The 272,766-nt window shown below is 55.6% G+C and overlaps 15 protein-coding genes across 37 annotated transcripts in view; 8 read left to right on the forward strand and 7 right to left on the reverse strand.

The window, feature by feature from the left end:
• The first annotated feature begins 25,211 nt into the window (after window positions 1-25,211).
• Window positions 25,212-33,693, forward strand: LOC120383465 (mucin-2-like). The gene is made up of 4 exons (XM_039501624.1): window positions 25,212-25,251; window positions 26,981-27,277; window positions 28,907-29,095; window positions 33,368-33,693. Exons 1-4 carry the CDS (start codon window positions 25,212-25,214, stop codon window positions 33,691-33,693), a joined length of 852 nt encoding a protein of 283 aa, XP_039357558.1.
• Window positions 33,694-73,761: 40,068 nt separating this feature from the next.
• Window positions 73,762-78,558, reverse strand: LOC120383718 (spidroin-2-like). 3 transcript variants are annotated; one of them, XM_039501919.1, is made up of 3 exons: window positions 78,431-78,558; window positions 74,902-75,453; window positions 73,762-73,823 (listed from the first exon to the last, which is right to left on the reverse strand). In XM_039501919.1, exons 1-3 carry the CDS (start codon window positions 78,504-78,506, stop codon window positions 73,819-73,821), a joined length of 633 nt encoding a protein of 210 aa, XP_039357853.1. In that variant the 5' UTR covers window positions 78,507-78,558; the 3' UTR covers window positions 73,762-73,818. The 3 variants fall into 3 exon arrangements, with proteins under 3 accessions (XP_039357853.1, XP_039357851.1, XP_039357852.1); XM_039501917.1 differs by lacking the exon at window positions 73,762-73,823 and having other exon boundaries at window positions 73,908-75,453; XM_039501918.1 differs by lacking the exons at window positions 73,762-73,823; window positions 78,431-78,558 and adding an exon at window positions 76,934-77,154 and having other exon boundaries at window positions 73,908-75,453.
• A 9,198-nt stretch (window positions 78,559-87,756) lies between these two features.
• On the forward strand, window positions 87,757-91,162 carry NRM (nurim). The gene is made up of 4 exons (XM_039500389.1): window positions 87,757-87,930; window positions 88,557-88,759; window positions 89,031-89,207; window positions 89,460-91,162. Exons 1-4 carry the CDS (start codon window positions 87,807-87,809, stop codon window positions 89,778-89,780), a joined length of 825 nt encoding a protein of 274 aa, XP_039356323.1. The 5' UTR covers window positions 87,757-87,806; the 3' UTR covers window positions 89,781-91,162.
• A 3,632-nt stretch (window positions 91,163-94,794) lies between these two features.
• PPP1R18 (protein phosphatase 1 regulatory subunit 18) lies at window positions 94,795-116,152 on the forward strand. The gene is made up of 4 exons (XM_039501578.1): window positions 94,795-95,454; window positions 96,085-99,102; window positions 113,595-113,802; window positions 115,284-116,152. Exons 2-4 carry the CDS (start codon window positions 97,048-97,050, stop codon window positions 115,301-115,303), a joined length of 2,283 nt encoding a protein of 760 aa, XP_039357512.1. The 5' UTR covers window positions 94,795-95,454; window positions 96,085-97,047; the 3' UTR covers window positions 115,304-116,152.
• Window positions 116,153-119,450: 3,298 nt separating this feature from the next.
• Window positions 119,451-132,125, forward strand: DHX16 (DEAH-box helicase 16). Its single transcript, XM_039502169.1, has 20 exons — window positions 119,451-119,744; window positions 120,384-120,625; window positions 120,745-120,901; window positions 121,503-121,559; window positions 121,857-122,111; window positions 122,960-123,184; window positions 123,790-123,978; window positions 124,406-124,516; window positions 124,909-125,024; window positions 125,263-125,473; window positions 126,043-126,141; window positions 126,231-126,383; window positions 127,107-127,247; window positions 127,843-128,005; window positions 129,567-129,685; window positions 130,047-130,114; window positions 130,329-130,491; window positions 130,942-131,103; window positions 131,185-131,358; window positions 131,869-132,125. The coding sequence occupies exons 1-20, from the start codon at window positions 119,544-119,546 to the stop codon at window positions 131,995-131,997; spliced, it is 3,135 nt and encodes a 1,044-aa protein (XP_039358103.1). The 5' UTR covers window positions 119,451-119,543; the 3' UTR covers window positions 131,998-132,125.
• An 820-nt stretch (window positions 132,126-132,945) lies between these two features.
• Window positions 132,946-137,985, reverse strand: C15H6orf136 (chromosome 15 C6orf136 homolog). Of its 2 annotated transcripts, none has more exons than XM_039502175.1 (6): window positions 137,722-137,985; window positions 136,213-136,704; window positions 135,054-135,142; window positions 134,424-134,624; window positions 133,390-133,459; window positions 132,946-133,271 (listed from the first exon to the last, which is right to left on the reverse strand). In XM_039502175.1, exons 1-6 carry the CDS (start codon window positions 137,968-137,970, stop codon window positions 133,113-133,115), a joined length of 1,260 nt encoding a protein of 419 aa, XP_039358109.1. In that variant the 5' UTR covers window positions 137,971-137,985; the 3' UTR covers window positions 132,946-133,112. The 2 variants fall into 2 exon arrangements, with proteins under 2 accessions (XP_039358109.1, XP_039358110.1); XM_039502176.1 differs by lacking the exon at window positions 137,722-137,985 and adding an exon at window positions 137,502-137,535.
• A 718-nt stretch (window positions 137,986-138,703) lies between these two features.
• Window positions 138,704-165,576, reverse strand: ATAT1 (alpha tubulin acetyltransferase 1). 5 transcript variants are annotated; one of them, XM_039502171.1, is made up of 13 exons: window positions 163,955-164,066; window positions 162,664-162,724; window positions 162,184-162,275; window positions 161,259-161,319; window positions 160,597-160,710; window positions 158,615-158,716; window positions 158,074-158,119; window positions 153,570-153,641; window positions 151,957-152,176; window positions 144,808-144,920; window positions 143,873-143,918; window positions 143,133-143,465; window positions 138,705-139,192 (listed from the first exon to the last, which is right to left on the reverse strand). In XM_039502171.1, the coding sequence occupies exons 2-13, from the start codon at window positions 162,700-162,702 to the stop codon at window positions 139,075-139,077; spliced, it is 1,356 nt and encodes a 451-aa protein (XP_039358105.1). In that variant the 5' UTR covers window positions 162,703-162,724; window positions 163,955-164,066; the 3' UTR covers window positions 138,705-139,074. The 5 variants fall into 5 exon arrangements, with proteins under 5 accessions (XP_039358106.1, XP_039358105.1, XP_039358104.1 ...); XM_039502170.1 differs by lacking the exon at window positions 163,955-164,066 and adding an exon at window positions 165,431-165,576 and having other exon boundaries at window positions 138,706-139,192; window positions 162,664-162,729; XM_039502172.1 differs by lacking the exon at window positions 163,955-164,066 and having other exon boundaries at window positions 138,704-139,192; window positions 162,184-162,334; window positions 162,664-162,711.
• Window positions 165,577-167,947: 2,371 nt separating this feature from the next.
• MRPS18B (mitochondrial ribosomal protein S18B) lies at window positions 167,948-173,281 on the reverse strand. 2 transcript variants are annotated; one of them, XM_039500806.1, is made up of 7 exons: window positions 173,012-173,281; window positions 171,453-171,603; window positions 170,931-171,028; window positions 169,536-169,604; window positions 169,096-169,162; window positions 168,516-168,575; window positions 167,948-168,353 (listed from the first exon to the last, which is right to left on the reverse strand). In XM_039500806.1, the coding sequence occupies exons 1-7, from the start codon at window positions 173,099-173,101 to the stop codon at window positions 168,139-168,141; spliced, it is 750 nt and encodes a 249-aa protein (XP_039356740.1). In that variant the 5' UTR covers window positions 173,102-173,281; the 3' UTR covers window positions 167,948-168,138. The 2 variants fall into 2 exon arrangements, with proteins under 2 accessions (XP_039356740.1, XP_039356739.1); XM_039500805.1 differs by lacking the exon at window positions 173,012-173,281 and adding an exon at window positions 172,517-172,775.
• On the forward strand, window positions 172,972-198,426 carry PPP1R10 (protein phosphatase 1 regulatory subunit 10). Of its 4 annotated transcripts, none has more exons than XM_039500802.1 (20): window positions 172,972-173,107; window positions 174,315-174,719; window positions 187,741-187,858; window positions 189,010-189,096; window positions 189,447-189,582; window positions 189,741-189,792; window positions 189,898-189,975; window positions 190,278-190,448; window positions 190,748-190,853; window positions 191,321-191,430; window positions 191,683-191,783; window positions 192,033-192,180; window positions 192,534-192,689; window positions 192,960-193,206; window positions 193,728-193,803; window positions 194,150-194,347; window positions 194,833-194,944; window positions 195,832-195,933; window positions 196,264-196,773; window positions 197,250-198,426. In XM_039500802.1, the coding sequence occupies exons 3-20, from the start codon at window positions 187,752-187,754 to the stop codon at window positions 197,357-197,359; spliced, it is 2,607 nt and encodes an 868-aa protein (XP_039356736.1). In that variant the 5' UTR covers window positions 172,972-173,107; window positions 174,315-174,719; window positions 187,741-187,751; the 3' UTR covers window positions 197,360-198,426. The 4 variants fall into 4 exon arrangements, with proteins under 4 accessions (XP_039356736.1, XP_039356735.1, XP_039356738.1 ...); XM_039500801.1 differs by lacking the exon at window positions 172,972-173,107 and adding an exon at window positions 173,471-173,866; XM_039500804.1 differs by lacking the exon at window positions 172,972-173,107 and adding an exon at window positions 173,471-173,866 and having other exon boundaries at window positions 196,264-196,356.
• A 3,889-nt stretch (window positions 198,427-202,315) lies between these two features.
• ABCF1 (ATP binding cassette subfamily F member 1) lies at window positions 202,316-218,870 on the reverse strand. 4 transcript variants are annotated; one of them, XM_039501647.1, is made up of 28 exons: window positions 218,281-218,870; window positions 217,088-217,134; window positions 216,412-216,495; window positions 215,846-215,981; window positions 215,174-215,211; window positions 214,731-214,841; window positions 214,173-214,247; window positions 213,511-213,573; window positions 213,152-213,241; window positions 212,418-212,489; window positions 212,041-212,139; window positions 211,530-211,625; window positions 211,021-211,143; window positions 210,197-210,297; window positions 209,965-210,050; window positions 209,616-209,755; window positions 209,127-209,275; window positions 208,750-208,833; window positions 208,028-208,152; window positions 207,166-207,278; window positions 206,452-206,623; window positions 205,876-205,950; window positions 205,163-205,233; window positions 204,802-204,834; window positions 204,101-204,269; window positions 203,732-203,796; window positions 203,426-203,498; window positions 202,316-202,875 (listed from the first exon to the last, which is right to left on the reverse strand). In XM_039501647.1, exons 1-28 carry the CDS (start codon window positions 218,357-218,359, stop codon window positions 202,709-202,711), a joined length of 2,736 nt encoding a protein of 911 aa, XP_039357581.1. In that variant the 5' UTR covers window positions 218,360-218,870; the 3' UTR covers window positions 202,316-202,708. The 4 variants fall into 4 exon arrangements, with proteins under 4 accessions (XP_039357581.1, XP_039357580.1, XP_039357578.1 ...); XM_039501646.1 differs by having other exon boundaries at window positions 213,511-213,576; window positions 214,731-214,843; window positions 215,179-215,211; window positions 218,281-218,869; XM_039501644.1 differs by having other exon boundaries at window positions 213,511-213,576; window positions 218,281-218,868.
• A 686-nt stretch (window positions 218,871-219,556) lies between these two features.
• Window positions 219,557-230,080, forward strand: GNL1 (G protein nucleolar 1 (putative)). Its single transcript, XM_039501649.1, has 12 exons — window positions 219,557-219,772; window positions 222,013-222,181; window positions 223,265-223,401; window positions 223,756-223,907; window positions 224,097-224,168; window positions 225,045-225,243; window positions 225,798-225,893; window positions 226,536-226,733; window positions 227,193-227,371; window positions 227,691-227,853; window positions 228,274-228,414; window positions 229,614-230,080. Exons 1-12 carry the CDS (start codon window positions 219,700-219,702, stop codon window positions 229,916-229,918), a joined length of 1,884 nt encoding a protein of 627 aa, XP_039357583.1. The 5' UTR covers window positions 219,557-219,699; the 3' UTR covers window positions 229,919-230,080.
• A 1,762-nt stretch (window positions 230,081-231,842) lies between these two features.
• Window positions 231,843-235,194, forward strand: RPP21 (ribonuclease P/MRP subunit p21). 5 transcript variants are annotated; one of them, XM_039500426.1, is made up of 6 exons: window positions 231,843-231,974; window positions 232,522-232,595; window positions 233,267-233,427; window positions 233,578-233,660; window positions 233,894-234,025; window positions 234,727-235,194. In XM_039500426.1, exons 2-6 carry the CDS (start codon window positions 232,539-232,541, stop codon window positions 234,882-234,884), a joined length of 591 nt encoding a protein of 196 aa, XP_039356360.1. In that variant the 5' UTR covers window positions 231,843-231,974; window positions 232,522-232,538; the 3' UTR covers window positions 234,885-235,194. The 5 variants fall into 5 exon arrangements, with proteins under 5 accessions (XP_039356360.1, XP_039356362.1, XP_039356364.1 ...); XM_039500428.1 differs by having other exon boundaries at window positions 233,327-233,427; window positions 234,727-235,193; XM_039500430.1 differs by lacking the exon at window positions 231,843-231,974 and adding an exon at window positions 231,994-232,015 and having other exon boundaries at window positions 233,327-233,427; window positions 234,727-235,193.
• Window positions 235,195-238,801: 3,607 nt separating this feature from the next.
• LOC120382950 (acetylcholinesterase-like) lies at window positions 238,802-241,744 on the forward strand. Of its 2 annotated transcripts, XM_039500425.1 has the most exons (3): window positions 238,802-240,291; window positions 241,114-241,280; window positions 241,604-241,744. In XM_039500425.1, exons 1-3 carry the CDS (start codon window positions 238,802-238,804, stop codon window positions 241,657-241,659), a joined length of 1,713 nt encoding a protein of 570 aa, XP_039356359.1. In that variant the 3' UTR covers window positions 241,660-241,744. The 2 variants fall into 2 exon arrangements, 1 of the variants encoding a protein (XP_039356359.1); XR_005588290.1 differs by lacking the exon at window positions 241,604-241,744 and having other exon boundaries at window positions 238,802-240,371; window positions 241,114-241,183.
• A 2,131-nt stretch (window positions 241,745-243,875) lies between these two features.
• Window positions 243,876-246,021, reverse strand: LOC120382977 (lymphocyte antigen 6 complex locus protein G5b-like). The gene is made up of 3 exons (XM_039500492.1): window positions 245,822-246,021; window positions 244,649-244,768; window positions 243,876-244,152 (listed from the first exon to the last, which is right to left on the reverse strand). The coding sequence occupies exons 1-3, from the start codon at window positions 245,874-245,876 to the stop codon at window positions 243,986-243,988; spliced, it is 342 nt and encodes a 113-aa protein (XP_039356426.1). The 5' UTR covers window positions 245,877-246,021; the 3' UTR covers window positions 243,876-243,985.
• A 2,205-nt stretch (window positions 246,022-248,226) lies between these two features.
• The window catches only part of LOC120383456 (E3 ubiquitin-protein ligase TRIM39-like), a 25,095-nt gene continuing 555 nt past the window's right edge, over window positions 248,227-272,766 (reverse strand). Inside the window, exons 1-9 of one of the 4 annotated variants that reach the window (XM_039501610.1) lie at window positions 264,288-264,295; window positions 259,649-259,724; window positions 259,217-259,352; window positions 258,621-259,039; window positions 257,927-258,022; window positions 256,837-257,067; window positions 255,480-255,502; window positions 254,751-254,866; window positions 248,227-253,040 (exon numbers count right to left, since the gene is read on the reverse strand). In XM_039501610.1, coding sequence (XP_039357544.1) covers window positions 252,493-253,040; window positions 254,751-254,866; window positions 255,480-255,502; window positions 256,837-257,067; window positions 257,927-258,022; window positions 258,621-259,039; window positions 259,217-259,352; window positions 259,649-259,724; window positions 264,288-264,295 — 1,653 coding nt within the window. In that variant the 3' untranslated portion in view covers window positions 248,227-252,492. Of the gene's footprint in view, window positions 253,041-254,750; window positions 254,867-255,479; window positions 255,503-256,836; window positions 257,068-257,926; window positions 258,023-258,620; window positions 259,040-259,216; window positions 259,353-259,648; window positions 259,725-264,287; window positions 264,296-265,581; window positions 265,601-272,766 lie in introns of those variants that run through there. The other 3 variants (XM_039501612.1, XM_039501613.1, XM_039501611.1) reach the window with 3 other exon arrangements.

Below are 272,766 nucleotides of genomic sequence, written 5' to 3' on the forward strand. Positions count from 1 at the left end.
ACGTCAACGGAATCAGGGCTGGATTCCCCAATGACCCCTGTGTAAATCCAGAGTGACTCCCCTCCCACCCATTTATACTGGAGTGGAGTTTGGGGCACGTTGCCAGATTTCCCTCCTCTGAAGGGAAAGAACTCAATGAGATGAAAAGAGGAGAATCCTGTTAGAGACAGAGGAGGAGCAGAGGGGTGCTGATGCCTCATTAGACAGAAGGAACTGGAAGGGTTTGGTTAGGATTAGGGATTTTTTCGCTGGGTTTTGGTTTCTATCCCCTCCGTTTATTACTCTCCTGCACAGATTAGAACCTGCTGTCTTCACAGCTCTTTCATATCACACGCACGCACACACCCCTATACTCCCCTCCCCCTGCACAACTGCCCTCCCCCTTTACCTGGCTCCCAACTGTCCTGCTCTCTGTACCTCAAAGAGCAAAGTCTCTGAAATCCACGCACATGCAGGCCCCTCCCGTGCCCAAAATAGCCCCAGGCCAGCGGGTTGAGTGAGTGTGGGTGGGGCCCAGGCATCCCATTGCAGAACGGAGCAGCACCCACTTTGCTGTCTCCTGGCCACGTGCCATGGCAGGGCAAAAGCCAGCTGCCTTCACGATTCATTCAGAAATATTAGTCACGGGCTGCACCACTTGCAGGGCCTCTATAGTCTCTCTCTTCCCTGCTCTGGCTCTGGCTCTGGCTCAGCCCCTCTTTGTTTACCCCATTGCCATGCCAATAAAATATTTGGATCTGAATTGGTCTGAGTCACACGCGCACACACGCATTTATCCGCCGCTATAACCCTATAACTTGACCCCGTGTTCCTACCTCCCTGCCCGTGGGTTTAACAGCTGAGCCTTTCACATCTAAAATGAGGAGCCGTGAAAATCAATACGTTTAATTCCTTTTGGAGCCTTTAAAATCGCCCAGGTGTACAGGTACCCTGACACATAATTGTCCTGTAATCAAACACAAAGGAAAAGGCAGAGCGTGATGCAAAAAGGAAGGGAGAATTAAACTGACCAAGAAAGAAAGAATTGATCTGATGAAAAACAAGATACCGCTGACAGTAACCTAATCCCTCAGTAACTTGATTCACCTTGGTTTTAAACCATATTTTTATTTATAGTAACTAAACAGAGACTGTTCATTTCAAGTCATCTATTCACACACACACCCCTATTTCCTGATCTAAGTCACTTAAAGGATTAAAACTGAGAACAATTAAAAATCGAATTGATTCTTTCTTCTATCCCCTGGCGGGTTTTCATTTTTCTTTGTTTCATTCAGACTGGACACTGAAAACAGACTAGCCAGTCAGATCCAGCTCTTCAGTGGGTGGAAATCGACGTCGGTTTGCTCATTCACACTGGCTGAGGATCTGGCCCAAAGAGTCAAATTCACGGTCATGTGCCTCTGTTTTGATTGCAGGCCACTGAGATGAACGGAGTGATGCGGCACAAATATGGAGCAATGCGCTGATCGACAAACCCCTGAACTTCTAGTCAGTTTCATTTTAACCCTCGGTCAATTTCAGTTTTAACCCCTTTGTCAATAAGAGATTTGAGGCCAAATTTTCCAAGGCATTTTGATCCCTAAAGATGCAGATGGATGCCTAGTAAGGCAGGTGCCTAAATACCCCTTGAAAATCTGGCCCTTTGATTTCCGGCTGGTGGCTAGCAGGGCTGGGCTAGTCACGGGGACACTAGACCTAGATTTTTGACAATGCTCGGTCCAGTTTTCTCTTTGATCCACATTGCATTCCTGAAAGACAAGATTTGCTTATGCAAAACTTTTGCAGAAGAAAAATATGTTTGGGCCCGTGGGCAGCGTGTGAACTGCTGGCTGGGGGAGGCTAGCCCCCGCCCCACCCCTTTCATCTGAGGTCCCGCTCCCCCCCCCCCCCCGCTGGAGCCCAAAGTTCCCCCCACACCACAACTATCTACCCCAAGCCCTGCTTCAGACTAGCCCCACCAGCCCCAAAGAAGCACCAGGAGGGTGGGCAGCACATGGCCACAATCTCCCCAGCCCCAGAGCACCGGGAAGGCGGGTAGCACAGGGCCCCAGCTCCCCCCGCCCCCCAGCCCCAGAGCACCGGGAAGGCGGGTAGCACAGGGCCCCAGCTCCCCCCGCCCCCCCGCCCCACAGCACCGGGAAGGCGGGGAGCACAGGGCCCCAGCTCCCCCCCGCCCCCCAGCCCCAGAGCACTGGGAAGGCGGGTAGCACAGGGCCCCAGCTCCCCCTGCCCCCCAGCCCCAGAGCACTGGGAAGGCGGGTAGCACAGGGCCCCAGCTCCCCCCGCCCCCCAGCCCCAGAGCACTGGGAAGGCGGGTAGCACAGGGCCCCAGCTCCCCCCTCCCCAGCCCCAGAGCACCGGGAAGGCGGGTAGCACAGGGCCCCAGCTCCCCCCGCCCCCCAGCCCCAGAGCACCGGGAAGGTGGGTAGCACAGGACCCCAGCTCCCCCCGCCCCCCAGCCCCAGAGCACTGGGAAGGCGGGTAGCACAGGGCCCCAGCTCCCCCAGTCCTGGAGCGCCGGCCCTGGCCAGAGCACAGGGGAACTGGAGGAGCCGCATGCAGGCAGAGCGATGGTGGCAAGAGGGGGGGGGGGGGCTGGGCACGGCAGAGCATGGGCAGGACCACACCTGGCTGTTTGGGGGAGGCCTATGGGACCCACCGCACCTGTTTGGGCCCACGACTGAAGTCCGTACAGCACCAAAACACTACACATATCTGGTAACTAATCACGTATCTGGTGACTAATTGTTTCGGAAGGAAGCAGTTTATAAAGGTCAGATCATTCAAATCAGGGGCCAGAAATAGCCGCAGGTGACGTAAAAATACACGCCTAGCTGTTATCCTAGCTCTGCATACCTTCACTTTTCTATTTATCCATCCATCCATCATCTCGCTGTTTGTAGTATCTAGCTATCCAAGCACATGTGGCCTGCGTATCTAACTAAAACACTTAGTCAAACACCGCTCATTCTTTCCACCGGCCTTTTTGTATGCCAGCACACTCCACCTGATCTCTACCAAACCAGCGGGGCATAAAAAATATAAATCATTCTGCTTCTCTTCAGTGTTATCATAATCACTTCCACTCCCTTCCCCTGATAAGGATTTTTGTATGCTTTCATCGCTGAGTGCCGGACCAAGCCGCTCAGGGATGTTAATAACGTAAGTTACTGTTTCTAGCCCTGCCCCTTAGGTACACTCTGCGGTATTGGGGGAAAGATCATCATGACACCGAGGTGAAGGAATACCAAAAAGGTGTGTTCTGATTGCATGCCGTTAGAAAGCGTCATCTTCAGAATGACGTCTGCAGGGACTTAATGAGACATCAGAAAGCCTTTAAAAAGCAGAGCTTTCCCCCAAATGCCAACAATCTCGCTTTCGACTGCACCACGATGGGTCGTGCACGGACGGCTCCCGGCGTTCCATTGTGGATTTTCTTGGGGCTCATGGTTTTTTCTCTCCCCGTGACAGGTAAGGGCTTACGGCATTCCCTAATAGTAAGAATGAGCCAGATCCTCAGCTGAAGTCGATTTATGCCTGCTGGGGACCAGGCCTGATTGACTCCAATGGAGCTATGGCCAATTCACACCAGATGGGGGTCTGGGCCCCATTGACTCCGGTTGAGGTATGTCCGATTCACACCCGCTGGGGAATCTAGTCCAGTAAGGAGACTTTAGGCTATATAGGGTCTTTGATCTTTGCTTCACAAAATGGGTCATTATTATTATCCATACTGTATAGAATGGGGAAACTGAGGCACAGAGAGGACACATGACCAGGCCAGTGGCAGAGGTAGGAGTAGAACCCACCAGGAGTCCTGGCTCCCTAATTCCTTTTGGATCCTTTAAAAATGCCCAGGGGATGCTATAATACCCATGCTAACCACAGACTTTCTTTCACAGGTTAACTTGCCCTGGAGTTGACAATAGCCCCCACCACTCCCAGTCCTGCTTCCTAGGTTTATTGAGGCGAGAGAGAAGGCCCAGGTGCTCACATCAGTGCTTGAGTTAGATCTAGATCCAAATTTTGGAACCCATTAAGGTTCTGGGGTTGTTTGGATCTGGGGTTTTACTAATGTGGCCCATTAAATCTCAGGGGAGTTAAGTTGAACGAGATTTATGAAAAGATCCACATTTCCCAATGAGTGGCCACAATGGACATGGTTAGTTTTACAATGATGTTCTTGTGGGTAACGTACAGGAGTGGGAGTCACGACTCCTGGCTTCCGTTCCCAGCTCCAGGAGGAGAATAGGATCTAGTGGTTAGAGCAGGGGGGGCTTTGGTTCTAGTCTCAGATTCAAGGCTGAAAGTCATCAATTCCTGCCTGTGCTGCTTTTCTGTATGAACTTGGCCAATGTAATTCTCCCTGTTTTTTTCCCCCCTATGGAATATGGGGCTAATTATACTTTCTCGCCTCACCAGTGGCTTGTGCAGAGGAATTCATTTGTAAAAAACGTTGATAACTTTGGATGGGTGTGGGTGGGGAAATAGACACCACAAAGGATTATTTAATCCACTGGGTTTGAAACTGAATGAATTTCTATAATCCGATGAATAGTTCCTCCGTCACGCACAGCTTAAACTGCTTATATATTTTTGTCAGAATTTCACCCACGACTGGTCAGTAAATAAAGGCTCTGTTTCTAATCCCTTGGTTTACTGCCAGTTCTTGTATTGCCACAGCATCTGCCAATCCCAGCTGAGATCAGGGCCCCGCTGTGCCGGGCGCTGCACAGACAAGGAACAAAGAGATTGTCTCTGCCCCAAGATAAGACCAGTGACAAATTCCCATAGATTTTCATGGATTTTTCTGGGTCTCACTGCATTTTAAGCTAAACTTACAATTGAGAAATGGGCGAATAAAAGCCAGAAGAGGGTGGCCTGAGAGTTCTGAAACAGGGCATCAGCGGCGGAACAGGTTCCTTTGGCAGATGGTTTATGGAAAGTGAAATAATGTCTGTTGTGACGAATAAAAGGGCGAGCAGCAGCCAAGAAATATCCTTTTGATGGCGCTGTCAGCAATAGGGAGGTGGCAAGCAACGAAGGAGCTTGTCCAGCATGGGTGGTGGGCTGCGTGTCCTGAACGGTCACTGCGCATGGTCTTTGGATGTGTTCTGGGTGGAGACGTCTCCTTGTGACTGGAAATACCTCCCAGCCCCATCAGCAGGGCAGGGACAGGGAGGAACCAGGAGGATGCTGATGTACGGAGGCAGCTGGCTGGGTCCTCTGCAAGGACTGGACTTGTGACTGTGCAATGTAAGCTGCACAGAGTCCAGGCAGAGGCCTTAGCTCAGGAGCAGAGCCATCAATAGTGAGCTCCACTGCAGCCACTAGTGTGACACCAAGCACGGCAGGAAGAGCGACTGGTGTTACTCGGCTGCTTTATAAACTGCTGCTGTTCTTCCTTTCCCCAGGGGCAGCTTCCACCACGACAAGTACAAGTCAGAGCCAAAGCACATCCAGCAACACCGCTGCCGAGGCCACCATCACCTCCAACTCTGCTGCCACCGTGAGCCCCAGCTCTGCTCCCACTGAGACCCCCAACACCAGTGGCACCGCAAACCCCAGCTCTGTGGCCACCACGGCCTCCAGCTCTGCTGCCACCATGAGCCGCACCTCCACTCCCACTGAGACCCCCAGCTCCTCTCCCAGTGCAACCCCCAGCTCCGCTGCCGCCTCAACCACCAGCTCCAATGACTCCTCAACCTCCAACTCTGCTCCCACCGTGAGAACAAGCCCCACTCCCACTGAGATCCCAAGCTCCTCTCCCAGTGAAACCCCCAGCCCCACTCCCACTGAGACCCCCAGCTCCTCTCCCAGTGCAACCCCCAGCTCCGCTGCCACCTCGAACCCCACCTCCCCTGCCGCCTCAACCACCAGCTCCAATGACTCCTCAACCTCCAACTCTGCTCCCACCGTGAGAACAAGCCCCACTCCCACTGAGACCCCCAGCTCCTCTCCCAGTGCAACCCCCAACTCTGCTGCCACTGAGATCCCAAGCTCCTCTCCCAGTGAAACCCCCAGCTCCGCTGCCGCCTCAACCACCAGCTCCAATGACTCCTCAACCTCCAACTCTGCTCCCACCGTGAGTACAAGCCCCACTCCCACTGAGACCCCCAGCTCCTCTCCCAGTGCAACCCCCAGCTCTGCTGCCACTGAGACCCCCAGCTCCTCTCCCAGTGCAACCCCCAGCTCCACTTCCACTGAGACCCCCAGCTCCTCTCCCAGTGCAACCCCCAGCTCCACTTCCACTGAGACCCCCAGCTCCTCTCCCAGTGCAACCCCCAGCTCCACTTCCACTGAGACCTCCAGCCCCTCTCCCAGTGCAACCCCCAGCTCCACTCCCACTGAGACTCCCAGCTCCTCTCCCAGTGCAAACCCCAGCTCTGCTGCCACTGAGATCCCAAGCTCCTCTCCCAGTGCAACCCCCAGCTCCACTTCCACTGAGATCCCAAGCTCCTCTCCCAGTTCAACCCCCAGCTCCACTTCCACTGAGAACCCCAGCTCCTCTCCCAGTGCAAGCCCCAGCTCCACTTCCACTGAGACCTCCAGCTCCTCTCCCAGTGCAACCCCCAGCTCCACTTCCACTGAGACCCCCAGCCCCTCTCCCAGTGCAACCCCCAGCTCCACTTCCACTGAGACCCCCAGCTCCTCTCCCAGTGCAATGCCCAGCTCCGCTGCCACCTCAACCACCAGTTTCTCTCTCACCGAGAACTCCAGCTCCCCTGCTGCCTTGACCCCCAGCTCTGATACCACCACGACTGACAACTCCACTCCCACCTCCACACCCAGCTCCACTTCCACCACGACCAACAACTCCACTCCCACCTCAACCCCCACCTCCAGAATCGACAACTCCACTCCCACTTCAACCCCCAGATCCACTCCCACCACAACCCCAAGCTCCACTCCCACCACGACCGACAACTCCACTCCCACCTCCACACCCATATCCACACTGACCACGACCAACAACTCCACTCCCACCTCAACCCCCAGCTCCACCCCAGCCATGATCGACAACTCCACCCCAACCTCAACCCCCAGATCCACTCCCACCACGACCGACAACTCCACTCCCACCTCCACCCCCACCACGACCGACAACTCCACTCCCACCTCAACACCCAGATCCACTCCCACCACAACCGACAATCACACTCCCACCTCCAACCCCAGCTCCACTCCCACCTCAACTCCAAGCACCACCTCCACCACCACAGACAACTCCACTCCCACCTCAACCCACAACACCAGCCCCATCATGACCAACAACTCCACTCCCACCTCAACTGTCACCTCCGACCTGATAATTACCACTCCCATCTCAAACACCAGCTCCACTCCCACCACGACCGACAACTCCACTCCCACCTCAACCCCCACCTCCAGTCCGACCATGACCGACAACTCCACTCCCAACACAACCCCCAGCTCCACTCCCACAACAACCGACAACTCCACTCCCACCTCAACCCCCAGCTCCAGTCCCATCACAACCGACAACTCCACACCCACCTCAAACCCCAGCTCCACTCCCATCACGACCGACAACTCCACACCCACCTCAACCCCCAATTCCACTCCCACCACGATCGACAATTCCACTCCCACCTCAAACCCCAGCTCCACTCCCACCATGACCAACAACTCCACTCCCACCTCAACCCCCCGTTCCACTCCCACCATGACCGACAATTCCACTCCCACATCAACTCCCATCATGACCGACAAATCCACACCCACCTCAACCCCCAGCTCCACTCCCATCACGACTGACAATTCCACTCCCACCTCAACCCCCAGCTCGGCCCCAAGCAGAACGAACAACTCCACCCCAATGGGTGCCACAACCCCCAGCTCCACTCCCACCTCAACACCCAGTTCCACTCCCACCACGACCGAAAACTCCACTTCCACCTCAACCTCCACCTCCAGGATCGACAACTCCACTCCCACCTCAACCCCCAGATCCACTCCCACCACGACCGACAACTCCACTCCCACCTCAACCCCCAACTCCACCCCCACCATGACCGACAACTCCACTCCCACCTCAACCCCCAGCCCCACTCCCATCACGACCGACAACTCCACACCCACCTCAACCCCCAGCTCCACTCCCATCACGACTCACAACTTCACACCCACCTCATCCCCCAGTTCCACCCCCACCACGACCGACAACTCCACTCCCACCTCAACCCCCAGCTCCACTCCCATCACGACCGACATCTCCACTCCCACCTTAACCCCCAGATACACTCCCACCACAACCGACAATCACACTCCCATGTCCAACCTCAGCTCCACTCCAACCTCAACCCCAAGCACCACCGCCACCATCACAGACCACTCCACTCCCACCTCAACCCCCAACAGCACCCCCATCATGACCGACAATTCCACTCCCATCTCAAACCCCAGCTCCACCCCCACCATGACCGACAAATCCACACCCACCTCAACCCCCAGCTCCACTCCCATCACGACTGACAATTCCACTCCCACCTCAACCCCCAGCTCCGCCCCAAGCACAACCAACAACTCCACCCCAATGGGTGCCACAACCCCCAGCTCTACTCCCACCTCAACCCCCAGTTCCACCCCCACCATGACCAACAAATCCACTTCCACCTCAACCTCCACCTCCAGGATCGACAACTCCACTCCCACCTCAACCCCCAGCTCCACCCCCACCATGACCGACAACTCCACTCCCACCTCAACCCCCAGCCCCACTCCCATCACGACTGACAACTCCACACCCACCTCAACCCCCAGCTCCACTCCCATCACCACTGACAACTTCACACCCACCTCATCCCCCAGTTCCACCCCCACCACGACCGACAACTCCACTTCCACCTCAACCCCCAGCTCCACTCCCATCACGACCGACATCTCCACTCCCACCTCAACCCCCAGTTCCACTCCCATCACGACCGACAAATCCACTCCCACCTTAACCCCCAGATCCACTCCCACCACAACCGACAATCACACTCCCATGTCCAACCTCAGCTCCACTCCAACCTCAACCCCAAGCACCACCGCCACCATCACAGACCACTCCACTCCCACCTCAACCCCCAACAGCACCCCCATCATGACCGACAATTCCACTCCCATCTCAAAGCCCAGCTCCACCCCTAGTACGAGCGAAAACTACACTCCCACCACGACTGACAACTCCACTCCCACCTCAACCCCCACCTCTACCCCAACCATGAATGACAACTCCACTCCCAACACAACACCCAGCTCCACTCCCACCACAACCGACAATTCCATTCCCACCTCAACCCCCACCTCCACCCCGACCATGACCAACAACTCCACTCCCACCTCAACCGCCACCTCCGACCCGATAATGACTGACAACTCCACTCCCACCTCAACCCCCAACTCCACCCCCACCACGACCAACAACTCCACTCCCACCTCAAACCCCAGCTCTACCCTCACTATGACTGACAATTCGATTCCCACCTCAACCCCCAAATCCACTCCCACCATAACCGAAAACTCCACTCCCACCTCAATCCCCAGCTCGACTCCCACCACCACAGACAACTCCATCCCAACCTCAATCGCCAGCTCCACCCCCACCATGTCCGACAATTCCACTCCCACCTTAAACACCAGCTCCACTCTCACAACTCCCAGCTCCACTCCCACCATGACTGACAACTCCACTCCTACCTCCACCCCCACCACGACCGACAACTCCACTCCCACCTCTACCCCCAGCTCCGCCCCGAGCACAACCAACAACTCCACCCCAATGGGTGCCACAACCCCCAGCTCTACTCCCACCTCAACCCCCAGTTCCACCCCCACCATGACCGACAATTCCACTCCCACATCAACGCCCAGCTCCACCCCAACCACAACCAACAACTCCACCCCAACTGGTGGCACAACCACTAGCTCCACACCCACCACAACCCCCAACTCCTCTGCAATCATGAATCCCAGCTCCACTCCCACCATGACTGACAACTCCACTCCTACCTCCACCCCCACCACGACCGACAACTCCACTCCCACCTCAACCCCCAGCTCCACCCCCACCATGAGCAACAATTCTACTCTCACCTCAACACCCACCTCTACCCCAACCATGAATGACAACTCCACTCCCAACACAACACCCAGCTCCACTCCCACCACAACCGACAATTCCATTCCCACCTCAACCCCCACCTCCACCCCGACCATGACCAACAACTCCACTCCCACCTCAACCGCCACCTCCGACCCGATAATGACTGACAACTCCACTCCCACCTCAACCCCCAACTCCACCCCCACCACGACCAACAACTCCACTCCCACCTCAAACCCCAGCTCTACCCTCACTATGACTGACAATTCGATTCCCACCTCAACCCCCAAATCCACTCCCACCATTACCGAAAACTCCACTCCCACCTCAATCCCCAGCTCGACTCCCACCACCACAGACAACTCCATCCCAACCTCAATCGCCAGCTCCACCCCCACCATGTCCGACAATTCCACTCCCACCTTAAACACCAGCTCCACTCTCACAACTCCCAGCTCCACTCCCACCATGACTGACAACTCCACTCCTACCTCCACCCCACCACGACCAACAACTCCACTCCCACCTCTACCCCCCGCTCCGCCCCGAGCACAACCAACAACTCCACCCCAATGGGTGCCACCACCCCCAGCTCTACTCCCACCTCAACCCCAGTTCCACCCCACCATGACCACTCCCACATCAACGCCCAGCTCCACCCCAACCACACCCAACAACTCCCCCCCAACTGGTGGCACAACCACTAGCTCCACACCCACCACAACCCCCAACTCCTCTGCAATCATGAATCCCAGCTCCACTCCCACCATGACTGACAACTCCACTCCTACCTCCACCCCCACCACGACCGACAACTCCACTCCCACCTCAACCCCCAGCTCCACCCCCACCATGAGCAACAATTCTACTCTCACCTCAACACCCACCTCTACCCCAACCACTACTGACAACTCCACTCCCAACTCAACCCCCAGTTCCACTCCCACCACGACCGACAACTCCACTCCCACCTCAACCCCCAGCTCCGCCCCGATCACAGCCAACAACTCCACACCCACCTCAACCCCCAGCTCCGCCCCGAGCACAACCAACAACTCCACCCCAATGGGTGCCACAACCCCCAGCTCTACTCCCACCTCAACCCCCAGTTCCACCCCCACCACAACCGACAATTCCATTCCCACCTCAACCCCCACCTCCACCCCGACCATGACCAACAACTCCACTCCCAACACAACCCCCAGCTCAACTCCCACAACAACCTACAACTCCACTCCCACCTCAACCCCCAGCTCCACCCCCACCATGACCGACAACTCCACTCCCACCTCAACCGCCACCTCCGACCCGATAATGACTGACAACTCCACTCCCACCTCAACCCCCAACTCCACCCCCACCACGACCAACAACTCCACTCCCACCTCAAACCCCAGCTCTACCCTCACTATGACCGACAATTCGATTCCCACCTCAACCCCCAAATCCACTCCCACCATAACCGGAAACTCCACGCCCACCTCAATCCCCAGCTCGACCCCCACCACCACCAACAACTCCACCCCAACCTCCACCCCCACCTCCACCCCCACCCCCTCCCACACGTCCACTCCCACCTTAAACACCAGCACCACTCGCACAACCCCCAGCTCCCCTCCCACTATGACTGACAACTCCACTCCTACCTCCACCCCCACGACGACCGACAACTCCACTCCCACCTCTACCCCCAGCTCCGCCCCGAGCACAACCAACAACTCCACCCCAATGGGTGCCACAACCCCCAGCTCTACTCCCACCTCAACCCCCAGTTCCACCCCCACCATGACCGACAATTCCATTCCCACATCAACGCCCAGCTCCACACCAACCACAACCAACAACTCCACCCCAACTGGTGGCACAACCACTAGCTCCACACCCACCACAACCCCCAACTCCTCTGCAATCATGAATCCCAGCTCCACTCCCACCATGACTGACAACTCCACTCCTACCTCCACCCCCACCACGACCGACAACTCCACTCCCACCTCAACCCCCAGCTCCACCCCCACCATGAGCAACAATTCTACTCTCACCTCAACACCCACCTCTACCCCAACCACTACTGACAACTCCACTCCCAACTCAACCCCCAGTTCCACTCCCACCACGACTGACAATTCCACTCCCACCTCAAACCCCAGCTCCACTCCCACCATGGCTGACAACTCCACTCCCACCTCCACCCCCAGTTCCACTCCCACCACGACCGACAACTCCACTCCCACCTCAACCCCCAGCTCCGCCCCGAGCACAGCCAACAACTCCACACCCACCTCAACCCCCAGGTCCACTCCCATCACGACCAACAACTCCACTCCCACCTCAACCCCCAGCTCCGCCCCGAGCACAACCAACAACTCCACCCCAATGGGTGCCACAACCCCCAGCTCTACTCCCACCTCAACCCCCAGTTCCACCCCCACCATGACCGACAATTCCACTCCCACATCAACGCCCAGCTCCACCCCAACCACAACCAACAACTCCACCCCAACTGGTGCCACAACCACTAGCTCCACACCCACCATGACCCCCAACTCCTCTGCAATCATGAATCCCAGCTCCACCCCCACCACAACCGACAACTCCACTCCCACCTCAACCCCCAGCTCCACTCCCATCACGACCGACAACTCCACACCCACCTCAACCCCCAGCTCCACTCCCATCACGACCGACAACTCCACACCCACCTCAACCCCCAGTTCCACTCCCACCACGACCAACAATTCCACTCCCACCTCAAACCCCAGCTCCATTCCCACCATGACCAACAACTCCACTCCCACCTCAACCCCCACCTCCACTCCCATCACGACCAACAACTCCACTCCCACCTCAACCCCCAGCTCCGCCCCGAGCACAACCAACAACTCCACCCCAATGGGTGCCACAACCCCCAGCTCTACTCCCACCTCAACCCCCAGTTCCACCCCCACCATGACCGACAATTCCACTCCCACCTCAACCCCCAACTCCACCCCAACCACAACCAACAACTCCACCCCAACTGGTGCCACAACCACTAGCTCCACACCCACCACGACCCCCAACTCTGCTGCAGTCATGAATCCCAGCTCCACCCCCACCACAACCGACAACTCCACTCCCACCTCAACCCCCAGCTCCACTCCCATCACGACCGACAACTCCACCCCCACCTCAAATCCCAGCTCCACTCCCATCACGACCGACAACTCCACTCCCACCTCAACCCCCAGCTCCACCCCGAGCACAACCAACAAATCCACCCCAATGGGTGCCACAACCCCCAGCTCCACTCCCACCTCAACCCCCAGCTCCACCCCAACCACAACCAACAACTCCACCCCAACTGGTGCCACAACCACTAACTCCACACCCACCACGACCCCCAACTCCGCTGCAGTCATGAATCCCAGCTCCACTCCCATCACAACCAACAACTCCACCCTAACTGGTGCCACAACCACTAGCTCCACACCCACCACGACCCCCAACTCCGCTGCAGTCATGAATCCCAGCTCCACCCCCACCACAACCGACAACTCCACTCCCACCTCAACCCTCAGCTCCACTCCCAGCATGACCGACAACTTCACCCCCACCTCAACCCCGAGCTCCACCCTCACTACGACTGACAACTCCATTCCCACATCAACCCCCACCCTGAGCACAACCGACAACTCCACCCCAGTGCGTGCCACAACCCCTATCTCCACTCCCACCACAACCGACAACTCCACTCCCACCTCAACCCTCAGCTCCACTCCCAGCATGACCGACAACTCCACACCCACCTCAACCCCCAGTTCCTCTCCCACCACGACCGACAATTCCACACCCACCTCAACCCCCAGTTCCACTCCCACCACGACCAACAATTCCACTCCCACCTCAAACCCCAGCTCCACTCCCACCATGGCCAACAACTCCACTCCCACCTCAACCCCCAGCTCCGCCCCGAGCACAACCAACAACTCCACCCCAATGGGTGCCACAACCCCCAGCTCTACTCCCACCTCAACCCCCAGTTCCACCCCCACCATGACCGACAATTCCACTCCCACCTCAACCCCCAACTCCACCCCAACCACAACCAACAACTCCACCCCAACTGGTGCCACAACCACTAGCTCCACACCCACCACGACCCCCAACTCCGCTGCAGTCATGAATCCCAGCTCCACCCCCACCACAACCGACAACTCCACTCCCACCTCAACCCCCAGCTCCACTCCCATCACGACCGACAACTCCACACCCACCTCAACCCCCAGCTCCACTCCCATCACGACCGACAACTCCACTCCCACCTCAACCCCCAGCTCCACCCCGAGCACAACCAACAAATCCACCCCAATGGGTGCCACAACCCCCAGCTCCACTCCCACCTCAACCCCCAGCTCCACCCCCACCACAACCCACAACTCCACCCCCACGGGTGCCCCCACCACGAGCGCCCCACCCACCACGACCCCAACTCCGCTGCAGTCATGAATCCCAGCTCCACTCCCATCACAACCAACAACTCCACCTAACTGGTGCCACAACCACTAGCTCCACACCCACCACGACCCCCAACTCCGCTGCAGTCATGAATCCCAGCTCCACCCCCACCACAACCGACAACTCCACTCCCACCTCAACCCTCAGCTCCACTCCCAGCATGACCGACAACTTCACTCCCACCTCAACCCCGAGCTCCACCCTCACTACGACTGACAACTCCATTCCCACATCAACCCCCACCCTGAGCACAACCGACAACTCCACCCCAGTGCGTGCCACAACCCCTATCTCCACTCCCACCACAACCGACAACTCCACTCCCACCTCAACCCTCAGCTCCACTCCCAGCATGACCGACAACTCCACACCCACCTCAACCCCCAGTTCCTCTCCCACCACGACCGACAATTCCACTCCCACCTCAAACCCCAGCTCCACTCCTACCATGACCAACAACTCCACTCCCACCTCAACCCACAACCAACAACTCCACCAATGGGTGCCACAACCCCCAGCTCTACTCCCACCTCAACCCCAGTTCCACCCCCCAACTGGTGCCACAACCACTAGCTCCACACCCACCACGACCCCCAACTCCGCTGCAGTCATGAATCCCAGCTCCACGCCCAGCACAACCCCCAACTCCACTCCCACCTCAACCCCCAGCTCCACTCCCATCACGACCGCCAACTCCACACCCACCTCAACCCCCAGCTCCACTCCCATCACGACCGACAACTCCACTCCCACCTCAACCCCCAGCTCCACCCCGAGCACAACCAACAAATCCACCCCAATGGGTGCCACAACCCCCAGCTCCACTCCCACCTCAACCCCCAGCTCCACCCCAACCACAACCAACAACTCCACCCCAACTGGTGCCACAACCACTAGCTCCACACCCACCACGACCCCCAACTCCGCTGCAGTCATGAATCCCAGCTCCACTCCCATCACAACCAACAACTCCACCCTAACTGGTGCCACAACCACTAGCTCCACACCCACCACGACCCCCAACTCCGCTGCAGTCATGAATCCCAGCTCCACCCCCACCACAACCGACAACTCCACTCCCACCTCAACCCTCAGCTCCACTCCCAGCATGACCGACAACTTCACTCCCACCTCAACCCCGAGCTCCACCCTCACTACGACTGACAACTCCATTCCCACATCAACCCCCACCCTGAGCACAACCGACAACTCCACCCCAGTGCGTGCCACAACCCCTATCTCCACTCCCACCACAACCGACAACTCCACTCCCACCTCAACCCTCAGCTCCACTCCCAGCATGACCGACAACTCCACACCCACCTCAACCCCCAGTTCCTCTCCCACCACGACCGACAATTCCACTCCCACCTCAAACCCCAGCTCCACTCCCACCATGACCAACAACTCCACTCCCACCTCCACCCCCACCGTGACCCCCAGCTCCGTTCCTACTTCTACCCCCAGTTCCACCCCCACCACAATCTTCAACTCCACCCCTACCACAACCGGCAACTCCACTCCCACCTCAACCACCAGCTCCAAGACCCCCAACTCCACTGCAGTCATGAACCCCAGCTCACCTGAGACTTCCACCCTCAGCTCCGCTTCCACCTCGACCCCCAGCTCCTCTGACACCTTGACCCCGAGCTCCCCTGACACCTTGACCTACAGCTCCACTGCCACTGGGATCCCCAGCTCCACAGGCACCTCAAGCCCCAGTTCTGCTGCCACCTCAATCCCCAGCTCCACAGGCACCTCAACCTCTGATTCTGCTGCCACCTCGACCCCCAGCTCTGCTGCCACCTCAGCCCCCAGCTCCACAGGCACCTCAACCCCCAATTCTGCTGCTACCTCAACCCCCAGCTCCACAGGCACCTCAACTTCTGATTCTGCTGCCACCTCGACCCCTAGCTCCACAGGCACCTTGCCTCCCAATTCTGCTGCCACCTTGACCCTCAATTCTGCTGCCACCTTGACCCCGAGCTCTGCTGCCACCTCGACCCCCAGCTCCACAGGCCCCTCGCCTCCCAATTCTGCTGCCACTTCGACCCTCAATTCTGCTGCCACCTCGACCCCCAGCTCCACAGGCAGCTTGACCCCAAATTCTGCTGCCACCTCGACCCCCAGCTCTGCTGCCACCTCGACCCCCAGCTCCACAGGCACCTCGACCCCTAGCTCTGCTGCCACCTCAACCCCCAGCTCCACAGGCAGCTCGACCCCGAATTCTGCTGCCACCTCGAACCCCAGCTCCATAGGCACCTCGACCCTGAATTCTGCTGCCACCTCGACCCCCAGCTCCGTTTCCAGAGCTACCAGCTCTGCTACAATCTCTCCACAATCTACAGTCACTACATCCAAGAATACTGGGCATCCTACTTCTTCTGGGTCTCCTGCAGTCACGCCCACCCCCTCTGTCGTCAGCTCTGCAAGTTCACCTAGCTCCAGCACTTCTGGCGTCCCAGCCTCATCTGCTCCCACCCTGGGTATGTTTACTTCACATTCGATGTGTTCAGGTAGCCCCGAAGGGCTCCCAGCTGAGCTCAGGGCCCCCATGTACCAGGTGCTGTACATCCAACCCAGCAATACCAACCCTGAAACCACCTACCAAAGTAGCACATAGATCTGCATGCCTGGGCTTCCCCAAGTAGAACACGTCAGGTTGAACGTTCATGGGTCTGGGAGGGAGGGGGTTGGATGCGCCAACGAGGTCATTGATGGAGGGGCATAGAAGGTGCGTGGTGCACTCTCTTCCTATGAGATGGCCCTACTTTGACAAAACTTGGTGAGTTTCTTACTCAGGGAAACTTCCCAAGGGCTGTGCCTAGATAGGGGCTGAGCAGCCGTCCTACATGGTTCACCTCCATGATCAAGCCTTGTCAGGAATGGGCGACAGGGGATGGATCACTTGAGGATTACATGTTCTGTTCATTCCCTCTGGGGCACCTGGCATTGGCCACTGTCGGAAGACAAGACACTGGGCAGGATGGACCTTTGGTCTGACCCAGTCTGGCCGCTCTTATCTTCTTATAACTTGTGGCCATTTTTATCCACCAGGTTCCATCCCAACTAGCGGAGATACGACTTCTTCTGGCCCACCGGGTACTGGACCAGCCACCTCTCCCAGTCTACCTGAATCCACACCACCTTCAGGGTCTGGCGCTACCACCTCATCTCTTGGGCCCGTTTCTGTCACCTCACAGACCACAGGTGAGATGATTTGCTTGTTAAATAACAGGACTGGTCAAAGGAATTCAGTTGAGTCATTTTGGCTGATGGGCGACAGGGGCTTTGACCCAATGAACGTTTTCACGGAAAAAGGCCACTTGCTGCGAAAATTGTTTATATTTCATCAGCAAATTGCAAATCAAAGCTTTTCAGCTGAAAAACAAAAAGGTCCCAGGGTTTGTCTTACAGTTTGGGTGGCACTTGCACACATGTTTTTTATCTGCAGGCGGTTTAGAGCTGAAATATTTCGCTTTTTTTCCTTCCAGTTTTGGACCGATTTTTGCTTTCTTTCGTTGTCAGTTTAAAAATTAGTAGTTATTAGCCAACCTTTTTGTGGGGTTGGCTTAACATTTGAGGGGGTTTGGTCAAACAATTCCCCCTGTTTAATTTTTCAGTTAATGCAATATTTTCAGTGGAAAGTTTTGATGATAATGATTTGGGGGGGCTGTTTCTTTTCATTGAAATGCTCCACGGAAAAAGAAACCCCTTTTCTGCCCCCCTGTATTAAAGAGGGAAGGGGTTTGTGCCAGTGGATCAGGACTGGGGTTCAGGTGCCCTGGGCTCCAGTCCTGGCTCTGCTACTGGCCTGTTGGGCAAGTCACAGCGCCGCACTCTGCCTCAGTTTCCCCCTGTACAATAGGGATATGACACTGACCTCCTTTGTGGAGCTCTTTGAGATCTACCGATCTCAAAAAGCTATCTAAATTAGATTCCTACTGTTATTATTTCTTTGTATTACAGTAGAATCTAGAGGCTTTTTTTTATTAAAGAAACTCCCATTTGTTGCACTAAATAAACAAAAATAATATTAAAAATATAAAACAGACAATTTTATCATACACATTTCTGATGTGGAAAAAAAGCCCCCAGCCATTTCCCCACCCAAATAAAAATGTCAAGCTGCTCTATTAGCCCCATTTCGCAGATGGGAAAACTGAGGCCTAGAAAGACCAGAAAGGCCTGTGAGATCATGGATAACACAAGCCTTCTGCAGCAAACCCCAAACTTCTGTGGGAGCTGGAGTGCATTTTGCAGGCGGCACTAGTGTCTCAAAGCGCTCTAAAATCCACCTGCCTGCTCAGCCGGTCTTGAAATTTGCTGGGCCTCATCAAGGCACCGGGTAGGACGCCTGGTTCAAATTTGCACAAGGGGTCCCAGTGCCTTGGGTTGTCTTGAAAGTTGCTGTGGCTTATCCAGGCGTGATCCTGTCGCTGAAGCACGAGGCTCTAATGCTTGGATAAGAGACGGCTGCCCAGGTGACAGAACAGGCTCAGGGGGTTGGGTGGGCCTGTACACAGGTGGCTAACCCAACCCACCATGGCCACACTGGTTTTAACATGCCAGCTCCCCTTTACCTGACCACCAGGGGGAGCTGTGCTCCCTCAACTCGCCCTGACTGTGAAGATGGCCCATTATGCTTTCACCCTGGCCTGACCGTCCGTCCCCTCCCTCATCTCGTCCCCTGCAGCCTCTCCGGAGAGCAGCGCCTTCCCCTACTGGGCCATCATCCTCATCTGCCTGGCCGCGCTGAGCCTGCTGACCTTCTGCTCTCTGGTAAGGATCCCGGCGAGAGGGTGCCGGTCTGCGGGGCAGGGCTTAGATGGGTGGCGGGCCATAGCGTGGCAGCCCAGGCCTCTCCACCTTGAGCTAAAAGGCATGTGGGTGTGGTAGTAGGTTGTTATCCTCTATGCTGGGCAGATGCTAGAGGCAGGGGCAGCTCCAGGCACCAGCACGCCAAGCGCATGCCTAGGGCGGCAAGCCGCGGGGGGCGCTCTGCCGGTCGCCGCAAGGGCGGCAGGCAGGTTGCCTTTGGCAGCATGCCTGCAGTGGGTTCACTGGTTCCGTGGCTTCAGCAGACCTCCCGCAGGCTGCCGCCGAATCCGTGGGACCAGGGACCTCCCGCAGGCAAGCCACCAAAGGCAGCCTGCCTGCTGTGCTTGGGGCGGCAAAATACTTAGAGCCGCCCCTGGCTAGAGGGCAATACGGCAACCACTTTGGGGGTGCATGGCAGAAGGTGGTGTAAGAAATACCACCCTGTGGGGGGGGACGGACAGCCACCCACCTGCATACACTACAGGACTCCTGGGTTCTAGTCCCAACTCTGGGGGAGGCATGGGATCGGGGGGACAGGGGGAGTCAGGACTCCTAGGTTCTATCCCCAGTGCTGGGAGGGCTGTACTGTTTAGAGCACAGGGGTTGGGGGTCAGGACTCCTTGGTTCTCTCCCCAGCTCTGGGAGGAAAGTGGTGTCTAGTGGTTAAAGCAGGGAGGGGCTGGGAGTCATGATTCCTGGGGTCTCACCCCAGCTTTGGGAGGGAAGTGGGGTTTAGTGGTTAGAACACACATCCACAAACACATATTCTCTGTGTCTCTTTCCCCTGCCATTCACCCTCTGTCTCTGTCTCCTGCAGCTGGCGTTTTTCCTAAAGTCGAGGCTGGCTGGTGTCGCCTCCTACTCCGTTCAGAAGGCTCATCAGTTTCTCCAGAACCAGAGCTGACGCGATCACAGCTGAGGGAAGAACGGGCCATCCAGACCCCCTGACTACAGCCACCCATAAGGGGGCTGCGCTGATCCGGCACGCCTGGGCTAACCCGGAGCCACTATAGTCAGTATTGAGCCGAGAAAGGCAGTATTAATCCTTAGCTGCCAGATGAACATACGCTGCCCTCTGGGGGGCAGAGTGGGATGGCGCTTCGGTCCCCTTCTGGGAGCAGGGAACACAGATCGGTGGAATCTGCACCGAGAAACACAAGCATCCTATGTTCTGTTACACCCATTAGGTGGCACCAAGAAGAAAGGAACAAATCAAAAGGAGATGGATGGCTATCGAATGGGCTGGATAGTGGTGGGGTTGTCCAGTGGTTAGCACATAGGACTCCTGGCTTCTATCCCCAGTTGTTGGAGTGAAGTGGGGTCTAGCAGGTTAAGCAAGGGGAGCTGGGAGCCAGGACAACTGGGTTTTATTCCTCTGACTGCACAGCATCCATTGAACAAATATTTTCTTTGCTGGTCTGCACTGCTATATTTCTGTGACCTCTTCATAGCAGGGCCTGTCTCTCTCTGTGTGTGTCTGGGCAGCGCCCGGCACAACGGGGCCCTGATCTCAGCTGGGGCAGGGTCTATCTCTCACTGTGTGTCTGGGCAGTGCCTGGCACATTGGAGCCCTGATCTCAGCTGGGGCAGGGATTGTCTCTCACTGTGTGTCTGGGCAGCGCCCGACACAACAGGGCCGTGATCTCAGCTGGGGCAGGGACTGTCTCTCCCTGTGTGTCTGGGCAGCGCCCGGCACAACGGGGCCCTGATCTCTGCAATTCCCTCCCTATCAGAATCACTGAGGCTTGAATCAATATACTGGAAGTTTTGTCCTTGGTGAAAATATGTGCATTGGCCAGGGGCAACAGTTGTAAATTTTGTATCAAAGATTTTATTGTAAAATTGTGTATTTTACTCTTGTTTCAAGTTTGCACATTTGCACCACGTTGGGTTATTTAACGCTGCCTTTGTCTATACCTCATGTATTTATCTGTGGATTGTTATTCTATATATATATATATATTATATGTAATAAATATTAAATATTTCACCCGTGCCATTCCATTAAATTATATTATCTCTTCCCAGTACGTCACATTATTACTGGCTCATACCAAGGGACACCTTCTAGGCTGGTATCTCCACCCCAACTCCAAGCCCACCCTGGGTCAGACCAATGGACCCCCACCTAGACTGGTCTCCCCACCCTGACTCTATTTTCACCATGGTTCAGACCAACGGGCCCATCTAACCCGGCATCCCCATCCCCACACCCAACCCATGCTACCCAATGGAAATAATCGTTAACATGGGCTCCATGTGCTGCAATGCCACAGGTGGCCACTACGTCTCAGCCCCCGTGCACACAGCCTGGCTCTTGTGCTAACCAGGGCAATCAGACACTAGGGTAGCAGGGCCTGTATCTCTGGGGAAAGCTAAAGCTGCCCTGACGGCCTGTCCCTGGGGCCCAGGCTTTGCTGGGGGGCAGCAGAAAGAGGGCTACAGGGATCCCCACTTTTATCACGCTTGAGTCAGGTTCCAAAAAAAAAAAAATCACAATTTTTTAATGTTAAGGCTAATATACATGTGTAGCAAGGCGGTGCGGTCCCCCGCCACCCCGGAGAGGGACGAGCCCTTCCTGACACCAGAGACGGTGGAGCCAGCGAGTCCCGCCCCTGCCCCCCAGAGGTCAAGGCGCAGGACAGGGAGGAATAAAAGCCCGACCCCAGAGCTCACTTGAGGAGCGGCCACCAGAGAGGCCAGACGCCTCCGGCCTTGCTCCCGGTTGGGAGACTCCGGCGACCTGCGGCGGACCCGAGGACTGGTCTGACCTGCCGACACTGACCAGAGTCCAGAGGAGCTGCCCAGCACGCCTCTCACCAGTTACCTTGAGGAGCCCATGGTGCTGGACCCCTGGAGGACACCATCCAGACCCAGGGACCTCTAGAGGGGGAGTTTGGAAGTAGCCCAGGGGCAGCTAGGGTGACCAGACAGCAAGTGTGAAAAATCGGGACGGGGGTGGGGGGCAATAGGAGCCTATATAAGAAAAAGACCCACAAATTGGGACTGTCCCTATAAAATCGGGACATCTGGTCACCCTAGGGGCAGCCGACCCTAGTCTGGCTGCAGCACTGCCAGAGCCTATGTCAGTGTGTTGCGGTCAGGATCCCCATTGACACAGCAGCGGGTCTGCTGCTGCCGCCAGGGCCCCGGGCTGGGACGCAGTGGAGTGGATGGGCCTGCGTCCCCCCTGCCACCCAACACGTGCGTGGCATCTCCCCCTCTCCCAGGCCCCTCTGAGCCCAGGTCCTGGGCTTGCTGTTTACCTGCCTTTGCTCAGCCCCTGTCTGAGGGCCTGAGCCGTTGACTCCTTGCTGCCCCGCCTTCACTCAGGGCCTGCTAATTATAACTGTTTACTCAGCCCCTGCCTGAGGGCCTGAACCCGTGACCACGGGCCAGGTGCAAATAGCTCTGTGTTTGCCTCTACTGCTGCCGTAGCGAGAAACTCCCATGGCCAGGCGAATTCCCCGTCAACAACTGGAAGGAAGTAGCGAGGCGCTGTGGTTCCCCGCCACCCCGGAGAGGGACGAGCCCCAGTCAAACCCCTCTAAAACGTGGGAGGGTTTTTTTTCTGTGACTGCTGGGCTGTGAGTCCTGAGGGGTCGTGTTTGCCACCTTTACTCCACGGTCGAGGCTAGAGGTTTACGTTGTTTCCAAAAAAATGAGAGCTGAGTGCCTCATCCACTCCCATGACTCCAGGAGCAGGGGCTTCAGGATGGGGGGAAGCCATGCACAAATCACAAGTGTTTTCAATGCTGGGGCCCAGGTCACCTGCTCTCTCTGGCAGTGTGGAGCCCGGGCAATGGAGGGCGAAGAAAGAAATGGATGGGCCTATTTGATCTGATCGAGGGCAGCAGGGACCAGGCAGGATACCGGGCTAGATGGGCCCGTGGGTCTGACGCAAGTGTAGAAGCTGACACATCTGGGCTCAGCCCACTGCAGGGAGCACCCGCGCTGGGTGGGACTGGCTGATAATCCCAGGGAAAATATGCAACCCGGCCGAGTCATGCAAGGGCTCCTCAAGGACCAGATCATCCAGTGCGTATAGTTCGGGGGACCCGGCCCTTCCCCAGTGCTCCTGCAGGGCCCCTCCGGTGCACCCCTTAAGCCAGCCCATCTGGAAAGACAGGACAGTAGCCCTGAGTCACTTCCCCAGCCTGTCCTGCTCACCGATTGATTCTTCCTGCTGGCTCTGAGCCAGCCTGGCTCCTTATACACCAAACCTGTGCATGGGAACAGGCCTCCCAATGATCCTGCTGCCGGTGTCCCTTAATCCCACCTCCCAGCCCCCCTGCTATTTCAGTTCCCTCCCCCATCTCTGCTGTTGCCCCTCTACCCCAACTATACATACAACATGATGGGGGCTAATTTAGCTACAACGAGTCAGGAAAAAGATCTTGGAGTTATCGTGGATAGTTCTCTGAAGATGTCCACGCAGTGTGCAGAGGCGGTCAAAAAAGCAAACAGGATGTTAGGAATCATTAAAAAGGGGATAGAGAATAAGACTGAGAATATATTATTGCCCTTATATAAATCCATGGTACGCCCATATCTCGAATACTGTGTACAGATGTGGTCTCCTCACCTCAAAAAAGATATTCTAGCACTAGAAAAGGTTCAGAAAAGAGCAACTAAAATGATTAGGGGTTTAGAGAGGGTCCCATACGAGGAAAGATTGAAGAGGCTAGGACTCTTCAGCTTGGAAAAGAGAAGACTAAGGGGGGACATGATAGAGGTATATAAAATCATGAGTGATGTTGAGAAAGTGGATAAGGAAAAGTTATTTACTTATTCCCATAATACAAGAACTAGGGTCACCAAATTAAATTAATAGGCAGCAGGTTTAAAACAAATAAAAGGAAGTTCTTCTTCACAGCGCACAGTCAACTTGTGGAACTCCTTACCTGAGGAGGTTGTGAAGGCTAGGACTATAACAATGTTTAAAAGGGGACTGGATAAATTCATGGTGGCTAAGTCCATAAATGGCTATTAGCCAGGATGGGTAAGAATGGTGTCCCTAGCCTCTGTTCGTCAGAGGATGGAGATGGATGGCAGAAGAGAGATCACTTGATCATTGCCTGTTAGGTTCGCTCCCTCTGGGGCACCTGGCATTGGCCACTGTCGGTAGACAGATACTGGGCTAGATGGACCTTTGGTCTGACCCGGTACGGCCTTTCTTATGTTCTTATGTTCTTACCCTGACTCCCAGTCCCCCCTGCTATCCCAACACAGAGCACTCCCCTCCCTCACAGCTCTGTCAATGCCCCTCACACCCCACCTGCAGCCCCCCTGCCATTCCAGTCCCGTGTTACCATATCGCCCCGTAGTGGCTGCACAGAAGAGGGGATAAAAGACACTCTCTAGCAGTGTCAGTCGGTAGCTGCATTTCAGCGCTGGGTGAAGCTGCGCGGCTGTTCCCCAGCTGCCCCACCCCAGAGGCGGCCGCATTTCAGCCCCGGCTGAAGCAATCACTGTATATACCGGTGTTGGGATCCCCGCCAGCATCTGTCACCGGTGTTAATCCAGCTGGAAATGGAGATGACACATTCCGATACCATATTCTTTTGGCCGTTTCCTCCTCTTTCAGGTGTTTGCGGGGAATCGGGAAAGACACACCTTAGAGAAGACACATGTGGGGGGAATGTAGGCAGGGCTATCTCAGGAACACACCGCATCAGTCCAGAGCCCTTACAAATACAGCGGGGCTGCCAGCCGGCCGGGACAGAACCCAGGGGCACAGAGCATCCCGAGGGAAGCCGATCTCTGCCCCCCCGGAACAATGCTTCTGCGCTTCTTTGTTTTCTGGCTGCGCTTAGCAGGTAGGTCGCTCAGGTGCCAGGCTGGGGTGGGCGAGCCGGGGCCAGCAGGGGGGATAATTAATTGCATCCTGCTGTCAGGAGTGTTCTGAAGGTGGGGACCGTAAGGCACAGATCAGGGTGGGATTAGGTCGCAGAGAGAGAGAGCACAGAAGAGAACCCAGGCATCCTGACTGCCAGGATCACACCCCTCCTCTAGCAACTGGATCCAGTAGTCCTGACTCCCAGCCCACCTTCTCTAACCCACTAGACCCCACTCGCCTCCCAGAGCCAGGGAAAGAACCCACGAGTCCTGACACCCAGCCCTTCCCCTCCCCCACCCGGCTCTAACCCACTCCCCTCCCAGAGTTAGGAACAGAGTCCAGGAGTCCTGGACTTCAAGCCCCATCCTCTCCTATATCCACTGCCCCACCTGCCTGCCCCCAGAGAATTGAACCCAGGAGTCCTGGCTGGAATCTAAACACTCCCGAAGCAATGGGATGAGATTGGATACATTTCCCGGCTGGATCAGACATTTCCCAAGGGGGTGGGAGGTCTGTTAGCATGTGGAGTTTTCTCCCCAAGGGAAACTTCGAACAGTAGGAACCCTGGAGAACAGACTGCAGGGGATGGTGATGTATTGGACAGGGGCTGCGTGAAGTGGTGACATATCCAGTCACTCCTTTCTAGGTGTCACTCCAGGGTGGGAAGGGAGGGAGGGGCAGGAATTTCTGACCTTCCCCTGCACCAGGAACCTCACCTTGCTAAGGCTGATTCTAGAAGCCTCTTGCATCTGGGTGAAGGCTCAAGGTACGACCCAGAAGAGAGCGGCAAGTTGTGGTATTGATCTAAGCAACATTCAGTGAATTCTTGCTACTCCCTTATCACGAGCCTAGAGAGACTCGTGGAAATAAGTGACAGGAAACCACCCAGTGACCTGCCCAGTGAATTGAGACGATCGGAATTATTATGATCCAAGAGTTTCTCCCATCAAAGAGGGATTTGGTCAAACGGAATTTGATGGGGAAAGTGTCATCTGAGAGTCTTTTCCCTCCAATGCTTTGATGGGAAAATTCAAAGTGAAAGGAAAGAGGAAATGGTTTGGTGTCTGTTCCAACTGAATTTTTAGTTTTGTTCTCATTTTTTTAAAAATAAAACACCAAATATTTTTTTCATGGGCAGGAGGTAAAAAAAATTAAAAAAAAGAGAGAGGAATCACCTCACCAATTCCAAAAGTGAAAGTCAAAAACCAAAACCAAAGTGATCAGTTGCACTATGAAAGGGAATAATTTATTTTACTGTGATGAAAAACATTTGGGTTTGATTTTTCATTGAAAAAACACAATGCTGAAAAAGACAATTAAAAATATTTCAATTCTGAATTGCTGTTGCAGTGTCTCGTGGAAGTTGAAGTTTGGCCCCCTGAAGGCCTCATTCTCCTCTATGGACTGAGCTCCCCATACGGACTTCATCTCCCATGATGCACTGCAGCCAGGATGGGCAAGCTTGGGAGCTCATGGGAGTTGTAGGTCCCCCAAGGAGCCCAGCCTATAGAGGAAAATAGGGGCATGAAGCACCTGAACTACGACCCACATGAGGCATTCCGGCGCCATTTCAGAATCAAAATATTTCAGGTTTTTTGGGCAAAAAAGTTGAAATCACCCTCCAAAAAGCTCCCATTTTCCCAACCAGCTTGAGTCTCCCCAACCCTGCTCAGTAACACCTTCCCAACGAGATGTCCCTGTCTTTTTAGCCACCAGCACCACTGCACCAGCCAACCTCAACACAGCACCGCTGACAGTTACTGATGGCCCCATGGCAACCGTACAAGTCACCAACAGCACCATGGCACCGAATGAGGCCACCTTCATCACCCAGACGCCTCCAGCCATCACCAACACCACTGCACCGGAAACGTCTAACGTGACCCTGTCGCCACCAGCAGTCACCAGCAACGCTGCCACATCCGCCCCGACCAACACCAACCCCTCCTGGGCACGAGACACTGCCACCACCATATCGGCAGCGGGAACGGGCTCCACTGCACCAGGTACTGAGAAGAAACCCCTCTCCTTTGTCCCCAGGGCTGGATGCAATCGGAGACACTAAGGTTCCCCCGACAGATCATTCTGTGGGTCACCCATGGGTCCCTCCCCCAGCTCTAGGTCCCATCCTCAGAGGCTGTAAAGCTGTTACAGCCCCAGCTAGGAAAATTCTTAGACCAAAAACCTCATAAGTGGCATTCATTGGCGTACTAACGAGGTGCTAGTCTCCCTATTTTACAGATGGGGAAACTGAGCCACAGACTCAGTGACTTGCTCAAGGTCACGGAGGAAGGCTGTGGCGGAGCAGGGAATGGCACAGGGGTACGGCAGAGCAGGATCTCTCAGCTACCTCAAATAGATTTTGCAATCTTGCAAAACAGCTGCCCAGCATCTCTAGAGAACAAAGAACTTTCTATTCCCATCAGTTCCTGAATAGGGGGAAAGAACAGCCACAAAGCTACCTCAGCTACTCATGTAAAACTCCCGAGGGAGGAGTTCTCTGCCTTTAGGTATTATCCGAGGATATAACAAGTTATGGTGGCTCCCAGACTGTGCCTGCAAGAACTCTGGGTAGAATGCTTATGCAAATAAAGCGGCACCATGGCTGTTCTTCCCCCTGTTCACCAACAGATGGCAGCAGAGAGCTGCTTAACCTACAGAGCTACAGGCCGCAGATTATTGGTTATTATTATAATAACCATTATTTGATTATTATAATATTTATTTTATATATAATAAAATATTAATTATTAATGTGTTAATTGTTATTAATAATTATTGGTCCACCGATCTTTCAGTCTGTTTTGTAGACTCGTCAAGCCCAACCCTTCCAAAGAATTTAAAAGCAAAGATGTCGGGTTCTTTTTAGGCTACATCTACACAACAAGCTAGGGATGTGATTCCCCTGTTTGTGTAAGGCCAAACGTCTCCCATAATCACTCCAGGAGCTGGGCTTTTAAGAACAATAGCAAATATCATGAGACTTGTAAATAAAATCATGAGAGGTGGAGAGAGCACATTGTTGAAACGTCAGTGGAAATTACCCCTTCAGAATTTACCCCTCAGAATTACCTCCGGTTGGAAAGTTTTCCACGGTAATTCATTTTTGAAAGAAAATTATGTTTTCAACCGAAAGATTTTTCTTTTTTGTGAAAAGCATCTGTGTGGAAAATTGATGGGTTTTTTTATCAAAAAACCAAGCTGAAAACAAAGTTTTTCATGTTGAGGCAAAAATCTGAAATATTTTGTTTCTAAAATGTCATGGTGGTGTCTCCTAGATTTGCAGTTTGGGTGCCTCATGGTTCCATTCTCCTCTATGGACAGGCTTTCACGTATGACTACATCTGCCATGATGCACTGTGGTCATGACAGGACACCACGGTGCCACATGGGAGTTGTAGTCCAACCAGGGAGCGCAGCATATTGAGGAGAATAGGGGACATGAAGCACTTGAACTACAATTCCCATAACCATCCCAGCATCATTTCAGGATCTAAGAATTTTATTTTTTTCCCCCAAAATACCTGAAGTTTCCATGCAAAAATCCTCCCATTTTCCCAGCCAGCTCTAGTCTCCACAGCCCGGGGTCTCTGGCTCAGTAACATCTTCCCAATGGGATGTCCTTCTCTCTTCAGCCTCTGGTACCGCTGCATCAACCAACCACACCATGGCAACCGATGGCCCCACGGCAACCATACAAGTCACCACCAGCACCACGATACGGGATGAGGTCACAAACAGCAGCAAAATGCCTCCAGCCATCACCACCAACACCACCGTGCCAGAAGTGTCCAACAGCACCACGGCACCACCAACAGCCACTGGTAATGCCATCACGCCCATATTGACCAGCACAAACCCTTGCAAGGTAGAAATCAATGCTACCACTATGCCCACAGCAGAAACAGACACCACTGTGCCACGTACAGAGAACCACCTGCCTCCTTTGTCTCCAAAGCGGGAGGCAATCTCTGTCTGTAAGGTTTTCCCAACACATCATTTTGTAGGTTCCATATGTAACCCAGAGTTGAGCGGCTGCTAGGGTTCTCCCCACTCTGTGTCGGATCTTCAGCAGATACAGGACTCTTAAAGCCACCTGTCCAGAGCATTGTCCCTTTAGCTCAAGCTATAGCAGCACATGCTTTGGAGATCCCCAGTTCAAGCCCCAGTGTGTCAGCCGAGATGGCGAGCGTCACTCCACAACTCAATCTTCTCAGTCTACATTTCCCAAGTGATTTTCAGGGGAACAGGCAACAGGGGATGGATCACTTGCTAATTACCTCTTCTGTTCATTCCCTCTGGGGCACCTGGCACTGGCCAATGTCGTAAGACAGGACACTGGGCTAGATGGACCATTGGTCTGACCCCATATGGCCGTTCTTATGACTTTAGCCTGATTTCTCAGCAAAATCACTTCCTGAATCTGACCAACTCATTGGACCCCCAAGGCCATCACCATCACTTCCATACTTGGTCATTCTCACAAATTTAGGCCGTCACCCCACCAGACAGTGGACTGACCATCCAGCATCATGAAACACATCTTCATTCATGAAAATTTAGGCCGTTCTTCCACCAGACACACACATGCATTGTTGCTTAACACACCATTTTTAAAATACCAATTCACACTGAGGATTTAAAGGGATGTCATTTGAAAAAATCTAAGAAAATTATAATTTAAATGATAAGGATAAATAAAAGAGTGTTAAAAAAATAAATTCCATAATAAAAAAAAATTGCAAGAAAAAGAAAAAATTAAAAAAAAAAAAAATAAAAATGACAAAAATACCAAGGGACAGTAATTTAGGTTGACAAAAATTATTTAACCAAGAACAGATCCCAAGACTCCTGATTCTCAGCAGACTTCCAATTCTCAGAAGACTGAATTCAACTCCCCAAGACCTTCTCCCCCCCCCCCCATGAGAAGCCCCCAGCCCATCTGTCTGGCCCTAATCCCCCTGCCTGGCTGGCCCCAGAACACTCCTGGATCTCTGAGGGTGAGGATCAGACATTTCCCTCTCCACAGGGAGGATTCCCAGGGGTGGGTTGGGGACGTTTCAACACTTCCCAAAGGGTGGGAGGTCTGTTAACATGTGGGTTGCTGATGACAGGGGATCTCCAGTGGTGAAGGAGAGGACAGGACCAGTCTGGTGGTTCTACTGTGGTGGAGGGTGGAGTATGTGTCAGAGAACACCTTCAGGGATGAGGGCAGGAATTTCAGACCAGGGCTGGAGGAGAGAAGGGATTTCTAACTCCGTGATCTTAGAAGCACCTTGCTAAGGCTGATTCTAGAAGCCTCTTGCATCCTGGAAGGCTGCAAGTGGCAGGTCCAGATCTCAGCGGTTCAGTGAATTCCTGCTACTCCCCTTATCACGAGCCTAGAAACTCGTGGTAATAGAAGCCAGGGAAACCACCCAGTGCCCTGCCAGTGAACTGATGAGTTGACCAGTATTATGAGATGAGTTTCTCCCATCAAAGGGATTTGGTCAAAAGATGAGAGATGGAGAAAGTGTCATCTGAGAATCTGAAAATTCATGCTTTGATGGGAAAATTCAAAGTGAGTGGAAAGAAAGAAGTGTTGGTTTTGGTGTCTGTTCAGTTTTTTTTTTTAGTTTTGTCATTTTTTTAAAAATAAAACAATTTAAAGTTCTTGGAAAGGAGGTAAAAAAAAAAAAAAAAAAAGAGGAAATCACAAAACCAAAACCAAAAAAAAAAAAAAAAAAAAACAAAAGTGATCAGAAAGCATAAAGAAGAAACCAAAAAATTTTTTTTGAATGAAAAGAAAAACAATTTTTTTTCCCAAAACAGAATTGAAAAAAAAATTTCAAATTAAGAATTAAAAATGTTTCAATTCTGTTGAACTTTCTTTGTGGTCAAGAAGGTTTGGTCCTCCCTCAAGTCCTCATTCTCCTCCTCTGGTCCTCTTCCCCCATTCACTGCCAGTCTGGCATGAGTAGCTGGACTTCATCTGGGCAAGCTCAGCCCCATAGGATTTGGGAGCCCCAAGGAGCCCAGCCATAGAGAAAATAGAGGCATGAAGCACCTGAACTATGACTCACATGAGGCATTGGAGCCATTCCAGAATCAAAATATTTCAGGTTTTTTGGCAAATGAAAAAGCTCAGCGCCCTCCCTCCATTTTTGCAGCCGGAGTCTCTCCCCAGCTGCTCCCCAACTTAGGAACCCAGATGTCCCTCCTGTTTTTGTCCCTACCAGCAGCAGCACCCAACAGTAACCTTCCAGCTGACTGCAACCAGTATGGGCCCCCACTGGCACCCGTAGCTTAGCCATGGCGCACACCGGGCACGATGACCACCAGACCCAGGGGCCATCACCCATCACACTGCACGAGCATCACTGAACACTCTTGCGCCACCACCACCACCACCTGTTGCCTGCCACCCCACCAGCCACAACCATCCCCCCACCCGCACCTGCCACCTGGGCACACCACCACCGAGACACTGCCACCACGGGCTCCACTGCCTGAGTACTGACTCCCCCCTCTCCCCTGCCCCAGCACCCCCCTCGAAAGGATCTGGAGGGGAACATCTTGTCGGTCCCACGGGGACCATCCCCACTGTCTAGGTCCTCCCCTCCTCCCAGTCCTAGGTCCAGCTAGCCCCAGAGGATGTAAAATGTATACTAAAATTCTAACCCCAAAAAAATTAGAAAAAGCATTCATTGGCGGCATTCATTGGTGCTAGTCTCTAACGGTAGGAAGCAGGCCACACAGGCTCAGGAAAAACAAGGTCAAGGCAAGAAGTGGATCAAAAGGATCAGGGGATGGGCTCAGGGGGAACAGAAATGAGGCAGTGCTCAGGAGGCTCAATCCTCTTTTGCAATTTGCAAACCAAGCAATCCAGAGACCAGCTGAGCCAAACTAAGAACAAACTTTTTTCCATCAGTTCCTGAATAGAGGAAAGAAAAGGAACAGAACACCCAACATGCAAATGCAAAAAGCCTGAAAGAGGAGTTCTGGTATTATCTGAGTTTATAACAATTATAAAGTTATGGGGTGGACTGTGCCTGCCAGACTGTGCCTGCAAGAACTCTGGGTAAAATGTGACAACTGCTGGTTCTTCCCCTGCTGTTCTTCCCCAGCAGGCAAGAGCTGCTTAACCTAGCTTAACCTATAGAGCTACTACAGGCCTATTATTATAATAACCATTATTTGATATTATATAATATTTATTATATATATTTAAAATATAATATTAAAATATTTTTAATTATTATTATGTTTTATTATGTTGGTTTCAGTCTTCAGTGTAGATGTTTCATTATGCACCCAAGACTCAAAAACAAAAAAGCAAAGAAAATTTTTCTTTTTTTTTTCTTACATCTACACAACAAGCTAGGGGATGTGATTCCCCTGTTTGTGTAAGGCCCATAATCACCATAGGAGCTCCAGGAGCTGGGCTTTTAAGAAAAAAAGAAAAATCATGAGATAAATAAAATAAATCAAAATGGAAGAGAGAGAATTGGAGAGAAACAAACATCCATTATACCCCTTCATTTACCCCTCAGAATTACCTACCTTTGTTGGAAGTTTTCCATGGTAATTCATTTTTGAAAAAAAAATTGTGTTTCAACTGAAAGATTTTTTTTTTGTGAAAAAAGCATCTGTGTGGAAAAATTGGTTTTTTTTTAAAAAAACTAAGCTGAAAAAAAGTTTTTTCATGTTGAAAAAAAATCTGAAATATTTTGTTTCTAAAATGTCATGATGGTGCCTCCTGGATTTGCAGTTTGGGTGCCTTTTGGTTCCATTCTCCTCTATGGACCGGCCTTCATGTATGACTACATCTGCCATGATGCACTGCGGTCATGACAGGACACCACGGTGCCACATGGGAGTTGTAGTCCAACCAGGGAGTGCAGCATATTGAGGAGAATAGGGGACATGAAGCACTTGAACTACAATTCCCATAACCATCCCAGCATCATTTCAGAATCTAAGAATTTTTTTTTCCCAAAAAATACCTGAAGTTTCCATGCAAAAATCCTCCCATTTTCCCAGCCAGCTCTAGTCTCCACAGGCCGGGGTCTCTGGCTCAGTAACATCTTCCCAATGGGATGTCCTTCTCTCTTCAGCCTCTGGTACCGCTGCATCAGCCAACCACACCATGGCAACCAATGGCCCCACGGCAACCATACAAGTCACCACCAGCACCACGATACGGGATGAGGTCACCAACAGCAGCAAAATGCCTCCAGCCATCACCACCAATATCACCGTGCCAGGAGTGTCCAATGGCACCACAACACCACCAACAGCCACTGGTAATGCCATCACGCCCATATTGACCAGCACAAACCCTTGCAAGGTAGAAATCAATGCTACCACCATGCCCACAGCAGAAACAGACACCACTGTGCCACATACGGAGAACCACCCGCCTCCTTTGTCTCCAAAGTGAGAGGTGATCGGTGTCTGTAAGATTTTCCCAATACATCATGTTGTAGGTCACACATGTAACATACAGGTGAGCTGTTGCTAGGGGTCTCCCTGCTCTGTGTCGGATCCTCAGGAGATACGGGACTCTTAAAGTCACCTCTCTGGAGCATTGTCTCTTTAGTTCAAGCTATAGCAGCGCATGCTTTGGAGATCCCCGGTTCAATCCTCGGTGTGTCAGCCAAGATGGCGAGCGTCACTCCACAACTCAATCTTCTCAGTCTACATTTCCCAAGTGATTTTCAGGGGAATGGGCACCAGGGGATGGATCACTTGATGATCACCTGTTCTGTTCATTCCCTCTGGGGCACCTGGCATTGGCTCTGTCGGAAGACAGGATACGAGGCTAGTTACGTCCCCTCCGTGCCTCAGTTTCTCCATCTATAAAATGATACAGCCCTCCCTTGCAAAGTACTTTGAAATCTACTGATTAAAGCACGATAACAGAGCTAGATTTTATTATTATAAAAGCACTGGTGCTGCTATTATTTTTAAGGTTTATAATTTAAAACAAACTAAGGAAATTCTGAAACCAAAAACTTCATTAAAATAACAGTTAAGGGTTATAGATATTGCTTGACTTAATTTGACCATTGAGGATATTAAACATTTTTGAGAGCCTACTTAAGGTTAAAAAACCCAAATATGTTAAATTAATCATATTTCAAATGCACCATTAACTGTGTCCCGCCCCCGACATCACCATTCCCTCCTCCCTGTGTTAGCAGGTCCCTCTGTGGGGACCAGGTATATGTGGCATCTCTCTAATTGTCTTTCCCCCTGTAGGTACAGCCTCCACCACGCAAGATCCAGGAAAGAAACCGCTGGAATCCTGGGGCATTATCCTGATCTCGCTCGCGGTGGCTGCTGTCACTATTATGGGCTGCACAGGATGTTTCTTCTTTTTCAGGGTAAAGCTTTAGGGGAAGGGGAGGGGGCATAGGCTGAGTTTGGGGCACCCCTCGTGGCAGTGAGGATTCCTGGGGCCTGAGGGCTTCCCGGCTGCAGGGGCGGCTCTAGCCATTTCGCCGCCCCAAGCACGGTGGCACGCCGCAGGGAGCGCTCTGCCGGTCTGCTGGTCTCCCGGCGACCGGCAGAGCGCCCCCCGCGGCTTGCATCCCCAAGCACGTGCTTGGCGTGCTGGGGCCTGGAGCCGCTCCTGCCCAGCTGCCCCAGGGAGTTCAGCAGATGAGCACTGGCTCTCCAGCTAAACCCCAAGTGTCACTAAGCCATCATCTGGTGGACTAGGATGACCTGACCCCCACAGAAAGAGGGGAAGAGGAAAGGACACCAGGGAGAAAGGAGGGTCACTTATGAAAGGGGGGTAGCACCCTTCAGCTCACCCTCCTCTGCACCCAAAGTCTCTTGCCCCATAATTAGGGCCCTACCAAATTCACTGTCCATTCTGGTCAATTTCATGGCCACAGGATTTGAACATTAGTCAGTTTCATGTTTTGAGATGTTTGTGTCTGAAGTATCATGGTGTTGTAACTGTGGGGGCAGGCAGGGGGGCACCGGATTGCCACCCTCATTGCTGTGCTGCTGCCTTCCGAGCTGAGCTTAGAAGGCAGCACCCCTGGAGCGTCCTGGAGCCGCAGGAGGTTCCCGGAGGTGGAGGTGGGTCTGAATGAGTTAGGTCTGGTTTATATAGACCCCCTCCCAGCAGCCTTTGAGAGGATTGGCTAATTGGAGTCAGCTGCTTGGGTCTGGAGTTTTTTTCGCCCTCCCCCATGTAAGCTCCTGTTGTCTCCTCCCCACCATCCGATTGCTCAGTAGCCCTGAGACGAGGGCTGCAGGCGGGAGCTCTGGTGGCCGATTGTCCTGGAGCCTATTAAAGATGCAGCTGTAATTAAGGATTAGGTCCTGTGATGAAACCTCCAGGAATAGGTCCCACCAAAACTGGCGCCCCCTAGTGGGAGCCGGTAGAGCAGGCAGTTGAGGACCCAGGGCTAGATCCCCCTTAGTGATGGTAGCACTAGACGGGGGACATTGATCTGAACTGGCCTCAGAAGGGAGTGGGGAGATACCACGATACATAGGCCCATGGGTCGGCTCGGGTGCAGTGGCGGGAGATACCAAGCTCTTCTGGGGAAGTCCCTGACCTCTTCCTAGGCTAATAATGACAATTCCTCCTCCCCATTCCAGAGCCGTCTCCTCTAAGCCCAGCTGTCCGCAGTCCGTCTGCCCCATTCCGACCTCCATCCAGCGTCTCCCCCCACCTCCATTTGAGACAGCCTCGAAGGAAGGGACGCCATGAAGTAACAGCCTTCCCCAGGGAGAGCTCCCTACATGGGGAAAGGACATCTCCTAAGGGGCTCGTCCCCCAGCTGCCTCCTGGGCCGACCAGATGTGGCCTCCGGGGCGCAGACCTGTGATCTTTATTTTAAGCCAAAGGAAATCCGTAACCACAGGCACAAATCCAGAACATCCCAGAGCTGGGGATGGAACCCAGGAGTCTTGACTTCCAGCCCCCTCCCCCTCTTGCTCTAACCCCTAAGGCTCCACTCCCCTCCCACAGACAGGGATAGAACCCAGGAGTCCTGACTTCCAGCCCCTGCCTCCTGCTCTAACCCTTAGACCCCACTCCCCTCCCATAGACCGGGATAGAACCCAGGTGTCCTGACTCCCAGCCCCACCCCCTCTAACCATTAGATCCCACTCTCCTCCCAGAGCCAGGGGGAGAACCCAGGGTCCCAATAAGAATGAGAGCCAGACTATGTGGGCACCCAGCTCCCCCCAGGATCCCCTCTGGGCCCCACCTCATGGAGAATCTCCCTCAGCTAGCGCCTTCTGCAGCGGGGCTGGGGTCCCGCAGGACACGCTCCCCTGCAGCGGGACACGGTCCCGAGGTTTTACTTGATAGCAGTTGCAAGTAAAACCTCGGCCAGACTGCAGTAATTTGCGGGGAAACACTCGATCTCTCGTCAGTTTACCAAGAGGAGCTAAGGCCTATCCGGCTGTTCCAGCAGAGCAGTAAAAGTGGCCTAAAATGAATAGATACCAACAATTATTTAATTAATATAGGCCAGCAATGGTCTGAATTCTGTGTGTATATAGACATATAGAGAGAGATATAATATATTAACCAACCTTGTTTGCTTGTTTTGGATCTGTCTCTCTCCTGCAGGATTTGCAGGATCTAAGGTATTTGCGGCCAGGAACGGGATACAAACACAAGAAACGGTGTGGGAGCGGGTGGGAGTGGCTCCTGCGGGGCGGGACGGGAGTGGGTAGTCCCACACAGGGCTCTACCCGCAGCCACCGCAGTCTGTGGCAGTTCCAGTGGTGTCCAGCAGGGCAGGTACATGATGCAGGGTCTCTCTCAGCCCTGGCCTCGCCTAAGGAGCCCTGAATATGGTGTGGAAGTGTTTTCTCCCCAGCCCACACGCTGCAGGTGGCCATTTTTGCTGCATTCAGCTGTTTGCACCCCTGGATTTACGCTGCCATGTTACGAGGCCAAGAAACTCATATTTGTCGGGATTAGCCCGGCTATTGCACAGGGCTGCGTACATCTCTGGCACATTGCAGATAATGAACGGCTGGGGCTGATATCATGCCAGCATCTAGATCTCTCACATGGGCAGAAGGTGAATGACCCCCGGAAACTGAATTATATAAGCTTTGTCCTGAAGCGCAGCCACCTCTGGGGTGGAACACAGTGGCAGTATAACACTTTAACTGGGATCATTCAGCTAGTGCTGAAATGCAGCTGCCTCTGGGATGGAACACGGTAGCAGTATAACAGACACACAGCAACACACTGCAGGGAGCATTCAGCCAGTTCTGAAATGCAGCTGCCTCTGGGGTGGAACACAGTAGCAGTATAACAGACACACAGCAACACACTGCAGGGAGCATTCAGCCAGTTCTGAAATGCAGCTGCCTCTGGGATCATTCACCTATCACTAACATGCAGCTGCCTCTGGGATAGAACACAGTAGCAGTATAACAGACACACAGCAACACACTGCAGGGAGCATTCAGCCAGTTCTGAAATGCAGCTGCCTCTGGGGTGGAACATGGTAGTAGTATAACAGACACACCACAATGTGGTACAGGGATCATTCACCTATCACTAACATGCAGCTGACTCTGGGATGGAACACAGTAACAGTATAACAGACACACCACAATGTGCTACAGGGAGCATTCAGCCAGTGCTGAAATGCAGCTGCCTCTGGGGTGGAACATGGTGGCAGTATAATCGACAAACAGCAATGTGCTACAGGGATCATTCCCCTACCACTAACATACAGCTGCCTCTGGGATGGAACACAGTAGCAGTATAACAGCTGCAAAGCTGTGTTGCACAGGCGTCACTTACCCAGCACTGGAACGCAGCCAGCTCTGGGGTGGAGCCCAGCAGCAATTTAACAGTGCATAGGAACGCTACTTACGAGGTAATGAGCTAATAAGATGTTTAATAGCTCAAACAATTGTGTTTAATAAGCTATGACCCAGATAAAGAACAAATTAAAATTCCAGAGAGGAAATGTGGACCAACGCCTCACCCTACTTGGGATTTAGCCAGGACAGTGGAGTTCACGCCCTGACTTTAATGAAAAGTGCCAGGGGATGTTTAATACTCAGAATTGATCAGAAACTCAGCTTCACAGCACAACTAAAAGGCAAATACATGAGCAGTGACTATGAAGGATGAGTGCCCACCCCCAGCCCCGCAGACCCCGGCTGCTCCCTGCAGAGCCGTGGGGTCAGCACGGACTGCAAGGGGAGAGCACCCCCTATCGAGCACTGCTCCAGTCTCTGTCTCTGGCACTAATCCAGCTCCGTGACCTCTGACCTCCACGCAGCATAAGCTGGCTTCTGTCCCTGGCTGGGCCAGGGCTATTGGAACTGCTCCGGCAGAGGGTTATGTAAAAGCCCCAGGCTGTCTCCTTTAACTCCACAGAGGGGAAAACATTTGATTATATTAAATTTCCCTTTGGGTGCCGATTCACCCCCGGAAGTCAGAGTGTTTTAATACATTCATCAGCGCCACACCCCACCGGCATACGGAAAAATCATTACCCTAATTTCACAAAGGGGAAACTAGTGCACAGACCTCACCCTGACCAAGTTCAGACGCGGAGTGAATGGTGGGATTAGAACCCCGGAGACCTGACTCCCAGCCCCCACCCTGCTCTAACCACTAAACCCCACTCCCCTTCCAGAGCTGCAGATAGAACTCAGGCATCCTGACTCCCAGCCCCCACCTTGCTCTAACCACTAGACCCCACTCCCCTCCTAGAGCTGCAGATAGAACCCAGGAGTCCTGGCTCCCAGAACCCCCTGCTCCAACCACTAGACCCCTATCCCTCCCAGACAGCACACTGACCCCTCCAAGCTCCTCTCCCCAGCACCGGATTAACATCAGCCCAGGCGTCACAATTCTCATGCAAACACTTTAATGAGGGCTTATTTCAAACAACACAAGAGAAAACCAGACCCTGCCCCCCAGTAACATGGCAGCCCTGCTGCTGGGCGATGGGTAGGTTGCTACGGTGGGCACATCAATGACGCCGCAGATGACGCAAGGTAACATGGGCACCGCTTCTGCGGGGCTGCAGATGGGAGTAAAGCAAGGGGCAGGAAAGATATGGGGGAGAGATGGGAACAAACATGAGTCCCTGTGAGATGGGGGCAGATGCAGTCATGGGGGAGAAGGGAGGATAGATAGATAGATAGATAGATAGATAGATAGATAGATAGGCAGGTGTCTATGGAGGCAGAGGGACAGACAGACAATTCTATTGGTGCCTAGGGAGACAGACAGATGGACAAGTACTTCACCAGTGCATTGGAGGACACCCCAGTCCAGTGCTTCCGCCGGTGGACACTGATCCTCTGGTCCGTTGCCTCCAAAGCTCGGTCCTGACCCAAGTCCCACCCTGGGGCACCCAACCCCTTCAGAGCCCCCTGGGGGCAGAGTACTGGGTGCAAGGAGAAGGGGCTGCTGGGTGGGGCCAGGTCTGGCATGAGAGGCGCGGGTGGGTCTGGGAATGCGGCAGGCCCTTGGAAGGGCTAGAAGGGTCAGGGCAGAGGAGGAAGCTAGTCAGCCTCCGGGGGGTGCTCGGGGGGCTTCCCCGCATCGTCCCACTCAGGCAGCGGTGGCCAGGGGGCGACTGGCATGCCAGGCCCAGGCGGGTAGGGGTCGTCGGGCAGCGGCGGCTTGGGCGGCCTGGGCAGGGGCCAAGGATCCTCAGGCCTCGTAGGCTTCGGTGGCTGCGACGGACCGGCCGGAGATCCAGGGTGGCCGGGCTCAGGTGGCACCGCAGGCCCCGCCGGCCAGGGCTTCCCCGGCACGAGCGGCCCACGCGGCAGAGGATGGGGAGGCTTGGGAGGTCCAACGGGCCAAGGCTGGGGCGGCACCGGGGTCAGCGGATCGTCGGGCTTCGGCACTGGAGGGACACCAGGCGCAGGCTCCTTGGGAGGGTCCGGGCCCCGGCGGGGGTGGGACATGCTGAGGTCTCACAACGGGGGCGGTGCCTGGAGAAGTCGGAAGGGGAGAATGTTACCCAGGTGAAGCTCAAATCAGCTGGGACCTTCCTCCTGCCTGGAGACATCACCACGGCCAGGAGACCCCTAACAGCTGTCACCAACCGACACTGACGGCTTATCCACCACCCCTAACTCCAGCTATCCATCGTCCCTACGTCCATCTACCCACCCACCCTCCCCTAGCTCCAGCTGTCCATCTACACTGGTCTGCATCAACCTATCTACCCTCCCTCCCCTAGCTCCATCTATCTACCTACCCTGCCCTACGTCCATCTACCCACACACCCTCCCCTAGCTCCAGCTATCCATCGTCCCTACGTCCATCTACCCACCCACCCTCCCCTAGCTCCAGCTATCCATCCTCCATCTATCCATCCACACTGGCCTGCATCAACCTATCCACTCTCCCTCCCATAGATCCATCCATCTACCCACACTACCCTGCATCCATGTAGCCACCCTCCCTTTCCTAGATCCATCTAGCTAGCTAACCACCCATCCCTAGATCCCTCTATCCATCATCAGTCTATCCACTCACCCGCCCCTAGATCCATCTGTCCTTCCATCCAGCCACATCTAGATCTATCTAGTTTATCTGTCTATCCTCCATTCTCTCTCTCTGTCCCCAGACAGCATGATGGCAGCATGGACAGACAGATCTATGCTCCACCAGCTGTCCATGCATCAGTCTGTGCTCCGCATTGTCCTCTCTGCCCAGATCTATATGTCCATCGATATCTGTTCACCTTTTTGGGCCGTCTACGCTCCACTGAATCTGTGCCCAGCTCTGTTTATCTCGTCTCCTCTCTATCCATCCGTTCAGCCGTCCGGCTTCAGTTCTAGCCAGCCATCCAGCCACGTGTGCTGTCTACAGCTCTCACTAACACCCTCTGTCTCTATTCCTGATCCCTTCTCTCTGTCTCTCCACAGCCAGCTCTGTCTGTGTGTCTCCGGTCCACACTCCCCACCCGCCTCGTCATCTGTCCCAGAATGTGCTCCGCAGGCCAGGGCCGATAAAGCGTCCAGGTGCTCAGGATTCGGGTAAGATGATTTCCCCAAATGACACTGCAAAGGGAGGTGTGAGGGCAGCTCGGGGGCGCCATCCCCAGGCGAGCTTTGATCTAGCTGGCACAGCTAAAAGGAGCCCTGGCTGGACAAGCCCTCTCAGGTCCTATTTGGGTCGCTGAAGCCCACACTGCCATGTCTGCACTGGTAGTTTTAGCCATGCTGCTAGATCAAAGCCAGCATGGGTATGCCTTCGTCCGCTACAGTCATGCTGCCTGACATGTAGACATGCATTGGAAATAGAACCCAGGAGTCCTGACTCCCGCTCTCCCTAACCCCCACTCCCTGACCAGAGCTAGGGATAGAACCCAGAAGTCCTGACTCCCAGCCTGCCCTGCTCTAACCATTAGACCCCACTCCCTGCCAAGAGCTGGGGACAGAACCCAGGAGTCCTGGCTCCCAGCCCCTGCCACTCTAGACCCTGCTCCCCTCCCAGATGACCACCTCCCCATACCACCCCCTTCCTAGCTCGGTGCCTGGCCAATGGGGCAGCACTGTACCTGGCAGAAGGGAGAACAACGGGGCAGGTGCTGCCCTGTCTCTGAGGCACGCAGGGGCCTGGCAGGCAGTGGAAGCCGTCAGGGAGCCGCCAGCTTTTATACCAGCCCAAGGAGCAGAGGAACCGGACAGGCTGGTGTTCCCCAGGCAGGCCCCGTCCCGGGGCTGCCCCGGCACAACGGCCCAGCACCGAGCTCCGTCACCCCACCCCTTACAACATCTCAGGACGGAGCACCAAGGGCTGAGTCACCTAAATGGGCCCAGGACAGGCGGGGGGAGAAGCCAAACCCTCCACATGCAGCTGGGAGGAGGAGAAAGTCAGCAGCCCCAAGGGGAGGGGAGTGGGGTCTAGTGGTTAGCGCAGGGGCTGGGAGGCAGGACTCCTGGGCTCTATCCCTGGCTCTGGGAGGGGAGTGGTGTCTAGTGGTTAGAGCAGGCAGGGGCGCTAGGACTCCTGGCTCCTATTCTTAGCTCAGGGAGAGGAATGGTGTCTAGTGGGTTACACCCGGGCATAGTGTCAGGACGCCTGGGTTTTAGTCAGGCATTGCACAGCACGTCAGCTGGTTGCAACAGCCAGGATGACTTCAGCAGGACAGAAGCCAGGAGTTTCGTCTCCCCTGGCTCAGCACTCAGCGAGGAACCGCGAGTGTGCAAATTGTACCAAAGTATCTGACCGCTCCCAGAGGGCACTTGGTGCTTCGGGACACCCGGGGCGCGCCGGTACCGCTCTGAAGCCAGGAAACCTGGCTACCAGCTTCCCCCACCCCCGCTCTAACCAACAGACCCCACTGCCTTCCCAGAGCTGGGGATAGAACCCAGGAGTCCTGGTGCCCCGTCACTCTAACCACTAGACCCCGCTCCCCTTCCAGAACCATTCCTTGAACCTTCCCTTTTCGTGATGGAGGAGCGTTTGTTCTGTCACCTAACGTCCCTTTGGGCTCCATTGGGTGGAGCAAGGGGAAAAGTCCAGGAACAAAGGAAGGGGGAACAGATACCGGTGGAGGGGGGATGGGAATTCCTGGGTGTATTCCCAGCTCTGGGAGGGATGTGGGGGTGTAGTGGATAGAACAGGCAGTGGCTGGGAACCAGGATTCCTGGGTTCTCTTCCTGACGCGTCAGGGTTGGGGTCCAGGGCTTAGAGCCAAGGATTCCCAGTTCCACCAGTGCATTCTGGGTCTGGCGCTAACAGCAGGCTCTTTTGTGGGATTTCTGATCTCCGGGTGCCTCATTTCTTTGCGGAGTGAAGGCAGAGCCATCCCAAACTCCAGCCTTCTCAACCCAGGAAACCCGCAGCCGGTAAAGCCAATACTTGCGAAACCCCTGCTTGCAAACTGACTTACAGTGCTGGAGACATAATCCCGGAGCGGCCACAGGGCTCCTCCACCCGCAATGGGTTTAACCACAACCTCCCCCAGTCTGGGAATGATCAATGCAAAAGTTTCCGTTGCAATGCCTCCTCCTGCGGCCAGGGGGCAGCACAGCTCGCCCCCTCCCCACCACCTCTCAGCAGCACAGGGGCATGGAAGGGGCTGGGGCTGGAAACTGCAGCTCCCCCCGGCCCTGAGGAATTAAGAGAGGGAGAACATGCCACTCGGGATCCCCCGCTCCCTTTGGGACAGACCATTCTGCCTTCTGACTGCCTTATCTCTGTACGGAGCCCAATAACCTGGGTCTCAGATCTGTTCATTTCTACCCACCCAGCAGCCCTCTGGCACCTCGTACCTGTACGATTTTTAGTGTGGTTCTTAAAGCGCCAGCTCCTGGAATCAGGGTAAAAAACCTGAGACACTCAGCAGTTATTTTTAAAAGACGTAAGTCGCCAGCCCTCGTGGTTCCAGGGAAAAGCCTGCGAATGGGAGGAAAGTGCAGCCTGTCGACAAAGCAAAAGAGCACAACTTTTATCATTATTATTTTTAACCTCACGATTTTTTTCAGCCCAGCTCATGATTTTTGGAAGGGGTCTGGCTCATGATTTTTGAACGCTTGAATTTGGCAACACTGCCTGTGGGCCCTGCACCCTAACCCAGGCCAGCCAAATTTGCTAATTAGGGGGTCTCCGTCCAGCTGGAATGGAACTGCCATCCCACTTCTGAAACCAGTGTAATTATTATAGCTGCTCAGGGCCATGGAACACCAGAGCTCTAAGGCAGTGGTTCTCAACCAGGACTACACGTACCCCTGGGAGTACGCAGAGGCCTTCCAAGGGGTGCATCAACTCATCTAGATATTTGCCTACTTTTATAACAAGCTCCATAACTAGCGAAGTCAGTACAAACTAAAATTTCGCACAGACAATGACTTGCTTATACTGCTCTATAGACTGTACACTGAAACGCAGGTACAATATTTCTATTCCAATTGATTTATTTGATAATTATATGGTCAAAATGAGAAAGGCAGCCACTGCTCAGTAATAGTAGCTGTGACACTTTTGTCTTTTCATGCCTGATTTTGTGAGCAAGTCGTTTTGAAGTGAGGTAAAACTTGGGGGCGGGGGGTACTCAAGACAAATCAGGCTCCTGAAAGGGGGACAGTCATCTGGAAAAGTTGAGAGCCACTGATCTAAGGCAGAAGTAGCAGGTGGACTATGTGAAAGTAGAATGAATGAGATTGTAAAAGTAAAAGGGATTAAAGAAATATTGTATGTTCCTTTAAGCAGAAATGAGGAATGTTGCGATAAAGTTGTCAGGAAGAGAAACATTAAGGTATGGAACAACGGGTCCACTTAAGCTAATGGTGGGACATTAGCAGGAGATCGGAAAAAAGTTAATAAGGAAATAAGATGTGTGTGTCTAGCCCCAGGTAACCTTATCAGTTCTGTTCCCTTTGTTATCTTGTTACATTCACACCCTTTTATCTGTATAAATAAAGTAGCTTAAGCCTTGCATGGCACTCAACACACTATCTGGGTGTATTGGCAGAGCGCTGTGCTAATAAAACAGAGCGGTCGGACAAATTGTGAGTCCAGAGTCTGACTTTGACAACTATAACTTGGCAGCAAGCTCTGTTGGCGCTTCTGCTGCCAGGCCCTCTAGGTTCGAGTCCCCGGGGGCCCCAAGAACCACATGTCCAGAGAAAAGGGGCGTGGCTGGGGGAAAGCTGCCAACCCAAGTTCTTGGGGTGAGTGGGTGGAATTCTCTGCTCTGTGCTATAGAGGAGGTCAGAGAACATGATCTAACAGCCCCTGCTGGTCTTGAACCCTACGAATCTATGACACACCCGAGGGACAATAGTAGTTCCTATTTGGGGCCTTCTGCAGGGGCCGGTCCAAAGGAGGGTTTGTGCCCAGTGCTAGGGGTTCCCTGTCTCTCTGTCCAGGCCAATAGCAGCCTGCACGGTTCCAGGCCTGGATCAGTGCATGGTGCATGTCCTCCTGCTTCCCCACCAGCCCCGCTACCCTGCAGACCTGGTCCCGGTGACGATGTCCTCTGACCACAGTCTTCTGCTGCTTTCAGCTTCCTAGCTGCTCCTGCTTTGCCGTGTGCCTGCGCCGGAGCGGGGCAGTGACTTCCTGGGGCCAGCAGGGGGCAGCACACTCTCAGCTTCCCCCTTCGCTCTGGTTTCTCTGTGCATCGCTCGTCATGCAGTGCGTTCCAGCTAGGGTGACCAGACAGCAAGTGTGAAAAATTGGGACATCGGGTAGGGCATAATAGGCGCCCAAAATAGGGACATCTGGTCACCCTAGTTCCAGCCCAGACTAGGGAAACGCCAAAATGGCTCATCTGTCTCCATTATAGATTCACCCCCACTCTGTGGGGCGGAGTCTGGGGGTAGGGTGACACCCAGTGGATCCGTCCCTTTGCCCAAGCGGAGTTCTCTCCACCATCACTCCGGTCCATGTTGGTCACATCTCCAGCTGAGTCAGGATCTGGGCAGGAGGGGCAGGGGGCTAGCCTTCCCGAATGGGTGATTCACATGCCGCCCATGAAAATTAGCAATCAACATCACCCAAACGAGCCACCAGGCGTGTAAGAGCTGCAGGAGACAGATGAAAGAGCCATAAGCCTCGGTCTATCACGGCTCTAGACTGATCCTTGATGCACACCTACCCTCACTGCGAATGGCTCCCAATAGCTAAGGCTGCTTCTCATGACGGTCGTGCTTTCCAGCCGCTTCATTGCGTGACTCCTTAACGTGATGGGTCGGTAATTACCACCTTCTTGCACATCCCCTCTACTCTCGAAGATGGAGACCCGTGTTCCCTTCTTCTAGTCGTCGGGTGTTTTTCCAGTTTAGAGGATTAAGTTAAAGACGGTTTCATCATCACCACCACTCCCTAGTGTCCTCATGCTTGAAATGTCTCAACTGGGACTCTGTCCAGTCCTACTGCGTCCTCGCATCTCAGCATCTTTAGTTCTGTCTGAGTCTCCACCAGCTTCTGCGTGCTTCCCTCAATGGATTCCTCCAACCAGACCTGCCGTGGGCAGAAGCTGCAGCTTAGACTGGGCCTGCGGTGGGCAGCATGGGCAGAGGTGCCTCGCCCTCCAAGCCCATCGGGTTCAGGAGTAATGCAGGCACGTGGGGATAATGCCATCACTTAGGCAGGCAATTAAGAGATAATGGGGCTGGCCAAACCCTGCCTGCACCGCAGGGTTATTTGGCTAATCTCGGATTATTATGCAAGTAGCTGTTTGTCTGGTTTTCCCAAGTAAGTGGATTTGCGTGTTTCACCTTCCCACGGACTCCTGAGTGCTTTGCAGTCATCTCACCATGAGCTGTATGAGAGCTGAGAATTGTTATGTGGCAAGCTGCATGGCGTCGGTGTCACACTGCCCCCTGCTGGGTGGAGTCTGATTTGCTGCACGTGTATTGTAAGGAAAAGTTTCCCTGCTCCATGGACTGGGACCTGGTAACTCCCAGCTCCAATCCACCATTCCCCACGCCCCTCCCCGTGGTGGGCATCCATCCCAGGGCACAGGCTATGTTGCAAGCAGGAACAGAGAGTCTATTTTATGAATTTGCTGAGGTGCCAGCTCGATTTTAAAGCTGCGCTCTAACAAACTAGATTTGCCACTTTGTTACGTGTTATGGCCAATATTGGAATGGAATCTAATTGTGACTGAGTGCAGGGAGCATTAGCTTATTATTAGCTTGGGGGAAGGGGTAGCTCAGTGGTTTGAGCATTGGCCTGCTAAACCCAGGGTTGTGAGTTCAATCCTTGAGGAGGCCACTTAGGGATCTGGGGCAAAAATTGGTCCTGCTAGTGAAGGCAGCAGGCTGGACTCAATGACCTTTCAAGGTCCCTTCCAGTTCTAGGAGAGTGGTATATCTCCGATTATTACCTTTAATACAAGGCTAGGTTCTTTTCAGGTTCCATTTTACTTTGGACAGTATCAAATCAGGACAGCTGGTGCTCTGACCCAAACAGTTTGATTCACCCAGAGCTACATCAGTGTACAGTCAACAACTCATCAATCAAGTGTATACATACCCAATGATCTAGGCATATGTGCTGACTGCAAAAATACAGTCTTGCAAGAAATGGCCATAGACTACTGTTGAGACTCAGCAGTGTAAATCACCGAGATTTCTTATTCCGTTTACGTATCATCGGTCTGTTAGTAAAGTAGAACCTCAGAGGTACGGACACCTCGGGAACAGAGGTTGTTCGTCACTCTGAAAGGTTCGTAACTCTGAACAAAACGGTACGGCTGGTCTTTCAAAAGCTTACAACTGAACATTGACTTAACACAGTTTTGAACCTTTACTGGGTAGAAGAAAAATGCTGCTTTCCCTTAGTTTTTTTAGTAGTTTACATCGAACACAGCACTGTCCTGTATTCGCTTATGTATTTATTTTTTTTGTCTCTCTGCTGCTGCCTGATTGCATACTTCTGGTTCCAAATGAGGTGTGTGGTTGACCGGCCAGTTCATAACTCTGGTGTGGTAACTCTGAGGTTCTCCTGTACCTCTGACATATTTATCACACTTCTGGGATTACTCCAAGGAGTAAGGATAGAGGCACCTCTCAGAGTGTGGGTTCTGATATTTGAACAGTTTGGTAAGGAAGGGAGAAATTTAAAATATCAAAAGCAAATGATTCACGTTATTATTTTAAATCTCTCTTGAGCCAGCCTGTGCATGTATTTATCATCAGTTACTTAAAATCCAAGGTGTCGTTACTTGAGATCTTGCTAAAAAGTATAGACTCAACAAGATTACTTATACAGGAACTGAGAGAATACGGTCTCTGAAATGAAATCTTGCCACTTCTTCTTAATCCCGTAACCCTGGAGGAGGGACCAGTTCACCAAACTGGTTTGATCCATTAGCACATCTGGATTCTGCAGTTTCTTCATTAATTCCATCAGCTCTTCCCAGTCCTGTAACCCTGGAGGTGTGGAGAGGCTGGGTCATAGGGGTTCAGCAAACCTGAGGTCCCCTACGTTTAAATGCCGTTTCAGGTCCCTTGGCGAGGCAGTCATCTTTTACTGGCCAGCCAGTGCTCAGAGTGTCCAGCAGGGGGAGCTCTTCCACAGCTTGCATCTGAGTGGCGGTACACCCGGTGCTCCGCTGAGCACCATAGAAATCTGGTGTACCCCGGCACTGAGCAGCTGTAATAATTACTCTGGTGTGAGCGGTGGGATGTGTCGCATTCTAGCTGGGACGCGACCCTCCGCTGTGGAATTTGTCCAGCTGAGGTTATGGTATAGGTGCCAACCTCAAGCATTCAAAAATCATGAACCAGGCCCCAAAAAATGAGATTGGCTTTAAAAAAACACACGATTTTTTTTAATTGGGCTCTTTTCCATTGCTTTCTGGTTTGTGAGCCGTTAGCATGCACTGGCCTCACATTTCAAAGCTGTTCTTGAAGCTGACTTCTTGCAAGGCAGCAGAGAGCTCTTTATTCCAGGATCTGGGGAGCTAAGAAATACGCTAAAAATCACACGGATACGAGGCGCCAGAGGGCTGCTCGGTGGGTAGAAATGCACAAAACAAACATCAAACCCAAATTATTGGGCTCCATTCAGATAACTAGGTGGAATTCTCCAGCCTGGGATATAGAGGAGGTCAAACTAAGTTAGTTAAAAGTCACTCTGGCCTTAAAAATGATGACCTCCAGCTACAAGCATTAAATACAGGGGCAGGGAGTCAGAAGGTAGAATGATCCAAAGGGAGCGGGGGATCTGGAGTGGTACGTCCCTCTCTCTTAAATCCTCAGAGCTGGGATGGGAGCTGTGCTTTGCAAACACAGTTCTGTCCACGCCAAGGTGCCCCTGACAGGTGAAAGGGATGGCGAGGGATCTGCTGCCCCCTAGTGGCAGGAGGAGGCATTGCAAGTGAGTTCCTTCCCAGGTTAGGAGTTGTGCCCATGAAATGGATTCCAGTGCAAAGAGCCCCGCTGACGGTCCATCTCCTGGAAGGGCCCGACTCAGCTCACGTCAGTGGCATCGTAAGTCTGTTTGCACACGAGGATTTCACTAGCATCAGCACCAGCTGGGATGAGGTCAGCACTGGCTGAACTAACAAGTGTTTCTTGGTATGAAACACCCGGAGTTCTGGCTGATTTTACCTTGACTCAGCAAAGAAATGAGGAGCTAGGACGTTCCACAAAAGACCCTGCTCTCCATGCCAGGGCTCTAGACTGGGGATGCTGGCAAACCAGGTGCCAGCTCTTGCCACAGCTGAGCCCTGACAAATTCATTGCTGGAAACCAGCCTGCTTCACCTGCGTGTTAGTCCGTCTGCGATGGGCATTGAACTTATAACAATGGGTTTAGTGTTTAGAGGTTATGAAATGCTTGCAAGTTGCTGCCTGCACTAATCTCACTTGTAACAGCTTCATCACATGCTATGAGGTAATATTTAAGGTTTTGCTTTATATAGGTTAAAAAAATGCCCTGAAACTGTCAGTCTTCCAGAAGGGATCGGCTGCTGCTCATTAAGAAGGCTGTCAAAGCTAAAATGGGCTATTGTGGGACATCACAGTACAAAGACGTCATTAATTGTGCCTTTGCACCCATGCAGAGGCCTTGTGCAAAAGGGCTCATCCCATCAGCTTGAGTTCTGGAAGGAGGAAATAAAACTAGTGAACAAGAGAAATTTGCATCTCTTTTGCTTTCCGGACTCTCAGAAGGTCGGAGCTTCGAAACAGAAGCAGAGATCCCCAAGGTCAACATGGGTCAGTCCTAAAAGACATTCAGAGCTTGGTTTTGGTTTTGTAGCCATTGATGGACCTGTCCTCCATGAATTCATCTAGTTCTTTTTTGAACCCTGTTATGGTCTTGGCCTTCACAACATCCTCTGGCAAGGAGTTCCACAGGTTGACTGGGCGTTGTGTGAAGAAATACTGCCTTTTGTTTGTTTTAAACCTGCTGCCTATTCATTTCATTTGGTGACCCCTAGTTCTTGTGTTATGAGAAGGAGGAAATAACACTTCCTTATTTACTTTCATGATTTTATAGACCTCTGGCTTGTCTCCCCTTAGTTGTCTCTTTTCCAAGTTGAAAAGTCCCAGTCTTATTAATCTCTCCTCACATGGAAGCTGTTCCATGCTCCTAATCGTTTTTGTTACCCCTTCTCTGTACCTTTTCCAATTCCAGTATATCTTCTTGGATATGGGACAACCAGATCTGCACGCAGTATTCAAGATGTGGGTGTACCATGCATTTATATAGAGGAAACATAATATTTTCTATCTTGTTCTCCATCCCTTTCCTAATGATTCCCAACATTCTGTTTGCTTTTTTGACTGTCGCAGCACATTGAGTGGATGTTTCCAGAGAACGATCCACAATGACTCCAAGAGCTAACAGATTACTACAACTCTCTCAACTTTTAGTACCACGCATAGACTGTATCTCAGTGGTGTATAGATGTTTGCTTTGCTTTCACCTTGTAGTAACTTGCTCATTTTGTTTCTTAGTTAATAAATCTTTAGTTCATTTTCTATCGGACTGGCTACAAGTGTTGTCTCTGGCGTGAGATCTGAGGTACAGATTGACCTGGGGTAAGTGACTGGTCTCTTGGGACCGGGAGCAACCTGAATTTTTTGTGATCTTTGGAGTACAGCAACCAACCAGCACTCAGTCCTGGGTGGCAAGAGAGCCCAAGGGGACTGTCTGGGACTCCACGGTAAGACTGTTATAGTGCTTCATGTGTTACTGGGTTGGTGAAGTCTAATCTTGGACTGTACCACCAGTTTGGGGTGTCTGCCCTGCTACTGGACAATCTGCCCTGAGGTCGGCATTCATTGGTCGCAGACCACTCCAGACAGGGCTCCTAACTCCCGCAGGGTTCAGTGGAAGTTCGGAGCCTCAATACCTCTGGAGCTAGACCTAGGGACATCAGGAGACCCAGAAAGCACTGGTGGAACTGTGAACCCAGGAGTCCTGACTCCCAGCCCCCTCCCTGCTCTAACTACTAGACCCCATTTCCCTCCTAGAGCGGGGACTAGACCCAGGAGCCCTGACACCCAGCCCCCTCTGCTCTAACCACCACACACTACTCCCCTCTCACCAGGGCTGCTGATTCTCTTCTCCTCCCAGATGCACATGAATCTTTCCCCTTGCCTCCCACTCAGACTTTGGTACTCTGTCCTGACATGAGGGAAGGGGGTGGCTCTCCCTTCTGGCTGTGCTGGCCACTGCCCCTGGGCCTCGGCTCAGGACCGTGGCATCTGGCCAATCCTTGTGCAGCAGGTGGGGACAGGCACTAGACCAGGAAGCACCTGCCTCTCCAGTTCCACCACGTCCCAGCCAGGTATGAAAGCCGATGGTTCCCGGAGTGGTTTGGCAGCCTGCCAGGGTCCCTGTGTCAGAGAGGGGGCTGCCCCCGCCCCACTGGAGTGGGTCCCATTGACTCTTGTTTGCCAGGTACATCGATGGCACCCAGCTAGGAAGAAGTGGTCTGGGAGCGTAGCAGGGTCTGGTAGTTAGAGCAATGCAGGCTAGGAACCAGGACTCCTGGGGCCTCTGGGAGAGGAGCAAGTGCTAGTAGTGAGAGCACTGGGCCCTAGGAATCCTGGATTCTAGTCCCAGCTGTGGCAGGGGAGTGGGGTCTAATGGTTAGAGCAGGACTGGGGCTGAGGACTCTTGGGCTCTATTCCCACTGACGCTGTTTCACCTGGGCGAAATGGCCTAAGCCGAGTCTCCCCTTACAAAAGGCCTGAGCTTGCTGAGTTCCCTCGTCCTGGGGTTCGGGAACGTCCGCGAATTAATATGGGTACTGAGCCCTTTGGTGCTTTATCGGCCCCGCCCTGAACACAGGCGGAGCAGAGAGAGCGTAGGTGGCTGGACAGAGCTGGGTGGATGGATTGACAGAGCTGTAGACAGATGGATGTGCAGCGATAGATGGAGCTGGGCGTAGATACAGCAGAGCATAGACAGATCAATAAATATATAAAGGTGAGCACAGATGGACAGCGATAGATCTGGGCATAGATCGAGTGGAGCACAGGCAGATGAATGGACAACTGCTGGAGCATTGATCTATCTATTCTCCCATGTGTCCATCTATGCTCTAATATATCTATCCCTGGTCCCCTTTTGGCCATGGCAATTAGTCAAAGTCTGGGGGGCCTCCGAATGTTCCAGCTGGGAGGGGAAATTGGTGTAGCCGGCATTTCTTTGATGCCGGTTTGTTCTGTACAAAGTCCCGTGTCTCTGAACACAGTGGCAATCCCGTAGCAGGCAACAGCTTCTTTAGCTCACAGCTCTCTTTTCTGCCTGCACCTCTGACCCACAGACCTCGCCGTAGGTTTCTTCCAGGGTCAGACACCACGCTTCCGGCGGCTCCTTCAGGGTGGCAGCTCGCTCTCCGGAGTGCTGCATTCTGCCTTCCCATACACACATCTACCCAAAGCAATACTCAGCCAAAACTCCTGGGCAGGTTTCCCCACTCCTTTTGTCCTAGGCTTTTGAGTTATGTTAATCGAAGGGCGCATTGCACACCCGTCAATCTCAATGAGGTTTTAACTCAGCCCATCCCCAGATTTCACCCTCCAACTCATCCCAAGGAGGGCTAAAGCAGGGATGCCCAGTAACCCACCCCAAACAGAAAGACGAGAAATAATTGAACAATTTACAAACGATACACAGTAAACTAGAAGAGCAGACGTAGAGAGACAAGGTGGGTGAGGTAACATCTTTTAATGGACCAACCTTTGTTGGTATTACAGCAAAATGATAACTTCAATTTTCTGTTTAAAGCTTGGCTGTTCTACGTGCTCTGAAATCCATAAAGTTCATTGGAGTGTCTTAAAATGTGGTTTGCCTCTTGGGGACACAGAGTTCCCAAATCTGGGGGTTTGACCACAGGGTTCCCGAGATACAGCCCCGGGGTCGGGGTGGGGGACAGCTTTTCTTATGCACACATTCTGGAAAAATGTTTTTTTCTGCACACAAGATAGAGATCAAACCAAGCCTGAGATAATCGCACCAGGGTCTCCAATGGCCAAACCCACCAGCTGGCTCAATTCCACATCCAGGTGGCCCCCTTCCACTGTGAGCTGCGATCTTTTGATTTCCTTCCGGGGCTGAATTTTGAGCTCCTTAAGTCTCTGTCCCAGTTCATCGCTGTGTGCTTGGTCTCCACTATATTTCATGGAAAAGCTTCAGGGGTACGGCAGGCCATTTTTCATTTCTGGAAGCACCTTCTTTTTTGGTTCTACAGGAATACCAGCTCACTCCTTGGTAACTGAATCTCACCGCTGACACCAATATTACTTCCTTTTCAGCCAGAGTTCAGAACCCTGGGGAAGTTCCAGCTGGCAGGAAAAATGAGTGAGGCAATCTTGTTTATTTACAAGGAATGTACAACTTTCTGTGGCTCTGGTCACAGAAGGAATCAAAGAGCAGGAAACAACTTCTTTTGCTTTCAGCCTGCACTTCTTGCCCCAAAAAAAATCTCTCCCCACTTTTCGTCCAGGATCAGACTCCATGCCTTCAGGCTGCCTTTCTCTCTGGTCCTCTGTGTGCTACCTTCCTTCTCTCACACACACTCTCTCTTCCTTCTTTTTACAGTTATGTTAATTGAAGGGTGCATTCACACCCATCAATTTCAGTGAGGTTTTCACTCAACCTGTAACCCAGCTCATAACATTCCCATCTTGTATAGATAGATAGATCTGGGCAAAAGTGGGTGGCTCTAAGGGAGGGTGACTGGCTATGCAGATAAACCCTGGAGGAATTGTCAGCTTCCTGGCCACAGTGGTGTCCCTAACAAGGAGTGGGTGGGTGATGTCTCAGCTGTTCTCCCCTTTTGGCTTCTCCAGGAACCCTCCCTGCAAAAGGAAGCTTCAGCATATACAACCCTTGTCAGGCAGGGCTAATACAACCCATTAGGTGACCTAGGCAGTCGCCTAGAGCACTAATATTTTGGGGGCAGAAACCACAGCAAACAGATTTTCAGCTGCCCTGGTCATTGACAGTATTTCAGGGGTAGGACCTTCTACCCCTTAGGGCACTAAAAAAGATAGCAGCACTCCTGCTGTCAGGTCTCTGACACTCAAGGAGAGCCCACACCCAACACCCCTCCAGTGCTTAAGTCTGACAACCTGTTGATATCAGTAATACTAGATGCTATCTTCTATTGACCAAATATTTTATTTTTGTAGTGCAGGGGGTGGGGATCACTACCCAATGCAGGCCTATCATTAACAGCTAAGGGTGACCCTCTGTCTGAAGGGTATTTCTTTCCTAACCCATTTCCCCTTTGAAAAATACAGTTATGTGAACCATTTAACATTGCTCCAGAACGCAGAGCACATACAAACCCCAACCACACAGATTAAATGGCTGTGCAGAAATGCACCGGGGCAAAATTATAATTTATGCAAATCAATCCCAGCACACCTAGCTGTTCCCCCTCTCACCTGCAGGGGGCAGAAAGAGTTTCTTTCTCCTGCTGAAGGGCACAGTCCTGTTTGTGTGTATTACAGTAGCACCTAGAGGCCTTGAATCTGTGTGTGTGTGTGTGTGTGTGTGTGTGTGTGTGTGTGTGTGTGTGTGTGTGTGTGTGTGTGTGTGTGTGTGTGTACAGAGTTTCACTCTGAAATAACTGCACATTTCAAGGCCATCCCTTCCCCAAATGGCAGTTTGCAGATCCCAGGCCTGGTGGGGCTCTAACACTCTCACTGTTGGTGTCAAATATGCACACCCTGGCCAAGCCTGTGTGGTCATCTCTTTGTCAGGGGCTGCTTAAGTACAGAACAGCTGCAACATGATTCTGTCCTAGCAGAATCACTCCGGTAGCTCCAGCAACAGATGCTGGTCACAGGTCAATACCCAACAGCTCTCTTAAACGGTGGGAGGGTCGTGGTAGTATCCTCAGGTCTGTTTCAAACCTATCCTCTTGGCCTGCCAATGAGGGGTGGGGGATACAGGGTTTGATGGATGGAGCTAAGCAGGGAGTCAGCTGGGGTCAATACATTTGATGGGGGAACGGTGGCCCCTGTGGGCTGCTATCTCACCCTGGCTCAAAATGCATAGGCGAGGGCTAGGCAGTACAAATATAAGAGCGGCCATGTTGGGTCAGACCAATGGTCAATCTAGCCCAGTGTCCTGTCTTTCAACAGTGGCCAATGCCAGGTGCTCCAGGGGATACGAACAGAACAGGCATTCGTGGAGTGATCTGTCCTGTCATCCATTCCCAGGTTCTGGCAAACAGAGACTAGGGATACCCAGGTCATGGGGTTGCACACTGACCATCTTTGCTAATAGCCATTGAAGTTCTTGTCCTCCAGGAACTTATATTACTCATTTTTGAACCCTGTTATAATCTTGGCCTTCACAACATCCCCTGGCAAGGAGTTCCACAGGTTAACTGTGCATCATGTGAAGAAATACTTCCTTTTGTTTCTTTTAAACCTGCTGCCTGTTCATTTTAGCCCTGCAAGCTATTAAATAGTGACACTTGCCAGGCTGGGTGGCAGAAAGGGGACACCCATCTCTAGGGGACACCGGCCCTGATCCAGACCCAGGTTGGAGGGACTGGCTGGCTCAAGGGGTTGCGTAATAGGATATGGGGCACTTCACATCTTTAGGGGATGGCAGGTCTAATCTGGCAATGGGGCAGGGGGGGCTGGCAGGTGTAGGGGGCTGGGGAACAGAATAGAGGCCCTTGCCCCTCTAGGGGGCGCTAGCTCCAGTGTGGGCCAACTGGCATGGGGCAGAGCTCCCAGGGACAGGTGCTCCCCACACCCAGAGGACATTGTGTTCCAGGGGAGGCTGGTCTGGCCCCAGATTCACCCATAGAAACAACAGGAGCCGTGTCTATGGTTCAGGTCTTTTATTGAGAGCACATTTCATGAGCCGTTACCCAGGAAACCCTCAGGCACCTGCACCAGAGCTACAGCAGCCTCACGGCATGCCGCTCTTCTGCACCAAATCCTGGCTGGGCGCTCAGAGGCACCGGGGAGTCACTGAAGGGGGAAACTGAGGCACAGAGCTAGGGCTGGGGGGGAGGGAGTGGCAAAGCTAGGGATGGAACCCAGAAGTCTTGGCTCTAGCAGATTCTGCAGGACAGGGAGCCAGGACCGTGTGGCTTTTGGGGAGGGCAGTGTAGGAGCTATTCCTTGTAAGACCTGGACCAGGGGCTAATAACTAACCCTCAATCCCCTATCAGAGGTAGGGAAAGAACCCAGGCATCCTGATTCCCGCCCTTGCCCCCACTCTAATCCACTAGACCCACCCACAGTCCTCTCCCAGAGAGCTGGGGATAGGACTCAGGAGTCCTGGCTCCCAGCTTCCACCACTATAACCTACGAGACCCTATTTGCCTCCCAAAGCTGGGGATAGAACCCAGGAGTCCTGCTCCCTGCCCCATTAGCAGATCTCTTCATCGGGAGAGGAAACCAGCTCATCTGGGGCTGGCTGGACAGAGCTATCCAGCTCTGATGCCCGGGGCTGGATGGAGACGGGAAGCTCCGGACGAGGCGGCTCAGCAGTGAAGGGGATTTTCGGTACCATGGGCTGGATAGAGACAGGCAGCTCCAGTGCTGCTGCCCGGGGAGAAGCGGATGTCTTAGGCACTGATGCTGAGCCAGCCCTGGGCTTCTCCGGCTGCTCTGTTGGCCCAGGAGTGGACGTCTCATTTTTGGGGCCTAGCAGATTCCTCAGGGCAGGGATCCAGGACCATATGCCATCCAGGGAGGGCAGCGTAGGAGTTGGGATTCCTTGTAGGACCCGGACCACGGGCTCAAAGAATTCCATCACCTCCTCCTCCGAGGAATTAGGCTCCGGATCGTCGGCCTGTCGCCGGGACCGACCCAGGGTTTCCCCTTCGGGAAGCTGAAAGCTCCTGGGCGTCACACCTAGAGAGACCACAAGGGGGAGACAAGGTTGTACAATAAGGTTGGACGGCCCGACTCTTCAAAGATATTTAGATTATTAACGTCATGTTTGGGGCAGGGTCTATCTATGATTCTGTGTTTGTACAGCTCCCGGCACGATGGGCCCAGCTCTCAGTGTGACATTGTGGCCCAAAGAGCTAACGCAACCCTAGGATGCATAAACAGGGGAATCTCGAGTAGGAGCCGAGAGGTTATTTTACCTCTGGATTTGACACTGGGGCGACCGTTGCTGGAATCCTGTGCCCAGTTCTCGTGCCCACAATCCAAGAAGGAGGTTGGTCAATTGTGGTGGGGTCAGAGAAAAGCCACGAGAATGATTAAAGGTTTAGGAAACCTGCCTCGCAGCGATAGACTCAGAGAGCTCCATCTGCTTAGCTTAACAAAGAGACGGCGAAGGGGTGAATTAATCGCAGCCTGTGGGGAACAAATCTTTAATTCGTGGGCTCTTCAGCCTAGCAGAGAAAGATCTAACGCGATCCGACAGCTGGACGTTGAAGGTAGACAAATCAGACGGGGAATACGGCGTACGTTTTTAACAGTGCGAGTAATTAACCGTGAGAACCATGTCCCAAGGGGCGTGGTGGATTCTCCATCCCTGACAATTTGTATCTCAAGAGGCATAGCCTATAGGTGCAGGTATTTGCTAGGTAAGACATGGGGGTGCGTTCCCTGCTCTGGAGAGTTACCGATGGGATTTTTTTTTCTAACAGATCCACTGTGGGCAGTTCTCTGGCCTGAGATATCCAGTCGGTCAGATGAGATCAGGGCTGCCCGGGGGGAGGGAGGGAAGTGGGGCAATTTGCCCCAGGCACCAGGCCCCACAGGGGCCGGCCCGAGAATATAGTATTCTATAGTATTGCAACTTTTTTTTATGGAAGCGACCCCCAAAATTGCTTTGCCCCAGGCCCCCTGAATCCTCTGGGTGGCCCTGGATGAGATGATTACAATGGTCCCTTCTGACCTGGGAATCTACGAATCTACAAACCTTGGCTGGGCCGTAGGCTCTACCCTAATAAATGTGTGTTAATAATAACATTCCAGACCAGCCAAGGCTTAATTTCCTTGCCACGCTTGTTCTCTCCCGGCCACTCCTGCTTTCCAAGGTTTCTCCCGCCAATGGAATTATTTCCCTAGCTGTATTAGCTGCCTCAAATCCCCCTCAGTGATTCCCGCCCTGCTGAATTCCTTCGGATTATCTTCCCTTGCTGGTATTAGCGTCTCTTCCCAGTCCTGTCACATTGGCATGGCTATCTGCCTTCCTTCCTGCATCCGGATCGGGGCAGGAGATATCAAACTGGGCCCCGCCTGCCGCCACCCCTGAGAGGTACTTTGCTACGCAACATCTTCTGTTGGAGACATTCCCTCCAGCCACATGGTGCTGTCTCTGCCAATGGGAACGAGCCCTGATAAATGCTTTCCCTGAATCCTGCTCCTGAGACACCCCAAGATTATCTCACCTCCTCCCCCCCACAACCCACTCCCCAGAGTCCGTGCCCTTTACCTAATGTTTGTACCCCACTGACATCCCAGATGTCCTGGCTGGCTAGGTACCTCCCAGCACACGAACCTACCTCCCAAAACGTCCCTCCCTGTGGTGCATCACCCCAAAATACACCCCACCCAGTTGCTCAACTAGTATTTGTCTCCTAGATGCCCCACAATATTTCTCCCCGGTCAGCCCCTCCCACTCCCAGCTCCCTTGCTAGTAACTGAACCCAGGTATGCCCCCCATCTATGATTCACTCTAGCTATTTATCCAGTGCCAACAGGCCAGTGACATCCCCAAAATATCCCAAGCTCCTCACCCCCCCACACACAGAGCCACTGACCCAGTTTTTCCACCCTGCTAGCAATGCAAAACATCATTCGGTGCCAACCAGGGGCGGCTCTAGGCACCAGCGGGCCAAGCGCCCGCTTGGGGCGGCATCCTGGGGAGGGCGGCATTTGGCCCCGGTGGAGCTCCCGCCGGCATGCCTGCGGCAGGTCCACCGAGCCCGGACGAGCGGACCTGCACCTGCCGCAGGCATGCCGGCGGGAGCTCCACCGGAGCCAAATGCCGCCCTCCCCAGGATGCCGGAGCCGCGGGAAGAGGGGACCCGCCGCGGGACTGGGGAAGGGCGGCGCAGCGCTCCGCGCTGCTTGGGGCAGCCTACTTTGTAGAGCCGCCCCTGGTGCCAACTCTCTCCCTGATCAGTGTCTGGCACGCCAGAATATCCCGACTTGTTAGAATAGAGGACTCCTGATTTGCAGTTCCTCTGGCTCTAACCACTAGACCCCACTCCCCACCCAGAGCAGGGGATAGAACCAGGGAGTCCTAGCTCCCAGCCTCCCCTGCTGTAACCACTAGACCCCACCCAGAGGAGGGGATAGAACCCAGGAGTCCTGGCTCCAGCCTCCCCTGTTCTAACCACTAGACACCACTCCTCACCCAAAGCTGGGGATAGAACCCAGGCATCCTCACAGCTAGCCTCCAACCCCCCACTCTTACCACTAGACCCCACTCCCCACCCAGAGCAGGGGATAGAACCCAGGAGTCCTGACTCCCAGCTCCCCCCTCTCCCGCTCTAATCAATCGCCTCCCAATGACACCCCAAAATATCCCTTTCTGTTCAGCCACCTGCCAAATCAGCAGTGCCCCCCCAAATAACTGTGCCCAGGGACCCCCCCAAATCTGCCCTTCCCTCGGGCAGGTACCTACCTGGCAGGTGCAGGCACAGTACAAGTAGGATGGTTAATTTCAGCCCGAGTGGGACCCATCCCTGCTGGAGATTCATCTCGCCAGGCTGGGTGGGAGCAAGGTAGCTGTCGCTATCCCAGGGATGCTGTGCAGCGTGGCCACAGGTGGCTGCAGCCTTGCTCAAGGGAGTGGCTTTTATCCCCAGCTGCACGGGGCAGGGCCACGGGTTCCCAGGCTGGGGCGTGTAGGGAGCTGATGCTGGGAGAGTCGCTCCCTGTTTCAACAGAGGTGGACAGGATGTTCGGGGAGCTGCCTCCTACAGGCAGGCAATGTGTCAAGAGGGGATAGGGGTGATGAAATTGCCGCAGAAAACAGGGCCCCCGCATTCTAACCACTACACCCTGCTTCCCTCCCAGAGCTGGGGATGGAACCCTGGAGTCCTGGCTCCCAGCTCCCCCGCTCTAACCACTACACATCACTCCCCTCCCAGAGCTGGGGGTGGAACCCAGCCCTCCCCCGCTCTAACCACTATACCTCACTCCCCTCCCAGAGTTGGGGACGGAGACAGGACTCCCCTGCTCTAACTACTAGACCCCATTCCCCTCCCAGAGCTGCGGATGGAACCCAGGAGTCCTGGCTCCCAACCCCCCGCCCCCCGCTCTAACCACTACACCCCACTCTCCTTTCAGAGCAGGGCTAGAACCCAGCACTTTTGTCTGCCAACGTCCACCCATCTACTGTAAGCACTGAAAAAAACTCAGGGGCAAGGGGTCATGACTGACTGTAAATGGGGGCCCTGTGTGGGGAGGGGTGGACAGGAATTGGGAGTGGGGTCTAGTGGTTACAGTGAAGGGCTGGGTGTCAGGACTCCTGGGTTCAGTTCGCAGCTCTGGGAGGGGAGTGGGGTCTAGTGGTTAGAGCAGGGAGGGGCTGGGAGTCAGGACTGCTGGGTTCCGGCTGGGGGAGAGGAGGGGAGATCAGTTGTCCCAGGGGGGCAGGGGATCAAAACTCTGTTCCTAGCCCAGGGGGAGTGAGAGGCAGGACGCCTGGGTTCTCTTTCTGACACGGGGAAGAGACAAGGCAATCGGGACACAGGGAAAGAATTGGGCTAAAGGACTCTGAGTGCCTCCATCTCTGTCTCTACAGGGCAGGGTCTGTTTACAACGTGTTACACGTGAGAGTTATTATTGTTAATACTAATTAATAATAACTGTAACTATGGGCGTTGACTAGGCATCTTCAGCCTTACGTAACACGGATAGGGAAAGGAAGTCCATCAAGGGAAGCGCCTGGCCCACTGTCATCCAGTGAGCCCAGGAAGAGAACCCAGGCGTCCGGCCTCTCAGCCCCCACCGCGCTAACCCACTAGACCCCGCTCCCCTCCCAGACTCATCAATAGAAGCCAGGAGTCCTGGCTCCTAGTCATGAGCCAATAGCCCTGTGGCATCTCCCGCAGTTCACCCGGGTGTTGCCCCGTGAGCTGCTCCCGCGGCTTTCTGCATCTGCAGCAGAAGACAGGAGTGAGGTGAGAGGGCCTCAGGCAACCGCCCACGTTCCCATCCCTGCTGTCCCATGCGAGCTTCTTAATAAGGCTCAGGTGAGCATGGATTGGGATGAGCTCCGGCATGTCTACAGGCTTGGGCAGCTCGGCAAGGCGGTTACAGCCAAGGACAGACAAGAGCTCCACTTGGCCAAGGAGCGGCCTCTCCCCCAGGTGCTCTCCAGAGTCCAGCTGCTCCTCTCCATTCCCACCAGCTAAGACCCCTTGTGGAAGGTCTTCCACCTCTCAGCTACTTCGCCATCCTCCCATTCACTCTCCCTAGCTCTCAGCCCACCTGCTGGTCCATATACCCAGCTGGATCCACCCTCGTCGCATCCCATAAAGGTGCCAGCCCTGGGCTTCCCCACTTCCCTGGTGGGAGAATTGTAGCTACCCCCCATCCATGGACTCTGTGTTCCACTTTCATTCATTCACACTATGGACATATCTTGGGTCAGCTCCGGCTGGCCTCTGCTAACCCATATTCTTGGCCCATTCTCACCATCCAAGCTGCATCTGCTGCTGGCATCACTCCAGATTATCCACACTGGGGTCACTAAGATCAGAATCGAATTCCGTTGGTGTGAATGGGGTCACTCTGGATTTACACCATAATCACTAAGATCAGAATCAAATTCCATTGGTGTGAATGGGGTCACTCCAGATTTACACCATGATCACTAAGATCAGAATCGAATTCCATTGGTGTCAATGGGGTCACTCTGGATTTACACTATGATCACTAAGATCGGAATCTAATTCCATTGGGAATCATTAGGAAAGGGATAGATAATAGGACAGAAAATAGCATGTTGCCTCTATATAAACCCATGGTACCCCCACATCTTGAATATTGCATACAGATGTGGTCGCCTCATCTCCAAAAAGATATATTGGTGCTGGAAAAGGTCAGGAAAAGGGCAACAAAAATGATCAGGGGTATGGAACGGCTTCCGTATGAGGCGAGATTAATAAAGCGGGGACTTTTTAGCTTGGAAAAGCAATGACTAAGGGGAGATATGACAGAGGTCTATAAAATCATGATAGGCATGGAGGAAGTAAATAAAAAGTGTTATTTACTCTTTCTCCTAACACAAGAACTAGGGATCACCAAATGACATTAATAGGCAGCAGGTTTAAAACAAACAAAAGCAAGTATTTCTTCACACAAGGCGCAGTCAACCTATGGAACTCCTTGCCAGAGGATGTTGCGAAGGCCAAGACTATAACAGGATTCAAAAGAGAACTAGATAAATTCATGGAGGGTAGGTCCATCAATGGCTATTAGCCAGGATGGGCAGGGATGGTGTCCCTAGCCTCTGTTTGCCTGAAGCTGGGAATGGGCGACAGGGGATCCATCACTTGATGATTCCCTGTTCTGTTCATTCCCCCTGGGGCACCTGGCACTGGCCACTGTTAGAAGACAGGACACTGGGCTAGATGGACCTTTGGTCTGACCCAGTATGGCCGTTTTTATGTTGGTGTCAATGGGGTCACTCCAGATTCACACCAGGGCCACTGAGATCAGAATCTCACCCTAGTGTTGTACCTACACAGAGTCACTGCTACAAGGGGATTGACTAGATAACAGGACTAAAGCCTATTTCCTAACAGGTCTTGGCATCTGGAGCATGTCGGTTCCTACCAACACACACAATTGGTGGCGTTGTTTGAGTGAGGGAAATTACAGCCATGGATCCAGGTCCTTAGTTCCTATAAGTTGTACAGCTCCATTGAAGCTGGGGATAGGGATTCATTGACCCTTATGGAGCTGTGGCCAATTCACACTAGCTGGGAATCTGGATTCATTGACTCTCAATGGAGCTAAGCCCCATTCACACCAGCTGGGGCTATGGCCTCATCGACTCCAGGCTGCTAGCAACATTGGTTGTGGAGGCGAGTCCTGCAGAGGAGGGCTCTGTTTATTTTTTCTTCAGAGGAAAAGATGGTTTAATGGTTATAGATACTTGTGCCCAGGTACTGCCGACTCGCAGATGACACAGAGGGCGCATAGCGTTCTACAGGGACTCCCTGCATCAAATATAGGCATAACACTTCAGCGACAGATGGCACGTGAGGTCTGCCCGAGAGCCAGAAGCCCCCTGGTTATCCTAATCCTTGCGAGATATCCGTACGGACCATATTAACGGAGTTATATATCAAGACTGAAAATTATGTTCTTACAGTCGCGGGGTTCAAAAAGGTCACCAGAAAGTGATGTTCTTTGGAAGTGTTCCTTCCAGGCAGGAAATTACAGACACCTTGTTCCCTGGCTGGTCACATGTGTATCCTGATTCTATAATGTATGACTGGTTGCATACTGATGTAGGGGTAGAATGAAAGCTTGTGAAATCTACAAGAGAGGAAACTTACAGGCTGAAGCAAACAGCAGAGCAGTATCCTGTTTGTGAAGACAGACAAAGGGTCGATCTGGTGTATCTTGGGGCGCAAGGATACCCCCAGGGTCCTTCAGCGAGGAGGCAAGCTCAGAGCATGCTTATCTCATGAAGGGGCGGTCGCAGCCAGCTGCAGGGATTTGGGGTCAGCTTTACTCTACCAGACAGGAGAGAATCTAATTCATTCTGCCTAGGCTGTCGAACGCACGTTTTGATTTTATTTTCTATGGAACCATTTGTTCCCACGACTTCTACTTGCTACTGCTTGAATCTCTGGGTTATACTTCTACTAGATTCCACTATCAACACTGGGAAAGGTTCGGTCATAGAGACCCCCTTGGGACTATCACCTGATGTGCTGAAATTACCTCTGAGTCCATCTTCCCTGACAGCTTGGGACTCCAGAACCCTGCCTTGTTGAGCCAGACACGCTAGCCTGCTGCAACACAGACTCAGAGTCTGAACCACACCCCCAAAGCTGCAGGCTTTAACCAAAAACTGCTCAGCAGGTCACCTATCTCCAGCACCCAGAGACCCAGCTTCCATTGGGATCCAAACCCCAAATAAATCTGTTTTACTCTGTATAAAGCTTATACAGGGTAAACTCATAAATTGTCCACCCTCTATAGCACTGATAGAGAGATATGCACAGCTATTTGCTCCCCCTGATATTAATCACTTAGTCTGGGTTTATCAATTAAAAAAAGTGATTTTATTAAGTATAAAAAGTAGGATTTAAGTGGTTCCAAGTAATAACAGATAGAACAAAGTAATTTACCAAGCAAAATAAAACAAAACACGCAAGTCTAAGCCTAATACGTTAAGAAACTGATTACAGGTAAAGCTCATCCTCAGAGAGGTTCCAATAAGCTTCTTTCACAGACTAGACTCCACCCTAGTCTGGGCCCAATCCTTTCCCCTGGTACAGTCCTTGTTAGTTCCAGCAGGCATCTTAGGTGGTAAGCAGGGGTTTTCTCGTGACTGGGACTCCCTTTGTCCTGCTCCACCCCCTTTTATAGCTTTGGCACAAGGCAGGAATCTTTTGTCTCTCTGGGTCCCCACCCCTCCTTCTAAATGGAAAAGTACCAGATTTAAGACGGATTCCAGCATCATGTGACCCGGTCACATGTCCTGTGAGACCTCATTCCTCATTACCCCTAGGCTGGCACACATGGGCTGGCACACACATACACAGGAAGGTTTGCAAGTAAACAGAGCCATTTACAACCAATTGTCCTAGTCAATGGGAGCCATCAAGATTCTAAACCACCATTAATGGCCCACACTTTGCATAATTACAAATGATTCATGCATACAAATAGGAGGAATATATTCAGTAGGTTATAACCTTTGTTATGATACCTTACAAGAGAGCTTTTGCATAAAGCATATTCCAGTTACATCATATTAACACTCATAAGCATATTTCTATAAAACATTATGGAGTGCAATGTCACAAACACGTCTCAGTGCTGGGCGTGAAGCGCAGGGCCGGCTCCAGACCCCAGCGCGCCAAGCGCGCGCTTGGGGTGGCATCCCGCGGGAGGGCGGCAGGCGGCTCCGGTGGACCTCCCACAGACGTGCCTGTGGAGGGGCCGCTGGTCCCGCGGCTTCGGTGGAGCATCCGCAGGCATGCCTGCGGGAGGTCCACCGGAGCCGCGGGACCAGCAGACCCTCTGCAGGCACGTCTGCAGGAGGTCCACCGGAGCCGCGGGACCGGCGACCGCCAGAGCGCCCCCCGCAGCGTGCCGCCCTGCTTGGGGCGGCGCAAATCCTAGAGCCGCCCTGGTGAAGCGGCACGGTGAGTGGAGGTGCAACGGGTCAGCTGGGATGCACGCGCCGCTTCTTTGGAAGCGGCGAATCTGTGAATACCATGTGTGCCCAGCGGCCAGATGCTCCCAGAGGACACTAACCTGCAGTGCCAGTCACACTTGCAGAGTGATGGCAAGGCCTGGAAGGAAGTTCTTGTGTCGCTCGTCGCGGGTGGAGCTGGGGAGTTGACCTCTGGCAAGGCACAGAGAAGATTTCCTCACACTCAGATAGCAAAGTGCCTCACAGCCTTGGGAGGGGAACAGGTGCCACAGATCCAGCAAGGTATCCCCTGCCAGCCGCCCACCAGACTGCTGTGAAAGGACCCAGCCACTGGGGCCCCAGGTATTTGAAGAGTCCAGCCACTGTCCCAGTCTTGGCATAGACCCTTAGTCAAGTTCTCCCTCCTGAGATCTGGAACCTGCTATCCAGCTGCCTAGCCCCTGGGCTGAGCGCTGGCCCATCAGACTCCCCCCACCCCACCATCGCTGAAACAAACCTTCTCCTGGGACTCTATCCCTGGGCATTCTGGGTCACCCTTTAGTGCTCTTTGGTGGCACGTGGCACCTGTGAGGCAGACAACGCACATGGGGGCATGTTGCACAGAGTCTAACATCGTTGTTCTTTTACACTCTAGTCACACAAAGCACAAGCAAGGACAGATCACACAGAACACAACCACCGTCCTGACCCCAGAGCCCTCACTAGCTCCCCCATCCCTTGGGAGCCCCTGGGGACCAGATGGGCTCAGGAAGGGTCTCCTGGCTCATCTGGGCTTCTCCATCCTGGAGTCTCCTTCCCTGGATTGGCTTCTTTCCTGTCCAGTGCTTCCCGGCCATGTGTGTTTCCTGATTCAAACCCCTCGCTGACCTTTGTCCTGTGTTTCATACTATAGGCGTCGATTTTGGGTGCCCCATAGGCGTCAACTTGGGTGCTCTGGGTGCTCCATAGGCGCTGACTCTGCAGCACCCACGGAAGCCAAGCTCCCCCCACCCCTCCAGCGCCTCCACCCACCATGGATCAGCTCTTCCATGGTGTGCAGGCAGCTCTGGGAGGAGCGGGGATGTGGCACGCTCAGAGGGTGGGGGGAACTGGAGAAAGACTGACTCACAGGCCGGGAGGACGCGGTGGATATGTCGTGCCCCAAGGGGGATCCATGCAACAGCATTTTTCATAGTAACACTGCACAGCAGCTTCATCATTGCAACCAGAAGTCATACGTTCTACTGCCGGAGCCCTGGAATCGTCCCAGTGGGACCTAATTAGCAGAGCGTGTGTGGTGGGCATAAGGACTCCGGGGTTCATGCTGGACTCTGCCACTGACTAGGGGTGTGATTTGGGCGCCCGGCTTAGCCCTGGACGACAGTGCAACGCTACATTTGTCGGGGCTGTGAAACAAACACACCCCTGGCTGACGTAGGTATGCCAACGCGACCCCAGTGCAGATGCAGCTATGACAGCAGAGGAGGGCTTCCGTCCACAGATAACTTCGTTAGGGGAGCTGGGCTCCTACACCAGCAGAAAAACCGCTTCTGTAGGCGTAGGCTGCGTCTGCCCCCATGGGGCTGTGCTGGCACAGCTGTGATATGGGTGTGTACCCTTAATCTCTTTGTGCCTAAATTCCCCATGTGTAAAAACAAGATATTACCTCTCTCTTTTGTCTATTTTGGCTGTGAGCTCTTTGGAGCAGGGACTGTCTCTCGCTGTGTGTGTGCAGCACCCGGCACAACGGGGCCCTGATCTCAGCCGGGACAGGGACTGTCTCTTGCTGTGTGTCTGTGCAGCGCCCGGCACAACGGGGCCCTGATCTCAGCTGGGACAGGGACTGTTTCTCACTGTGTGTCTGTGCAGCGCCTGGCACGATGGGGCCCTCATCTCAGTAAGGCTCCTAATAAAGAATCATAGAAATACAGGGCTGGAAGGCATCGCAAGAGGTCCCCTCATCCTGCCCCTGCACTGAGGCAGGACCAAGTAAACCTAGACCATCCCTGACAGGTGTTTGTCCAACCTGCTTGAAAAAACCTCAATGACGGGGCTTCCACAACCTCCCTTGGTAACTTGTTCCAGTGCTTAACTCCTCTGAGAGTTAGAGAGTTTTTCCTAGTATCAAGCCTAAATCTCCCTTACTGCAGATTAGGCCTGTTGCGTGTTGTCCTGCCCTCAGTGGACATGGAGAACAATTGATCACCGTCCACTTTATAACAATCTTTCACATATTCCCTCGGTCTCCTTTTCTCACACCCAGTTTTTTTCACTTTTCTTCACAGAGCTGGTTTTCTAAACCTTTTGTCTTTTTGTTGCTCTCCTCTGAACTCTCTCCAGCTTGTCCACACCTTTCTTGAAGTGTGGTGCCCAAAACTGGACCCAGTACTCCTGCTGGGGCCTCTCCCCGTACCAAGCGGAAGGGGACAGTATCCTCCCGGGTCTCACATACAACATTTCTGTTCCTACACCCCAGAAAGATCTTAGCCTTTTCCACAGCGACATCACAAAGACTCATGTTCAGTTTGTGATCCACCCTCTAACCCCCCAAATTCTTTATGCCCCGTTTTGCTCTCGAGCCTTTGATTTTTCCCTTTGCCCTCGTCTTTACTGAATTTCATCTCGTTGATTTCAGAGCAATTCTCCAATTGATCACAGTCATCTTCAGTTCTAATCCTGGTCGCCAAAGGGGTTGCCACCCCTCCCAGCTTGGCGAATTTTATACGCATACACTCCACTCCGTTATCCAAGTCATTAATGAAAATATTGACTAGTACCAGACCCCGGGCTGACCCCTGTAAGACCCCACTAGGCAGCTGATAAATAAATAACGCATAATAAGGAAGGAGGGAATACAGAGGAGGGAATACAGAGCTTGCCTAAAAAAATCTCCAACAACCTCCTCTACTCTCGTGTTCCTATGTAGCACCGGTTATTTTCTATAATCAAAGACCTGGGTTCTAATCCCCTTCTCCCGGATATGGCACTTCCTCAGTCTGTGACTCAGTTTCTCCATTCCAGAGGTGGGTTAATGATTACGCTAAAGCCCTCTGCATCTTTCCTGCGGAATGAAAGTCACACAGCCAAAGGAGATGACGCAATTCCCAGGGGCAGGTTCACCAAAAGCAGTGAGCGCCCACGCTGGAATGTAGCTCTTCTAGTTCGTGCCCTGGGCTGGGACTGAGGAGATCCAGGGGCAGTTTCCAGCTCTGTTTCTGACTCGCTGTGTGACCCTGGGCAAGTCACTGTGTCGCTCGCCCCGTGCCTCGGTTTCCCCAGCTGTGCAAAGGCAATTTTAACCTTCGTTTGTGATGACAGCCAGCTCTCGAAGAGCGCGGGCACTCCCGGTATTTTACAAAGGGTGGTAAATAGCCTCCCTCTCTTGTCAAAGATGGGCAAGTTGAGGCACAGAGAGGAGAAGTGACTTGGCGAAGGTCCTCAAGCAGGCCCAGGGCCAGGCCAGCAATAGAATGCGGTGGCCTGAGTCACCACCCAGTGCCCTGGGCCCTGGGCTGCACTGCTTAGACCAGGAGCTTTTCTGGACTGGGACCAGGGCCGTCCTTAGGATTTATGGGGCCCTACGCAGTGTTATGACACCGGGGCCCCTATGCCGGCGCATTCAGCTCTGTGAATACGGCCCCTGCCTTCTGCCTAGTAAGGAGACTGCAGCACGCTGGGGGTGTGGGAGCTGACCTGCTCTCACCTGCTGTCACCTGGAGCACCCACGGGGAAAATGTAGTGGGTGTGGAGCACCCACTGGCACCAAACTCCCTCCTTCATCCCCCACACCGCTCGCTCGTGTGCTTACCAACTCCTCCCACTCCCTCCTGGTGCTTCTGGATGCCACAAACAGCTGATTCACAGCGTTCAAGCTCCAGAAGGGACGGGGAGGAGCGGGAACAGGGTGTGCTCCGGGGGGGGGGGCACGGGGAAGAGGTGGGGTGGGGGTGGAGCAGGAGCGGGAAGAGGCGGGGCAAGGGCTTAGGGGAAGGGGTGGAGTGGGGGCGAAGCCTAGAGCAGAGGGGGAGGCCGAGCACCCCCTGGCAAGATAAGCCGGCGCCTATGGTCTGAGAGGTGCCCCAGATTTTCAGGTGCCCAATGCAGCTACGTATGCTTAAGGGTGTGACCGTGACTGGGAGTGTCTCTCACCGTGTGTCTGTGACGGGGCCCTGATCTCAGCTGGGGCAGGGACTGTCTCTCGCTTTGTGTCTGTGCAGCGCCTGGCACAACAGGGCCCTGATCTCAGCTGGGGCAGGTACTGTCTCTCGCTGTGTGTCTGTGCAGCACCCGGCACAACAGGGCCTGATCTCAGCTGGGGCAGGGACTGTCTCTCCCTGTGTGTCTGTGCAGCACCCAGCACATTCCTCCCCTTCCCCGCTCCCTCCCAGCGCTTGCTGTGCAAAACAGCTCCGGAGCACCCACGGAGCCTGCGCCTATGTCTGCAAACATGTACTGTCACGGGCTCCAGCAGGGGAACGCCCCAAACCCTGTGTCATTAGCACAATTGCAGCCCCCAGCGCGAAGCCTCGCGATCCATCCAGAAAGCAGCTGGGCCAGGTGGTTCTGCCCGGGTCACCGGTCGGCAACCGCATGGCCCCAGCCAATCCAGGTTTGTAACCCGCCAGGAGACAGCGATTCAGGACTGTGCAGGCAGAAGGAGCAGAGGGACTGGTCGCTCAGGCTCAGAGCAAGGCGGATATTTTATTGTGAATTGGGGCCGGGGACGAGACAAATAGCTTTGTGCAGAGACGGGCCAGCCAGTGGTGTGTGTGTCTGACCCCTGCTTGGGGGAATCAGACCTGCTCTGTGCACGTGACAGACTGAATTCATGAATCCCCGCGTTAGGGTCACGGATCAGCCACACCGGTGTCATTGCTCCTTTTCCTCGCATGCATCTTTTCTGTGTGGAGCACGCCCAGGCACTCACATCTCTTGTGAGGCAGCACAATCTAGTGGTAGCAGATGGGAGAGTCAGGACTCCTGGGTTCTCTCCCCAGCTCTGGGAGGGGAGCAGGGTCTAGTGGTTAGAGCGGGGGAGCTGGGAGTCAGGACTCCTGGGTTCTCTCCCCAGCTCTGGGAGGGGAGCAGGGTCTAGTGGTTAGAGCAGGGGGAGCTGGGAGTCAGGACTCCTGGGTTCTCGCCCCAGTTCTGGGAGGGGAGTGGGGTCTAGTGGTTACAGCCAGGGGGCTGGGAGTCACCTCCATTGACCCTTGCCAGCTGAACATCTCTCTCCCCTGAGTCTGCTCACCTCCCCACAAACCCACCCCACTGCTCTGAAATCCCATTGCCCCATTCTCGCTTCCCCGGGCGATGGATCTGCAAAATGAGTGGCTACATCTCCCATCAGCCCCTCCCTACTGCACGCCCCCCTTCTCTTGCCCAGGTAAGAGGAAAGGTCCTGAGCCAGGGGGTGGCTGGGCTCTATTGGGGGGCGGGAGCCCCAGGAAGTGTGGGCAGAGCTGCACGTGGAACAGGCTCCCCTACCCCCAGCAATCACAGCTGGTGCCGATCTGCGTAGGGTTTGTAGGGGAGCTGCAGTGGCTGGGCAGGGAGCCAGTATGGGGCGGGGGGGGGGGGGTCCAAGGCGAGCCACTAACGAAACCTGGCTGGGAAACCCGCAAGTGCTTATTTGCAGGAATAGAGACTTGACTGGGCACCACAGGCCTGAGGCCTTGTGGCCACCTGGTGCAGGGCAGCCTCCAACCCTAACAAGCGCCCCCCGGGGGCAGTGCAGTGCATTGCAGCCTGCAACCCGAACAGAAGCGTGGATGGGTCGGAGGATGATCAGCATCAGAGCATTGGTGTCCCACGTGCATTCTCTGCGGCGCTCTAAGCGTCTTCCTCGTCCCCCTGCTGGAGTCACTGGGGGCCTGCGGAGCGGAAATCCCCAGCCACATCTTGGCAAGATGACGTGCCCCACTGATGTCTCTGGGGCAGGGCCGGCCTCGGGGGCGGGCGATGGCTGAGGGTGCCATGGTCAAGAGACAAGGAGCAGGACAGAGCTGGGGTGTAAGGCCACGGAAGAGAGCTCAGGGCATTGGGGGGGGGGATGGCAGCAGGGGCTGGGGGGATGGGAGGTGGGGCAGAGAAGGCAGTGGGGGCCAGGGCAATGGGGGGATGGGTGGGGAGCGTGGGGAGACAGCAGGAGTTATGGGGTGGGTGGGGAGCCCATGGCAGGGGCACCGGTAAAGGGGGAGCCAGGGGGCCATGGCCAGTCCACTTTTTGCCATGGGCCCCACCCCTGCATCTCCTCTCCCCCCCCCCCCCGAGGCCCTGCCCCCAGCTGTGGGGAGCCGCGGACCCTCCACCTGCCCTGGGTGCTGGACCTGGGGGGTGGGGACATGGGCTGGGGCTACTCCCAGGCTCCCCCCCAGCCTGGGCAGGAGGAGAGGCCCAGGCTCCACCGTCCAGGCCCACAGAGGCAGCGGGAGGCAGGGGTGTTAAAATACAACACCCATAGGGAAAAATTGGTGGGTGCTCTGCACCCACCGGCAGCTCTCCACCCTGCCCCGCCCCTCCACCCCAGCTCCCCTCCGCTCCCCTCCGCCTCCTCCCCTGTGCGCACCCTGTGCCTGCTTTTTCCTCCTAGCTCCCAGTGCTTGCGCCATGAAACAGCCGTTTCACGTGGCTGGGAGGGAGAGGGAATGCGCTCGGGGAAGAGGTGGGGCTGGGATTTGGGAAAGGGGTCCAATGGGGGCAGGGAGAGGGCAGAGTTGGAGCAGGGACTTTGGGGAAGGGGTTGGAATGGGGGCGGGGCAGGGGCGGGGAAAGGGTGGAGTCGGGGGGGGCGCGAGCACCCACCGGCGACAGCAGGGAAAGTTGGCACCTCTGCACCCCAGCCCAGTGTTCCCAAACTACCGATTGCCTGTTCCAAACTGCAGCCATCCCCCCTCCCCCCTCCCACTCCCCTTCCAAATCAAGCCCCCGCGACACAGGCAGCCCTCAGACAACTCGCGTCCTCTTTTGCTTGGGGTGAGCTCAGCCCCAGTTAGACATTGGAGACTCAGATGTTTCTGTCTCCCACAAGAGACATGGGGCCTGGGGGGGTGGGGAGGTGAGCCGGAAGGAATCTCTGGGGGGACACCCTGGTTTATCTGACACTGGAGTATCAGATGAGGAGATTGTTCCACCCGCCGGCCCAGCCCGTCTTAGAATTATAGAATCATAGAACTGGAAGGGACCTTGAGAGGTCATCTAGTCCGGTCCCCGGAGCTCATGGCAGGACTACGTATTATCTAGACCAACCTTGACAGGGGTTCGTCCAACCTGCTCTTAAAAAGCTCCAGTAGTGGAGATTCCACCACCTCCCCGGGCAATTTATTCCAGTGCTTAACCACCCTGGCAGTTAGGAAGTTTTTCCTGATGTCCAACCTAAACCTCCCTTGCTGCAAATTAAGCCCATTGCTTCTTGTCCTGTCCTCAGAGGTGAAGGAGAACAATTTACCTCTCTCCTCCTTGTAACAACCTTTTATGCACTTGAAAACTGTGATCGTGTCCCCTCTCAGTCTTCCTTTCTCCAGACTAAACAAACCCACTCCTTTCAATCTTCCCTCACAGGTCATGTTTTCTAGACCTTTCATCATTTTTGTTGCTCTTCTCCGGATTTTCTCCAGTTTGGCCACATTTTTCCGGAAATGTGGCGCCCAGAATTGGACACAATACTCCAGCTGAGGTCTAATTTGCGTGGCGTAGAGCAGCATTACGTCTCGTGTCTGGCTTGCAACACGCCTGTTACTACATCCCAGAATGATGTTCGCTTTTTTTTTGCAACCGTGTTACATCTTGGTGCCAACGCTGCCCATAGTCTCACCTGGAGAGGAGAAGGGGCAGCGACTCCAGTCCAGCCCCAGGGTGGAGGGAGCGGTGCTCATGAAACCGGGACGGGGGGCTTTTCCCCTCTAGGGGGCGCTGGCTCCAATCTGGCCCCAGGGTGGGGGACTGGATGGCTCAGGGAGGGGGGAATGGGGCACAGGACTTTCCCCTCTAGGGGGCGCTGGCTCCCATCTGGCCCCAGGGTGGGGGACTGGATGGCTGCGGGGGGTGAGGAATTGGAACACGGAGCCTTTCCCCTCTAGGGGGCGCCAGTTCCAATCTGGTTTTCACCCCCGTAGGTGAAACAAGTGAGTGGGTTCTCAGCGCTGTTTCTTGCAGATGCTCACATCAGAAGGGACCTGCTGGCAGCATCCGTCAAGCGTCGTGGCTGGGCCCCGGCGACCAGGCACCCCTCTGCCCCAGCAGGCAATGCCTGGAAGCGAGGGCGGGGGGAGCGTGCACCGCTGCTGGCCATCCCATCCTTGCTCTGAGCTCCCAGCGCTGCCTGGCTCCTGCCCCGAACTCACTCTGAAGGGAGGAATTAAGTGAAATGACCTTACAGAGCAAGGATTTTTATTGGCAGCATTTACAGCACCAGAAGTGAGGAGCAGAGAGAGACACAGCCATCCTCCCCACCCCCATCCAGGCATCCCAGCAATACAGAGGCCTTGAGATCACAGACCATATGGGAAGGAGACGTAGTTGTGGGGAGGGGTGAAGTGATCCAGGCTGGGTGGGGGGAGATATGGGGGTGGGGAATTTACACAGGGAGGGCTATAAGCACTTACCCCCATCCACAGCTAAGCGCTGAGCAAAAGGTTTTGGAACACAACAGGGAAACTGAGGCACAAAGCGATGGAGTGGCCCAGTCAGGGGCATGTGGTAAGATGACAGGAGAGTGGGGGATAGAACCCATGAGTACAGACTCCCATCCCCCACCCCCATGCTGCTCTAACCACTAGACCCCACTCCCCTCACAGAGCTGGGATTGAACCCAGCAGTCCTGGCCCCTATTCCTCCTCCCCCTCTAACTACTCGACCCTACTCATAGAACCAGGACAGAACCCAGGAGTCCTGATCTCCAGTCCCACCCTGCTCTAACCACTAGACCCCATTCCCCCCAGATCTGGGATAGAAGCCCCCATTCTCTTGCTCCAATAACTAGACCCCCACTCCCCGCCAAGAGCTGGGGATAGAACCCAGGAGTCCTGACCCGCCTCCCACTCTAACCACTAGACCCCACTCTTTTCCTGCAGCTGGGGATAGAACCCAGGAGTCCTGAGTCCCGTTCCCTTGCTCTCACACCTAAACCATACCCCCCAGAGCTGGGGACAGAACCCAGGCGTTCTGCCCTCCTCCTGCCTTAGCTGCTAACCCTCACCAGCTCGCTCCTCACACCCTGTGGACTAAGGGCCATTGGGCAGCATGGGATTGGAAGAGCCTGGCATGGACACATCTCCTGTTCCAGCTCCCCCTCCAACAACATTGTCAATGGAGACCCCCCCTGGCATGGACGACACCCCGTGTCCAGCATGGTTGGGCAGCTCTGAGAGGCTCGGCACATAGGGGATGCTGGGGTCCTTGTACTTTGGGCGCAGGAACCCACCTGCCCCCTTCCCCAGCTGGGCATTCCCGGCATAGCTCACCGGGCCCCTATAGGGGACCCGTATGTGCCCTGTGGTTCTGGCCTCGTCGTGGACACCTGGCACGAAGGGGATGCTGGGGTCCTTATAGATGGGCCGCATGTGCCCGGATGGACTGACAGAGCCAACCCCATAGCCAGCACCCGGCATCCCATACTGTGGTGGGGAACCCCCCACTGAGCCTCCTTCATAGGCTCCGGGGCCATTTATTCCATACGATCCGGGCCCAGGTTGTTCATATGACCCAGTTCCGGCTGCTTCGTTTGATGCACATCCAGTTCCTCCGTAGGATCCGGCCCCAGTTCCTGCAGAGGCCCCGGGCCCATCTATCCCATATGATCCGGGCCTGGGTCCTCCATACGATCCAGAATCTGTTCCTCCGTATGCCCCAGGCTCATTACCAATCCCCTGCCCCTGTGGGCGGACCTGGGGCTGTAGGATCCCCGCCGGCTGCATGTAGGGGTCCATGGCAACTGGCAGCGGTTCCAGCCGTAGGATGCACTTGGAAGCCAAGCCTAGGAGACAGGCAGAGAGATTATTCACTGGCACAACCCTTGGTTAACACAGCGTTCAGTCTCCCCGGTGGTGTCTTGTGCCCTTCCACAGTGGCAAATTCACCCACACTCACGCTTCTTAAAATCAGAAAATACAGAGTTAAGATAAATACCCCCACAACCTTAACTCTGCCCCCTGGAGCTGTCAAGAGCCTCCGGGGATTATCTGCATGCACCCCACTGCATTTGAGACATTGAATGGTGGAGGGATTCTATGGAGCAGCTCGGCAGAGCTGCGATTGTGTAATGAGGAGATCTGGGGTGGGGGGGCTGTGAGCCCCTTTCCAGGACTCCAGTGTGTGTGAGCAAAGGAAGAGGTGCACCAGCCTCCTTCACATCAGCACTGTGTCGGGTAGGGTTGTGTCGGCACAGGTGTGACCCTAACAAACCCCCAGTGCCAACTGGGTTACACGAATAGCCTGACCTTGACACGTACATGCTGGCCCACCAAAGAACAGCACGTGAGATCTTAAATGACAGCTGGGATCCCGCTGGTGATTAATATCGTTGTGAAACGTCTGTACAGCTCCTACATGAGGTGTTACATCTGTCTACTGAAAATCTGTTCCGACCGTCTGTATCGAGGCAGGGCTGACAAAGAGGTTTTCTGTCAGGCAAATTTCTCTGGGTCGGCATGCAAACGAAGCATTGTAAGCCAACCCAGTAGAAGCCTCATTTACATGTCAACTCAGCCAAGGAGATGTGAAATCAACAGGCAGGCAGCACACTGTAGAATAAGGTTATGGGGGGCTCACGCAGGGCAGGTACAAGGATGTTTCGCGCCCTAGGCGAAATTTCCACCTTGCGCCCTCCCCAGTCCCCGAGCCCCCGCCCTGAGGTGCCCCCCACCCCGCAGCAGCTCCCACCCTCTGCCCTGAGGCACCCCCCCAGCAGCTCCCTACCCCCCACCCTCTGCCCTGAGGCACCCCCCCACCCCAGCTCACCCCTGCTCTGCCTCCATCCCAAGCACGCTGTCGCTGCTTCACTTCTCCCGCCTCCCAGGCTTGCGGCGCCTAAGCTGATTGGCACCCAAGCCTGGGAGGCGGGAGAAGTGAAGCAGCTCACCCTTGCCCCGCCTCCTCCCCGAGCACTGCATGCTGCCTCCCATCCCCTTACTTGCTGCAGGCAGCCCTCCCTGCGCTCCCCTGCCCCAGCTCTCTCTGCTTAAATGCCTGTGGCAACTGGGGTGGCCGAAGATCCGGCCGCCATGGTTGCTGCCGAAGAAAATGCTGCCCCCCAAATCCTAGCACCCTAGGCGACCGCCTAGGTCGCCTAAATGGTTGCACCGACCCTGGGTGCGTGGGAGGGTTTCCTGACTCTAAGGACAGATGACAAACTTTGGGGGCTAGAAAGGGAAGGCAAGGAAGACACCCCTTTATCCAGCACCTAAGAAATCAGCAAGCAGTGTGGTTACATTCGTGAAAATGGGATCGCAACCAACCTTGGGTGACAGGCTGCGTCGTCTGGGGAGAGATCACTTTCAAAGTTAGCCTGCTGAGTGAAGGCTAGTCTCTAGACAGTGTTGTGTTTTATATGCACCCTGTTTGGTTTCCATTGTCCTTTCCCGCTCTCACTTGCACCTTCGATGATAAAATTCTTGCTGCCGTCACTATAAATGTATCTCAGTGCTGTGGTACGATGCCAGGAATTGAATCGCACCAGCTTCCCTTGAGGGCAGAGGACCTGGTATGACAGTGAGTGTTCACCAGAGAGGACCCACCAAATTGCAAGGCAAATCCACGTCGCCCCGCAGGTTTTCGAAGAGTCTGCCTTTAAAGGGGAAGTTGATCTCAACCTTAATTAGAGCAGCGTTAGAGCTCTGCTATAATATTGTCCGTCTCCTATTAATTGGTGCAGGGGATGGGGGCCACCACTAGGAGCAGTGTAATAGGTCCTGATTCCCAGTCCACTGAAGTCAATGAGGAAGGGGAAGTATTTCCATTGACTTCAATAGACCCCCACCCCCTTACTGCAAAGGTAATCCCTACTGTGTGTCCCCACCTGGGCACCCTGTGACAGCACTGCACCTTTCATGGAAGAGGAGTAGGGTCTAGTAGTTAGAGCAGGGGGGCTGGGAGCCAGAACTCGGGTTCTAGTCCCAGCTCTGGGATGGGAGTAAAGTCTAGTGGTTAGAGTGGGGCTGGGAGTCAGGCTTCCTGGGCTCTATTCCCAGTTTCTGGATCCTTGCTCATTAGGAGAGGCTGGCAGCAAGCAAAATTACCAGGCACGTACTGGGTGTGTGTGTGAAAGCTTTTGAAGTCACTGGGTGTTGAGGAATTTTATGATTATTAGGCTGAAGATCAAAACAGTCATAAAAACTAGACAACCTGGAATTAATAACCCCCCGCCTGCCTCTCTCTGACTCACTCCCGCACTTTGTAAACAAGCTAATGGGGACAGGCTGACTCCACTGAGAATTTCTGCTCAGGTCAAGGGCTGATCTCTCCCCTCTGCTTCCAGGATCCTTCCCTGGGTCCCATGGGTGCTCCACACCCTGCCCACCTCCCCCTCTGCTGGGATCCCTGAATCCCCCATCCAGGCCTATGCTCCCCACCCCACCCACCTCCCCCTCAGCTGGGATCCCTCCCCAAATCCACTCGTCTCCGGCCCGCTCTCCCCTATGCCACCCACCTCCCCTCTTTCTGGGCTCCCGCCCCGATTTGCCCCCAGGCTGCGCCCCCCACACCACCCACCTCCCCCTCTGCTGGGATCCCTGTGGTCAGGCTGCATTCTCTACACCTCCCCCACTGCAGCCTCCCGCCCGGCTTGTTCTCCCCAACCGACACCCTCCCCACCCCACCATCTGTGACATCACAGCCGGGGTGTCTGATGGCATCACAGCCGGCACTGACATCACAACCAGCGGCAGCACCTCCGAGATATGAAAGCCAAAGGAGCAGCAGACGACCTTTAACCCCCAGGGAGTCCCAGGACCTACCTGGGAGATGAAGACACAGAACCAGGAGGATCATGGGAGTCATGCCAAGGGGCCGCTGTCCGCCGCCGCAAACCATCCTGGAGGCCTTTAGGGAGCAGCAGTGGCTGACCTCGTCTCTGCTGGCTGGTGTAAAGTGAGCTGCACTGACCTAGCTCTGAGCTCTGGGATTTATACCGCCTGCTGCCAACCCCCGCCTCTCACCAGGACTGGGGCTGGGCGGGGTCACGCAGGAGCTCCCACACAGGATGCTTGCCCAGCGCCGTCACTGCAATGCTGTTAACCCTTGGGAAACCAGACAGCTATGGGGTTCATGGAGTTGGGAACCAAGTGTTGTGTGGCAGGGGATCAGGGAGGGATCCAGGCCGCAGGGGAGGAGGGTGGCATGGGGAAGGGGAAACTGGGAGGGATCTCAGCAGTGCAGGAGGCAGGTGATATGGGGAGCCCAGGCTGAGGAGGGGAATCAGGGAGAGGTCCTGGCAGTGGGGGAGGTGGATGACGTGGGGGGGCTGGGAGAGGATCAGGGAAGGCTCTGCAGCGGGGGGATAGGCAGGGTGAGGAACACAGGCTGGGAAGGAAGGGATCAGGGAGGGATTCTGGCAGGGGAGCTGATAGGTGGCAGGGGCTGTTTGGGGATCGAGAAGGGGAAATGGGTGGGCACCATGGGATGGGGGGAATCAGAGGATTTTGGTAGTGGGGGTGACATGGGGAGCATGGAGGAGGAACTGGGGAGATCAGGAACTGGGAGACGTCTGGGGCTTACATGAGGGGAGGGGGGAACTAGGAGGGGGGAGCATTGTGGAGTTAACCCCTTAAAGCCTGTTGAGCCACATTCTGAGTGGAGGATGGGATGGAAAGTCCAGGGGGATGGGGCTGAGGCAGGACAGAATGGGCCGGATGCCCTCCTGCGCAGGACTGGGGTTAGCTAAGCAAAACAATCATGTCATTAAATCTAGGCTCTGTTCAGTGTTTTCTTACCCCCAGTTTAACGGCGGGAAGTGTGAGCTATTGAGGAGAGCAGCTGCGTCAGGACACGTGGGTCCTATTCCGAGCTCTGAGAGGGGACGGGGGTCTAGTGGCTCAGCACAAAGGGGGCTGGGAGCCAGGACCCCTGGGTTCTATCCTTGGCTTTGCCCCTCCTCCTCCATTCCTCTGTCTGTAAAATAAGACCAGTCACCTATGTGCTGTTCCAGGATTTAATTAACAGCTGTTCTGAATGGGCTTGGAGATCATTAGATAGAAAAGGCCAGAGTGCTATTAATTACACCAACTAATGATTAGTATTACCTGATATAATTATTAATTACGCTGCACAGTCCTTTCAGCGTCATTGTTTAATACCGGCGCTGCTCCTTAATAAGTAGCAATGGCAAAATAATATCAGTGCTATTATATCAGGGCCAGGTGCTGCACAGACACACAGCGAGAGACAGGCCCCGCCCCAGCTGAGATCAGGGCCCCGTTGTGCCAGGCGCTGCACAGACACACAGCGAGAGACAGGCCCCGCCCCAGCTGAGATCAGGGCCCCATTGTGCCAGGCGCTGCACAGACACACAGGGAGAGACAGTCCCTGCCCTGCCCCTCATGCTGTGGGGAGGAGTGGTGGGAGGTGTGACCCAAGGACTTCCAGATGCCAAGTGGTAGCAGGCATAGAGGTACCTAGGGGTTACCCGTTCCCCAGGAGAATGTCACATAATTCTCGAATGAAAGCCTGTGTCGCACTGGCCATCAGAACCACTGTGGAGCTGTACATATGGAGAACAGGTGAGGAGTTATGTATACACCCCGGAAATGACGTTCTCTAGGCCAGCGGCTCTCAACAAAAGTGTCAGAGCCACTATCACTGAAAATTGGTGACGTTCTCCTTTTTACCATAGAATTATCAAATAAATCGATGGGAATAGAAATATTGTACTTCCATTTCAGCATATAATCTATAGAGCAGTGTAAACAAGCCATTGTCTGTATGAAATTTTTGTTTGTGCTGACATCACTAGTGCTTTTTATGGAGCCTGTTATAAAACTAGGCAAATCTCTAGATGAGTCGATGTGCCCCCTGGAAGACCTCTGCTTACCCCCAGGGGGACACGTACCCCTGATTGAGAACCACTCCAGAGATGCTGATAATGGGAGGGCACAACCCCAGAACATACAGACGTGAATAAAATCCTCAGGTCCGTTTCATAGTAGAGATGGTGAGCGTTAGAGCTGCGCTGAATTCTTTCAGCATTAGGCCATAGGTTCAGTCCAATATCAGGGAGATCCAGATGAGACTGGAGACCTCAGCCTTGCGACTCAAACTTCCCCCGAGGAAGCATAAGCAGATCTGAGATAAAAGGAGCAGGTCCCAGAAGCTCTCTGTACATCTTCTGGGCAGCCTCTTGATCGCATGCAGTCCTTGGGCGAACAACAGTGTCTCTGAAGTGCCCTCCTATTTCCACCACCGCTGTTTAGCTCCATGCATTGACATAAGGCCATTGCCTGTCTCCCATCATTTGCAGGGAAGCTGCTACATACTTCTAAGAGAAATCAAGACAATGCTATCGCTATGTTCACAAAAAGAACAGGAGAACTTGGGGCACCTTAGAGACTAACAAATTTATTTGAGCATAAGCTTTCGTGGGCTACAGCCCACTTCATTGGATGATTACCACAACAAAAAGATTTTTTCTCTCCTGCTGGTAATAGCTCACCTGAACTGATCACTCTGGTTAGAGTGTGTATGGTAACGCCCATTGTTTCATGTTCTCTGTGTGTATATATATCTTCCTACTGTATTTTCCAGTGCATGCATCCAATGAAGTGAGCCGTAGCCCACAAAAGCTCATGCTGAAATAAATTTATTAGTCTCTAACATGCTACAAGTTCTCCTGTTCTTTTTGCGGATACAGACTAACGCCGCTGCTACTCTGAAACCTGTCACTATGTTCCCAGTTCATCTAAATGTTGACATCTCCTTTTGAGCTCTGAATTAACAGAATGCAGCAATAGACAGGAACCAGTTGGTTACATTGTTAACCCCTAACAATATATATGTAAACACACAAAAACACAAACGTCAGGTTTCAGAGTAGCAGCCGTGTTAGTCTGTATCTGCAAAAGGAACAGGAGTACTTGTGGCACCTTAGAGACTAACAAATTTATTGGAGCATAAGCTTTCCTGGGCTACAGCTCACTTCATCAGATGTATGCAATGGAAAATACAGTAGGAAGATATATATATATACACACACAGAACATGAAACAATGGGCGTTACCATACACACTCTAACGAGAGTGATCAATTCAGGTGAGCTATTACCAGCAGGAGAGAAAAAAACTTTTTGTAGTGGTAATCAAAATGGTCCAACACAAACATTATCTGTTAATATGTCTCTAAAGGTTAAATCTGGGTCAATTAGCCTGCAAGTTATGTAGCCTTTTCTGGCCCTGTGTCACAGTCACAAACAAAACTAAAATACACTTTCTAAAGGCTATGGCGTAACTTAACAAGCTCCAGGCTTGGTTCCAGGTTGATTTCTTACTAATCTTTTGTTCCCAGAAACTTCACACACACACACCCCTTGGCTGAAGGACCCAACCGTTTGCAAAAGCTCTGACCCCCGTCTAGCAATGGATAACTTCGGGGTTCTCCGCCTCTCTCACCGTACTCCACTATAAAGCATGTCTCTCGACGTTTATTGCTCCTGCTTCAAGAGGCGGGTGCCAGCTCCATCTCTAGTCGAGATCGTTATGTGGTCACAGTTTCCCCACACGGTCTCTCGCTGTTGTCTCTGCCTGGTGACCAGGCTGGTCAGACAAGCCAATACACCCTCCTTGGTGCTCCGTCCCCAGCTATCGCTTGTGAGCTTTTATGCTTGTTCGCCACGCAGGGGCGGCTCTAGCAATTTCGCCGCCCCAAGCACGGCGGCAGGCCGCAGGGGGTGCTCTGGCGGTTGCCGGTCCCGCGGCTCCGGTGGACCTCCTGCAGACGTGCCTGTGGAGGGTCCGCTGGTCCCGTGGTTCCGGTGGAGCATCCGCAGGCATGCCGCCCCAAGCATGCGCTTGGCGTGCTGGGGCCTGGAGCTGGCCCTGTCGCCACGTATGTACATTGCAATCCCAATGGGATTGCAATGTACATTCAAGACCTGGACAGACCTGTTTTCCACTTGGTTCAAACACAGACTTTAAAACATCCGTCACTCCACACATAGGGGATGCAGGGATCACATGCCCCTGCCCCCCCACCCAGATTTCTACCAGGGTGGGAGTGAGGGGAGGGGGACACGCCTAGGAAAAGCACCCAAGCACTCCCCCCAAGCGCCACTAGTTGTCGCCTAGAGCAGGGAAGTGAGACGGGGCTGGCAGCATTGGGGGGCGCGGGGAAGCCGGCTGAATCCGTCCCTTCCTCGCCCACAGCCGCCGTTACCTGCTCAGGTACGAGTCTGGACTAGCCTGTCTGGGGTGCACAGAAGGGCACTCGGGGGGTCATTCGGGGCAATGTGGGGGCGGCAGCAGGGCCCCGGGGTGCTGGGGATGGGGTGGGGAGTCCAGGGAGGCAGCAGAGGCCAGGAGCAATAGGTGGGGGAGGCAAGCGGGGGATGCCAATGAGTGGGGGTACACTGACCAAGCCAGCTGAAATCCACTGCTAGATACCAGGAGGCCCCTTGCCCTCCGGCCTTGGGAAATTTTTAGGGTTATGGAGGTGTGACACCCCCCCCCTGAACCCTTTCAGGCCAGCTGGCCAGGGGGTTACAGGACTAACCCAATTCTGATATGTCCATTCTCGATGGCCAAAGAATATTATGGGAGGTCTTCAGTGAAATCTGGGGTCACCCATTATCATTGGGAAATGCACGTCCAGGTATTATGAAAGGAGTTAGGTAGGAATACACCGAACATATGTTTTTAAACTCTGTATCAACAAAGGAGACTTGGGGTATGAAATGTATCTCTCTTGGGATATTAATTAAGCATCAGATGGTAAACCAATGGAAGCCCTTTTATAATTGAAGGCAAAATGTTAAAAAAGAGACGTGAGGTCAACGGGAAAGCAGCACATGGGGCAAATCCAGCCCTGGGTGGTTATCCTGTGCAGACGATGAACCTTGGGGGGTATGGGTAGGAGGCAAAGAAGATACCCCCACGCCCTGTACCTAGATGTAAACGGGCTGTGTGTTTACATTCACGAAAACAGGATCTTGGCCAGCCATGGTTTGAAAACACTGCAGAGCACCCTGGGTGAGAGAAACTTCTTTAGACAGGCAGAGCAGGGTTCAGTTTCTAGAAAGCATGGTGGGATATTGTTTGAAAGGCAACCGTTTGTTTCCAATGGGCTCACGCATCTTCTCCTGTATCTCTAGACCAGGTCGCCAAACGGTGGGGCGTGCCCCTTAAGAGGGCCTGGAGGAATGATCGGGGGGACACGGTGGGGCCCGGGCCAGTCCCCATGAGGGGCAGGATGGGAGCACCACCTGGCCCCACTCCGCCCCCAGCTCTGCTCCAGCTCAGCTCCTGGCTCCCGGCTGCAGCTCCACTCCCAGCACCACCCCCAGCCTTGGCCCCTGACGGTGGCCCAGCTGCGGCTTCCGCTCCCAGCCTCGGTCCCCGGCTGCAGCTTCGTTCCCAGCCCCAGCCTCGGCCCCGTTACCCTGCCTGTGCCCCCCCTCCTCCAAAGCTGTGGCCCTGCCCCCAGCCCCGGCAGGGGAGTCTCATGGAGGAGAGGGGGTGGAGGAGAGGAGGGACGCGGTGAGCGATGGGGACCTCCAGAGAGGGGGGTGGAGTGGAGGAGAGGAGGGAGACTCCCCAGGCAGTGGGGACCTCGGGGAAGGGGCAGAGCAGGCAGGGGCCACAGGTGCCGACTTTCTGATTTCCCCAGGGGTGCTCCACCCCTGCTGTGCCCCAGGCCTCACCCCCACTCCACCCCTTCCTCCAAGGCCCCACCCTCACTCCACCTCTTCCCCTCCCTACTCTGCCCCCACCCTGCCTCTTCCCACCCAGTTCCTCCCCTCCCCCAAGTGCACCCCACCCTCACTCCGCTTCCTGCTCCCACTCCTCACCCTCCCCCCTCAACGCCTCCTGCCCGACGCTGAACAGCTGATCAGCCGCTGGCGGGAGGCACTGGGGAGAGGGGGGAGGAGATGACCAGGGAGGCTGATGGTGGGTTCTAAGTACCCATTATTTTTTTCCATGTGTGCTCCAGCCCCGGAGCACCCCCAGAGTCAGCATCTATGGGCAGGGCCACCACAGCCCAGGCATCCAGCATTGGGGCAGCGGTGGCTGCTCCAGGGGAGGCTAAGGCTCCCCTGGTCTATTATACCCACTGCCCATGATTGAGAAACTGAGACTTTTCTGTTGGGTACAGGCAGGCTGGTCCAGAAAGCTGGAGAGAGTAGAGAAGGAAAAGGAAATCGAGCTGGAGGGCGGGAAGTGGGCAGCCCTAGAAGCCACACACCAGAGAGCCCTGGAGGCCGGGAAGCAAAAGTTGGAAGCTGAGAAGCAGAAACAGGTGGCAGAAAGAGCGACGCGTCGGAGGGCCGAGTGCTCCGCCTACGCCAGGACCACATGGCGGGGACAAACCGTGACCTAGTTACAGAGCAAGGGATGGCACTGATGCCGATCTGATTGGCCGCCTTTGAAAGGATCTGCAGCGTACAGAACATCCCTGAGGGATGGAGCCTGGTGATTTTGCTCGCTCCGCTGGTGGCTGAAGCATTACAGGAGTGTAATGACACAGCTGTAACTGAAACTGTGATAGGATGTTTTTAAATTCCCTGTTAAAGAGGTTTCACGTTACACCAGGGGCCAGACCTCCCCGAATTCTTTCAGGTGTGCACTGAAGAAGTGTGAGCAGCTGCGTGGGAGAAGGCTCCTGAATCAGCAGAAACAGCAGCAGGTTGCTGACGTGTATGTACAGGTGACGCTTTGCAGGGAGCGCAAGCCAGAAAGAGAAGTAGGAGTGGGTCCCTGGTTTGTGCCTGGGAATAAGGAATGGGGTGGGGGAGAACAGTCCACATCTCCCCAGTAAACCCTAATTATCATGCCTGGAATGGTACCCTCACCACTGGGGCACCTCCCTGCCGCTAGGTCTGGGGAGCAGCTCTCTCCTTGTCTGACATCCTCATGCTGCTCTTTCCCTGGGCTTCGTTCTACTCTGCCTTCCTTCCACAGACTTTCTTGCCAGCAACGCCTCTGAGTGAACCCTTCCCACAGGCTAGGAGCCAAGGACTTTTGCTCCCCCTGGGTTTCCTCCTACCTACCTCTCCATACCTGGAGAGTGACTGTAGACTGTCCCTGCTGCCCCCTTCTGCTGCAAACTTCCTGGCTTTCTACAAGCTAAGCCTGCTTCATCCTCCATTCGCCTGTATCAGACCCTGGCTCTTTCCCTAAGTGTGGCCTATATGGCTAATAGGCCCTGTCTGAGCCACCTTACCCCCTTCAGGGCTAGTGTGGGGTGAACACCTCAACCCAGGACTCCAGCCCAAGAGAGGGGGCCGGCTTTAGGCCAATTCCACCAATTCCCCCGAATCGGGCCCCGCGCCTAAGAGGGCCCCGCGCCCAGTGAGAATCTCTTCCCTGGCTAGAGACCCCTTTTTAATTTTTACTCACCTGGCGGCGCTCCGGGTCTTCGGCAGCACTTCGGTGGCGGGTCCTTCGCTTGCTCTGGGTCTTCGGCAGCACTTCGGTGGCGGGTCCTTCAGTGCCGCCGAAGACCTGGAGCGAGTGAAGGACCCGCCCCCAAAGTGCCACCGAAGACTCGGAGCACTGCCCAGTGAGTACAAGCCCCACATGTTTTTTTACATTTTTTTTTGTCATCCCTGTCGGGGCCCCGTCGAAACTGTTCGAATTGGGCCCCGCACTTCCTAAAGCCGGCCCTGCTCACATGGTCCCCTTGATCACATGGAAAAGGCAGCGTACGAGGCTCCCATGTTCAATCCCCGGTCGGCCTAGGTTAACGTAACTACCCTGGAGCCAAAGACTTCAGGGGTGGCAGAGGGAGCTGTGACTAACTTTGCCAGCTCTGACCTCTGGGAAGGAAACAGAGAGTTTAATAAAAATGGGCTAAGGCTGGTGAGATGCCTGTGCTCTCAGATCTCCCTAGGCAGGAGAGCTGTGATTCATGGAGAAGAGGTGAGCCTGCTAGCTTAGGACCTGGTTAAAACCACGGTGCCGTTAGCCTGCATCAGACTGCAACAGGAAGGTGTAATAGCTTCAAAGTGGAGATTCTTGAGACTTTGCCAGCTGTAGTCAGGGGGGCGCCGTGGTCTTAAGGCAAGGAGCAGGGTGGGCCTGGGGTGCGAGGCTGCAGAAGGGAGCTCAGGGCCATGGGGAGGGGATGCAGCGGGGCCTGGAGGGGATGGATGAGAAGGAAGCTCTTCCTCGGACAGGGCTGTGTGGGTTGATCTGGGGGTGAGGGTGGTTCCTAGGGTATCTCTGACGTATCCCCATGTGTCAGGAGAGGGTGGGGGATCTTGAAGGGAGTCCCAAGTAGTGGGGGACTTGGGGGTAATGCTCTGGGGGGATCAGCAGGGGGGGCAGGGGTTGATGGGGAATCACTGGAGGGGGTCCCCAGTGCGAGGGGATCTCTGGGCAGAGGGGGCCCTAGAGGTGTCCCCATCAGGAAGTTAGGAGCGGCATGGGATCCCAGACAGGGCAGTGGGTGGGGCCTGAGGAGAGACACCTGGCTCCCCCTAGAGGAGAGGGAAGGATGGAGACTGTCGGGGGGGGGAAGGGCTTTTTTGGAGGGATCAAAAGGGAAACCCCGCCTACTGGGGGTGGGGGAGCCCAGAAAGAGGGGAATTCCTAAGAGGAGAGAGATTCCCTTTGGGGCTTGGGAAGCCGAGGGAACAGGGATTCCCGGGGGACGCTCTTCCCTGAAGGCAGGTCACTGACTCTCTGGAGGGGGCGGAATCCCCGGGAATCCCCTCCCCCTAGAGGCGGGATCCCGGGGAATCCCCTCCCCGCCGGGCGGGTCTGTGGGGAGGGGGATCCCGGGGAATCCCCTCCCCGCCGGGCGGGTCTGTGGGGAGGGGGATCCCCGGGAATCCCCTCCCCGCCGGGCGGGTCTGTGGGGAGGGGGATCCCGGGGAAGCCCCTCCCTGCCGGGAGGGTCACTAGGGAGAGGGATCCCGGGGCGAGGAGGATCCCGGGGGAAGCCCCTCCCCGAGCTGGGGCGGGTCACTGGGGGGAGGGGGATCCCGGGGAATCCCCTCCTGGTGGGGGGGGGGGGGGGGATGGAAGCCCCCCCCGACCGGGGCGGGACACTGGGAGGGGATCCCGGGAAGCCCTCCCCGCCGGGCAGGTCCCTGAGGAGGTTCCCGGGGAAGCCCCTCCCCGGGCCGGGGCGGGACTCTCCGGGCGGCGGGAGAAGCGGAGTCCCCGCCCCGGCTGCCCGCTCGCCATGGCGGCCCAGCTGCTGCTGCTGGTCCCGGCCCTGGGCAGCTTCCTCTTCACCTTCGGCACCGGCGTGGAGCTGATCCGCTTCGCCTCGCTGCGCGCCGTGCTGCCCGGCGGGGGGCGGCCGGGTGCGTGGGGCCGGGGCTGGGGGGCCCGGGGCGGAAGGGCAGAGGAGGGAGGGGCCGGGGGATGGAGCTGGGAGGAGACCCGGGGGGGGAGGGGGGGAAGGGAGATCACACCGGGGGGGACCCCGGAGGTTGCAGGGAGGGGAACCCAGGGCAGGAGGGAAGGGAGGGGAGCCCTAGAGAGGGCCCTGGGACTGATGGGGTTGGTAGGAGAGACTTGGGGGAGATTGAGGGGAGGGGCTGGGAAGAGAGACCTGGGGAGGCGGAGCCCTAGAGAAGACCCAGGGCGGGAGGGGGTCAGGAGGGAGACCCAGAGGGAAGCCCCTGGGGGCGGGGGATCCTGGGGGAAGCCCATCCCAATCAGGGTTGGGAGGGGCCCAGCGGGAGGGGGAGTGAGTTTGGGGTGGTTAAGGGGGGAATGGTGAGGAGCCGGGATTGGGGGGAGTTATGAGGGGAGGGCGGTCGGGGTGGGACCTGGGCCGTGCAGGGGATCAGGCCAGGGTTGGGAGCTGGGGGGTAAAGAGGGAACTGGGTGCGGGAGGGGGAGCAGTGCCCTGGGGGGGAGCCAAATGGGTGACGCCTCACTGGGTACATTCTGCCCCCCATTAACCCCATCTCCCCCTTTGCAGAGGCCACTTCCCCTGTGGAGTGGGGGGCTGCCCTGCGGGACCCCCGGGTGCTGCGGCCCCTGGCCGTGGACCTGGGCCTGGTGGTGCTCTTTGTGCTGCAGCACAGCCTCATGGCCACCGCACTGGTCAAGCGCTGGACCACCAGCTGCTTTGGGGTGCTGCAGAGATCCTTCTACGTCTTCTGCACCGCCCTGGCCCTCCAGGTACCGCCGGGGGCTGTGGGTCGGGAGTGAGGGGGAGCGGTGGGGGAGCCCAAGGCTGGGCTAGCAGGGGGCTGTGGGTCGGGGCTCGGGGGAGCCCAAGGCTGGGCTAGCTGTGGGCTGTGGGTCGGGAGTGAGGGGGAGCTGTGGGGGAGCCCAAGGCTGGGCTAGCAGGGGGCTGCGGGTCGGAGCTGGAGGAGCCCAAGGCTGGGCTAGCTGTGGGTTGGGGCTGGGAGGCGTTGGCAGAACTATTTCTAATAGGACTCCCCCACAGCTGCTGATGCGGTACTGGCAACCTGTCCGGCACGGCCCCCTGCTCTGGAACGCCTGCACGGAGCCCTGGGACACCTGGGTCCCGCTCATCTGCTTCATCCTGCACTTCATCGCCTGGCTGGTTATCTTCAGCGTCATCCTCATCTTCGACTATGCTGAGCTCATGGGAATCAAACAGGTACCTCGGTCGCCTTGCAACCCGGGCGGGGGGATTGCCTGGCTCGGGGGATGGGGAATGGGACACATGGGGCCTTTCCCCCCTAGGGGGCCCCGGCTCTGATCCAGCCCCAGGCTGGGGGACTGGCTGGCTCAGAGGGACGGGGAATGAGACACGGGGCTTTTCCCCCCCCCCAGGGGGCACCAGCTCTAATCCAGTCCCAGATTGGGTGGGGGTCTCAACTCTGCCCTTAACCTCTCCCCCTACCCCCAGGTTTATTACCACTGCCTGGGCATGGGGGACCCGCTGGCGCTGAAGTCCGTGCGGGCTGTGCGGCTCTATTCTCACCTTCGCCACCCCGTCTACCTGGAGTTCCTGCTGGTGCTGTGGGCCGTGCCCTGCCTGGCTCTGGATCGCCTCCTGCTGGCTGGCCTCTTCACCGCCTACCTGAGCTGCGGGCACAGCCTGGACCAGCAGGACTACCTCTACCTGCGGGCCCAGCTCGACAAGAAGTTCCTGGTCTTCTCCCGCGAGGAGGCGGCCTACGGGGACCTGCTGGCCCGCAATGGCCCCGCGCCTGGCAAGGAGAGCTGAGGGGCCGGGGCCTGGGTCTCTGCCATGCACTGATGCCCTTAGGTCAAACACCCTGCACTAGTTACTGTAGGATTATCACTTCTGAGTGCCTAGCATCCGCAGCAGCTTGCAAAACCAACCCCATCCCTGCTCTAACCACTAGGCTCCACGCCCTCCCAGGCAGAGGGGGTAGAGCCCAGGAGTCCTGGCTCCCAGCTCCCCCTGCTCTAACCATTAGATCCCAGTCTCCTCTCATAGGGTTTTAAGTTCTATTCCCAGCTCTGGGATGGGAGTGGGGTCTAGTGGTTAGAGCGGGGTGGGAGCTGAGAGTCAGGACTTCTGAGTTTGAGGCCCAGCCCTGGGGGGGCATGTGGTCTAGTGGGTTAGACCAGGGGAAGCTGGGAGTCAGGACTCCTGGGTTCTATCCCCAGCTCTGGGAGGAAAGGGAAGTCTAGTGGCTAGAGGGTTGGGTTGGGGCTTGGAGTCAGGACCCCCAGTTTTACCCGGCTGCTTTACCCAGTGTGTTTTGTTTCCATCCGCAGTTGTGACTGCAAAAAGATTCTCTGAAAATGTTTTTTTTTAAAACAAAATGATGATAAATCTGTGCTTAATTTAGTAACACACTGAGGCAGATGCCTTATCGGGGACCAGCCAGTTGAGAGGTGCAGTAAATGGGACATGAGGCCTTTCCCCTCTAGGAGGTGCCAGCTCCGCTCCCAGCCCCAGAGCAGGGGGACTGGCTGGCTCAGGGGATTGAGTCATGGGATACGGGGCCTTTCCCCTCTTGGGGTGCCGGTTCCGGTTCCATTCGCTAGTAACCAAAAGCCATTCCCACCTACCAGCTGTTCTGCGCCCCATGAATCAAACTGACGGGGATCCCAGCCCCAACCATCCACTTCAGGCACCTATCCGCCCCCTTGCTGGCGGCCTCAGCAGTTATCAGAGGACTGAATTGAGACACATTAGTGATGGGGGCTGAGGGGGCAGCTTGTTCTGTCCCCAGAACCCCAGTCTTTGGGTCTCAGTGGGGGGAGATTTTAACTAGACTTAGAGCTGGATCCAAAGCCCCATGGGAGTCACTGGGAAGATCTTGCTGGGCTTTGGCTCAGTTCAGAGACACTCAGTCTCCAAGTCTTGTATTTTATGGTTTCCCTTCCTGATGCAGGAGGCTGGGACCCCTCTGGGCTGGGGGTCAGGACTCCTGGGTTCTATTCCTGGCTCTGGGAGGGGACCCCAGCCTTACACCAATGCCTTAACCAGGAACCTTTTATTTTTAAGTGCTGTTTTTTTTTAATGTGTTGCTCTTAATGCAAAGCTGATAAAGTATTTTTGTATCTTGGATTTTTGTGCAATCTGAGAAAACAATTTTTAAAAAAAATAAAAAAAAGTCACTGCTTCTTTTACACACTTGTCTGCCTCCTGGGATGTACCCCCAGCTCTGAGAGGGGAATGCGGTCTAGTGGTTAGAGCAGGGGGTCTTGGAGCCAGGACTCTTGGGTTCTACCCCAGATCTGGGAGACGAGGGGAGGATGTCTAGTGGTTAGAGCAAGGGGAGGGCTGGGAGTCAGGATTCCTGGGTTCCTTTCCCAGTTCAGCCTCTTTCCACTTGACAGGGTGAGTCACTTGTCTTTTGCCTCTGTGTCCCTAACTGTGAAACAGACAGTGCTGTAACAAGTCTGAGGCGCCCTATTATATTCATGCTTCTCCTCTTGGCTGGTGGGAGCTTGGCAGTGCAGGGAAGAGAACTGCTCCTCCTCCTTCAGAAACACCATCCTGCAGCTAAAGGAAAAGAATCACTACTTTGCAAATGGACAAGAGCCTATGACGGACAAGCAAGCAGTTATGATGCTCCCTGTTAGGGGGTGGTGTTGGTACATGCACCCTCGCCATGGCATTGCATTACATTTCCCCAGCAGGGGGCAGTGTGCTAGGTGCACACTAGTCATTTCATTATACCACATCTCTCCAGTAGAGAGCAGTGTTGGTACAGGCACACTAGCCGTAGCATTTCACTGTCTCACCACCAGGGGGCGGTGTTGATACAGGCGCACTAGCCATAGCATTTCACAGTCTCACCACTAGGGGGCAGTGTCGGTACAGGTACACTAGCCGTAGCATTTCACTGTCTCACCACTAGGGGCAGTGTTGGTACAGGCACACTAACAGTAGCATTTCACTGTGTTACCACTAGGGGGCAGTGTTGGTACAGGAACACTAACCGAAGCATTTCACTGTCTCACCACTAGAGGGCGGTGTTGATACAGGCGCACTAGCCATAGTCACTGTGTTACCACTAGGGGGCAGTGTTGGTACAGGAACACTAACCGTAGCATTTCACTGTCTCACCACTAGAGGGCGGTGTTGATACAGGCGCACTAGCCATAGTCACTGTGTTACCACTAGGGGGCAGTGTTGGTACAGGAACACTAACCGTAGCATTTCACTGTCTCACCACTAGAGGGCGGTGTTGATACAGGCGCACTAGCCATAGTCACTGTGTTACCACTAGGGGGCAGTGTTGGTACAGGAACACTAGCCATAGCATTTCACTGTGTTACCACTAGGGGGAGGTGTTGATACAGGCGCACTAGCCATAGCATTTCACTGTCTCACCACCAGGGGGTGGTGTTGGTACAGGCGCACTAGCCATAGTCACTGTGTTACCACTAGGGGGCAGTGTTGGTACAGGAACACTAGCCATAGCATTTCACTGTGTTACCACTAGGGGGAGGTGTTGATACAGGCGCACTAGCCATAGCATTTCACTGTCTCACCACCAGGGGCAGTGTCGGTACAGGAACACTAACCGTAGCATTTCACTGTCTCACCACAAGGGGGCAGTGTTGATACAGGCACACTAGCCATAGCATTTCAGTGTCTCACCACCAGGGGGTGGTGTTGGTACAGGCGCACTGGCCATTGTGTTGCATCTCTGCATTAGAGAAGCAGTGTTGCTATATGACCGTGGTTTTCAACGGACCCCTGGGGTTCCGCAGACTATATTTAAGCTTTCTAAGGGGGTCCACACACCATTTTAAATGTTTTAGGGGGGTCGCAAAGGAAAAACAGATTTGAACCCCCTGCTCTATGGCGATGCTTCCATCCCCCCTAGGAGCCGGGGGGGCTGACGGCTGCACCCCAAGGTTGCTCCTAGCGAGGCCGGCAGGGGGCTGGATGCTGGGCTGTCTGGGGAGAATCCAGCCCGTGTTCCAAGGGCCGATGCAGGGGGCTGCAGCTATGACATAGGTCTACCGGCATGTGTGCGTCATGCATTCCTGCTGGCTTAGAGGGCGCAGACAGCTGGGGGGGGGCTCTTGTCTGATCCTGAAGGGTCAGGCGGGGCTAGCGCCAGAGCAAGGTGCTGCAGGGAGCAGGATGGGGGGCTTGAAAAGGGGCACTGGCCCCTGGCACTCAGCGCTGGCCCCAATGCCCCAGTGCAGCACCAGGGGGCGCTGTGCTGGAGGAAGTTGGCAAAGGCTCCCTTGGTCCTTTCCCCAAGAGGTGGGGTGGTAACCCCGTTGTCCCGGCCTAATTCCCACGCAGCTTATTCTAGTCCCTAGCCCTAAACTCCACCGCGCTTTGCAACGCTCACTGGCCCCAGGAGGCCCCTCCTACAGTGGGGTGCAGCTCCGCTGGGTGCTGCTCCTCGCCTGCCCCACCCCAGAGGTGGCTGCACCTCAGCGCTGGGGGAGTGAGCCCCATGCAGCGTCGCTGCGAGGCTGTTCCCCAGCTGCCTCACCCCAGAGGTGGCTGCATCCCAGTGGAAGGGCCTTGGGGTTATTCGGTTTACACAGCTGACTTGCTGTGTGTGGGTTCTCTTGAAAGAGGCGCCCTTCGCCTCACCTAGAGAGGGTGGCTCCTGCCTCTCGTTGTCCCCGTTCAGCCACCGAGCCCTTGGGGCTGTCTATGGAGGAACCCAGGGAAGGGAACCTGAAGGGGCAGTCCCTCGAACAGACCACCAGGGGGCGGTGGTGTATTAAAAATCACTCTAGGTGATGAGCGACCCTACCAAAATAAACCAGTGTCCTTCCCAGGGCTAGCGGGTGAGCCAAGAATAATGAGCAACCCCCGGTATGCCTGAGAGACCCTACAATAACAAACTGGTCGGCACAGCAGCGCCAGTGTTTGTTAGTTACCCTACAACAACAAATCAGCAAACAGCCACAGGAAACCCTACAAGAACCAATCTTCCTGCACTGCCCTTGTGAATGCCAGGGGCCCCACAAAAACAAACTGCCACGTGTCGTCCTAGTGCTCGCCAGCTGTCCTGCAATAACCAACAGGCCCACCCAGCCCCAGAGCGGAGGAGACCCTACAATAACAACCCCCTGGGAGCTCAGGCTGGAAGAGCCTAGTTCTGGAGAGGGATTGGAGAGGGATTAGGTGGTGCTGGGTGGGCCAGGACTGGGAGTGTGCGGGGAGCCCAGACTGGAGCCAGCAGCTTCTGAGACTTGAACAAGGCTGCACCCCGATTTGCTGCAATCCTGCACCCCCAAACCCTGGCAGCCCAAACTCTGCCCCCCAAAAGCCCCCACTTGCAACTATCTGTACCCCTAGATTCACTGAGTAATTGCTTGCAATCCCCTGCGTGCTCAGAGGTTCTGGGGGCCAAGCCGAAATCCTCAAATCATTGTGTCCCCACCCCGATAGCCCCATGCAAATAGGTGGACACCCCCCAGATCAAAGCCTGCCCCTAAACTGTGCCTCTAGAGAGCCTGGGAGGTCCCCACAAAGAACCTCCCCACCTCCCATCCCAGCCCCACCTCCTGACCCCCCCACCCCAGACCCAACCCCGACCGCCTGACCCCAACCCTTCCCCCCAGACTCCCTCAATGCCCCCTCTCCTGAGATCCCGCCCCAATCCCATAACCTCCCCTTCCCCCATCTGTCCAGATCCGACCCTCCTCCCACACACACACCCTCCAACCCCCCCGCACTCTGCTACCAAAGCCCCTCCCCTCGCATTGTGTCCTCGTCCCCTTCTGTTTATACACAAAGACCCCCCCATCTCTCCCCCGCCCCTCCTCTCTCCTCTCCCAGGCTTTGGGGGGATGAGCCGGGCGGGGATTACGGCTCTGCTGGCGGCTCAGCGGCTGGGCCAGCGGCGATTTCTCTCTGGGGCCCCGCTGCCTCCTGCCAGCGCTTCCCCGGGCCGGCCCCCCCAGCGGGGCAGCGGACCGGCCCCCCGCCCCCCGCGGAAAGGCTCGGGGGAGGGCGCCGCCAGACGGGGGGAGGGGAGCCGCATGGGGCCGTGAGAAGCCGCCGCTGAGAGCCGGGAAATTCCCCCGGACGCCTGGGTCCCTCCGAGGTGTCGATCTCCCCCCCGCCACACACACACACTGTGATCCTTGCCCGAATGCCGGGGTCCCACTGATCCCCCCCCTCCCAATCAGCCGCTGACAATAGGAGCCTGCGAGCTCCTTGCCCGGACGCCTGGGTCCTACCGAGATTTCTAACCCTCCCCCTCCCCATGCGTCTCTGACAATAGGAGCCTGAGATCTCTTTGCCCGGACGCCTGGGTCCCCACGGCGCTGGATCGTCGCTGACAAAAGGCGGTTTGGAACCTTCCCCTCCCCCCACGCCTCGCCCGGACGCCTGGGTTCTGCGGAGCCCGCGGAGAATTCGGACCCTCCCGCGCCGAAAGGAGCCGCCTTTTCGCCGCCCGGACGCCTGGGTTCCGCTACTTTCCTCCGGGGTAATTATTCTCCCCCTCCCTATGCTGAGTGACAGGCTTCATTCCCGCCCCCTCCCCCATCCGGACGCCTGGGTCCCATAGCCCGCTAGCCTGAGCCATCGAGGTTTGGAGTCCAGGGTAATTTCCATCCACCCCCACCAAAAAAAACCCCTCCCGACGCACCCGGCTGTGCCTGGACACCTGGGTTCCTCTGAGCCACCAAGATTTGATCTCTCTCTGGGGTAATATCTCTCTCTTCCCTCCAAGATTTACCGTCCCCCGCCCGGACTCCTGGGTTCCATTGTCCACCAAACCTAAGCCATCCTCCCGGACTCCTGGTTTTTCCCCCGGACTCCTGGGTTCCCCCTTCCACCCAATTCGAACCATTCCCCTCACTCCCCATTCCCCGGACTCCCTCCCCCACCCGGACGCCTGGGTTCCATTGCCCACCCAGGCTGAGCTGTCCCTTCCCCCTCCCCGGACTCCTGGGTCCCACGGGGGTCCGGGATTCCCAGCCGCGTGCGGGGCTGTCAGAAGGGCGGGTGGGGTGAGCAGTGCCCGCCCCCTCCGGAAATCGCCAGGCTGACACAGGCGGAACTTTCGGGATTTTTTTCATCTTTTCTTTTCTTTTTTTTCTTTCTCTTCCTCCAGAGCAGGGGCGGGGGAGAGCAGGGAGCCCCTCGATTCCTCTGCCGGCTCCGCTATCCCTCCTTCCCTGCCTCTCCCACCTCCCCCAGCTCTCTCTCCATCCCTCCTTTCTCCCACTTCCTCATTCCTTCTTTCCTCAACCCCTCTCTCCTTCTTCCATTCTTTCGCTCTCCTTCCTTCCCGCTCGTCCTCCTTCCCCGACTCTCTATCCCTCCCTTCCTCCGGCCTTACATTCCTCCTCGTAAACCATTCCTCCATTTCTGCCCCTTTCTCTCGCTCCTCCTCCTCCTCTTAAACTCTCCTTCCTTCCCTGACACTCTCTCAATCCCTCCTTTTCATCCTCTTAAACTCTCCCTCCATTCCCCCTCTTCTTCCATCCCTCCTTCCTTGACACACTCTCTATCCCTCCCTTTCATCCTCTTAAACTCTGCCTCCATTCCTCCTCCCTCCTCTTCTTCCATCCCTCCTTCCCTGACACTCTCTCAATCCCTCCTTTTCATCCTCTTAAACTCTCCCTCCATTCCCCCTCTTCTTCCAACCATCCTTCCCTGACACACTCTCAATCCCTCCTTTTCTTCCTCTTAAACTCTGCCTCCATTCCCCCTCTTCTGCCATCCCTCCTTCCCTGACACTCTCTCTATCCCTCCCTTTCATCCTCTTAAACTCCCCCTCCATTCCCCCCTTCTTCCAACCATCCTTCCCTGACACACTCTCAATCCCTCCTTTTCTTCCTCTTAAACTCTGCCTCCATTCCCCCTCTTCTGCCATCCCTCCTTCCCTGACACACTCTCTATCCCTCCCTTTCATCCTCTTAAACTCTCCCTCCATTCCCCCTCTTCCTCCATCCCTGACACTTTCTTTATCTCTCCCTTTCATCCTCTCAAACTATCCTCCATCCCTCCGTCCCTGCCCCCCCTTGCCCCCGTCCCCACTTCCCTCCCTGCCCCCCACAGCCCCGGGGCGAGGATGGCGTCAGCTCCATTGCCAGCCCTGCCGGAGTGGAAGCTGCAGCTGCTGGAGAGGAAACGGAAGGAAGAGCAAGAGGCGCAGCGCAGAGAGCGGGAGCAGCAGGACCGCATGGCCAAGATGCCAGCCTGGAAGCGGGAGATCATCGAACGCCGCCGGGCCAAACAGGGCTCCGGTGCCTCCTTCTCGGACACGGAGGGCAGTGGCGGCGGAGCAGGGCCCCCCTCGGCTGTGGCGGGGCCGCCCGGCCCCGGGATGGGCCAGGAGGAGAGCACCGTGCTGCAGGAGAAGATTGGCCCGGTGCACCAGAACCCCTTCATCCAGCTGGAGAAGAGGCGCAAGGAGACGGCGGCGCCGGAGGCCGAGCCAGCTGGCGCCAAGGCCAAGCAGTTGATGGAGCTGTACGGCCAGCGCGCTGGGGTGAGGACCCTACGGGCCGACAACGTCATCATCATTGAGTCGGTGCCGGGAGCGGCACCGCCGAGGGCCGAGTGGCAGGGGGAGGCCAAATCCGGCAGCGTGGAATCCCTGAACGAGCTGCTGGCCCGGCGCGGTGGGAGCGTGACCGAGATCCGGGCCGGCGAAGTCTTCATCGTCAAGTCGGCCCTCAGCCGCAGCGTGGAAGACCTCAACTCCTTCGGCCAAAGCCGCGGCGAGGCCGATTGCCGGCCGGGGCTCCCGGAGCAACGCCGCGGGCGTGTCAGCAAGCTGCTAAGCCGCTTCGGCCAGGAGGACCCACCCCCGCGTCCACTCAGGTCCCTCAGCACCGAGAACCTTGCCGATGGCTCCTACGAACGCCCCCTGGCAGCAAGGAAACCGCCTGGCTCAGCCCAGCACCGTAGTGGCACACCCAGCCCTCCCCGCGACCTGCCAGGCCTGGCCCCCTCGCCACCTCCCTTCACCGTGGCTTCCTACCGCAGCCAGTTCGAAGCCAGGTCTGAGGCCTGGCCAGAGAGCCCTCCGCGGCGCTCGCCCACCAGCAAAGCATGGGGCAGGGAGGCCGCCTCGCCAGAGCGGGGAGCCAGGCGTGATGGCGGCAGCCCTGGCACGGTGGTGCCGGGTCCTCGGAGCAGTGAGGCCAATTCACCGGACAGGGGAGCCTGGCACTGTGGAAGCACATTGGCCTTGACGCCAGGGCCGCAAGGCACGGAGGCCGCCTCGCCAGAGAGGGGAACTAGGGGTGATGGCAGTGCCATGGCGCCAGGACCACGAGGCAGAGAAACTGCCTCACCGGAGAGGGGAGCCAGGCCTGGTGGCGGTGCATTGGCGGTGGGGCCGGGCCTACAAGTCAGAGAAGCCGCCTCACCGGAGAGGGGAGCCAGGCCTGGTGGCAGTGCATTGGCAGTGGGGCCGGGCCTACAAGCCAGAGAAGCCGCCTCACCGGAGAGGCGTGACGGTGGTGGCAGTGGCTCGGGTGCGGTGATACCAGGCCTGCTGGGCAGAGACGTCACCTCTCTGGACAGGGGTGGCAGGGGGGACAATGGAGACGCCTCATCCTCAGGCCTGCCCGTTGACACCATATTGGATGCCGAGGCCCAGGCCAAAGCCGTGGCCAGCCTGCGTCTCCATTCACGCAACTCCTTCGTGGTGGTGCCGCGCCGGGCGGCCGCCTCCCCTCCCCCAGACCCCGGTGAGGTTCGGCAGGAAACCAGCACTTCTCCTCCAAAGGCTGCCGCTACTCCGGCCTCCACTTCCTCCTCCTCCTCCCCCAGCCGCGAGCAGCTTCCCCTCCCGGCCAGCGCCGAGGAGCCGGCCGAGGGGGAGGCCATGAGGCGCGGGGGCTGGGGGCCCCGGGAGCTGGGGGGCCCCTCCGCCCTGCCCCACCCGGCCGTGCAGCGCCGGAGCGGCAACACCATCACCATCAATCCCCGCAAGGCGCCGGTGCCGGCCGTGGAGAACGGCGTGGCGGGCGAGGGGGGTCCCGCGGCGCTCGAGAAGGCGGCCAACGCCCCACTGAAGAAGCGCTACCCCACGGCAGAGGAGATCCAGGTGATTGGGGGCTACTTGTCCCTATCGAAATCCTGCCTGGCCAAGAACGACCCCCACCGCAAAAAGGTACCGGCGCGCTCCTCACTCCCTCCTTCGCTCGCCCTCTTGCGTTCCTCCGTTCCCCGCTCTCTTTCGTTTTCTCTGCTTCATGCTCTCACTTTTCACTCTCCCTCCTCTTGCCATTTTTATCCTTTCTTTCACTCTTTCTTTCTTTCCCTCCCTCTCTTTTTCCCTTTCATTCGTGCCCTCTCTCGCCTGTTTCATTCTTTCTCGGCCTCAGCATCTCTCATTCTTTCCCTTTTTAGTCTTTCTTTTTTTTGCGCTCTTGCATTCAACCTCTTTCTTTCTCTCTCCTCTGCTCATTCGTTCACCCTTTTCTTCATTCTCTCTTTCTTTTGCTTCTCTCCTGCTTTCCCCTCCCTCTTTTCATCTACCACTGTCTCTCCTCCCCTCATTCCTTCTCCTCCTCCTTCAGATGCCTAACACAGGGCTCAGTGTGGGGACGCCAACCCCAGGCGTGGGGCTGTTAGCCATGGTTGACCTCTGACCTCCCGCCCGGGCCCAGCTTCCATTGGGCAGCGTCTCTGGCCCTCGTGGGCCAGGGATATAGGGCACGTGGTGGAGGCCGGGTTTGTCAAGGGATCCGCAAGGGTGTGGTCCAGGAACTTCTCCACCCTGTTCTTATGGAGCTAGAGCAGGAAAGGCGGGGGATGGACTGTGGAAATAGGGTGGTTGATGCCAATTCCTCCAGGTTTGGATGGGAGATGGCGCCCCCTAGAGGGGAAAGGCCCCGTATCCCATTCCCCACCCCTCTGAGCCAGCCAGCTCCTTTTGGAGTAACCTGGCTTGAGTTTGTAGCTGGCTTATGAGGGCTGGGGGGAATAGGATATGGGACCCAGGGGCAGCTCTAGGCATTTTGCCGCCCCAAGCACGACAGGTAGGCTGCCTTTGGCGGCTTGCCTGCGGAGGGTCCGCTGGTCCCGGCAGGCAAGCCAAAGCCGCGGGACCAGCGGACCCTCCGCAGGCAAGCCACCGAAGGCAGCCTGCCTGCTGCCCTCACGGTCCCAGCAGAGCGCCCCCTGCAGCTTGCCGCCCCGATGGGACCTGGGCAAGGGCACTGGCTGACTTGGGGAGGGAGAGGAATGGGATATGGGGCCCTTCCCCTCTTGTGGAGCACTGGCTCTGATCTGGACGCAGGGTTGGGGATTGGCTGGCTCAGAGATATGGGGAATGGCTCATGGGGCCTCTCCCCTCTAGAGATGCCAGGCTGGGATCCAGCCCTGCCCTGTCACTCCCATTCCACAGCCCCAATGTGAAATGAGTTTGTTCGGCCCCAGCCCGCTTCCCTGTTGGCCGAAAGTCGCTGGCAGCCTCAGTAGAGAGGCTGAGGGCTGGACAGGCCTTTAAGCCCCCTCTTTCCCTCTCACTGGGGATCCCTGCCAGTGCCGGGCTAGGGACCCAGTGGCAGCGGCCAGGTTGGGAGGGGGGCACCGGAAGGGAACGGGGTGATCCACAAAAGCCTTTTCACACATGTGACCCATGCCGGGGTCTGGGGTTGCCCTTGGCCAGATGCGGCTCTGGTGCGCACAGTGGCTGGTCTGTTCTTTGCCTCATAAGGGGATCATTTAGCAGGGACAGTCGCTAGGCAAGAGGCATCCCTGGCTAAACTTTGTGGCTGAACGTCAACGGCATTTTTGCAGCCAGAGTCTCTGCCCAGCTTCCTGGCACTAAAAATGCCCCCTGGTGCTATGAACCTGTGCCGGGAGGGCAGCCCCACTGGCACTGGCTACAGAGCCCAAGGAGGCAGCTAGAAAAATCTTTCTACCCCATAATGCTCATTAAAGAAAACAACGTAAGGATCCTGGAGTAACTGCTTTGAAGTACTAGAGTATTTGAGAGGAACAGAACATCATGCCATCTTGTACTGGTATTATCTAGGAAATAAATATAGTATGTGAGAAATAGGGGGTCTAGTGTGGTAGTATCATACAGTAAAAATACTAGGGTAATGGGCCATAATTCCTTAGACTGCTCAAAATGACTACAGGCTACTACAGTACTTGAGGGTAACAGATCACACTACTTTTAAATTATTTTTAAAATTACTGGTATTATATAGTAAATATGGTAACATTTTAGAGTAAGGGGCTATAGTACTGTTGGATTGCAGCTCAAACATACTGCAGACTATTAGAGTACTCGAGAGTAACAGATCACAATACAATTACATTACTCTGGTATTCTATAGTGAATACATTAAATACCAAAGCAAGGGGCTATAATAACGTTAGATGCACCATTGCGCAAAGTCCCTGCAAACTACTAGATTACTCGAGAATAATAACATCACACTACTGTTAAATTTCTGGCGCATTGCTCAAAATTACTTAAAAATACTGGAGTACTTTGGAGTAACAGGTTACAGCATTGCCAAATCACCATATTATACAGTAAATATAATAAAGGACAAGAGTATTCTACAGTGATAAGCCGCACGATGGTTCAATTGCTGCAGTATTGCTCAAATTACTACAGAGTGCTAGAGTAACAACACAGTATTGTTAAGTTGCTGTGGAGTTACTCAACATTACTGCAAAATACTAGAGTATTGCAGAGTAACAGATGACAATACGGCTAAATTATTTTACTGTTCCATAGTAAATACAGTAAAATTCTAGATCAGGGGTCGGCAACCTTTCAGAAGTGCTGCGCCGAGTTTCATTTATTCACTCTAATTTAAGGTTTCGCGTGCCAGTGATACATTTTAACATTTTCAGAAGGTCTCTTTCGATAAGTCTATAATATATAACTAAACTATTGTTGTATGTAAAGTAAATAAGGTTTTTAAAATGTTTAAGAAGCTTCATTTAAAATTAAATTAAAATGCAGAGCCCTCCAGATGGATGGCCAGGACCTGGGCAGTGTGAGTGCCACTGAAAATCAGCTCGCGTGCCGCCTTCGGCACCTGTGCCATAGGTTGCCTAGCCCTGTTCTAGAGTAAAATGGTGCTGTTAAATTACTATAGCATTGCATTAAATCACTGTAAAAGCAGCAGCGTTGTTGTAGCCAGGTCAGTCCCAGGATATTAGAGGGACAAGGTGGATGAGGTAATATTTTGTATTGGTCTAATTTGTCTCTCTCACCAACAGACGTTGGTCCAATAAAATATATTACCTCTCCCACCTTACCTCTGTAAGCACCAGGTATTCTAGATAAATAGACTGTTAAATTACTGCAGTAATGTCCCAAATTACTGCAAAGCGCTAGAATATCCTACAGGGTGATGTCAAGATACTGTTAAAATACTGCAGTATTCTATAGTAAGTGCTTCCGAATGTTTTGGTGTTCCAGTGAATAGATCAAAATACTGTTAAATGTTTTCTGTATTGCATAGACATTACTTTAAAAAAATACTTTAAAGTACTTGAAGGGTGGGAAAGTAATAGGTCTCTATTGTTAAAATATTACAGTGTTGTATGGTAAGTACTCAACAATACTGAGACCAAATTGAGTGTAGTCTACGGTATCAGATGACAGTAGTATTAAATGACTACAGTACTCTCTATGGTAATGCTTGCCAGATAAATACTGCTTTGCTCTAAAGTAGTCATTATATGTTTTCAAAATAGGATAGTATTTTAGCTAGTCTGTCTGTATATCATCCATCTCCCTGTGCTCATGTCTCTCACTTTCTCTTTCTCTCTCTCTCTTGAATCCACATACGCAACTATCTATCCATCTAATCACTGTATGCATCTGTCTATCCCTCTCTCTAATGCATCCATCCATCCATCCATCCCCTATAGGCATCATCCAATCCCCATACATCCCCCTCCATCCATCCAGTCCCCATACATCCCCCTCTGCCCATCCAGTCCCCTTATCATCCATCTCTCTATCTCATCCCCATATGTGTTTGTTTCTTTATCTAACACCCGACCTTTCCCCTTTCAGCATCAATGGCAAAGACTCATTACCACAAACCCAAATGCTCTAGGGGTGGGGGCCCCTATGGTGACCAAGCCAAGATAATCCCCCACACACTTCCCCGCTCCCATGCCCCGTGTTGCCTTGGCTCTTTAATGCTCTAGTCTAGCACCCCCCGATGCTGGTCTGCTCTAGAATCCTGGGCTCCATTTCCTACACTGACTTAGACGGAGCGACCTCCATTTACAGGGTCTGGGCCTCGGTGTTTATGGCTCCAGCATCCTGTTGTGCTGCATTACTGCAGGGGCTGTTACAGAATACGGTGGGGAGTGTTACTCTAGAATGCTCTCGTGGTTTTCACTCTAGACTGCTGTGACCAGCCACAACCCTGCAATGGAGCTCAGTACTGGCACTTTCAGCACCAGGGCCTTATCCGTAGCTCTAGAATACTCTGGCAACGGTTGTTCTAGAACACCTAGTGTTACTCTAGAAGTGTGTGGTGACTGATGCTCCAGAATATCTCAGTGGCTAATTACTCTACAAAACCGTGCCGGAACACAGCGGTGATTGCTACTCCAGCGGCAACAACTGTTCTTGAACACAGGCTGTGATGTTCTAGAAGACAGCTGCATGTGCCGCTCTAGAATGCTTTGGAGGTAATTGTTGGCCTCGAATGCAGGGCCTGTTGTATTGGAGGGGCTTGTTGCTCTAAATCAGAGTGGAAGCTCTAGAACATGAGACAAGGTAGCTGAGCACTCAAGAACGCAGTATGTGTCCTCCTGGGGTGCAGTGGAGGAGGGGGCTTGCTCTAGAATGCCTTGAACAGATAGCGAGTTGCAGCTTCAGAACATGTGGCGGGGGCAGGCTGCCACTCTAGAATGCTGTTGATGTCACTCTGGAACGTAGAGAGGGTCTGTCGCTCTATAATGTAGTAGCTGTTGCTCTAGAAAGCTTTGGAGGTGTCTGGTCCTGGAAGGATGGCAGCCTGCATCTCTAGAACATGAGAGGGGCAGGCCATTGCTCTGGAATATAGTGGAGGGCGCTGTTTCTCTGGCATGCGGTGATTGGGCGGAGAGTTAAAGCTCTGGAACATAGGACTGGGGGCTGTCACTCTAGAGCATGGGAGCTAGCACGGTGGAGCACAGTGGAGGGGCCTGTTGCTCTAGCATGCAGCAAAGGGGGACGAGTTGCAGCTCTAGACCATGGGATTGTGGGATCCCTGCCACTCTAGAACACAGCTGGGGCGCCTATCGCTCTAGGACCTTCCAGCACCTGTACTGAGCCAGGTCAGGTTGCCGTCCCCAGGCTAAGCGTCCTCTGCCTCAGGCCTGGCGCCATCCCTCTGCATGGTCCTTTCGTGACCCCCTTGAGGGCAGATTCCTGCTTCGGTTTTTCATCACAAACAGACCTTTCACCACAAACGGCTCTTTATCTTCCGGAGGGTCTGGAGCAGCCGGGCGGCTGGGATCTCCGCCCTTCTTATCCCTCCCACGCAGGCAGGGGCCCTTCAGCCCGGAGAGATGGAGCCAGCTCGCTTGCTTGCTTTGTCTCTCCCTCCCTTGCTCTCTGCCCTGAGGCTGAGCCCTCACTCCGCCCAGCAGAGGAAGCCCTGCTGACATCAGCTGCTGAGGGCCATGCACTCAGCGGAGACCTGGCGGGGTGAGGGGAGACCACTAGGGCTAGCAGCTCAGAGTCTGGCCATGGGGATCCCTCCAGCCAGCTCAGATAGGCTAAGGGGCAATGTGGTGACACATCTCGGATGGGGAAGAGGGCAGGCTAAGAGGGGTGTGATGGGGCGGATTGGGGGAGTGGGGTATCCCCAGCTCTGTGAGGGACATGGGGTCAAGTGGGTTAGAGCTGGGGGTGGGTGGGATGGGAGCCAGGACTCCTGGGTTCTGTCCTCAGCTCTAGGAGGGGAGTGGGGTCTAGTGGATTGAGGTGGGGCGGGGCTGGGAGCCAGGACTCCTGGGTTCTATTTCTGGCTGTGGGAGGGGAGTGGGGTCTAGTGGCTAGAGCTGAACTAGAGGACTGTAAGAGATTTCAATTCACTCTATATAAATCTACCTATCTGTTCATCCACCCCTTCTCTCCCACAATATTTCTCTAACCATCCATCTATCTGTGTTCTTTCTTTCCTGGACTGCACCACCCCCACCCCCCAATAGCTCATTCACGACCAAAGCCCCTGCCACCCCCTGTTCCCCATTCTCATGGAGGCCCATAGCCCTGGTCAGTGACTGTGGCTCAGGCATGGGGACACGGGCCTTGCTCCTGTCCCCATAGTGTGGAGTCTGGGGCTGCTCCTGTCTAGCTCCAGGGCCTTGCCTGCCTCTCTTGGCGTGCTCCTGCCAATTGCCGAGAGCTGGGGGAGGGGGGCATGGGTGGGGTGAGTGTGCAGGGGATGCCAGGGCTGGGATCCCTCCCTGCTGAGCTCAGAGCTGGAGAGTCACTCAGACAGGGCTCTGGGGCACATTCTCATTTGGGCGTCATCTCCCCGCCTGCCTACAGCCTCTCCTGCCTGCTGAAATGCAGCTGCCTCTGGTGAGGGAGGGTCACTTCCCGAGGAGTTAGAGAAGGGGGAGGATGGCAGGCAGGACTCCTGGGTTCTTTCCCCAACTCAGGGAGGTGGGGGTCTAGTGGGTTAAAGCAGGGGGGCTGTGAGTCAGGACTCCTGGGTTCTATCCCCAGCTCTGGGAGGGGAGGGGGAGTCTAGTGGGTTAAAGCAGGGGGGCTGTGAGTCAGGACTCCTGGGTTCTATCCCTGGCTCTGAGAGAGGAGTGGGGTCTAGTGGGTTAAAGCAGCGGGGGCTGGGAGTCAGGACTCCTGGGTTCTATCCCTGGCTCTGAGAGAGGAGTGGGGTCTAGTGGGTTAGAGCAGGGGGGGCTGGGAGTCAGGACTCCTGGGTTCTATCCCTGGCTCTGAGAGAGGAGTGGGGTCTAGTGGGTTAGAGCAGGGGGGGCTGGGAGTCAGGACTCCTGGGTTCTATCCCCAGCTCTGAGAGAGGAGTGCAAGACAGAGAGAGAGAAAGGAAAAAGCAAACATGTGCCTGAGCGGAAGACACAAGCCCCCAGAGACTGTGTGAGAGAGAGAGACACAGCCGCAGACAGTCTGTCTGTGCATATGGGGGAAAGGGGAAGCCGCTGTCCATGCAGAAGGACCCAGGGACGAGGTCTGAGCTGGGTCCCAGCCCAGCGCTGCAGCCCTAGGCTCACCCTGGATGTAGAGGCCAGGACCACAGAGCAACGCCTGCAGGATGCTGATTCGCAGGGGGGGTTGGGTGTGCAGGGGTAAAAGTGGGAGAAGGAAGGAGTATGAATGGGCAAGGAATGTCGGGGGGAAGGAAGGGGTGTGATGGGGGAGGGGACCAGGCCCAGCCGGCCTCCCATTGGCAGAAGCCACCAGCAGGTTTTTCCAGAGGAAGTCATTAAAAGCACTGAGGTCAGCGTTGACGAGGTTGCCATGGTCACTGTTGGGGGGGGCACTTTAACCCTTCATCTTCCCCCAGAGCTGTTGCCCCTATAATCCCACTCCAAGGCTTCCCAAGAGTGGCTGCTGGCGCCCCCTCACCCCCACCCAGCCCCAGCTCCCGGCCTAGAGCCATGCACCCTGCATGGATCCTGGCTTCATTTCGCCCTCATAATCATGGACGCTTGGCTGCAGGGACTGAGACACGGGGTCTTTCCCCTCTAGGGGGCGCCGGCTCCCATCCGGCCCCAGGGGGCGGGGCCTGAGACACGGGGCCTTTCCCCTCTAGGGGGCGCTGGCTCCCATCCGGCCCCAGGGGGTGGGGACTGACACATGGGGCCTTTCCCCTCTAGGGGGCGCTGGCTCCCATCCGGCCCCAGGGGGTGGGGACTGACACATGGGGCCTTTCCCCTCTAGGGGACGCCAGCTCCCATCCGGCCCCAGGGGTGGGGACTGAGACACGGGGCCTTTCCCCTTTAGGGGGCGCCAGCTCCCATCCGGCCCCAGGGGGTGGGGACTGACACATGGGGCCTTTCCCCTCTAGGGGGACTGGTTCTGGAGTTGATCCTTCCCATCCGGATGTAACAAGTAGTTCGATCTCAGCCCAGCCCCTAGCAGGGCATGTGCCCCCATCCCAACCCACCCCTCCCCCATGCTGGCAGCCTCAGCAGGGAAACCGAGGGCTGAACTGGCCCCAGAGCCCCAACTCCCCTCTGCCCCCTAGAGGTGATCCCTGCAGGGGCAGGGCTGCGGCCCACTGGCAGGGAACAAGGTGTGTTTGCATGGGAGGAGCTTAACTGGGCTGCCCCGCACCCGCTCTGGGCATTACCCAGAGGCCCCTGGGGCTGCCAGTCCTGCCCTGTCTTCCCGCAGTGCTGCAGCCCTGTCGAAAACAGGAAGCGGGGAACGTGTGGGAGCGTGTGGGACGGAAAAGGGCGGGGAGATCGAGGCCTGTGTCAGCTGAAGCCCCGGGCAGCCTGCACCCGCTCAGGAAGTGGTTATTGCAGTGCAGAGCGAAAGCAGCAGCTGGTGGGGGCGGGGCTGGGAGTCAGGACTCCTGGGCCCCATCCCCAGTTCTGGGAGGGGAGTGGAGACTAGTGGTTAGCATGCGTGTGGGGGGGGGGGGGATTGGTAGTCAGCACTCCTGGATCCCATCCCCAGCTCTGGGAGTAGGGAGGGGGCTAGTGGTTAGAGTGCGGTGGAGGGGAGGGCGGGTGGGAGTCAGGACTCCTGGGTCCCATCCCCAGCTTTGCCATCAACCCTTTCTTGTGCCTGAGTCGTCCCATCTCCCCACCCACCAAACACATGTGATTAACCCTTTCCTGCCCACTTTGACACCTTACGAACCAGGCCAGAACAGGATAAAGGGCGCTCGGTGGACATTATGGGATAAGCAAAGGACTGTGGAGCTGCAAATCCAGCCCTTCAGGCCGCCCCCCAGCGCCGTGAGCCCGGCCTGCGTTAATGCCATTTGATATAAGAGCTTTAGAGGCGATTCCCCAAATAGCCCCTCTCTTATCTGAGCTAATTCCGATCTGGCTGGGGCCCAAAGGTCCCGCCTGGGCTATTGAGGGACAGAAACAGCACCCAGCCTGCCTCTCCAATTGGAACCGGTGCCCCCTAGAGGGGGAAAGCCCCATTGCCTGTTCCCCACGCCCCTGAGCCAGCCAGTCGCCCCAACCCGGGGCTGGCTTCCCTTAGCGGGATGGGAGCTGTCAGCGGAGAAGTGGAGAATGGCTTGAGGACTCCTGGAGGGAGGGGACTAGTGCCGAGGGAGACGCGAGGGACTCCTACACCCCCCACCCACTCAGTAGAGATGGTGGGGGGTTGGTTGGAACAGATGATGAAGGGGTAAATATGGCTCCCCCACTTGGGAATAACGGGCTGGGAATCCAGTCAGGGATCCCTGCCCAGGACCATTCCAGCGCCACCTAAGACAGGCTGGGGTTGCTTTTCCCTTCTTTTACTTCAGGTCTCTGAGAGGGACAGGGATGCAGGCTGGACTAGGGCTCTGGCCGGGGCGGGAGGGGGGAAGTTCTGTTCCCAGGGCCGGCGCAACCCATTAGGCGACCAGAGCACTAACATTTGGGGGGCGGCAACCGCGGCGGCCGGATCTTCAGCCGCCCTGGTTGTCGGTGGTATTTTGGGGGCAGGACCTTCCGCTGCCTCTGTCGGGGGTGCCATTTTGGGAGTGGGACCTTCCGCCGCCTAGGGCACAAAAAAAGCTGGCGGCGCTCCTGTCTGTTCCTAGTGGATAGAGCCCTGGAGTGGGACTCGGGGCCCGTGGTTTCTATTCCTGGCGTGGCCACTGGCCTGGCAGGTTGCCCTCAGCTAGTCTTTCCTCTGTATCTCAGGTACAGCTGAGGATGGGTAGATAGATAGATCTATAGATAGATCTCGTGATGGGTGGATTGAGCCGAGGATAGGGAGAAAGAGAGAGAGATGATAATGGATAGACAAGTGGATGGGTGGAGCTGAGGATAGATAGATAGATAGATAGATAGATAGATAGATAGATAGATAGATAGATAGATAGATAGATAGATAGATAGATAGATCTGAGGATGGATGGATAGATAGATGATGGGTGGGTGGATGGATGGAGTTGAGGACAGATATTTAGATAGATGTGTTGATGGATAGATGGATGTGTGGAGCTGAGGATGGATGGACAGATAGATCTGATGATGGAGGGATGGAAGGGTACCCCTGTGAATGGATGGATACAGCTGAGGCTAGATCCAATGACGGATGGATAGATAGAGCTGAGGGTAGACAGATACATATAGGTAGATCTGATGATAGAGGGATGGATATGTAGACGCAGCTGAGGATGGAGAGATAGAAAGAGCTTGCCATGGATGGACGGATAAAGCCGACGATGATCTGACAATGGATAGATGGATAGAGCTAATGATGGATGGATAGACAGAACTATGGATGACTAGAGGGATGCTTGGATATAGATAGTGTGGCCAGGCATCTAGCTGGTGTGTTTGCCATCTATTCTCCCCAGCAGGCTAGACAGTCTCTCTCTGGCACAGCAGTCTCTGGGCTGTGATCTGTGCTTCACAGAGACATTGAGGGGTCTGGTCAGGGAAGGGGCACCAGACCTTCTCCGACACAGCCCTCCATGGGATCTGGAGCTCAGGAGAGCCTGTAGGATAGTGCCCTGGGCTTCAAGCTACAGCTCAAAGGGGCCACCGAGAGTCCAGCCTATCCATCTATCCTTCCTCAGCTCTCGGGCAGAGAGAAAGGGCTGTGAGGAAAGCAACAGGGAGTCTGGATGTTGCGGGGAGGGCAGCCAGGGGTGAAGGTTCCTCCAGGCAAGTGATCTGAAGAAAGCATTGGAGATGCCCATGGATCTAGAGCGATAGTGGCATGGAGGGTCGGTGGGCCATATCTGGATATTCAGGGCCATTTCTGGAGGGTCATGAGTCCATCAAGAGAGAGAGAGGGTGATTTCTGGAGGGCTGTGGGATCCAGTCTGGAGGGATGTGGGCCAAGTCTAGAGGGTCTTGGGTTGTGTCTGGAGATTCATGGCCGTTTCTGGAGGGCCATGGACCCAGTCTGGAGGATCATGGCTCTTTCTGGAGGGCTGTGGGCCCAGTCCAGAAGGTTGTGAGACAAGTTTGGAGATTTGAGGCCATTTCTGGAGGGTCATAGCTCAGGGTCTTGGGGTGTGGTTCGGTTTCTGCTCCCCCCTTCTAGGCTCTGGGGGCAGGCAGGAGGAGCAGGCATCCTGATGGAGGTGGTGCCAGACACCGGAGTGGAGTTGGGAGGCTCCCGGCGCAGCTGTGCGGAGTTGGATGGCAGCTGGATTCCCGGCCTCCCCTCCCCCTCCCGGCCAAACCAGGCCTGTTCGCTCCTTATTTAGGAGCCAAGCAGCGGAGCGAGTGACTCAGGCACATTCCAGAGCTGGGGGAACAGGCGGGGTGGGGCCCGGCAGCTGGGTATGGGGGGGGCAGGGAGAGAGAATGGGGGTGCGTGAGAGAGACTGAGGAGGAGAGATGAAGCCAGAGATTGGGGAGGGAAACGGGGGGACGTGAGAGTCACAAGGGAGGAGCCGCAGAAAGATGCAGAGAGACATTTTTCATTTCTCCTTTTTCTCATTCCCTTCTTCCTCCTCTCTTTCTCTCACTGACTCTTTTTTGTTCCATCGCCCAGTCTCTTCCCTCCCTTTCCCTTCATTTCTCCTCCTCCTCCTCCACCTCTTCTATCTTTTTAGTCTCTGTAGGACTCTGACTGTTCCCCGCGCCTCCATTCTCTCATTCTGTTCTTTCTTGGACCCTTCGCGTTCATCCACTCCTCACCCCCATTTCCTCTCTCCCTTCTTCTGTTTCGTTCCCCTGTTCCTTCCTCTCACAGATTTTCTCCTTCCGTTCTTTTCTTGGATCCTGCCTGTTCTGTCCTTCATTCCTCTTTTCCTCCTGTCTCATTCCCCTCTTCCTTTCTCTGCCTCCCTCCCTGATTACCTCCTTCTCTTTTCTTTGCCCCTCCACCCCCGTTAGTCTCACATTCCCTCTCTTCCCCTCCTCTGCTTCTCTCTCCTCCACTCCCCAGTTTTCTCCTTCTGTTCTTCTTCTCTATCCAGACTTTCCTCTCCTCCCCTCCCCCACGGCCTTACTCCCTCTTTTCCTCCCATGCCGCTGTCACTCCCCTCCTGGATTTCCAGGTTCCTGTCTTTCCTATTCAATCTTTCATCTCCCCTCTCACATTCCCTTCTTTTCCATGCTGGTGTTCCCTCTCTCAGCCTGGCCCTGGCCTTCCACTTGCCTCTCTACCTCTCCTCTGGCCCTTCTCCCATCCCTCACTACCTCCAGTGACAGGGGCGGCTCTAGAAATTAGGCTGCCCCAGGCAGCGCGGTGTGCTGCGCCGCCCTTCCTCGGTCCCGCGGCGGGTCCCCTCTTCCCGCGGCTCCGGTTGAGCTCCCGCGGCAGGTCCGCCGGAGCCCCGGGACGAGCGGACCTGCCGCAGGCATGACTGCGGGAGGTCCAACCGAGCCGCGGGACGAGCCCCCCTCCGCAGTCATGCCTGCGGCAGGTCCGGTCGTCCGCGGCTCCGGTGGACCTCCCGCAGGCATGACTGCGGCAGGTCCACCGGCCCAGCCTGCCGCCCCCTAGATTTGGCCGCCCTAGGCAACAGCTTGGTTTGCTGGTGCCTAGAGCCGCCCCTGTCCAGTGAGCATCCATGATGCTGTTATGGCCCTGATCCTCAACCTCAATTCCCCCGGACTGGCCTCGTGACCCCTCTCCCCCTCCCCCCAGCTCGTTAATAGACTTCAGTTAATTGCGATTAGCGGGGGATTAATTCCCATGGGAACCAATTCGGGAACAGATAAGATCAAAGATACACCCCCCCCATGTCACCAAACGGAGTGGGGGAGGAGTGCCTGGGCTAAAACTAGAACCACGCTAAGCAGGAGGGGTTGTGGCCGGGATTACTGCTGGAAATTGGGATGGGGCTGTCAGTGCTGCCTCCCAATACCCCAGTGCAGCACTAGGGGGCGCTGTCCTGTGGGGAGCAGGATGGGGGCTCAGTAGGTGGCACTGTCCTGTCACAGTTGGTGCTGACCCCAATACCCCAGTGCGGCACTAGGGGGCGCTGTCCTGCATGAAGCAGGATGGGGGCTCAGTAGGTGGCGCTGTTTCTGGTGCTGGCCCCAAAACCCCAGTGCGGCACTAGGGGGCACTGTCCTGAATGAAGCAGGATGGGGGCTCAGTAGGTGGCGCTGTTGCTGGTGCTGGCCCCAAGACCCCAGTGCGGCACTAGGGGGCGCTGTCCTGTGGGGAGCAGGGTGGGGGGTCAGTAGGTGGCGCTGTTGCTGGTGCTCACCCCAATACCCGTGGGCAACACTAGGGGGCACTGTGCCAATTTTGGATTGCATAGAAAATTGAAGTCCTGACCAGGCCCAGTCATTAAATCTCCCCTGGCGCTTTCCTCCCGAGTTGGGGCGTGAACCCCAGTGTCCTGGCCAGATCCCCCCCAGTGCACATCCATTCTGCCTTCCTGAAATCCCCTGCCCTGTGGTTACAATTGGATGCAGGATTACTCTTCGCCTCCCACTTTATGCCACTGTGTGGTGCTGCTGTCTGGCTGTTCCCCTGCTGCCCCACCCCAGAGGTGGCTGCATCCTAGTCCTGTATGCAGGGCTCCCCCTCCCATCTCTGCCTGGCCCCTGCTCCTTCCTCTAGGCTATTTGTGGCCCAGCCTAGCTGCAGGTCAAGGTAGATGCTCTTGCCCTTGGGGAATCTTCTTTCTCTGCAGGAGGGATGTCTAATCTCATTTCCTGCAGGGTTTATCTCCTGCCAGGGCTCTGTGCCCAGCTTGGGTGCGGGCAGGGGCAGCTTCCTGGCTGCCCTCCACCAGAGGCTTAGCCAAAGTGGGACTGCCATGGGCACACTGTCCTCAGAGGGTCCATAGAGAGCCGCTGCCTGGGAGGTCTGTTATTGTAGGGTCACTTGGCATTACCTGGACTGCGTGCTGTGGTTTGTTATTGTAGGGTCACATGGCAGTGGGGACATGTGCACTGTGGTTTGTCATTTTAGAGTCTCTTGTAGTTGCTAAGACTGTGTGTGGTGGTTTATTATTGTAGGGTCTTTTAGCACTGGGGGTATGAACACAGATTTGTTATTGTAAGGCGTCGAGTCAGCAGTGGGAATCGGCATGCAGTGTTGTTATAGGGTCTCTTGTCAGAGTTCAGGCTGTGTGGTGCTGTTTGTTATTATAGGGTCTTTTGGTATGGAAGATGCACACACTGTTTTGCTATTGTAGGGTCTCAGGTCAGCACTGGGGGTGCAGACAGTGGTTTGACATTGTAGAGTCTCAGCTGTGTGCCATGGTTTGTTATTGTAGGGTCTTTCAGCCCTGAGGATAGGCACAGAGGTTACAGAAGTGTGTTGGGACCCAACACACTAATCATTATTTTAGGGTCTCTCAGATGTGCTGGGGAGCCATCCGCCAGTTTGTTATTGTAGGGTCTCTTTGTGCTGTGGACTCACCCACTGGTGCAGGGTCTAAGACCATGGGCAATGATAAGTTATTGTAGAGTCACACTTAAACACGGGGCGGGGACATAAAGCTAATCCAGTGCGGTAGGGGGCAGAGGCGGGATACCGGGCTAGATGGGCCCGTTAGTCTGATCCTTCTCCCCCTTCCCCTGCAGTTGAAGATCTCGTTCAGTGAGAGTCAGCTGGAGCGCACCTTCCAGTACCCATCCGAGGGGTCCCTGCTGGAGGAGTTTGGGCCCCCCGAGGAGTCGGACGCGCCGGCCTGTGCCAACCCCCACGGGGAGGACGACGAGGAAGAGGAGGAGCTGCTGCTTCTCCATCGCGGCCTGCCGGGTGTGCTCAGGACCAAATCCCTCATCGTGGGTGAGTCTCGGCGAGCACTAGGGGGCGCTGTGCTTTAGGAAGCAGGGTGTGGGGCTCAGTAGGGGGCACTCTCCCCTGGCAGTCAGTGCTGGCCCAATGCCCCCGCATGGCACCAGGGGGCGCTGTGCTGCAGGGAGCGGCTTGGGTGATGAAACATGCTGGGAAAATGCTTATGAAACAGCTGCTGCCGGTTCCCCACCCGTGGGAAAACCTTTTGCTTTGCCGGCCATGGGCATTGGGGCTCCATCTAGTGGCCAGATGGGGGAAGCTCAAGGGTGTCGGCCCACTGGCCTCCAGCAAGCCCCGCAGGGGACAGATGCATCCTGCTCTTTCCAGTTCAGACGGCTCTTACCAATTGCTCCCTACCCCAGCCCCCACTGCCCCCCCTCCCCCAGGAAGGCCAGGCACATGCCCCTCCCTCTCCTCCAACATCCCTCAGGCAGGCACTGCTGCTAGGCTTACAACTCCCAGCTCTGGGAGGGAGGGGTCTAGTGCAGAGATGGGCAAAGTACGGCCCGTGGGCCACATCTGGCCCGCAGAACTGTCCTGCCTGGTCCCCGAGCTCCCGGCCGGGGAGGGTAGCACCCAGCCCTTCCCCTGCTGTTCCCCCCCGCCCCCCCCCCACAGCCTCAGCTCACTGCGCCGCCGGGCAGCTCAGCACCGGCGCACCCCCTGCAGGGAGGGGGCAGGGGAGCGCAGGGAGGGAGGCTCACCCACAGCCTTAGGTGAGCAGGTGGGTGGTGTGGGTGGCGGGAGCGTGGGGAACACATCCATAGGACTCAGGAGGACACCGGGCGGCTATGCAGCCGGCCGGAGAGAAGCGGCGCTTTAAAGGGGAAACCGCTGCTTCTCTCCAGCTGCACGGCTGCCCCTGCTCCTCCTGAGTCCTCCGCCCGTGTTCGCAGGGCCACATTCCGAACGGGGTTGGGGGGGGTTGGATAGGGGTGGGATCCTGGGGGACGGTTAGGGGCAGGGGTCCCAGGAAGGGGCGGTCAGGGGACAGGGAAGGGGGGCTAGATAGGGGGTAGGAGTCCCAGGGGGCCTGTCAGGGGCAGGGATGTGGATAGGAGTTGGGGCAGTCAGGGAACTGGGAGCAGGGGGGTTGGATAGGGGGTGGGGTACCAGGGGGGCAGTTAGGGGCAGGTGGCCCCGGGAGGGGGCGGTTAGGGGACAAGGAGCAGGGGGGGTTGGATGAGTCAGAGGTTCTGAGGGGGGCAGTCAGGGGGCAGGAAGTGGGAGGGGGTGGATTGGGGCAGAGGCTAGGCTGTTTGGGGAGGCACAGCCTTCCCTACCTGGCCCTCCATACCATTTCACAATCCCGCTGTGGCCCTCGGGCCAAAACATTTGCCCACCCCTGGTCTAGTGGGTGAGAGAAGTGGGGCTGGAAGCCAGGACTGCTGGGTTCTGTGCCCCTGACTGTCCCTGCTGGGTTTCCCCCTCTCCCGTTCCCTACTCATTTCCCCTTCTCTCTCTTCTAACAGATGAATCCTGCAGGCGGTAACCCCGCAGAACCCCTCCCCCTTATGGTGGGGGGACGGGGCGGATCCAGAAGGTGCCCTGCCACGACTGGGTCCCGACTGGCCCCTTCTCTTTCGTCTTCCAGTAAAATCCCAGCAAGAACAAGGACTGGAGGGAGGTCGGCTCCAGTCCCCCTGGCTGTGGCTAGGCCAGAGCAGCCACCCTCCTGTTTGACTGCTCCCCTAAGGTCCAGCAGGGGGGATGAGACCAACAGAAAAACAGCATCTAGAGAGCCTTCAGGAACAAACCCGCTTCAGCCAGCAGGGGGCACTCTGCATCACCTGGACTGTGCTGGGAGAGCCCATTCCCACTTCAGCCAACAGGGGACGCTCTGCACCACCTGGACTGTGCTGGGGGAGCCCATTCCCACTGCAGCCAGCAGGGGACGCTCTGCACCACCTGGACTGTGCTGGGAGAGCCCATTCTCACTGCAGCCAGCAGGGGACGCTCTGCACCACCTGGACTGTGCTGGGAGAGCCCATTCCCACTGCAGCCAGCAGGGGACGCTCTGCACCACCTGGACTATGCTGGGAGAGCCCATTCCCACTTCAGCCAGCAGGGGATGCTTTAAACCCCATGGACTTTATTGCCACCGAGAGGTCACCTGGCCTACCTTCAGCCAAAGGTTAAAGATCACACCCCCTCCTGAAGATGGGTATGGGTGGGGGGTGGCAAAGAAAACCAACCCCCCACCATACACACATGCATTTTTTGTAACTCTTGAATCCTTTTTCTAGGGGGCATCATCCAGAAGGGAGAACTTTTGTTTCCCAATTTTTACTTCCTAATAATGCTGCCAGGGTGGTCAGAGTTAAGGGGATTGTAGTTTAGGAGGGGGAGGGGGTGGGGTTTATTGGGGAGGGGAGGGGTCTCTTTATTACTTGATAGGGTCCAGTCATAATTGCAGAGGAGCAGATCACTATCGGAGGGTGGGGCAATCTGTGACTGGGATGGAGCCAGTTGAGACTGAGGCGGAGCCAATCAGTATTTGGAGAGTGAGGCAAATTGCTACTTTGCAGGGGTGGGTGGGCCATTTGCAAGTGTTCTGGAGCTAGTTACAGATGGGGCCATTTTTATGTACTTCAGGCAGGACTAGTTGTGTTTTGGGGGGAGTGGGGCAGTATGTGCTTTGGGGGTGGGAGGTGGAGCCAACCAGGAATTGGGGAGAGACCAGCTGTGACCGGAGGTGGGTGGGAGGAGGTGACTGAAGCGGAGGGCGGGCCAACGGTGTGACTTCCTGTTTTAGTCATACCACTTCCTGTGTAGGTGGAGCAATTTCACCACCTTTCATGGGTGGAGGAGCGGGGTTGTGTCATTCAGAGCCTCTGATGGGCAGGAGTGAGAATGGAGAGACAATGGAATTGGATGTGTGGGGACAAGAATGAGGATGGAGGGAATGAGGAATGGGATGAATGGGGAGGGACGGATGGATGAATGAGCCCCTCCTCTGTGAGTTTAGTTTGTTCTTGTTATTATTAATTCATTTTCCTTTGCACTGGGGGGAGCAGCCGCATCCTCGCCCGGGAACGAGGGTGTGAGCGAATGAACAAATGCGGCACGCTCCTCCCCCTGCCCAGGGAGCAGGGGCAGACGTGTGGTCACAGGGGAGTGGGGCTAAACGAGGCATCAGCGCCCCCCTCCCTTTAACTCCCACCCTGCTCTGAGCAGGAGGCACTGATGCTGCGTCTAAGCGCTGGCAGGGGAAGGGGGCCGCATCCGGCCAGTTCCAATAGTGTTTTTTTATATATATTATAATAAAACAGAAAGATGTTGCACGTGAAGCTGCCCTCCTGTCGTCTATGGCCCACGGGGTCTGGAATGAGTGGGTGCTGCCAGGACCTGGATCCCACGTGCCCCCTGGGGGTGAGGAGTGGGTGCTGCCAGGACCTGGCTCCCACGTGCCCCCTGGGGGTGAGGAGTGGGTGCTGCCAGGACCTGGTTCCCACATGCCCCCGGGGGTGAGGAGTGGGTGCTGCCAGGACCTGGCTCCCACGTGCCCCCTGAAGGTGAGGGTGGGCGCCGCCAGGACCTCCCATGCACCCCTTGGGGATGAGGGTTGGCACTGTCAGATCCTGTGCGCCCCCTGGTGGTCACAGCTCTGCCCTGTGGGCACCCTAATTCCCATTCCCCATCTCGCTCCCTCTAGTGGTGAGGCATTGATGATGCAGGAGCCCCTGCTCTTGTCTCGCCTGCTCACCCCCAGCAGTCAGAGCTCTGCACTATGGAAGACAATGTACCCCCACACCTCCTAGTGGTGTGGGTGCTGCTCTGCCTTCCATCCCATGTCTCCCTGACTCCCAGCAGTCAGTCTGCACTGGTTTGCTGGGGCTGAGCGTTGAAATCCCTGCCAGCGTTGCAAAAATCAAATCCTACAAGGCTAGTTAACCCCTCAGCCACCGCTGTAGCGACCCATCAAAGAACAGCACTGAGACGGGCCTAGGATGCGAATGAGTCTTTGCTGATCGCTGGAGTTAAGCTGGAGACAATGAAATAACGTGTGGGAAGTCCACTCATATGCCTGGAAATATATATAAGAGCCAGGTCTGTAAAAACTGTGAAGATCCTACTTTGGAAGGCAACTCACACACTGTTAAATATGGTACGGAGCCAGTTAGGGAAACACTCCATATGCCTGGAAACATGGTAAAGTGCCTAGTGAAGAATGTGACTAACAGGCCTAGAAATAGGGTTGACTCATGGCCAGGAATAAGACAAAGAATCAGATAGGGAGATGATTTGTCTGTATATATGGTAAAAAGCCTAGTCAGGAAGTTGACTCATACGCTAGTAAATACAGTACAATGTGGCCTGAGGAACCAGCTCATAGGTTTGTAACTGCAGTAACCATGAGGAGGGAAGCAGGATGCTGACTCATACTCAGTTAACTATGGTTAAAGAGCCGACTGTGGTGGATACACACCTAGTTACAATAAGGAACCAAATTAGGGCAGCTGCTCATAATTGTAATAATGTTGGCTAGTGCAAGGGTAGTTGGTTGGGGCAAAGACCTTAATGAGAGGTGACACGTCTATAGTTATAATTACGGTGAGGGCTTGAGTACAGCTGCAGCTCATATAACAATTAAGATGCAGAACAGAACCAGGGCTGCTGCTCTTATACAGGTTATATGGTACAGACCATAGACTGGAGTTGTGGGTCATAAACTGGCGATTATAGTGAAGAGCCAAGTTGAGGGTGCAGCCTGCACCCGAATTATTATGGTACAGGTCCCAATAGGAGCTGAGGCTCATAAACTAGTAATTATGGTAGAGGATTGACTCAAAGCGGGGACCATACATTGACCACTACAGTACTGGCCCTTGGTGCTGTGGCATGTACCCTGGTGCAAACCCCATTCTGGATGTAACCTGTCCTTCGTTAATTATGGTACAGATCCATGCTAGAGTCCATACATTGTTAATTATGGTACAGACCTGAATTGGTGCTGCAGTTTATATTAATTACAGTGCAGACCAAAATTGCACCTGTGGATCATAGATCACTAATTATAGTACATTCCTAGCTTGGGTTAGTGACTCATATACCTGCACTTACGGTAAAGACCTGGATTCTCTATGCCGTGCCTCCCCACCAAAGTACTATGAGGACCCAAACTGGGCTGTGCTCGTGGCTGCAGTTGGCATGATGATAATTACAGGAAAATGCCCAACCCTGGGGTGGGGTGCGTATATCCATAATGACAGTACAAGGTGAAAATGGGGGTAGGTGGGGCACAAGCTCCTGTGGTAAGCAGACAGGTGGTGGGGTGCATCTCACATGGTGAGATGACGGTAGGGAGCCTGGTGGCTTATATTCCTGTAATTATGGTAGCAAAACCAGCTGGTGAATGAGCAATTGGTATTCCTGTAATTACGGGAATCTCAGGAGTCCGCCTGAGAAGAAGGAACTCATATTTCCGTCATTACTGCAAAGAGTGGGCCTCAAAAGAGGAGGCTCATCATGTTCCTGTATTACGACCAGAGCTCTTTGTTGCGGTTGCTATTCTGTTCATTACGGTAGCGTCGAGACATGGGTTTAGAGGTCTGCCGTCCATATACCGCTCATTACGGTAAAGGGCGGAGCGGAATTGCCTCATTGCGGCTCGGCGCCGGCGCACTGTACAGACCCCGCCCCCCTTAGCCCCGGAAGCGGTTGGTCCGGTGGGGTCACGTGGCCCGGAAGCGGCCGGCGGGGGTACGGTGGCCCGGCCGGGCAGGGGGAGGATGGCGGCGCTGGAGCGGTGGGTGTCGGGGGAGCTGCACGCGCTGCTGGGGCTGAGCGAGCGGCACGTGGTCGGGTTCCTGCTCGGCCTGGCCCGGCGCAGCCGCAGCCCCGACGAGCTGCTGAACCGCCTGGAGGAGACGGAGACCCTGCGCGTGAGCGAGCCGGCCGTGCGCGCCTTCGCCCAGCGCCTCTGGGAGCAGGTGGGCGGGGCCACACTGCAGGGGCGCTGAGGGGGCGGGTCCAACCGAAGTAGGAGGGGCTAGTTGGGCTGAGGGGGAGGGGCTAGTGGGTCTGAGGGCTGAGGGGCGGGCCCTTAATGGAGGGGCGGGACTGAGTGGAGAGTGTCACATAGTAGGGGAGGGGCCGGTGGGGTTGAGGGGAGGGGCTAACTGGGGCTAAAGGGACTGGGGAGAGGAGGGACACATGGGGGGTGCTTAGAGGAGGGAGTGGGGTTAGCGGGGCTGAAGGGGAAGGGCCAGGAGCAGAGGGGATGGGGGAGGCGCCAAGGGGAGCGTCCTGTGAGCTTAGTGGGCGGGGCCTATGGAGGAGTGGGTGGGGTCTGTGGGAAGATGGGGTGGGGGCAGCTGGAGGAGTGTGTGGAGGTGGAGGGAGGGAGAGGAGGATGTAGGGGGGGTTACCGGGGTGAGGGCCATGTGGGAAGGGGAAGGATTATCAGGGAAGGGGTGAAAGTGGGAGGAGCCTTTGCAAAGGGGGCGGAGCTAGCTGCAGGGGAGGGACCAATGCACTAAAGGGAGGAGCTTTATGGGGGAGGCTGGGGGTCAGGGAGGGTGCGCTGGCTGTGTGGTGTTTCAAATCCCCATCTCTCTCCCGACTCTCAGATCCCACGTTCGGCCCCCCAGGAGCGTCCAGCCCGGGTGGCCGAGCGGGAGGCCCTGGCCATGCAGCAGAAGAACCGCTCGTACCAGCTGCTGGAGGACAGCGAGGAGGAGGAGGGGGATGGGGGGGCTGCCCCAGGCTCCAAGCGCCGGCCTGAGCAGGCGAAGCACAAAAAGCGGCGCAAACACCTGCGCCGGAAGCAGGAGGAGGCGTCGGAGGAAGAGAATGAAGCAGAGCGGGAGCCGTGAGTGTAGCCTCCATGGGATCGCAGGGGGTGGAGCAGGGGGACAGTCCCCTGCACTGGGGGGTCCCTGGAGCTGGCTAATGCCCTGATTGTGGTCTCTCATCGCTCCCCGGGTGCAGGGAGCCATCCTTGGAGGGGAAGGACTCCGAGGACGAATGGGACCGCAGCGAGCGAGAGCGTCTGCAGGACCTGGAGGAGCGTGACGCCTTCGCCGAACGGGTCAAGCGCAAGGACAAGGAGAAGACCAGGAACATCCTGGAGCGCTCGGACAAGAAGGTCAGAGCCTGTCCCTGCGGCCAGCATCCGTCCCCCACCCCACCCCTGCAGCTGGGTCCCTTCCTGAGCCCTTCCCGTATGTCCTACAACTGGGATCCCTCTCTAGCCCCCTACCTCCCTCTGCCAAGATGCCTCCTCACCCACTGCCAGGATTCCTCTCTGCTCTGAACCTCCCCCCTCCACTGCCACAGTCTTGGGATCCCACTTCTGACCCACCTCACCTGCTGCCAGGATCCTATCCCAGGATTCCACACACCCCCACGTTGCTAGGATCCCTTCCTGAGTCCCCGATGCCACCTGCCTCTCCCGTGTTGTGCTCTTACTGCTGGATTTCTTCCCTGAAAGGGTGATTGTGAACCCCACAAGCGCTGGAGGGAGCGGAGCCAGAGGGCAGGGATTTGTGGGGAGGAGGAGAAAATTCCAAGTTTATCAGCAAGTTGGGGAGCCCCTCCTGGAAATTCTTGGGCCCTTCCCACTAGGGAGTCTGTCTGCAGCCCAGCCTACTTCAGAGAGGGGCCAGCTGGGGTCTGCTTTAGGGGAGGGGAAGAACTGTCTACACAACCTGATCAATGTCTCTCCCCCCTCCTGTTGTTGGACGCAGGCCTACGAAGAGGCACAGAAGCGACTGAAGATGGCGGAAGAGGACAAGAAAACCATGGTTAGGGCTTTGTATTTCTCCTACTGTATTTCTGTCAAACCTCCTGGCTGATCGGAGCTGTACAGACCCATCTAGCTCAGCATCCCTCTCTGCTTTCCACCCCAGATCAAATCAGTGGGGCCCATCTAGCCTGGTATCCAGGCCCTAACTCCCTACTGGGGATAGAACCCAGGAGTCCGGACTCACAGCCCCCCTGCTCTAACCTATTAGAGCCCACTCCCTTCCCAAAGCTGGGGCTAGAACCCAGGGGTCCTGGCTTCCCAGCTGGTGCCCTCAGCTCCTCTCCATCCCCCCCAGATCCCAGAGCTGCGGAAGAAGTCGCGCCGGGAGTACCTGGCCAAGCGGGAGCGGGACAAGCTGGAGGACCTGGAGGCGGAGATTGTGGACGAGGAGCACTTGTTCTCGGAGCTGGAGCTGACGACGGCCGAGCGGCGGGAGCTGGAGTACAAGCGCCGGGTGCGCGACCTGGCCAAGGACTACAAACGGGCAGGCGAGCAGGAGAAGCTGGAGAAGAGCAGCCGCTACTACATGCCTGAGGAAAGCCGTGGCAAGGTACCCACCATGGGGGAGTGAGGGGGAGCCGTGGGAAGGTACCCAACGTGGGGGGCGCTCTCTGAGAGAGAGCATGGCAGGGGAGCACTCTGGGGGAGCTGTGGCAAGGTACCTGCTGTGGGGGGGGAGCCACCACAAGGTACCCATCTTGGAGTGGGGGGAGTGAGGGAAGCAGCAGCAAAGTACCTGCCATGGGGCTGGGGAATTGGTAGGGCCGGAGGTGTAGGTCTTCCTGGTACCCTTCATAGGGGCCAGTGAGGCATGTGATCTGCAGGCGGTAGACCCATAGAAAGGAGGCGGGAAGGGGCAGGTGTCCTTGCCCAGGGGCTGGCGAGATGGAAGGAGGGGGACAGCAGGGGTGTGGGAGCCCCTGTGGCAGGAGACGGGAGTGTGACCCACTTGAGAACTCCTGATGGAGGTGAAGGAAGGGGGTTAGGACCCGGCAGGGTGAGGGGTCTGTGCCCTATGGGCATTCCCTGGGGTGGTCCCCTTGTTGGGAGGAAGGAGGGTTGGATTAGCAGCATGGCTGGCGGTGAGGAACATCTTCCCCCTGGGGCTGGTTGTACTGAACTGTGTGGGGGTCCCCCGGGGAAGGGCCAGTTTTGGGCTGGCGGAAGGGGCAGGATTGTGGTGGGGACTCAAATCTGGACCCTCTGCAGCTTGGGCTGTGATCCCTCCTGCCCTGCCGGATCCCCCGCTCCAGTCTGGGGGTGACCCTTGAATGCTGACCCCCCAGCCCATGCGCAGCCGGGGTTGACGTCAGACTTTCCCCAGAGCTGGGCTCTCCCTGGCCCTGCCCCCGCGGCATCCCCTGTGCCGTGACACAGCCCCTGGCTCTCCCCTGGCAGAAGATCCCCGACCGCTACGAGGAGCCGGTGGCGGACGAGCGCGCCACGCCGCGGGACGAGCAGAGGCGCTGGGAGGAGGATCACATCGGGGCGGCTGCCCTGCGCTTCGGGGCCCGTGACGCCGGCCAGCGCCGCCCCTGCAAGGACTATGAGTTTGTGCTGGAGGAGGACGAGATGATCCACTTCGTCAGCGCTGTGCATATGCAGGGCACGGCCCAGGGCAAGGTGAGAGATGGGGGCTGGAGCCTTCCCCTGTCGGGGGCACCAGCTCTGATCTGGCCCTAGGGACTGGCTGGCTCGGGGGGTGGGGAATGAGACATGGGGCCCTTCCCCTCTAGGGGTCACTGGCTCTGATCCAGCCCCACGCTGGTGGGATTGCCTGGCTTGGGGGTGGGGCCTAGGATGATCATTCCCATCTAGATGTAACAAGTCACCAGGTCTCAGCCCAGCCCCCAGCAGGGCAGGTGTCCCATCCCAAACCCCTTCCCTCCACCCCTTGTCTGAGCAAGGGAGCCTGAGAGCTGAACAGGCCGCAGTGCTGAGCTCCCCTCTGCCCCTTAGAGGGGGATCCCTGCTGGGGCAGCGCTGAGGAGGCCCACGAGCAGGGGATGCTGTATGGGGTGAGCAGAAAGGGAACAGTCCCCACTGGGTGAAACGATGGCCTTCCCAGCCCCCTCTCTCACCCCAACCTGCGTCTCCTGGTCCTCTCTGGCACCGGGAGGACCGAGAACTCTATGGGTTTGACTCCCATCTGGAGATCCAGCAGCTGTCCCCCCAGCCTGGGAGGAGGGGCGGTGGCTGAGCTGATGGCGTCCCGTCCCCCTGCTCAGGAGGAGAAGTCGGAGCTGTCTGAGGCGGCGCGGCGGAAGCTGTCCATGCAGGAGGTGCGGCGCAGCCTGCCCGTCTACCCCTACCGCCAGGACCTGCTGGCGGCCATCGCCGAGCACCAGATCCTCATCATCGAGGGGGAGACGGGCTCTGGAAAGACCACGCAGATCCCCCAGTACCTGTACGAGGAGGTAACCATGTGGCAGGATGGGGGACTGGGAGGGGAGGGGGGACTCTCCTCTCCCAGTTAGTGCTGATCCCAGTGCTAGGGGGCACTGTGCTGCAGGGAGCAGGCTGGGAGGCTCAGTAGGGGGCGCTGTTTCCCCACGATCAGTGCTGACCGCAATGCAGTGGGTTGGCACTAGGTGGCACTGTGCCACAGGGAGTGGGGTGGGAGGTTCAGCAGGGGGTGTTCTCCCCTCACAGTCAGTGCTGACCCCAGTTGCACCCCTCCCCAGAGGTGGCTGCCTCTCTGCATCGGGCGAGTGATCCCTGTGCAGTGTGACAGTGAGGCTGTTATCCGGCTGCCCCACCCCAGAAGCAGCTGCATTTCTGCTCTGGCAGCTGCTCCTGGGAAACTTCCATCCGGTCCCTGGACCGTCTCCTTTCCTTTGTCAGGGCTACACGGAGAAGGGGATGAAGATCGGCTGCACCCAACCCAGACGAGTGGCGGCCATGAGTGTCGCAGCCAGAGTCTCCCAGGAAATGGGAGTTAAGCTTGGAAATGAGGTATGTGACTGGTGGGTTCGTTGTCCCCTTCCCCGCTTGCCTGAGCCAGAGGCGGCCCCCTTAGAGAGGACAGGCCCCATGGCCAGCCAGTCCCCTTGCCCTGGGGCTGGATCAGAGCCAGTGCCCCCTAGAGGGGAAAACTCCCGTGTCCCATTCCTTACCCCCCCGAGCCAGCCAGTCCCCCTGCCCTCGGACCAGCTGGGAGCTGATGTCCCGTGGAGGGAAAAGGCCCTTGTCTCTTTCCTTGCGACTACAATTAACTGGGCCCACTGTAAAACAGTGCCCTGAGCAGGACTGTGGAGTGCTCTCATTGGCCGACGGGTGCCAGCCACGCTGCGTTCGTATTGGCCGGTGGTTTGCGGTAGCTCGGGCTAATCCCTCCCGCCTGGCAGGTGGGCTACAGCATCCGCTTTGAGGACTGCACGTCGGAGCGCACGCTGCTCAAGTACATGACGGACGGCATGCTGCTGCGGGAGTTCCTGACCGAGCCCGACCTCTCCAGCTACAGGTGAGCTTCGCTGTGGGGCGGGAAGGGACAGGGCTGGGACGCTCACCCCCGGCACTCAGTACTGGCACCAATACCCCAATATGGTTCTAGGGGGCGCCGTGCTGCAGGGGTGGGGCTGGGACGCTCTCCTCCGGCACTCAGTGCTGGCACCAATACCCCATTGCGGCGCTAGGGGGCGCCGTGCTGCAGGGAGCAAGACCGTTCCTGACACACTCATCCCCCTGTCTCCCTCGCGCAGTGTGATCATCATAGACGAGGCCCACGAGCGCACCCTCCACACCGACATCCTGTTTGGCCTGATCAAGGACATCGCCCGGTTCCGCCCGGCGCTCAAGGTGCTGATCGCCAGCGCCACCCTGGACACCGAGCGGTTCTCCACCTTCTTCGACGATGCACCCATCTTCCGCATCCCCGGGCGCCGCTTCCCCGTGGACATCTTCTACACCAAGGTCTGTGGGGGGAAGATGGGGGGGCCCTCGGGGGCAGCATGGCACGATTGCTGGCTGCGGGAAGGTGGGGGATGGGGCATTTTGGCAGGATCATTGTGGGTGGAGGGGTTCTGGGGAAGAATAGAGAAGATTGTGGCCAGGGGGGACAGTGGGGAGGAAGCATGACCTAGGAGGATGGGTGGTGTGGGGAGAGTATTTTTTTCGGGGGGTGGAGGGGAAGCATGACCCAAGGGAAGGCATGGAGGGACTGTTAAGCGGGTTCTGGGGTGGGGAAGATGGTTGGCTAGGATGGGGCAGCAAGACCAGAAAGAGGTGGGTCGGGAACATGGCGTGGCCAGCAGGGGCGGCATGGAGAGATCTGGGAGAGCAGGGTGTGGGGCGTATATGAGGCAGGCAGCCAGGGGGCCGAGCAGGCCCGAGAGGAGGGCTCCAGGAGATGGTTGGAGGGGGGACAGGGAGGGGCCTGGGGAGCAGTATCTGAATGTTGAGGGTGGAGGAAGGTTCCAGTCACGCCATGGGGCAGGGAGTTGTGGGAGCTGAGCTCTGACCCCGGTCTGACCCCTCTCTAGGCCCCCGAGGCCGATTACCTGGAGGCCTGCGTGGTGTCGGTGCTGCAGATCCACGTCACCCAGGCGCCTGGCGACATCCTGGTCTTTCTCACCGGCCAGGTAAGTACCTGGCCCTGCCCCCTACAGGGCCTGGCCCCACCCCCTGCAGTGTCTGACCCCCACCCCACCTTTGGCTCCGCCCCCTGCAGGAGGAGATCGAGGCCTGCTGCGAGATGCTGCAGGAACGCTGCCGCCGCCTGGGCTCCAAGATCCCCGAGCTGCTGGTGCTGCCCATCTACGCCAACCTGCCCTCCGACATGCAGGCCAAGATCTTCGAGCCCACCCCGCCCGGGGCCCGGAAGGTAAGGGGGGGTGGGGCGGGGCTTGGGGGGTGTAGGGATGCAGGGGAGGAGCTTACACCTCTGGGGTGGGGCTTCAGGGGGATAGATGGGCTTGGGCATGGCCTATGGGGAGGGGGTTGAGGTGGGGGAAGGGGTGTGAGCTCTGGGGCATGGTGTCAGGAGTAGCTGATTTAGTGATCTGGGAGCATGGCTTTGGGGTAGATGGGCTTGTGGGAGGAGCTTAGAGGTCTGGGGGGGTGGTTTTGTGAGTAGATTGCTCAGAGGATGGGATTTAGGTCTCTGGGGGCGTGACTTCAAGGGTAGCTCGGTTTATGGGAGGGGCTTAGTGCTTTGTGGGCAGGGCTACATGGGGTACCTGGCTGAGTGGGCGGGGCTTACAGCTCCGGAGGTGTGGCTTCAGGGGTAGGTGGCTGGGGAAGGGAGGGGATGAAAGAAGTTTGTATGTGGGGTTGGGGCAGCAAGGGAGGAGCTTAGTACTTTAGGGAGGAGCTTTTGAAGGGGTGGGACTATAAAGAGGAGGAGCTGTGGAGGGGGTGGTGCTTAGGTGCATATGCTCCTCCCCCACAGTCCCTGCTCAGCAGCTGTGACTGACTGAGGCCCAGAGGACCAGCCTGTCCAGCCCAGGCCACTGCACAGGGGGACCCCAGGGTGTCCCCTGTGGGCCAGGCCTGGCTGACTCCTTCCCCTCCACCAGCTGATGAGGTGTCTCCCCACCCCTCGCAGGTCGTCGTGGCGACTAACATCGCAGAGACCTCGCTGACTATTGATGGGATCATCTACGTCATCGACCCGGGGTTCTGCAAGCAAAAGAGCTACAACGCCCGCACCGGCATGGAGTCCCTGATCGTCACGCCCTGCTCCCGGGTACGGGACCCCCTGCCCCGCTAATCGCCACCTCGGGGTACAGTGCCCGCCCCAACCCCCTGCTCCCCAACCACCCCCCTCGGGGTACAGCCCCTGTCCCGGCCTGGAGTCCCTGATCGTCATGCCCTGCTCCCCGCCACCTCGGGTACAGTGCCCGCCCCCACCCCTGCTCCCCAACCACCCCTCGGGTACAGCCCTGTCCTGGAGTCCCTCGTCACATCGCCCTGCTCCCGCAGGACGGGACCGCCGCCCGTCGCCACCTCGGGGTACAGCGCCCGTCCCGGCCTGGAGTCCCTGATCGTCACGCCCTGCTCCCGGGTACGGGACCCCTCGCCCCGCTAATCGCCACCTCGGGGTACAGCGCCCGTCCCGGCCTGGAGTCCCTGATCGTCATGCCCTGCTCCCGGGTATGGGGACTTCTCCACAGCCCCAAGACCTGCTCTAGATACAGGACATCCCCCTCTCCTCCCCATTTCCCATGTCATGACGATAGGGCCTGGCTGAGCCCCAGGTTACAGGGGTTTCACGTGGGGTCAGCGGGTCCCGTATCTCCCCGCACGTGCTCTCATCTCACACCCCGTCTCCCCATCCCCAGGCCTCTGCCAACCAGCGGGCCGGGCGCGCCGGGCGCGTGGCTGCTGGGAAATGCTTCCGCCTCTACACTGCCTGGGCCTACAAGAACGAGATGGAGGAGACCACGGTGCCTGAGATCCAGAGGACCAACCTGGGCAACGTGGTGCTGCTGCTCAAGAGTCTGGGTGAGGAGGGGGCCTGCTGGGGGAGGGAGGGAGGTGGAGCTTGCCCTGGGGCAGGGGGGGGAATGGTCCCAGTGGGGAGGAGCCAACTTCACTGCCTGACTCCAAGGAGGATGAAAATCATATTTGTTTTAATCAGCTCTGTTGTATTTAAATGAACTACTGGTTGATTTTCAAAAATCACCTATTTAACATTAAATGTGCAGGGCTGCCAGCCTGGGTTAAGGCCTCAGCGTCATCTCATCTGCTGCCTTGATGAATGTATATTATGTTACTAGCCAAGCAGCACACACTGGTTGGACTTTTAAAGTACGTCACGCCACTGCGTTCATGGCAAGTCGCTGGCTAAGCCCCTGAGTGTGCTGAAGTGCTAAGCCAGCTGTAACCTCTTCTGCAGGGGCAGAGAGAATATTGTCATTATTTCACTTTGTTCATGGGATTCAGTCTAATGACTGGGCCATTCAAAGTTAAACCGATTTAGGTCATTTTCCCCCCCTTACCACTGTCCACCCCCCCTGCGAAAGCTAGGAGTGGGGCCACAGCTCAGCGAAGGGAGACACGGATATGGGGAAGGGGGCTGTGGCCAGGGGCAGGGCTGTAGCTGGGCCAAGCCTAAGGGTGGGGGCAGGAGTGGAGCCATAGCCAGGCTGCAGTGGGGGCTGGCAGCCGGGCCCATGGCCAGGTGTGGCTATGATCCTGGGACAGAACCGTGGCCAGGGGCTGGGAGTGGAGCTGCGCTGAGACTAGGAATGGGGCACCAGGGACACTGATCTGGTCCCACTCCCAGCTGAGCTGGGGAGGGGAAGGGATGGGTGGTGCTCCCTCTCCACCCCCTGTGGAGGCTGGCCTGGGCCCTGCTGCACCCCCCTACCCCCAGACATTCCTTCAGGCCCCCCTAGCGGGGCATGCCCCACAGTTTGGTGACCTCTGGGTTAGGTGGTGTTTTCCTCTTCCAATCCATGGGTAAAATCCAGGTGGGCAAGGATGAGATCTACTAGTTCTAAAGTCGTTAAGCCCTCGGGCACAGGAAATAATCAGTTCTATTCACCAAGTACAGACAATACATCCTTTGGTTAACAAATTGGTTAGTTCTAAATGCAAATCATGTTTAAATAAACATTTATTTTTTACAGCTCCAGCACATTTCAGTCAGCTTTACAATGCTGGTTTATTATGCCAAAATTCAATTCCAATGTCCATCCCAAAATGCTGCCTGACACACATCACGGGTAAACAGTTCATCAACCAGAGATGCATCCTTCGCCATTTTCTAACATCATAAACAATGTAAAAATGAAGAATCCCAATGGAAGCGAAGCTTCTAATTGCTTAGATAAAGGTGTATCCATCTAGTGTGTCCTGGCTAGCAAAAAGAAGTGCCTGGTTACCGCGAAGGCTAGCCGGAGATGCAAACTGGCACGTTCTAACAGTTCTCAACCAGTGAGGATCGGTCTGGCTTTAGACAAATATCTACAAAGTACCAATGCAAAACAAGAGGCAGAATGGTGATTTCAATCGAGGTTTCCTGCTTACTGATTTAAATGTGGCCCCCTCTCTCCTGCAGGCATCAACGACCTCATCCACTTTGACTTCATGGACCCGCCCCCCCATGAGACCCTGGTGCTGGCCCTGGAGCAGCTGTATGCCCTGGGCGCGCTCAACCACCTTGGGGAGCTCACCAAGGTAAGGGGGGTCCTGCTATGGCAAAAATAGGGAGTCTCTGTGCTGCTAGGGGCACCTTTGCTTGTTGGGACCCAGGACTCCCCTGCTGGGACACCCCCATGTTCCAGGGCAGGATCTGAGCCTCATGCCTGGGGGGTCAGGAAGGAATCTTCACACACACACCCATCCCTCCGTGGGATAACACTGACCGGTGAGCCATAGCATGGGGAGGGCTTTGCTGTCTCGGGAGAGAAGGGCAGAGCTGGATGGGCCTATAGGTCTGATCCAGGGTGGCCAGCAGATGGGATAGCAGGCTAGATGGGCCCATGGGGGGATCAGAAGGTGAGGGAACCCAGTCTCTAACAACGTGTCTCTCTCCCAGCTGGGCCGGAAGATGGCAGAGCTGCCCGTGGACCCCATGCTGTCCAAGATGATCCTGGCCTCAGAGCAGTGAGTCCCCCTTTCCTCTTCAAAAGCTCTAGTGCCCTGATCCCTGGCTCCTCTCTCACCTCCACCCAGGCTCAGCTGCTGGGCCGCAGCCTGCCCCGGGCTCACCAGCCGCCTTAGCCCCTGAAGGGTCACGTTTCCCAAGCCCCATTCTGGTCAGCTCTCCGGGGGCAGGCTGCCCCGCTCTCTAACGCTGCCTCCCCCCGGGGCTCCGCAGGTACAAGTGCTCAGAGCAGATCCTCTCCATCGCAGCCATGCTGTCCGTCAACAACTCCATCTTCTACCGGCCCAAGGACAAGGTGGTGCACGCTGACAACGCCCGCATGAACTTCTTCCTGCCTGGCGGGGACCATCTGGTCTTGCTCAACGTCTACACCCAGGTGAGGGGGCAGGGAAGGGACACGGGGCCTTCCCCCCCCCCTGAAGGGGTGGGGGGCAGTGCCCCCTCTGATCCAGCCTAAGGTGGGGGGACTGGGTGGTCAGGGATGGGACACAGCCCCTTTCCCCCTAGGTGGCACCGACTCTGATCCAGCCCCAGGGTGGGAGACTGGCTGGCCTGGGGATGGGGACTGGGACATGGGGTCCCCCCCCACCTCCATGGGGTGCTGGGGACTGGCTGGCTGGGGTAGGGAATGGGACACACTGGGTGTGCTTGCTCCAATCCAGCCCCATGGCGGAGGGGAATGTGATATGCCCCCTATTCCTCCTGTGGGGGCACTGGCTCCAATCCAGCCCCTGCCCTGGGGACTGGGTTATGGTACAGGGTCTCCGAGCGGCCCCTGCGGGGAGCCCAGGCTCACAGCTGGCTCTGCCCCCTGCCCCACCCCCAGTGGGTGGAGAGCGCTTTCTCCATGCAGTGGTGCTACGAGAACTTCATCCAGTTCCGCTCCATGAGACGGGCGCGGGACGTGCGGGAGCAGCTGGAGGGGCTGATGGAGCGCATCGAGGTGGACCTCACCTCCAGCGAGGGAGACTACGTTCCCATCCGCAAGGTAACCCCCGCCCCCACTGCCCTGTCCCACTCCCCCACCACCTTCCCTTCCCTCGCTGACCCTCCCTGCTCTCCCTCCCAGGCCATCACCGCTGGCTTCTTCTACCACACGGCCCGCCTGACCCGCACCGGCTACAAGACGGTCAAGCACCAGCAGACGGTCTTCGTCCACCCCAACAGCTGCCTCTTCGAGGAGCAGCCCCGCTGGCTCATCTACCATGAGCTGGTCTTCACCACCAAAGAGTTCATGAGACAGGTACGCCCGCCGGCAGCAGCGGGACATGCTGGGACTCCCATCTCCGGGGCAGGAGCCTTGAGGTGGGGGCCCAGAGCATTGTGGGATGCTTCCTCTCTCACAGCCTAGAGGGGAGGGGCTTAAAGCCCTGGTACAGTGGTGCCAAGGAGAGACCATGGGCAGCAGCGCTTGGGTACAGCTTACTCCGGCTGGGGCAGCCAGCCCTGTACCTAGTATTGCTGCACTGCACCCTCCAGCCACCAGAAGGCCCCCTTCCTGTTCTGTCCTCCCTGAGAAGGGGTAGCTCCTGCTGTGGAACCTCTGATCCCTGTTAGCCCCTTCCCCTTCCTGCTGGGAGTGGAGATAGACTTCATTAGCATAAAAGGGGTGGAGCTTTTAGCCCCAGATTTATTTAAAGGGCCAGTCCTGGCATTCTGGACCACTGCCCAGTTCCCTCTTGTTGTTTCCTCGTCCACTAGGAGGTGCTGCACCAAAGGGGGCACTTGCTGACCCCTTGTCTCCTCCCCGCAGGTCATAGAGATCGACAGCACGTGGCTGCTGGAGGTGGCCCCTCATTACTACAAGGCGAAGGAGCTGGAGGACGCCTCTGCTAAGAAGCTGCCCAAGAAAGTGGGCAAGACACGGGAGGAGCTGGGCTAGAGGCCCCGGAGACCCCTCAGGACTGGGTTATTGGGGGAGGCTACCCCCTTTCTATGGACTCTGTACAGCTGTATAGCGCTTTCCGGCCGAGGAGGGCAGCAGAAACAAAGCGATTTTTTTTAAATTAAGCCAGACCTGGTCTCCTCCCCTCAGGCTCACAGCCTCAGAACTGGGCCACCCTTGGGAGACCATCTGGCTCCTGGATGTGGGTGTAAGTTCAAGGGCAAGGGGACTTCCAGCTTTTAATGGACACCCTCCCTGGACTGCCCTGTCACCAGTGCCAGCCGAGTCCTGTGCTTGCCCGTGAGTTTCCTGCTGCCTCATTGCCCCACTGGTGGGTTCTCTCCCCATGGCCCCAGAATTCACCAGAGGGCAGTTGCTGCCTGGGCCGTGGCTTCATCGCTGCTGGGGGTGGTTCTCTGCAGGGGTTTGAGCTTCTTTGTAATTGCTCAGTGTGGGGGTGGGAATCAGGACTCCTGGGCTCTGAGGGGAGTGGAGTCAAGGAGTTAGAGCAGCACTAATACAGCTGTAAAGGCACCTGGCAGGGGGTTGCCATGAAGGAGGGAGTGTTCTCAGCAGTCACCCCTTTTCTCCTACCCATGTATGGCTGGGAAGGGAGGACTGAGCTGGAGCAGCCAGGGAAGACCCCACCAGGGGAGGAACAGTTCTAGGGGCTAGGAAGTTGCCTCATCTGTGGGGCCAGCAGGGAGCATTGCTTTGTGCTGGGATTAAACAGGCCCTATTGCTGCATCCTCCTCACCCCCGGGGCCAAGGCATGAGAACCCCAGGTGCTTCCTCTGCCATAAGCCCTCCCTCTGTGTTGAATTCCAGCTCCCCCGTTTACCAGGGAGATGCTGGTGTCCCACAGCTTCCACCACAGCTGGTCTCTCCAGGCCTAGACACCACCCAGCTCCCTGCCGTCCCAGAGCCACTGGCCCCAGCCCAGCTATCTCTCCACAGGGCTTTATTATGTACAGTTAAGTTACAGTGGTTCTTTACAGTGCTTGGCAGGGAGGGGGCAGGGCACAGACCATGCAGCGGAGCCGGGGGGCCGGGCTTTGTGCGTTGAGGCGACATCAGCTCACAAGAGTCACAACATCCAGGCCAGGGCTGGCTCAGCTGTCCCTGTAGCCCACTGGCGCCCCCTGCTGTTTGCCAGCCAGGGCAGATAAGAGCAACTGCAGAGAGGGTCTGTGCTCCGACAGGCCCAGGCCAACCAGAGCAGCCACCAGCAGCTTCTTCACCTTGACCACAGGCGGCTGGGACGGCATCAGCTACATGGAGGGGAGAGGGGCAGGCGTTAAACACTGGGTCATCTGCCAGGACCCCACACACTAGTGCCCTGGCTCCACTCCCCAGCAGTGGTACGGGCCGCCCCGCCCCAGCACTCACCTTGTCTATCCGGTGACAGCGGATCAGTCCTCTGGAGTCCAAGAAGAAAGTCGAATAGGCATCATAGGTCCTAGAAGGGGAGTATAATAAAGGACAGTCAAATCTAGTGTAAAGCTTAGTGGGGAGGTTCTGGGCCTGGTTGGGGGGGGCACTGCTAGCCCCCCAGGCAGGGCATCTCTAAAGCAGCTGTTCTCAAACTTGTGTGATCATGACCCCCTCCCACCACACAAATACATATGGCGGCATTTCACTTGAATTGATTTCAGCTTCTTTGTCACTTGAGGGTTTTGTAGCTGTTGCACAACAGTCCGTTGCAATAAGAGCAAGCGGAAACCTGCAGTTGTGGCCTGTGCTGACAATTAAACGTGCAAACAGCAGTGACTTTGTAGAATGCTCTGCAGGCTGAACAGAAATCTGGCAGAATGCACAGCGCCAGCTGAGGACCTGATCTGGCTGGAGCAGTGGTTCTCAACTTACCACTATGGGCCGCAAACAATACTACCTGTGTGGCCCTGAGGATGTCACGGGGGCCACAACTGAGAACCACTGAATCAGCTTTGCTAGTTATTCACTGCTGTGGGGAAAATATGTGCAGTAAGGCTTTTCCCCCCACCTATAGCTTCTACCCCCAGAAGGGCCTGTCCCTGTTTGAGAACCTCTGCACTAAGAGCCATGGGGGAGGGAAGGATGCTGGGACTTACTCCAGGGGAATACCAAATCCGAGGGCTTCGAGCAGCTCAGAGGCAGTGGCTCTGGGAGGCAGAGAGAACACCCCCGCACACTGGGAGCAGCTGGGGAAGACCCCAGGGTGGGGGGAGCAATCCTAGGGGCTAGGAAGTTTCCCCCATCTCTGAGGTCAGCAGGGGCATTGCTTTGTGCTGGGGTTAAACAGTCCCTAGCCCTGGAAAGCTCAGCAGGGAAGGAAAAAGGACAACGCCCAGGGGTGGCTGCACAGCTCAGAACAAAGACAAGAGCAGGGGGCATCTGTACCCGGTGAGGGAGACTGGGTGCGGGGTGCCAGGCCAAGCTCTCACCTGTACAGCTCTCTCTTGTCCCTCTTGTAGAAACGCAGCATGAGGACATGGAAGGGGAGCCCCGTGATGCGCCAGCGGGCCTGGACGCTCCAGTTCTCGGGGTGCTGCGTCAGCTTCAGCACCTCCAGCCGCATGTTGGCGAAGTAGTTCCAGGCCACGATGCGGCACAGGGTCAGCACCAGCTGGTACATGACTCGGCCCCTGGTGGGGGGGGGAGGAGGGGAGAGCCGTCAGGCTAACGCTGGGTCCTCCAGATTGAGGGTCCCCGTGTGGCACCCACCCCGGGCCAGGTGAAGAATGGGCCGGTCCAAACCCTCCCAGTCCCTGTGGGGGGTAATGGGCCTGTCCCACTTGCTCCCAGGATGAGAATGAGATAGGCCCACCCCTTCTGAGAGGGGCATGGTCATCTCCCCCCACCCCAACAACCCTCGCCAATGGGAAGAATTGAGTCAATCCTCCCTCCCAAGGGAAAGTGGGCCAGTCCCACCACTCCCCCAGGACAAGAGCGGTGGCACAGCCCCTAAGCTCCACCCCCACCATGGGAAGGGTGGGCTGATCCCACCTGCCACCCCCCAAAAGACAAGTGGCTTGGTCCACTGCCCCCACCCCCCTCCCTGGCTTGGCACTGACCGAGTTCTCAGGTGCAGAATCTCGCTGACAAACTCCACATCCTGGGAGTAGATCCCGTAGTCAGGTATCTTCAGGAAGAAATTCGGCAACTGCAGGACGACGAGGGGAGAGCGAAGGCTCAGCGAGGGAAGAGGGGCCACGGGAAGGCACCAGGCTGGGAGCCAGGAGAGCCGGGTTCAAGTTCCGGCTCAGCCACTGACTCATTGTGCTGCTGAGCAAGACATGAATCTCTGGGCATCAGTTCCCCGGAACACGGGGAGAATAATCCTCCCTTTGTCTATGTACAGTGTGAGCTCTTCAATGCAGGGCCTGTCCCTCTGCCCAGCATCCGGCACAACAGGCCCTGATCTCAGCGGGGGCAGGGACTGTCTCTCGCTGCGTGTCTGTGCAGCACACCGTCGCACTGGGCACTGCACAGGTGGGCCCTCTAGGTGTTACTGTAATACAAGTGATCATGCCATACTCACACCCTGGCAGAAGCCCCTCACTCAGCAAGATGCTCCCTGCTGGCTGGTTCAGGGGCTGCACTGACAGTTAAGATCCCCCAATGGCACATGGGGCCTGTGTATAGGAAAGCCACCCTCTCCACTGGTCCTAGCCGACCCCCTCATTAGCAGCCTCAGCAGACAGGCCGGGGACTGGTGTGCGCTCTCCTCTGCCCCCTACAGGGCGTGTGTTGAAGTACAGGGCTGAAGCGGATTGGCAGGGGATGCCGCATGGGGGGGTATGCCCCGCCCCACTGCCCGTTCTGCCCCAATAAGGGATTCCCTTTACCCCCAAGAGGGAAGGGTGGAGTACAAGGCTTCCATCAGTTCCTCATTCAGGCTGAGTTCAGACGCCCCTTGCAGCTGTGTAACCCCTCAAAGCTGCCAGTAAGTCACATGGTGCGGCTATGGCGATCCCAGAGAGCAGGAAGGCTTGGCTGTGTAAGGAGAAACAGAAATGCGAGCCGCCCTACAGGCCTAGGGCTGGCAGACGCTAGCAGGAAAAGTGTCCAGCAGAGATGGGATCCAGGCAGGGAAGAGAATCTGAGCAGCGGGATGGGGAAATGAAGGATGGAGAAGCCAGGCATGCAGGCAGGGGAGAATGGGGGGTCAAGAATCCAGGCAGCCCACCCAAGGGAAAGGCAGGGGACCCAGGCATCCGAGCCGTGGCGTACCTCATGCTGCAGCTTCTCGTACATGACAGCCAGGTGCTCCTCCATGCTGGGGTCGTGGTTCCCGGGCGAGCCAGAGGTGGCACTGGTGGCTGTACCAACAGTGGCCTGGAAGGGGATCCAGCAGGGCTTGCTGTAAAACAGGCTGTACAGAGAGTCCAGGGAGGCACTGTCCAGGCCGGTGCCCTCCCGCACGGTGATGTCGTCCTCCTGCTGCCCATCCACTGTGGTGACAGAGGCCTCCATGCCATCCAGAGGAAAGAGGGCAGTGGGCTGGCGGGGGCACCCCTGCTCCAGACCCTGCAGCAGCTTGTGCAGGCTCAGCTTCTGCTCTGATGAACTCAGGAGGGTACCACCCACCAGGTTGGCCCCTGGTGGGGGCAACAGGAGGGTCCTGGCAGCTTCCACCTGCTGCTCTACCAGTGATAAGTGGAACTTCAGAGCCATGGGTGGGCCCAGTGCCTGGGGGGCCTTCTCCCAGCAGGAGACCAGGTCCTGGAAGGGACAAGCAATTAGAGGGACTGACACCACTCAGAGATTCTGTTGGGGTCCTTACAAGGGAAAGGCCCCATCTCCCACGGGCAGATTGGAGCCAGCACTCCCTAGAGGGGAAAGGCTCCATATCCCATTTTCCCACCCCTAAGATAACCAATCCCCTACAGACCAATCTCACATGCACCCCGATGAACCCTTCCCAAAATCCTGGGGTGGGGTTGACACATAACCAGGTGGAAAGAGTGAAAAGATTTACACCTTTAGCTCTAGCGAGAGCTAATCCTAATCTACATAGGCATGGATTTCCACAGCCCTGCTCCCTACATTCCCAACCAAACGACAAACCTTACTTGCACTCAAAGTCACTGCCACTGCCCCTCCACCCCTGTGGTCTTATGCCCCTCCTCATTCACCCTCTAGTCCCAGCCCCTGCACCTGCCACAGGCCCCAGCCCTGCATTCCCCAATGTCTGCAGTCCTCTGCACCCCCAGGCCCCAACCATGCATTCTGCATCCCTCACCGCATGCGACGCCTGACCTCAGCCTCTGTACCCTGCCCCGGTCCCAACTTCTGCACTCCCCAACCTCTGCATCCCTCTGCCCATGCACACACCCCAGACCCTGCACCTCTTCAAGACCATGCAACCCCCCAGTCCTCTACAGAACCCCAAACCAAGCACCCCCCAAACCCCCAGGCCCCAGCCTCGGCACCCCCCAGCCTCTGCACCCCTCCAGCCCCCAACTTTCCGCATTCTGCAGTCCCCTGCATGCATCCTATATCCCACAGCCCATGCACACCCCCCAGCGCCCAGCCCATGCACCCTGCATAAACCCTGCCCCAGGACCCCGCCTAGAACATCCCAGTCCTGCCCTGTGCCCCCTCCTCACCCCAGCATCGCAGCCCCGCCCCCTGACCTCGGCCATAGCCCCGCCCCTCTCAGCTCGGCCCCGCCCCTCTCACCTCGGCCCTGGCCCCGCCCCTCTGCCTTTGACCTCGGCCCGCCCGCCCGTCACTCACTTGCTGCCGCGCCCGGTAGCAGCAGCGCGCGGACTCGCCCCAGCGGCAGCGCGGCCCCCAGCAGCGGGCGGCGGGGCCCAGGCGCCCGGCCACGGCCCGGCTCCGCTGGTACATGACGGACACGCGGGGCGGCCCCGGCTGCTCGCTCGCTCCGCTCAGCCGGCGAGACCACAGCGCACGCGCCGCCGCCACCAACGGGCGCGGCGGCGCAGGCGCGCTGAAAAGCCCGAGCGTCCGGGAAGGCGCCATGCGCACGCGCCGCCCCGCCCACCCAGCGGGCTCTCGGCACTACGCACGCGCCGGTGGGAGGAGCGCGATTCTTCCTCGCGCCGGGAAGGTGACCGTCCGGCGACCAGAGAGCGCATGCGCACTCGGGGGGGGGCTGATTGAAAAATAAAAGCCGCTGTCTGTCCCGCTGGCGCCTGCGCATGAGCAGATCAGCACATGCGCACTAAGGAAGCTGGGCGTCCAAAAGATTTGCGCGTCCGCACTGACATCTCCCTGGCGCAAGAAAGGAAGGTGCGGGCTTGTACGCATGCGCATTAGAGAAAGTGTTCACAGGGCCTGTGTTAGGAGGAGGGGCTTGATCCACGCAGGGGCCAAGCTTGGCCATAATAGGGGAGGGGACGGATTGATGGGCGGGGCTTAACCTGCTCAGGGGGAGGGGCCACAGTGGAGGGAGGGTCTTACCTCCCAAAGAGGGAGGGGCTCATTTGGGGCCAGCCTTAACCCACTCGGGGTGGGGCCTCATTGGAGTGAGGGGTTTAAAACAAGGGGCGGGGCCACACTGGAGGGGGTGGGCTTGCTTCCCAAAGGGGGAGGGGCTCAACACGCACGGGGAGGAGCCAAATCAGAGGGGAGGGGCTTAACCCATACTGGGGAGGAGCTTAACTCATGATGGGCGGGACTTCATTGGAGGGAGAAGGAGGAGCCTCAATTGGCTGCTGCTGCAGATCTCATTCCACCCTTCCTCCAGGTCTCCCTGTGGGTGGCATGGGATTTGAATCCCATCCATGTGTGGTCCCCCTCCCTGCTGCCTCCCTCCCTCAGGAGGGGCCCCCTCTGACAATGAGACTCCCACTCATCATTATAATAATTAATGTAGTCTTCATATATTGCGGTGGCATCCTGGGTTTCCATTCATAACCCATGCCCTGCCTGTGCCAGGTGCTGTACAAATACATGGCCTCAAACCCCCACCAAGGAGGAGGATTAAAATAATTGCAGAATGTGGCCCTAACAGTTGCTTCTTTCTGTCTGCAGACCATAGACAGAAGCTCCAGCACCACAGCTCACGCTTCTATCCCTCCGCCTTCTGTGTTGTGACAGCTGCATATATCCGACTGATCACCATCATTTCACTATCATCTTGCACTCCCCGTCCCTGCCCCCCAACTGGTTGTTGCATCGTAGACTTGGGTCGTGAGCTCTTTGGGGCAGGGGCCGTCTTCCCATCATGTGCTTCTGCAACCTGGCCGATGGGGAGACACCACAATACAATGAATAAACAATAATAAGACTGGAGTTGGCAGACACACACACACACGGTTTCAGGCCCTCCAGCATGGAGCATCAGAGACAGACACACACACACCCCACATGACGTGTAACAAAGTGGGGGATTTTCTTAAGAGTTTTGCATGAATACTGTGTGGGTCTCAGTTTCCCTGTGTGCTCTGTGTGTAACAAGGTGCTGGGAGAGGGAGTTTGTTGTTACAGAGGACCAGGTGTGACCTCGCCTAGCAGTCGAGACCTTGGACAACTGCCTGGAGATGGGAGACCCTAGTGACTGGTGACCAGGAGGCCCACCCCAGTTTGGCAGTCAGCCAGTTCTGGCCAGTGGGAGGACAAAGGGCTGAGGAGAAAGGATCCCGGTGCCTGACCCACTGGTTCCAGCCAGTGGGGAACAAAGGATGCAAGAGAGGAGGCCCAGGCGACCTGTTTACCTGGGACCAAAGACAAAGGACGGGAGGAGCTGTTGGGGGAGATGATCTAGGATGACTGGCTGAAAGGAGAAGGCTTCTGGTCTGCAGAGAGAGCAGCCAGAGCCACCTGGATGCAGGAGAGGCCTAGAGGTACTGTGCTGAGGGAGGTTAGGCCTGATGCTCTGAGTGTTTTCTATGCTGTGTTCAGATGCTCAATAAACCCTTCTGGTTTATGCTGGCTGAGGGTCACTGCAGGCTAGATATCAGGGTTGCATTATTCCTTCTGGGTGTGGAGGCCCCGGGGGTCCAGAGCGAGTGGACTCCCTGAGGGGGTGCACGGCAAGAGACAGGCGTGCTGAAGGCTCACAGAGATGTGGTTCTAAGCGGTGGAGGGGCTTACAGCTTAACGCCCAAGAGAGAGTGGATTCCCGAGAAGGACTGTCCCGCTGTAGGGGCTTCCTCCCAGGGACCATACGCAGCCAAGAGAGAGCACGAGTCCTGTGAGTCCGTGACAACATGTTTAATTTTTTTTAAAAAGAGCTGATTTCTGATCTGAAATTTTTTTTAATGGCACGCTTGCCCGTAAATCATGGCTTCATCCGATAATACAGATATCTATTAGAATAGCAAATACCAGAAAATGACCAAAATAGTTACCGAGAAACCTAAAAAATGCACAAACCCCGTCCTCTAAAAAAGTGCTCCTTGGCACAGAACGCCACCCAACCCCTGTGTTGAAGAAATCCATCGATACCATCTTCTAACTCAAATCGTGTCAAGTGCCTGTTCAAAGCCACTCTTGAAGACTCTGCCAGGACTTTTGCCAGATCCCATTCTCAGGATCCTGCCCGTAATTGCTTTAAGCAAACCGTTATGATGCTGTAAGCAAGTGAGCACATGCTTAATGAAGTCAATGGGTGCTTGTGCTTAAGGTTAATAACAAGATCTCGCTGTCATCATGGGGGAGTTGCAGATCCATCTGTTCGCTGGTTGGTTTATTTCAATCTCTTTAAAAGGCCCGACACTCTGCCGCTGTTAAATCCATCGTACGAGTGCAGAGGCCAGAACCGGCGGGATGGGAAATGTAAAACCCCATAGCACCAAATAACCAGGATATGCAAACAATTAATTGGGGCTTGGCCTTTTCCATACTGGGATCCCACTCCTCTCTGCCTGGACTCCCCAGCACCATGGAAAGGGGCAGTGGCTCCCTGCTATGGGTCACAGCCCCTATCTTGAATACCTTCCATTGACCCCACCCCCTCCATCGCTGGCTCCACCCCTCTCCATTGATGTTAACTCTAACACCCCAGCAAGGAACAGCCAGGGAGTGGGGGCCTGGGAGGTGGAGCATTGAGAGGCTTAGAGGAGGGAGAGATGGAGAAAGAGATGAATGATGGTGTCTAGATGAGGGATGAAAGCCAGAGAGCAGAGAGGCAGGGGGATCACCTCCCCACAGATGTCCCATCCCCCATAGGAATGTATCTAGGGTAGGGCAGTTGGGTGCTCTGCTATGACCCATGGCAGCATTTGACCCAGAACTAGTTGGAAAATGAGGGGGTGAGGGAGAGGGGTGGTTCCCCGGGAAAACATTAAATCTTTCAGCAAAAATTTGAATAGGAAACATTTAATCTGAAAAGTGAAATATTTCGATTTAAACAAGCTGTTACAGTGCCTCATGGGAGTTTAGTTTGGGTGTCTTCAGGCCAGGCTCCCTGGTTGGACTACATCTCCCATGATGCACCAGTCTCTCAGGGAAGAGAGGCAGATGCATCATGGGAGTTGCAGTTCAGAAGGATTATTCTGCTGTAGGCTGGGCCTCCTCTGTACATATATCCCATGATGTACCATGGGTAAGGCTATGTTTTGGTCATGGGTATTTTTAGTAAAAATCATGGACAGGTCCCAGGTAGTAAACAAAAATACATGGCCCGTGGCCAGTCCATGACTTGTACTATATACCCCTAACTAAAACTTGGACCGGGGTGCCGCAGGTGCTCCTGGGGCCAGGGCCACCGGAGGTGCTGGAGGGATGGCCTGGGACCCCCATGGGTGCTGGGGGGTGGTGGGAGGCGGTGCACAGCCTGGGACCCCTGCTGGTGCTGGGTGGGGTTGAAGGGACTGGCAGGCTCCCTACCTGGCTCCGTGCAGCTCCTTGGAAGCAGCCAGCATGTCCCTGCATCTCCTAGACGCAGGGCCAGCTCCAGGGTTTTTGCCGCCCCAAGCAGCAAAACAAACAAACAAACAAAAAGCCGCAATCGCAATCAGCAATACCGCTGCCACTTCAGTCCCTCTAGGCAGCAATTTGGGCGGCAGGTCCTTTGCTCCGAGAGGAAGTGAGGGACCCGCTGTCAAATTGCCGCCAAAGACCCGGACATGCCGCCCCTTCCCCTTGGCCGCCCCAAGCACCTGCTTGCTGGGCTGGTGCCTGGAGCCAGCCCTGCCTAGAGGGAGGGAAGGCCAGGCGGGCTCCGTGCACTGCCCCTGCCACGAGATCTGGCTCTGCAGCTCTCATTGGCCGGGAACCACAGCCAGTGGGAGTTGCGGAGGTGGTGCCTGCAAGCAGGGGCAGCATGTAGAGCCCCCTGGCCCCTCCATCTAGGAGCTGCAGGGACATGCTGGCCGCTTTTGGGGAGCCCCCGAGCCAGCTGCACCGGCCGCTGCAAAAGTAATGAAATCTGTGACCTCCGTGATCATGACAGACATGCAGCCTTAACCGTGAGCTCTTCGAGAGGGGAGGCGATTGTATCATGGGAGCCACTGGTCATGCTGCATAATGGGAATCGTAGTTCAGGTGTCTCATGCCCCCACATTCTTCCCTAGGCTGGGCTTCCTAGAGGGACTTCATCTCCCATGAGTCACCACAGTCTCTTGATGAGGAGAGGCAAATGCATCATGGGAGACATAGTCCAGCCAGGAAGCCTGGCCCATAGTCGACAATGGGGACAGGAGTAAACTGAACTACATCTCCCATGAGGCTCTCTGGCGGCCTTGCAGAATTGAAATATTTTCATTTTTTAGAGGTGTGGGGGAGGGAATGGAAATTCATCCAAACATGGGTTTAGAGAGAACCTTTCCCACTGCCCAGCTCCCTGATGTCTCCAGCTCTGCACCCTCCGCACAGTGACTCCTCCCTGGCTCCTCTCTCCCTGCCAACTATCCCCAGTGCTAACCGCGGGGTGTGTGTGGGTGGGTGGGTGTGAAGAGGACGCTGGTGCCTGGTCTTGGGGCCTCCTTTTCTCTCCCCAAAACCTCATGTGACAGCCCCTCCCAAACTTTCCAGACCAAAGCCACCAGGGGCTGGGATGGACTAGGTGGAATTTCAGGGGAATCCTTCCAGCCAGTAGATCAAGCTTATACTGGCATAGCAAGCGACATGGGCTCATTGGTCCTGGCAGGGAGGAGCCAGGATACCAGGCTAGATGGGCCCGTAGGCTTGGGGCTCTGCAGCCACACTGGCTTTGTGCTAGCTGCCCCCCTGCTCACCAGGGCCTGGTGTTGCGATATTCTTGCTTGTAGCGGATCCATTGGGCATCCCATGACACTCCCGCTACCGTCCAAGATAGCTGCTTCCCCCATGGCACTCCGACTCGATCGTACCACCTGCTGTTGAGCCGTGGAGGGAGGCAGTCCACAGGATCTCCTTGGCCCGAGGGCTTTGACTCCAAGGCTGCTTGGATGCCTGGGTCTTTAGTCCTGTCGATCAGGGCCGGCTTGGTGGGAGGGGAGGTGCCTGCAGAGTGACGGACCATCCCACCTGGCTGGGGTAGGAGGGCTGGATGTGATGGGTCCTGGCTGGTGATCATTGTGCTGTCCAACCTGACAGAGAGAGAGGGAGGCACCAGTCAGTGCCGGGGGTGGTGGTGTCCCCTCGAGTACTGCTAGAGTGCGTGTGTGTGTTGGGGGTGATGTGGGGAGCACAGGCCAAGGATGGTGGATCAGGGGGAGGGGAGGGCTCCCAGCAACAAGGGAGGTGGGCCGTGTGAGGAACAAAAGCCAGAGGAGGAGGGATCACGGAGGAGTCCCAGAAGTTGGGCATGCTGGTGGCATGGGGAGCACAGGGAGGGATCCCAGCAGAGGGGAGGCAGGTGGTGTGGGGAACGCGGGTTGGAGGCGGGTCATGGAGTGGTCCCAGAAGCAGGGGGACAGCATGGGGAGAGCAGGCTGTGGAGTTGGGGGTGTCCTGGAGGGGTCCCAGAGGCAGGCAGCGGAAGCAGGAATCTTACCGGCCTTCTGAGTCCTGGAGATTCCTTAGCGGCTCTCGGCTGCTCTCTGGGTCAACGAGCAAAATGGGGAGTGAGCAGCAATTATTTTAACTTCCCTGATGTCGTTCCCAATCCCCCCACCTCCTACCCTAGCCGCCTCGGGACTGCAAGGAGTGGGGTCAGTAGCTGTGCTGGCCCCAATGTCCCCCTAGGGGGTGCTGTGCCGCAGGCAGCGGGCTCAGTAGGGGTCGCTGTGCTGACCCCAATGTGCTGCTAGGGGGCGCTGTGCTGCAGGGAGTGGGCTCAGTAGGGGGCACTGTGCTGGCCTCAATGTGCCGCTAGGGGGCGCTGTGCTGCAGGCAGCAGGCTCAGTAGGGGGTGCTGTGCTGACCCCAATGTGCCGCTAGGGGGCGCTGTGCTGCAGGGCGCAGGCTCAGTAGGGGGCACTGTGCTGATCCCAATGTGCCGCTGGAAGCGCTGTGCATCAGGAAGCGGGCTCAGTAGGGGGCGCTGTGCTGACTCCAATGTGCAGCTGGGAGTGCTGTGCTGCAGGGAGCAGGCTCAGTAGGGGGTGCTGTGCTGACCCCAGTGTGCTGTTAGGGGACGCTGTGCTGCACGGAGCAGGGAGGACGTGGGGGGCTCAGTACACCTGGCAGTCAGTGCTGACCCCAGTGCAGCAGGGTGTGGGGTGGAGGCTCAGTAAGAGACCAGTGAAGATGTGGCAGCACTCCGGCTGACTCTCGGGGGCTGCGACAGGATTCCCTGAACTGCCAGACTCCGGGGGCGGCTGCAGCCTGTGTGCTGGGCTTCGAGGTGGGTGGCTCAGAGCAGTGAGATGCCCACCTGCCAGGATGCCAAGGCCCGATCCCAGCCCAGACACACACACCCCCCATCCACAGTGAGAGATGGAAACCCCGGCCCGGCTCAGGGTGGCGTCCTGCACCTGCCCCACTCACCCGCTCTCCTCTCAGCGCCGCTGGCCACCCCCTTAGGCAAGGGGGTGGGGCTCCTGTAGCGGCTGTAGGAACTCCGCTGAGCCACCAGACCGTCCTGCCCCACAGCGCTCCCCCTGGAGGAGAGAGGGGAGGAGACGGGGGGGGTGATGAGGAGGAGGTGGAAGGTGAGGGATGGGGGGATGCCAGGCTGGGAGGGGGGGATGACAGACATGGCATGGAGTCTCATGGGACGGGAGCACAGACAATGTGATGGAATGGAATTAAGGTGGGGGGCTCAGCAGGGGGCGCTCTCCCCTCACAGGCGGTACTGACCCCATGGACCGCACCATGCTGAAGGGAACGGGGTGGCAGCTCAGCCTGGGGTGCTCCCCCTTGGCACTCAGCGCTGATGCCCTTGTTCCTGACAACCTTCCTGATCTTGAAAGACCTGCTTTGCACAGGGCCCTGTCCGAATCCCAACTCCGACACCTGCATTTCACCTCCCTGCCTTTCCCCCTACAAGATCCACTGACCCACTTCACTTCCTGTCCTAAATGGCTGCACCGAGTCCCTGTGCAGCTGTTCCCCAGCTGCCCCACTCCAGAGGTGGCTGCATTTCAGCGCTGGGTGAGTGACACCCAGGCAGCGTCGCTGTGGGGCTGGTCCCCAGCTGCCCCACCCCAGAGGTGGAAATCACTCTGGGACCCTTGGAGGTGGAAGATGGAAGCCATGTTAGGGGGTCAGTCTACTGGCCTGAGAGGATCCCGGCTGACACAAAGCAGCGAGGGCAGCGCCATCCTGGATTATACTCCAGACCTGGGCAGCACCAAGGGCCCCTGGCTGGTCCTGTGCAGACCTCAATCAAACTGCTGCACTTAGCTTATTATTCAGGGCACCCAGCAGCTGGTGAAAGGGGCTGGCTGGGCAAAGACCCGCCCCCACCCCTAGCAATGTGCTGCATACCTGCAGGGATCGATGAGAGTCAATCCACTGACCCCACTCCCCTCCCAGAGCCGGGAATAGAACCCAGGAGAGTCCTGGCTCTCAGCCCCCCTGCTCTAACCCACTGGACCCAACTCGTCTCCCAAAGCCAGGGATAGAACCCAGAAGTCCTAATTCTGAGCCCCCCCTGTTCTAACCACTAGACCCCACTCCTCTCCCAGAGATGGGAATAGAAGCCAGGTGTCCTGGCTCCCAGCCCCCCCCAACCACACACACACTAACCACTAGACCCCACTCCCCTCCTGACAACACAACCCCAGAAGATGGTTCCAGAGCTGAGACGGGCAGTTGCCCTTGGCCTCTGCAGTGCAACAATAAACGACAAAGGCGTCCGTGGAAGGTTTTGAATAATAATAAAAAAAACTCCAAACTTTATTGAAATGTAAACAAAAGCTCATGTTCCCGCATTCAACGCTAACGACCGAAGGCAGCTCAGAGCCCTGGGCGGCTGAGGGGGGACAAACGGGGGCAGAGATCAGAGTGAGACACTGTCAACCCAGTAAGCTAGCGGTGCGCTGGAAGGCTGGTGGACAAGGCCCTGGGCTGGGAACCAGGAGTTCCTAGCTCTGCCACTGAGAGGGTGTGACCTTCGGCAAGTCCCGGAGTGCAGATCCTCCCAGGCATTTAGGCGCATAACAGCCAGTGAGTTCAATGGGCATTGTGACGGAGTGGGGACTTGCCCTAGTATTTGTATGGAGGCCTGCGTGTGCCTCAGTTTCCCCTGCACGTGGCACTGGTACCCAGTGGAGGAACACCGATTTACGTTTGCTCTCAGGGCAGGCTAAGAGACATAGGTGGGGCTCCCCTCCCTGCCTGGGTGGAACCAAGAGCCCTTAAGGAACTGGTGGAAACTGACCCAGATTAACAAGGGGGCCAGCGAGAGAGAACCGAGCTCCAGGGCTTCATGGATTTCCCCGCCTCCCTGCCAGGAAGCTGAGCAAAAAGCCCAGAACAAACGAGCGAGAGGTGCAGGGCCGCCCAGAGGATTCAGGGGGCCTGGGGCAAAGCAATTTTGGTGGCCCCTTCCATAAATAAAAAACTTGCAATATTATAGAATACTATATTCTCATGGGGGGCCCTGCGGGGCCTCGGGCAAATTGTCCCACTCACATCCCCCTCTCCCCCCCGCCCGGACGGCCCTGGAGAGGTCGGGGAGGAGTGCTGGCTTCTGGAGGAAGCTGGGAGCGGAGGAAGGAGGTCGGCTTGAGAGACAGAGCCTGACTATGGAGTTCACTGTGCTTGAACCTTCTTTCCTCCACGCTGACCTAAGATCCTCCAGCTGCCGTGTGCCAGGTGACTAACCAATGGTTCCCTTGTTTGGAAAAGGGTGCCGCTGTCACGGTATTGACGGGGAGCGCTGAGGATGGGGAAACTGAGGCATATGCCTCATATAACTACTATAGAACATTCCCACTTCATCACAGGTACCCCTCTACCTCGATATAACGCTGTCCTTGGGAGCCAAAAAAATCTTACCGCGTTACAGGTGAAACCGTGTTATATTGAACTTGCTTTGATCCACCGGAGTGCACAGCCCCGCCACCCCTGGAGCACTGCTTTACCGCGTTATATCCAAATGTGTGTTATATCGAGTGGCGTGATATCGAGGTAGCGGTGTATCTACATACCTTTGAGGATCTAGGCATGAATTTCTCTGGCCTCAGTTTCCCCATCTGTAAAATGGGGAGAACACTCCTTCCCTTATCTGCCTGGTCTGATTGTCGGTTCTTTGAGGCAGGGCGCAACGGGGCCCTGATCTCAGCTGGGGCAGGGACTGTCTCTCCCTGTGTGTCCGTGCAGCGCCCTGCACAACGGGGCCCTGATCTCAGCTGGCCCTCCAGGTTCTAATATGATTTTAAAATAAGTGCACCAGATTCAGGTCAGGGAAGGTTTAGAATCAAAGTTTTCCAGTGTTAATAATTATTAACTAATTAACACTTTCATTAAGCTTCATGACAGCCCTGGGAGATGGGACCCTAATTTTATCCATTTACAGTTGGGGAAACTGAGGCACAGAGAGGGGAAAGGACTTGCCCAGTTTCACATTGTGAGTCTGTGAAGAGACTCAGGGCTCTCTACTCCCAGCCTTCCTGCTTTAACCACTAGGCCCCACTGCCCTCCCAGCGCTGGGGCTAGAACCCAAGATCCCTTACTCCTAGCTCCCCTGTTGTAACACACTAGGCCCCTCCTCGGTTCCCAGAACTGGGGATAGAACTGAGGAGTCCTGGCTCTCAAGCCCCCCTACTCTAATCCTACGAACAGCTGTGATGCCTTCAGGGGAACTGGAGCAAAAGCAACTGAGAAGTCATTAACAGCAGTTCCCTTTGGGGGCATCTGGCTACTGGCCGCATCCTCCGTAGATCCCTACCATGGATCTGTCAGCTGAAGGGACCCCTCAGAGGGATCTGGCAGCAGACAGTGCATCCCTCGAGGCTTTAGCCCCTGGCAATTTGTAGACAATCTTTTAAAGAGGCATTTGTAATGGAGCCATGTGGCAACCCAGCCGATCAGGAAGCTGGGGGCGGGCTCTATTTGTTGGATTTAGCAATTGGCAACATGTAGCGGATCGCCTTTGGAGGACGCAGGAGCCTGTCGGTCTTGGGTGTTGCTAAGGTGGGCCCCGTTTCAGATCCACCAATCAAAGAATCTTAGTTTGGTTTCAGTGGTTGGCAGCATGAAGCACATCCCTTTCTAACCCACTCAAGAGACTACAGAAGCAGATCTTATTCTGGAGTCAGCTACTGGTGATCTGCACTGGATCTCTTTTAGATCCAGCCACTGGGAAACAAGGAAGGAGTCATATTTTGAAGCCAGCAACTGGTAATCGGCAGCGGATCCCTTTTAGATCCAGCAACCACACAAGACAAAGGGACTTTATTTCAGAGTCTTGTTGGTGGGCAAGCATGGATCTTTTTAAATCCACCAACAGCAAATCACATGGGATCTCATTTTAAAACCAGGAATTGGTGACCTGCAGCAGATCCCTTTTAGATCCACCAATTAAGAAACAAAACCGGTAACTGGTGATCAGCAGTAGACCCTTTAAATCCAGCAAGCATGAACCACAAGGGGCACCTTGCTCTAGACTCCACCCACATTGGATCCCACTTAGATCCATCGAGAAACATAAGGGGATCCTATTTCTGATTATGAGGTTAGCATTTGGTGATCCCTTTTAGATCCAGCCACTCAGAAAAATAAAGGGATCCCCTTAAGTCAGCAAATTAGTAGGTCGCTTTTAGATCCACCCACTAAGGAACACACATGGATTCTATCCTTAAGTAAGCCAGTGGTGACCTGCAAGGGGACCTGATTCTAGAGTGGCTTGAGGAGATCTAGTTTGAGTCCACTGGCAATCTATAGTGGATCCCAGTTAGATCCCAAGACAAACAAGGGGGTCCTATTTCTGAGTCTGCAGTTGCCAATTTGCAATGGATCCTTTTCTTTAAATCCACCTACAGACAAACACAAGGGGGGAGGATCTGATCTGTCACTAAGCAGCGGATCCCGTTTTGAGATCTGGCACGGGCGGGACGATCAGAACCAGATTTCCCACTGGATCCAAAGTACAACATATGCATATTTTTTAAAAAGGGGGCAGGGGGAACTACCGTGCTAATGGGACCAGATCCCTCTTCGGAGGGTGCTTTAGGATAATTCCATAGAAAAACAAGCAGCCCAGGAAAAACACCCACTGAGCCCCAGAAATAACCCGGCGTCTGCGCCAGCCCCCACCCCCCAAGCATATAAAAAAGGGCTGGGGAGGAGCGATGGGGCTGAAACCCCCCCTCTCGCCAAGATCTCAAGACACAAATGGACGACCAAGCCGGGGCGAGGGTGGGGGACACAGCGGCGATGTCAATGGCTGGTGTTTTCCGAGCGGGTGAGGGAGCTGGGATGGGGAGGATGGGGCAGAGAGAAAGACAGAGAGAAGGCAGGTTAGATCCCAGGCAGGCTGGGGGAATGTGACCTAAGCAAGATCCCTTCCCCCCACCCAAAAAGAGATGGCTGGTGACTTCCGGTTCTTATCCCGCCTGCATCGCCAGATGAGCTGAGCTATTGTGCGGTTCTGGAGGTGCAGTGGGAATGGCTAGAGGTTCCAGGCATTGGCTCTGCTGGGCCATATTCAACCACGCTGCAAAAAGTGGGAATAATCCCCCCAACCGGCTGGAAAGCAGGGGGCAGGGGGCAATGCTGGGTGACTAGCCCAGAGCTGAAACTGGCTGGCAGTGATGTCAAGTGAGAGCAGCTCAGAGCACGGCTTGCGCTGATCCAGATCTGGGCATGCAAAGCACGAGTGTGCAAAAGTTAGTGCAGCTTGCATGGATCCAGCCGTGGGCGCAAACCCTGAGCGTACAAAACCAGTACCAGCCATGCAAAAGGGGAACCCGCAAAATCAGTGCAGCCCACATGGATCCAACACGCTGAGCAGGCAAAGTGAGAGTGTGCAAAATCAGAGCAGTTTGCATGGACCCAACACTATCATGTGCAACAGAAGCATGCAAAAGCAGCATAGCTGATTCGGATCCAACCTGGCGTGCAGAGCACAAATGTGGAAAAGCGGTGTGGCTCACACTGGTCCAACATACCGGTGTGCAAAGGGTGAGTGTGTAAAACTAATTGGCTTGCACAGATCCAACATGTGAGCACGCAAAGGTTGAGTGTGCAAATCCAGACTGGCTCACACGAATCCAAATTCTGAGTGTGCAAAATCAATGCATCTCGCACACATCCAGCATCTGAATGTGCAACAGGTGAGCATGCAAAACCAGTGAGGTATGCAGAGATCCAACACGTGTGCAAACAGCGAGTGTGTAAAAACAGAGCTGCTCACACAAATCTAACATCTGAGCTGCAAAGGGTGAGCGAGGAAAATCAGAGCACTTGGCATGGATGCAACATGGTGGTGTGCAACATGAGCGTGCAAAATCAGCACAGCTGACACGGATCCAACCTGGCATGCAAAATCAGTGTGGCTTGCACAGATCCCACAGCGTGCAACACGAGTATAACTTGTGCCGATGCAGCACTCGGCGTGAACATGCAAAAGAAGGTCTCCTTGCACCGAGCCGGCACTCATACAAAACTAGTGTGACAGAGACCCATCCAGGACTCAGTGGGAACATGCAAAACTAGTGCACCTGGTACTGATCTGGGAGTCGCCGTAAATGGGAAAGCCAGTGCAGCTGGCACCAATCTAGCACTCGGTGCGGACGTGCGAAAGCAGGGTAAACAGCACCAGTTCGACACCTGGCCAGTGCAAATCGAGGGCAATCTGCACTGACTTGGTATTAGAGCGAACATGCGACCCTAGTGGGTAGGGATCCGAGCCTCAGCGGGAGCGGGTACAGCCCAGAGAAGGGGAAAAGTTTGCCATGGGCGTGCAAGGGCTGGCAGTGTGTGCAAAATAAGGCCAACTCCCCCCAAGGCAGCACTTGGGGAGGGTGTGCAAGACGTGCAGGATCAGGATAAGCGTGCAAAGCGGGTGGTCCAGCCAGGGCTCACCAAATGACACAACTGCTGCTTCCACCTCCCCGGTGCTGAGCGACTCCCCCACATTCACAGCCCCACTGAGTCTGGCCCAGAGCAGGGAGGCCTCACATCCAGCCTGCAGATGCCCCCTCCGGGTAACTGGGGGAGGGGACAGAGCTGAGCAGCTGTGGGTTAGCGCAGTTCAAAACACAGGGCCAGGAGAATGAGGAGGGTCACTGTCTCCCTTACCGCCCCCACCCATGGTTCTTGGCTGAGTCAGAAGATGCCACCCTGCACCCACAACCCCCAAATCGCCAGGACAAGATGTCAACCAGCAGCCCAGATCCAAGATCTGCAGGACCAGAGGCCAGCCTGTGTTCAAGATCTCATGGGATTGGATGTCACCCAAAAGCCCAGTGACCCAGATCTTCAGGACCGGGCACTGCCTGGCAGCTCAGATCCCAAATCCCCAGGAGCGGGTGCTGACAAGCAGCCAAGAGCCCCGCTAATGGAAGCCACCCATAATCGGATGCCGCTCCTCTCCCTGCAACCAGATGCCACCCAGATCTGAACGGCCCAGATCCCTGTGACCGGGCACTGCCCAGCAGGATGCCCTCCATAAAAGGACCCACGCTCCTCGGTACAAGGCCAGCTGAGTCCGTCAGGGTTAGAGCAGCAACATCCCCCACCCCGTACCTGGTTCTCCGCCTCTGGGCGGCCGGCCCGCCCTGCTCGCCGTTGAGCAGGTGGTGGGCGGCCGCGTGCGGGGGGCAGAGGCGCAGGTTCCGCAGCAGCTCCTGCTCGTTGAGGAAGGGCTTGAGGCAGGTGCGAACCGGCGAGTTCCCCAGGCTGCTGGAGTGGGTCAGCGAATGCGACTGGTTGAAGGGCCAGGGTGGCTCCACCTCTTCCTTCAGGACTGAAGGGAGACGCCCAGGATCAGACCCTCCAGCCCTGCTCCATCCCCACCCCACCTTCCTAACCCAGGTACAGCCTGGGGGCCCTCGGGATCCTGGATGAACGAAGTGGGAGCGGGTGAACCTTGCAGAGTCATAGAGTTCTGGGGCCTCCTGTTGCTAGAGAGGCCCAGGACATGTGACATAAGGGCATGTTAAGAAAGAGGGGCCCAGGTTGTTCTCCAGCTCTCAGCCCCTCTTGTCTAGGGATGGCCCAGTGGGGAGGGTGCTTGTCTGGGCCTCAGCAGACCCGGGATCTATTCCTGGCTCTGCCCCAGGCTCCCTGAATGACCTTGGGAAAGTCACTTAGCTTCCCTGTGCCTCAGTTTCCCCATTTGCAGAAGGCAGATAGTAGCAGGGCCCTGCTTCCCAGGGCTACTGTGAGGTGCTCAGATCCTATGGTGATGGGGGCCAGATAAGATTGATAGAACGTAATACAGACAGCCCAGTCCATCTGCCCCTGCCGTGTGGTGGTAGCTGTGGGATGAACCCCTCCAGCTAGCAGTGTGTGTGTGGGGGGGTTCCTAGTCTGTCCTCTCTGCAAAGCGAGGGGCAGGGATCTGCCCTCCCTCATCAGAGGGGAGGTGGGTTCCCCCCCAACAGCTGTGGGAGCGGCTCCTGGAGAGGGCAGTGTGGCTGACAGCTGATTGGTGGGTGCAGTGGGATCATTGCACATGGCAGTAAAGACCCCTCCGGGGTATGCACTGGGTGAGGGAGGCAAAGGGGGAAGCAGAAGGGGAGGGGACAGTGCAGGAGCTGGGCTGTGGGGCAGAAGGGAAAGGGGAATCATTCTCCCCCTCCCCCCGCCATTCCAGTCAAAGCAAACGGGGGAAGGGAGGGACATACTGAAAACCACACGTACCAGCAGCCTCATTTCGGGGGACCCCCCGTCACGGCCCTGCTGAGTCCAGGCGCCCCTGTGTGGTGACACTAGGCAGCGCGGGCTGGGTTAGTCAGGCTAGGGCCCCACAGGGTCCAGCGGCCTCAAACCCCCCTTTGATGTTCATTACAGCCAAATGCTGCCTCTTCTCAGCCACTAGGGGCGCCACACAAAACCTCCTGGGATTGTTTGGGAACAGAGGGGCACATCCTAGGTGGGGACACTCCTGAGCCAGCCAGTCCCCCCCATCCCATTCCCCACCCCCTGAGCCAACCAGAGTGCTCCGCCCCTCCCTCTGGGGCTGGATCAGAGTCGGCGCCCCCTAGAGGGGAAAGGCCCTGTATCTCATTCCCCACCCCCTGAGCCTGCCAGTCCCCCATCCACAGGGTGGATCAGAGTCAGCACCCCGTAGTGGGGAAAGGCCCCATGTCCCATTCCAGGCCCCCCACCCTGGGCCGGCGCAACGGGTCTCTTACACTCTCGGTCTGTTAGAGAGTAGGGTTTTATCTCCTCCTCAGCACGTTTTGGAGGCAACTTCCTCACCGGAGCTGCAGGAAGAAGGTGAGAAAGGTCAGTCCCAGAAAGGCAGAGGCCAGAAGGGGTAACTACCACGTCCCAGAGCTGGAGGTTTCAAACCCATCCTGGGCTCACCAGACGGCTAAAGGGCCAGCCGAGGCCTCTGCTGGCAGCCTTGGCTTTCCCGGGGAGCACTCCAACCCAGGCCGTGATCGCTCCTGGTCTAACTTTGATTGCCAGCTCTTTGGGGCAGGGCCCGTCGCTTTGGTTGGGTCTGTACAGCACCAAGCACAATGGGGTCCTAGGCTATGTCTGGGCTAGTAAGCGCTACCAGAACAAATGCACCCCGGGGCCCTGGCCAAATCTCACCATGGCTGATTGCATTGTACTGCCTCTCTAAGCACCGCACCCTGTGGGTTTCCTTTCCTTTCCAAAACGTGCACTGTTGCTGTTCGCCATTAAAAGGATGCTGCACCCCACCTGAGGTGGCTGCATCTCAGCACTAGCTGGCTGATCCTTGTGCCGTGTCGCTGTGCGTCTGTTCTCCAACTACCCCAGCCCAGAGGCGGCTGCATTTCATCCCTGGATGAGTGATCCTGGTGCAGCAGTTCCCGCCCTGCCCCACCCCAGAGGCGGTTGCATCTCAGCATGAGACGAGCAATCCCTGTGCAGTGCTAATGTGCGGCTGTTACCCAGCTGCCCCACCCTGGAAGAAAGGGGCAGGCCCCCCATTGCTTGAAACACTGATTGCTAGATTTGGCAAAGCCCTACAAAGCAGCGTGTAGGTCACCCCCCCATCCCTGAACAGGATGCGGCCTCAAGGGGCATTAGCATTTCTGCCAGGAGGGGTCTAATTCAAGCAGAATTGGCTGAGCAGAAGCAACCTCCGTCGCTATTATATTTGCATTCCCCTAGCACTCAGTCACCGCTCAGGACCACGCTGTGCTGGGAGCCTCCAAACCCAGAACACAGAGACGCTCCCTGTTTTCGGAGACGCTCAGGCCAACCTTTCCAAGAGCAGCCTCTGACTATAGCCTCCCTTGCACATTTGGGCCCCAACCACCTAGCGTCCGCTTCCTAGATTCTAAGGGCAGAAGGGACACTTGTAATCTGAGCTCCTGGATAAGCCAGGCCACAGAACGGCTTTGGATTGATCCCTGGTTGAACCAGAGCAGATCTGGGGGGGAAAAAAGACCAATTCTTGATTTTAAAATCTCTGGTGGTGGAGAATCCAGCACAGCACAGCTGGGCCAGCAGTTAATGCCCTTCACTGGTAAAAATGTACCAGTCTCAATCTTCCAGCCATTGGCTCTTGTTAGACCTCTGTCTGCTAGATCAGTGTTTCTCAAACTGGGGGTACCAACCCAAAAGGGGGTCTCAAGGCTACTGTAGGGCAGTCACGAGATCACACAAATTATAGGATTACCCTACGTCTGGGTTTTCCCAGATATGACCTCCTTTTTGGTCCTCCAAGCTCCGTCTGGGTGGATTTTTGAAATACGAACAAATGTCCGTAATTTTCTCTCGCTCGTTCTTTTTCCTTGTCTTCAGAGCTGGGTGCCCAGCCAGCAGCTGTCACTCTCGGCTGCCCAGTTATGAAGGCAGCGCTGCCATCAGCAGCAGCGCAGAAGTAAGGGGGGCATAGTACGGTTACTTAGCTCTGTAGGGATTTGCACTGATGTTGCAAAAGCGACGTCTGGTACCAAGAGTGAGGGGGGTTGGCACAGCCTGAAATATTTTCAATGGTGGGCCCAGCAAAAAGAGTTTGAGACCCCCTGTGCTAGACTGAAGAGCCTCCTACTATCAGTTTTCTCTTCCCCCTGCAGGTACTGCTAGACAGTGATTAAATAGGGTGACCAGATGTCCCAAGATTAGGGGCTTTGTCTTAAATAGGCAACTCTCCCCACCGGCCTCTGAAAAAAACAAGTGTCCCGATTTTTCACACTTGCCATCTGGTCAACCTAGGACCAAGTCACCCCTTCACCTTCTCTGTGCTCAGCTAAACTGATTTGCCCAAGGAGCCACACTTCCCACTGTCTACAAGTGGCATTGTGGGTGATCAGCACCTCTGAGAGCCAGGCCAGAGGTGTCTGGAGTCAGGCAGCCCATGACTGAGGGGCTGGAAATCAGAGTCCGTTTGAAATGGTGGCCTGCGGGTGTTTCCGGAGGGAGATGGCAGCTGTCCCGAGCTCCCTGTTTGGTGTGGGCGGGAGACAAAGGACTCTCTTTGTTCCAGTGGGGCGGGATTTTGAAAACACAAGGGAATGGAAATCGCGTGACAGGGATAAAGTCGTCCAGATACGAACGCTGATTCAATCGGTCTTTGCAAGTCCCCGGCTCGGAATGTCGCGTTCCCTCCCCGCAAAGCAGGGCGAACTCCAGGGCTCGATCCTGCATGCTGCCTTTCAATGACAGCTTTCAACCCCGGCACAGGATGGATTTGGGCGGCAGGGCGTGGTGTGGTTGAGTTGCCTCAAGGGGGCGACAGACTGCTGCTGCACTGGCCAGCCTGCTCCCGATGCTGCTAGAGGTTAGGACTCAGAGCATGGTACTGGGTGAATGATGGGATAGTGGAAGTCTCAACCTCCATGTCCCCTTGTGGCACTAGGGGGCACTGTGCTGCAGGGAGCTGGGTGGGGGCTCAGTAGGGGGCACTCTCTCCTCAGTAAGTGCTGACCCGTAGGGGGCAGTGTCTTTTCAAGGTGCTGATCGCTCACATTCAAGCAGGTACTCACTCTTCATTCATCTCCTCCTAGTCCCACTTCCACTAGCTTCCCTACACTTTTAAGAAAAATTCTTCTTCGCTTCCTGTCCCAAACAGCTGCTAGTCACTGTATTCATCACATCTGGCCCTAGGCTTTGGTAGGACTATTAAGCAGCTGCTATGCCCCACCCTCAAGGCGGGTCAGTGGTAGGGGAGCGATCCCGGTGTCGCTGCACGCCTGTTATCCAATTGCCCCACCCCAGAGGTGGCGGCATTTCAGCGCTGGTTAAGCCATCTCTGGGTGGCACTGTGGCATGGCGGTTAATCATCTGCCCCACCCCAGAAGTGGCCACATTTCAGTACTAGGCTGTGAAATCTTGCTGCCTGCTTGTTAAGGCGCTGCCGCAGCCCACCCCAGAGATGGCTGCATTACAGCTGTGGTTGTAATACCGCTTGCCTTAGGTAACAGCCTGTCATTCTGCACAGAGGTGAATGCGCTACGTAGACGGCAACGAGCTGTAAAGTGCCACTTGCTCTGCACACGGAGATGCCAAAGCGGTGGCAGGGAAGCTGGCAGGATGGGGTCAGATCAGCCAAGGTCTGGGGGGTCATCACAGGACAGAGGAGGAGAGGGGGCGTCTGTGTGGGGCTGAGGCCTAGATGCAGGGGAGGAGACACTCAGGGGGCAGTACGCGTTCCGTACTGCATTGAGGCTGCTTAGAGAGAACGCCACCCCCAGGGCGACGGGAGGCCTGGCAGCATAGGGGCCAGGAACCTCAGGCAGGGAGGATCTCGGCGTGCTAAGAATGCACAAGCTCTCTAGGCGAGACGGGCCCGAGCAGGGGGAGAAATAGAGCAAGGTTAAGTTCCAGAGGCATTCGGTAACGCTGCCCCCCCGCCCCTCCACCGCAGCTCTGGGATGATCAGCAGCGGGAGGAGCAGACGAAGGCAGCACAAAGGGTTAAATCCCACTGCCTCCGGGTGATATGAACGAAGTCAGCATGAGCCTGTGGAACTCATGGACACGGGAGGGAGCTGAGGCCTGGAGTTTAACAGGATTCAAACAGGCAGAGTTGCCTAAGGGTTAGCACAGTGGGCCGTGACACAGGACACCTGGGTTCTATTCCCAGCACTGCCACCTGGCCTGCTGGGTGAGTCACTTCACTGCTCTGTGCCTCAGTCTCCCATTCTGCCCTTTGTCCAGGTGAGAAGCAGGATACAGCCGAGGTCCTGTTCCTTCCCATCAAGCCTAGCCCTAGCTCGGGGCGGAGGGGGGGAGAAGAGAGTATAATTCCCAGACTGCACCTGGCCTTAAAGGGGCCACACCACAATTTTTGTTTGCCTTTTGATCGTCACCCAGGCTAGCTGGCCCAGCTGGCCGGGAAGGGGGTGAAGAGCACCTCCCTCCTCAGGCCTGAAACCCCACAGGGCAGTGGAGAGACAGGACCACCAGGCGGAAAGCAGGACTGAGTGGTGCTGTTATCGCTCCGATTGGGGGATTTGCTGCCCTCTAGGTGCTGCCGCTTGCCCTCCAGATTTGTGGGCTTAGCCCCTGGTCTAAACCCCAGACCTCTGGGGTAGCCCTGCCTACGCAATGGGGAAGCAGGACCAACGCTGACCCCTAGGGGACAGGCCGGGCTTTGCAGCTGCCATCAAGGCAGCCCCCAGCTGGCGCAGGTCTGTGCAGGGTACAGGCTGCATGGCAGGGAAGCGCTTCCCGCTGATGGAGAAGGAGAGCCACCCACGGCCAGGCCACTCACCATGCTGGTCGGCAAAGAAGCCCTCGAAGATCACGAAGTTGTTCACCTGGGAGAAGCAAAGGCCATGGACAGTGAGAAACTCCTGCCTCTGATGCCTCCCGCCCCACCCCTAACTCCCTGCTGACCCCATTGTGCCCCAGCACCAGTCCCCGCTTCGCTCTCCTCCGTCCCCTTCCTCCCCAGCGCCAGCCTCCCCCGCCCAATTCCCCTAGCACCGCCCCCCCCCCCCCCGGATACCCTCATACACCTGCCCTTCACCAGCCTCCCCCTTGCCCTGCCCAGTCATGCTCAGGCCCCTGCTGCTCCAGGAGGACAAAGGTGGTCTGAAGCCTCCAGGAGCGGGGGACCTGAGAATCAGCCCCTCTGGCCCTGCCATGGGGCAAGAGCCTTCTCCTCTGCAGCTCCCCGGCATGGCTAGACGTCGAAAAAGCAGCTAATAAATCACTCAGTACATGCCTCCCACCATCCCTTGGACACAATGGGGTGTGTCCATCCCCCACTCCCCAGAGGATGATGGGAGGAGCCAGAGGGCACGACTCACCTGGGGAATGGTCCCCTGCAGGTTGTAGTGCTTGCGAAGGAAGCAGAGGAGTTTCTCCGAGGGGCGGTCCACGGCCAGCTGGTGGGGCTGCACTCGCTCGCGCTGCCAGCCGGACGGACGGAGAGGAGATGCAGCCGGGGATTAGTCAAGGCCACAGGGTCAAGATCAAACACACCCACGGCACAAGCCACATCTTCAGCTAAGGAACTGACTAGCTCAGGGGATGGGGCATGAGTAGGGCCCTAAATTCACGGCCATGAAAAACACATCACGGACCATGGAATCTGGTCTCCCCCCGTGAAATCTGTATGGTACAGAGTAAAAGCCTACAAAAGATCAGATTTCACGGGGGAGGCCAGCATTTCCCAAATTGCAGGTCCTGACCCAAAAGGGAATTGCAGGGGGGGGGTTGCAAAATTATTTTAGGGAGGGTCACGGTATTGCCACCCTTACTTCTGCGCCGCCTTCAGAACGGGCGGCCAGAGAATGGCAGAGAGTGGCAGTTGCTGACCGAGGGCCCAGCTCTGCAGGCAGCAGTGCAGAAGTCAGGGTGGCAATACCATACCATGCCGTCCGTACTGCTGCTGCTGGCGGTGGCTCTGCCTTCAGAGCCGGGCTCCCGGCCAGCAGCTGCTGCTCTCCGGCTGCCCAGCTCCGAAGGCAGCGTTCCCGCCAGCAGAGGCGGAAAAGTAAGGGTAGTAGTACTGCAATCCCCCCTACAATAACCTTGTGACTGGACCCCCCCAATCATTTTGGGCCAGGACCCCTACAATTACAGCACCATGAAATTTCAGATTTAAATATGTGAAATCATGAAATTTACAATTTTTAAAATCCTATGACCGTGAAATTGACCAAAATGGACCGTGAATTTGGTAGGTCCCTAGGAATGGGACACAGGGCCTTTCCCCTGTAGGAGGCACCAATTCCACTCCAGCACCAGGGCAGTAGCTGCTTAAAGTTGTTCCCATCTGTTGGCCCACACGTGAAAGCGGTTAGTGAGCCTCAACCCAGTTCCCAGTCATAACCACCACCTCTAACTGGCCACTTCCCAGCAGCTTCAGGCCTGGTCACAGACTCCTGGTACCAGCCCGACCAGTGGCCTGGGATGAAAGCTCAGACGGAACAATGGGGTCCCCCATAGATGCGGGAATACAGGCCCAGATGAATCAATGGGGTCACCCGTTGTGAGTCAGGACCCCAAGGGAAGAACAGGCGGTTTGAACTCCTCAGAATAAGCGACTGTTCATTGGTTGTGAACAATATTACTGTGTATCAATATACGTCAAGGATGGTCTTTAATGGAAGCTTGTAGTGGCCTGAATTTGGTGGCCGTGAGGAGATCTGTGTACCGGCTCTGGTGATGATCATATGCACGTGTGTTGTTCAGAACATTGTAACTGTAATCAGGACGCAACTACGGCATCGCCTCCTAACAGGGGGGTGAAGCAATCAGGCAGGGAGGGGCACCGAGCATTGGCCAGCCCAGGGAAAGATCATGGCGGACCACTGAAGTTAATGGAAAGACACTGAAACTGACCAGAACTCCCCTAGTTTTCCAAGACTGGGGTTGAGAGGTTTCCCACTCTCTGTAACCATGAATTCCCACAGTCGGGGGTGGGGGCGGGGGGGGAAGACCCACAAAGCCTGTCCAAAGGGAAGGAGGCTTGAGGAAGTGAAGGCTATCCAGGGCTGGCATCTAAGCAGGGCGCTGTCTGTGGCGCACTAGGACAGAGGGCATGCTGGGAAACCGTTCAGGTAACTGGCATTAGGAGAGGGAATTTGGCTAACAGAGAAGCATGAAGCCTGAGACGGCGTCTTTATTTTCCGTGGAGCTCGTCTGCGTTGGCTTCCCCTCACTAGTTCCCCCTTGGGTCTGTCTGGGAGGATCCCTCTCACCCCTCTGGGTGTGGCAGGGAGGCGGGAAAGGGATGAGAGGGACCCTCCCAGACGAAGCAATTCCCTTGGGCCCCGGCTCTCACCTGCAGCATGCACTGGAAGAGCTCCTTGCCATAGCCGTGCCTCTGCAGCGACTCATGGATATAGAAGTCCAGCACACACAGCGGCTCCACCTCATTGTGAGCCCCATGGCGATCCTGGGGTGGGGGGGGAGGAAGAGGAGAGAGAATATGCAGGCACTGCTGAATAACCAGGGGGGCCCAGAATAGGTGACCTGCCCTGAAATATCAGAGAACCCAGGAGTCCTGGCTCCCGGATACCCCCTAACCCACTAGAACCCACTCCCCTCCTAGAGCCAGGGATAGAACCCAGGAGTCCTGGCTCCGAGCCCCCACCCCACCCTGGTTCTAACCCACCAGACCCCGCTCCCCTCCCAGAGCCAGGGATAGAACCCAGGAGTCCTGATTAAAGCTGGGTGAACCTTTTCCAACAGAGGTTTTTCCCCTGATACTGAAATAGATCCAAGGAACAAGGATCGCAGTGGAACACAAAAGGCCAGTTAGACAGCACAGTACTGGGGCCAGCACAGACTGTAAGGGGACAGCGCCCCCCTACTGAGCCATCCAACCTGCTCCCTGCAGCACAACGCCCCCTAGTGTCGCACTGGAGCATTGGGTCAGCACTGACTGAGGGGAGAGCGCCCCCTATTGGGTCTCTAGTTCAGAGCTCCATTACAGCAACTCACCAGCAGGAAGAGCTTCTTGTAGCCGACCTTGAGGAAGCCGATTATGGCCCCTTTCCCCGCTCTGCAATGGGGGAGGAAAAGAGGGGACATTAGCGACGGCACCAGGCTGGGAGAGAGGAGAGATACACTGATGGGATGCCGAGATTGTCCTGTCTGTGCATGAAGTTCCTCTACTCTCTATGGTACCAGCTGCATAGGGACAGAGGAGCCAGGGACAGGTGAGCTAGGGTCCCACCTACTCCTCCAATGTCTATGGTATGGTGAATGTAGAGGGGGAGGGACGGAGGACCTGTGAAATTCACTGCTGCAGGACATTACCCTGTCAAAGAGCTGAATGAGGCATGCAGGAGAGCAGACACTGGTGTAGACACATCCAATTCTCAGGCTTCAGGACAGGAGTTGATGCCCACCTGAGGAAGGGGGTGGGTGTCAAGAAGGAATCTCTCAACATCTGAGAGTAATGCCCAGTAGAGTGAGTTGGGGGAAGTTTATAACTTTCTCAGAAGTACCCAGCACTGGCTACTGTGCGGGGGCAGAACCAAAGGGTTCACTGTGCTAATCAGGATACTGGGCTAGATGGGCCCATGGATCTGATCCGGGGAGGTAGGATACTGGGCTAGATGAGCCCATGGATCTGATCCGGGGAGGTAGGATACTGGGCTAGATGGGCCCATGGGTCTGATGCAGGGAGGTGGGATACTGGGCTAGATGGGCCCATGGGTCTGATCTGGGGAGGCAGGATCCTGGGCTAGATGGGCCCATGGGTCTGATCTGGGGAGGTAGGATCCTGGGCTAGATGGGCCCATGGGTCTGATCTGGGGAGGCCAGCTAATAAGCCAGAATGGCCCCCTGGTCTGATGCAGGATGACGTGCCCTTCTCCACAGGGACGGCTCGGGAACCAAACCCAGTCGCAGGGGGACTCACGTCTTCACTTCATTGTCCTTCAGGATGTAGAGAACGTGGTGGTTTGTCTGCATCCGCGAGGCGCTGGTGATTGGGGCCGGCAGGTTCTGGGCCTAGAAACAGATTGGGGGGGGGGCTGGGGCAGAGGGCAAGGCTGTGCTGGGGAGGAGAACTACCACAGCTCAGCCCTGGATCAGAGCCAGTGCCTCTTGGCCCCCTAAGCCAGCCTGTACCCTGCCCTGGGGCCATGTCGGAGTCAGCGCCCCCTAGAGGATAAAGCCCCCACCTGTCCCATTCCCCACCCTCCTGAGCTCACCCGTTTTCTAGCTCGCTGATGAGCCTTCATCTTCTAACAACAGGAGGGGAATAAACGAGGGGCGGGGTAAACAAGGGTGGGGGAGCTCACATCTGGCTGATCCTGGTACCCCTATTTCCCCCCACCCCCGAGTCTGATCCCATCCCACCTCCCATTAACCCCTCGGTTTCCAAACCCTGCCTTACCTTGGCCGAGGCCTTGCCCATCTCGTCTATGATGGTCATGAGCTGCTGCTGCAGATCCACCCTGAGCAGAGGAGGCAAGAGAGCAAAGGAGTTAGGACTCGCTGGAGTCCGAGCCACCCACAGAAGGAGGGGCTGTGCCCAAATTTGCTGAGGGAAAGGGGTCTGAGGCCCTAAATGCCAAGGGGGAGGGGACCGCAGGAGGTCAGGCTGTGTCTGAGACGCATTCACATGGAAAAACAGCAGGACAATACCCTATTGTTCTCCATCTACCAGTCCCCTCTGCTTAACCACTACCCCCACTCCCCTCCCAGAGCTGGAATAGAACCCAGGAGCCCTGGCTCCCAGCCCCCCATTAACCCACTGGACCCCACCCCGCTCCCTGACCTGGGGGTAGAACTCAAGGGGCCGTAATGCCCTGGCCACCTGCTCTATCCACCAGCCCACCCCCTCAGTCTTTTAACATAAAATCCCCACGTAAGCCACAATGGAAAGGCCTCGGGGGATCATGAGGGACTCTCACAACCCATTGTACAGTACTCTGGCACAATCCATTAGGCAGTGCAGCCATGAAGCAGCAGCAGCAGCAGAGCGGAAAGATTTAATCGGCTGTATGTTGGTGACAGCCTCCCAGCCTCACCACTGTAAAAACTGTCTACCAGTGTCTGAAGGGAGGAGGATTCTTTAGGGGATGTCGAGCTAGGAGGCATTGGTGGGGGAGCTCTCCAGCTGGGTGTCAGGGCTAGCGCTGTCTGGGCAAATCTTTGAGCCTATGCAAGTCTCTCTCCAAGGGAGGAAAGCGGAGTCTGAGCACTGGAGAAATTTTGACCTCTGTCTGGACAAAGGCCTGGGGAATAGGATGTAGGGATCAACGCTGCCCGGCCCCTGTCTGGGGCTGGAGTTGCTGGGATCCAATAAAGTTTTGCCTTCTGCTGAATTCTGTTACTCCTTCCCCCGCCATTTACAACTAAACACCAAGATCTGTTCTAGACAACTAGACCCCACTCCCCTCCCAGAGCCAGGAATAGAACCCAGGAATCCTGACCTCCAGCCCCGCCCCCACACACACACTCTAACCACTAGACTTCACTCTCCACCCAGAGCCGGGGATAAAACCCAGCAGTCCTGATCCCCAGTCCCCCCTGCTCTAACCACTAGACCCCACTCCACCACCAGCCCCGAGCTAGAGCTAGAACCCAGGAGTCCTGACTCCCAGCCCCACCCCTTGCTCTAACCCACTAGACCCCACTCCCCTTCTTGAGCTGGGAATGGAACCCAGGACTGCCTCACACACCCCAATCCCCAGCCTATGTTTCTCAGTCCTTCACTGGGAGGGGTCAGGCTCTTCCGTAGCCAGGGCTACATCACTCCAGGGACGCTGTGGCATGGATACATGGAACTGCTGTGCAGATACGTGGCCATCTGGAAGATGCAAGGCCCATGGCTCACTGGTGGAACTGTGGGTTGTAGGTTACAATATGTGGGGTTCTGGCCCTTCCCCTACCTCCGCCCCATAGCTCAGAAGTCAGCAAAAAACTCCAGAGGCCATTTAAACAAGTGACTTTGTGAGGAAGTGGTGGCAATTCCCCAGCATGCTCCACAGGCAAGGGGTGGCAGATTATTCCCAGCACAGGTGGTGGAATTTACCCAGCATGCCCCTTTTACCCAGCTGCACCAAGGTCCAATCACATGAGCAGCTATTACCCATAATTCCCCAGGACAAGGGTGCCTAATATGCATCATATCTGGGGGCAGCGATGATGGGTAGCTATTACCCATCACACCCCAGGGCAGAGAATAGCTATTACCCATCATCCCTGGAGTCTGGGTGATATCCAGAAATAACTTTGCCTCCTATATCCCCAAAACACCACTGTGGAAGGCTCCAGAGTAAGCAAATGAGGGGACATACCAATGATCCTAAAGGACCCAGGTTATCCAAAACAACTCCTTCCCGGCACCACCCTCAACTGGATGCTCTGGGGTGCTCTAAATCCAGCAAAAGCCACCCTGGCAAAGCCTGGAGACAGGTTAACCATGGGGAAGGAGCACCTATCATACCCTGGGGCAGGGGTGATGGGCACCCATTACCTATGGGAGCCTCCCGATACTGATCATGCCCTGAGGCAGGAGACATCCCCCCAATACCCATTATGCCCTGTGGCAGGGGTGATAGGCACCCGTTATCCATCGTGCCCTGGGGCAGGGTCCCCCCTTACCCAAGGTGCCCTAGGGCAAGGATGATGGACACGTTACCCATGGTGCCCTGGGGCAGGGTCGCCCTTTACCCAAGGTGCCCTAGAGCAGGAGTGATGGACACATGGTACCCAAGGTGCCCTGGGGCAGGGTCCCCCCTTACCCATCATGCCCTGGGGCAGGGGTGATAGGCACCCATTATCCATCGTGCCCTGGGGCAGGGTCCCCCCTTACCCAAGGTGCCCTAGGGCAGGGGTGATGGGCACGTTACCCATGGTGCTCTGGGGCAGGGTCCCCCCTTACCCCAGGTACCCTAGGGCAGGGGTGATGGGCACGTTACCCATGGTGTCCTGGGGCAGGGGCGCCCTTTACCCAAGGTGCCCTAGGGCAGGGGTGATGGGCACATGTTACCCATGGTGCCCTGGGGCAGGGTCCCCCCTTACCCAGGTACCCTAGGGCGGGGTGATGGGCATCCATTACCCATCGTGCCCTAGGGCCCCTTACCCAGGTGCCATCAGGGCGGGGTGATGGGCACGTTACCCATGGTGCCCAGGCCAGTTGCCATCACCTGGGCGGTCGCGGTGTAGCCAGGCCCCCTGCGGCCCGGCGGCTGGAGGTGCTGGTCCACCGCCGTGACCCGCTCCCCGAGCAGCGCGTCCACATCGAAGGGGAACTCCATAGCCCGCCGGCATCCGGGTCCTGCTGCTCGCCCCCTGCCCCGCCCTCCGGCGCGCGGCTTCCGTCTAGCCACGCGCGCACCGCCCCCTAGCGACACCTCGCTTCCGTGGCAACCGTCTCGCGCCTGGTTCCGCCCGTAGCAACCGGGCCTCCCTAGCAACCACGGCCTTAAGCTTGCCCCGCCCCCCCCTCACTCTGCTCCCTCCCCCGCAAAATGGGCCATGGGCGCCTCTGACCCCTCCCCCTCCCTGTCCTAGAGCATCATGAGTAATGAGTGCCCACCAGCCCTGCCCCAGAGCGTGGTGGGTAAATGGCTGCTCCTTGTCCTAGAGCATGATGGGTAACAAGTGCCCCTCACCCCTGCCCCAGACTATGCTGGGTAAGGGGTGCGCATCATTTCTGCTCCAGGGCATCATGGGTGATAAGATCCCAGTAGCTATCCCCCAAATCCAGGTCTGCCCAATACTGGGGAGCACCCAAAGCCTCATCACCCTCAAACTAGGGGATCCACCTAATCTGCCTCCCATTATAGGGGGGCTTCCCATGGGCTGCCCTCCAAATAGAGGGATCCACCAATTTATGATCAGCAATATAGGGGACTTCCCCCACCCCAGCCTCACCCTCTTAATTAGAGGACCCATTTAATCTGGCTCAAATAAGGAACTACCTCTGCCTCTTCCAGTGGACGGGATGCCCCAATCTGGTCTCCATCATAGGGATCCTCCCAATAAACAAGTCCTTCTGCTCCCTGAAGCTGTCTAACCTACAATAGGGACCCCTAGGACTGTCCTCAGTCTGCCTTCCCCCTCACTCCATAACCCCCCAATCTGGTCCCCCTTATTATACAACACCCCCCAAGACAACGGTTCTCCCATCATAGGGAACCCAAAGGACTATCCCCTACCATAAGCACCTCCCCATAAGGACCCCCTTACACTCCAGTCCCCCAATATTGGAGAGCCACTTGTAACAGCCTGACATCCCCTCAAATGATAACACCCTTAGTCTGGATCTCCCAGTGGAAGGGCCCCCTCCGTCTGTTTCCCCCATAATAAGACTGGTCCCTCAGTAACAGACCCCCCACTCCCACACCCTGGTCTGTTTCATCCAAAGGTGTATTATAGAGGTAACTCATCCAATACTAGGGGACACTTCCACCTCCGGGCTTGTCCCATCACCAGAATGAGGGAGGAATATTCCACCCCCCACAATTAAAGAGAGGGACACCTCCTGTCAACCAGGGTGGTTGAGGAAAGGGAAGAGGCAATTGTGGGGACCTCCCCTCCCTCCCATAGATGGATTCCCCCACTTCAGGCTAGGCTGCCAGGGGGAGTATCATGGCAAAACCGCAGCCCCCATTCCTAAAGAGAGCAACCCCCCACATCAGGCTGCAAGAGGGAGCTCAGTACCACAGAATGAGAGCCTCTATAGCCCCCTCCCCTACCAAAAAAGGCTTGTCTGACCCACTCCTTTTTATATTACGGCCATCACCGTGGTATCTGGGAGGCCAGCTGCCAGGGGTTTATGGGGCATCTGGCATAGAAAGGGGGAACCCTGAGAGAAGGGGTTCCCTAGCCCACTGAGGGGGGCTGCAGGCTAGGGACCTGATATTGGGGTTAAATTCCCAACTCTGACATAGACTTTCTGGGCAAGCCCTTGTACCTCTATAAGCCTCAGGTTCCCTATCTGTAAAATGGGGGTGAGCCTTCCTCGACCTCTTCTGTTCAGTTTGCAAGAGCTTTCAGGCAGGGACTGTCTCTCGCTGCATGTCTGTGCAGCGCCTGGCCCAATGGGCCCCTGATCTCAGTTGGGGCAGCTGTGGATAGGTGCCCTGTAGGCAGGCTGTGTGTCTGTGAACAGGCAGGCGGGTGCATTGCGCATCTGATTGAGTGTGAGTGAGTTGCATGGCTGCAATTGTCGAAGTGTGGCTGTTCTGGTGTGTGCCTGGGACTGGGTGGGCTGCATTGTAGGTTGGTCAGGGAGTAGACATGCTATCTGCTATGTCACCAGCTAAGCTGAGGTTTCTGCTACTGCCTGTCACTGCTCTGCTCCCCTTCCCCCCACAGGCCTTCATCTGCCAGACCTGATCCAGCTTCCTGCTGCTACCATGGGGCATCTGGGGAAGAGATGGTGAGAACACAGGATCAGAGAGTCCCCTGGCCAGCACGGGCCTCAGCTGGCTCTCCTTGAAGAGCCTGACCATACATCCCAGAGATATGTGAAAATAGGTTTAAGCTAGGGCCAGACTGGAGCTGGCACCCCCTAGAGATGCAAGGCCCAGCGTCCCATTCCCCATGCCCATAGCCAGCCAGTTCCTCTACTCTGGGGGTGGATGGGAGCTTGTGCCTACAGAAGGGGAAAGGCCCCGTGTCCCATTCCCAGCGCAGGGTGAATGACCACAGGGAGTCACTGCCAGCATCTTCCAGTTTATTCCCCACGGAAGGTTTGGACAAGTCATGGCCGGGAGCTGGGCAGCTTCAGCGCTATCCCTGCAGGGGTTGGGACTAGGGCCAGCTCATCAGGTGAGGCCGAAGGCCTGAGCTCCGCCAGGAGCTGCCCATCCCCCATGCCCCAGGACACTCCATCCAGTCCTGCCCTGGGCCCTCATGCCGGGCCGGTCTCTTCCTTCAGATAGTCCTTGTATATCCTGCGGATCCTGGCAATGTCCTTTTCAGGCGGCTGCTGCCACTCGTACCAGGGGTACCAAGGTGCCTGGCTCTGCAGGGAGGGGGCGGGGGGCGTCTTGGTCACAGCCTGGTGCTGGTTGGTGTAGTCCTTGCCCTGCAGCGTCACCAAGGGGATGTGGAAGCTCACGAGCCCTGCGGGTGGCGGGGGATGGAGGAAAGGCAGCTGGTGAGCAAGACAGGGGTCAATCCCCATCCACAGCCCCGCTCCCCACAGCCCAGCTCTGCCGATGCCCCTCAATCCCAACCGGCAGCCCCCTGCTATTCCCACTCGGTCATATCCAGCTCCCTACTCACCATGGTCACGAGCTTGGTCAATCGCCTGGGTCAAGCGTTTATGCTGCTTCATGCAGACACCTGCAGTGGAAGGAGAGGGTAGCGTGTCTCAGAGGATGAAGAAACTGTGGGGTTTGGGGAGCTGATTCTGGGGCAGACTGATCCAGAGGCTCCTTTTCCATTTCTAAAAGGGACAGGCAGGGCCCCAGGGGACAAAGAGGCTTTCCCAGGTTGGGGCTGGGCTGGATGGGGAGTCTCCATCTCCCTGGGAAACAGGCTGCACAGGGCGATGCTACCCCATGGGGGGATGGGACCAGATGGGAAATGTCACCTCCTTGGTCAGTTTCATCCTTCTCTCCCCCTACCTGCAACAATTCCCCTCCCGGCATCCCCCCCCCCCCCCACAGACTATCCCCTGGCCTCTTGGGCTATTCTCCCTCACCTCTGCACTACCCCAGCCTTCCCACTGCCTCTGCTTCCTCTCCCTTGGGGTCCCCGCCCAGAACCAGGCAGATGGCTCCCCGCCCACCCCTTTGGTCTAACTGGGAAAGTGGTTCCCTGTGGCAGACTCCAAGCCCCCCTGGGCAGGAGAGGAATGTACCTGTGTGTGTGGGATGGAAGGTGACACCCGTGTGGGAGCAGATGAACTGCTCCAGGAGCTTCACGTTCTGCAGGGGGAGAGAGGCAAAGATGGAGCCGTGAGCAGCAGGCACAGGGACAGGCAGGAAAGGGGCTGGCACCGCAGAGAGGACATCGGGCTGCTTGGGGACACTAGGTTCCCCAAAGAGCGGGGGGAGAGGGGGCGCCATACAAACAGGGCCGACTTGAGGGAAGACGTGGGGATCATAGAGTTGGGGCAGAGGGGCTCATACAGCCAGGGCAGGCCTTATGAAGAGGGTTACAGAGCAGGGGTCATACAGCTGTGCCCAGGGAGCCCAGACCACGCGTATGTTTTCTCTCCAGGTCAAGGGGTGGGGGTCACAGGCCCGGCCGCGGGGTGGGGAGTGGCCAGAAGGGCCTGAGTTGGGCTCAGCCCCTTACCCTGTAGTCCACGTGGAGCTTCTGGTCTCGGCAGATGGGGCAGGGGTTCCCCACAATCTTCTTTCCTCTCTGGGGAACCAAACGAGACTGTTAGAGCTGAGCCGCCTCTCCACCCTGCTCACACCCCAGCCACAAAGCAGGGCCAACGGTGGGCCAGACCCATGGGCCCATCTAGCCCGGTATCCTGTCTCTGGCAGTCGTTAGCAAAAGGTGAAGGTGCAAGCAACCCCTAGTGGTCAGATATGGAATAGCCCGTCTCCATAGATTGGCCGTCCTGACCTTCCTCATGCCCTGAAGCATCTGTCCCCTGCTATTATAATTATCCCAAGCTCTTCACATCTGGAGATCGCGAACCGCTTTGCTGTCTTTAGCCCCATTTTATACATGGGGAAACTGAGGCAGAAAAGGGCAGCGACTTGTCCATGGTCACCCAGCAGAGGCAGGCACAGCAGCCCCTCTCCAGGGGCCAGGTATCCTCACCAGCTGTGCTCTCAAATCTCACTAGACTCTTCTCCAGCCTCCCCTGTCCTGGTCCCTTTCCGACCCTCGCTGGGGATGATTCCGACCCTCGTGAACCAGCTGCTAATGGGATCTAAGTTCTCTGGGTCCTGCTGACCATCAAACTCCTCCTTGTTTGGTGTCACCTGCCATTTACTTTCCCATGCCTCTCATCAAACCACCCCTTCTGATCTGCTATGGATCTCACCAAGGCTAGCCAGACCATTGGTCTTTTCACTCTCTTCCCACTTCTATACCCCCGCCCCCTGCTCTAACCACTACAGACCCTACTCCCTGCCCAAAACCCAGGAGTCCTGACTCCCGGGCCCTCTGCTCTAACCACTAGATCAGTGGTCCCCAACTTTTTCTGTCACCTCCTGCCTTACCTGTAATGGAACTTTTCAGCCACCTGTCCGCAAGGGAATTGTGGGGCGGTGGCTGAGAGTGGAGCCCAAGCTGCAGCTAGGGGCGGGGCTGGAGCAGAGCTGGGGGCAGAGAGGGGCTGGATGGTGCTTTCTCTTCGCCCTTCCCTCCACTGTGGGGGCTGACCTTGCCGCTCCCCACCCCCCCGAAAGGTTCCTCTGTGCCCCCCAGGGGGGTGCACCCCACATTCTGAGGATCACTGCACTAGATCCACACTTTCTTCCTGGATTGTAGACAAAACCCAGGAGTTGACTCCCAGCCCCCCTGCTCTAACCACTAGACTGAGAAGCTCTTTCTTTGGTGGCATCTCTCCAACCGGCCTTGCTGAGGACAGCTTATGCCATAGGGAGGACTCTGGGTGTCCACTGGCTCCCCCATGTTTCCTGGAGCCTGGGCAGCTGACAGGCGTGCTAGTCATTGGCCCCAAGCCCTGCCCATGCTGAGGGGCAGGGCAAGGGGTGGGGCTGCACTCACAATACAGGTCTTGCGGGTCTTCTGAGGGGGGATGGATCCCTTGTGGTTACGCCGATAGCCGAACCAGACGGGCTTGTTGCCGTATCTCTCGATGTACTCTGCAAGGGGGGAGGGGAGAGTTAGCCATTCCCAGGTGAGGTTCACACTGAGGATCCTAGAGAACATGAGGGAGTGCAGCCTCTCTTGAATCAGACCCTCTGTACAGATGGGGAAACTGAGTCACACTGGTAGGAGGCTGGCCAATGATCATACTGAGAGTCTGGTCCAGAGATGGAAACCCAGGTGTCCTGACTCCCAGCCCCTCCCCGCCCCGCTCTAATTCACTAGACTCTCCTCCCCTCCCAGGGCAGGGCATAGAACCCAAGAATCCTGGATCCCAGGTCCGCTTCCCATCCCACTCTAGCCCCTAGACCACTGCCAGGAATCCTGAGCCCCTCACAAGGTTGCCCTGGGTGGTGCCAGCCTGTGAAGCAGCAGGTCCAAGGCCTAGCTCCAACCTCTTCGCAGCTCCTGGCCAGATACCTTCCGTCTCTAGATATTCCCAGGGTTTCTCCTTAAAGCGTGATTCGGTGTCAAAGGCAACTGGCTCTGCTGATGCGGCTGGGTCCGTGTCCGTGCTGAACACCCGGAGCAGCGGGCTCTGGAACCGCAGGAGCGAGGCAGTAGGAGCAGCCTAAGAAAGGCCAAGTCAGGAAAGGAGAGAAAGGATCAGACCACCCCAATAAGTGGCTGTCCCTACCGCGTCTAGGATATTAGATAAGGATCAATGAAATGCAGCTACCTCAGGGGTGGGGCAGCTAGGGAACAGCAGCAGCAGCACAGTAACATGGCACGGGGGAAGAGGGGGTTAATTCACCCATCACAGAAATGCAGCCACCTCTAGGGTGGGGCAGCTAGGAAACAGCCACACAGCAACACCACATAGGGGAGGGGAGAATCACTCACCCATCACTGAAAACTGCACTGATTGGGCTTTGCAGGCACAATGGTTTGCCCCACTGCTCTTGCCTGAACCCTTCCCTCTGCTCTGCGGCGGTTCATTGCTGAGCTTCACCAAGGGGAGGCTGCATTTCAGCGGACCCCAATGCCATTCTGTGATGAAACAGCAGGGCCAGTGCACGTGAAAGAGTTTATCCTTGGGGTTGGAAGATGCTACCATGATCTTTTTAGCAAGCAACTTAAAAGCAAACAAACAGAGTAAGGACAAATGGATCTGCTGTCTGCAGCTGCCCTGTCCAGAGTTGCTGGACATCACATGGAAACAACAGCAGGAAGCTGTGTCTAAGGTGGGTGGCCCAGTGGGCTTGTGCCTCAAAGCCGAAATAGCCTGCAGGCTCCCACAACAGGGCGCTGAGATCCTACACGACACAGCGATGCCGCACAATGGAGTAACACCACGCCAGGGGAACGTCATATCCCGCTGCAATCCCGATCTGGTGTGGCCCAGCAATTAAGTTGGCAGGCTGGCTCAGCCCCGGATAACCGTGTTGTGTTATGTTGAAGTGCATAACCACAGCACTGCAGGGCGATGTCATGGCAGGGAGACTCTAGGAAGAGCAATAATGTCACATCGCTCCCTGACCCACCCTTGTGGAGTAGCAGGACAATGCCAAGTCACATCGTGTTGCCCAGTGCCACACAGCACCATGACAGCATGATGCCCACAATGTCACACTGCCACCCCTTAGCATGATGACCTCACAGCATGGCAGCCATGTCACGTCGCCACCTCATGGCACGATAACCTGACAGCACGGCAACCATGATGTCACACTGCCTTGTTACTGGCATGATGACCTCATAGCACAGCAGCCATGCTGTCACACTGCTCCCACCCCTAGGGTGTGATGACCTCATGGCACTGCAATCATGATGCCACGCTGCCCCCTCATAGCATGATGACATCATAGCAAGCGATTTTGGTGCAGGGCAGCTCTTGACATCACACTCCACCCACCCTGGCACAATGACATCACAGTGGACATTTCCGGTACAGCAAATGACGTCATCCCCACGAAGTGATACATGCGATGACATCACAGCACATGGCTCCGGCCGCCCCCCTTGGCCCCGCTCCTCACCTGGGCCCAGAAGAGCCTCGGGAGCAGAGCCAGCCCAGGCAGGCTGCTCGCGGCCCTTCGCAGTAACATGGTGCCCCTGGAAGCCGCCATCTTGCGGTACGGTGATCTGTGCGCATGCGTGGTGACTAACGCAAATCAAAGCCGCCTTGGTTCCACGTGACCACCGCGTTGGTGCGGTCCCGCCTTCGCCTGTTAGTTTATTTTTTTTAACGCCACGTCTGACTCGACAACTCGCTCCCGCGTGGGCTCGTAGGTTAGAAAGAAATGTTGCAAGGATTAATAGGTTTAGTTCGAAAAGTGCGGGATAATCACTGCGCATGCGCCAACCCATTTGTTGGCACGCCTGCGCACACCTCGGAGCGGAATAAAAACTGCGCCACAAGCTGGACAATACCGGGCGTTGGCTGCGCATGCGCACAACCTTCAGGACGACAGCTAAGAAGAATCAGCCGGCCCCACCCCCGCGCATGCGCGGTATAGAGAGTCTCGTGACACTTCCGCAAGGGCGTTGCCCGCCAGCCTAGCCCGGTCACCCCGCCTTTCCCCTTCGCGCACGCGCGCTGGGGCCCCTTTCTAACTGCGTCACAACCGTCGCCGATTTTAAAATTGATTTTCGAGCTTAGATCCCGCTCGCACATCGAGAGGGGATCCCGGTGGCGTGTTTCGCTAGCGGTTTTGAATCGGTTCTTGAGTAACCGGCCGTTGGGTACGAGGAAGGAGGGGGAGCGGAAAAGACGGAAGCTTTGTTCTCGCGCCGCAGCACGAGCCGCAGGGGGGCGGGGCCGGAGAAGGGCGGGGCTGCATATAAAAAGCGCCACTCGCGCGGGGTTCGGCCATTCTGGGGTCTGGTTAGAGGTGAGTACTGAGGAGCGCGAGGCTGGGGGACAGGGTGGAGGCGGGGGAGGGGTGGTTTTGGGGGCTGCTGTTAGCCCCTCTGAATGACCTTGATTATTAATAATTTCTGCTGCTAATTAATCCCCTGGGTCTGAGGCAGGGAACGGGGTTTTTAATTGAAACCGGGTTTCGTTTGAACCATGAAACTCCAAGTCGCCCGCCCGCCCGCCACCCACCCCCCCCCGGGTTGCTTCCCCATAAATCCTCATTTTTGTTCCCAGACCCACCCACTGCACAGATTTGCAAAAATTTACCGCAGCCCAGATCCCAGTGATTTAAAAAAAAACCCTAAAAATTAACGTTTTTGCCAAATTTTATATTTTTGTGGTTAAAAATCTTGGGGAGGGGGTTACCTTTTGTGTCTAAAAATGCTCATTGCAGTGTTTTTTTTCCTTCTCTTCTGTTCTAGGTTGGTTTGGTCTTGAGACTGGCGTCGAATTTGCTACAAGAAAGAGAAAAATCCCCCCCCACTTGGTCCTTGGAAGACACAAAAAAGCAGCCACCATATTTTCGACCGTCCTTGGGAAGCCGTTCAAATTCTTTGTGACCTGAAGGAAACTGCCACTTAAACATACCAAAAGACCAAACAAAAAATAATTAGCAACAACCTGTCCTGATCCTTTTTTTAAATCTAGCAACTTTTTGCATCTCTTGATCTCGACAAACCACCAATAATCCCCAAAAAGTTGCTGTATTTTTTTAAAGCCATGACCAAAAACAAATCAATTATTTTTTTTCTTTAAAATACACCACTTTAATCAAACAAAAAAATAACAAACCTTGAAGCGCTGTCGACGAGAAAAATTATTGGATAGTAAGTGTCGAATTTTCAACCAACTGACCAAAAAAAAAATTCCTCCTCTATCAAAAAGAATTAACGCCAGGAAGAAACCAAAAATGTGTATATAATTGAAAGGAAAGTAGGCTTTGTTTCAAGATGGTTAACCCTTAAAAGTCAGGCATTTTGCAAAATATGAATGCATATTTATAAGGAGTACGACGGTCTCTTAGACAAATCCATCGTCTCCACGAATATGAAGGGTTAATGAGCTCCCACACAAAAGATGGCGGTGACTGAGCCATAAAGTATCGCTTTTTTGTGTGGGAGACAAGGAAAATGAGCAATCTGTACATAAAGATTGCAGGGTAAGGCTATAAGTGGCAAGGGAAGCAAGAAAGATCAATGGCATTAGACGATGGGTTGGTTTAAAAAATAACCTTACGGTGATATGTCAAATCCATTTCTTATATTTTTAAATTCAATGTAAATGCTAGGGTTTTTGGTGTGAATTTATTTTTTTAGAACCCGGGCTACCACTTTAATAATGTATTTGCATATATATGTAGTAGTTGGGGAGAAAGGGCAATCTTTAAGAATTGGGTGGCAATCTAGAAATAAAGATTGCGAGAGTTGGTTTTTAAAACTTTCAAATCTTAAAATTCAGTAATTTAAAAGAGCAGCATGAAATTTGATAACATTTAGACTCCAATTATAACAAAATCTAATGTGCTTTTAAAAATGTGATTCTCGCTTTCTATTTTCCCCTCCCTACTAAAGATGGCGAAGCTGTTTTGTCTCCTTGTCTTTGTTCTGGCAAGCAGCATTTTTATTTTTTTCGGATCCCATTTTTTACCCCCCCCCCTTTTTTGCCCCTCCCATACTTTGGAGGGGGACAAATTAGCCCCCCCCGTCCCCGGTGATGGGGAGATTCTGTAGTGAATCTTTGGCTCATGCTAACAAGAATTGGCTTCCCCTCTTGTATTTTTAATAGGTGTAGCTTTGTAGGATTGAGATTATAGGATACAAAGAGGGGTGTGTGTGTGTATGTGTATATATCTATCTATCTATGGTGGGGGCTGTATTGTTATATGAATTCCTTCTTAATAGATACTGAAGCCTTTTTGTTTGTGGTTTTTTTTCCCTCCCCTCTCCCTTGTGCTTCTAAAATGGCGTCTGCCTCATTTTGTCTCTTCCTGTACAAAAGCAAGAACCCATGGGCAGGGAGGTGATGTAACCAGCTCTGAGCAAACTCCTCCCACCGACTGGCTCGCGTTTGGAGGCATGGGATGGAGGGAATGAGATGCGGGGGGGGGGGAGGAGGAGGAGGGGAATGCACCCGGTGCGCGTGGGTCCCCCCCCCTTCCCCTTTCTAAACTGTTCTAACCAAATTCCACTCCTGGCTGTTTCATCTACAGGAATTCTCTAGGTACAAGTTAATATACAAGTGCAAAGTATGATCCTAAGTCCGCCAGATTTCTTTCTTTTTATAGGTTTCAACATAACCCCCGAGTTTGGACCTCCGCTCTCTTGTCTGTCTTATCTGGCTGTATTTGTAATTTACAATGGTTTCTATCCAGCTTCCATGCTCAGTAAAGCAGACGGTCTGCTTTGTCTCCCTCTCTTAGACTTTCTGAAGGGAAGTGGGGGAGCATTCCTCTTGATCAGTTAATGTAATCTGATTTGTTATAACAGATGTGAAATGCTATCACTGGACTCCAAAGGTGCTGTACATAACCCACAAATCTGTTGTCAAGGATATTCTGGGGGTGGGAGGGGTGCGTGCATTTTCTCCAGCCACACACACCCCAAGTGTCGTCTTGGGCAGGGGAAAGGTAAAAAGTCTTGTATTCAATTAATTTGCCACATTCCACAGTGCCATAGTTCCTGTACAATGTACTAGGAAAAGAAGTGATCATTAGGAAAAAAAGGGAAGCCCTCATCAAAGGGAGGGGAACAGCCACAATTCACGGGTAAGCAAACCTTTCTGGTATTAATTACATTTCACAACCTTCATTTCTGTTCCAGACCACTTTGCTTATTTCTTTTTGATTCTTCCATTGTCAACTCCGTGCAGTGACAGCGACTGATGCATGCAGAGGCTGTAAGGATATTTTGAGTCTTGATTTTAAGAGCTTGCCAATCTGTTAAGACAACTACAAATTTAATTTTTTGAGACTTTGCATTAGAGAAATCTGGTTTCTTTTACCAGAGCCAACCCATTGGATCTGCATGAGCGTCCGATAGCTTTTAACCAAGGAGGCTGCTTTTGTGACTGAGATCTATTTTTTTTTAAACTGCTGGATTTTTTTTCTGGACTGTTTCTAACATGAAATGGGACTTCACAAGACAGATTTTTCAAACCCAGCAGGTTAAATACCTGCTGCAGTGTCCAGTGGTAGCATTTCATGCAATGTAAAGCAATTCAGCATTTTAGTCTCATGGAGACTGAACAATATACAGCCTGTAATGGCCTGATCTTGAAGCATTGAGCTGCAATCCTTTTCAAGTCATTAAGAGTTGTTTTGGGTGCTGAGTTCTTCTCAGGGTTGGGCCTTAGCCGCTGTATGTATAGTGCAGGTAGGACGAGGTAAGTTATATGCAAGCAGCAAATTTAGCAAAGGCCTTGTAGAGATTGTGCAAATTGGTGGGTCCACTTAAGGCTGGCACACTGGGACCCTTCACTGTGTTGCAGTTGTGTGCACTTCTAAATTTCCAAGCACACAGAAGACTAATGGAGGTGAAATATGCTAAATAAGGAAAATAACAAAAGATCCAGCCAGAGAGGTTGATGAAAGCAGCAATGGCTCTTGCAGCCTCTTTATAGGAATAAAAAAATCTATTTAATTTTTTGAGGAAAAACATTCAATGAGAGGAAAACTTTTTTTTAAACCAAACACTAGGAAATAGACCAGAATCCATTCAGACATTTAAATAGACAACACACTTGATAAGCTGAGTGTCAGGCAAACGTTTGAAACTGGGATCTGTCTGTAAAGGCTTTTTCTTAAAACGATTTTTTAAGAAAATGTGATCCTTATTTTGGGAGACTTGAAGATGGGGTTAAAAATGAACTAAGGGTAAATGTGGGTGAACACACAGTGGGTACTGCTAAAACTTCCTCTTGCCAGAAGCCTAAATGATTGCTGAACTAGATGTTTGTTCTGTGCAGCCAGTATATCTAAAGGGAGCGCAATAGGGGTTTGGCTAAAGATGGCTTTTAAAAGTATTTTAATACCACACTTTAAAAAAAAAACCCAATACAGAAGTTTTGGTACCTCAGTAGTTCCTGACTGGTGTTAAGAGCACCTGAAGTTTACTTCATAAGGAATGCAGCTTCTGTTTATCAATTCTGTTAACAGGCTTTTGTTCTAGAAGTCATCTGCTCCAGCTGTCTTTCTTCCCTCACCTTCCTGAAGTTATAATCTCATGGTCTCACTCATGTGGGTGAAGATACGAGATGGGGTTGGAGAAGTAAGACACTGAGATGCTAAAGGGGCAAAGATACTGTGTCAGAAGCTGAACTCTGCTGTAGCCTAGTAACCTTGCCAGTCACTGGCAGCTTCTCTGTCACATTTGAAGCCTCAGTTATGCTGAGGCCATTTGTGGACAACATATTGTAAAGATCACTTCTGATTTGAGGTAGCTTGGCCTCTTGGTGAAGCTCAGTTTAGTGTTTAGACCTCCAGGGAAAATAATTCAGGTGTGAGGAAATCAATAGGTCTCTGAATACATGGGGGTCCAGATCTTTAAATTTTAAAGATCTGGCTGAATTTAGTCTTTTTTAACTCTGCTGTAGTCACTGAAGTGGCTTTTGTCCTTTCAAAGGGAAGGGGAGTACTTGTGTTTTTTAGAAACAAACTAATCCTAGTTTCCTTGCCATAGGTGGAAGGGGAGGATTATCCTTTTAGAGCACAATGCTGGGAGTCGGGACTCCTGGTCTGTGCCTGGATTTGGGAAAGTGTGTAGATAGTGCCAGAGGATTTGGTGCTTGGGGCTCATGGGTCATGTGTTTTTTGATGGGAGTGCGGTAGTTAGGAAAAAGGGTGGGAGTCCGGACTCCTGGATTCTAACCCTCTGGCACTGAAATGGAGACATAAGCAGATAAAGAAAAAGCCACTAGCTCATTTTCCCCTTCCCCATCCCTACTGGAGTCTGAAGTGGGAAGACACTGTGAGGCTTGCTTTGTTGTTACTAGAGTGCTTTGAGATCCTCAGCTAGAAGGTGTTACGGAAGGGTTATTCCATCAGGATGGTTTTAATCATGATTTAACAAACAGCTGTTTTTGTAATGTTACAGTAACTGGCAGTCCTCAGTCCACTCCCCAGTGTTAGGGATTAGAATACCAAGTCTTAAAAATCCTTTGTGATATATTAATAGGATTATAGGATATGAAGATGTCTGTCTTCATTGGAATAAAATCCTGATTTCTATCTCTAAACTGTAAGTACAAAACAACTCTCCCTGTGGTCTCCAGTCATATGGGATTTAACTTCTCAGCTGTACTGGAACACTACTTGTGGAGGGGTTTAAATCCTAATAGATCAGTCGCTGTGCTTTGCTTGTGGTATGTCATCTGTCCTCTGTATCTTTCTATCCCATCCAGACCCTCAAGGCTCTCTATCTGTGCCATGTCCATAGTTGCTTGTAGCCCCTCTGGATATGCTTACTTCAGTAAATCCCATCTCCCATAGCATTCAGCAATTGACCCAGTCTGTGCAGGATTCCTGTGTCTTTGGGGGCAGGAGCACACGGCTGTCTTTCTCTTAAATTGGCACAGCTGTGTAGTTTTGATGCTCTTTACGTCAGTACTGACTGGCTAGGTCTTGGCAGTGGATAAATATAAGTTGCTCTGAAGAGAGTCCCTGTTGTATGACCCACTGCTTAAAATCAGCTCCCCGTGTCCTCCTTGGCTTCTTACTGCCCATAGGGGCTCTCGTTAGCACTGGGAGAAATTAACTAGATCCCTTGCAAAGGGGTGAACCACAAATTCAAATCTAACTGGACTAAAAACTTTTCCATCTTTTTCACTCTAGGCTCCCAAAAGATGGAGTTTAACATACAAGGCTGAAATCGTAACATCTAAAAAATGCCTTTATCTGTGTTTAACTTCAGCTCAAACCCAAAGGATATTTTGAAATCTGTCATCGGAAAAGTTTGGTTACTTCCTCTGTTTCTCACAAAGAAGTGCGCTAGTTCGTATTTTGTCTCTATTCAATTTCACTTCTGGTTCTCTGCCCTTAAAGCTGCGATGTTTGGGTTGCAAATTGGTGGTGGTTGAATTTTGTTGAACTTGTTAGATCTTGTAAATTTTAGTCTGCTTAAAAAATGTCTTTGTTCTTGTATCCTTTTAAGTGATAGTGAACCAGTTCAATGATTCATGTTCTAGGATAACCTCTTTTTGGCTAAAGTGTGTACCTAATGCTGCTCTTCCCCTTACCAGCTTGACCTGTTCTGATTTTTCTCAGAAGGAAATAATCTATTGACACTCAGACATTGACTGTACCTTGTAAATGATCATGCTATTTGTGTATTTACAGAAACTGCCTTTAATGTTGGGTAGAAATATGTAAGACTATTGCTTAAAAGTTCACATTACTGGAAGCATTTCTTGCACCGTATAAACTGTAGGCCTGATGTTCAGACTTACTGACTTCAGTCTAGACGGTCAGGATTTCTGAACATCCATATTAGGATTTGGAGATGGAAGCTGATATTTATCACGCTCTCTGTTCTGCAAATACCACAAATTGGTTTCTGCCCTGCTTCAGGACTAGTTCAGCAAATGTTGTTGATGCTTTATTGTTTAACCAGGACTAGAATTAATGCTTGAAAGACTTAAGCCACTCACAGTTGAATCACTGCTTTTTTGATTAAATTCAAAGTACAGCTCTACTCAGAGGAGCAACTCTGTAAAAGGCATTGTGTGGCTTTTTGTCCCTGAACTCTAGATCCTGTTTAGTCAACTGGCAAATAAAAAGGGCTTTCTGCCAGCCCTGCAAATTCAGGCTGGGATTCAGCTGTCAAGCTAGGTTCAGTCTTGTTTTCATCAGGAATAGATTAAGTTCTGCCTTCATTTAACCTGATTTCAGTAAGCTTACCCAGATGTGACTGCAGCTCATGGGTGAGCCTAAAATAGAATGTGGCACACTCCCTTAAAGCCTTTTTGGTTCTGTGGGGCTAACGGGGATCAAATGTGTTATCATTAAAGTTAGCAGATCTGACTAATACACACAGGAACCAGAAAAGATGCCTTTAGTCACTTTAAAGAGTAGAGCCATGCCTCAAAGGGTTTTAGACTAGATCACCCATTCAGTGGAGGTGAATACCTAACAGACAACAGCCAAATTCTTATCTGTTCAGTTGTATTGTGCTTACCTTTGATTAGCATTGTGTGCCATAAACGGCTACAATGCTCCACCCCAGAGGCGACTGCATTTCAGGAGCCGGAGTGAAGTGACCGACCTGTAGCTTGTTTTTCTGGGTAGCCTGCTGTCTGAGAGCAATGTTTGTCTTAAGCCTGCTCCTTCCAGTGCCTGGCAGTGGAGTCTAAAGTCAAGCTTGGTTATTTCCATGGCCAACAGCAGGCCAAATTTTCCAATCAAAAATTCTTCAGTTGCAGAAAGCCTAATCTATTGCACAGTGCCCAGAACATGTGGAGATCTGAGCATTCAAATGCAGTGATTTGTGTTACTTTAAAAATAAGACACTAATGCCAGAGTATGACTAATACCATCGAATCTGTTTGGGGAGCTAGGATGAAAATGCTAAATAGGCAACCATTTTTTTAAATTTCATATGAGGCATTTGTGTGGTCAACATACCCCTGCTTCATGGAGAACAAGTTTTGGTTTCTCTTCCACCATTGATACTGCTTTCAAATCAAATGCTCCTGTTGGGGAGGAATGGACAGAGACATGCTGCTTGTGATGTGAACTTCTAGGGTGCATGCAAAACAGATAAACTCTGGGCAAAGTCATGAACATTTTATCTGTTTTTTCTAAAGCTTTGCCAGGAGTTTCTGCTAAGACTGCAGTTTCTTCAAGTTAACAATAGAAAAACTGTTTTCCTATAAAAGCAACTTGAAACTGTTCTTTAAAGTGTGTTTCTCTTCTGAAACATATTTCTAAAATGGCATCTTGTCAAATCACAGATAATGCCTTTCTCATCTAGCGCTTTTCATCAGTAGATCTCAAAGTGCTTCACAACATTCATAGTCTCTCTACGCTTCTGTCAGGTAGAGCAGTGCTGTTATCCCTGTTTTACATATGGGGAGCGTGAGGCCTAAGGTCACACAGGAAATCTAGTGGAGTGGGGAATTGCACAGAATTGGGAACCTTAGGTTATAGTGCTCTAACACTGCACCCATACTCCCATGTCTGATTGCAGAACCAGATTTGCTGAGCTCTTAAGACTGAGGACAGAATCAGACCGGCAGAATCCCTCTAATGGGAGATGCACAAGCAATAAAAAAAAGTTGCTTATCGGATCCTGCCTTGGGTTTGTAAGGAGCCAGGTAGCAAAAACCTTCTACATATATATCCTGACATGCTTGATTTGGGATCATGGACACACAATACCATTTCATAGCAGCTTTTCAGAGTAGAATGCTATTTCCTTTCTGCATACCTGAGCTGGTTGACACTGCAATAATCCATGTTCAGAGTTTGTAACTTTGTCACTTCAAGCCCCTTCCAGTTGACTGGGGGTCAAGCTTTAGCCCAGAGAGTGGGATCAAACTGGACACGTAGATGGCTAAGAGTGAACTTCACTCTAAATTAGGCTTAAATGTGTAACTGAAACCTTAACTATGCTTTTCGATGTTGTCAGAGGTGAACTCAAAGGTCTTGCAGGGGGTTCTCAAACTGGGGGTGGTGACCCCTCAGGAGGATGTTATGTGCAGGTCGTGAGCTGTCAGCCTTCACCTCCAGCATTTCTAATAGTGTTAAATGTAAAAAGTGTTTTTAATTCAAAAGTGGGGTCACACTCAGGCCTGCTGTGTGAAAGGGGTCACCAGTACAAAAGTTTGAGAACCACTGCTGATGAAGGCTTGAGTTTAGGATAGGGGGTCAGTCGTTTTAGGAGAAAAGATGCGCTCTGGTTTGAGGCACAGGGCTCCTCGGTTCTAGTTTTGTCTCTTGAACTGGGAGTCAGGACTCCTGGGTTCTATTCCTGGCTTGACTACAGACTTCCTGTGTGACCTTGGGTAGATCAGATAGATAGATATTTATATTTTTGCCTATAAAATGGGAATATTAATTTGGTTCCCTAAAGATACTTAGTGGGGGAGAAAAGTATCTAGTTCTTAAAATGCCAGAAACTCCAGGCTTCTCTCCTGAATGAAGGGACTTAGCGACTATAAACAGGTTCAGATTATCACTGTGGTAGGAGTGCATGCTGAACATTAATTCAAATGTAAGCTGTAGGGACCAATCCTGAAGTAGGAGCGTGCCATCTGACTTCATATTGCTAACCACTGGCTTCACTCCACTTGCTTATTGTGCACCCCTCTCTAGGTAGAATGCCAAGAAATCTGGAGTTCGGATTTCTCTGGCGCTTAGAGAGGGGGGTATCTTGTCAAAGTATGAGATTTATGTTTAAGTTCTTACCAAGCCAGTTAACTCTTAACAAAACCTTTGCAGTTTGCCTTTTAAACAGATGTTCAAGTTATCTTTGCAGAGACTTGAGCTAAACTTACTAAAAGCTTTCAAAAAAGATTAATTGCAAGTTTCCATGAGTGCTATAAATTCCAGTAAGAACAAGCATCTCTATCTGTACCATAGGCAACTCCAAATTGTGTCAAGCTTTAGCAGTGTGCCAAAAAGTGAAATTGAATAGAAACACGTCTTACTGCTTGAGCTGAGAAATACTGAAAGTAAATAGCATAAACAGTAAAGAAAAGAAAAAGCTAGAATTTTTTTAACTTCTGATTTTAGTCTTGTTCAGACAGGGAAGGGGTTGGTAACACAGGAAATTTCTTTTAAATTGTCTAGAAACTAATATTTGCTCACAGTTGCCGAGGATATGGCTGTCTTAGTCTTTCCTCTGGTGTCCTTTAGTCCAGTATTGCACTTATCAGAATAGTTGCATATGCTAATACACAGCTGTTGCAGCCTGTCATCTGCATATAAATCTGATGCATGTGTATCTTTATTAATAGAACTTAATCTTTGCTGGGAACCCTGAGCAATGGAAGCTCCCACTCTTCTTTACTATGCCCAGTAGTGCCTGGGGGAATTCACATGCTCAAAGACCTTCCTGCAGCCTCAAGGCAACAAAGTGGAATCCTTATTTGTTACCTTGGTCAATTCTGTGTATTCGTCCTTATCCTGCCTACGAAGCAAAGGGATCTCTTATTTATAGATCTGACTAGACTTCTGTCTTACATCTCCTACTCTCTCGTAATCATGGTACCTGGTCTTCCAGCATGGAGTATGATCAGGGCATCTGGTGGGATTTCCCTACTGGGATGAATTGCCATGGCTAAATTCTCCTGTGTACATAACTCTGTGTTTAATCTCTTGTGTGGATGGTGACAGGTGTCGGATTGGCAGCCCTGGAGACTGAAGTCCTCTCTTCACCAGCAAAGCACGTCCGAGCCTGGCAGCGGCACTGCGAGCTTTTTTTCCCCTGCCGAAGCGCATTCACCTTGCGTGTGGAGGAGGCCACCTCTGGGGGGTGAGAGGGGAATTCAGTCTCCATGGCCTGTCCCGCTCTCTGCCTCTCCGCCGAGGGCTGCAGGCCCAGAGACTTTTCAGCATGGATGCCTTGCAACTGGACAGACACCCTGTACCCCCCAAACTGATTCCCCCCAAGCTACCGAACGACCGTCAGCTGGTAACAACTTTCCATCACTCCCTACTGTCTAGTTTTGCTCCCACTAAACTCTGCCCAGTAAGTGATGGTGGATCTCTGCAGTTAACTTGGAGAGAGACTTTATTGGGGAGGAGTTCACACCAGACCTTGGAAGAGCTGGCTGTGGTTGGATATTTTTCCCCTCCTGCTCGGAGAAAGGACTTTGCTGAAAAGGCAGCGACGAGGGGATCTCTTCCTTCCATGTTGAATCCAGCCTCGATCAGCCTGCCACAGCCAACAAAGTTCTGGAACTCAGCCATGCTGCCCATCTGTGTGTGTGTGTAAATTCTCCCTCCTCGCGCCAACCCCTCTGCTCCCCCAAGCAAAGCTGCATTGGCAGCCTTACACACAGCCCCACTTGTTTCAGTGCTGTGTCTCGGTGTCTATGCCTCATGCAACATATATGTAACTTACCAATGGGGAGCATGTTGCCTTAGTGTCACTAGTTACCATCGACACCAATCCTTCCTCGCTGTACAACACGGGGACTGTGCGCCTAGGTGGCTACACTACACTTTCGCACCCCCCCTCTGAATAAGGGTAACACACAAAGGCAGATCTGTTGTGTGTTGCTGAAGCAGACCCAGCCACTGCGTCTCTAAGCAATGTCCCAGCTCTGGTCCTGCTTGTCCACTTCTGTTGTAGTTTAACCTGGATTGCTTTACACACTTCTCAGCTAGGTAGTAGTGTGAGGGTGCATTAACCTATCCACTCCTCTATACTGCAAGCGGTTTTCATTCCGGGGGGGTATTGCAGTGTCTCCTAGTGAGAACCCCTCTTGTGTTCCCTGGGGTGAGAGTTAATGGGAGGCTGTTGCCACCATTAAGGAAGGCTGATCTGCTTAAACTGGGCTGCTCTATCCTAGTCATCTGTAAACTCTGCCCTTCCTGTCTGCACCAGATCTCAAAGAAGCCTGTACTAAGGGGAAGTAGTCTCAGTGCTCTAAGTCACTGCTCAATTAGTCATTGTTTATGCATGCTGCACCTATTAAGAGGGACAGCACTAGTCTATGCCCCCCCCCATTGACTGACACAAAATAGCCTGACTTTAAGCCAGTGATTCCTGTTCTCTGCAGTCCTCAAATCCCATTTACTCTTCTGTAGTGTAGGAGCCTGTGACACACACACCACCGTGCGTGAGCCTGGGCTCTGGTCCTCCTCCTGGGTGTAGGAGGAATGTCTGCCTTGCTTGCAAACCACTTTAGAGGGCCATGGCCGAGACAATTAATTTCTCCAGTTAATCTCTCCAAACTGATGCTTCCAGCTTGCACTAGGGTCTGAGACCATTTAACTAGCCTGGTCACTTTCACGGTCTGTTAAATTTCTAAGTTCTAGGCAGGGCATGCAATGCCTGGGAGAGTTGTGATTGTGTATCCACACACAAAGGTCTCTCTTCAATGAAATTAAGATTTATGAAAACAGGACAATTCAAAAAAAAAAATTGGGTGATACAGCCTTGCTGGCCCTTTAGCTGCACTCAGGGTCTTATCTGAATCTCTCACGAATTGTTGGAACTGAATTTTTTGCCGGCACCAACTCTCACACTTAAGAGACACTGTTTGCTGTTAGGATATCTACCATAACCCCTTTACATGCCAGGGATTCACACCATCGGTCTCATTGGGTCTCAAGGACCTAAAGGAAACAGTGGGGTGATGTACAACATTCATGCTCAGAGTCCTGGCAAACAGGATAATTTATCCATGCATGACTGACTTTGACTTTGGGAGAGAGTCATAACTTTGTATCGGCCATTTGCCAGTTCCCCTTGAACATTGTTTTCCCAGCGTCCACCGTGAAAGGTCCGGTGCAACATACAGAAAAGGGAGCTCTGTCTCAACCTAACCTTTTCCCCTTTATATATAAACTTTTTTCCTCCTCTGGCAAAGCTAAGACCCAGTTGAACAATAAAGCCAAACAGATTAGATTTCCCCTAGCATGCTTGTTGAAACTAATCTGCTTGTTTCAGGGTGCCTTCCATTTCGGGATGCTATGAAGAAACAACTTGGCAGAGTGTTTCCCATTGCTTTGCTTTTGTGTCCTCTGCATTTTTTGTGTGTGTCAGTTGAATTTTTGCTGTTTAAACATGTACCTGTAACTTGGTGCATTACATTTCCTAAAAAACAAATAAACTTTGTAATTTACAATCTGTAACTTGTGGATGTTGGAAATGTTATGGAGGAAAATTAATAAAAAACAACCCCACAACCTGTTAATCTTTTTTTAATAGCATAGCCCAAAATATGTCCTGTTTGATTATTTTTTTATGTCTGGGGGTTTTTTTCTTCCAATCCAGGCCCTTCTATTTAAAAAAGAAAATTTCTTTAGTAACACAGCTTAGAAAATTTACTTCTGCAATGGCTTTCTAACAAATGAGATTCCAGCACAACCCACTGCCCTCACTCAAGTAGAACCTTTTTCTTTTCGTATGTAGGTAATCAAATTTAGACTGATGGATTGAAACTTACAGCTGCTGATGTATTTTAGGCCCCACTCTCATAAACAACATTGCATCTCAAGTCAATAGTAGCTTTGGTTAGCTCTGTAAACCACTGAATATTACAAGGTTTAGACCCACGCCTCTCTTCTGATCAAGGTCTCTGGGTATAAATTCTTGAGTGTGCAGTAGTAAACTAAACTAAAAATTAGTCTCGGAAAAACATCAGCATTCTCCTCCCTGGTTTGTCTAAAAAGAGAATATTGACTTAAACACTTGTGTGTGTTTGTTCATGGTTCAATAAATGGTATCGTGCCATAAACTTGTTAGTCTCAAGGTGATTGAGTGGGAACATCACTAGAAAGCCCTTAGTGAAGATACAAACTGCTCTGGATTTTCCCCAAGTGGCTGTCCCTTTGTCCTGTTTATTTCCTAAAGGGTTGTGGGGATACTTGATCATAGAGGAGACAGGTTGGCAAAGAAAGAAACCTGGTGTTCCGATCCATCCTGGTTAAGGCCCTAGATAGTTATGTGCGTATGTAACTGAGTGAGGTTAGCAAAAGAATTCTAGTTTTCCAGTGCTGGGAACTGATGTCTTTTCCGAGTGGGTTCTCTCTTCACTGGTGGCAACAATAGGATAATACTTTGTACTTGTATAGTATCTGTACCCTTCCTGATCAAGTTTGGATTCCACTCATCAGTGCAATATCATCTCTGTGCTCTTTGCTGAGAGTAACCCCCTTTTTTTCTTTCTTTCTTGCCTCAGAATTGTCCATCATGGGCTCTGGACCAATCGATCCTCATGAGCTCCTAAAAGGATTAGATTGCTTCCTGGGGAGAGATGGAGAAGTCAAAAATACAGAAGGGGTCACCAAGATTTTCAAGTAAGTCTCCAGTTTAAATGTGTCAAGTATCAGAGGGGTAGCCCTGTTAGTCTGAATCTATGTCAGGACACAATGTAGCAAAACCAGTTTCCCAGAGCAGAAGTAAGCAGCTGGTGCTGTGTGAAAATGACCCATCAGAGCAAAGATGTTGATTGTTTTAAGTCTTTTTCCCCTCCTAGTCTTTATTTATTTTTATTAAATGCTGATCTGCTTGATGATGGCTGGCATTAAAGTTGTTGGGGGGTTTTAAGGCAGTTTAGGGGTTTTAGTCATGCAGAGGCTAGATTCTCAGCTGTTGTGCATCAGAGTAGCTCCATTGGAGTCAATGGAGCTCCCCTGGTTTAAACCACCTGGGGGATCTGGCCCCATTGACTCCAGTGGAACCACAGCTGACTTGCACCAGGTGGGGAGTTGGCCTTGGGTACCAGCATCTTCAATGGAAGATGTGCATCCAAATCCCCTAGGCTGCTTTGGAAACATCAGCCTTGCCTCTCTTGTAACTCCAGCCCCTTGTTTCGGAAATGCATTCAGTCCTCTTCCTAAATGTTACTTGATCCTAGATCTCGGTGGAAGTCCCTTCTGCAGGTTGCTTGAAGGATTTCAGTGTATTCCAAGCACGCCGAACATTCGTTCCCAAAGCTCTCCCACAACTGCCTTGTCCTTCAGGGTGTGGACAAGGCATTGGGCAGCTATAACTGCCCTATAAAATATTTAATCCCCCCCACCCCCTCAAAAACCCCTCTCCAATTAAAGGGAGATGTGTGACGATGGTAGAACGTTTTAATCTTGGGCTAGCTCCTCAGATGGAGTAAATTAGTGAGGCTCCCGAATTTAATGAGAATCCCAGCCACTCTGAGCCAGCCGTTGCCCCTTGCTGGGGCTGGATGAGAGCTAGTGCCTGCTGGAGAAGAAAAGCCTCATTCCCATCCCCTCTCAGCCAGTCAGTCCCCCACCAACGGGGGGCCAGATTGGAGCCAGTGCACCACAGTGGGGAAAGAAGCCATATGCTATTCCCACATGAGTCCTGTTAATCCTTCTTGGCCCCCAAGCCTACGGAGTCTGATTTCGTGGCAGTTCATTTGCCATGTGCTCTGATCTCTCTGTACTGCATCAGCTCAGCTTCTCTTTCATCTCTCCCTTCCTGCTTGCAGTTTAATGAAAGACGCACAGAAAATGGTCAGTCGCTGCGTCTACCTGAACATCCTGCTGCAGACCCGGGCACAAGACATCCTGGCAAAGTAAGAATCGTGGAGGGTTCCTTACAGGGAGTGGGGCCTGGGAGTTGGGTTATCCCTAGCTCTGGGTGGGGGTCCAGTGGGTTAGAGAAGGGGGAGCTGGGAGTCAGGACTCCTGGATTCTTCCCCCAGCTCTGTAACTCACTGTATGACCATGGTTGGGTGTCTTTTCTGCTGAGGTGCAAAGTGGTTCTCAGGGAGGTTATGGGGTTTTAGTGACCCATCTCTGGCAGGTGCTTGGAGATCAATCCTGGGCTGTAAGGAGAAGGCAGAGACGGTACAAAGTTTGGCTGTAGCCCATGGCGGGGGGAAGGTATGACACCAGCACTGACCTGGCTCTACTCTCGTCCCAGGTTCATCCGGGTCGGGGGTTACAAACTCCTCAACACTTGGCTCACCAGCTCCAAGGCATCCAGCAACGTGCCCCTGCTGCAGCAGATCCTGCTCACACTGCAGCACCTGCCCCTCACTGTGGATCACCTGAAGCAAGTGAGTAAAGCTGCTGGCGCTCTCCCTTCACAGTCAGTGCTGACCCGGTGGCCCAGTGCGGCGCTAGGGGGCTCTGTGCTGCAGGGAACAAGGTGGGGACCCTGTCTCTTGCGGTCAGTGCTGACCCTAACCCTCTGTCCCTCTCTGATCTCTTCCAGAACAACACGGCAAAACTGGTGAAGCAGCTTAGCAAGTCGAGCGAGGACGAAGGTAAGAGACCGCCCTGTTGGGTGCATGCGCGCCGTGCCTCCTCCCATCTGCTGGAGCTCGGTGAGAGCTGCCCTGCGCTAACCTCTGTCCTCTCTCCCCTTCCAGAACTCCGTAGATTGGCCTCCATCCTCGTCAGCGACTGGATGGGCGTCATCCGCTCCCAGAGCAGCGCGCAGCCTGCAGGTGAGTCATGCCCCTGAAACACGCCTAGGAGACCTTGACTGAAATGATGGGGCCCCAGCCATCCTAGCCCAGGCCCCTCGACCCACTAATGGGCACCCTCCCCGTCCCCGCAGCATCCTGGGTCTGGACTCTCTAGCCATGGGATCCCTGCCACTCTACTGCTCAGTGGCTCCTCCCATAATACACTTCTCGCATCCAGACGTGGGCGGGCTGGAGCCTGAGGGTGGAGGAGCTGTTGTGGTGGCATCTGCCTTTGGGACTTGAACCCCCCCGCAGGAGCCTAACTCTCCCCTTCCCTGCAGAGCGAGACAAGAAAAAGCGGAAGGAAGAGAGTAAGGGCAAAGCACCTGTCCAGGAGAAGCCTCAGGAGGCCAAGGCGGAAGCCAAGGCTGAGGAGACGCCGGAGAAGAAGAGAGAGAAGCCAAAATCGCTACGCACCACGGCGCCCAGCCATGCCAAATTCCGCTCCACTGGTGGGTACTGGGAGGGGCATCTCTCAACTTTTGGGGGGAGTAAGCGGCCTTGGGTGGGATTCTATGCAGCCCCCAGTTGTTGCACCGCAGAGGTGGCTGCGTCTCAGGGCAACTGCTTGTCACTGTGCAGCTGTTCCCCAGCAGCCCAACCCCACAGGTGGCATTTCTGTATTTCTCCACTGGGTGACCGATCCCAGCATAAAAAGCCTTCGGGATCCTTGCAGACCAAGGTACTATGGAAATGTGTGTGGTTTAGCCCCTGGCTGTATTCTGCTAACCTGAGCTCTGCTTTGCTGTAGGGTTGGAATTGGAGACTCCCTCACTGGTTCCTCTAAAGAAGAACCCCAACGCTGTAGTGGTGTCTGAAAAATACAACCTGAAGCCGATGCCGATAAAGAGACAGAGGTAGGTCTGAGCACCCCTGCCCTGCTCTGGGGAAAGCGTCCCGACCTTGCGCCTGTGGCTTCCTCTGTCTGCCTCACCTTTACACTCTGTCCCTCAGTCCTGAGAAGCACTCTGTGTAGAACTGGGAGGCAGGACTCCTGGGTTCTATCCCTGGCTCTTGGGAGGGGAGTGGGGTCTAGTGGTTAGAGCGGTGGGGGCTGGGAGGCAGGACTGAGTGCTGAGGGGATTTGCCTGAGGCCCTGTGTGTGGTACAGGCCCAGCATTGGTAACCATCCCCAAGCCGCCCCTGCTTGCCCCTTCAGCCCCCTGCAAAGCAGCTCTAGGGTTGTGCTGTGCTTCCTGTGCTCTTCACGCCAGATCGCAACGTGATCTTGGCTTGCCTGCTCCTTGCTCAGGGCAGCGTCTGATCCCTTTCCTGGGCCGTGGCCTCAACGTCTCAGTACCACGTCTGCTTTTCCCTCTCACAGCACGTCCGCCCCCTCTGGAGACAACCCACCAGTAGAGAAGAAATACAAGCCTCTGAACACCACCCCCAACAGCACCAAGGAAATCAAAGTCAAGATCATCCCCGCGCAACGTGAGTACATTGAGGGCCCGGTAGTCAGGATGCCTGGGTTTGGTCCTCAGAATTGGGCAGGGAGTGGAGTCTAGTTGGTGAGAGTGGCAGAGTTGCGGGGGTGGGGCTGAGAGTCAGGACTCCTGGGTTCTATCCCTGTCTCTGGGATGGGAGTGGGGTATAGCATAGCGGAGGGGTAGGATAACACGTGAAGTCGCAGGTGCTTGGAGCTTTCAGTTTGCGTAACCTCTTTCATTCCCCCTCTCTCTGCAGCAATGGAGGGCTTGGGCTTCCTGGATGCCCTGAACTCTGCCCCTATCCCGGGGATCAAGATCAAAAAGAAAAAGAAAGTCTTGTCTCCTACGGCAGCCAAGGTACAAACACCTCAAGGTGGGGAATGGGGGCTGGTGGGTTAGAGTGGGGGGGTGGGCGGCAGGCTGAGATGCAGGACCCCTTGGTTCTGTCCCCAGATGGAGGAGAGAGGGGGGTTCTGGTGGGTTAGAGCAGGGGGCTGGGAGGCAGGACCCCTGGATTCTGATGTCAGCAATGAGAGGGGAGTGGGGTCTGGGGGTTACTGGTTCACTTCCCATTACACTAATCCCACATTTCTCTCTGTGTCCCAGGCGAGCCCATTTGAAGGGAAGCCAGCCCCAGAAGCGAGCACTGCTAAGCCATCCTCTCCAGAACCTGCTACTGCATCCGAGCCAATGGAGGTGGATCGGCCCGGTACTCCTGTGCCGGCAGTAGAGGTCCCAGAGCTGATGGAGACCGGTAAGGATGGGGAAGGCGTTGGAGCCAACGGGTTCTGTTGTGCTAACCCTGGGCAGGTGGTAGGTGGTCAGCCCAACATCCTGGCAGTATTGGATCAGACCTGATGTTGCCACCCAGGAGACCATAAAACCCCATAATGCATGTGGCCGGGTGGGCCATGCCAGCTGGGATACAGCTGCCTTGGCGGGGGGGCAGCCCCTGTGTTAGCTTAACTGTGGGGCTGGCAGAGCTGTCTTCATCTGGGGGTCCTGGGTTGGGCTCAGGAGGCTTTGGCGCTGGTTGTTAGATCCAGGCTCCGTTGGGGGGTGTGTTTGTGTCTGGTCGCTGAGCCGCTCTGTGTCCCGTCCCCACAGCCTCATCCGAGCAGAACTCGGACGCCAAGTCCTCTGAGAGCACCGCTGACTCCACGCGGCTTACCAAGAAGGGCAAGAAGAAGAAGACAGTGACTTGGCCTGAAGAGAGCAAGCTGCGGGAGTACTTCTACTTCGAGCTGGATGAGACTGAGCGGGGTGAGTACTGGGGTGGGGCCCTTTCCCTCTAGGGGACACCAGCTCCCATCCGGCACTTGGGGTATGGGACATGGGGCCTTTCCCTCTAGGGGAGGCCAGCTCTGCTCCAGCACCAGGGGACTACCTGGCTTCTTGGGTGGGAAAAGGGATACAAGGTCTTTGAACTCCTGTTGTGGAGTGGGGGTGTCACACCCTTCCCATCGGCAGGACGGCAGTGGCCTGTCTATCCACTGACTAAACCTCTCCCCGTTTCTTCTCCTCCCCCGGCAGTCAACGTGAACAAGATCAAGGACTTTGGCGAGGCAGCCAAGCGGGAGATGCTGAAGGACCGGCACGCCTTCGAGACGGCACGCCGGCTCAGCCACGATGCCATGGAAGAGAAGGTGCCCTGGGTTTACCCCAAGCTCATCGACCTGCCTAACCCCTTGGTGCAGCCGGGCAGCGGCAGCCGCGAGAAGTTCACCCAGGCCGAGAGGGAGAAGGGCATCCTGCAGGAGATCTTCCTCTCCAAGGAGAGGTGGGTGTAGCCCTGGCGGGCAGGGCGCGGGGTTGGAAGGGTACTGGGGGTTCAGGCTGGGGCGCCATTTCCCAGTTGGGCAATGTAGGCTTTTTGCCCCACTCTAATGGTCGCACTGTGCAACAGCCAGTGTGTCAAATTTAAGGCCACCCTCCTGAATCCAGCATGGCTCTGTCCCTCTCTAGCAGCATATGAGCCGGCTGCTGCCTCTGAGCCTGTTGACCTGGTTGTTTGACTCGGGGACCACAGACCCTGTTTTCAGCTCCAGAGGACCCAGCAGATGAGCCCACCAGGGGTCTCTCTAGGTTGCCGGGCACCAGGATCCCCCTCTGACCCGGCTGTCTTTGCTTCCCATGGCGGGTGGATGCTGGGTGGGTGTGTGGACCTGGCCTGTGAGGCCGTGCCTGGAGCGACGGGGTGGGGGGGGCGGGCATCAGGTTGTGCTGAGAGCCCCATCGATGTGAGAGCTACAACCACATGTCTCAGTGCTGATTTCTGACCAGCATCTCTCCTCTCCGCAGTGTTCCAGACAGTCCCCACGAACCCGACCCGGAGTCGTACGAACCCCTGCCGCCCAAACTCATCCCGCTCGACGAGGTACGTCTGGCCCAGGGCCCCGGGTTCTCTGCCCTGCTTGGGGGGGGGGCCAGAAGGAGGGGGCCTGTTGGGGTAGAGCAGGGGGATTGGTAGTCAGGACTCCTGGGTTGGCTCCTCACTGTGGAGGGGGTCTAGGGGTTAGAGCAGGGGGTTCATTTCCCACCTCCCTGGGGGCCCTTTCTCACTCTGTGTCTCTGTCTCCCCTGTATAAACAGGGAGGGACTAGAGAAGGGCAAAGGCCCAGGAACCCGAGCGCCCAGCCATGACCCCCAGCCCCTGAGGCTGGGGTGTCCTCCCCACCCTCAGCCCATCCTGACTCCAGTGTCTCCTCTGTCCCCTCTCTCAGGAATGCACCATGGACGAGGCCGCCTACCAGGAAGGACTCGACCCGGCCGCCGCCTCGCAGTCTCCCGACGGAGCCGGGGCCTCCAAGCTGCCCCCAGTGCTGGCCAACCTGATGGGGAGCATGGGGGCCAGCAAGAGCCCTCAGGGCCCCAACCCCAGCTCCTCCATGAACGTGCAGGAGATCCTCACCTCCATCATGGTAATTGGAGCTGCTGCGTAGCCTGACTGACCCTATAGGCTCCCCATAGTGGGAGGGTCTGGCACCAAAAGGGTAAACTCTGCGCTGCTCTATGGATGGGGCCTCCCTGGCCCATCTTCCCCCAGAGCGGACCAATGCTTCCCCCTGCCACCCCACCACTGCTGGAGCGGACCATTGGCCTGGTCTCCCTGCCTCCAGCTTGGTTGAAGGTCCAGCGTTTTAGAGGGAAGGGGAAACTTGGGCAATGCATCAGCTGAGCAATAGTTGGGGTTGGGGGATGCGTGGGGCAGTGGGACTCTTTCCTATCACCCCCTTCTCCCAAAGCGGTTGGGTCAAGCCAGCCCCTGGCCCCAGCTAGAGGGGTTAATGGACTAGCACAGCGCCCTGGAGTTAGAGGTCAGAGACAGCTGAGGGGGTGTAGTGTGTGTGGGAAAGGAGGGACACGCTGTCTAACCCTGCCCCTCCTGTCTCCCTTCCCTGCACAGGGCGGGCCCAACAACCACAAGACGGAGGAGCTAATGAAGCAGCCGGATTACTCGGACAAGATCAAACACTTGCTTGGCAACCTCCAGACACAGCCCCCGGGGCCCTCAGGAGGTAAGAGACCGGGGTGGGGCACTGACCCTGTTCTCATCTCCCGCTGGTGGGAGAAAATCCTGTCCTGCCGGTCGCCTTCTGGCTTCTGTTTCTTTGCCTTCTGTCTGTCTCGATGGGGCGCCTGGGACTTGTAACCCTACAGCTCTAGGGGCTCTGGCAGGCGGGTAATCCGAAGGACGAGGCCTTGCTCGGTTCGAGTGGCTGGGGTCAGGGGAGAGCTGGTGCACCCAGCATCCTGATGACATCATGGGGGTGCCAGTGCATGTGTCACAGATTGTGGGGGAGTCAGGGCCCTGCGCCCCTCACTTCCTGCGATTCACGGTGACTCTCAGCCAGCCAGTAAAACAGAAGGTTTCTTAGACGACAGGAACACAGACCCAAGCAGGGCTTGTTAGGTACAACCAGGACCCCTCAGCCAGGTCCCTCTGGGGGGCAAGGATCTTAGACCCCAGACTTGGGGTTCCCTGCCTCTGCCCAGCCAGCCCAAAACTGAAACCAAAACCCACTCCACCAGGCTCTCTCCCCCTCCTTCTCTCCCCATCTCCCTTTGTCCAGCTTCCCCAGCAAAGGTGTCGAGACTCCCCACCCCCCTTCCTGGCTCAGGTACCGTCCCTCACCTAAAGTCATCCCCTGCTCTCCCATTCCCCATGCAGACAGTCCCAGTAAAACTAAATGACATTCCCAGGTCAATCCACCCCGCTCCCTACTGCGTCACAGCAGGTCTGTGTGATTTCCTGCTCTGGGGGTTCCAGGAGAGGTGGCCATGTAAACATGTCCTGGGTTAGGGTTGGAGGTTGCTGTGAAGGGGTGTATTCCTCCACTCCCCCCCCGCCCCCCATTGTAACCCCATTGGCTGTATTTGACCCCTCTCCTCTCTTGTCTTCCAGTGCCCCACGGGCTGCTGGGCCAAGGGCCTCTCGCCAATGGATTCCCACCTGGACCAAAGAACATGCAGCATTTCCCTCCCGGGGGGCCAGGACCCATGCCTGGTAAGTAGGAAGCTACCATCTTCTGGGGGTGGGGCGGGACTGTCAGACCTTCAGCTGGAGTCAGTAGGGCCTGCTGACCCTAGTGCTGTGCTAGGAGGCGCTGTGCTGTGGGGAGTGGGGTAGAGGATAGGGGGCACTGCCCTGGCAGTCAGTGCTGGCGCCAATGCCCCAGTATGGTGCTAGGGGGTGCTGTGCTGAAAGGAGTGGGGGGCTCAGTAAGGGGCACTGTGTGGCATGGAGCAGGGTGGGCATTTGGCAGCAGGTGTCTTTCTGCCCTGGGTGCTCAGAAGAGGCGTCTCTAACCTTTGTGCCTCTCTCTCTCTCCCCTAGGTCCCCATGGTGGCCCGGGGGGTCCCAACATGCCCCCAGGTCCCGGCATGCCTGGCGGGCCCAGGATGATGGGCCCTCCCCCTCCCCAGCGAGGCGAGTTCTGGGATCCCCCTGACGGCGGCATGCGGGGAAACCCCCATGGGGGTATGCGAGGGGGTGGCCCCGGCCCGGGGCCAGGACCAGGCCCTTTCCACCGGGGGCGAGGCGGGGAGCCCCCCTTCCGGGGGCGAGGAGGAGGTGGGCGCAGTGGCGGCCCCCCCAATGGCAGAGGCGGGCCTCCTAACAACGGCATGGGTGGAGGAGGCGGCCACGGCGGCGGCCACGGCGGAGGTCACGGAGGCCATGGTGGAGGCCACGGCAGGGGTCACGGCGGCCATGGTGGGGGCCACGGAGGCGGCGGCCATGGTGGAGGCCACGGAGGCGGCGGTCATGGCGGTGGCCACGGAGGAGATCACGGCAGAGGCCACCCAGGGGATCATGGCCGGGGTCATGGTGGAGGCCACGGAGGAGGTAATTGCAGGGGGCTTGGCTTGCCCTCTAGGGGGAGCAGAGGGCCGTGGCTTTGGAATGGCCCTGCCCCTATGTGGGAGGGGCCTGTGAGTGCCCCCTCCCCTCCCCCATTTTTATCCAGCAGGTGGCAAGGGCCGATGGGGGAGACCCAGCATGCATTGCACCCATTCGATCATGCAGGCCCCGCTCCTTGGGGGCGGGGCCCAGAATGGCAGAGACCCCCTATGGGCCTGTGAGAACAAGGGAGACAGTGTCAGCTGCAGCATTGCATGCTGGGAGCTGTAGTCTGCTCCTGGTGGTGCAAGTGGAGCATTGCATGCTGGGAGCTTTAATCTATGCTCCTGGCAGTCTGGGTTAGGGTGGAGTGTTGCATGCTGGGAGCTGTAGTCTCTCCCCCATTCCCTGCCCTGCTCTGCCATCCCTCTGGCCGTGCCCCGCCGCCGTGGCTGACCTGCGCCCCGTTTTCTCTCACGCAGACATGTCGAGCCGCCCCGTGTGTCGCCACTTCATGTTGAAAGGCAGCTGCAGGTACGAGAACAACTGTGCCTTCTACCATCCCGGAGTGAACGGGCCGCCCCTGCCGTAGCGCCCGGGGCCCTCCCCCCACCCCGCCGACGCCCCGTGAAACCGCCCAACACAGCCGCCCCCACTTCATGGACTCTGGGGTGCCCGCTGTCGGACTTGGGCTGCATCCACCACTTATGGCTTCTGTGAGGCCTTGTAATGCCCAGGGGAGGGAAGGAGCAACCCCCCCCTGACGGCTGCTGCTACTGAGGAACCACTGCGGGGGAATTCCCCCCGCCACTCCAGTCCCTCCTGTGTCGTTTTAACCTGATGGAGGTGCTGATGGGACCTGACTCCGCGCCCCCCCCCAAGTGACTTTTTACAAGCACAAGAGCCGCCGCCTGCTCTGGGACCTGGGGACAAGGGGGGGCAAAGCGGGTTGTTACCACTGTGTATATCTCTGTGGAACCAGCAAAGGTGTAAAGGGGGAGTTGCCCGGCTTCCCCACCCGGCTCCGGGCTGTGATCTGTCTGTGGGTTTGCCTGCTGCAGACCTACTCTGAAGATATTTTGCCTGGGGAGACTTGGCCCTGAGGAGCAGGCAGCCACACTACGCGGCTCCCCCAGAAATACTGCTCTCCCAGGCACGTGGTCAGGAGACTTCTCCCTCCATCTGACAGCAGCAGGATACCGATCCTTCGGTTGGAGAGGAGAGGGGTCCCTTAACCACTGCCCCCCACCCACTGAGCAAAGGGGGTGCTTGTTAACTCCACCCCCTCCATGGGGTTGTCCCCCCATGTGCGTGAGAACGAGTGGGATCAGAGCTCCTCCCGTTGCTGTAAATACCCATCTCCACCATGTTGATGACTGCAGACACGCGACTCCCCTTGGTGCTAGTGAGTCATTGGTTGGGAGGTGGGGGGCCGTGAAGCTGTTTTCTGTGAAAACGGACTGACTTTATTGCTGTTGGCATCAGGGGGCTTGGTTTGTTTCCTTTCCATTGTTTTATTTTTTTACGGTCTCTCCCTGAGACATGGACTGTCCTATCCTCCTCCCCCCCCCCCACTGGTGCAGCCTCCCCCTTTTGTTTTGTATATTTTGTACATTAGTAATAAACATGGTGATTAAAAAAATGGATCATCTAATTTAACCTTGGTGTCTGTGCTGGCTGTGTGGGGAAGGGACCATCTCTGCGTCTGTACAGCGCCTGGCGCGGCAGGGTCAAAGTCTATGGCTGGAGCCCATGAGCACTGCCGCAGTACAGGGATAGGCGCCCTGCTGTGGCTTCTCTCTCTGATCGCTTCATTTCGCCACTGAAACGGGAATGAGCCAAACCCCTGTTGGATGCACAGGGGACATTTCCTCGTTCCTACAGTCCTGATGGCTGGGACGCAGCAGGGTCCTGGGAGTTGGACTCTGATTCCTATGGGCTAGAATCCCTCAATCCACCCTGATGTGTTAAAGCGCTTGGAACGCTGGGATACCCACCCAGTGCACAATGCAAGCGGAACTGGTAAAGTTGCCCAATACTTCCCTTTACAAGCCCTTGTGTTCATTTGCTTATAACTTTGCCACGCATCATCCATTTGGGCTGAAACTTTCCACACTGCGTGTCTGCGTCGGGTTGAATATGTGGGAGAAATTTCAGTGAAAACGGTTCAGCCATTTCTAAAAATGAGACTAAGGAAAAGCACCTTATTTTGCTCAAGCTAAAGTGTTCTGGTGACCCTTTCTTTGAGAAGCTCTAGTCTCCCATGTTGCAGAGCAGGGACTCAAAACTGGGCAAGGGCGTAGCCTGTGTCAAGGCTGATGTGCTTTTAGCCAGCCCCGGGAAAACTTTGCCTAAATTTGGCCACCTCATAAGCCTTTGGAAAATTGTGGTTTGCGCACGGTCACCAGAGATGCTTTAGATTTTAGCTGCTAAGTTCTCCAAAGATCCTGTGTGTGCTCTCCACCCTTGGGCTGAGCATGGCTTTCCCTGTGATTTCAGCTCTAGGCCAACTGTGCTGGGCTCAGGCCTGGGAGTGGGGAGCAGGCAGTCTTGCTCCTGTGCTCTGTGCCCCTCTGCTGGGCTCAGGCAGTGTGGAGAGAAACCCGCCTAATTCACATGCAGAGGGGACAAGAGGCAGACCTGCAGATGGAAATGGGGACTGAGAACCAGTCTGAAGGAGGAGGGGAGATGGGTCTAATGGGTGCTTATGTGGGGAGGGAGAGAGGGCCAGGCAGGCAATGGGGATAGGCATGTGGGTGGAGATACTGACTGGAGGCCAGGCTGAGGCAAGGAGACAGGGACAACAGAAGGAGAAGGGGTCGAAGGGGTCATGCTAGGGGTGTGGTGGAGGTGAGAATATGCAGAGGAGTCTGTGCCTGCTACAACACACTCCCCTCTAGGCCTGGTATGGAGCCAAGATCCAGAGTCTCACTATACTATCAGTAACTAGCTCTGAAACCCACCTGCAGAGCATTTCCTAGCCCTCTGGTGCTAGGCTATAGAGAGGATGACAACCTACTACTGGTATGTTACACTGGTAGCTCAAGTGGCAGAGGGCTGGGTGATGGACCTAAAGGCTCCAACCTTGCTAGGTGTCAGTATGATGCCACAGTTTGCTTTTTAAAAAGGGGCCCTGTGCCGTCATTGCTGGGGGGAGGGATGGTGAGCACCTCCTGCTGCATGGGTTGCTCTAAGAAATTGCAGACAGGGGGTATCTGACTCTGGGGTTTAATCCCTTCCCTCCTGGGAAGCAGGATTGTGTGTTGCTACTTCCCCACAGCAGGCTGGAGGCCAGGGTAGAAGGGCTGGTACTGAGTGATCAGAACCAGCAACACACCACGCTGGTGGAATAGTGCACCTGATTGTCCTATGCCAGCCCTTTCATGGGTGCAGAGACGCTTCCACAAGTGCCTCGAGCCACAACAACTTGTACAATGGCCATGTTGTGGCATTCCCCTCTCCAATCACCTCAGTGATATGTTAACTCTGAAACCTACTGATGGTGGTTGGGCATTCACAGGTGGTCCAAGTAGGACAGCTGTACAGTGCTCAATGAGCCAATCTACTATACCGGCCATTCAACTTGCCAGATGTTAATTCTGAAAGCTGCTGTTGACAGTGCAACTGGTAAATGGGATTTGATGGGCTGCAGGGGCTTGTAATAAAGAGGTCTGATATGAACAGCTCAGTCCCCTCATCTTGTTCACATCAGGGGGTGTTGAGTCTGAAGCCAACCAGCGATGACTTGGCCATCCTTAACTACTGTCAGTGAATCACGTTCACTGACACCGCCTGGGGGAAAAGAGACCCAAAACCAAGGTCACTTCCAGCCTCAACTCATCCTTGCCATATCTAGCACCCAGAGGCCCTGCTGCAGTCACCTTCAGCTCAGTTCCCCCTGCTGCTTTTGCTGATCCATGGAGCATTTAATAGCTAATGCTGAGCCCCACCCCCCATGCAGCATCTGCTCAATGGGGTGTATTAGAATCAAGTGCTAAAGGAGAGCAGCTGAAGGAACAGACACGCTCCCAACAGAAGCAGGGTAACAGCAGGATGCACCGAGGGCTGAATAGGCCTGGCAGAGCTCAACATGGGGGCTGCGGCTCCGAGGGCACCAGGCTACTGTGCTGGCAAGGGGACAAGAGGGTGTCTACACTTGCCCAGCCTGGGCTCAGCTCCCAGGGACTGGTTCACGTAAGGCAGTGGGTCTCATGCAGGGGGCCACACCCCCCTCAGGGTGCACCCAGGTCTTCCATGGGGGTACATCAACTCCTCTAGATATTTGCCTCGTTTTACAACAGGCTCCATAAAAAAGCACTAGGCACGTCCATACAAACTAAGCTTTCATACAATGGCTTTATACTGCTCTATATGCTGCAATGTAAGAACAATTTTATAATTATATGGTAAAAATGAGAAAGCAAGTTTTGCATCTGATTTTGTGAGCAAGTCATTTTTGAGTGAGATGACAAAATAGCCTCCTGCAAGGGGTACAGTAGCCTGGAACAGTGGAGAACCCCTGATTTAGGGAGCAGGACACTGGGGGGCTGGGCTCTGCTCCAGCCAGTTGAGAATTGGGGCTATGATTTTATCCTAATTGATAAAAGCTGTAGATAGTAAGTTTGTCAGATGACACCATAGCAACCCTGTGGACTGGAAAAGGTCTGAAAGGGGAGAGCCCCCCGGCTTAGCCCAAACACACAGGCCTGGAATTCAAGCAGGCCTGGGCTAAGGTCAGGCCTGGTTAAGAACAACAGTGTCAACCCTGATCTCCATGACCCCAATACCAGTGTGTCAAACTAGGCCCAAGGGGGATATGAAATGAGGGCAGGGGGCTAGTCTGCCCCCCCCCCATTCCTTTTGAGGGTTCTAAAGAGACTCAAGGGAGAAAAATTGGCTACTGGAGTGAAATTGGCTACTGTTTAGCAGCCTCCCCCGCTGGCTTCTGGGACCCCAGGCCCACATGAGCAGAATGGGTCGAAGAGGGACCCAGAGGACCCCTCCGCTTGCTGTAGTGAAATCCCAGCCCCCACATGGGGCATGATTTTATCCCCCACCCCTGACTTGTCTTTTTCCTTCCTCACCAACACAGCTGTGAGCCTGCACCCAGAGAGGTGGCCTGAACCGCCCACTGCTGGCACAAGTTTGCCAGGTGGCAGAGCTGCTGATCAGCCCCACACTGGGCCCATGCTGCTCCAGTACCCAAGTCTGCAAGGGAGAGAGAGGTGCAAGTGCCAGACCCTGCACCCCGTTCTACATGGTTCAGCCTTTCCCTCTCTATGGCACTAACACAGATGGATCCATCCCAGTCAACCATTGGCCCCATGTGCGTCACGAGTTGTGGGGGCTCATCCCAGCCACCAGCAGGGCAGGCACCCTGCTCCCAACACCCCCTCCCCATCAGCCACATGGGCAGAAGTGGCCCCAGCTCCCCTCTGCCCCCTTGAAGGAGTGAGTGGGCCGGACAGACACCCTCCGCCCCCAACCTCACCGGCCATGATGAATCCCCTCCCCCGCACAATCAAAGCCACCACCAGCCACTTTTTTTCTTCCTGTTTTAATTGAATCCTGTGACACGGAAGCAGAACGAGGCTTGAACCATCTTCGGAGCAGCTGGGGGGGGTGTGTGTGTGAGAGAAGAGTCCAGCAATGGGGCACAGTCCGCTCCCCGCCTGGTCCAGAAAAGACCATTCCAATACAAACCAGCCCCCCCTGCCCTTCATATAAATAATCGGTGGCCCTTCCAAGAAAGGAAGCGGGTGGCAAAATCCCCCCCCTTTCACAGGTTTAGCCCCACCCCCAAAGCCGAGCCCCACCCCATCCTTATAGCCACGCCTCCTCCGCTATCCAGCTGCACAAAAGTCCTGCTGCAAAGGGGCAGGCGGGTGAATGGAGAGTCCATCATGGGGAGGGAGGAGCTTTGGGAGGCCCCGCCCCTGCCTCACTCGCGGGGCCGGTTGATGATGACCTCGCCCAGGGCCTCCAGCACCTCGCGCTTGTAGTCATCAAAGTCACCGTCAATCTGCTCGACACTCTGCTCCTCCACCACCCACAGCTGGCAATTGGTCTCCGTGATCAGCCGGGCGTCGTGGCTCACAATGATGACGGCTGCAAGGGGAAGCGGGGGGGTTAGGGGAGCAGGGGGATCCCCCATTCCAAGAGGTGGGAAATACCCTCAAACATATGCCCCTCCTCCCCCGTCTGTGAGATGGTATCGCCCAGGAAAATGCATGCTGGGTAGTTTGTGCAGGCCCTTTTGTGGGGTGGTGTCACTCGGTGAGGGGCATTATAGGAAGGGTTTTCAACCTCCTCCCCTCGGAACAGACCAATGGGGCCCATCCAGCCTCATATATTCCCTCCCTTCCCCCCGGAGCAGACCAATGGACCCATCCTGCCCGGAATTCCCACCCCAGTCCCAGTCCCAGCCCCAGACCAGACCAACAGACCCTTCTGGCCCAGAATTCCCTCTCCCCACCCTTGGACCAGACCAATGGGCCGTTCCAGACTGGAATCTCCCCCCCCCCCAACACCAATGGGCTCTTCCAGACCAGAATTCCCTCCCCGACCAAACTAATGGACTGTTCCAGCCTGGAATCCCCTCCCCACCAGGCCAATGGACCCTTCCAGCCCGGTCCAAGCGCCCGCTGATGTCACTCACCCCCTTTGTACTCATTGATGGCATCACCCAGGGCGTCGATGGACTCGATGTCCAGGTTATTGGTAGGTTCATCCTGGGGAAGAGACAATGGGCTGAGATGGCGAAGGGGCAGATCCCAGAGAGAACCCAGGAGTCCTGACTCTCAGCACCCCCTCTTCCCCCACTCTAACCCACTGGATCCCACTCCCCTTCCAGAGCCGGGGATAGAACCCAGGAGTCCTGGCTCCCAGCCCCACCCCCCGCTCTACCCACTGGGCCTGGTGCTCTCCGGGGCCCTGTCCCACCTCTCGCCCCAGAGACACTCACCAGAATGAGGACATCGGGCTCTCTGCAGGCCAGCTCGGCAAACACCACGCGAGCCTTCTGGCCGCCTGGGGGGAAGGGAGAAAGTGGGGCGGGGTGAGGGATGAGACAGGGAGCCCCCTCCCCACTTGTCTGCATCATCCCCCACCCCGGACAGCCAAGCTCTTCCCACCTCCAACTTAAACTGCCGGGTGCCCTCCCCCATCCCGTGCCCCCCACCTCTCCTGGTTCCCCAGACCCCGGCCCCAACCCCCACCTGCCCTGGGTGCCCCCCCACTTCTCCAGGCCCTGCCGCTTACTCTGTATACTCAACCCCAAGTCTTCCCTAGAGCCCCACAGTCCCGCCCCCTCCCTGAGGCCCCGCCCCCGTACCGGAGAGCTTGCAGATCTGGATGGTGTGGGCGTGGCTCTCGAGGCCAAAGCGCCCCAGGCACTTGCGGGCGTCCTGGTAGGGCAGGTTGAAGTTGCGCTGCAGGTACTCGGTCGCCGTCTCCTGCATGTTCAGCTGGTCGGCGTATTGCTGGTTAAAGAAGCCGATTTTCTACGGGGAGAAGAAAGGGGCGGAGTCACCACTCAAAAGCACCGCCCCCTTGCTGCCGGTTCCCCTCCCTGTCGCACCCTGGCTCTGCTGGTGCCCCTCAATTGCATCCTGCAGCCCCCTGCTATCCCAGCCCTGGCCTCCAATCCCAACCTGCAGCTCCAGCTCCGTGCTATCCCAGCCCTGGGCTCCCCCCAGCTCTGCCAATGCCCCCAGTCCCAATGTGCACCCCCCCCCTCGCTATCCCACCCTTGGGCTCCCCCCTAGATCTGCCAGTGCCTCCAATCCCAACCTGCAGCCCCCCTGCTATCCCAGCCCTGGCCTCCCCGTGCCCAGCTCTGCCAGTACCCCACAATACACAGCCCCCTGCTATCCCAGTCCTGGGCGTCCCCCAGCTCTGCCAGTGCCCCCAATCCCAATGTGCAGCCCCCCTGCTATCCCAGCCCTGGGCTGCCCCCCAGCTCTGCAGGTGCCCCAATCAATCGGGTTCTGCTACCCCCACAAACCTCAGCATTTTGGTCCCGTTATTACTTACTAGTCTGTGGTTTTTCCTCATCTCCCCTCTTGTCTGAAAGGAGAAGAGAAAGGGGTGAATGGATACTACTCTCCTCTGCCCTCTAGTGTGTTAACAGCACACAGCAAGCCCTCACCCAGCACTGAAATGCAGCCACCTCTGGGGTGGGGCAGCTGAGGAAGAGCCGCACAGCGACACAGCATAGGGATTGCTCACCCAGCGCTGAAACGCAGCCACCTCTGGGGTGGGGCAGCTGGGGGAAGCGCTGCATAGCAGTTTAGGACAGGAGGGAAGGGGAATCCTGTCCCCAACTGAAGACACACTGAGGGAGAACAGAATTGGGTTGAGTCTGGATTCGGGGGTTCCGGGAAGGGCCCCTTACCGGTGTGAGCTTCCCCGTCAGCAACAGCAGCAGTGTGCTCTTCCCTACGCCGTTCGGCCCCACGATGCAGACTGAGAGGGGGAGAGAGAGCAGCCATCAGTGACTCAACCAGGCCAGGGAGGCGGTGGGTTAGCACGGGGGCTCTGCTGGGACTGATTCATTAGCATCGGACTCCCCACTACCCGCTCCACGACTGTGTGTGGGGGCTTGTTATTGTAGGGTCTCTCGAGGGTGCTGAGAGGGCCGCTTCGTTAACGTCAGATCTCTCGGGATGCTACAGAGCCTGCGCGGGCTGGTTTGTTATGTACGGTCTCTCAGGCATGCTAGTGTGTTATTGTAGGGTCTCCTGAGGTTCCTAGGGGGCTGCACAGGCTGGTTTGTTATTTTAAGGTCTCTCAGGGGTGCGAGGGGGGTTGCGCAGGCTGTTACTGTAGGGTCTTTCCTGGGGCTGAACAGTCCAATTCATTGTCGTAGGGGTGTTGGGGCTGTGTGCAGGTTTGTTATTGTAGGGTCTCTCAGGAGCGCTGTGCCTGCACCAACTAGTTCATCATCATCGAGTTACTGGGTGAGGTTATTACAGGGTCTTGCCCACAGGTGCAGCCTGGACACCCTGGTTCGTAGCGTCGCTGGGGCTATAGGCAGAGGGAGTTTTGGGGCTGTGCGCAGGTCAGTTTGTTATTGTAGGGTCTCTCAAACACCGGCCGGTCACTCACTTCTAGACTCCATGTCGATCCCAAAATCCAGACTCTTGAACAGCAGCGGCTGTCCCTCATAGCCAAACACGACACCTGCGGAGAAGGGGCAGGGAGGAGGGTGAGGGGTGCGGGTGCACAACTGCTGGACAGTGCTCCAGGGGGACCTGCCCATAACGCACCACTCAGCTCTGGGGCCCCTGGGAAACCGGGGTCAGAATGAAAACTCCTCAGCATCCTGTATCCTCAGAGGATGAAAAGGGGGCGCTCACCGGGTGCTGAAATGCAGCCACCTCTGGGGTGGGATGGCTGGAGAACAGGTGCACGGCAATGTCACCCAACAGTTTGGGGCAGGAAGTGAGGGGGAATCCGGTGTCCATTTGTGGCCACAGCGTGGCAGACATCTGGGAGACAGAATGGACGTGGTGTGTGTGTAGGGGGAGGATTAGATTTGGCCAAGACAGCAGGGTTCATACCCCAGGGGAGTTCTAATAATGCCACAGTGCCCCCTAGTGTCATGCTGGGGCACTGGGGTCAGCTCTGGCTGTGACGGGAGAGCGCCCCTGTGAAGGCCCCCTACACTGTGTGGGGACATACCATGCAGGCCCAGAATCGGGGGGCTGAGCGACGGCGGGTTGGGAAAGGTGAATTTCACTGTGTATTCCCTGGGCCTCTTCAGCAGCTCAGGGGCCTCGTTAGCCTCTTCATCCAGGTTCTTCTTGCGGCATTTCTGCTGCTTTCGCGTCAGGGCCTCCTTGGTTTGCTTCTCCTGGAGACGAACAGAGCGACAGACCAATGAGCCCATCCAGCCCGGTATCTCGCCTCCCTCCCTGTCACTCCAGATCAAACCCATGTGCCCATCTAGCCTGGTATCTCGCCTCCTCCCTGCCACTCTGGATCAAGCCCATGTGCCCATCTAATCCAGCTCATCAGATCAGGAGGCCCATCTAGCTTGGTACTCCCTAACTCCGGACTCCAAAGAAGTACAATCCACCACACTGTACCTCAGGGAGCAGTACAGTCCCATGGCAAGGAAGGGATAATTTTCATGTGACACCCAGCTGGGGCTCAGCTGCCACCCTCAGCGTGAGGGGTGAGTGTTAACCCCATTGTTGTTGGGAAAGAGATTCTTAATTCAGTAAAATCCTGCAGCAATGAGTTCCCTGTGTCAACATGATGGGGCTAAATTCAAGGTAGGAAAGTGCTGGATTGAAGCCAGTGGCCTCCTAGAGGGGAAAGGCCCCATATCCTATTCCTCAACCCTCAACCAGACGGTCCCCCCCTGCCCTGGGGCTGGATCTCAGGACTCACCGCTTGTTTTGTTGACTTCCCACCAGCCTTGAGGTCTTTCAGTTTCTTCTCCTGTTTCTCGTACTGTTTGAGCAGCTCTTTCTGCTTCTGCTGGTACATCTTCTTGAAGGTCACTGCGGCAGAATGGGGGGTGAGAGGTTGTAGTTAGGGTGCTGCTCTGGGACTGGGGGGGGGAGGCAAGAATCCGGGTTCGACTTCCCACTCGGCCACTTCCCCTCCCTGCCCCGCTTCCTCCCTGGGGGATTGTACCTGGGACCCTCTGGATGTAAACAAAGTGATCTCGACTCCTAGAACTAGAGAATGAGGCCTGTGGAGGAAGCTCACCATTCAGGCGAGTCAAAAATTTCCCATCAAAACTCTTTTTTGGGGGGGGAAAGCGGGGTTTTCAGCCAATGGAAAACTTGGGGTTCTCACATGCCCCTGCGGCACCTCATGGGACTTGTAGTTCAGGCACCTCACGCTCGCATTGTATGCTCTGGGCTGAGCTCCCTGGCTGGACTACATCTCCCATGAGGTACTATGACACAGGGCTACCATGAGGCAATCTGGCAGCTCAGTGGGAGGGATGCATCATGGGAAACAGTTTGGCCAAGGAGCTCAGTCCATAGGGAAGAATGGGGGCATGGGGCAACTGAACTACAACTCCCATGATGCACCAAGAGCCCACAAACCCTACCCCTGCAGGGAGATCTAGGGGCAAACCAGCCTACAGATGGGCTCAGAACTCCGGGTGACCCAACCCCCCTCCCCACCCCGAGCAGATCAGTCTCTGCAATTGCCCCAGCTGCTCCCCTGGTCCCCATTCATATAGTTCCTCTACCTCCCCCTCACTGTAGTTGCCCCAGCTGCTCCCCCAACTCACTGTAGTTGCCCCGGTAGTAGAAGAGTTTTTGCATGTCCAGGTGGATGATGTCAGTGCAGACGTCGTCCAGGAAGCCTTGGTCGTGGGAGACGATGAGGAGAGTTTTTTTCCACGTCTGCAGGTAGCTGGGCAGGTGAACCGGGGACGGACAGAGGAGAATCAGACAGACAGACGGACCCTGGTCCGCGGCTAGGAAGGACACCCCGGCCAAGGGGGAGGGGACAGAGCCAGAACCCCCAATGTACACCCCACGGTGGGATGTAGGGCAGCCTCAGTTAGCCCAGCAGTGGGGGGGAATCTACAAATGGGGGCTCTCTCCTCTGACACCCCCCCCAAAAACCGGACCCACGCACCCTCCCTGTCGCCCCACCAGGGGGAATCCCAGCCAGTCCAAATCCTGACCCTCTGCTGAGACCCCTGCCCCATGGGGGAAACCCCCAGAGCCCAAAGCCTGCCACAATAGAAAACCCCTCCCCCCAACACAGCTTATAACCCCACCCCCACCCCGACTGCTGCCCCCCACCCCCATCTACCTCTGACAGCCAGCGAGACCCCTCGCCCCACAAGGGGCTGAGCACAATTCCCCCACCCAGAGTCCCAGTTGTGTAGGACTCCTGGGGTCCACCCCCATACAGTTGCTGCTCGTTGAACGGGCTCCCCCCAGAGCTGGCAGCTGCTGATCGGAGCCGGGGAGCCCCGGCACTGAGGGGAAAGGGACTCACTTGTTGAGCCAGATGACGGCGTTGAGATCCAGGTGGTTGGTGGGTTCATCCAGCATCAGCAAGGTCGGCTCCATGAACAAGGCCCTGAAGGAGACGGGGTGGGTGAGTGGTGCCCCCTAGTGGCTCCTTGCAGGACTGCACCAGGGCAAGGGGACTGGCCGGATCAGGGGGAGCAGGGAACGGGACACAGGGCCTTTCCCCTCTAGGTGTAACGAGCTACCGGGTCTCAGCCCAGCCCCCAGCAGGGCAGGTGCCCCAGTGTGTGGGTGGGTGGTGTGTGACACGCCCCCACCAGCTGATCTACTGCGTGGACTCACCCAGGTCAGCACATGTGGGATCACGGGCCCATTATGCTGCCCCCGCCCCCCCAGCCTCACCTGGCCAGAGACACTCTCATGCGCCAGCCGCCTGAGAACTTCTTGGTCTGCCGGTTCTGCATCTCGGGGTTGAAGCCCAGACCGGCCAGGATGCGCCTGGCTTTGGCCTCCGCTGCGGCCGCCCCCGTGGCCCGGAGCTCCTCATACACCTGCGGAGGGGGAGACGGGCGGATTCACCGGGAAGCCTTCGCTTCCTCCTGATGCTAGAGCCTCCTCCTCTACAGTCCCTGGCTCCCTCCATTTCCCCCCTCCCCAGACCCCTCAACTGCCCCCATGCTTCACCCCCTTGCCCACTCTCTGCTCCCCCACACTACTACAACCCTCCTTCATCCCCCTGCACTCCCCCCCCGCTTTGCACTCCCCCACCCTGCTCCCCTCTCCCCAGCAGCTGCAATGGTAGAAAAACCTGTACACAGCGGCTAAGCCCCCCGCCCTCCCAGCTATCTCCTTCCCCACTGCCCCCCACCCCTCCCCCACACCCCCCAGTACCTTTTCCAACTGCTCAGCCACGCTGTCGTCCCCTTTCTCCAGCAGAGCCTGCAGCCGCTTCTCCTCCTCCAGCAGCTTCAGCCGCTTGGTGTCAGCCTTGAGCACCGCCTGGACTGCAGGGGTCTCATCCGCTATCACCTCTGGGGGTGGGGAGGTAGGGGCAGAAGAGGACTCAGTGAGTGCAAGGTTCCCTGCTCTAACCACTAGCCCCCACGTCCCTCCCGGAGGCAGGGAGAGAACCCAGGAGTCCTGGCTCCCAGCCTCCCCTGCTCTAACCACTAGGCCCCACTCCTCTCCCAGAACCGGGGAAAGAACCCAGGGGTCCTGGCTCCCCCCAGCCCCCATGTACCTTGCTCGCACAGCAGCACATCGATGTTAGGAGGGATGCTCAGGGCCCGGTTTGCGATGTGCTTCAGCAAGGTGGTTTTGCCCTTCCTACAAAGGGGGAGGGAACGAAAGGGTGAAGCAGGGAGGGAGGAAGCAAAGGGGAATCTGCAGCACAGTGCCCCCTAGCGTCGCACAGGGGTAGCCCTGACCGCGAGGGGAGAGCGTCCCCGGGAGGGCTCCATCCATCTACCTACCCGTTGGGTCCCACCAGGCCGTACCGACGCCCGGCCACAATGTACAGGTCCGCGTTGACGAAGAGCTCCTTGCCGTGAGCTGAGATGCTGAATTTCTCCAGCTGCAACCACACAGGAGAGAGATCAGGACAAGATGGTATGACCCTCCCCCCTGCCAGATGTGTGATGTGGTATGACCCATCATTGGGGGAGTCACCCCCCCACCCCAGAATACCCTGCCATCTCATGGTATGACCCTCCCTCCACCCAATGGTCCCCACGACCACCTCTTGGTACAACCCATTTCCTCTCCCGTTTGTGCAACCCCCCCTTCAGATGGCATAACCCACTCCCCAGATAATATGACCCCATATAACTGTCACCCACTCTATATCCTTGCCAGATGGTATAATCCACTATGTCCTCCGCCACCACCACCAATGCCCCCGCCATCTCATGGTACAACCTGCTCCCCCTGTCCACTCCTCACACCCCCATCAGGTGGTGTGATCCACTCCCATCCCCCTCTTACCACATGGTTCAACTCCGTCTCCCACCCAACCCCTGCAATATGGCACAACCCAGACCCACCAATGGAGGGAAGGGAGGGGCTTAACCCCTTCCATGCTGCTGCTGGTCCTCCTTGTAGTGGGAAATACCAACTCCATCAACATGGGAGGGGAGAAGGAGAGGGAAAAGAAGGGGGTGAAATTATGGGACATTAACCCCTTCCACATGGCTGCTGAAGGCATCACAGCAGGAAACACCAACTGCTGACCATACTGGGAGAGTGGGGGGCCGGGAGGTGGGCACATTCCAAATAAACTCGGGGGTGGGGGAGGTACCTTGATGTCGGAGGCATTCTCCAGCATGGCCTGGCGCGAGGACATCTCTGCCTGAGACACCGAGAAGTCGTTCTCCGCCGCATTGGCTGCCTTCAGTGTTGCCACCTGGCGCTCGAACTCCAGCTGCGGGAGAGCCTGAGGTGATGCCCCAGCCAAGGGACCGCCAGTACCCAGCCTGCCTGGGGGCCATCATGCCCAGCTAGGTGGGTGCCCCAGTGAGGAGCCTATCGGGCCAGGACTCGCTCTGGGGGTGGGGGGACCCCCACAAAATGGATCCACACGAGTTAGCCTCTCCTCCCCCCCGCAAGCAATTCCTATGATGCTTCAGTACCAACTGGATGGCTGCAAAGGATTCTGGGAACACTGGCATGTGAACAAGAAGTGCGGCTAAAAGACAGCTGGGAGCCACCCCACTGGAGGGGGGTGATCACCACACACAAGGGGTTGGAGAAGCCTGTTTGGCAGAAGCTCCGACCCCTCCAAGAAGGATCCTCCCACCCAGAGCTCACCTGCTTCTTGAGTTTCTTTCTCTCTTTCTTGCTGAGATGAGCATAGGGGTCATCGTCCTTCTTCTCCCCCTCGTCCTCCTCATCCTCCTCCGACTGCTGTACCGACCACAGGAGGCTGGTTACCAATAACACCTTCCGCCCAGAGCCGGGGATAGAACCCAAAAGTCCAGGCGCCCAGCATCCCCCCAACCACTAGACCCCACTCCCCTCCTAGAGCCAGGGATAGAACCCAGGAGTCCTGGGTACCAGTTCCACAGCTTCATCCCCTTCTGATATGCCTCAGCCCTACTTCTGCAGTGATCCCCTTCCAGGGGGCAGAGGGGAGGTTGGCTCCATGACCGTTCACCCTGGGCCTCTCTACTGAGGTTGCCTGTGAGGGACTGGGGGCTAGCTGGATGCTGGGAAATGAGCTGAGAACCCACCAAGTTGTCTGACACCTGAGCCAGCCCAATGAATGCGGTTCGGTTTGAACAGAGCAAACCCACCCCCGCCGCCGAGAGGATTGTCTTACGGGCTCGCTGCCTCGCTTGGGCTTCTCCTTGCTCTTCTCTGGCTCCTCCTCGTCTTCCTCCAACTCCTCCTCCTCGGACTCCAGAGCAGCAGATTTATTCTGCAGCAGAACAGAAGCCAGCTCATCCAATCACAGTGAGCAGGGACCGCTCTCCCAGAGCCAAACTGCAGCCAGCTCTGGGGTGGGGCAGCTGGGTACTGGCCACACAGCGATATTGCACAGACACTCTTTGTGCAGCACAGCGCCCCCTAGCGCCACACTGAGGCCAGCACTGACTATGAGGGGAGAATGCTCCCTACTGAGTCCACCACCTGGCCCCTGCAGTACAACGCCCACTAGTGTCCACCAGTAGTAGGGAGCCCCCCATGAACACTCACTTGGGCTGGTTGATTCTTTTTTCCTTTTGTTTTTTTCCCAGCTTCACCGGATTCCGTCTGTTTATTCACAGTCTGGAAGGAGGAGTATGAAGGAGTTCAGGACACTCAGCTAACCAGCATCCCGCCCCCCCTTCCTCCATGGGACCCCAGATCACTCCAATAGGCCCATCCAACCCAGTATCACACCTCCCTGTCTGGATCAGACGAAAGGGCCCATCTAGCCTGGTATGCTGGCCTCCCTTTGCACTGTGCCACATCAGACCAATGAGGCCAATTCTGGAGTATTCATGGGAAGCCAACCCTCATAAAGCTAGCTGGGCCATTCTGCCTGAAGGGGAGAGAACCCAGGAGTCCTGATTCCCAGTCCCCCCCTTGCTCTAACCCACTAGACCAGGGGTAGGCAACCTATGGCATGCGTGAGCTGATTTTCAGTAGCACTCACACTGCCTGGGTCCTGGCCACCGGTCCGGGGGGCTCTGCATTTTAATTTAATTTTAAATGAAGCTTCTTAAACATTTGAAAAACCTTATTTACTTTACATACAACAATAGTTTAGTTATATGTTATAGACTTATAGAAAGAGACCTTCTAAAAACATAAAAATGTATTACTCCCGCTCTAACCACTAGACACCCCTCCCTCCCAGCACTGGGAATAGAACCTAGGAGTCCTGGCTCCCAGCCCACCTGCTCTAACCCACTAGACGCCACACGCCCAGCACTTCTCTTGCCCACCTTGCTTGCTTTGCCTTTGGGTTTGGGTTCCTCTTCACTCTCCTCCTCTTCCTCGCTCTGGGCCAGAACAGCAAAGCCTGATCCTCCTCCCTGGGAGCCGTGGGAGAAACAAGAGCATTTATAGACAGCAGGGTCGGATTAAGTCAATAACCTCAGTTCCTAACACCAGATACATGTTGTGCAGCACAACGCCCCCTAGGGCAGCGCTGGGGCATTGGGCCAGCACTGGCTGCGAGGGGACAGTGCCCCCTACGGAGCCCGCACCCTGTTCCCTGCAGCACAGCGCCCCCTAGTGCAGCCCTGGGGCACTGGTTTCCACACGCCAATCCCGCTGAATCTTGTAAATGCCACCTTCGCACCTGCTGCCTCCCTTTGTTCTTCTCGTTTTTCCTGCTCTTCCTCTTTTTATCGTCCTCTTCGTCCTGCTGAGAGCACAGAGCAAATCCTGGCCCGGTGAGACGCGGTGTCTCTGACTGTACCTGACCCAGCCCAGCATCCCCGCCCCACTGCCCCAATTAGACCCCTGGCCAGCGGAGCCAAAGCTCATAATGCAGCTGGTTGGCTAAGCCGAATGGGACTCCCAGACACACACCCCGGCTTTAACCCACTGGACCCCAATTCCCTTCAAGAGCTGGGGATAGAACCCAGGAGTCCTGGCTCCCAGCTCGCACTGCTCCCCACTCCCCTTCCACAGCTGGGGAATAGAACCCAGGAGTCCTGACTCCCAGCCCCCACTCCACTCCCAGAGCTGGGGAATAGAACCCAGGAGTCCTGACTCCCAGCCCCCACTTCCCTCCCAGAGCTGGGGAATAGAACCCAGGAGTCCTGGCTCTCAGCTCCCCGCCCCTTCCTCCCAGATCTTGGACTAGAACCCAGGAGTCCTGACTCCCAGCCCCCACTCCCCTCCCAAAGCTGGGATAGAACCCAGGAGTCTTGGCTCCAATCCACGCCAGACCTAGCCATGCCCGTCCCGGCTAAGACCAATGGGAACCACGCAACATGGGGGCAATGGGAGACTGACCTGTTTTGCCTTTGGCTTGTCGTCCTTTGTCAACTTCTTCCCTGGCTGCTTCTCCTCTTTGTCGTCAGGTGGGGCCTGCAAGGGGCAACGCGTCAGCCCCACAACTTGGCACTGGAAGAGTTACCCCACCCCCAGGGGAGGAGCGACCCCCCCCCAGTCTAATCCCCCTGGGCTCCGGCCAGGCCTGGTACGGAACAGCTCCAGCACAGGGGGCCCCTGGACCCTCCCTTTGGGGGGGAGGGGATGATCTCCCAGGCTGTTGGGAGGGGCTATTCCCCCATTTCCTTGTCCTCCTATAGATCTGGGAATCCAGGAGTTCTGCCTTCCAGCCTCCCTATTCAAACCACTAGGCCCCACTCCCCCCGCCGGAGCTAGGGATAGATAGAACCCGCAAGTCCTGATTCCCAGCCCTCCCTGCTCTAACCACTAGACCCCACTCCCCTCAGAGCTGGGGAGAGAACCCAGGAGTCCTGACCCCCTGCCCTGCCCCACTGCTCTAACCCACTAGAAGACGTCCCCACTCCCACTCCGTGCTGGATTTCATCCGAGCGAGCTAACCTGGTTGATCTTGTTCTTGTTGGGTTTGGCAGGTCTCGGCGTCTCTTCTTCCTCCTCCTCCTCTTCTTCCTCACTCTGCTCCTGGCTCAGGGCGGCAAACACATTCCCTCCCTGGGGGAAGGTAAAGCCAAGGTCGTTAGCAAAGGGTGGACACTTCCTCTCTCCCCCACACCGAGAAACCCAGGGCAGGATCACCCCCCTACAACCTATTCCTCAAGTAGATGCCCCATCAGGTCCCATCTCAACCGGGGCAGGACTGTCCCCTACAGCCCGTTCCCCAGCGCAGGGCCCTGCACAGTCCGTGTGTAGACAACAACCCCAACCCCTGGGGCTCCTTCCAGCCCACCCCCCGTTACAGCCCATTCCCCTTGTGCAGGGCCCCTTGCAGCCCAAGCCTAGAGAGCTCTCCTGAGCCCTGCGGCTCTTCCAGCCTCGAATCTCACCTTCTTCTTCTTCCCGCCTTTGGTGACGGGAACGGGCGCTGGAAAGGAAACAAGAGAAGGACTTTAGGGATCGATGGAACGGAGACACAACCGCTCCCGCCATGGGGAGCTAGCCCCATAGAGCTCTTGGTCCTCCAGCGCCTTGGGAGATCTGGGATGGGAGGGAGAGGGCTTCCTGGTGGGTTGTCATCCTCTAGCTCCCTGCTGACGCACGTGGGGCTGGGCTCTCCTGCCACGGGGGCAGGGGCTGGAGCGAAGGGGCTAGTGCAATGGGGCAGGGGCTAGGAAAAGGCAGGCCATGGAGAAGAGAGGCCCGTGCTTCCCATCCCATGGGGCAGGTCTCAGGAGGGATTGGAGAGGGCCCCCCCTCTGGGCTTGCTGGCAGGATGGTACTGCTTTTTACACCCCGGAGATGGCACCACAGACGCTGTCCACCTGCCCCCCTGCGTCAGGCGTTACCCACCACGTTAACCCCTCACACACCATATTCCAGGGCATGGAACTGTGGCAAGTTGAGCTCCTGCCAGCTGTCCAGATTAATGTCTTGGGGGTACAGAACCCAGGAGTCCTGACCTCCAGGTCCCACCCCCGCCCTAACAGTTAGCCCTCACTCCCTTACCAGACCTGGGAATGGAACCCAGGAGTCCTGGCCCCAGCCTCATCCTGTCTCACCTTCCTCATCCTCATCGCTGCCCGGAGCCGACAGCTTCTTCAGCTTCTCGATCAGCTGCTGCTCTTCCTCATCCTCCTCTGCCTCCTTCTTCTTCTTGTCTTTCTTTTTCTCTCGTTTCTTTTTCTGTTGTTGAAGCTGGGGTGAGGGAGACAGAGATGAGGCGTGTCAGGGGGGGATCATATCCCCCATGCACACAGCCCGTGAGAACCTGTGGTGCGGGGTAGCCCTGGTTAAGCAAGGCATCCCTTTCTAGCAGCATAGTTATTGTAGGTCCTACAATAACATCCAGCAGCCGTCCGGGGGAGTTCCTTTAGCTCAGTGGTTCTCAAACTTTTGTACCGGCAAGCCTCTGAGTGAACCCACCCTCCCACCTTACAAATTAATAACACCTTTTAACATATTTAACACCATTATAAATCCTGGATGCAAAGCGGGGTTTGGGGTGGAGGCTGACAGCTCGCAACCTCCCCCATGTAATAACCTAGTGACTCTCTACGTAATAACCTCGTGATCCCCTGAGGGGTCCCGACCCCCCATTTGAGAACCCCCTGCTTTAGCTGCTCACCTGTTGCTGCTGCTGCTCCTTCTCTTTAATGACAGCCTGCTGCTCGCTGACTTGTTTTTCTTCCACGGCCAACTCCTCAAAGAACTGGGGAGGGTAGCAGGGATAGATTAGAGCTCTGCTTCCCACCCCGCCCCCCAGGAGTCTCCCTGCCCCAGTGGTGAGGGAAGGGCACTCCAGCTGGTGACCATTCCCTGTTTCACTCACGCCCTCCCGCAATGGGAGACTGCACTGTGCTATGGGAGATCCAGCCACCTTCCCTTGCCTGTCCCCTAGCAGTGAGGTCTGAGAGAGACAGCTACTTGTCCCCATTTTTAGTACTGACAAACCCCGGCTGAGATCATGGCCGGACGCTGCCCAGACACACAGGGAGAGACAGTCCCTGCCCCAGCTGAGATCAGGGCCCCGTTGTGCCGGGCGCTGCCCAGACACACAGGGAGAGACCGTCCCTGCCCCAGCTGAGATCAGGGCCCAGTTGTGCCGGGCGCTGCACAGACACACAATAAAAGACAGTCCATGTAACTAGCTAGACGGTGGGAGGAGATATTAAGGCACAGAGAGAAGTGAACCGAGGTCTCCTGAGTTAAAGGCCAATGCCCTGCCCACTAGGCTCCTGTACCAGAGCTCACCACCCCCCATCCCCCGTCCCAGCATGGCTCGGCTCAGTCCCACTTCTTACCGACTTCTTGGTCTTTTTGTCCTTCTTGCCTTTCTTCACCACTTTGTCTAAAACAAGTCAGGAGAGATTAATCCAGGTGGGTGGGAGGGAACCCAGGAGTCCTGGTTCCCAGCCCCTCCGCTCTAATCCATTAGACTCCATTCCCATCCGTGAGCAGGGAATAGAACCCAGGAGTCCTGGCTTCCAGACCTCTCTATCCACAGCCACTCTCTCCACTGCCCAGGCCCGGCTGGGTCCCACCTGGGGCAGTTCTCACATCTTGTGAGTGGGCACATCTTGTCCTCCACCCCCACCTTAGTCCAGATCAGCCCTGGCTGAGCCTGGTTCATCCCATTGCTCCCTCCCTCCGAGCCTGGTTCACCCCAGTGTCTCACCTGGTTCTGACCCAACCCCTCCCACCCAATAATCCGGCTTCGGTTCCGGCTCCACTCCTCCCCATGTAGCCAAACCCCAGGACACCCCCTCCCGCCAGTCTCTTCCCCATTAACCTCCTTTCCACTCCCCCCCACTTTCCTCCAGGGGTTTTTCCCCCACATCCCTCACTTTAGCCAGTTTAGGGTCCAGCCCCTTCTCCCCCTGCTTTGGCCCAATTCAGTCCCTCAGCTTTTATTCCACTCCTTGGCCAGGTTCTAACCCCCCCCCCCCCACACACACACCACAGTCCCATCCAGTCCCCTCCCCCGCAGCCAGCCCAGTCCCACCCAGTACTTCCGCCCCCGGCACTTCCCGCGACCCAGTCACCCCACAGTTCTCAGTCTGCCTGCCCCGACCCAGTCCCCTCCCCAGCCCAATCCCTCCCCCCACCCCCGGTTCTCTGTCATCACCCCACCCCAGTGCCCCTCCCCACAGCCTGGTACAACCACCCCTGCCCAATCCCACCCGGCCCTGTGTACCCCCATTGGCCAGTCACCCCCAGTTCTCAGTCTGCCCGTCCCGGCCCAGTCCTCCCCAGCCCAATATCTCCCCACTGCGGTTCTGTGCCCCTCCCCACAGCATGGTACATCCACCCCCGCCCCAATCCCACCCGGCCCAGCGCCCCCGCCCCAGCCCAGTCGCCCCGGTTCTCAGTCGCCCCCGCCTCCAGTCCAACCACCCCCGGTTCTCTGTCCCCGGTTCTCTGTCCCCGGCCCGGTCCAACCACCCCCTGCCCCAGTCCCCCCCGGCCCTGTCTCTCCCCGCTCCGGTCCGCTCACCTGCGGCCTCCCCGACCTTCTGCTCCCCATCCCCGATCCACTCTTGCCGCGGCGGCTGCTGCTTCCCCCCCTTCGGCATGGCCGGTCACCGCGCCCAGCGCTCACATGCAGCCCCGGCCAGCAGCTGGGACACCTCACCACTGCGCCTGCGCGGGGCGGCCCGGCCTCACCATCGAGTGCCGGAAGCGCCCAGCCCAGAGTGGCTCCCGCGGCACCATGCAGCGCCCAGCGAGCCGCGGAGCAGTAGAGACGCACTGTTGTGTGGCTAGACAAGTCCCTTAACCCCAGTGATGTGGTTCAGTCGTCCATGGAAGCGGGGGCTGCTGATTGGGGGCAGGGAGTCCCCCTCTCCAAGCCAGGCCCAGCCTGTTATCAATTAACAAGAGAAAAACTTGTACAGAATGTAAAGTTTGACATGACCAGTAGGTTCGGAGTGGGTGGTGAGGGGCTGAGAATCAGGACTCCTGGGTTCTGTCCCAGTTCTGGGAGGGCAGTGAAGTTTAGTGTGTTAGAGCAGGAAGAGTATGAGTCAGATGCCAGGATTTTTGGGTTCCATCTCTAGTCCACTTTCCCTCCTGTTCTCTTAGCTTGAGTAGTTCAGCCCAGTTGCTCCCACACACCTAGACTGAAAGATTTATCATTGTCTCCATGTTTCCTCCTCCTGACCCTAAATGGGAAGGGATGGGATGGGATGGGATGGGTTAACTCCCCCTATTTAAAATGGTTCAACCCAATCCTAGCACCCCCACCCCCAGCAACAGAATGGTTCAGCCACATCTCTGCCCTGTAAATAATTCAGCCTACTGCTCCCACCTTTAACAAAAATGGTAGAGCCCAGTGTTTCTCTTCTAACGGTACAACCCAGTCTCATTGCCCCCAGATCTGAATGGTTTAGCCCAGCCTCCTGCCACTCTTATATCCCCCCAGCTAAATGGTTTATCCCAGACTAGTCTGTAAAATTTGTTAGTCTTTAAGGTGCCACAAGTACTCCTGTTTTTTTTCTTTCTGTTCTTAATAGTTCCTCTCCCTTCTCATTCTGCCTCCCCGTATCTTTTAATGGTTTATTCTGCCTCCCCGCTCTATTGGGATCTATATGGTTTCTTCTCCACCCCATTCAGTGGTTTCTCCCAGTTGCCGAGTGGGTTATTCCCCCACACCCACGGCTCTCGATGGTTTATTCTGTCCCACGTTCGAAGTGGTTTATTCCCCCCTTCCTCAGTGGTTTCTCCAAGAGTCCTCTCCCCCCCGTCTCAGTGGTTTATTCCTCCCTCCGCCATGGTTTCTCCCAGATTTCTCCCGCCCGGGTTCTCAGTGGTTTCTTCCAGCACAGTGGTTTGCTCCGCCCCCTCCCCCTCGGGCCTGCAGAGTGGTTCTTCCCGCTTCCCTCCCGGTGCTGCGGGACGGCGGCCGGGCCGGGACATGCCCCGCAAGAGGCCGTTTAGCGCCAAGCAGAAGAAGAAGCAGCTGCAGGACAAGAGGGAGCGGAAACGGGGTGAGGAAGGGGCCACGGCCACCAACATCTGGGCACCGACCCCTCCCCCCCAACATCTGGGCACCGACCCCTCCTCCCCCCACATCTGGGCACCGACATCCCTGCCCCCCCACATCTGGGCACTGACCTCCCCCCCACCAATATCTGGGCACTGACCTTCTCCCTCCCTCCACCAGCATCTGGGCACCGACCCCCTCCCCCTGCCCCCACTAACATCTGGGCACCAACCCCTCCCCCTGCCCCCACTAACATCTGGGCACCAAACCCCTTCCCAGTATCTGGAGACTGACCCATTTCCCCTCCCCCCCCTTTCCAACTGCTGGGGAGTGAACATTTTCCTTACAAAAAAAATACATCTCCTGACCCCAGTATTGGGGGACCCCCCTTCTCATCCCAAAACATCTGGGCACTGACCTTTCCTTCTCCCCATCCCAACATCTGGGGGCTGACCCAATCCTGGCACTTGAAATTGCCTGGGGCCCCTGGAGCATGGCGGCGGTGGGGGATTTAGGCAGGTGAGAGGCCTTGGAGTATCCCAGTGCCCTGTAGAAATTTGGACAACCTCCCTGGGCACAAAGGCCTCTCTCTGAGCAAAACAATTGGGTGCTCTGCCCCAGTGCTGCGCTGTGGCAATCAGGCACCAATCTAGCAAGCCCCCAGTTCAGCTTGACATCTGGGGGTAGCCAGTCCCGGAGCTGCAAGCCCTGCCCTGGGCATGTCCCGTTCTCCCCCACTGTCCCCTCCCAAGCTCAGCTCCCTGGAGAGAGAGCGCATGCAGCCTGGTGCCTGTTCTTAAAGCACTGGAGGCAGTAAACAAGGGAAATTGCTAGGCAAAAACTCCACGAGAGCTATAAAATAGAGAACAGGCTATGTTAAAGTGGTATCAACTGGGGCTGAATCAGAGCTGGCATCCCTAGAGGGGAAAATCCCTATATCCCCAAACTGAGATGCGCCATTGGACTTTGAGCACCTAGACAATAAACCAAGGCAATTCCCAGGCAAAAAGGAGCTGTGTTAAAGTCCTGTTACCCAGGATTCAGCTGGCAGCCAGTCGAGAGCACAATGTGCAGGACTCTGTCATCTGTGCCTTGCCAAAGAGCTTGCCCCTGGCATGCAGTGCCAGCCCTGGCACCCTCCAAGGTCTTCACAAGGGGGGGGGCATGGGTCAGTGTGGCCAGGCCATCTGTTCAGAAGGGCAGCTGTGGTGGGAGAGGGATAGCTCAGTGGTTAGAGCATTGGCCTGCTAAACCCAGGGTTGTGAGTTCAATCCTTGAGGGGGCCATTTAGGGACCTAGGGCAAGAATTTGCCTGGGGGGTTGGTCCTGCTTTGAGTAGGGGGTTGGACTAGATACCTCCTGAGGTCCCTTCCAACCCTGGCATTCTATGATTCTAAGGTATTGCCAGCTGCTGTTGCCACTTGAGTGTCCGGTGCAGTGCTAGGGGGCGCTGTGCTGCAGGGAGCGGGATGGGGGCTCAGTAGGGGTGCTCTCCCTTTGCAGTTAGTGTGACCTCAATATGGCACAGGGGGGTGCTGTGCTGCAGGGAGTGGTACAGGGGCCCCCCCACACTGTGCCAGGCCCTGTGCTTGCCTCTGACGCTTGGTGGATGGTGTTGCCCTGTGCTAGGGAGTCCTGACTGTTGCCGCTGAGGCAGGCTGCGAGTCAGCGTTCCTCAGCTCTCAGCCCTGCCTCGCAAACAGATTGGGAGCGGCCGATAAGGGGCCCCACCCTGGCCACACTAATCTCCTCACCCCACCTTCGTTCAGCCCCTGGGTGACCCTCGCTGTGCTGCTGACATCCGCTCGGGGTGCCTCAGAAATTCCTGCCTGCGGCGATCCTTTGCTCAACTCCAGCGCCTGCCCAGAGTCACGCTGTGGCAGAGCTGAGGATAGAACCCAGGAATCCGGGCTGCCAGCCCCCACCCTGCTCTAAGCCACTAGACTCTCCTCCCATTTCCTGAGGAATGATGCCGTCCCCTCTGCAGACTCTGAGGGGGAAGGAGTCTCTCGTGGGAGGGAGACTGGATCCAGCCCCCACCTCTGTTGCCGCAGACACGCGACACGCTGCAAGCGTCCCCGGTTCTGAGCAGCCCTGACGCAGCGTTGCAGGGCTGCATTGCAGAGCCTGGGTCTGACCTTGGGGCCTTGATCTGTGGAGGTGCATTACGCTGCCTTGGGGCGGCTCGCAGCCAGCGCCTCCTAGTGGAGAAAGGTCCCTGACTCTGCCCTCTCCGTGCCCCAGGTCTGCCTGATGGCGTGAGGTCGAGCTCCAACAGCCGGAGTGGCAGCCATGAGCGGCGGGAGGACCACACAGACACGTCGGACAGCGAGTCCCTGTCCCTGCAGGTCCGGAAACTCAACCAGCAGCCAGCAGTCCGCAGGCTGGGGGACCGCAGCTATGACCCCAACAGGTAATGAGGGGCGGTGATCGGGGGGAAACTGAGGCACAGAGCTGGGTCACACAGAGCGTATGTGGCAGAATCAGGTGTGGAACCCAAGGGTCCTGATTCCCAGCTCCTTTGCTCTAACCACTAGATCCTGCTCCCTTAGACCCCATTCCCCTCCCAGAGCTGGAAATAGAAGCCAGGAGTCCTGGCTTCCCCACACCCCCCTGTTGATAGCTGCAGTGGGATGAATTTGGGCCAACCTGGCGCTCTGGGGTTGGCTCTGAGGTCTGCCCCCTCCTGGGCAGGTCTAGCCTTGCTGCTGGATGGGGGGTTATAGTGGAGGGGGAGAGCGATTTCCCTCGGCCTTTCTGCTTATCCTGGTGTTCAAGGCCCGCATCCCGCTGTACCGAAGGGGATTCAGCCTCCGTGGCCCACCGAGGGCCCTATGCAATGAGTCCAGCCATGGCAGATCAGCTGGGAAGAGGGGGCTGCATCGGGGGTCTCCCTGCTGGGTCGAAGAGAGCTCCCCCCAACACACATAGCGCCCCGGCTCATGGGACTCAGGCCTGCCCCTGCAGGGATCTGCCCCTAGGGGGCAGGGGGGAGCTGGGGCTCTGTGGCCGGTTCAGCCCTCAGTTTCCCTGATGAGGCTGCCAGCGTAGGGGCTGGGCTGTGGGGTGGGGACAGGGCGCCTCCACTGTGGGGGGCTGAGACCCCACAACGCATTGCACCCAGACAGGAATGATCGGATCGGAGCCGGTGCCCCCTAGAGGGGAAAGGCCCCATGTCTCATTCTCCCCTGAGCCTGCCAGTCCCCCTACACTGGGATCGGATGGGAGCCGGTGCCTCCTAGAGAGGAAGGTCCCCATGTGCCATTCTCCCCTGGCTGGCATTAGATCAAGCCAGTGAGACCAGCTGGCTGAGACACCTCTCATCAAATCTGAAGCTAAGCAGGGTTGGCTTGGGTCTGGATGCGGGTGGGAGATCTGGATTGGCATCTTGGCAGCGCTGGGAGCCCCTGTTGGGGAGGAGAACCGAGACAACTAGGATCTCTGCCCCCGGGTCTCCCAGCTGGCCTGATGCTCTGTAACTTCCCCCCGCTGCCAGGTACCGGCTTCACTTTGAGCGCGAAAGCCGGGAGGAGCTGGAGCGGCGCAAGAAGGTGGCTCAGGAGAAGATCCTGGAGCCCGTCCCGGAGAGCGAGAAGGAGCTGGACATACAGGATGTCTACAGATCCGGCTCCGGTGAGCGAGGGGCTGCAGTGGGGAGGGGCTGTTGCCCGGAGGGGCCAGGACCCTCCTGAATTTTTTCCCTCCCTCCTGGCTCTGTCTGTGCAAACATCCTGTGGCGGGGAGTTCCCCAGGCTGCCCCCCCTCCTGCTTGCTTTCTGAGGAACTTTTGATCTGGCTGACGTGTGGGCACAGCGGGTCGTGGCGGGGGTGGGGAACATTGGCTGAGGACCATGTATGGGTGGGTGATGGAATCCCAGTTCCCGGGGAACGGCTCCCATCTGCTGGGGTTGCTGGCTGGCCCTTTCACAGCTTCTTAAGATTGGGATCCCTCCGTACTAACCTCTCTCCCCCGCCCACCCCCTCCAGTGCTGGATTTCCCCAAGCGCCCCCCCTGGAGCTACCAGATGAGCAAGGAGCAGCTGCTGGTGCGGGAGGAGAAGTGTTTCCGGGACTATCTGGAGGGAATCTACAGCACCTACCAGCCCAGCCAGCTCAGCTACTTCGAGCATAACCTGGAGGTGAGCAGGGGACACGGGGCCTTTCCCCTCTGGGGGATGCTGGCGCCGATCCAGCCCTAGGGCCGGGGAGTGGCTGGCTCAGGGAGGCGGGGAATGGGACACGGGGCCTTCCCCCCACAGCTCTGCTCCAGCCCCAGGATAAGGAGACTGGCTGGCTCAGGGGCTTTCTCGTCTCCGCTTGCCTTGCAGACCTGGCGCCAGCTGTGGCGGGTGCTGGAGATGTCAGACATCATCCTGCTGATCACAGACGTCCGTCATCCGGTAAGGGCCCTTCCCCTGCCTGGGATCCCAGGGCAATGGGGCAGGGACCGCTTGTGGGGAGGGGTGGGGGTTGGAGAGTCTCACTCCCGGCCGCCGGGGTCCTGCCGTGGGAGTGGTTCAGGAGCCCTGTCCCAAGGCGGCCGACACAGGAGATTGGAGCGATTGCCCCGGGGGCTCTTGGGGGGCGCTTACAAATTGTGGGGGGAGCCCTGAGGTCTCCCTTCTCTCTTGGCAGCTGGGCGTGACCCTGTGGGTCATTGGGTCCCTTCCCGCGTCCCAGCGTTACAGGGTATCAAACCAGGATACCGCTCCCTTCCCCACGTCCGTAAAGCCCCTGCATGGTCTCTGTTTGCCTCCCTCAACTGCCAGTGTCCTGGCCTGAAGCTGCTGCCATCCCAGCTCCTGAAATTAACCGGATTGAAGGGGACAGCGTGGTTGGGGCGGTGACCACTGATGACCACTACAACCTCCCAGAGCTGGGCACAGAACCCAGGAGTCCTGGCTCCCCCCGCCCCCCCTCGCTCTAACACACTACACACCACTCCCCTTCCAGAGCTGGGGACAGAATCCAGACATCCTGACTCCCAGTCCTGGCCCCCCCCACCCCAGAGCAGGGGACAAAACTCAGGAGTCCTGGCTCCCCCCACGCCCTCCCACTCTAACCACTAGACCCCACTCCCCTCCCAGAGCTGGGCACAGAACCCAGGAGTCCTGGTTCCCATCTCCTCTCCTGCCCCCCCGGCTCTAACCCACTACACACCACTCGCCTCCCAGAGCTGGGGATAGAACCCAGGAGTCCTGACTCCCAGCCCTGCCTCTCTAACCCACTGGAGCCGACTCCCTTGGCTCAGCCGTCCCCGTCTCCCCCTCCCCCAGGTCATTAACTTCTCCCCTGCGCTGTATGACTTTGTGACCAAAGAGATGAGGAAGAACCTGATCCTGGTGCTGAACAAGATTGACCTGGCGCCGCCGGCGCTGGTGGTGGCCTGGAAGCATTACTTCCAGACCCGCTTCCCCCAGGTGCACGTCGTCTGCTTCACCTCCTACCCCCAGCAAAGCCAGGATCCCAGCACAGGTAACGCCTCTGCTCAGGGGCGCCGGCTCCGATCCGGCCCCAGGGCGGGGGAGTGGCTGCTTCAGGGGATGGGACCCGGGGCCTTTCCCCACTAAGGGGCGCCAGGTCTGATCCAGCCCCAGGGCGGGGGACTGGATGGCTCGGGGGGTGGGACCCGGGGCCTTTCCCCACTAAGGGGCGCCAGGTCTGATCCAGCCACAGGGTGGGGTCTGGCTGGCTCAGGGTTTGAGGAATGGGACTCTGGGCCTTCCCCCTGTAGGGGGTGCCGGCTCTGATCTGGCTGCAGATGAATTAGTGCCTGGATATTGGGATGTGACACTGGAAAACTTTAGTATTGAGCTGGGAATGGGGGATAGAACCCAGGAGTTCTGGCTTCCACCCCCCATTTCTCTACCTCACGCCCCTCGTAGCGCTGGATATAGAACCCAGGAGTTCTGCCTCCCAGCCCCCCTGCTCTAACCACTAGACCCCCACTCCCCTCCCCCAGCCAGGGATAGAACCCAGGAGTCCTGGCCCCTAGTCTAACCTCTGGCTTCTCCCTGTTCGTGCGTCAGTGTTTAAGAAGCGGCGGAAGCGGAGGAAGGGCAGGAGCACGGCCATGGGACCAGAGCAGCTGCTCCACGCTTGCGAGACCATCACTGCAGGGAAAGGTGAGGACTCCACAACTTCCCATTCAGCCGGGTTGGGGGGTATCCCCAATACATTGCTCTGATACAGGGTGGGTCCCGAAGCTCTTTCTGCGTTGTAAGGATCGCTCGCCCGGCGCTGAGATGCAGCCACCTCTGGGGTGGGGCCGCTGGGGAACAGCCGCATAGCAGCACTGCATAGGGATCGCTCGCCCGGCGCTGAGATGCAGCCACCTCTGGGGTGGGGCCTCTGGGGAACAGCCGCACAGCACTGGAGCTTGGGAAGGGATGGTGACCCCCCTGTGCGAGGGGAACCGCACGGGGTATTTTAGGCAGGCAGAAAAGGAAGGGGTTAACGTGGAATTTGGCCAGCGCACCAGGGTTCTCTCCATGAGTCCTGGAATTGGTTGGACCATTTCTAACATCCCCTTAGGGTCAGAACTGTCTTATCCCCTACCCTGCTCCACAGCTTCTCCTGGTGCCACATGGGGGTCAGCACTGACAGCTAGGGGAGAGCCTGCCCCCTGCAGCATGGCACCCCCAGAGCCGTCTCCCATCCACGCATTGAGCAGAGCAGAGCAGACCCTGCTTAGCTTCCCGCACACTTGCCCAGCCTTGCTACGGAGTCATTGGCTGGCCTCTCTTTGACCCTTCTGCCCTCCCCAGTGGACCTGAGCAGCTGGAAGGAGAAGATTGAGCGGGACGCGGCCAGCGCCCACCTGCCCGCCGAGGACTCGGACGAGGAGGAGGAGGACGACGAAGGGGCGGCTGTGCTGGTGGAACACCAGACTGACGTGGCCATGGATGTCGGGGTTCCTTCCCAGGAGCTCTACAAGGACGGCGTTCTGACCGTGGGCTGTGTGGGTGAGAGCGCCCCCACTGGAAGGGGGAGGGCGTCGTACTCCTGATCTGTGGCTTGGGGCTGCTGAGGATTGGGGGGGCGGTAGCTGGAGGGGTTTGGATAATGGGTGCACGGGGAGGGATGTATGGGTGGAGGACGAGGGATCTCCATGGGGTTTTAAGGGGGCATCTGAGGGGGACAGTATCCGGGCAGGTGGGAAAAGCGGGGGGTGGCTCCTGTGGAAGGGGTTTCAGGGAAGGGGTGGTGCAGGATGTGGAGGGGGCGTTTGGTTGGGGGGCAGTGCATGAAGGGGAGACACAGGATGTCTTGCGGGCGGGTGGGGAGAAGGGGGCATGCAGTGGGGGTGGCTGGTGGTTTGGGGACGAAAGGGGGGTTGGGGGCTGGATCGGAATTGGGGAGAACCTTGGGGGGGGCGGACTTGGGGGGCTCCGTCCACATTGTGACCCCGCCCCCTCCCCTAGGGTTCCCCAACGTGGGCAAATCGTCGCTGATGAACGGGCTGGTGGGGCACAAGGTGGTGAGCGTGTCCCGGACACCCGGACACACCAAGTACTTCCAGACCTACTTCCTGACCCCCACCGTGCGCCTGTGCGACTGCCCCGGCCTCATCTTCCCCTCCCTGGTGCACAGGGAGCTACAGGTACCGCCCCACAGCCAGCTTGGGGTGGGGGGAGTCTAGTGGGTGGAGCAGGGGTTGGGGCTGGGAGTCAGGACTCTATCCCCAGCTCTGGGAGGGGAGTGGGATCTCGTGGTTAGAGAGGGGCTGGGAGCCAGGACTCCTGGGTTCCGTTCTCTTCCTCCTCCCCGTACATAAATCCCCCCCCATGTAATATTGGGATAACTTACGCCAAATCCCTGGTCATGGCGGCAGTGAGACACCTTCCCCCTGCTGGCGGATGCTGGCATTACACCGAGTCTCCCTGCCCTAGCTGAGCGCTGCTTCCTGTCTCTCCTTGCAGATCCTGTCTGGCATCTACCCCATCTCCCAGATCCAGGAGCCCTACAACGCCGTGGGATACCTGGCCGGCCGCATCCCCATCCAAGCTCTGCTCAAGCTGCGCCACCCCAATGCCGAGGAGGGCAGGCCCGAGACCAGGTGGTGCGCCTGGGACATCTGTGAAGGTGAATGGGGTCTGAGCGCTAGGGGGCGCCATGCTGCAGGGAGTGGGGCAGGGAGCTCAGTACGGGGGTGTTCTCCCCTGGCAGTCCATGCTGGCCCCAGTGCAGCACTAGGGGGCGCTGTGCTGCAGGGAGCCGGGCAGGGGCTTAGTAGGGGGCGTTCTCCCCTGGCAGTCCGTGCTGACCCCAGTGCAGCACTAGGGGGCGCTGTGCTGCAGGGAGCCCGGCAGGGGCTTAGTAGGGGGCGTTCTCCCCTGTCAGTCCGTGCTGGCCCCAGTGCAGCACTAGGGGGCGCCATGCTGCAGGGAGTGGGACAGGGAGCTCAGTAGGGGGGTGTTCTCCCCTGGCAGTCCGTGCTGGCCCCCGTGCAGCACTAGGGGGTGCTGTGGTCCGTGCTGACCCCATCTCGCCCTCTTTCCCCAGCCTGGGCCGAGAAGCGCGGTTACAAGACGGCCAAAGCGGCTCGTAACGACGTGTACCGAGCTGCCAACAGCATCCTGCGGCTGGCGGTGGACGGGCGCCTCTGCCTGTGTCTGCGGCCTTCCGGCTACTCCACTCAGAAAGGTACTGGGCTGGGGAGGGGACTGCCCTCCCAGGGCATGGTGGGTATTTACCCAGCATCCCTCTGGGAGTCTGGGCGATCCAGTGGAAGGTTGCCTGTAATGGCTACGGGAGGGGGAGTAGCCAGTGGCAAGTCGTGTTGGGCTAGTGATTTTTCTACCCCGCTTGCCCCCCTCAGGGAAAGGCAGGAATGGCTGGGAATTCACCCCAGTGACTCAGCACCATCCTCTATGACAGAATTTTAATCTCAGCCCCTGAGCGAAAGGCTGATGAGTTTTTAAGGCTCGTTTATCCCGATATCCGACCTATTCATAATTCTAAAATCCTTCCCTCTCCACTGCGGCGATTATTGATGCTGTGGCTATTTTAGAGCAAGATCCAACGGCTGGAAGTTGACGCCAGACAGATTCAGGGTGGAAAGACGTACATTTTGAACCGGGAGGGGCAGTGGGGCAATTTACCAAGAGCTGTGGTGGGTCACGGGCAGCTTTTAAATCAACCTTGGATCTTTTAAAAGGGCTGCTCTGGTTCACACGGCTTAAACCAGGGCCTGTGTTATGCAGGAGGTCAGGCGAGAGGATGTTGGCCTGAGAATCCGTTAATGAAGTTAGCGAGCAATGATTTTCCCCAAGGAGTATTTTAGGATCAGTTCATAAACTCGCTGATGGGCCATCAATAGTCACATCAATAGTTACTCATTGCTAACGAGTCTCTGCTCCTTTGAATTCAAAATAAGTTTACGGATGATAATCAGTAGTTAACAGTGACTGCTTTCTTCATTCTCGCCACAGAAGTGTGCTGTATAAATATGTTACAGTTCAGGTATTCGCGTGTTAACGGTCAGTGTGTGTGTGCACATATAGAAAATCTAAGAGATGAGTGAAAATCAGAATTACCATTATGCAGGAAATTCTATTTTGCCTTTTTTTTTTTTTTTTTTCATTCTATTGAATCAGGCTGAAAAATCCAAAATTTTTTTGCAGATGGTTGTGGGGTCTAGTGGTTACAGTGGAGAGTCTGGGTGCCAGGACACCTGGGTTCTGTGGGAGGGGAGTTGGGGTCTCATGGGTTAGAGCAGGGGGGGCTGGGAGTCAGGACCCCTGCGTTCTAGTCCTGGCTCCGGGAGAGGAGTGGGGTCTAGTGGTTAGAGCGTGGTGGTGTCCCTTTACAGCTCACCCCTGACTGTCTGTCTGTCCCTGCAGCCATGTGGGAGCACCATCCTGAGACAGCAGAGATCGCCGCCCTGCAGGAGGCTCACCGCAAGCACAGCCGGCACAGCTCAGAGGAAGAGGAGGAGGAGGAAGAGGAGATCTCCAGCTCTGGGGAGGAGGAGGATGAGGAGAAGGACCGTGATGCCGATGAGGAGGAGGAGGAGGAGGAGGAAGAGCCAGCTGCCTCCAGTGCGGGAGGGAGCAGCGCCCCAGCCCAAGCCCCACCCAGGAGGGTGCTGAAGGGGAAACTCTCAAGCCGGAACTTGTTTGCTTTGCTGGGGGAGGACGAATGTTAGTGGCTCCCCCTGCTGGACAGATTGAGAAAAGGGGAGGGGGGAGGAGGGCCTGGCTACAGGCTCCGCCCCCTGCCCTGGTTGAGCTCCGCCCCCCCATTCTCCATGTTCATTCCAATGCTCTATAGCCTCTGTATATGAATAAAGGTGATGTTTATTTCCAGACCCCGCCTCCGTCATTGCCTGGGACACTGGTCTCCCCCCTCAGCCATTGGTCCATCTATCATGGGATCTCCACCTCCCTGCTGCATCACACCAATGGGCTCATCTAGCCTAGTCTCCTGCCTCCTCAGATAAGACCCGTGGGCCCACCTAGCCTGGTATCCCGCCTTCCCTGATCAGACCCATGGGTCCACGCAGCTGAATATCCCAGCCTGGTCCTTGCTGCCCTGGCTCAGAGCAGTGGTCTCTGCTCGGGCCTGTTCATTTTGGATCATTTCTATCTATCAGAAAGGCTTGGTCCTTTTAGTCTTCAAACTTTGGTTGGCTGCAGAAGCATCCTGCTCCCCATTTTCCTGCGGAACTCCCTGCCACAATATTCTCGCCCATACTGCTCATGGAAGTAGAGAGCAAAGGCTAACTCAGTATTACAGCCCATGCCTTGGATCCCTTCAGCTGTTTCTTTTTCCAGGAGTTTCTTCCGATCGCCTCAGGGCATCCTCCCAGCCTGCCCTGGGGCAACTGATCGTCGTGTTTATTATGTGGCTTTGACACGTCCAGCAAATCATCACAAGGGCTTAGGATTAGATGTATTAGGGCAACACGTAGAGGCCACAACTGAGATCAGGACCCCGTTGTGCCGGGCGCTGCACAGACACACAGCGAGAGACAGTCCCTGCCCCAGCTGAGATCAAGGCCCCGTTGTGCCGGGCGCTGCACAGACACACAGCGAGGGACAGTCCCTGCCCCAGCTGAGATCAAGGCCCCGTTGTGCCAGGCGCTGCACAGACACACAGCGAGGGACAGTCCCTGCCCCAGCTGAGATCAGGGCTGGCTTTGCTGAAGTATCTGCTCCAGAGGTGGAAGCGAGGACCGATCGCTGGGGTTCTGCTTGGGCAGCATCGCACCCCCTTTCCCCTCGGGCAAACTGGTCACCTGGGACTGACCACCCCCACCCCCGCCCCTTGTTTTGTTCGAAATGCTCCATTGGGAGTGCCGAGCTTTGGGCACATGGCTGCCCTGGCAGCAGCCCAAAGCAGGGGCACCGGAATTACTGGCCCTAAGTGCGAGTGACTGGTGGGGTGAGCATCAGGGTGGGGCCATGGTTCGGTGCCCATGGCTGCCCCACTTTTAGGGACCTTCCGTCGCCCCTGGCCCAACGGCCGCATCCAAAGCGCTCAGACATTTCCATCAGTGGTTTTTTTTTTTAAATCAGCAAGTCAAGGCAGATGCCCGGGATCTTTGTACCTTCCCCGCCAGTTCTGAGATGCAGCCACCTCTGGGGTGGGGCAGCTGGGGAAACAGTTGCATGATGAGATGCTGCATCCAGCACTGAGATGCAGCCACCTCTGGGGTGGAAGGCAGCAGCTATTTAACTACCACTAAACACTGAACCATGACAATTTAGGACAAGAAGGGACGGGGAAGCCTCCTAAATCCAATGACACCCCCAGGATGAATTCCAGGGATGGCAATACATGTCCGCCTGAGCTGGGAGCGAGCTAATGCAATGCAGTTAATCCAACCTCGCAAAAAAAGGAATCAGCCCCATACAGTATTATCTGAAATTAGGCAGAGTAAAAGCGCCCCCTACTGAGCCCTCGCCCCACTCCCTGCAACACAGCGCCCCCTCGGGGTCAGCACTGGCTGCCAGCGCAGGGAGCCCCCTGCTGGAGGGAGGGGGAATGGCCAGCAGAGGGCCAGGGCTGTGCTGAGTCTTGCCTGGGGGGACCCGAGGGGGCAGGGGCAGGAGGAACGGGGGTCCCCCCCCCATGATGTGCGGCAGAGCCAGGCAGGCTGGAGAACTACATTTCCCAGAGGCCTTTGCTGCTGCAGCTACGTCGGGGGACTGGGCTGAGCAGGAACAGGCTGCAGCTGCTGGTGTCTCCATGTGACTGAGGTCCGGGGAAAACGGGGAGGGGAATAAAAGGGGCTGGCAGCGTACGGCCGGGAGGGGGATCCGGGGAGAGGGCTGGCAGGGGAAGCAATACGGGTCTGGGGGAGGGGGTTGCTGGGGAGGGGCTGGCAGGGGAAGCGATAGGGGTCTGGGACAGGGGCTGGGAGGGTACATAAGGGCTGGAGATGGAGGATTTGGGAGGTGGTGGGGTTTATCGAGGAGGTGGGGGATGTTCTATTGGGGGTGATCTGGGGGGAGCAGGTGTAACCCTACAAGGGTAGGGGGCAGCAGGGCCCCATTCTGGTATGGGGGGGCTGTTGCCCCTCCTGGAAGAATAACAAAGCCTGGGCGCCCCCTGTTTTTTGGGGACAGATCCCAGCTCTGTGTGTGTGGTGGGGAGCCATTAGAAATGGGGTGGGGGATGGATTGTGAAAACGCCCCCACCCTGGGGTAATTGCTGGAGGCAGCATGGAGCCTGCTGGGGGAGGGGCAGCTAACAGCCCCTTAGGGGACTGGCTGCCCCCCACTCAAGTATTTTCCCCCATTCCAGACCCGCCCCCCACAGCGATGTCGGCCCAGGTGAAGGATAAAGAGGCTTTCCAAAGGCTCAGCTTCCTCTACCAGGTGAGGGTGGGGCCCCCTAGTGCTGGGATCCCAGCAGGAATGGGGGTTACACCCCGAAGTGCAGGGGTACTCAAATTGGGGGTTAGGACCCCTCAGGGGGTCACGAGGTGTCAGCCTCCACCCCAAACCCTGCTTTGCATCCAGCATCTCTAATGGTGTTAATTACATTTAAAAGTGTTTTTAACTTATAAGGGGAATCACACTCGGAGGCTTGTTATGGGAAAGGGGTCACCAGTACAAAAGTTTGAGAGCCACTGCCTGAGAGAGACCCTGGGAACAATTCCCCCTAGCCCCAGGGCTGGGAGTCTCTGTGGGGCCTGGCGAGGGGGGATTTCTGGGGCTCCCCCCAGGATTCCTGAACAGAGCATGGGCAAAGAGGGTTAGGGTGTCGGTGTGGGTGTGGGGGGGGATTGGAGAAAGATGGGATTGGGGCACCTGGGAGGGAGGGGGGATTGGTAGGGCAAGGGGGTCATGTGGAGGTGGGGGAGATGGGGGAAGTGATATGGGACTGGGGGGAGGGGAGGTTAGATGGAGATGGGGCTGGGGAAGGGAGTATTGGTGGTGGGAGATGGGGTAGGGGGAACAGTGAGACTGGGGGAGGAGAGATCAGTGGGGCTGGGGGTAGCGACATGGGGCTGGGGGACGGAGGGATTGGGGGTGACATGGAGCAGGGGGCGATGTGGGGCTGTTCCCCTCGCTCTGCATCTCTTTTCCCCCTGCCCACCCCACAGGCAGCTCACTGTGTCCTCGCCCAGAACCCCGAGAACCAAGAGCTGGTGCGATTCTACTGCCACACGCAGCGCAGCATCAGCCGCAGGCTCGTCCTGAGACAGTGAGTGTCGGGACACGGGGCCTTTCCCCTCTAGGGGGTGCTGGCTCTCATCTGGTCCCAGGGGGCGGGGACAGGGACTGGGCCATGGGGCCTTTCCCCTCTAGAGGCCCATCTCCTCAGGCCCAGCACCTGTCTGTGTTTCCCCCCCAGGGACCCGTCAGTGAAGAGAACCATCTGCAAATCCTGCTCCTCCCTCCTGGTCCCTGGCATCAGCTCCACGGTGCGCCAGAGAAGTGAGTGCTGCCCCCTAGTGGGGAGGGGTCAGTCCTGCTCTGGGTGGCTGGGAGCCTAGATTCCTGGGTTCTATCCCCAGCTCTGGGAGGGGAGTGGGGTCTAGTGGTTGGAGCATGGGGGGCTGGGAGTCAGGACCCTGAGAGGGCAGTGGGGTCAGGTGGCAAAGCCTCTCCCCACGCCCGTCTGTGCCCGGTCCCTGACTCCCTGCTCCTCTCCCTCCCCCTCCCCACAGGGTGCCGCGGCCGGCGCTGGTCCGTCGTACGGTGTCTCTGCTGCGGCCAGACTAAGCGCTTCCCAAGCAACCCTGCGTACAAGCTGTGGGCGGAGCAGCCTGAGGCCCTGCTGGAGAACCAGCCCCAAGCTGGTGAGAAGGGGCAGCATCCAAAGGGTTAATGGGGGCGCTGTGGGGCTGGAGGGGAGGAATGGGGCATCTGGAGGCAGGGCTCAGCAGGGAGGATTGGGGAGCGGGGTGGGGGGTTGGGGGTTGCCAGGCTCTGGATTGTTTTCTAACTGTGTGTGTGTGGGGGGGGGGCCTGGATTGATCTGGGGGGGGGGGATGGGGAGGGATTGGTCAGAGAGGAGTATGGATTGTGGGGGAGCCAGGATTTGTCGGGGGGGGGTGAAGCTCGCATCAGTTGTGGGGGGGGGATTGGAGGGAGGAGGAGGTGGGGGTTGGTCAGAGCTGGGATTGGTGTGGGGAAGGGGCTGGGATCTGTCCATGGGGAGTTTGTGTTGGGGAGGGAGGGGAAGAGGGAAGCTGGGCTCAGCCAGGAAGGGATTGGGTGGGGGAGGAGCTGGGGTTGTTCTGAGAGGGGTATGGATTGGGAGGGTGGGGACTGGGATTGGTACGGGGAGAAGATGGGATTGGATTTGGGGGGACTTTGGGGAGGGGAATCTGGGATCAAGCTGGGAGGGGATCTGGGGGTGGGGGAGGGTCTGGGGTTGGCTGGGGTGGGGTTAGCCGTGTAGGGGACAAATATCAGGATCAAGGGCGGGAGGGGAGAATTTGAAGGCAGGGGAGCAGTGGGAATTTCCTGCCTTTCCATCTCATCTCTTCCCCTCCAGACCAGAAACCTGCAGCCCCCCAGGGACCCCCGAAGAAGCCCTCAGCACAGAAGGCCGAAACCCCCAGTGTGACCTCCGGTCTCCAGAGCCGCCCCACCCCGCAGGGGACTGCAGAAGCTGGGAGCCGCATGGGGAAAGGGGGCCCAAGCAGGAGGTGACCCCCTGGGGATGGCCGCGAGCAGTGGGCCAGTGGCTTGGAGCCTGATCCCAGCCGGGGGTGGTAAGGACAGGCCTGGGGGAGGTTTTAGGAGACTCCGTTCGTAAGAGAGGTGCCAAGACTGATTCGAAAACGGGGAGGAAGAGGAGCGACCCCCTCGAAACTATCCACTCCTGGGGCACTGGCTGGCTCAGGGGGGTGGGGAATGGGATGCGGGGCCTTTCCCCTGTGTGGGGCACCAGCTCCCACCTGGGGCAGGGGACTGGCTGGCTCAGTGGGGCAAGGAACGGGACACGGGGCCTTTCCCCACTAGGGGGTGCCAGCTCCGATCCAGCCCCAGGGCAGGGGACTGGCTGGCTCAGGGGGTGGGGAACGAGACATGGGGCTTCGAGGGGGTGTCGGTTCTGATTTGGTGGGGTGTTTTTTGGGACCCTTGTTTATTTATAAACATACAATCAAATTGCATCTCCGTGTGTATTTTTAGAAGCACGTTTCCTGCCTCAGGATCTTTTATTGGCTTAAAACAAGCTGGTGGGAGGGCGGGACCGTAATGGATGCTACCCCTCTAGGATTACGTGTAGGGGAAGGGGGGAATACAGTGGAGGGGACTCCGGGGGTATGGGGGTGGTTCAAGGACGGAGGGACTATATGGTCCTTGCTAGACGTGATGGGGACTTGGTGGGAGAAACCCTCTACCGTTACCAGTGGGAATACTAGGGTCTGGGATGTCCCATGGGACGCGTTTGCAGCCCTGGCTGGTCGGCCGTGGCATCTCTTGCTTGGCCCCGGTTCGCTTCCCGGTTTGGGCCGTCAGCTGGTTGGGGTGTTACCCGCACAAAATTCTCTGTTACACACTCCAGGGCACCTGCCTTTACCTGGTTCCTAGGGCTCAAGGCGCAATCTTCTTAATTTAGGCACCTCCCCTTACCTGGTCCTAGGGCTCCAGGTGAAAGGCACCGAACTTTACCCCTGCATGAGCTCTGGGTTCTACTCCTCTGTGGGCTCTGGGCTAACACCCTTTCCATGTGGACTCGGGGATTAATCTTTTGCAGGTTTACAGGGTCTTTTACCAGTGAAAGAGCCTTACACAGTAATATCCCACGTAACCTCTATTTCTTAACCATCACCAAAAACCAGACTGCACACCCTACACATACAGCGCTAACCACTCCCACTAAGACAGATGAACTGTTCTTGATGGCCCGTCAGGATCAGGTCCATCTGGGGGACTCCAGTTTCTGACTGGTGTCACTGGCAGAGTGTTGAGGTCTGGCAGCTCTGAGTGTGGGGCTGTGTCCTGGAGTTGGTTCCCCAAGAATTTTCTTTGGGACCCCGGTTTATATAGTGAAACTTGAGCCCTGCTTAGTTATATCTTAACCAATCAATATACTAAAATTTTACCAACCAATCCTAACAAAATTCTCTCACCAATCATACCCCACCCCCTTAATTAATTTACACCTAGCAAAATTAATTATGTAACAGACAGAAATAATCAAAGAACCAGCCAGATCATCCAGACACACACTAGGGAAGTGGGGATCATAAAGAAAAACAACACAGAAATGAGGATTTCACAACCACAGCTACTGATAAGTGGTTTCTTGCCAAACAGGATGCCATCAAAGAAAGTTTTCTTTAACCATCTTAAGAGCTGTTTCTTTATCTGGCGACAGTAGGTGCCGTTAGGACGGGGTCTCCTCCTTAGCAGCCTGAAGTTGCATCGTTTTAATGTAATTTAGAGGGAATGTGAGGATGTGACTTCCTGCTTCTCCGCTGCTCGTTTAATCTGCCTGCAAATGAAGGCTTCAGGCCTTGCAATATGGCTGCAGACAAAGGCCTTATCCTTCTAGGGGCTTTTCTCCTTAGGCAGGGCTGGGGTCCTCTCAGGTGGTGGTGCTGCAGGTGGGAAGCTGAAAGAATAGAGACAAGATGGAGGGTGGGGACGGGGGGCAGAAAGCAACAGAACAAGAGAAGATAAAACCATACAGGAGCTTACGTGGCTTTGTGGTGCTGGATGTCTTAGTAACCCTAATACTCGGCTCCCCCTGGGGACGAAAATCCCTTAATCTGTTTTGCTGCCGGGGTCCTGGAAGCTGAGATAAGGGGAGCTGGCCCGGGGGGGGGGGGGGTGGCGGATATATGAGCTGGGGGACGAGAATGATTCTTTTATTTTTTTTCAAAGTCTCTTTTTTTAAGCAGCCCCCCAAAAAGGGGATGGGGAGCGGAAGGTCGGGGAGTTGCTGCTCTGGACACACTTGGGGCAGCATTCCCCGCTTTCGGAGCGATGGGCTCAGCTCTCTGCCTGCCCCAGCACGTAGCTGAAATGTGTTGTGGGGAGCTCAGCAGAGCCTGCGTGATCCTATATTGAACAGAGCTGAACAGACTCCTGGATGACGGGCACGGCGCCCTGCTGGCACCTTGAGAGGGCGGAGCTAGGTTGGTGGGCGGGGCTCAGCTTGTGGGCAGGGCTAATGAACATCTTCGCCTACCTCTTGTCGTTTTCCATTTCAAGCCCAAGATGAGGCTGGAACCCTGACCCCTCAAGTTTAAAATGTCCCGTCCTGTCCCACCAAAGGGGGCTTCCCTTCTGGCACCACCAAAATCCAGCTGTGGGTTGAACTGGCTATGGGATTTCCCCTTCACCTCCTGTTAACCCACTGTCTCACCCTAGAGCCAGCCGCATCTCAGCAGCGGCGAGCGAGCCCAAGGCAGCTGTGCTGTGCGGCTGGGCCCCAGCTGCCCCACCCCAGAGGCGGCTGCATTTCACAGAGGTGCCGAACTGGGTCTCTGAGCCCATGGACCCTGCCCCAGGATCCTTCCAGCCACCTTGAACCTGGGCCCTGTGTGTGCACAGCCCAGCGAGCTCGCTGCTGCCAGGGTAAATCAACTCAAGTGGCTGCGCCCTGGCTGCTGCTCTCAGTGCTGGAGACAAGAGCTGCTTGGCTCCAGCATCAGCAGATCCCCCCTCGCGCTGAGCTGGGAGCTGCAGTAGGAGCCACAGAGCCGTGCCTGCAGCATGTGAGTCTGTGTAGCTGAGGTGGGAGGGGGGTCTCTCAGGCTCCACGATGGGCACAGAGTGGTCAAGGGGTGACTGGTGTCAGGGGAACTTGGCTGGTAGATTCCCAGCTAATACCCCTTCCACAGACCCCACGCTGAGAGCTGGGGATGGAACCCAGGAGTTCTGATGCCCAGCCCCACTTGTCTCTGACCTCCCAGACCCCACTCCCTTCCCCGAGCTGGGGAGAGAACCCAGGAGTCCTGACTTCCAGGCCCCCCCCGCCCAACATCTAGACCCCACTGCCCTCACTATGCTAGGGAGAGAACCCAGGAGTCCTGACTCCCAGCCCACTCCGTTCTAACCCATTAGACCTCACTCCCCCCACCCCAAGCTGGGGCTAGAACCCAGGAGTCCTATCAATCAGGACTCCTGGGTTCTCTCCCCAGCTCTGGGAGGGAAGTGGGGTCTAGTGGATCAGCGGGGGGGCTGGCAGCTGGGACGCCTGGGTTCTCTCTCCAGCTCCGGGAGGGGGGCATGTGGATTTTTGTCCCAGCCTTTCAGCATTTCCCCCCTGGCATTAAGGGGCCTCTTGTGGCAGAGGGCAAAGGGCAAAGGGCGGTGATACAGCTCTGAGCTCAGCGGAGAGCTGGAGCCCGGGGCAGGGTGGGGGTGACTGACCGGAGACTGTTTACCGAAGGGGAGCCAGGCTTCCTGCTCGCATGGGGGTTTAAATAGGTTGGGCTGTGGCAGAGCAACTCCCCCAGCAGGGGAAGGGCCCCATATCCCATTCTCCACTCCCCGAGCCAGCCACCCCCCCCCCATGACCTGGGGTTGGATTGGAACCAGCGCCCCCTAGAGGGGAAAGGTGCCAGTTCCTTGTAACTCCCTCTGGGGGGGTTTCCCTTCCAGCTGCTGTGATGCTGGGACTCCTCCCTGCGCTCCCCTGCCTGCTCCTCCTCTCCCTGCCGGGCCCTGGCTCTGGCTCCGATGATGACGGCACCGTGGTGCTCACCACCAGCGGCCCCATCCGGGGCAAGCACCTCCAGGCCGGCTCCAGCACAGTGACGGCCTTCCTGGGCATCCCCTATGCCGAGCCCCCCGTGGGGGCCTTGCGCTTCCAGAAACCGCTTCCCCACCAGGCCTGGAGCCAAGTCCTGGAGACCACCAGCTTTGGCAACGCCTGCCACCAGCCTCCGTTTCCTAGTCACCCTGATGCCTATATGTGGATGCCCAAAATGCCGCAGTCCGAGGACTGCCTCTTCCTTAACGTCTGGGTGCCCCATCCCCGGCCCCCCGCGCCGGCCCCCATAATCATCTGGATCCACGGCGGGGGGTTCTTCACAGGTGCAGCCTCCCTCGATATCTATGACGGGCGCTTCATAGCCGCCACCAGGAACGTGATCGTGGCCTCCATGAACTACCGGCTGGGGGCACTGGGCTTCCTGTCTCTGCCCCCAGCTGCCCCGGGGAACGCCGGCCTGTGGGACCAGTGCCTGGCGCTGCGCTGGCTACGGGACAACGCAGCCGCCTTCGGTGGGGACCTGGCCCGTTTGTTGCTCTTCGGCCAGAGCGCTGGGGCCGCCTCGGTCGGCTTCCACCTCCTGTCTCCGGGGAGCCGGCCCCTCTTCACCCGCGCCGCACTGCAGAGCGGTGCCCCCACCTCTCCCTGGGCCTGGTTTAGCCCGGAAGTGGCCAAGAAGATAGGCCGGGCACTGGGCCGTGACCTAGGCTGCATCGATTTAAATGACACCGCCCTGGTGGGCTGCCTGCAGGGGAAGGAGCTGGGAGACGGTGGGACACACATTATGTCCATGTCTGCGTCCGTGCCAACCGTCGACGGGGATTTCCTCCCCGATGAGCCACTGAGACTCCTAGAGGTAGGGCACAGCCAGCCTATACCCCTCCTGGCCGGCGTCACGGCCAACGAAGGCTCCTATGTGATCATCAGTGCCCTTAACTTCACCAAGGTGAATGCCAGCCACATGAGCTGGGAGGAGCTGCTGGAGGTGCTGAGGGTGACAATGCTGGGGCTGCCATGGGAGGACATCCAGGCGGTGGCACAGCAGTACAGCCAGAAGGGGCAGGGCCTGGCATGGCACCACCGCACCATGGCTCACGTCATCAGTGACTATCATGTGGTGTGCCCCATAGCCAAGACGGCTGGGCAGATGGCAGAGGCCAGCAGTCCCGTGTACATCTACACCTTCACCCACCGCCCCAGTGGCTTGTCTTCCCCCAAGTGGACGGGCGTGCCACATGGCTCCGAGGTGCCCTACCTGTTCGGGACCCTGGCGTCCGTGGGGGGAGCCAACCACACGCACACGGAGGCCGAAGTGGTGCTGAGCCGCAGAGTGATGCGCTACTGGGCCGAGTTTGAAAGGGAACTACTAGGAAGTTGCAACCCTGAGTGCTAGCCAGCCTGGATCTACCTGCACTTTTAGCTTTGCTCCACAAACCTGCATTCAAATTTGGTACCCCCCAGGGCAGGTAGAATCCAATCCTACCAATAGTAGAATCAATTATTACTAGATGATCACCCTCCTGTTTATTTCTTTTTTCCCCAGCAGCTGCCACCCTACACAAAACAACAAAACTCCCCCTCTGAAATCTGACAATACCTTGGTCCTGACTAGCCAACCTGGGCCCATTGACTCCGAGGTTAGGGTGAGCCATGCTTCCTAATTGCTAACATCCACTGGCTCTAAGCCTTTCCACCTCGTCCATGTCCCTGCGGTCACACAGCCAATGCGAGACAGATTGTGAGCGTGGAAGCTGGGGAAAGCCCTGATTGTGCAGCTGGGGGGGTACTACATGACACTTGGGATATCTATGCAAATTACACCTGCCAGCTGGTCCTGAGCCCCTCCCACTTCCCCATCAGAGCCAAATATATCAGCTCAACCTGGCAGCTGGCATGGCAGCAGCCACCATTTCCCCACTTTGCCACCAGAGGGCAGCCTGCGACGTCAGCCCGTGAAGAACGACATGGCGGGGTGGCCATTTTGGAAGAGGGCAAAACTGGGTTGTTTGGCTTTTGATCCTTCCTAGCTCGTGGGAAGCCTCAGTGAGACCTGGCTGGAGATTGTGGGTGGCTGGGTATGTCCCCGTCCCTCTCTGCTGCCACCTGCTGCAGTGAAGGACACCTGTTCAGGGCATCCTCCTGTCTGCCGCCTTGTGGCTGGAATTCATTCCCTTCTTCCATGTTGACCATAGTTGCATTTGCCCCCAGGAACCCCACAGGGGCAGGAGGCAGCGGGGAGCAGTGGCCTCGTTACAATGCCACAGACAAGAATTTTTTCCATATTGGAACGGAGCAACCCCAGGTGGAGGGGACGTCGTCCGCCCGGCTCTGTGGCTTCTTGACATCACTGGTCCCAGATTTTCAGCAGACCACGGGTGAGTGCCACAATTTGGGGCACAATCCGGAGCAGTGAGGGGGCTGTGTCACCCAGTAACCCTTAATGCGTGAGCTAGCCAGCCCCCGCAGGGTGGGGATGGACTGGAGCCGGTGCCCCCCCAGAGGGAAAAGGACGCCATAATATGCTCCCATCAGCCTGTTCCTGCTTTCCATAGAGATGGGGGATATTCTGGCCTCCAGGCAAAACCTGTGGGGAGCCCTCCCATCCGTGAGCCTCTGGAATGCACATACCCGAGCTGCCACCTGACTCTAGGCCTGGCTTTTTAGTGATGGGACAGTAACTCCCATACCTCTCTCTTAGCCCAGCCCGAAGGAACATCTGAACCAGCAGGGGAGACGGAACGTCCGGCAGACTGAGCACCATGGAGAAACACAGGATCTTCAGCAGGAAAAGCCAAGGAGGGAGGGATAGCTCAGTGGTTTGAGCATTGGGCTGCTAAACCCAGGGTTGTGAGTTCAATCCTTGAGGGGACCATTTGGGGAAATGGGGTAAAAATCTGGGGATTGGTCTTTCTTTGAGCAGGGGGGTGGACTAGATACCTCCTGAGGTCCCTTCCAACCCTAATATTCTATGATTCTAAGACCTCCCTCTACCATCTCAGCTATGGGACTAGGAGTTAGGCCTAGATTCTCATGGGTATTTAGGTGCTGAATAGGAGGTCACTGCCTATATAGCTTTGAGGATCTTGGCCTAACTCTCCCAGCTGGGCGTTGGTAGCATTTTTGTAATGCTGACCAGCCACTAGCTGGAGACAAGAGCCGGCACACTCATCCCTCTTCCTAGCATCCCTACAGTGATACCTTTATGTGCAGTGTATAAATAGGCCACTAGATGTCACTGTGGAGGAGGAGCACTCCCCTGGTCAACAGTGGAGACAAAGGAGGGTTGCGATTGCATTTTCAAATCCCTGCTTGCCAGTGCATCAGTAGCCGAAGTTAGCTGGCGCAAAGCCCTGCTTTGTCAGTGCAATACATTTGTTAGACTACAACAGTGCTAACTCCCTGCTGCTTTACCAGTGCATTACCAGCATTAGCGCCCAACACTGAGCTAATTTTCTTTTTCGCAAGTGAAGCTCATTACAGGTTTTAGTCAAAACAAGTCCAAGCATAATTTAAGGGGTCAGCCCAATGGCCCAGCTAGCCCAGTATCCCATCTTCTGACGGGCTGGCACCAGAAGTTTCCAAAGCACTGACAGAACAGGGCAATTATTGAGTGATCCATCCCCTGTTGTCCAGTCCCACTATCTGGCAGTCAGAGGTTATGGGGCACCCAGATCATGGGGTTGTGTCCCTGACCATCTTGGCAAATAGCCATTGATGGACCAATCCTCCATGAACTTATCTAATTATTTAAAAACCCAATTATACTTCTGGCCTTCACAACATCCTCTGGCAAGGAGTTCCACAGGTTGACTGTGTGTTGTGTGAAGAAATACTGCCTTTTGTTTGTTTTAAACCTGATGCCTGTTAATTTCATTGGGTGATTCCTGGTTCTTGTGTTATGGAACGGAGTAATTCATTCCTTAGTCACTTTCCCCGCACAGTTTAAGATTTTAGAGACGGCCCTCATACCCCTCCTCCCTTGTCTCTGGCTAAGCTGAACAGTCCGCGGCTTTTGAAATCTCTCTTCTTATGGAGGCCATTCCACACCCCTCATCGTTTTTGTTGCCTTTCTCTGTACCTTTTCCAGTTCTCATATATCCCTTTGGAGAGGGGGTGACCAGAACAGAACACAGTAGTCAAGCTGTGAGTGTACCATAGATTTATAGAGCAGCATTATATTTTTTGTTTTATTATCGAGCCCTTTCCTAACAATTCCAAATATTCTGTTCGCTTTCTTAAACTGCTCCCACACACTGAGCAGATGGTTTCAGAAACCTCTCTACAATAACGCCAGGATCTCTTTCTTGAGGGGTAACAGCTAATTTAGACCCTCTCATGTTAGCTAGAGAGTTAGGAATGGTTTTCAGCATTTAGTATTTTTAGACTAATGTTTTTCACTGTATATGGGGCAAGGAGCCAGGGGGCCACAGCTGGGACTGGAGCTCTGGCCGGGGCCGGAGCTGCAGCTGAGGGCAGAGTGGGACTAGGTGGCGCTCCCTCCCTGCCTCCCCGGGGGCTGGCCTAGACCCACCGTGCCAACCACACATTCCTCCATGCCCCCCACGGGGGCATGCCCCACAGTTTGGGGACCACTGCACTAGACCCCACTCCCCTAGAGGCAAGGATAGAACCCAGGAGTCCAGACTCCCAGTCCCACCCCCACTCTATCTGACTATATTGTCCCCAGGCTCTCCAGCTGGGTAGAACTGTACAACCCCAGAGCAAGTTTATTAATCACATGAATCCGTGAACGTGGGCAGGTTTCACACCGGGAGCGTCAGTGGAGGAAGAGTAGACGGGGGGGGGGGGAGGGAAGATCAGGAGGAGGACGGGAAAGGAAAAGAAGGGGAGGAAGGACAGATGAAGGAAGAGGAGAAGAGAAGAGAGGGATGATGGGTTGGAAGAAGGGAGAGAGGAAGGCAGAAGGGAAGGAGGCGGAGGAGGATGGGGAGAGAGGGATGGGTGAATGATGAAGAGAAGAAAGGAGGGAAGATGATGGATGGAGAACTGCAGGAGGGGGAGGAGGGATGGGGACTGGGACTGAGGACAGGCAGGGACAGAGGAGGGTGGCAGGTCAGACTCAGTGCCCTCCCTTGCCAGGGGGCAGCGGGACCCACTCGTTGCAGAAGGAGGCGTGGGAGCAGCAGGTGACATTGATGTGGTACTCGGGGACCATCAGCTCCTTCACCATCCCGCAGCGGCTGGGATTCATGATGCAGCCCTGGAGGAGGAACTGCACCTCGCCTCCTGCAGGGGGTGACAGAGAGGCAGAGCTCAGAACCACGCCACTCGAACACGCCACCCCAAAGCCCAGAGCACAGATGGGATCAGAAACCAGGCCATCCCGACCCCAGGCCGCTTAGCTGTTCCATCACCGGCTGAAAGCTCTCCTGGCTCATGGGATGTTGATACAGCCAGGACTCCTGGGTTCTTTTTCCAGGTCTAGGAAGGAAGTGGGGGTCAAATGGTTAGAGCAGGTGGGGACTGGGCGTCGGACTCCTGGGTTCTATCCCCAGCTCTGGGAAGGGAGTGGGGTCTGGTGGGTTAGAGCTTGGTGGGGTGGTGGGAGTTGGAGGGGGCTGGGAGCCCACATTGCAGTTCTGAGCCTGACCACAAGGGGTCAGGCCAGAGCCAAGCAGCAACTTGCCCAGAAAGGAGTAAGGATGAGTACTGGTGGGGGCATTTGGGACAGAGAGAACCCCGCCCCTCCCACACACACACACACACACACACACACACTCACTATAGCTGATGTTGACAGTCATGCATGGATGCCCGGCCTTAGGGGTGCACTCAGACGCTCCGGGGAGGCAACCGATGTAGGGCTCCTCCAGGGCGCATTCTCTGCAACGCAGATTGCTGGCTGTGGGGGGCGAGCAAGGGGAGATGCAGTGAGAGATGGGCACAAACACCCCACAACCACCATCCCTGCAGGGGCGGCTCTAGGTATTTTGCTGCCTTCGGCGGCTTGCCTGCGGGAGGTCCCCGGTCTCGTGGATTCGGTGGCACACCTGCGGGAGGTCCGCCGAAGCCACGGGACCAGTGGACCCTCTGCAGGCATGCTGCCGAAGGCAACCTACCTGCCGCCCTTGCGGCTACCGGCAGAGCACCCCCCATTGGCTTGCCGCCCCAGGCACCTGCTTGGCGTGCTGGTGCCTGGAGCTGCCCCTGATCCCTGCAGGCAGCCAACCCTAACCCCTAGATCCCACTTCCCTCCCCAAGCCAGGGACAGAACCCAGGAGTCCTGGCTCCCCCCCAATCATCATACCTTGCAGAGTGACACCACTTTTCCCCTCCTGAGGTTCTGTCAGTTTGACTGGGTTACCCCAGATGTCTCCATGGCCGGGCAGAGATCTGGTGGGTTGCTGACCCGAGACGTGGCAGGGGAGTGGCCTGTGAGTGACTGAGAGGACCCGGGGCTGTGATTCATCCTCTTTCAGCGGCACTGCAGGGGTTGCTCACCCTGGGTTGACTCAAGCCGCTGGCAAAAGCTGCCTGCGTTGAGGACCCTGGCATGGCAGGCAGAGACCGGCAATCCCCATCCACACCTCTGAGTCCTCCAAGGAGAGCTCCCCCTCCACCAGGGAAATCAATTGATACGGCCGTTTCCAGGGCAGCTGGACGTGTGCATGTGAGTCGGCTCATTAGAGGGACACAGACACCACACCAAGGGGCTGATTTCAGCATCTCCAACACTCATTTGTCCAGAGGAAGGGGGCTGGGAGCCAGGACTCCTGCTATTGTTGGCTCCGGGAGGGGAGTGGGGTCTAGCGGTTAGAGTGGGGGAGGCTGGGTGTCAGGGCTATTGAATTCTATTCTAGGCACTCAGGGGAGACAGGCATTTGCTGCCTCAGGAGCCGCTCAGGCCTGTGTCACCCCAGAGTGGAGTTCCCCCGAGCTCCCTGACGGCACTTACCCTCCAGCGCGAGGCAAACCAGGGTGGAAGCTGCGAGGAGCAGAGCCCAGGCCATACTGGGCTCCTCTGGGTCAGGCAGGCAGTGGGTTGGGGGAGCACAGAGCTTTGAGCAGAGTCCTGACTCCGGGGCTTGTTTTATCCTCCTGTGCCGGTGACCAGCCGTGCAGGGAGAATCACCCGAGGCGGCTAGAGGGACAGAGCAGACCCATTTTGAAGTAACCGCCCACACCGAGAACAGTCCCTGCAGGGAGGTGACTAGTCTCCAGAAATAGATTCTGCAGGGCACGGCAGGGCAGCGCAAGGAGTGTGTGTGTGGGGGGCTGGGTGCCAGAACTCCTGGGTTCTATCCACAGCTCCTGGAGGGGGCGAGGTCTAGTGGGTTAGAGCTTTGGATGGGCCAGGGTCTGGATTTTACATTCCGCAGTGGGCCCCTACACCGCACTGGAGTATTGGGGTCAACACTGACTGTGTGGGGAGAGCAGTCCCTTCTGAGCCCCTACCCTGCAGCACAGCGCCCCCTAGTGCCGCACTAGGGTCAGCATTGGTTGAACTGCCTCCCCCATATTCGCAAACAGCCTCCCACGCCGATCAAGCCGATCCCATTAACTGTGAGATCAAAGTGTTTGTCCTCATTAGCGTGGGCTCATCAGGATCTATCCCACCTCTGGCCAGGGTAGAGTCCTGGCTCCCAGCCTCCCCTGCTCTAACCTACTAGGCCCCACACCCCTCCCAGAGCAAGGGATAGAACCCAGGAGTCCTGAGTAGAGCTGACTGGAATTTCCGCATCTAAACCTCTTTCCATCACAAAATGCTGCTTCTGTGAAAGAGACACTTTCCACAGAACCCTCCTGGTTTTGTTACCACTTGTCAGGAGAGAGAGAGAGACCCCTGCACACCTGATTGAGAGCAAAGATTTGAAACTGGGTCATCCACATCGCAGCCATGTGCCCTACTGAACTTCCCCAAGAACCGAGGCCCATCCCAAACTTCCGCCCGTTTCTCCCTACAAGCACCATCTAGTTCTTCAGCTGGGCCTTCTCTAGCAAACACACAGCAGCGGGTAGATCTGAAGTTGCTACTGAAACAAGATGCTCCACAGCATCCGTCCTCCTCTGGGTAGAGGACAAGAGACCAAACCCCACGTGACGGATGCGCAGACACCTGGCTTAACGCACTATTGGGAGATGCTCAGATACTACAGTGATGAGGATGGTATCAAAACTTCTACAGACTCGAACCACTTGGTTCTCTTGGTGTGGGGCTGGCTCTTCCTGTCTGGTTCTGAGCACAAATTCCAGGGTGAATCTGAATCAGGTTCCCCCGAAAGCTTCATGGAAACAGAACTTTCGCTCCAATATCAACCATAACCCTAATTAAAATGCAAATGAGGCTTGCTCCATGCCAGCTGTTTCCCTTTGCTCACCAGCAGGTGGCAGCAGAGTGTGCCCTCTGCTACAGAGCCCTGGCCAACCTGGGGTTCTCAAGTAGCTCTGGGCTACTCTTCTGGTCTCCAGAGCAAGATGTCTTCTCTCTGGGGCTTCAGGCTGTTCGCCGACCAGCATCAATCCTGATTCCCAGCACCCCCACCTCTAACTGCTAGACCAATGGTCCCGCTAATTTTTTCCATCCGTGTGCGGAATGAATTTTGTTATGTGCACAATATCGAGGTGGCGTGCGGATGGGCACCACCAGCAGAAACCAAGAACCGAGATACAATAGATAAGTTACCATAGGGATAACTGATCCTGCCAGGACAGGTCAGGCATTTGTACTCACTACTCAAAGAATTAAATTTAAGCGTAAGAGAAATAAAAAATATGAAATGCACAGACCAGTCAAAAAAAATAAAATAATACACTTTGAAAGAAGTACCACCACCACAAATATGTGTTGGGGGGTGAGTGTGACGGACACACACTCTGTGTGTGTGTGTGTGTGTGTGTGTGTGTGTGTGTGTGAGAGAGAGAGAGAGACGTGTGTTACCCCTTTAAGTACGCTGCCCTTTTAAGTAGCTCAGCAATTCAGACACAGCAGCAGCTGCCAACAAGCTCCCTCCGTCCCATCCTGTCCCCCCGCTCTGGAGACGGGGTACAGGGGCAGGGGGACATTCTGACATCTGCACCCCTCTCCCCTTCCCCACTCTGCACAGCAAGCGGGAGGCCCCCGGGAGCAGCTCCAAGGCAGAGGTCAGGAGCATCACACAGCAGTGAACTGCGCGGCACTTGATAGCCTGCTGGGCTGTCACCCAGCCGCACAGCTTACAGGGAACTTAGCACTAGACCCCACTCCCCTCCCAGAGCCTGGGATAGAACCCAGGAGTCCTGACTCCCAGCCTCCCCTCGAACCCACTCCCCTCCGTGCTGGTGCTCAGTGCACAGTGAGGAAGAGCCGAATACACCAGGGAGTCTAAGAAAATTGATGGTTTATTGATGACAAGTTGCAGGCCATTATACGATACAAGCCACAGAGACAGGTTCTTGCCCGGCCAGCTGGGACAGACCGCAGCGCAGACAATTGCCCCCACATTCCAGGGGTGCAGAGGCAGCGACTTTGTAATCCCCCCCAAAGAGGACAGGAGCAGGGAGTGAGCCCCCCACCACAGAACACCCCCTGCTGACGAGTCACAGCCCCACCCCTGCAGGGATCCCCCTCTGGGTGATGGGGGGAGCTGGGGCCCCTTCATTGGCCTTCCTGCTGAGGTGGCTGGCACTGGGGCGTGTCAGGGCAGGTGGGGATCAAGGCACCTTCTCTGCTGAGACCCACCAGCTCATTACACACATGGGTGCACCAAGTGGGACACACTTCTGCCCTGTGTGAAAATGGGGTCAGATGGAAACAGGCGCCCCCTAGAGGGGAAAGGTCCTGTGTACCATTCCCCTCGCCCCGCTCCCCCCGAGCCAGCTACCCACCCAAACTAATGGGGAAAGGCGCTGCGTCTCATCCTCCCCTGCCCTGAGCCAGCCAGTCCCTGTCCCGGGCCACTAGTTACACACACAGCTAGTTAATGCATTACAAGCGGTGCCCCTCTCACCCCTCCTTCACACACAGCTACTCAAATACGGAGCCTTCCGAGGTGCCACCCTGCCCCTCTCTGCCTGGGGCAGAAAAGCATCTCCCCAATGAGGCTCTGACCCCTCCTGGTCATGAATGAATCCTTGATACTTCCCCATCCGCCATGAGTCAGGATCTGAGCCCTCCGTCCCAGCTCCTGCAAAATCTGCACTCCTAAAGAGCTGCTCCGCCCCAGAGGTGGCTGCATCTCAGTGCTGGGTGAGCACATCTTTTGCCAATTTGCTGGGCAGCTGTTACCCAGAGGTGGCTGCATTTCAGGAAGTCTCACCTGAGCCAGACCGTTTAGATTGGAAGCTTTTTGAGGCAAGGAGCATCTCTGACTACACATGGGCACACAGCGCACAGCACAACGTGGTCCTGATCTCAGCTGGGAACTAGCTACTATTGAAATACAAATAATCATCGGCTCCTGCGTAACCCAGGCGAGAGTGTTCCACTGCATAGTAATCAGGCTTGGCCATACGTTCTCGAAACACTAACCCAGTCTTGCTAAAGACTCCCAGCGATAGAGACCCTCCCTTCGGAAGCAGCTCCGAGAGTGACTAGCCCGTTCTGTGGAAAATCCACACCTTGCCTCCACTCGGAATCTGTCTTGCTTCAACTCCCGGCTGTCGGCTCCCATGCGGCTGCCGCCAGCTGGACTGAAAAGTAGAAACCTTTGGCTGGGTCGGCATTTATGTTGAGGGGGCTTCAAAGGCCTGAACCCAGACTCAAAGGGGGACAGATCTGGAGCGGCCTGCGATAATTTAAGTAGCTCACCATGTGGTATCCAGGGCGTAATGTTTACTGTCCGCAAATAAGTTCCCACCACTGTGAGTTTTGCCTGTAAGGCCGGTTGCTGTTCTAAAATCCGTTTCTCTCTTGCTGTGCTTTGTTCCTACTGTTAACAATCAATCAATCCTTTGGTTTCGGGTCAAGGCGTCCAACAGATTGAACCTACGGGCCAACTTCCGTAGGGCCTGCCAGAGAAGCAGAGCTGATTCTTGGGGTGCCGGAGCCCGGGAAGCAGGCTGAGAGTGGGAGAATCGGGGAATCCCACCCCAGGAAAGGGAAGGGCTCGAGGGCCGGTGGGGCTGCGCTCAGCTCAGAAAAGGAGCAAGAGATGCAGTTAGTCCCGGAACGGCGATGGAGATTTCTGACCTGTAAATATGGGCAACATCAACACACCCAGCTACCCTTGTATAGAGTCCAAAGACTTTAGACTAAAGCATTTCAATCCTCAGGGGACTTAACTGTTAAGTGCCAAAAGCGGAGATCATGCGAGACCAATGTGCCACCACTCGGCAACGGCAGGGAACATGAGGTCTGGACTCTCCTCATCCAAACAGCCCCTGGTGGAAAGTCCTATTTAATTCCCCTCGCGGCCACTTCTTGAGCCAATCAGGGCTGAAGATTGGCTCTTCTAATCTCCCAGCTGACATCTGAAAACGACACACGAGTCAGGGAAGAAACCAGCTCGCTGGAGAATGAAAACCTCACGTGTCACCGAGACAACTCAGGGAGGAGACAGGGCCAGTTTTGACAGTTGATTTCCAACCGTAACTGCGTTGTGACATAGTTTTTTGGGTGCCCCAGCCTACTTCCTTGCTTTAACGGAGTTCTTCATTGCTCAGAAGTTATTTCCTCGCTTTTTCTTTTCTTCAAAAGACACACACGCAATTATTTCATGTTAAAAATAGATCATGGGTTACTGAAGAGCGAGCGGCAGAGGGCAAAGAAAGCATGGAGACGCATTTTCAAAGCTGCTGCAGTGGGGTGGAATGGGAGGGGCTGGGAACCGTGCAAGATCTGGTATTCCCAGAATGGAGGCTACTGGGTAAAATTCACCCTCTCATTGAGGAAGCAGAGGGGAGTTCAGTCTCTGTAGCCTATTCACTCATCGGCGTTCCTGTGTAACACAGGGTAGAACAGATGATCGGGTGAATCCAACGACTTCCACCCCTGCCACAAACAAATCCCAATCGGCGGTGAGGAACTGTAACGGGCCTTCCACAGAGTTCACCCCAGAGCGAGGGGGAGGACTCAGCCCAAAGGAACAGGAGTTGGTCAGTCCTAAACATTTCCTCTGGCCTAGACAAGGGTGACAGGTGATTTCCCAAGAAGATACGGCACTATCAAGAAACCGAGGGGTCATGCCCCCTCAGGCAACCTGGAACACTGAGAAACAAGGCTCAACATGCTCCTTTCCTGGGTACCCATTCATCCATCTAGTCTGCTACGCCGCCTCTCTGCCGGCACCAGATCAGGCTGACGGTTCATCTAGCGTGGTAGGTACCAGTATGCCCTCCTAGAGCAGGGCACAGAACCCAGGAGTCCTGACACCCTGCCCCGCCGCTCTACTGGACACATTACTCCCCACCCAGAGCTGGGAATGAAGCCAGGAGTCCTGACTCCCCAGACCTAATCGACTGGGCCTCACCCTGCCTGCTCTGCTCCAGAAAGGGAATAAACTTGGGTCGTACAAGGCCAAGGATTCTCTCCCTCAAGTCCACTGCCTCTCCCAAGGACTCACCTTGGCCAGTCCAATGTGATGCATTTTCATGGGAGCTGGGTGGAAACAACAGCTGCCCCCCCTCCTCCCCCCGCCCCACAAAATCAGGAGACAAGTGTGAGAGGAGCCCAGGATCACAGTGACTCCGGGACTGAGAACCCAGCCACACAAGCACGGATCCGCCCCCTTGAGTCCATTCCAGAGAGGGAGATAGGGCCACATCATGGAGGGAACAGAGTGATTTTGAGGGAGGGGCCACCCCATAAATCTGTTGGATCCCCGTTTATGCAATGCCCCTCAGAAAGAGCTGCTGACACCCCCACAGTCCTTTGCAGCCTGTCTCCCCCAATTCTAATCAGATTCCCACCCCCCGCACCTCTTCCTCTCCCGCTGCAGTCCATAGTGACTTTTTACCATCTAGACACTCAAGAGAGATCCCCATGGGTTTAACCTAGTGAGGGAAATTTACTAGTCCCTGGGTCCAGATCCCCCTGAACGGCAGGGTCCCCCCACTCCTGGGTGGGGGGGGGGAGGGAGCTCCTGCCCAAGGGGGGAACCCAGGGTCTTGTCCTTCGGGACTGCACTGGAGTCTGATGTCTGATGTCTGTGCTGAGCTGGCCCGTGTTAGGTGGAGAGATGAGGGTGGTGGGGGTCGTCCCTCACAGCCTGGAAAGGCAGCGGCGTCAGAGAGCTGTGAGATCCCCCCACGCCTGGCCCACGCGGGGGGCCAAAACGGGATCTAGCCGCCTGTCGAGGAAGGCTGGCTGGACGGCGGGGGCGGAAATGGAACGGAGCAGTTCCTTCATGGCTGGTTCCAGCGTGCACGGCAGGGGGCTGCAAAGCCCAACGCATGAGGGTTGGACTAAATCAGGGCACGGCCAACAAGGTGCCCCTCCCAGTCTGTGGGGAGGGGTGGGGCCTTCGGTAATCCATGTCCGGCCCTGCCCCAGCCCTCCCGGCCCACAGGCAGGCAGGGTCTCCAGGAGGGCGGTAAAAGCCACGGCGCTCATCACAGTCAGGGCATGCGGGTGAACAGCAGAAATCAGACCCGAGCCCCCTGCCTAGCCCCAGTCCGCAAGGAGGCTGGCGCGAGCGGCCTCCGGCCCCGTCACTCCCAGTCCGTGGGGGTGCGGATGACGAGGGGGGCGGCGTTCTTGCGTCCGGCGCGGATGCCCGGGTAGAAGAGGGGCCAGATCTTCTCGGTGAAGGTGTCCGTGAAGGTGTAGATGTGGGAGCGGTCGGTCACGTTGTAGAAGGACACCCGCCCGGCCTCGTAGTCCAGGAAGACGCCCACCCGCTTGGGCTTGACGGGGAGGTGCAGCGGGGTGAAGGGGGTGGTGGTGGCCGCGTACTTGTCGCCGTTCCACAGCCGCACTCGCCAGTAGCCCGTCTCGGGCAGGGCCATGAGTTCGCCCTTGCGGCTCACCGAGTCCTTGCAGACGCCCAGGGCCCAGTGCGTCTTGTCGCCCACCTCCACCTCCCAGTAGTGGCGGCCCGAGGTGAAGCCCTCGGTCGCCAGGACGCAGGGGTAGATGGTGAAGCGGCGCGGGGTGTCGGGCAGGTCCCGCAGCCGCGTGTCCACAAACTTCACGCTCTTGCGGTCCTCGGACAGCACCAGGTTGGGGTGGGCTGTCTCAGGGTCCAGGGTCACGTCTCCTGGAGGGGGTGAGGGGCCGGGTGGTCAGTCCTTTGCCCCACTCCATATTGCCCTAGGGGTCGCCCCACACTCATCAATCCCACTGCCATCCCTTCCCGAATCCCCCCTCCAAACAGAACCCCCACTCACCCCTCAACCCCACTGCCACCCCTTCCTCAAATCCTCCCCTCACCCCTCTCCCAACCCCACTGCCACCCCTTCCCGAATCCCCCCTCCAAGCCAAACCCCCACTCACCCCTCAACCCCACTGCCACCCCTTCCCGAATCCCCCCTCCAAACCAAACCCCCACTCATCCCTCAACCCCACTGCCACCCCTTCCTTCCCGAATCCCCCTCCAAACCAAACCCCCACTCATCCCTCAACCCCACTGCCACCCCTTCCTCAAATCCTCCCCTCACCCCTCTCCCAACCCCACTGCCACCCCTTCCCGAATCCCCCCTCCAAACCAAACCCCCACTCATCCCTCAACCCCACTGCCACCCCTTCCCGAATCCCCCCTCCAAACCAAACCCCACTCATCCTCAACCCCACTGCCACCCCTTCCTCAAATCCTCCCTCACCCCTCTCCCAACCCCACTGCCACCCCTTCCCGAATCCCCTCCAAGCCAAACCCCACTCACCCTCAACCCCACTGCCACCCCTTCCCGAATCCCCTCCAAACCAAACCCCACTCATCCCTCAATCCAACCCCACTGCCACCCCTTCCCGAATCCCTCCAAACCAAACCCCACTCATCCCTCAACCCCACTGCCACCCCTTCCTCAAATCCTCCCCTCACCCCTCTCCCAACCCGACTGTCACCCCTTCCCGAATCCCCCCTCCAAACCGAACCCCCACTCACTGCTCACCCAATCCCACTGCCACCCCTTCCCGACCCCCTCCAAACCGAACCCCACTCACCCTCACCCAACCCCACTGTCACCCCTTTCTCAAATCCTCCCCTCACCCCACCCCACTGTCACCCCTTTCCGAATCCCCCCCAATGCCAGCCCCACAACCACTCCCAACTGAGCCCCTCACTCACCCCACCACACCCCTCCCAAATAACACCCCATTCACCTCTCCCAACCACCAACCCCACTCCCACCCCCTTCCCGAATCCCCCCCCTGCCACCCCCACACCCCCCCAACAAAGACCCCCACACTCACCCTGCCACACCCCTCCCAACCAAGACCCCACTGCCACTCCCTTCCCGAATCCCGCCTGTGCCAGGCCCACACCCCCTCCCAACCACCAACCCCACTGCCACCGCCTTCCCAAATCCACCCCGTGCCAGCCACACCCCCAACCAACCCCCCGCTCAACCCGCCACACCCCCTCCCAACCAACCCCACTGCCAACCCTTCCCAAATCCCCTTCGTGCCTGCCCCACCCCTCCCTCCAAATCAACCCAACTGATCCCCCAACCTCCTCCAAACCAGTGCCACCATGCTCTCAGCCTCGTGACTCCCCACCCCACTCCCATGGCCCTCCTTCCCCACAGCACCCTTTCCACCCCCCCCATGACCCCCATTGCACTGGGAGAGGGGTCGCGCTCATTCCACCCCTCCCAGTTCTCGCTAACCGAGGCACCTACACCTCCAGAGCCAGCAGGGTTTCCACGCCCTGTATGTTCTCTGGCAAACAGGGTGGGAGAGGGACCAGCCCCCCAGGGCCAGGGAAGGAGGGGACCCCACCCAGGCCAGAGCCCTTGGCAGCCCCACTCACCGATCAGTCTCTTGATGATCTTGCGCAAGACAAAGTACTGCCGGGGGAAGCTGCAGAAATTCTTCTCCAGCTCGATGGGGACCAAGGCCAGTTCCATGGCCTGCACCGTCTCACACCTGAAGGGGGCGACACACAGCTAGCACCACATCAGCTGCATCTGAGCTCCCAGGACAGTGGCCCATGGGGCCAGAGCCCCGGCCTACCCTATCCAAAGTACCTGTCTGCCCGTCGTATCTGAGCGCCGCATGGCCTGTACCGTAGTTATCCTCCTGGCACTCTGAGAGGATGGGCAAGGCTGTTAACATGGGGCATTTCAGGGACACTTATCTTGCCTCACAAACCCTGCCTGTGCCCAAGACACAGGGCTAGGAAGGGGAAACTGAGGCACGGAGAAGCCGAACAATGGACCGAGCCAGCAGCAGAATCTAGGAGTCCTGACTCCGAGTCCCCCCTTCCCCTGTTCTAACCACTAGACCCCACTCCCCTTCCAGAGCCAGGGATGGAACCCAGGAGTCCTGAGTCCCAGCCCCACCCCCGCGCTAAGCCACTGGACCCCACTCTCATAGTCTGGTCCAAGACACGGGTTGGCTCAGTTGTTTGTCCTTTCCTGCCGCTCTGACCCACCCAATAGGCCCCTGCCCTGGTCAGATCCTTTCCCCTTTGAGTGCAGGGGGTTGGGCGGTGCTGTCTTCTGCTCCCAGGGGGAGGGCCGGGGAACGGAGGCCTTACCTTTCCAGGGTGCTCTTTATGTCCTGCAGGGGGAGAAAAGAAGCGGATCATGGGAGGTTCCAGGAATCGGTCAGGCAGTATCCGAGCTGCCCAAATCCCAGGGTGGGATAGGTTTCCCATAGCCTGCTCCCCAGAGAGATGCCCCATCAAGGCCCATCCACTGCCTATTCCAGGATTATCTCCTATGTCCTGTCCCTCAGTGCTTTGCCCATCAGATCTGAAGATGCCCCAATCAGGGCCCATCTCGCCCAGTACCAAAAGGCGGCCAGGGTTGGCCCCCTACAGCCAGTTCCCCAGCGTTCTGGCCCGTCCTGGTTTGAGACGTCTCCAGCAAGCAACGGGTCTCCCAGACCTTCCCCCGGCATGACAGTCTCCTTGATGGGCAGTGGCTCAACCACAGAGCTCGTGGCTCAGCAGCGGACTGTCTCGGCTCTTCGCACATCTGCACACAACGGCATCTCAGGGGCCAGTTTTCCCCCACACGTTGAGGAAGCCTGGGAGATACGAGGGCCTCCTCTGGATCTGGCCAGAGCTCCAGCTGGAGCCCTGCTAAGATCCTTAGTGGGGCACCTCTAAGGAGCAGAGCAGACCAAGGAGTTGGGAAGTAGCTCTTGAGAGAGAGAGGTCCCTAAACCTCCCTCCTCCCAACATAGTCATGCTGACCCATCCAAGTGGGACCTCCTGATGGCCAAAGCCTGGTCTACACTTGTAGAATAGCTATGCTGGTTGGGGGTGTGTGTGTGACTTTACTGACAGAGTTATGCCGGGATGAGGTGGAGGCTGAGACCAGTCTAACTTATTTCACTTTGCCGAAGTGGAATAAGCTACCCTGGTGCGAGCACTTGCAGCCAGTAGAACGGTCTCTGTACTAGGGGCAGACAAGGCCGAAGGAGGTGGCCGGTCCCTTGACAGGAAGCTCCAAGGCAGAGGTGGCTAAATGCCAGCCTGGTATCTGAGAAGCAAGCTCAGAACAGGCCCCGGAAGAAACTTTTGGGACAGGATGGAAATTCTGGGTGCCTCCTTGGACGGAGCTGGAGCTTCATCCATATCCGCGTGGAGATGTCCAACAGTGCCCCTCGGGAGACTCCTGGGTGGGAGCTCCAGGGATCGGATGGGAATTCTGGCTGCTACTTCCAGCCTTAAGAGCTGGAAACGGCTTGGGAGGAAGCTCTTGAGGACAGAAGCCCCTCAACTCCCCCGCTCTGGAAACTCCAGACAGAGGTGCCATTTTGAGTCTCTCTGGAGCAAGCTCTGTGGGTAGGATGGAAATCCATGCGTTTGCCCAGGGATTCAGCCACGTCTCGCTGGGTACCAACCTAAGGGCCAGGAAAAGAGGATGCCCCTCAGGGCTCCTCACCTTGAGCATCTCGATGCCTGACTGCAGGCACTTCTCCTCGATCTCGGTGATGAGCTGGTTGAGGGAGAGGCGCTGGTCCGACAGCCGGGCCACGTTGTCCTTCAGCTTCTGCAGGATCTCCTTCTCCTCCTCCTCCAGCCGCCGGAGCAGCACCTGCTGCTCCTCCTCCAGGAACTGGTGCAGCTCCTCGAACTCGCTCACAATCAGCTGCCGACGGCTCTCCACCTTTCTCTGCAGTGGCGGGGAGAGGGGAGGACCAACCTGGAGTCAGGCATGGGGAAAGCCAGGATGGGCACTGCCCCTTGGGGCAAGGGATGAGCACAGGTCTCCCCCATATCTGGCCACAGAGAGGCAGAACAGGGAGTCTCCCCAGATCTGGCTACAGAGGAAGGGAGCAGGGGGTTTCAGGATGGGAGGGGTTCCCCAGACCTGGGGTCCCAGGTGTTGGTGTTGCCCCAGAGCCAACTAGAGGGATTATCCCAGGTGCATTTGTGTGGCATGTCTCCACAGAGATGAACAGAGAAGAGCTGAGCATAGTGGGAACCTGGGAGGGGTCTCTCTATAGGTGGGCAGAGACGGTTATTCTCTTTGCAGAGCGTATATGTAGATTGCTCCACTGGCTGTCAAAATGCAGCCACCTCTGGGGCGTGGCGTGGCGGCTGTGACACCACAAGGCAAAGCCACAGGATAGCGTGGGGGAGGATGCAAAGGGGAGCCTCGTATCCCCCTGAAACAAGAGTGCAGGGGGCTCAGGGAGGCAGAACGGAGCCCCCCGAGTTGGGATTTGGACCCCCGGGTCAGTGCTCTGACTCCTGAGATAAGCGACAGGAGATCTTCACTCCTCTCACACAAGCAGGGTCTACATGTCTCAAAGGTGGCCCTTCCAGCAGCATGGCACCCGCGAGCTGGGGCATTGAGAGCCAGCACTGAGTGCGAGGGGAGAGCGCCCCCTACTGAGGCCTCCCGCAGGTCTCCCATCCAAGCCGGGACCCTGCCCAACCCAGCTCCGCCACTCATGGCTGGATCAGCACATCTGACCGACGACCCAGCCGCAGGTGACAGAGCAAACCCCTGAGCCCCTGCCACCTGCCTTCAGCTCTCCAGGTTTCTTCTCCTCCTGGGATTTGCAGTGGGCGATGTCCTGCAGCTTCCGTTCCAGTGGCTCCAGACACTGCTGCAGCTTCTCCTGGGAGGACAAAGAACATTTAACAAGCTGGATCTGGCCACAAGAGTCAGGCTCAAAGCAACAGTAACCAGATGGTCAGTTCCCTGGCAGTTAGATGGGCCATGGGTGGCACTATAGCAAGGGAAAGGGCTTACGGCTGCTGGGAGGCACAGTCAAGGCCAGAGGACAACCCAGACCCCTGTGGACAGTCTAGTCTCAGTCATCCCTCATCTAACCACTAGGGTCTACTCTCCTCACAGAGCTGGGGACAGAACCCAGAAGTCCTGGCTCCCGGCCCTCACCCACTAGATCCCATTGGTGCTGCGCTCGCTCCCCTGTGCGCATCACTAGGACTTCTGGGGGCACAGCCCCTGGATCTCAGCCCTGCGGCAATCTGAGCTGGTTCTTTCCCAGTGAATTGTGGGAGAACTTGTCTGTCCTTCCAGGGACACAGGCGGCATTGTGGGAAGGCACTGGAGGACGACCAGCTCTGCATCCTCACTGGATGAGGGTGAGTGAAAGCGGATGAGGGACCCCGGGAGACCTTCTCCAGCTCATGAACTGTAGGGCACCGGCCCTGGGGAAAGGGCCGGGTGGCACCTCTTGGACAGCCTCCCACCTTGTACTCCAGGGAGGCGTCGTCCAGGGGCACCACGGTGTGGGAGCGGTGGTCGTGGGAGATCTCGCACACCAGGCAGACGGCCTCCTGGTCCTCCTTGCAGAAGAGGTTGAGCACCTCGTTGTGCTTCCCGCACAAGCTCTCGTCCCGCACCTTGCGCTTGGTGGCCTGCAGCTGCTTGGCGATCTCCACCATGTTGCCCAGCTGCCGGTTGGGCTTGAGGGTGCGGTGGCGGAAGGTCTTGCGGCAGACGGGGCAGGGGAAGTCCCGGTTCAGCTCCTCCCACCAGCGGGTGATGCAGACCCGGCAGAAGTTGTGGCCGCAGTCAATGATGACCGGGTCCTTCAGGTACTCCAGGCAGACGGAGCAGCTGGCCTCCACCTGCAGGTTCTCCAGGGGGTTAGTGGTAGCCATGGTACCTGCAAGACAAGGGGGAATCGCTGTGTGGGAATGGGGTATGGGGGTCTTTCCCCTCCAGGGGGAGACAGCTCTGATCCGGCCCCTTGCACAGAGGGACTGACTGGCTTGGGGGTGTGTGGAATGGGACACGGGACCTTTCACCAAACAGTCGGGAGGAGAGAGAAGATCCTACTCACTTTTTGGTTTCACTCCACAAGAATGGGTTGAGCATTCGCAGCAGGCGGCAGCGACGAGCCAGCAGCCGATCCCAACACACTCCGTAGATGTCTCTGGGCAAGCGGCGCCCTCTCCCCCAAGCTGGGCAGCGGTGAGCTGAGGGCACAGAGTGCGGAAACATGGATGTTGTACGGGAAACAATTCCGTAACAAGGAGCTCAAACATTACATGATTGTCAACGGTCCCCAGAGCACTCCTGCGTTATACATGTGTTCAGCTCTGAGGCACCACCCCAGAAGTGGCAGTGGCTGACGCCCTGATCCCCCAGCTGAGGAGGAAATAAAGTTGGGTACTGTTGCTCCTTTGCGATGCACAGTGAAGGCCTGAAAAGGCTAAACTAATTTCTTCCCCTCACCTCCCATCCCACAATTAGAAATTCAAGTCCTGTTTACCCTGGAAGTCTCAATGGAAGACTGGAGAACTGGTCGGATTTTATCACAGATCCGAAGCAAGTCAAACCCGATCCACCTAAAAAAGAGATTTATACCCAGACTGCTTTAGAAACATCTTGGGGGTTTTGCTGATACCTACTTATGGACATAGAAAAGTGGATCAGGGGGTCTTTTATCACAATATCCCATCTCCAACCGGACCGAGCATCAGATGCTTCAGAGGAAGACACAAGAGACCACCCCTCCAGTGGCCAACGATGGGATAACATGTGCTTAGGTGAGTTAAGTGGTGGAGAGGACAGAAGGAGCTGTGTGTGTCTGTGAGAGAAGCAGCAGAAAGAGCAGAGAAGCTGACAGAGAAGGCAGCAAGAACAGGCTATGCTCCATCTTGTCTCAGTAGGGTGGGGGGGTGAAGTAGATGACTTCTCGAGGTCCCTTTCAGCCCTACATTACTATGTTTCTAAGAAAGCTCAGGCCTGCCAGAAAAAAACAGCGGGAATGTGACCCTACGAAAAAGCCCAGAGAGCGCTTTTGGGCAGGGTGCTGGCAGGAGAGGGGCTTGGAATTGTGAACAAAGAGAGTGTTTCCCTGTTTGATTCCCCCCTGTGTTCAGGGAAACAAGAATTTGTAAATAAACAGGGACTGCATCAAAGAAACACCTACTCCATCACCAATTTCTCCTCCTAATGGTAACCACCTGCAGAGCTGGAATGCCAGCTAACAGCTCAGGTCAAAGAGGGGTAATTTTTTTTTTACCCACCTAAATTTTTTATTACCCACCTAAATTGCAAACCTGTTTAGAATTCCCCTAGCTCTTCACCTCAGCGATTCCTGAGGCAATAAGTTCCACAGGCTGGCTGTGCAAAATATAGTATTTCCTTCCGTCAGTTTTATCATGGTCCGGGGGTTAAGGTGCTGGCCTAGGGTCAGGGAGTTCTGGGTTCACTTACTGGCTCTGCCATAGAGCCCTGTGTGAACGTGGCAAGCTGCTTAGTCTCTGTGCCTCAGTTTCCCCATTTATAGAACGGGAAAACAGGGACACTGTGAAAATAAATACATAACAAATTGTGAGGTGCTCAAGTACTATAGGCACAGGGGCCCAAGACAGATCATTTTCAATGTACTACTTTCCATTTCTTTCAGCCACCCCACTAGCCTTTTAGAAAAGGAGTTATAAAAAAAAAAATCAGTGATCACTGAAATGGGTTTTGGAAATAGCTTCTGCGAATTAAACACGTTTGGGGCTGCTCCACGCTGAAATAAAAGGGGAGGTTTTCGTTATAAAAACATATGCCACTAAACTCAAAGGAGTGGAGTCCAATGGTCGGAGCAGGGCCTGCGTTCTATCCCTGGCTCTGGGAGGGAAGAAGGGTCTAGTGGTTAGTGCAGGCAGGACTGGGATCACGGCTCCTGTGTGTAAGAAGGATGTGCAATCTCTGTGGCCCATTCACTCCCTGACCCTTTGCTAAGTTTCCTAACAAGGGAGCTAGTGAGTAGCAAAGGGGCTGCTGTTTTCCGATGCCCTGGCAGAGGTCTGACTGATATCCACCAACCAGTCTCATGAATGCACAACACCTGTCAAACGGGAAGGCCCTTTCAGTCACGACTGACCTCAGACTAGGCTGTAGCCAGCGCCCCCTAGAGGGGAAAGGTCCCGTTCTCCACCATCTCCCTCGGCCAACAGTCCTCCAGTCCTTTCACTGTGGGGCCAGACCAGAGCTGGTGTCCCCTAGAGGAAAAAGGGCCTGTATACCATCCGCCAGCCAGTCTCCCTCCCCAAGTTGACATCCCTACCTCGGTGAGACCTCCACAGCTACTCTGAGCCCACCAACCAGCTCAATATTGAGGTTGGGGTTTCCAAGACAGCGTAAGCGAGGTGGTAGCCAAATCCGATTGAATTTCACTCCCTTACGCTACTCTGGAAGCCCCAAGTGTTTGACGGAGATCCACCAGATCACCACCGTGAACGTTCCCCCCACTCGCCATTTTAAGGCCCTCAGTCCAGTCCCTCTACAGCCCCCCTCTTCCCAAACTGAAATCATGGTGTGAATGTCATTCTAAAATCCTGCCTCCGTCTGGGGGGCTCGAGGGATGATCCGACCTCGTCTCAACCTCTGGGCACCTGTGGGATGGTTCCCCCTCGGATGGCGCTCTCAATTAGCGGGGGCTGTCAAGAGAGGATTTTATTGCCTCGCTCTCCAAGAATCACAAATTTTCTTAGGCTCCCTTCACATCAACAGACCAATCAAAGCGCCGGAGGCTTGGGAATTGCCAGCCTGGATTGGTCAAAGCATTTGAAGGCCGGCGTGTTGTGAGGTATCGGAATGGTGGTAGGAAGGCAGAGCCTGAAGCTTGAGCACGGTGCAAGACCTGTGGCTGGAACCAAAGTCAGGAAAAGATAAGCTGCAAAAGGCAGACCCTGTCAAAAAGCAGATGCTTGCCGGCAAGTTCACTGTCCGGCACATGAACTTGGCACAAGTACGGCCGGCACTGCTAAAACGCACTGAATATATGAACACATTCCAGCAGGCCAGCAAAGGGACACCCCAGCCTGGCACAAGATGGTTTGACAGAAGTGATGAAGAGGAGTGTTTTGTCTGGAACATGAGGAATAAAGGACAAAGACGGGTGGTGAATAGGGATGTTTTGTCTGAAGCAGGAGAAAGGTACAAGGGGAGGTAGCAAACGTGTCATAAAACACCACCTAAGTTGTTTATCTCAGATTGTCTATAAACACTAAATCTATACACGTTGCGGGATCTCGGCGTAACCCTTTGTCTGGCCTAGGGGGCAGTGGGAAGCCCTGCCACCGATGAGCTGGTCCATTGTCACGGGCGTACAGGTAGTAAAGCTCCTGTAGAGCGTACGGAGTGCCAGAACCCTGCTTTGTTGGCCAAGGCGCTTGGCCAGTTTTACTGCCACTAAGCCAAGTCTGTGGTCTTTCCAGGCAGTTCGATGGAAGTCTGCTGTGCCGTTGACCTGGCTGGAGCACAGAGAGAACACACACGCAGCCAACAACTGACAACACTGGTGACCCCGACCGCTGATTTGGTAAGTAGGCGAGCTGCCCGCTGTAGGGATCACGATCTAACATGGCAGAAACCCCCGAGCTAGGGAATCCCCTTATCCCCTCTGTAGCGGGGCGATCACCCCACTCCGGCTCGGAGAGGGTTAAAAGCCAGCCCTTGGAGAGGGCTGGGGCTGAAAGCAGCCGAGGGCGGCTGATTGGGTTGGCAGTCGCAGGTGTGGCCACACCCAATTAGGGTCCAGCTGGCCCCGATAAAAGGGCTGGGAGCTCCCGCCAGTGGTGGAGTGGGAAGGCCCCGGCTGCTGCTAGAGAAGGGTATTTCAAATACAGCAGTGCTGGGGAAGGACAGGCCGAGCTGGGGAGCTCTGGCCAGGCGAGTCCCCAGGCTGAGGCCGTGCTAAAAGGGCCTGTGGGGGTACTGAGGCTGCAGCGGGGCAGCCAGACCAGGAAAAGGCAGCAGGTCCAAAGCTCCTTGCCAATGATGAGCGGCCATTTCAGACTACAGTTTGCCCCTGAGGCAAGGTGGGCTTAGGGGGATTGGGGTTCCCCAGGGAGGGGAGGACTCCTGAATGTGGGGTACTGCCAGGGGGCAGTGCCCGAGCAAAGGGGCACCACGGGCCGGGAGGCCTGAACTAAAGTGTGGCGGAGAAAAGGGAGAAGCAGGCGGCAGCAAGGGAGACACTGGCCAGCAGGAAGCGCTGCGAAGCTGGAAGAGCTAATTCCCAGACCAACCAGCAGGAGGCACCGCGCCGGCGAGTGCTCTGCCCTCCTACACCCTCCCTTCCAATCCCCAGAGTTATATGAAGTATGGACGCGCTGGGTGGCAAGCTACGGAGGTCCACGTGAGTTCAAAAAAGACAGTGGGGGAAACGTGGCCTGGAATACGTAAAGCGATGGCAGAGACCAAGGCTTTACAAAATAACAACCATGACCACGGCTGTTAAATGGTTAAGACAACATGCCCCAGAACTGGCGGGGCAAGTAGCAGAAACCAAAAGAGAGTGAAAAGAAGCTGCAAAAGCAACAGGAAAGCACAGGAACAGAACAGAACATTGGAAACAGCTGTAGAAAATCTGCAAAAAAAGAAAAGTGCCGTCCCCTCGTTAGGAGTCTTGTGGGCGACAACGGGCTTCAGGTACTTAGTTAGTGCTTGAAGAATTGGGCCAGAAATGGAAAAAGGTGCTCGGAGCACAATTAAAAGCTGGAGCATGGAAAGACTGGAACGGGTGCCGCATTGGAGACATTGGGAATGACCAAGTAAGTGCACAGGAGGAAAAAGTAGCAAACAATCCTTCAACCTCTCTGGCCGTTCAGTAACAGATTGAAAGGTGGCAATTTTGCAACAGAAAAACTTCAAAAACAGACTCCAACGAGAAACTGCTGAACTTGAATTAATATGCAAACTAGATACTATCAATTTAGGCTTAAACAGAGACTGGAAATGGCTGAGCCATTACACACATTGAATCTATTTCCTATGTTAAGTATCCTCACAGCTTCCTGTCAAACTGTCTGTAATGGGGCATCTTGATTATCACTACAAAAGTTTTTTTGCTGACAACGGTTCATCTTCATTAATTAGCCTCTTAGAGTTGGTTGGGCAAGTCCCACCTTTTCATGTTCTCTGTACGTATATATATCTCCTCACTATATGTTCCACTCCATGCAGCCGATGAAGTGAGCTGTAGCCCACGAAAGCTTATGCTCAAATAAATTTGTTAGTCTCTAAGGTGCCCCAAGTACTCCAATCCTTTCACTGCACTGGTAAATCAGGAGAAAACAGTACGGTAAACAGAGCACCTTAAAACAGTGTTTTTCAAACCAGGGGTTGCGACCCACTACTGGGTCACGGCATGTCAGGCGCTGGGTGGCCTTGCTCTGGTCAGCACGGCTGACCGGGATGTTAAAAGTCCTGTTGGCAGTGCTGACAGGCTAGTGCCTACCTTTTCCAACACCGTGCTGCGCCCTGGAAGTGGCCAGCAGCGGGTCCGGCCCCTAGGCAGGAGGCTATGGGGCTCCGCGCGCTGCCCCCACCCTGAGCACCGGCTCCGCGCTCCCATTGGCCGGTAACTGAGTGGGGGGGTGCCTGCGGGCACGCTTCTGCCTAGGAGCCGGAACTGATGCTGGCTGCTTCCGGGGCGCAGTGCGGGTCACGGTGCCAGGACAGGCGGGAAGCCTGCCTCTGCACCCCCCGGCTGCACTGCTGACCGGGAGTCTGCGCCCCAATTCCCAGCCCTGAGCCCCCCCAAACCTGGAACCCCTTCCTGCACCCCAAACCCTTCCTCCTGGGCCCCACCTCCGAACCTGCACCCCCAGCCCAGAGCCCTGACCCCATCCCGCACCCCAACCCCCTGCTACAGCCCAGAGCCCCCCACACACCCTGAACCCCTCTTTCCCAGTACCACCCTGCAGCCCTCACCACCCCCACTCCAACCCTGTGCCCCAGCCCTGAGCCCCTAGCACACCCCAAACCTCTCATCCCCAGCTCCGTTGGGTCGCAGGCATCAACAATTTTCTTCATCTGGGTCCCCAGAAAAAAAGTTTGAAAACCACTGCCTCAAGCGACATGATCGCTGGGAAGTGGATACAAAAGAATTTCAAAGGGAAAAACTGAGAGGGTGAGGGTTAACAACTGGAATCGTAGCATGAATGCATGGAGTTGCCCAGAAACGGTTCGGGGCAGCAGAGAAAGGCGCTCCTGCAATCCATCTGGCAGGCAGACAGAAGCAACAGACACTGGGGGAACAAATTCAGGTTTTGGAAGAGCAGAAAAAGACCCCCCATTCTCCTCTCAGAGCCCGGATACAAACGCGGAGTGCGGGTTCCCAACGGCTTCAACCCACTGAGCCCCACTCGTCGCCCACAGCCAATGATGTAATCGTCTCTCGCAAATATTTGTACATACCCCTTAGTTTTCCTTTATATCCTCTGTTTGCTAAACTTGCTGCTGCCGCCTGTACTTTAAAATGACCTCACGGACTTAATTGATCTCTCTTGGTTCAGGTCCGGTCTCCCTCCCTTCCTAGGTTGCTCCTCCCCCACCTCCCTCCGCCTCTCTTCACTTCTGCCCTCTCTTTGTTTTAAAAGTTATAGTTATTACAGACACCTCCATCGCTGAAAAAGAGGAAGCAACTGAAAACAAAACAAAGAGAAGAGAAGGTAAAAACTGTATTCTAAATAAGCCCAGCGAATTAATTATTTTAACCCTTCAGGGATGCAACAGCTGGAATTACTCCTAACTTTCTTAAAGATATGATTGCCAAGCAACAGAAATGCAGACTCTGCTTCTAATCCTAACCACTGACTAATATTTGAAACATGGGTTTTCCTTATTTCCATATTGCAGAGTTTTTAAAATAAAATATAAAAATAATGAAAAATGCCTATCAAAGTGGGCAAATATACATTTTTATCAATTCTTATTAAAAGTTTAAAAAATATAATTTGCTTATTTAAATGTTTAACTTCTGTTTACCTGTTTCTTTTCTAACATGCATTGCGTTAATATTATATGGAGATATATCGATCTCATAGAACTGGAAGGGACCTTGAAAGGACATCGAGTCCAGTCCCCTGCCTTCACAGCAGGACCAAGTACTGTCTCTGACAGATTTTTCCCCAGATTCCTAAGTGGCCCCCTCAAGGATTGAACTCACAACCCTCGGTTTAGCTGGCCAATGGTCAAACCACTGAGCTATCCCTCTTAACACCTTATCTTGTATAGTTATTAATACAATTCCGGCACCATTCACCTTTAATTGTAAGTTTGTCCTGTATGTCACATATGCTGTCCTGTGCTGTGTGTTGTAAGTGTTTTGTTTTAATTTTGTTGCAACAAAAGTCAATTTTATACTTTTTTATAAGTGGTGCCACACTTTTAATATTATGGTGGGATAACCATCAGACCACCAATTTTTATTTTTTGCAAAGCTCAAAAAGGCCTCAGTTTTAAATATATGTACATATATTTGTGCCCCAACAAATAATGAAATTGCAAACAAAAAAATGGATCTTTTATTCATCATAGATTTTTTTTCTATTCAAAGGAAAAAACATAAGGGGAAACCTCAACATTAACGTAAAGGTAGCCTTAACATAATGTCAATTTCTTGTTTGGGTTTTTATAAACTTGTTTTCACCATTATTAAACATTGAAATATAGTTATAAGAACGCCATAGCAAAAATGTCAAAAAAAATATAACAATATATATCATGCCTGGTTATGTTGCAAAGCATTAAAGCTAACCAAACAATTTCACCAGGTTTCTACCTGTCTCTCCCAAATACAATCAAGCATCATGAAAGCTTTATACCCTGCACAGACCTGCATTTAAAATTCATTTTTGGTTTAATTTTTATACTCTTTTATATTATACTGAAGGGGAGTAGTGGTTAGTAAAGTTTATGCTTTCAAACAGTTAACAAAGGTGGAATTGAGATGGCAAGCAAATTAACTCTAAAAAGCTTGGTAAAAATTCTGTTACTAACTTTTGCTAAAACAAAGCGCTTAGCAGGGGAGAGCCATACACCTTCTCACAGAAGACTGTTAGCACTCATTTTAGCAGTCAAGCATTATATTATGAAAAAATTGGTAATGCACTCATTAAATAAAAAGGAACGTCTATGCAACAACAGCAAAAGTATCTAAAACAGGTCTATTTGTGCTAAAGAACTGGGAAAAACAACAAACGCATCGCTTGTGTTATAAAAGACTTGGTCACAGTGTAAACAAACAAAGTTAATCTGTGTATTAAATTTGGGTTATTGAAAACACGAGAAATGTACAAGTGAACAAATCTTTGCTATGTTACCCAACTTGAACTGTTTAAGGGTGCATCCCACTGAGCAAAGATTCCAGAAGATATCAATGCACAGTGAAGAAAGCCCCGGGGCATCAAGAAAGAAAAACAAAGTGCTTTATAAATAACAGACGGGTCAAATACACCTCAGTCTACATATATGGACAATTAAGAAGGCAATCAGCTAGAATCAACAAATTGGACCAGGTCTAACTGTCATGTAACTATCTTACTGAGAAAAGTGAATTCATGAGCCTGTGGTTTTATTGTGTAAAAGCAAACTGTGTTATTGCCATATACTTTGTTAATTGATAATACTAGCATCTTATCAGGAATGTGCACAAGACTTAGGGGTTGGGTAAGAGACGATTCAGCAGTCTGGAATCTCTTAAAATACGAGACTCCAAAATCTAGAGGGAATTATGGGTTGCATTTCGAGATTGTTTGACTCTGGAGACCAATTTGGAACAGGGACAACATGAAAAAATATATATTTAACAAAACATTAACTATTTTGACCACTAGGCAGCAGAAACTAATTCATGATATTAAGGGCCTAGCTACTGAAGAAACAGTTACACCACTTACAATGTGCATGACGCTGCTAAACGTTTTAAGCAAACACAAGTGAAAATTAACAAACTAATGGCAGCAAACAATATGAAAGCAAGGGGAAAAAAAACAAATTGGTAAAGAAATGATTTATACTGCTTATGAGATTTACATAACAACTTCCATAATCAACTCATTAGAGAACATAAAAAAAAAAGAAGAGAATATTGCCTGACTTTATTAGTAATTCACAGGTAACTAGCTTTGTGCTCAGTGTATAACAAAAACAATGAACTGGAAATACGACAAGTCATATGGACAAATTCCCTGTTAGCACCAGTCATAATTTGGGGTCAGTGACACTGCATCCTAACGGATGCACATGTTATTTAATATAATCTTGTTCCAATATTAAATCCCTGACACAGCAATACTTGATAACATACTTAATGGAAAAACTCTGTCCACGTGTCTATTCAAGTGACACCATCATAGGACCGAATCACATCAGCCACGGCATCAGGGGCTCATTCACCTGCACATCTACCAATGTGATATATGCCATCATGTGCCAGCAATGCCCCTCTGCCATGTACATTGGCCAAACCGGATAGTCTCTACACAAAAGAATAAATGGACACAAATCCAACCTCAGGAATCATAACATTCAAAAACCAGTAGGAGAACACGTCAACCTCTCTGGCCATTCAGTAACAGATTTAAAGATGGCAATTTTGCAACAGAAAAGCTTCAAAAACAGACTCCAACTAGAAACTGCTGAACTTGAATTAATATGCAAACTAAATACTATCAATTTAGGCTTAAATAGAGACTGGGAATGGCTGAGCCATTAAACATACTGAATCTATTTCCCATGTTAAGTATCCTCACAGCTTCTTGTCAAACTGTCTGTAATGGGCCATCTTGATTATCACTACAAAACATTTTTTTTCCCCTCCGGCTGACAACAGTTCATCTTAATTAATTAGCCTCTTAGAGTTGGTTGGGGAAGTCCCACCTTTTCATGTTCTCTGTATGTATATATATCTCCTCACTATATGTTCCATTCTATGCGTCCGGTAGTGGGCTGTAGCCCACAAAAGCTTATGCTCAAATAAATGTGTTAGTCTCTAAGGCAGGGGTCAGTGTGCCCCTTTCAGAAGTGCTGTGCCGAGTTTTCATTTATTCACTCAAATTTAAGGTTTCGTGTGCCAGTCATACATTTTAACATTTTTGGAAGGTCTCTTTCTATAAGTCTTTAATATATAACTAAACTATTGTTGTATGTAAAGTAAATAAGGTTTTTAAAATGTTTAAGGCGCTTTATTTAAAATTAAATTAAAATGCAGAGCCCCCCGGACCAGTGTCCAGGTCCCGGGCAGCGTAAGTGCCACTGAAAATCAGCTTGTGTGCTGAATAGGTTGCCTACCCCTGCTCTAAGATGTCACAAGTTCTCCTTTTCTTTTTGCGGATACAGACTAACATGGCTGCTACTCTGAAACCTACTTAATGGACAGTAATCAATTTATCTGGAAGACAGCATTTAGAAGGAACAACTGGATCTACGTCAACTACTGGTGTACCACACAGCAAGGCAAACCTATAGAGCATTGCACCGTGGCTTGTTATGCCAGGGACATTGCTGATATCACAACTCCAGTGTGTAGTCACGATAATTCAGGCCAAATGAATGATACAGAAAAGCGAGCCGCTCCTGTTTCCTGCCCAATGAAACTTACTGCTGGATGTCACCACTGGGGAAGGGTAACCTATGACATGGATGGGCAGTACTGTGTAGTAACTGATTACAAAAAATGTATACACGAAGACCTCACTTGTGATGTCACTACTCCAAATTTCTGTTTTATTCCTCATACACATAGCACTATGGGACACATTGTAATAATGCCTAAAACTATATTCCTTAACCAAAGTCCTGGACCAATTCCCAGGCCCACTATAGGGGACTAAGGACACCGCAAATGAAAATCTAATCAAGGGAATGTGCAGGCCAAAGGACAGACAAGGCATGAATGTGTGGATGTTAATGTAAGGTGGCCATGTAGCAGCCTTTAGCCCTCTGGGCCATCCAAAGCTCATGCATTATGCTTTTCCCGGATGATGGGTAAACATCCTCCCCAGAAAAAGCTAAAAGGAGGGGGACTATAGTAGGAAGACAGAGCCTGAAGCATGGGCCTGGTGGAAGACCTGGGGCCTGAACCAAAGCCAGGAAAAGTTATGCTATGAGCAAAAGGCAGGCCCTGGCATAAAGCAGATGCTTGCCGGCAAATTCATTGTCCGGTACATAAACTTGGCACAAGTACAGTTGGCACCGCTAAAACACACTGAATATGTAAACACATTCCAGCAGGCCAGCACAGGGACACCCCAGCTGGGCACAAGATGGTTTGACAGAAGTGATGAAAGGGAGGTGTTTTGTCTGGTGTCTCAGTCCATAAAAGTTGAGGTACCTCGCCTTTACCCTTTGTCCGGCCTAGGGGGCAGTGGTAAGACCCGACACTGACTGAGCTGGTCCTTTGTCATGGGTGTACATATAGTAGTATTCCTGTAGAGTCTATGGGGTGCTAGTACCGTGCTTTGTCGGCAATACACCTGGGCAAGCACCTTAGTCTGTGGTCTTTTTGGGCAGTTCGATGGAGATCTGCTCTGCCATCTACCTGGCCAGTCAGTAGAGCACACAGAGAGAACACACGCAGCCAACAACTGACAGTAAGAACTAGATCTTAATTACCACCCAAAGACACTGAAGAGAAATCAATCTTTTTGTCCATCCATTGACTAGTGCACCGTGGGAATCCTGGAACAGCTATCCCCAAATGCCCAGAGCCCAAGAGATTGCTTCTTGGATTGCATTAACATGAGTGTCATATGTAAGACATGGAAGGTGATTGTCCTGCTCGACTCGGCACTGATGAGGCCTCAGATGGAGTATTGTGTATAATTCTGAGCACACTTTGGGAATGAAGTGGACAAGTTATAAGAGAAAACGATAAAGGGTTCAGAAAACCTGGCCAATGAGGAAAGGTTAAAAAAAACTCAGCCTGTTTAGTCTTGAGACGAGAAAACAGAAGGGGGACCTGCTAATGTTAAGGGCTGTTATAAATGTGATCAATTGTTCTCCATGTTCACTGAAGAAAGGACAAGAAGTAATGGGCTTAGTCTGCTTCAAGGGAGATTTACGTTAGATACTAGAAAACCTGAATGAGGAGGGCAGTTAAGTTCTGGAACAGGCCTCCAAAGGAGGTTGTGGAGTCCCCATGACTGGAAGTTTCTAAGGCCAGGTTGGATAACCCCGTCAGGGACGGTCTAGGAGGTTAACTTGGCCCTGCCTCAGCACAGGGGGCTGGACTTGATGATTTTTTGAGGTCCCTTCCAGCCCTACACTTACGAGTCTCGCTAACCTTACTATTTCCCTTTGAGATAGCCTATTAAGAATAAAGGTGGCATTGTACAGACAAATGCTACACAACATGCCCCTGCCCCTGAGTGCTCACAATTTCCCCCTTACATTAAGGCCTTAGGGGGAAGTTTGTTATTATTTATTATGCTAACACCTAGAGATCAGGGACCCTGGTACAAAGAGATCATAAGAGCCAGTCCCTGACCTGAAGAGTTTACAGTCTAACTAGACAGGAAAGAAGGTGGAAATGAAGGAGCAGCCAGGGAATCTGACTTGTCCAAAGTCAGCGGCAGAGCCAGGAGCAGGAGACCTGAGTTCTGATTCCCAGTCCAGTGCTCTACCCACTTCCTATCCAAGGTGTAATTCACGATACGCTTTTCTGCCTCCATAGCACAGATTTTGAAGCCACCAGGGAAGGACAAAATTAACTGGGTTTCTGCTCTTTCTTAAAACTGCTTCTTTATGAAGAAGGCAGCTTGCAAAGGGAGTTAGCGGGGTAAAATAAAATAATTTTATTTAGAAATCCTGGTTTTATTTACCCTAATTTTTTCCTCACAAGAGACTATTAATGGCAGAACAGTTTACACCAAGCGACAAATCTTTAACACCGAACTTCCCTCCTACCTGTTGACTGGGCATTTGAGTTAAGTGGGTGTTACCAGAACAGATTTTGGGTTTTTTTAAAGTGATTTCTGTTTAATTGAGTGAAGGGCACTTGTGGTGGAGACTGGGGGGGCCTCTGCAGTTGCTGGGAAAGAACTAGCAAGGTGGACTCACTATATTGAGTCAGGGGTATGCAGAGATCTTCCATTAACTCATCTCGATAGTTGCCTTGTTTTGCAACAGGCTACATAAAAAGCACTAGCAAAGTCAGTACAAACTAAAGTTTCATACAGACCATGACTTATTTCTACTGCTCTATAGACTATACACTGAAATGTAAGTACAATATTTATAGCCCAATTGATTTATTTTACAATTATATGGTAAAAATGAGGAAAGTTGGCAATTTTTCAGTGCTAGGGGCTGCAACACTTCTGTATTTTCATGTCTGATTTTGTGAACAAGTCGTTTTTAAGTGAGGTGTAACCTGGGAGCAGGCAAGAGAAATCAGACTCCTGAAAGGGGTACAATCGTCTGGAAAGGTTGAGAGCCGCTGCTCTAGGGATGCTATTTCTCAGCATTGCAATTAGTGTAGGGGGGAAGGGCAGGGAGTTTATTGCAGTTGATCGCTGGGGCTGTGTGAAAGACGGAGGTGGAACTGGTAAGGGGGGATGGGATGGGGGGGCGGAGGTACCATTTATTTGGAAGCAGCGA

The sequence above is a fragment of the Mauremys reevesii genome, linkage group 15 (assembly GCF_016161935.1).
Source record: "Mauremys reevesii isolate NIE-2019 linkage group 15, ASM1616193v1, whole genome shotgun sequence".
NCBI lineage: Eukaryota > Metazoa > Chordata > Testudines > Geoemydidae > Mauremys > Mauremys reevesii.

What these genes read in the sequence shown, in the direction of transcription:
- LOC120383718 (XM_039501917.1), bottom strand. Translation starts at nt 78,506, where the DNA reads ATGGTTTGCGGCGGCGGACAGCGGCCCCTTGGCATGACTCCCATGATC. An exon ending in TCTGTGTCTTCATCTCCCAG is followed by an intron (nt 75,454 to 78,430) that starts GTAGGTCCTGGG and finishes CCTGTCTCCTAG; the next exon opens with GCTTGGCTTCCAAGTGCATC.
- DHX16 (XM_039502169.1), top strand. Translation starts at nt 119,544, where the DNA reads ATGGCGGCGCTGGAGCGGTGGGTGTCGGGGGAGCTGCACGCGCTGCTG. An exon ending in TGGTCTTTCTCACCGGCCAG is followed by an intron (nt 126,142 to 126,230) that starts GTAAGTACCTGG and finishes CGCCCCCTGCAG; the next exon opens with GAGGAGATCGAGGCCTGCTG. An exon ending in TCGTCACGCCCTGCTCCCGG is followed by an intron (nt 127,248 to 127,842) that starts GTACGGGACCCC and finishes CCCCATCCCCAG; the next exon opens with GCCTCTGCCAACCAGCGGGC.
- GNL1 (XM_039501649.1), top strand. Translation starts at nt 219,700, where the DNA reads ATGCCCCGCAAGAGGCCGTTTAGCGCCAAGCAGAAGAAGAAGCAGCTG. An exon ending in TCACAGACGTCCGTCATCCG is followed by an intron (nt 224,169 to 225,044) that starts GTAAGGGCCCTT and finishes CCCCTCCCCCAG; the next exon opens with GTCATTAACTTCTCCCCTGC. An exon ending in TGGTGCACAGGGAGCTACAG is followed by an intron (nt 227,372 to 227,690) that starts GTACCGCCCCAC and finishes CTCTCCTTGCAG; the next exon opens with ATCCTGTCTGGCATCTACCC.
- ATAT1 (XM_039502170.1), bottom strand. Translation starts at nt 165,535, where the DNA reads ATGGAGTTCCCCTTCGATGTGGACGCGCTGCTCGGGGAGCGGGTCACG. An exon ending in TGGGCAAGGCCTCGGCCAAG is followed by an intron (nt 162,276 to 162,663) that starts GTAAGGCAGGGT and finishes ATCTGTTTCTAG; the next exon opens with GCCCAGAACCTGCCGGCCCC. An exon ending in AAGGACAATGAAGTGAAGAC is followed by an intron (nt 161,320 to 162,183) that starts GTGAGTCCCCCT and finishes CCCCCATTGCAG; the next exon opens with AGCGGGGAAAGGGGCCATAA.
- NRM (XM_039500389.1), top strand. Translation starts at nt 87,807, where the DNA reads ATGGCGGCCCAGCTGCTGCTGCTGGTCCCGGCCCTGGGCAGCTTCCTC. An exon ending in GCCCGGCGGGGGGCGGCCGG is followed by an intron (nt 87,931 to 88,556) that starts GTGCGTGGGGCC and finishes CCCCCTTTGCAG; the next exon opens with AGGCCACTTCCCCTGTGGAG. An exon ending in AGCTCATGGGAATCAAACAG is followed by an intron (nt 89,208 to 89,459) that starts GTACCTCGGTCG and finishes CCCTACCCCCAG; the next exon opens with GTTTATTACCACTGCCTGGG.
- LOC120383465 (XM_039501624.1), top strand. Translation starts at nt 25,212, where the DNA reads ATGCTTCTGCGCTTCTTTGTTTTCTGGCTGCGCTTAGCAG. An exon ending in TTTCTGGCTGCGCTTAGCAG is followed by an intron (nt 25,252 to 26,980) that starts GTAGGTCGCTCA and finishes CTGTCTTTTTAG; the next exon opens with CCACCAGCACCACTGCACCA. An exon ending in AACGGGCTCCACTGCACCAG is followed by an intron (nt 27,278 to 28,906) that starts GTACTGAGAAGA and finishes TTCTCTCTTCAG; the next exon opens with CCTCTGGTACCGCTGCATCA.
- PPP1R18 (XM_039501578.1), top strand. Translation starts at nt 97,048, where the DNA reads ATGGCGTCAGCTCCATTGCCAGCCCTGCCGGAGTGGAAGCTGCAGCTG. An exon ending in ACGACCCCCACCGCAAAAAG is followed by an intron (nt 99,103 to 113,594) that starts GTACCGGCGCGC and finishes CTTCCCCTGCAG; the next exon opens with TTGAAGATCTCGTTCAGTGA. An exon ending in GACCAAATCCCTCATCGTGG is followed by an intron (nt 113,803 to 115,283) that starts GTGAGTCTCGGC and finishes CTCTTCTAACAG; the next exon opens with ATGAATCCTGCAGGCGGTAA.
- RPP21 (XM_039500426.1), top strand. Translation starts at nt 232,539, where the DNA reads ATGTCGGCCCAGGTGAAGGATAAAGAGGCTTTCCAAAGGCTCAGCTTC. An exon ending in GGCTCAGCTTCCTCTACCAG is followed by an intron (nt 232,596 to 233,266) that starts GTGAGGGTGGGG and finishes GACATGGAGCAG; the next exon opens with GGGGCGATGTGGGGCTGTTC. An exon ending in CGCAGGCTCGTCCTGAGACA is followed by an intron (nt 233,428 to 233,577) that starts GTGAGTGTCGGG and finishes TTTCCCCCCCAG; the next exon opens with GGACCCGTCAGTGAAGAGAA.
- PPP1R10 (XM_039500802.1), top strand. Translation starts at nt 187,752, where the DNA reads ATGGGCTCTGGACCAATCGATCCTCATGAGCTCCTAAAAGGATTAGAT. An exon ending in GAGCAGCGCGCAGCCTGCAG is followed by an intron (nt 189,976 to 190,277) that starts GTGAGTCATGCC and finishes CCTTCCCTGCAG; the next exon opens with AGCGAGACAAGAAAAAGCGG. An exon ending in CAAGATCATCCCCGCGCAAC is followed by an intron (nt 191,431 to 191,682) that starts GTGAGTACATTG and finishes CTCTCTCTGCAG; the next exon opens with CAATGGAGGGCTTGGGCTTC.
- LOC120382977 (XM_039500492.1), bottom strand. Translation starts at nt 245,876, where the DNA reads ATGGCCTGGGCTCTGCTCCTCGCAGCTTCCACCCTGGTTTGCCTCGCG. An exon ending in GGTTTGCCTCGCGCTGGAGG is followed by an intron (nt 244,769 to 245,821) that starts GTAAGTGCCGTC and finishes CGCCCCCCACAG; the next exon opens with CCAGCAATCTGCGTTGCAGA. An exon ending in GACTGTCAACATCAGCTATA is followed by an intron (nt 244,153 to 244,648) that starts GTGAGTGTGTGT and finishes CACCCCCTGCAG; the next exon opens with GAGGCGAGGTGCAGTTCCTC.
- LOC120382950 (XM_039500425.1), top strand. Translation starts at nt 238,802, where the DNA reads ATGCTGGGACTCCTCCCTGCGCTCCCCTGCCTGCTCCTCCTCTCCCTG. An exon ending in CTAGGAAGTTGCAACCCTGA is followed by an intron (nt 240,292 to 241,113) that starts GTGCTAGCCAGC and finishes ATTTGCCCCCAG; the next exon opens with GAACCCCACAGGGGCAGGAG. An exon ending in AGATTTTCAGCAGACCACGG is followed by an intron (nt 241,281 to 241,603) that starts GTGAGTGCCACA and finishes CCTCTCTCTTAG; the next exon opens with CCCAGCCCGAAGGAACATCT.
- ABCF1 (XM_039501644.1), bottom strand. Translation starts at nt 218,359, where the DNA reads ATGCCGAAGGGGGGGAAGCAGCAGCCGCCGCGGCAAGAGTGGATCGGG. An exon ending in GAAGGTCGGGGAGGCCGCAG is followed by an intron (nt 217,135 to 218,280) that starts GTGAGCGGACCG and finishes GACTTGTTTTAG; the next exon opens with ACAAAGTGGTGAAGAAAGGC. An exon ending in CCAGATCTGCAAGCTCTCCG is followed by an intron (nt 203,797 to 204,100) that starts GTACGGGGGCGG and finishes CCTTCCCCCCAG; the next exon opens with GCGGCCAGAAGGCTCGCGTG.
- MRPS18B (XM_039500805.1), bottom strand. Translation starts at nt 172,621, where the DNA reads ATGCTAAGGGGTGGCAGTGTGACATTGTGGGCATCATGCTGTCATGGT. An exon ending in AGACCCGCAAGACCTGTATT is followed by an intron (nt 169,605 to 170,930) that starts GTGAGTGCAGCC and finishes TTGGTTCCCCAG; the next exon opens with AGAGGAAAGAAGATTGTGGG. An exon ending in CTTCCATCCCACACACACAG is followed by an intron (nt 168,576 to 169,095) that starts GTACATTCCTCT and finishes CTTCCACTGCAG; the next exon opens with GTGTCTGCATGAAGCAGCAT.
- C15H6orf136 (XM_039502175.1), bottom strand. Translation starts at nt 137,970, where the DNA reads ATGGCGCCTTCCCGGACGCTCGGGCTTTTCAGCGCGCCTGCGCCGCCG. An exon ending in ACGAGAAGCTGCAGCATGAG is followed by an intron (nt 135,143 to 136,212) that starts GTACGCCACGGC and finishes GTCGTCCTGCAG; the next exon opens with TTGCCGAATTTCTTCCTGAA. An exon ending in ATTCTGCACCTGAGAACTCG is followed by an intron (nt 134,625 to 135,053) that starts GTCAGTGCCAAG and finishes CCCCCCCACCAG; the next exon opens with GGGCCGAGTCATGTACCAGC.